Source organism: Malania oleifera, chromosome 10 (genome assembly GCF_029873635.1).
Source record: "Malania oleifera isolate guangnan ecotype guangnan chromosome 10, ASM2987363v1, whole genome shotgun sequence".
Taxonomy (NCBI): Eukaryota; Viridiplantae; Streptophyta; class Magnoliopsida; order Santalales; family Ximeniaceae; genus Malania; species Malania oleifera.
Window position 1 is genome coordinate 93,319,698 of NC_080426.1, and position 288,358 is coordinate 93,608,055.

The 288,358-nt window shown below is 35.4% G+C and overlaps 3 protein-coding genes across 5 annotated transcripts in view; all 3 read left to right on the forward strand.

The window, feature by feature from the left end:
* The window catches only part of LOC131166398 (auxin-responsive protein SAUR71-like), a 956-nt gene extending 850 nt beyond the window's left edge, over nt 1-106 (forward strand). Inside the window, exon 1 of the mRNA XM_058124914.1 lies at nt 1-106. This exon is cut by the window's left edge and continues 850 nt beyond it. The gene's annotated coding sequence lies outside the window, so the exon portion shown is untranslated.
* An 81,936-nt stretch (nt 107-82,042) lies between these two features.
* LOC131166417 (isoamylase 1, chloroplastic) lies at nt 82,043-202,012 on the forward strand. Of its 3 annotated transcripts, none has more exons than XM_058124947.1 (18): nt 82,043-82,677; nt 84,368-84,550; nt 84,742-84,834; nt 94,638-94,790; nt 98,233-98,324; nt 100,953-101,094; nt 101,174-101,281; nt 106,231-106,316; nt 122,127-122,198; nt 122,299-122,425; nt 149,017-149,103; nt 151,163-151,255; nt 151,528-151,686; nt 181,514-181,597; nt 194,222-194,302; nt 194,380-194,462; nt 196,239-196,356; nt 201,325-202,012. In XM_058124947.1, exons 1-18 carry the CDS (start codon nt 82,285-82,287, stop codon nt 201,601-201,603), a joined length of 2,433 nt encoding a protein of 810 aa, XP_057980930.1. In that variant the 5' UTR covers nt 82,043-82,284; the 3' UTR covers nt 201,604-202,012. The 3 variants fall into 3 exon arrangements, with proteins under 3 accessions (XP_057980930.1, XP_057980931.1, XP_057980929.1); XM_058124948.1 differs by having other exon boundaries at nt 82,046-82,677; nt 101,171-101,281; nt 201,398-202,012; XM_058124946.1 differs by having other exon boundaries at nt 82,047-82,677; nt 101,171-101,281.
* Nucleotides 202,013-243,540: 41,528 nt separating this feature from the next.
* LOC131166222 (uncharacterized) lies at nt 243,541-245,748 on the forward strand. The gene is made up of 3 exons (XM_058124571.1): nt 243,541-244,057; nt 244,146-244,362; nt 245,093-245,748. Exons 1-3 carry the CDS (start codon nt 243,950-243,952, stop codon nt 245,449-245,451), a joined length of 684 nt encoding a protein of 227 aa, XP_057980554.1. The 5' UTR covers nt 243,541-243,949; the 3' UTR covers nt 245,452-245,748.
* The last annotated feature ends 42,610 nt before the right edge of the window (nt 245,749-288,358 follow it).

A 288,358-nucleotide genomic window follows, 5' to 3' on the forward strand; every position in this document is an offset into this window, starting at 1 on the left:
TTTCTGGTTGCGGGAAGAGTAATTTTTTCCCATGATGCTGATGGTACGGATAATGATGATGATGATGATATTGAACATTTTTTTCTGAATGAAAATTTTGTGCCAAGTTTGATTTCGTTTGTGTTAATGAATGTTGTTTTTTTTTTTTTTTCACTTCTTTACATGCTTGGCTTTTAAAATAATAATAATAATAATAATAATTAATTGTGTTAGTGTAATTTTTGGAAAGGAAAAGTTTCATTAGACTTTCCAACTGTTCGTGTAAACCCTTTGCGCTTTCAGGTTTTGGTTTAGTTTGGGGATTCAGCTTGCTGTATCGTAAAGTAAGATTCCTTAAAAGCAGAACTAAGATTGCGCTGGTTCAGCTAAAAGGCGATTTGGGTTTTGAGTTTAAATTTTAAATGCTCTGTTTTGATTGCCATTCACATTCAGGGAGGGGAATTGATCTTATCCAAAAGACAGGTCAGAGCCCGTTTATTTAATCCGCCGTCTGTTTCTAATTGAATTCAAAGTCAGGTAAAGCAAAATTAGTTTCCAAAAGATTTTCTCATTCAGACTTTTTTTAAAAAAATATTTTTGTCAATTTACACGACCACAGCATCTCAAAAAATAAAATTCCAATTTTAACCCCTTCAGTACACATGTGACATGTATTTTAGCTTGTTCTTATACGAAAATTAAACTCATTAGATTAAGATAATGGTTGTTTCTTGTGATTAAACTTGGGTAAGGTGGGAAGTCGGCTTTTGTGCCTAATTGGCCATGAGAAAATATGCTTGCACTTAAGTTAACTCTTCTTCTATTCCCAATTTGGTCTCATAGGGTACTATCTACTTCCCAACTTTGAGAGGTACAATTTCTTTGTAAAGCCTTTTTGGGGTTTGAATATGAATGCATTCCAATGCGTCCGCCCACTATGTTTAATAGTGGGCGCCAGTTACCTTCTTGATCTTGCTTGTCCTCTTTTAGGTGGCATCTTTAGGGCGTGTTTGGTTCATTGACCATTATTTGACGTCAATTTGCTTACCTCAATCTTATCAAGTGTGAAGGTTTCTAGACAAAAGCCCAAGTTCAAGCACTCATGCCATCACACAAGATATGAGCCATTAAACTCAAAGCACTACAAAAGAAAAAAATTAAAGAGAGAAGTTATGAAATAAATTTCTAAAGCCAAGGGCAATTTATAAATTGTTTCATAATTACACGAATAAAATTGTTGAAGAGGAACAATTAATCACATTTGAAGAATTAAATAGCTAATGCCTAATGGGGTAGCGTCGGAGGTCTCATTATTTGTCGAAGCCCCATCCTTACCATCTTCACTACCATTTGCTTGCTTGGTCACATTAATAACATGATCAAAAAGCAAAAGTATTGTAAATTTTTTGCCCTTGTCCATCAAAAGTTTCAGGTTAGATGAGTTTAACAATGTTGTTAAGCATGAAGTTAGAGTGCTTAAGTTAGAGATATCACAATTGAAAAGCCCTTCATGAAAGAAACCATAAAGGTGAGTCACATATCTTTGGTAATCCTTGGTGCCTTTCCATTTCTCCGTATGTCAAGGCCTCATCGACATTTTTAGCAACCACTTTCTTCTTTAGCTTGGTTTTCTCCTCAAATGCATCGACATTAATCTTAATCCAATTTAGTTTCTCATTGTCACAATCATAGAACTTATGGGAGTTAATTCTTTGTGTTTTTAACTCAAGAAAGGGTTTCTCTCAACATGGCTTTCAACTTGCTCTCATTCTTCTCATGCTCAAAAATTTGGATCACCATATAGACCACATGTGTCAAACAACTTGATCATACATATGCCTAAGAAAAACTAAGAATGGTTTAGGTCAATTTGCAATACGTACCACTAATAGCACAAAGAGTATGCAAGGCTTGCCCTCAAAAGGTTATCCACAACTTTACCATCGCTCGAGGTCCCATTCTCCTAGAATCTTACATCTCTTCAATGTAGCTCAAGTGTCTTTCTAATGTAAAAAAATCAAACACCTTTTAAGGAATGGTAGTGGATTTAAATGGGTAGATGGTAAATTAGTTGTTAATGGACTCGTTAGTCGTTATGTCAACTTTCATCAAAAGTACAAAGATAGAGATGGTAAGAATTGTAGAAATCTTAGGAGGAAGAAAAGACGGAGGTAAAAAGACTTACATTAGAAGAGGTCGGGAGAGATAAAGAGGGAATAGACTAAGGGGAGAAGAAAGTGAGAGAGGAAGAGATAAAGAGCTAAGATGGATAAAAGGCACTGTGGCCTATTTAGCACTGGACTATTGGACATCTCCTTACAATAATCATTACATGTATTTATATCCTTTTTGGGTCAAACCTATATTAATTTTACGATTACACGCATACATTCAAAATAATAAATCCTAATAATAAAGGATGTTTCTAAAATATTTAAAATCTAATCATAAATGGGGACCTTTTCATAACATTAAGGTCCAAATTTTATTTATGAAACATAAAATATCCTCAATCAAAGGATGGTGATGAGGTCATTGCACAAAGTTAAAAGGCCAATGAAGACACGAAATTAAAAGAAAATCAAAGAGGATAATGAAACCCTTGCAAATCCCCAATAAAGGTCAAAATAAAGATGCATACATCTTATATAACTCTTGACATTAAAGTGTTGGGAAATAAATAGAACTGGAGCAACAATCACACACGAAGAAAAATTCAGACACACACAATGGAACACCGGATTTACGTGGTTCGGTCCAAACTGACCTATGTCCACGGGAGCACACACCACTGCACTATAATCTGGGAGAAATAATACACGGAGGAGCCACTGCTCAACTCTCTCTCAGTATCACACCTCTCTGCTCTCTGCTCTTTGCACTCTGCAATACACACACTCTCACAACTCTCTGCTGCACACACATATAGCCCACTGCAACCCACTCACATAGCTCTCTCATACACACAGCTATATATACAACAAGGGGGGGAGCTTAATTCAAAGATGGTGGCTTGCAATTTCAGCAAAGCCTGCAAAGTAGGTGGCCGTCCATTTATAGTGTCAAAGTCGGCGGCTGGGCTGGTGCGGCTGCCGATGGCTCCACACTAGCAATTCCTAACATAAAGTCCATAACTCCCTTATAACCCCTCCTTAATTGGGAAATTAATGGGACGAAGGTTATATAACAACTATAAAAGGTGTAATTCGGAAGAGGTAAGATATCTTACAACAATCCATTCTCATACTATTGTCATATCAAATTCTTCCAATTTCCCTAACTTAGGCATCAGAACAATGACCCAAGGAACATCTCGGGTCCTCTAAGTATATTTTTATTCAATCTTTGAAAGTGGTCGAGATCGTAATCAATCTGATTAATCCAACCAATTTTTGACAGCAACAGTTAGGCATCATTTGTGTGAAGATTAGAAGTGTTTAACTAATAACAATCATGGCCACTTCTCATAATTTCATTTCCTATCATCCTTTTGGAGATCACTCACCTTTATCAATTCAATCAACGCAATCTTATGTCTCTTAATGGGGACAAATGGTACCAATGAAGCAATTTCTGGTCTTCTAGAAAAAGATGGAAGAAATACTTGGAGTGCTTCTAGAACAAAGAAGGATTATCCATAACAGAATCCAAGAATGTTTTCCATTGGATATGTCACCAAAAGGTAAATCACCAATGCTTTGGGAATCAACTTTGAAGACTTTAGATTTGGTAAAGAAGAACCATGGTTTCGAGGATGACAAGCATTGACATTGATGAACAGTGCTCATTGGCGTTTGAGAATAAATCTTGAAAACAAATTTGATCAAATTGAAAGAATGATGGATGTTTGCGATCAATCTATATCAGATGAACTCAATGTAACTTTATTAAATATTATGAGATTTTTTTTAATATGTGAATACAAGTAAGTAATAACCTACAAATACTATAAGATTGATTCAACATGTCAGATACTGATTTTGTTTATTAAAAACAGTGTTTATTATATACCTTCAAACTCTCAATTTTGAAGTATAAAATATTAGTCAAGATGAGTATACTTGTCCAATGATGACAGAAAATGGTGTGACAAAGCTTAAACTTAGATGTATGAGAAATAAAAATGAAAGAAATTTGCACATAATAAATGTCAAGGCAATGAACACCTTACTTTGTGTCTTACCATAGCAAATTTGATAAAATATCTACCTTATAATATGACTAAGAAAATTTGGTATGCTCTTGAATTTTTTATATAATGATATACATAATGAAAATGCTAATTCATTTTTTTATAAATGTAACATGATTAATGTGATGACCCAAAAAAATATATATATATGATTAAAGTACAATAATAATAAAATAATAAAAATAGTCATTAAGTTAATATCAATACAGAAGTGTTTTTCTGTAGGATCCTTGATTCCATGTTTGATGCCTAAGAAAGACCTTGTCTTAGCGAGTGCTCAGAGACCATTGCGGCTCAGTCGCTCCCTGGAGGTCGGCCTGGTCAAAATGGAATTTCATAGGATAAACAGGATAAATACTGTTTGTATACGTAAATAAGTATATATACATAAAATAGTGTTTTGACAGACATAATTTGTAGAAATACATAATAAGATGATAATAATATAGGTATCATATGTGGGGCCCACAAGACTATGTGGGGTCCACATGAGTCCCGGAGCCACAAGACACTGTTTATATACGTAAATGAGTACATAAAACAATATTTTAACTTATATAATTTGAAGAAATATATGATAAAATAATAATAATATAGGTATCCTATGCGGGGCCCACAAGACTGTGTGGGGCCCACATGAGTCCCGAAACCGTATGAAGGTTTTTCACAAGTCTCAAAACTATGCAGGATGCATAAAATCGTATAAGAGTTATTGAAATTACGTACGATCCATTTGGGTCTCGAAATTGTGTGGGGCCCACAAGACTACATGGGGCCCACATGAGTTTTTAAAATTTAAATTTAATTCTTGTTCAAAAATAAAATAAAATAAAATAAATACTAAATATAGTTTAAAATTAATAACAATGATAATAATAATGATTAAGAAAAATAATAAAATAATAAAATAATTAGTTAGGTAATGGATTAATTAATAAGGTAAGTAATTAATTAAAAATTTATTTAGTGAGAATGGTGGCAAGCACTCCCAAATGGCCTCCACTCAAGTTTAAAATTAATAACAATGATAATAATAATGATAATAATGATTAAGAAAAATAATAAAATAATAAAATAATTAGTTAGGTAATGGATTAATTAATTAGGAAAGTAATTAATTAAAAATTTATTTAGTGGGAATGGTGGCAAGCACTCCCAAATAGCCTCCACTCAACCCATACCTTGCCTATCCCTTGCCCATTCTTTAATTTTTAAAATTATAATTTCACCCATCTCCCCACACTTTTATAAATTCTATTTCTTCCCCAAAATTTTCCTATAAATAGGGAGCTCTCAACCTTCATTTTTCACAACAATTTTCCAAGGAAGAGAAGGATTAGTGAGTGAAAGAATTTGTGGTGGAGAGAGAATTTTTGAATAAATTCTTAATCACCCACTTTTTCCGATCTCATTTCTTAAAGATAATTATTGTGTTCGTAGCACACGGTAAAAGAAGAAGGTAAGTAAATTTTGATTATGTTAGTTTCTTTTTATTTTAAATTCATACCCGAGTTTATTTTGTACGTAAATTTTAATTATGTTACTTAGTTCCACAAAATTTCTATGAGTTTATTTTTTTCGCATATTTAATTATACCAGTTCTATCTTTAATATACTTGCATCTATATTTGGGTTAAGAAATGTTCTAATCTCCTCGGGTAAATTTTCAGCATTTATTTCTATTCAAAAATAAAATTATATATATTTTTAACACAAAAATTGTGTGGCATGAGTTTATTTATACGTTGCATTTTTATGAAAATATGAGTAAAGATGAGATTTTCACGATATTATTTTAAATTGCATAAATTATAATAAGATGATTTTCAAACCCCTTATGGCAACGAAAGTTCAAAGTTACAGATGCTCGGTACCGCAGCTTAAAGTTTATACGGATCAGAGTGCACCCACACTGTTTACAGAGTGGTTATTTATGTTAGTGGATTTCTCCTGAGTGCACACCTGGTTTAAGTCCAGGACTTAATAAGGAAAATCTCACTTAAAGTTTACGTACGTTGATTTAGTTTGGTCGGCCAGCCAGCTAAGTCCAGTCTTCGGACCGCATAACCCAGTCATGGGGGTAAACATGACTTACGGCAAACAGGCCTAAGGGTGGTTTTTATAATATATGTTTATACATATTTAATTACGTATACAAGTTACTGATGATTTGAAGGAAAAGTATAAGTTTACGTGAAAATGATCATTCTGGTGCTTAAATGACGATCTAAGGAAAACGTATAAGGAAAAGTATATGTATGTTTATCATTAAATGTTTTTTTACAGTTTTAAAGTTAAAAGTTTAATTTAGCAGTTATAATATATGATTATAAAAATTTACTGTTGAAATTGATGACAAAAGTTTTATGCAGAAATTTTTTAAATTTATATTTATTCTAAAAGCAGTCTTGAAGTTATATATTAAATATTGTTTTATGAAATTCTTTAAAAGCTCATTTTAGCCACACACTAATAATAATCTTATTTACTTACTGAGCGTCGTCTCACCCCAATCATATTTTATTTCAGATAACTCTGAAGGACATGTCGGAAATCAGGCTTAGCAAGCATGCGGGTGGGGATTAGAAAAAATAAAGATTAATTAGAAATATAGTATGATTTCAGATATTTACGTTTGTGTAATTTTCTTCTTTTGAAATAAGTGATTGTAACATGAATAATTAGCGCTCTGGTTTGAATAAAATTTGAGTTTATTTGCTTCCGCTGTAAATCAGTAGTAAAAAGTTAATATCCCAGACCCCTCGGGGTCGGGGTGTTACAATTAATATGGAGGCACATAAAAATGAAGATGTTGAAAATGATGAATTGGAATATTATGTCTCATAGCCATTGAAGAAAAAGAAAAGGAATATGATACCACTCTTGATAATTTAAAATTTTTTTTTTAAAAAAAACCTTTTTATAATGAGTTGCATATTGCTCTAAATGAAATACATGATGACCTTAAAAGTATTGGTGTTAAAGACAAAGATCTCAATAGGAAATTAAATATTTTGTCTAGTGAAAATGAGCTTTGAAAGATGACAATGAAAATTTGGATCACTTGTGATAATTAACATATTGAGTTTATCATTTTTAAAATTTGAACATGCTGACTACGAATAGTTTTTAAAATTTTAAAAGAATTATGCTGCATTTTGAATATTACTGAAGTTATTAAAATTTGATGTGATTAAAATGGCATTGCTTGGACTTGGTGAATGTCTCTAAGTACTAGAAGGGAGACAATCCCAACCAAACGTTTCAAGTTCAAGGTGGAGCAATCAGTCATGTTTTCGAGTTCTCCTAAGGGGCGTATAATCGTCAAGGTGGAGATTGTTATATTTGTGTGTGACTCTTATACTTAGTGGGATCACAAACAAAGGAAGGAAAACATGTGAGAAAAATCTTCTTATGCTGGCAACAGAAGACTCGTCAACGAGTGTCCTGTGATCGTCGACGAGTAAATACCGAGAGTTTGGAAATCTTAGAGTTAAAGACTCGTCGATGAGTGGGCTTCCTTGTCTTGTCGACGAATCTCTTGTTCTCGTCGACTAGTGTCCCTGGATTGCGAGAAGAAATTTAAATTTTGAATTTGAACGTTGGGGTGGTTGGGTAATTGGAGGAAAACCTCCAAAGGAATGTATATTTATCCCAGCCTATCTGAGGGTATTGTGAGATATGAGAGAGATTTTTATGAAGTGTATTGTGTATTCTCAAATTTCTTAGTGAAATTGTTGTACTGATTACTTCCATGGATGTAGGTTTTATTGAATCACGTATATTTTATTGTTGTGCTTATTATTTCGTGTTTTCTAGTTGAATTTGATTAATTTGTTACGTTTTTATTCCGCTGTACATTCTATTTATCTTACCAATATCATAATATATATTTTAGACAACTAATCAAATCTTTAAGTTTAAAATAATTTTTTTTAAAAAAATATATAACTTAAATGAATAATTATTAATTAAAAATTACCAAAAAATATACAGATGTGATTATTTGTCTTTTCAAAATTAAAATATTATTTCATTTATTATTTATACATTTTGTACAAGGTTGGTGAAGGTGTTCACGAGTCATGAGATTCCCAAGACTCTGTTTGGCTGTGATGATTTATGTGTGTCCCCAGAGTATCTCCTGCAACTGTTGATTCACAGAGCCATCATATATACTTGTCTGTACTTTTATTTTTTTAATTTCTAAAGTTCACCAGTCATTGTGTTTGTCCATTTCAACTTTCATTCTGTACGTACTTTGTTTATATATTAATCTCACTCGTGCTTGGGGCCCACTTTATTTATTTATGCATGCATGCATGGGGTTCATTGGTTCATGATGATATATATATATATATATATATATATATATATCCAAACTAATTAGTTTTACAAAATGAATTACGTAATAAATTGATGTCAATCACTAATTTTACCCAAACCAACTCTTGAGAATACGTCATCTCAAATCTTAGCACGTATACAATATTTCGTCTCAAGACTTGCGCTCATAGACATAATTATTTCTTTTATCGAGATTTTCGCTCGTTATCTCTCTTTACTTTCTATCTCCTCTTTCTCTCTTTTTCTTTTCTTTATTTTAGAATTATTAAGGGTATATTTGGATCAAGATTTTTTGGTGAGATGGGCGAAGGAAAGGAAAATGAAAAGAAAACTTATTTTTTCATTGTATTTTTCTCTTTATATTAAATACTATTAAAAATAAAAGTGTGTAAAACCAAATTTTTATTTATTAATTTAAATTTATTTTTTATTTTCTTTTTTAATATTCTTGATATTTTCTCTATATTTTTCTTTTCTTTATCTCATATTTTCAAAGTTTCAAACGGAATATAAAAGCTTAAAACATCTCCATAACTATACATTTTTTATTAATTAAATAATAATATTAAAATTAATAATATAGTTAATTTTAAAATACAAAAAGTTTTGGAATTTGTGATCACGCGCGCGCGGCCGCGGCTGTGTATGCATTGATAGTTGAATACTTTGAAGTTCCAGATTTCAAAGACTGACCCGCTGCGTGGCGGCATTTGCTTCGTACGGCCAAAAAGAGGCACGGTCCCCTATAGGACGACTATACCCCTTTACACATTTGACACCCACTCCCTATGATGCGCCCACGCCATAAAACATTTTTACTTTTTAAATTTAATTAAGAGAAATTAGGGCTTTAACTATATTCAGGTTTTAATTTTGAAATTTGTAATTTTATTACTTATCTATTATACAAGCTGTAAACATATTTTATGTAGTAGCCAATAAAAGGCATATACAAACCCTTGGGCGCCGACTCAGGTGGCAAGGGCGGACCTGGACGTGCCTGTGACCTAGGTAGGCGTCCCGGGTTCGATTCCTGCTTCGCTGAGCAAATCTTGATTTACTTTCCTATAGGACCTTAGGGTGGGAACTATGGGACGTGGGATTAGTCTCCGCTGTGGTGCATCCCAGGGCTTACTCTAGTAGATGCCGATGAAGGACACCCAACGTTACTTAAAAAAAATAAAAATAAATAAAGGGCATATACATATGAAAAAATAAATTGATATACCCAAAATTAATATAATTATCATTTGATGCCTCACATAACTATTATTAGGTTATTTATAATTTTCGATCCAGTTATGAGAGTCACTATTGATATCTTGCATAACTGTCTTTAAGTTACCCATAACTCCCCTAAGCATAATGACACACTCATAAATGTCAAGATGAAGGAGGGTTTGCCTCCACCACTATAAAAAGGGAATTATAGAAGAATGTAAGTATCTCATTCTCATTCACTTTTCACTTATTATTACAATCTGAACATTTTATTCCCTAACTTAGACATTAGAGTGATTCCCTAAAACATATTTCAGGTCCTACAAGTCATTCTTATTTGATTCCTTTAAGGTAGTTATTGTCATAATAAATATTACGCTAATCTACTGCTAATGAAAAGAGAGATTTCCTTATTTAATCTTTGATACTAGAAGTGAGTTTCGTCAACCTTAACCTACCATATAATTGTGCATAATTGTTCTCCTAACCAAATTAAACTACTCTTCAACTTCTCTAATGCTTACTCTATTTGCTAAACTTTTATTTTAAGAAAATAGTTATCGAGAAGGAAATAGTGGATGGAAGGTAATTTTAAATTGATGAAAAAAGTAATTCCAAATTATTCGAGAGTACTCTTCTTAAGTGTTAAAAAAATAAAAATAAAAGTAGGGCAAAGTATGAAAATTTTTCTTCCCAACTTTAAATTAAGAGTTTTTGAGTTATTAAAATATGCCAACAACTATTAATCTTTTTTAATAATTAAAAAATAATAATATATTTAAATTTTAAAATCAAAAAATACAAAATTTTTGGGGCACGTGGTCACGCAGAGTACTTTGAAGAAGTGGCGGTTTGACAGTTGCACAGTTGAATTTGCATCGTACGGCGAAAAGGGGCACGCTTCCCTAGAGGACGACTACGCTACCAACTATATATATATATATATATATATATATATAATTCAATTATGAGAGGTGGGTGGAAGTGAAATGTAAGGCAATTAATTATTGGGTGGGTGAATTTAGTCTCTTACTTGTCTTTCATTTTTTCTTTTTTAAAAGTTTTCTTTCAAAAGCTAAAGAATAACTAAATTAATTAAGCATTAAATGGATCGAATTGAGTTGACTGATAATAGAAATTTGTAACTAAAGATTCCAATAATGTATTATTATTAATGATGTAATTTGACCCGTCAAGAAATCATTTGCATATGAAATGATAAAAAATAATAAATAATTAAATATGAGAGAATGATGAAGTATTATGATTAATCGTATATTGAGAGTAAGGTAGGTTAATCGTATACTAAAAGTAAAGTTTAATATGTATGCACCTCGTTATCAGGGTCATGCTCCTTTGAGAGTCAAGGTGGTTTTGAAATAGTTTGAATAAATATATAATTTTGCATGGCCGTATAAATTTAATCATTGTTGATACGTAATATATATATATAAGGCTAAATGAGAGTGCAAGCGAAGTAAGACCGTACTCCCCACCAAACACTTAACTCCTAGCCATTCAACTTAGAGTTATTGAGGGTAGTTATTTCAGTCAAATTTTAAGTCTTATTTGACGTGGTCGACTATATAAATTTTATTTCACCAATTTATTAGATCATGAATAATTTTTTTGGATAAATTTAGGATTATTAAATCTTTACTATTACCTTTCAAGTTATTTTAGGTATGCTTTATCCTTTTTATTGCCCCTTACGAGTTAATAACTCACTCTTCATCTATGGCGCACTATGTGCCCTACGTTGCAAGTTCTAAACCATTTGAACTATATCTCCTTTATCTTCTACCGGAGCTATGCTTAACTATTTTAAATATGGTCATTTATTAATTTATCTTTTAATGTGATACCACTCAGATATCATAAGTATTCTCATTTCAACAACTTTTACTTTTTGGATATGTTATTTTCTAGTTACCATCCGTATAGCATAGTTGGTCTTACACTCAACCTATAAAATTTCTCTCTTAATTTTAAGAGTATTTTATAATCACAATGTGTACTTAAAACACTTCGTCATTTTATCCAACCTACTTTAACTGTATGCATTACATCTTATTCAATTTCTTCTTTAGGTTATATGTATAATAGATCTAGGGTACCAAAATCTACTGGTGCTATTGATTTCTTCATCATAAAGTTTAACTTTGTTTCAAATATTCCTCCTATATATAATTACTAAAATTACATCTTATATATTCTGTCTTATTTCTATTTATCCTAAAGTCTTTAAATTCGAAAGTTTCTCTTTATATTCTAACTTAGATTCTACTTCACCTTTAATTTCATCAATCAAGACAATAAATCATTTGTAAACAATATATACAATGAAACCTTATTTTAGATATTTCTAGTCAATCCATCCATTACTAAAACAAAATGATAAAGGTTCACAGTAGATCCTTGATGTATTCTTATAGTGATTGGAAAATTTCTAATTTCTTTACTAATAGCCCTAATTCTAGTCATTATTTCTTCATACATATCATTAATGACATTAGTATACCTACTATATACACCTTTTTTTTTTTTTTTACTAAAATCTACAACGGATCTTCCGTAGGTATCCTATCATAAACTTTCTTCAAGTCAATAAATATTATATGCAAGTCCCTCTTATTTTCTCTAAACTTCTATATTAATTTTCTAAAAAATGTATAACTTCTGTAGTAGATCTCCTAGTCATAAAACCAAATTGATTTTCTAAAACCTTTGTTTCTAACCATAATTTTTGTTCAACTATCCTCTCCCATTATTTCATTCTATGGCTCATAATTTTAATTTTACAAAAGCTATTACATTTTTGAGTATCTCATTTATTTTTGTATATAGGTTTTGAAGTGTTTTTTCTCCATTCGTTTGATATTTTCTTAATTTTTATAAATATGTTAAATAAATTAGTTTGCTATATACTTTTTAATCACCTAAACATTTCCAAACTTCAAACGGGGTGTCTTTATATTCTAAATTGTTAATCTAATCCTAATTTTTTGAACTAACTTATTTTCTTACCCATGTCCCGAATGATATGGAACCCTTGCATATTTGACATCGATCTACCCGAGTGCTGACACAACTCATCACTTTGGGGCGATGACCTACCCCACTCTCGCCCACTATTCCCTCCATCTGGGTAGCATACATGCAACTCATCGCTCATAGAGGTTGCTACAATGAATAATCGGTAGGGGTTCAAAACATAGTGATTTAACAAGTTTTATACTAATCGTCAGCTACGTGACGCAGCCCTCTTTCTTTTTTTTGGACTTGAGACCAATTGTGTGTGAAAATATTAATACATTAAGTACATCATAGGCAAAGTTAAAAAAGATGCTTGCACATATACGTCGAAAAAGGAAGTAAATCAAAGGAAGGAAATTCACAAGATTTGGTTGTGCAAGAAGGTTCCTAAAAATCTAATTGGTTAGTTTGGACACAAAGATAAGATAAACCCCTAGAAACTCAACTAAATATCTTATATTGTCCATATCCTAGTTCTCATTCAAATATGATAGGAATGAATGATCTAAAGTTTCACCTTAAAAAATGATTCATTAGAACAATTATTAAATTTAATTATTAGTGGGTTGCAACTGAATTCAGACGCTTTTCACTGTAATTCCGTGACCAAACAAGGATAAACTATATGTGAACATACCATGTTCGTTTTATTGAATTTTTAAAGTATATTATTATTATTTTTTTAAAAAAATTTGCTCCCATATTTCAATATTAAAAATATATATTATTTAAAAAATCTATATTATTATTTTTTAGAAGTTCATCATTCCTTGAGCTCATCTTTTTATTATTAATTTATTATTACATTATTAATTGAGGATGCGCGTATTCAAAATAAAAAATAGAAAATAAAAACTTAAATAGTGCGTAAAAAATTATAATTCATTCATATATGTGTTAAAAATCATGCCTTAAGATGTGTGATTTTGACGCTTAAAAAATCTCTCATTGCTTATATTCTTTGGCATCTATATTTTGTTATATCCCTTTAAAATTTAACTCCAAAATCTTTATAATCCAACAATAATTTGCATCCTCCGATACTTCAATTTTAAAATTGACTTGAGTTCGAATTATATAATTGTTATTATTTTAAAAATACATGCAATAATAAATAATTAATAAAATAAAATAACTAAAAATTTAATTTATAATTAAAAAATGAGAATATGTGGTTTGGGTAAGGTCATAGATGCACTTAATTTTTCAGTTTACTTAATTACTTAATCATTTAATTTTCAAAATTGACTTCATTTTCAATCAAATTTTGCATTGTACAACTGAAATTATATTATTATTCTTTGTATTATTATTATTATTTAAAAATACATATAATAATAAATAGTCAATAGAATCAAAGAATAAAATGTTTAGCAAATAAAATTTAATTTTTGATATCCAACTAGGGCATTCATAACTCGACAACCAACTTGCCTAACCCAATCAACCCAAACCAAAATCGATCCAAAAAATTGATTTCAAATTATTTACGAGTTGGTTAGTAGTTTTCTATTTTGGATAACCTAATCATATGGATCGATTTACAAGTTTAACGTCTAATCCACTTGACCCAATCCAAATTGTCTCTTTGTGTGTGTGTGTATACACAATTGCCCAAGACTTATGAATGAATACATAAGGTGCATTCTAGAATGTTCTAATTTTTATATTTTAGATTTTATTTTATTGTGTGCATTTGTGTTTTTTTTTTCTCCCTTCTTCACTATAAAACAAGTTAAATCGTCAACCCAAACCAATCCACCCAATATTCAAGCAGACTCAAATCACATCCTCAACGGTTTGACTTATAATTGACTTCTTGCCAAACCAACAAAATTGGATCGGATGAAGTTTTAAGTCTAACCTGACCCAACTTAACCCCTAATAACAAACAAAATTGAAGAATAAAGGAATTTAGTCAATATACATTTTATTTAAATTTTTAAAAATGCCAAAATTCAATGTTTTGAGAAAGATCATGGCTTGCTTTAATCTTTGAAGTTAACTTCATTCATGATTTTCAAAATTATCTTGACTCTCAACAAAATTTAGCACAATTTAGTTTGAATTATATTATTATTATTATTATTATTATTATTTTTATTATTATTATTTTAATAGCTAATAATAATAACCAACATAATTAAAGAATAAGATAATTTAGCCAATAAAATTACAACTTAAAATTTAAAAACATGTTTAAAACCTTAGTTTGAGAAAGATCACTACTGCTTTTAGTTTTTAAATTTTAATTGATTTTTGAATCATTCAATTTTCAAAATTGACATAATTTGAACATGTTAGAAATCTTAATTTGAGAAAGTTCAATACTGCTTTTAATTTTAAAATTTTACTTGATTTTTGAATCATTCAAATTTCAAAAATGACCCAATTATGTGCCAAATTTTAAATTTTATTATTATTTTAAAAACATATAATATTAAATAATAGAATTGAAGATAAAAAAACTTCACCTAATACAAACTTAATTTAAAATTTTAAAAATAACAAAAGCCCATCTTTTAAAGTTATGATTGGCTATAATTTTTCAACTTAACTTGATTCTCAAATGATTTAATTTTCAAAATTCACTTGATTCCCAACCAAGTTTATCACAGCACAACTAAAATTATATTATTATTATTATTATTATTATTATTATTATTATAAAAACACGTCTAATAATAAATAAAAAAACAATCAAAGGAAAAAAAATTAGCCATTAAAATTAAAAATTAATTTTTTTAAAAAAATCCAAAAATACTTGGTTTAGAAAAAAATCATGGCTGCCTTTAATTTTTAAAGTTTAACTTGATTTTTGAAATTAACTTTATTTCTTGCCAAATTTAGGAGTACATACTAGGATTATTATTATTATTATTATCAATACCCCAATTTTAACCAGGCTATCCTAAGGAAACCCAACGAAACAGGAACTGCAAGGACCCGAACCCGAGTGAGTTCCTACATATAAATTTTTTAGTAGACGCAAATAAATTTAAATTATTTTTATTACTAGAGCACTAATTAGCTTTATTACAAATATATGTTTCAACTATTAAAATGCAAATTTCTAAAATTCTAAAATGTACAAACATATTATAAATTGTATTATGTTAAATTTTTATTCTACTCTACTATTTTTATTCCCGCCCATGCATTTGTTATGTCAGATTTCTGGTACACTCTTCAAAATGATCTGAAACGTAAAATAATTATTAGCATGAGACTACGCTCAGTAAGTAAATAAAATTATTATTAGTGTATGACCAAAATGAGCTTTCATAATATTTTAATTTTATAAAATAATATTTAATATTATAATTTCAAAACTACTTTTAAAATAAATGTAAATTTAAAATTTTCTGTATAAAACTTTTACCATCATCTATAGCAGTAAAATTTTATAATCATATATTATAACTGTTAAACTAAACTTTTTAACTTTTAAAACTATAACTATAATATTCAATCGTGTATATATGCATATATACACTTTTCCTTATTAAATCATTATCTAGGCACAAAAATGTCCCCATTCACATAAACATATGTTTTTCCTTCAATTCATCAATAGCTTTGTATACGTAATTAAATATGTATATACACGTATTGGAAAAAAATCACTATTAGGCCTGTTAATCGTAAGTCATGTTTACTCCAATGACTGAGTTGTGCGGTCCAAAGACTGGACTTAACTAGCTGGTCGGTCAAATTAAATCAACGTACATCATCCTTAAGTAAGATTTTTCCTATTAAACTATGGTCCGACTCAGGTGTATACTAAGGAGAAATCCACTACTATATAAAACCACTCTACAAACAGCGTGAGTGTACTCTGATCTGTTTAAATTTTAAATTGCGGTACCAAACATCTATAACTTTGAACTTCCTTTGCCATAAAGGATTTTAAAACCATCTTATTATAAAAATTATAAAATTACAATAATATCATGAAAATATCATTTTTACTCATATTTTCGTGAAATACGCAACGTGAAAATAAACTCATATCATTTTTACTCATATTTCGTGAAATATGTAATGTAAAAATAAATTCATGCCACACAATTTTCGTGTTGAAAATATTTTCTTAAATAAAAATTAATGCTATAAAATACTCTAGGAGTTTAGAACATTTCTTGACTTAAAAATAAACGCAAGTATATTAAAGATAAAACTGATATAATTAAACATGCGTAAAAATAAATTTGAAATAATTTTATGAAAATAATTAACATAATCAAAATTTACTTACAAATATACTCGGGTAAAAAAAAAATCTAACATAATTGAATTTACTTACAAAAAAAAATTTGGGTATGAATTTTAATAAAAGTCTAACATAATCAAATTTACTTACAAATAAACTTGGATATAAATAAGAATCTAACATAAATAAATTTACTTACAAATAAATTCAGGTAACAATTTTAAATAAAAATATGACATAATCAAATTTACTTACAAATAAGTTCGGATATAAATTTTAAATAAAAATTCTAATATAATCAAATTTACTTACTTCTTCCTTTACCTTGTGTTACGAACATAACGAATATCTCTAAAAAATGAGATTGAAAAGAGTGGATGAGTGAAAATTTAATTATAACAAAAATTTTCACTCCATCACTAATTATTTCATTCACTAATCCTTCTCTTTCTTTGAAAATTTTTTTGTGAAAAATGAAGGTTGAGAATTTCCTGTTTATAAGAAAATTTTGAGGAAGATAATGGAATTTGTAAAAATATTAGGAGATGGGTGAAATTATAATTTTTTTAAAATTAAAGAATGAGCATAAGATGGGCTAGACATGAGTTAAGTATTGGATGAGGATGGGGATCATGTGGGAGAAATAGGAGTGCTTGCTGACACTCTCATTTAATTAATTTTTAATTAATTACTTAATTAGTTTTTAATTAATTACTTAATTAATTAATTATTTTAAAATTATTATTATCATTGTTATTATTTTTAAGTTATGTTTTAGTATTTTTTTTTATGAAAAAGAATTAAATTCGAATTTCAAAAACTCATGTGGGCCACACATGGTCTTGTGTGCCTCACACAACTTTAAAACTCAAATGGGTCCTACGTAACTCCAATAGTTCTCACACGATTTTATGAGTCCTACATAATTTCAAGACTCATATGGGCCCCACACAGTCTTGTGGGGCCCACATAGGATACCTGTATTATTATTTCTATTTTACCATATATTTCTACAAATTATGTATATTAAAACACTATTTTATGTATATGTACTTATTTATATGTACAAATAATGTCTATTTTGTTTATCTTATGAAATTCCATTTTAACCAGACCGACCTCCAAGAAGCAACGAAGTCGCAATGGCCTCTAAACAGTCGCTAAGATAAGGTCTTTCTTAGACATCAAACATGAAATCAATGATCTTACAGAAAAACACTTCTATGTTGATATTAACTTAATGACCATTTTTATTATTTTATTATTATTATTATTATTATTATTATTATGCTTTAATCGTATATAAATTTTTAGGTCATCACATTCTCCCTTTCTTATAAAAATTTCGTTCTCGAAATTTGTTAATTTAAAATGAGTACTATATAATTGGTTGCGCTATTTAAAAGAATAAATTGATGAACGATTTAGTTAAGTCTTATAATAGATTGATGGTCAATTTGGCGAAATATTTTATTTTGGAAACTGAAGTGTGAATCATCGGTCTAATAGGGGTTGAAAGAGAAAAGAAATTCAGAAGATGTGGAAAAGGATAATTATATATATATAAAATAAAATGAAACGAAATATGACCTTTAGAGCCTTAGCTCAACATCAATATCTATCGAAGTGCTAGCGGTGTCACTGCTAACTACCAGTGTTCTTTCTTAGCGGAGTTGACCTATTGTAAAGTCGCTGGCTTGAGTTGAAAAAAGGGAGAGAACGCCCATTTGTTCAACAAGGGAGGAAGAACTGCCCTCTTTCCCTTGTGGCCTTGACTGCTATGCTGACATTGTAAGGGGTATGACTCATTGGCATGATGTTAGTTGTAAGTTTCATAGACGGAATATTGTCGATAGGAATGAGGGTACAAGTGGTTGAGAAAATAGTAGAGGCACTGCTCAGGGTGGTAGTGACGGAAAAGGTACGATGGATAATTGGTGGGGCAGTAGTTGAAATAATGACTTCTTCAACTAATCTCTGCTTGCGCCTACGGTTCTCAAATCAAAAGCGTACATTTCTTGACTCAATTGGGCCATACTGTTGAAGTCGTGCTGTAAGCAAGATAGTCCACTCCATAAAAGGAAGTTTCCCTTTATTGCTGCGGAAGGCCTCCTCTAAAATCTCCAGTTGTGCCTTGCTGGGTTTCCATTTTTGGATTGACAATCTAGTGTTGCTCTCAGCAATTTAGGGAGTTGAGTGATTTGATAACATTTTCAAGTAATGAGACAACCAAAAGAAAAGTTGGGAATTACTAATCTCTGCAAATCGGAATGTGGTTGTTCAAGATGGTAGAAAGCTGTGATGCTTAGAATTCGAGGAAGGCAGACCCTTTTTATAGGGGAATGGCCGCGTGTTGTAAAAATCAAGAGAGAGCGACGTGCCGTGAGAATCGAGAGAGAGCAACGCTTGTCATGGATATCGAGCAACACATTTTACAAAAATTTAGGGAAAGCGATATGTGCCGTGAGAATCGAGAGAAAGAGCGACACGTTTCACGGATATCGAGCGACGTGTGCCATGAGAATTGAGAGAGAGTGACGCGTGTCACCGATATCGAGCGATGCGTTTTGCAAAAATCGAGAGAAAATGATATGTGTCACAAAAATCGAGAGAGAAAGACGCGTGTCTCGAGTGACGCGTGCTGCGAAAATCGAGTGAACGACACGTATTGCAAAATTTACGGACTCAAGGTTCCATTCATGTTTCTACATTTTTATTAATGCTTTAACTATAATTAATATCATCCTTAGGTCACCACTAGGTCCTTAGGTCACCACTTGGGTGGGTGACCTAGTGGTAAGGAATTGGCCGTGTATCTATGTGATTGCAGGCTCGAGTCCCCACTATGCCCAAGTGGTCTCATGCCCTGGCCTTACTTCAGGGGTAAGTGAGTTATAGTTGATGATTTCCACCCATGAGACTTTTTTTTTTTTTAATTTACGGTGAGAGTACCCCTTATATATATATATATATATATATATATATATATATATATATATACATTTTTAAATTTTCTTATTATTATTATTATTATTATTATTATTATTAGATCAAATATATGTTGGGTATGTTTGACCGGTCGATGATTTGACATTGGTTAGTTATTTGAAAAAGATTAGTTAATTTTTATATTACTTTCATTAATGTAATTTTTACTATATAATTTTTTTTAATTTATATAATATAGTAAAATTTAAGCTGTATAAATTTTTATAAATTTATACAAAACTAAAATTAAAGATTTCGTCAAAATTTGTATTCCTAAATCAAACTTGGATACTTGATGGGAATTGAATATGCAATAAATATATATATATATATTTATATTTAACTTGCACATACTAAGGGATTTTTTTTGAATTTAAATATAATATAGTAACATTTAAATTGTATTTAATTCCTTATAAACTAATACAAAATTAAAATTAGAGATTTCGTCAAAATATATATTCTTAAATTAAGCTTGAATGTTTTGATGAGAACATAATATGCAATGTAAAAATACACATTCATATTTAACTTGTACATGGAAAGGAATTCTGGGTAAATCTAAATTTCAGAATACACTGTTTATTCATATTTATTTGTATGTGTAATACCTCCAAATCCAGTTGGGTCTAATGTGTTATTTCTTATATTTTTAGTAAAAGTAATAAAAACGAAAATAAATAAATCTCGGATATTATTATATTATTATATTTATATATATGAAAATTTTAAATTATTAATACATCTGATCTAGCAATTAATTACGAGTCATCAATATGGCTATGTGTTTTTACAAACATAAATAACATATTTAAATTAATTAACGTGTCTTCAACAATACTATCATTTTTTTTTAGAGAATATAAGATTGTTACTTGTCCTTGGGAGCTTTCACGTTAATGTTATTTTCTCTAAAGTTACTATCTTTAGGATCCATTATTAAACAATGATCAAATGTTATTTTAAAATCATAAGTCTATTATTAAAATATAATAATATAATAAACTAAAATAAATATTTTAAACTACCAAATTCTACCCAAATCATATTTTATGTCTAAACTCTGGTAAAGTTTATATGTTAGAGTATGCTGAACCTATATCCTATTCTCTGATACCAATGTAAGGAACCGAGCCCGAGTGAGTTCCTACATATAAATTTTTCAACGAATGCAAATAAATCTAAATTACTTTTATTGCTAGAGCACTAATTAGCTTTATTACAAATATATGTCTCAACTATTAATATACAAATTTCTAAAATTCTAAAATATACAAACATATTCTAAATTATATTATGTTAAATTTGTATTCTACTCTATTCTTTCTATTCCCGTCCATACACTTGCTGTGTCAGATTTCTGATACACTTTTCAAAATGATCTGAAATGTAAAATAATGATTGAGGTTAAACGATATTCAGTAAGTAAATAAAATTATTATTAGTGTGTGGCGAAAATAAGTTTTCATAATATTTTAATTTCGTATAATAATATTTAATACTATAACTTCAAAACTGTTTTAAAAATAAATGTAAATTTAAAAATTTTTGTATAAAACTTTTACTATCATCTATAGTAGTAAAATTTTATAATCATATACTATAACTGTTAAACTAAACTTTTTAACTTTTAAAACAATAATTATAATACTCAATCATGTATATATGTATATATATACTTTTCCTTATTAAATCATTATCTAAGCACAAAAATATCTCCGTTCACATAAATATATACTTTTCCTTCAATTCATCAATAGCTTTATATACTCAATTAAATATGTATATACACGTACTGTAAAAAAACCACCCTTAGGTCTATTAATCGTAAGTCATGTTAACTCACATGACTTGGTTGTACGGTCCGAAGACTGAACTTAATTGGCTAGTCGACTAAACTAAATCAACTTACATCATCATTAAGTAAGATTTTTCATATTAAACTCTGATCCGACCCAGCTATGTACTAAAGAGAAATCCATTACCATATAAAACCACTCTATAAATAGCGTGAGTGCACTCTGATCCGTTTAAACTTTAAGTTGCGGTACCGAATATCTATAACTTTGCACTTCTTTTGCCATAAGGGGTTTTAAAACCATCTTATTATAAAATTTATAAAATTACAATAATATCATAAAAATATCATTTTTACTCATATTTCGTAAAATATGCAACGTAAAAATCAATTCATATCATTTTTACTCATATTTTCGTGAAGTATGTAATGTAAAAATAAATTCATGTCACACAATTTTCGTGTCGAAAATATTTTTTTGAATAAAAATTAATGTTGTAAAATACCCAAGAGGTTTAGAACATTTATTGACTAAAAAATAAATGCAAGTATATTAATGATAAAACTGGTATAATTAAACATGCGTAAAAATAAATTTGAAAGAATTTTATGAAAATAACCAGCATCAAAATTTACTTTCAAATAAATTTGGGTAAAAAAAAAATCTAACATAATCAAATTTACTTAAAAAAAAACTTAGGTATGAATTTTAATAAAAGTTTAACATAATTAAATTTACTTATAAATAAACTTGGATATAAATAAAAAACTAATATAAATAAATTTACTTACAAATAAATTCGGGTAAAATTTTTAAATAAAAATCTAACATAATCGAATTTACTTGCAAATAAACTCGTGTATAAATTTTAAATAAAAATTCTAACATAATCAAATTTATTTACCTCTTCCTTTACCTTGTGCTACGAACACAACAAATATCTCTAAAAAATGAGATCGGAAAGAGTGGGTAAGTGAAAATTTAATTATAAAAAAAATTCTCACTCCACCACTAATTCTTTCACTCACTAATCTTTCTCTTATTTTGAATGTTTTTTTATGAAAAATAAAGGTTGAAAGCTTCTTATTTATAGGAAAATTTTGGAGAAGAAAATAGAATTTGTAAAAGTGTGCAGAGAGGGGTGAAATTATAATTTTTTTAAAATTAAAGAATGAGCATGGGATGGGTTAAACATGAGTTAAGTATGAGATGGGAATGTGGATCATGTGGGAGAAATGGGAGTGCTTGCCGACACTCCCATTTAATTAATTTTAATAAATTAATTTTAAAATCATTATTATTATTATTATTATTATTTTTAAGCTATGTTTTAGTATATATTTTTTTTATGAAAAAGAATTAAGTTCGAATTTTAAAAACTCATGTGGGCCCCACATGATCTTGTGGGCTCCACACAACTTCGAGACCCATGTGGGTCCTACGTAACTCCAATAGTCATCACATAGTTTTATAAGCCCTACATAGTTTTGGGACTCATGTGGACCCCACACGACTTCGAGACTCATGTGGGCCCCATAAAGTCTTGTGGGCCCCACATAGGATACCTATATTATTATTATTATTATTATTTTACAATGTATTTCTACAAATTATGTCTGTCAAAACACTATTTTATGTATATGTACTTATTTACGTGTACAAACAGTGTCTATCCCGTTTATCTTATGATGATATTGATTTGGTAATTAATGGTATGAAATTCCATGTATCACAGTTTCATTATATGTTATGTGTTATTAAAATCTGGTTGGTTTCGTTTAGGCTAGCACTTCCACGGTACCGCTACTATGTGTTCATGATCATCATGATATAGTGTTAATGTTGCTGTACAGAGTCATGTGAGGACGAATAGTCGATGTGGTTGAGTGCCCCTGGTGTACGGACTAGGTCTGGCAGACCCATCAGACTTACAGACTGTACTTTTTACTTGGCAGTGGTCGGCCAACCATTGTCAAGTCCTGCCTTCGGGCCACGCAACCTAGTCATGTGGGGGTAATACAAGACAACAGCCAGCTAACCTACCAGGGTTGTTTTCGTATTATTATTATATAAGATGAATTATGCTATGAAAATCATGTATGTTCTGCTGTGCTATGATTATACATGTTTTTCCTAGAAATGATACATACAGTTTTACTAGTTATGTTTATGTACATGATTATATGAATATCACAGAAATACTCATGTTACCACACACTAGTATTAGTTTATTTCCCTTACTGAGAGGTGTCTCACACCAAATTATATGAACATTTCAGGAGCCCCTGATAGGAAAGCGGATAAAGCTCCGTTGAGGTAGCTATAGTTGGTTTGCCCTTTTTGAAGGGTAAGTGTTTTGATAGGGTCAGATGGATTTTGTGAAAAGTGACCCTAGGTTTCTTTTGGGTTGTGTATTATGTATATACCTAAATACAATGGACATAGTAACTCTAGTGATGAGATGGATGGTTTTGTGTTTATGATATTATGCTTTTATGTTTCCTGCTGCTTAGACTTCCGTTTTGTGTGTCTGTTATATCCTCGATACCCACGGGTTCAGGTTGATCATGATCTGTTGGATGTGTTATACTGGTTTTATTGTATTATAAAAAAATATATATATGGAAATTAAGCAGGACGTCACATGACCGGTTGAGCTTAACCTGGAAATTGAGCTGGGTTTTGGCACCGCCCGTAAAGTGTTGCTGAGGTATCTTTGCCTCGTAAGGAGTGTTGGTTGTGGCTCAGCCCGTGAATTGAGCTGGAGTGTCTCTGTCCCGTAAGAGAGACCAGTTTGGCTCAACCTGGTAATTGAGTTGGGGTTTACCTTGCCCCGTAAGGAAAGGTTGTAATGGCTTATGCTCCGCCCATTTAAGTGAGCAAGAATAGTGGAATCCTTGGAGGGTATGCCCAAGGAGGGGATGTAGGCTAGTTTGACCGAACCTCGATAACACATATCGCGTGTCCCTCTCTCTATATCATTTAAATTTCCGCACTTTAATTTCCGCATGTGTATGCTTGTTAATTTATTGTTATAGCTATCTTGCATGCACACATGTTTAATTTAAATGAGATATGCAACATACATTATTGTCAGCGCACATAACTTATTTATTTTACATACACGCTTTAAATATAGAATGGAATATGATGTATTTGTTGTATGCAAATATTTAATTTGTAGAGATGCCATATTTGTTTTAAATATTTGCACACTTGATTAGTTTGGGAAATTGAGACTGCTTAGAAAGACCCTAGGTTGCGAAATACTATTGTTATTTGATTTAACCTAAGAAGAAATTTTAAAATCTCCAATTCACCCCCCCCCCTCTTGAGATCACACCAATGACATCAAACTTGATTTTTGAATCATTCAATTTTTAAAATTAATGCGATGCTTAGCAAAATTTAGCACAACATAATTAAAAATTATATTATTATCTTTTTGAAAAACATATTTATGAAAAAGACATCTAATAATACATATCCAAGAATAATTTTTAATCTTTTGGAATATGTGCATTTATTTTTTAAAATTTTACTTGATTCCTAAATCATTCAATTTTCAAAATTAACTTAATTCTCTGCCAAATTTAGCATTACATAGTTGAAATTTTATTATTATTATTTTGCATAATAACAAATAATCAATACAATTGAAGAATAAAAAAATTTCAATCGAAAGATGGAGAAACTAGAGAATTTCCAATCACCATAGGTGTACATCAAGGATATGCTTTGAGTCCTCATCTTTTTACTTAGTGATGGACCAATTGACTAAGAGTATTCAAAAGAAGGTTTCATGGTGTATGTTGTTTGAGATGATATTGTATTAATTGACGAAACTAGGGTTGGAGTAGAGGCTGAGTTAGAATTATGAAGAGAAGCTTTCGAATCTAGAGGCTTTAGGATAAGTAGAAATAAGACAGAGTATATGAAATGTAATTTTAGTAATGATAGAAGGAATATTGGAGACAAAGTTAAACTTGACGATGAAGAAATAAATAACACTTGTAGATTTCGATACCTTGGATCTATTATGCAAGCTGAAGGAGAAATTTAAGATGATGTAATGCATAGAGTTGAAACAGGTTGGGTAAAATTGATAAGTGCTTCAAGTGTACTCTATGATCTTAGAATACCCTTAAAATTAAAAGGGAAGTTTTATAGGACAGCTATAAGACCAACTGTGCTATATGGATCGGAACGTTGGGCGACGAAGAAACATAATATCTAAAAAGTAAAAATTGTCGATATGAGAATGCTTAGATGGATAAGTGGTATAACATTGTAAGATAAATTAAGGAATGAACATATTCATGGTAACTTAGGTGTAGATCCTATAGAAGATAAGATAAGGGAGGGATGACTCAAATGGTATGGACACTTGCAACGTAGGCCACACAGTGCACCTGTGAGGAAGGTCATAGTTACCTTAAATTTTTGAAATTAAGTTAATTATTAGATGTCAATGCCAGATTTTATCTAGGGTGTCAACGAAAAGAGAATGACGGTCTAAGGCACTTTGATGTAAAAGGGTAAAAACAATTAAAAGAAAAATTGCTAGTTTAGGGGTGGTAAAACAGGTTGACGGGTTGAGTTTGGGCGGGTCATAAATAGGCAGGGATTAAGTGGGTTCAAGTTCGAGCGACCTATTTTATTAACGAGTGAATAATATATGAACCCAAATCCCTCTGTTTAATAAATGAGTACCCATTGAGCATCCATTGAAAAATAAATTTATTTATTCAAAAAATTTTCTTTTAACATTTCATCAAAATGGAAATCAACCGAACAAAGAAGTAGAAGCCTCAACCGTGATTTGTGAAAGTTGCAGGTTGTGTACTAGTGAAGCATTGAAGCTGAAGCCTTAAGACTTAAGAGTCAAGGTTCAAGCCGAAGCCATGGTTTTAGGTGTTAAAATCATGGGATAACACACTCAGAAAGATGAATAGAAACGGGTGCCAGAAAGTTGCAGTAGCAACAATGAGCATGTCGTGCAGGTGGAGTTAGAGACTCAGGGCAGGAGTGCAAGGAGTTCTAACTCATGAGACTTGCAGTTTTACAAGATAAGCTAGAGCAGAAAGGAGATTGTGATGTAAGTGGAGTTTCAAACTCAGGGCATAAATGCAAGGAGTTCAAACTTAGGAGGCTAGCAGGATCACAATGGGCTCAGAGGCATTATCAGGCTACCGCCCAGGTGTGATCTGATGTCTAATCCAACCATTATTACCAGGAAGGATCCTACTACCTTTTAGGAGGCAGTGCATTACCAGGAGAAGTCTATATGGACAGATGCCATGGTGGAGGAGATAGAGGTGTTGTATAAGAATTAGACGTGGGGTTGGTGGTGCTCCTAGAGGGGGAGAGGGAGACGGGCTGCAAGTGGGCAAGTATTTTGTTGTTTTATGTGAGTGACATGCATATTATTGGAAAGATTTTGACTGAGGTAAATCATTCGGGGACTCTATTGAGAAATGAAGTTGACATGAAGGTGTTGGGTGCTACCAAGAGTGTTCTTGGGTTGGAGATTTGCAAGGTTAAAGTTATAGGGATATTGGGATTATCTCGAGGTGATTTTGTAGTCATAGCTGCAGGGAGGTTGGAGTTATCTCAGGGCGATTGTATGGAAAAACTACATAGAGATTGTGGTTATCTCGGGGTGGTTTTAGGGATCAGGTGTTAGTGAGGTTTAGCATGGTTAGTGTTAAACTAGTCACCGATACACCGTTGGTGAATCTAAGTAAATAGCCTACCGCTCAGTATCAAGGATGAACGGTGATGTTCGGGTCGTGTCAAAGATTTCCTACACCAGTGCATTTGGGTACTTTGGCAGGTAACAGAGGGTTCCTTCAGTTGTGAGGTTTGCAAATGGAGACTACATTGGGGGCTTGGAAAATAGGAGGCTTGCAACAGGGTATGTTATAAGAAGGCCTAATTGTTGGAAGTCCAGGGTATAGTCTCAGGGTGCGCTAGTTACAACTGGATAGGAGTTCTTGGTAGATGTAAAGGCCACAAAGGTAGCATTGCGGTTTGGAGGATCATTTAAGGAGCTGGGTGTTCATCTAGGTGGAGTTTCTGCTACCACAGTCAAGTTCAAGCATGACTTGGACTTGGTTTACGTATCCAGGTGTTAGAGGGGAGGCGGGTCTCAATTTATAAGGCCGGGTGGAACAACGGTTATGCTTTCGGATTTCCAAGGTGGTGAATATTGCCAAGGTGGAGATTGTTGGGGATGTGGCTCGTATTCAAAGTGGATCACATGTACCGAAAAAAGTTATGTGACTCAAGGGAAAAAAAAAAGGGAGAGCAGCAAGTGGCAACCATGGAGGGCAAACCATCGATGGTTTAAGGCAGTAGCTGCAAAATGTTTTTCTTTTGCTCCAAACCGTCGACGCTTTCCGTCGGCTTAGATTATGTATGTCGAAGCCCCAATTTTAACCAAGAAACCTTAAAAGGAATTGACTTAATAAAACTAACTTTAAGCTTATTCAAGCACTGGTCATTGGAAGCCCCGGTTGTGTTCCATCGAGTCTTTTTTAAAGTCCGGGTCCCATTTAGAGTCCTAGTCATTTTTAAACAGTTTTTCTAAGAAAGTTTTGAGTCCTTGTTACACTAGGTTTTCATAAAAAATTCTTTAGTTGCAAAATTAGTGTCTTAATCCAAGGGTTATAAAGTGAACCATGTATTTTCAAAGTCAAATCCATATGTCGGTCATTTTTAGATTGAATCCTTTGTCAATTCCATTTTTAAAAATAAGTCCCATTGTTTGGGTCACCACTCGAGTCCCGACATTGCAAGGAAGAATTCCAAGTCATTACTAAGTCCCTTCGTAATTTTAGTTGAGGTCCCATAATTTCAATATAAAATGGTATTTTCAAAAATTGAGTCCTTTTAATTTTCATTATTTTAACTTTGGGGCGAATTTCAAGATTAAGTCCTGTTTTGTTCAAAATTTTTAATTGGGTCTTTTAAATCTTTAATTAGATTTTAAATTGAGCAAGCCCTTTAATTTCAAAATCAGGTGCTTTAGTTGGAGTCTTAAGGTCATTTTATTGCTAGGACTTCCTTTGGGCAGGATTGTTTAATGTTGACATTGTGTGTTGGTCAAAATTGAAAAATGAGGTCACATTTTATAAAAAGGGGGGTACGTGTCCCAAGTACAGGTGAATGTAGCATGCTGCCAAGCATAGTGAAATATGTGCAAGAAATAAACAGTATAAAAGTACAGGAAGTATGACAACATACAGAAATAAAATACTACAAGGAAAATGAAAGTTGGTACAAAAGAATGTTGCGGTTCAAGGGGTACGGGGGTACATACAAAAAGTGCAAAAATAAAAATGAAAATTACAGGAAAATGAGAAGGAAATGTATAAGGAAATGGTACAAATACATGTTGCAGCATAGGCAACACGGGGGTACATTCATATTCATATAAGTTACAAAAATAAATACAAGTACATGAAAAGTAAAAAAGCCCTCCATCCCTGAGGCGCCACCTAGCCAAAATTCCAAACCCTCCAATCTTCAATTTCCAGTTGGAAACATTTGCTCAAGATCACCTGTGCACAAAGAGGAATGACACATCAACTAAAAGACTCACATGTGCAGAATGAAATTAGTTAAAGTAATATTCCTTGGCACACAGATGCCAAAGGAAGGAAGAAGAGGACAGGAGAAGAGGGAAAAGAAGGGTAAAATTCGAGACCACCTTTTTAGCATTGTTCACTTTGTATGATAACATGTGAACTGTGCGTGTGAATGTAGGTACCCCTTCCCCCCCATCTGAGCCTTAGGTTTGCCTATGAACTTGAGCATGGGATTAACATCATGTTCGGGTCTGTGACCCAAACCCGAATTCGGGTTTTAATTCCTTGAACCATTTAATGGTTCAGACCTGGACCCTGACGCTAAACCTGAACCTGAATTTGGGTTCAAACCTTTTGAACCAGCCCATTTTCTTTTAAAAATGCCCCTAACTCGGTACTTTTTTAACCCAACCCATTTTTAAAATTAAATTAGCTCACTTTGTTTTAAAATTTAACCCAAGCTAGCCCGTTTTAAAACCCCACTCAAGCCCATTTTCATGTTTTTAACTCAGCCCATTTTAAAATTTTCAAACTAGCCCGTTTGCAAAATCCAACCTGAAGCCCATTCTAATTTTTAAAACCCAAAGTCCATTTTAACTTAACCCTTGAAGTCCATTCCAACTTTTAAAACCTAAAGCTCCGTTTTAACTTTACCAACTTGAAGCCCATTCCAATTTTTTAAAACCTAGCCCATTAAAACTCTTTGACTAGAGGCCTCACTTTCGAAAATAACCCCAAGCTTGTATAGAAAACAACCATACCCATTTAAAAAAAAAAAAAAAAAAACCCTCCAAGCCCATTAGCTAGAATCTTGAACCATATTTTGAAAATTCCCCAGGCCTGTTTCAAAATTTTACCCCAAAAACCCATTTTAAATTAACCGAGGCCCGCGTTTAATTTTTTTTTTTGTGGGCCTAATTTTAAAATACCCAGGCCAGGCCCAGTGTGAATTACCCCTCAACCCTACATATGCTAGGCCACACACGTGACCCAGCTCACTTGGGTCCACCCGAGGTCTCATAAATCACCTCGGGTTGACTCGCACGAGTCAACCCTTATGTTCACTCACCAGGTCTAAAGACGAGTCCATTTATCTTTATACCCCTGGTTAACCAGGAAACTTTAGTTGATCAAAAGCCCTAACCAAAACACCGACAACCAGATCACCACAAAATTGAGCAACAATTACAAGGCCACCACCAAATCCAAATCATAATATTTGAATCCTATATTAACAAAACACAAACAGAAATAAAAATCAGAATAAGAAGGGAAGAATAGAACTTATCTTTTACCTTCAACTAGAGCGTATCTCCTCGAGGTCACAAGTTGAAGCTCCAACCCTGTACCTTAAGGTCACAGGAATTGCAGAGCCATGTAGTTTAGGAGAGTCTCAAAAGAATAGGTGGGCAGTGAGGAAAAAGCAGAGGAGCGAACCCTAGGGTTTTCGATTCAAACAGAAAAAGTTAGGTCATACAGAGAAAAGAGAGGGAAGCTGAGAGTTAGGTTTTAGGTTTAGGGTTTCTAAGTTTGCGATTGAGAATGAAGAGGAAGAACAAAAGTGAGAGAGGGAGAAGGTTTAAGTATGAGTTGGAACCGGGGCTAGGGTTTTCAGGATCTAATCTTCATTTGTGGAGAAGGGAGATTGGAGAGGTTGGGATAAGGATTTAGGGTCCTAGGAGAGAAAGATGTGAGTGAAAATAAGGGAGAGAGGTAGAGAGACTAGGGTTTTCTAGGTTTGGTTCGTAGAGATTGAGGGAAGGTTGATGAACCAGAGGCCCTAAGGTTTCTATTTGCAGAGAAGACAGAGAGGAAAAAACAGGGAAAGAAAGTGAAAGGGAAAGAAAGAAGGAAGAAGGGGGAGAATGCTCGAGAGAGGAGAGAGAGGGGATTCAAGAGAGAAATGACAAAATGAGGAAAAGAGAAATTTTTTAGTTTAAATATGTATAACCTCAAAATTCCGAGATCGTGCCACGTGATCTTATCACCCTCAGATCAAAGTGATGCATGATCAAAATCTGGACCACTCATTTATGTGTTTCTTGCGTACGTATCATTTCAGAACACGTGATTAATTCGAGTGCCTCGAATTCCCACCGCACGATCAGAATCCCTGGCGATGATTCATATATCTACACATCAACAATCCATGTGTGCTTCTTCACTACCATCGGATTACCGCTCCTTAGCAACGGTCAATATAATCGACATCAGGAATGTCATGAATGCTTGCCCCCTCGAGCTCTGCTTCCTCGGTCCATGGCATGACACATGGCCGCCTTGTCCCCTCGTCATCATTGCATGACGCATTTTTCTAGCAACCGTAGGATCAGTGGTGTCTATCTACGCCCTAGATTAAACCACATCAGCAATCTAGAACCATCTCCTAGCCACCGTTGGATCAACACTTCCCATCAACGGCCATGATCACCCCGAGGTAAATGCCTCTTTGTGTACTTGCTCCTCCATCCACCAGATGACACCTGGCAACCCTATCCTCGGGCAATTAATGCTTGGAAGCGCCCTCCTTCCGCCGTTGGATCCCCACCATCAATGGACGTTTGTGATTCTGCCACTTCACCTATCTCCACTTGCATATGCCCCCAATCAAGCCTTGACACATGGGATGGCCCTGACCCAACCTTAAAATGGTTCCCCTAGATCGGCCAACGTATGACCAGTTTCCTCCTCTCCCGAGCCGGTTTTCATAGGTTCTTCTTTATTTCATTTACTTTATTATTTAAATACTTAATAATTCCGAAAAATAATTTAAGGTTAGGAAATTATTTTTGGGCTTGAAAAATCACAAATTTTTTTTAAAAAAGGCTATAAAAATTACGAAGAATATTTTAAAGAATTGCTATTTGTGCCCAAGAAAATTACCAAAAATTCACAAAAAAATTTTTTGTAATCAAAAATTGTTTCTTGCACTTAGAAAAATCATAAAATTAGGAAATTTATTTTCAAGCCCAAATATTCATTGCTTTTGCCTTAATTCTCTTTTTGTTATTTAATTACTCAAAATTTGGGGAAAATATGAAAAATTACAAAAATTCAAAAAAATTAGGTAAAAATAAAAAAAAAAAAACTTTTGAGATTGAAGATCATTTTCGACACTCTTTTGAAGTATCAAAACCTCCCGTAAGATTATTTTTCACTTAGAAAATTCTATAAAACATTTTCAAAATCTCGGAGTGTGTTTTCCTAACTACCTTCTCGATTTTCCGATTCCAACGATTTCAAAAGGGAGGCATGAGCTCTTCGGAGCACAGCATGCCCTGGTTCTGAGGGAATACTTATATGATATTTATTTTGTGCTTTATTTACCATTTTTTAAAGGGAGTAATTTCGAAGGCTTATTACATTTGATTTGTGGGAAATTTTTTGATTAATTCGGTACTGTTTGTAAGAACGGGCGCGAAGGGGGCGCTAATACCTTCCTCTTACGTAACCAAACTCCCAAACTCGACCGTGGTAGTGCAGACCGATTCTACCCATAATTAGGTAGTAGTCATGTGTTCTAACCACACTAAAAGGTTAGTAGCGACTTCATCACACTTGGTTTTCCATGAAAATATTATTTTTAAAACCACACACTTTGTCCCAAGTTCACGTCCAGGAACTTCGCGACAACTTGGCGACTCCGCTAGGCACTGTTGAGAGTCGAGTGAGTAGTTAATTGAGAGTTATCTCAAAAATTAAATTTGATAAGCCTTTTGATTACTCCCAATTGTGAATAATGTTGAATATGTGTTTGAATAAACTATTAAAGCATGTATATAGGTTGAAATATTTGTGAATACTTTATTCATGATAAGCATGTGATTAATTGTGAATAATTGTGAGTACTTTGTCATGCATGTGAGTAACTGTGAATATTTTGTTAAGCATGTGACTGGTCGTGAATACTTGAGTTAAGCATGTAATTATTTGTGAACACTTTGTCAAGCATGTGATTAACTGTACATACTTTTAAGCATGTGATTACTTGTGGATATTTTGCTCGAATAAACATGTGGATGAATGTGGGGTAAAGGGATTAGGTTAAAATTGAAGAAATTCACACACTCTCGCACGCCCTATACTTGGGCTTTACCTACTAGGATTAGATAGGAGTGTAATAGTATTCGTCCTTTCGTAGTAGAGCTTGATGGGACCCGTGAACCACTCCACTCAGTGCGGTCTTTGTTTGAACCCTTATGGGGGAGGATTAAAGTTCAATCTGGGGACCTGTTGTCAGTAAGGAATAGAGCATAACCACACTTGATTATCCAGAATCCTTTGCCTAGGGTAGAGCCTCGGAAAATCCTATGCATAAAATTACCCCGGGTATGGGACAGAAGCTCCATCCTTCCCAATGTGGTTTCACATTTGTACATATTGCTTTGAATTGCATATTGCTTCTTAATAACATGTTGCATTCATATAGGCATCCAATACTTTACTAAAAGTTCTGGGAAAGACCCGATTCATCCATGGAGAGCACTGTAATCCATCGAAAGGCAGAGTCGGTAGTCTAGCTATATTTCGAGAGTCAGCAGGAGTAGTGGGGTGATAGCTTAAGCATAGAATCAGTGGTGAAGCTGCCAGCTAGAGTCAGCATTTACATCCGATTCAACACTCTGGATGAATTGAAAGCCATCTGGAAGGGGTGGACGCCTCAACTCCGTTTGAAGTTCTCACAATTGTATGGTCATATCGGATTCTCACTGTATGTGTAGGTGAATTTTCAGATAATCAAAGCATTGGTGGAATTCTAGAACTCCCCATATGTGTGTTTTACCATGGACGGGGTAGACTTGACTCTGAAAATCGAAGAATACACTTCACTGTTGCATTTGATGAAACAATGATCACCCTACCGGACATACGTGCCTGATTTTAAAACTTCTTTTGCAAGAGAGTTGTACAATGTCGCTGGGGTCAAGATCCAAAGGACTACGAGGGACAATGAGATGATCACTTAGGAATACTTGAATGGCATTAATAGAAAAAGAAGAAAACTGTGAGGAGGCTCGGTTGCATTTGTTCGCCCTCGCCATATATGGTATGGTCACATTTCCTAAAGAACAGGGAACCGTTGATCGAGACACTTTTTTTTCATAGCACAAGTAAAGAATGGAGCTAACCCCGTGCCTGACATTCTGGAAGAAACATTCCAATTCCTCAACCATTGCAGAATCTAAGGTCATGAACGTTTGAAGTGTTGTTTGCCACTACTATATGTCTGGTTCACCTGTCACTTGTCAAGTAGCCAAGGAGGATACTAAGACATCTTCTCAACACTTCGAATGCCTCTCGCCGAATTTGAAAAAGCCCAATAGAATGAACAATGTAGCAAGGTTGACTGGAACATGAGACTACACAATCTGGTCGACTCGGGTTTAGTCTGGCAGGCATCATGGATGAACTATTCTGAGATGGTGTATTGGTGTGGAAACCTCCCATGGATCCCGTTACTAGTGTAAGGACCTGCCTATTTTACCATAATAAAATTTTTTCCCCACATACATTAATATCATTCTTAACATAATATCTTGCTAAGATGATTAAGCATGATTAACCTGGACCCGTGGGTACCAGGAATATATCTATCATATATCTCTGATACCTAAGCAACAGAAAGATAAATTACATATATACCATCCAATAGTTACAATACCAGAGTACTACCAATACGTCAAATATATATGTATATATATACATCCCAAAGGACCAAAAAGATAAATCTAGGATCATAATCCAAAAACCGTCAGACCCTAGCTCAGTAACTCACCTTCCCACCAGGGTAATGTAAACTGCCTCTACGGACGTGGAGCTCTGTTTGCCTGACTAGCTAGATTCCCTGAAATGTTTTGTAAGCTGGGGTGAGACACCTCTTAGTAAGGGATATAAACTAATACCAGTGTGTGACAACATGAGTATTTTCGTGTTATACATAATATTAGTACACAAATCATATCTAGCAAAAACTGTCTGTATCGTATCTGAATATAACATGATACCTTATAACATGATATAACGTACTAAATTACCGTACATGAAAATCATCTTATATAACTTTACAATACATGAATAATATCGAAGATGGATAGCTAGCTGATGTCATGTATTACCCCACATGACTAGGTTGTGTGGCCCGAAGGCGGGACCTAGCAATGGCTGGCCGACCATGATAGATTAAACATAAGTCTGTAAGTACGATAGGCCTGCTCCACCTAGTTTGGACTGCCAGGGGAGCGCCTGCTCTACCATAAAGGCACATCAACTGCCATCTCTCATACTCTACATAAGATGTGTGGTAGCACTATCATGAACTTGTACTTAAACTTGAACTTGTAGCTACGGTACTGTGCTCGTGAAATCTAAACTAAACCATCCAGGTTCTGATAACATATAGTACATTCATCTACTTATACATGACTGTATCATAGTCACAAAAATATCTAACATGTTAATATTTCATGAATTCTTGCATACCATACATAATAACGACATCTGAACCAACATGAATCATGACATCTGCGTTGGCATATCATAACATGAAAATTATGGCATCTGCGCCGACGTATCATAACATACTGAACATGAAATTCTTGTATTGTTTAACATAATATTCATAAAATCATAGTTCTTGTATTGTTTTCATGGTTTTCCTGAAAATTGAGAAAACACGCTTATTCTAGGAAAATCATAATATTTTGATATAACATAATTTCATGGAAATTATACTCATGCCACACAAATATGGATAATACTTTTAAACATAAAACCTGACCTGAAAACTATATTTCCTGATAAATAACATTAAATCTGTTTTCATATTCAACTGCAGTATTCCCAAACACTGTGTTAATACATACATAATTTCTGAAAATAAATATTGTAATATGGTAAATAATTTCATGAAAAATACTGACTTAGTTTATCCCCTCATATGGCTTGTTGAAAAGCCCACAATTTACTCCAAAGTTACACTTGTGGTGTTCCTAGTTCAACACCCTGAAATTTACCTTTCCCCCAACAAAACGTCAGTATAAACTCATCTAATACATTTCCTGAGTCTAGAACTAACAACTACCTTAATAAAACTTAAAATAATCAACTTATCCAACTTTTGGGATGGTTCCCAAGTTGGGCTAACTGATGATCTACTCCTGCAGATATGAAGAGAAACCTCCCAAAAGTAGCGTGGTGGCTTTAGATTGTCAAATCGGTGAAGGACGAACCTGAAATCAAAGAGAGAAGGTGAGAGAGTCGTAGGAGAGAGAGAGCGAGAGAGTTCTGAAAATTTCTCTCACAGAAAAAGTGCATTTTTGGCCTTTTATAAAATGCTGGTCCACGTGGACTCGTCGACGAGCCACAACTCCTTGTCGATGAGTCAATTAAGGGAGCTCGTCGACGAACACCTTCTCCTCGTCCATGAGTTTCAGAGTGGAAATAGTCCTCTCGATAACTTCTCGTTGACAAGACACATGTCCTCATCGACGAGCCCAAGAATATTGCTCGTTGACGAGCACTTCTTCACTCATCGACGAGCACTTCTTCACTCGTCGACAAGACCCTGCTGAAATCCCTTAAGAAAATTCCTTTTCTCTCCTTCTTTTTATGATTTAATTGTCATAATTCTTCGGGTCTCTACAACTAGGCTCATGGGGAGGGATAGCATATGCGCCCTTAATGGTCAGAAGGCAATTTAGAGCATCTCAGTTCATACATATGACTCATGGGCTGGCGGATTTAGACTTTGCGTATGAAACAGAAGGCACCCAATGTTAGTCTAGAAAGTTCCTGGTGGCTTGGAAGTATGTGCATCTAGAGGGTCCAGGAGATGGAGCCATATCGATTCAAGGAAGTTACGAAGCTTGGTGGGACAATCGGATAAACCCTCAACTCAAAGGGGATTCAAGGGCTCTTTTCGTTCATGTCGAACCATCAAGAGAAGATTTGTGTTTGAAATTACAAGAAGATCTACGCCTAGCAAAGGAAGGAGCCAGGGAAGCCGAAATGGAGTACTGGTAAACTAAGGAAGAGTTAGTCACATTCTATCGTAGGGAAATCAAGCGACAGAAAACCCGCTACATGCAATCAGAGGAGGAAGTAGTCACTTTGAGGAAAGAAAGACGAGCACTTCGAGCAGAACGTGACTAGAAATCCAGGATGTTGGAAGATGTCAGAGGAGAAATTAAAGAGAAATACCTCTACATACAGGAGATGGACAGTCAATGAGATGAATAAAGGAATACATTAATTGAGATACTGGATAAAATGGAACCATGCATGGCAAAAGCTAGTTACTAGGAAGCCGAGCTCTAAAGCAAAAGATGGCCAGTCTAGCACCTCAAAGCCCAAAACCAGCTCAGGAAGGCACAAGTCGCCCAGTCAGGAGGAAGCCAAGAAACCTAAATTCCAGATCTATTTAAATCATTCAGAGCTCTTGTATTCCTAAAGATGTTGTATGAAAATGTCATTTTTAAAAGAGAGCAAAATCTACAATGAAAATTTGATAATCTTTCTCAAAAACCTTGGTTAAAGTACTGTAGGATGCATACATTGTTGTGTTTGTTTATATATTCCAATGTACTAATTGCATCATTGCATAAGCATCCATCACATGTCATACTCATATGCTGAAGAAGTGACCTTTTGTAAAATAAAGGAGAAGAGTGACACTAGTTTGTAAAAATTGAGGTGCCCACTCACCCTTACAACATTAGGAAAAAGACAAGGATTATGGATGAACAAGTGGAAAGCAAAATTACGGGCCTAGAACAAGGGCATGAGGAATTGAATGATAAAATGAGCAAGATTTTGGAACTACTAATAGGTAAAGGCAAAGCTTTGTGAATACAGGATGATAAGATAGACACAGATCCCATCCCTGCTCCTGGATTCCCTTTGGTCCATGGGCAAACCTTGGCACAACCTCCAGTCACCACTAAAAACCTAGTACTGGGCGTCTCTTCGTTTGTACCTATTACGCCGGTGCCGAGATGTCCAATGGACAGAATACCTCCAATGGTGATGATAGAGGTAGGAGTAAGCAAATTTGCAACTGTGCATCGTTGTGATGTTCTCAAAGAATGCCTGAGAGCCGTAGAGGGGACCAATGCGTCTGGTTCCGTTGATTCGACAAACCTATGCCTGGTGCCAAAAATAGTATTATCGCCGAAATTCAATACCTCGAACTTTGAGAAGTTCAACGGAACCCATTGTCCTTAAGCCCATTTATGGTTATACTATCAAGTAATGACAGCTTACTCCGATGACGAGAAGTTAATGATGCATTGTTTTAGAGTAGTCTAATCGGTGCGGCCGTTAGATGGTACATCCAGTAGGACAAAGCATGAATTTGCACATAGAGAGATCTGACCAACACCTTTATAGTCCAATACCACCATGTTATGGAAATGCCATCGGACCGGATGACCTAACAAGCGATAGAGAAGAAACCTACAATAACATTTAGGGAATATGCCTATAGATGAAAAGACATGGCTATCCAAGTGAACTCCCCAGTAGATGGTCGGGAAGCCATCTCTATGTTCGTGAGCACTTTAAAAAACCCCTAACATGTGCTGGGAGCAAATCCCCATGATTTTATGGATATTGTGGCCTCCGGAGGGAGGATTGAGGTTGCCGTCAAGACAGGTTAGGCCAAAAGTAGTAGCACTGAGACTGGTCCAAGTAAAAAGTGGATCAACAAGAAAAAGGAAGAGGAAGCTCAGATGATCCAAAGGCAGTCTAATCAGAGGAACCGATATTCAAGAGGGCGGAACCAATGACCCAAAAGGAATTTTGTAGTTGAACCCATAGTAACCAAGCAATGCATGCAAGCACAAGGCCCTAGTTTATGGCTTCCGTGCCCATGTCGACTCGTTAAAACATGTCGGTTCGTCCAAACTTACAGACAAGTGCGGGGAATCTACCCAAAAACTTATGAAGGGTGGATCCTATCCCCATGACCTATGTTGAGTTGTTCCCTCAGTTGTTGGAAAGAGGGATGATATCCTCTATTCCTGGGATTCTTGTTACCAACGCTTCCAGCACTGTTATGATCCTGAAGCCCGTTGTGCATACCACGCCAATTTTCCTGGTCATACTATTAACCGATGTTGGGCCATCAGGCATAAGGTGCAAGATCCGAGGGACGCGGGTAGGTAAGAGTTTGATGACAAGCAGCCAAGAATTCAAGGAAACCCTTTGCCAGATCGTGGAGGAGTTAACGTGGGGATGATAGAAGAAGGAGCCATGGAGATCCTAGAAGAAGATTTTGATCAAATGACGTTAGAATGGATATACAACGTGCTCATGGTAGTTGGCCAAATTGAACAAAAGGTTACTTTTCTAGATGGCATGCACTGTGCATACCAAAATACAGAGGAATGATCAGTTCAGAACTGTAGAACTTTCAGAGCATTCCTACGAAGGCTGGTAAATGACAAACGTGTGGAAATAGGTTGTACTCAGTAAACCAATGAGACTTCATCTGTCAGGGAATATCGGTCTGAGCACCCCTAATTTACGAATCAGCCATTCATTCCTACCATGAAAAGGACATCGCAAATCCCTAAGGCACCGACACATCTAGTAATATCTGCCCCCAGGCCATTTCCCTATCGAAGTAACCAGGCAGTGCCGTGGAGATTCAATTGTAAAGAACACATCGAGGGGGATACCAACAATATGGTAGTAGTGAAGGGGATTACCCGTAGTGGAAGGGTATATATACTAGAGAACAAGGGCTCAAGAATGGAAGTGGAGCAGAACAGAAATTTAAAAAAGGCAGTTCCACATCAAGAGGCAAAGGAATTCTTAAAAATAATCAAGCATAGTGAGTACAATATTGTCGATCAGCTAAAGAAAATGCCTATGCACATATCCGTCCTATCACTGCTACTGAATTCAGAAACCCATCTGGTGGCTTTGCTGAAAGTTCTTAACTAGACCTATATCCCTCAGGGCAACAGCATCGATAACTTCACTCATGTGATTGGGGGTCTCACAACCACCAATTACATCACATTTGCTGACGAGGAGATCCCAGCGAAAGGCCAAGGGCACAATCAAGCATTGCACATCTTCGTTAAATGTCTGGACCATATGATCGCAAGAGTACTAATAGATAATGGGTCATCCCTGAACGTCATGTCAATGATAACCCTGCAAAAATTGCCTATTGATCTCTCTTATTTGAGACAGAACAACTTGATTGTGCGAGCTTTCGATGGAACCCGTAGGGAATCAGTGGAGTCGATAGAAATTCCAGTGCAAATCAGACCTGTCACTTTCAATATAACTTTTCAAGTTATGGTCATTACACCATCTTACAGTTGTTTGTTGGGGAGGCCATGGATACACAATACTAGGGCAGTTCCATTGTCCTTACATCAGCGAGTAAAATTTGTTATGGAAGGGAAAATGGTGTGTGTATATGGGGAGACAGATTTGATGGTGACCAAACCCTCTTCCACTCCTACATGGAAGCGGCTGAAAAAGCTCTCGAAGATTCATTCTGGGCCTTCGAAGTTATCAACGCCACTATGGTGATGGAGGGTTCTCTTGTTCCTACGCCCCAAATCTCTTCTACAGTGCACAGGGTGGCCTTAGATGTAACGACCTGCTATAATTTAAATTATTGTTATTAATTTTCAGCATATACTGTTATTCACATATAAGCTAAAATTACACTACTCTAATACCTTTTATTTTAGGTCTAATTATCTTCCTCAGCAGCGAGAAGCTGTAGTCATATATCCACAACCATACACAAATATCTTACAATACCAGAGAGCTAGATTATCCTCAAGTTACATGTATGTAACTGAATCGGGCTATACAAAAATATTTTCTACCCCAAAAGACTCACCTTTCTTACAGGGTGGTATTGTAGTCGCTCTACTTGTGAACCTAATCTACTCGCCTAACTGGATCACCTGAAAAATGTTAATATAATGGGATGAGATGACGCTTAGTAAGACGAAATATGCTATTGCTAGTGTGTGACAAGTGAATTACATTTCTATAAAAATCTGATTCTATAAAATCATGAATAACTGAATCTGGGAATACAGGTACAGATAATATATAATACCACCTTGTTCACGTTGTTTAACATAATTGTCTTTATAAGTTTTCTATTCAGAATACTTCTAATATACATTAGTACATCCTCTGTTTTTATAAACTGTATATACATATAAATATTGAAAAACTTCCCTGTGGATAACTGTATGTCATGATTTAACCCCTCATGACAGGGTTGTGCGGCCCATAGGCGGGATCTATCACTAGCTAGCCTACCAAGATAAACCACTATGCTCCTTCAGTCAGATCGGCCTTCCTCAACCCATATCTGATGGGGAGCTTGTCCACAACATAGGCACGATCGACTTATCTACCACGTATTATCTGAATATGTGCTTGCACTCTAAACTGTATATAGCGACGGTACCCTGCTCTGTAAATTGTATCTGTAACAGTCCATCAGGGTCTGATACTATATAATACATCTATATATACAACTATCTATTTTACCATGATTCTGTAATAACTATATCAACAATGACGTTGTAGTAAATTGTAATTATATTAACTGTACTTCTGGGATTAACTGTAAATTTGTATGTCATGGTACTGTAAAACTGTATAATCATGGTATACTGTAAAACATATTCCTTGTCTGTATATTCTGTAAAACATAATGCTGGAAATATATTCTGTAAAACATAATCTTGGAAATTACTATAAAACATGTTTCTGTACTATATCTATATTCTCAAGCCAGACAGTAATTTAAAACATAATAAACATAGTTGATAAACTGTATAAATTTCTACTGTGAATAATAATTTGGTAAAAATGTATACTTTATATTGAAAACATACTAGAATTACCTAGCATAGCATATTTCTTTTATCTGATTCCTATTAAAAATCCCTTATCGCGACAGGGCCTACACTCATAGGGCTTCCCCCTTAACACCCTAAAAATCATATATCTTAGAACAAAATGTCACTATTTCTACTTCTACTACATTTCCTACAACTGCTGGAAAGCCAAATTTTGACAAAAAAGCCTTATCCTGAATTTGGGATGAAATCCAACTTCGTCCCACCGACAATCCACTCTAGCAGACTTGGAGAGAACTTCCCCAAGAGCATTGTGGTGGCCTCAGATCGTTGATTCGGCAAATAAAGGGGCCAAAATCGAAGAGAGAGAAGGGAGAGGCTGTAGAGAGAGAAGGGAGAGGGGTTTCGCTTGATTTTCCTGCGTAAAAAATGAGTTTAGCACTATTTATACAGTGGGTTTCATCAACGAAATTCAGAGTCGCCCAAAACATCCTCTCAGTATCTTCTCGTCAATGAAACATCTCCTCGTCGACAAGACCCTCTTGTACCCTCGTCGACGAATCCCCTGTGTTCGTCGACGAGGCCCTGATAAAATTTCTTGGGTTATTACATTCTCCCCTCCTTATAAAATTTCGTCCTTGAAATTTACTATTCATACAACTTATCATCCTCAAAGGTAAAACAGTCTACTTATTTTTTTGTCTACCCTCACTTATGGCGGAGGAATATCGTGGTTACATAGGTAGTTCTGGGAGATTACAACTATAAAAGAAAATTCCCCCAAAACCAAATTACTATCTATCCTATACTTTACATTACAATTACATTGTACAAAACAAAATTATCACTACTTAATTTACACATCACTGCTATAACCCACTAAACAGGTGGGGGTATTTTTTTCTTATCTCATCTTCAAGCTCCAAGAAGCTTCTTCTATTGTGTGATTCCTTTATGGGACTTTTACTAGTGGTATCTTTTTATTGCGCAATTTTTGTTCTTTTCTATCTAAGATCTGTACTAGAGCTTCCTCATATGCTAGAACATCACTGAGCTCCAATTCTGCATAGCTGATGATATGAGAAGGATCTGAGATGTATTTTCTTAGCATAGAAACATGAAACACGTCGTGAATCCTGAATAAAGATAGTGGTAAAGCTAGCCAATAAGCCACTGACCCAATTCTCTCGAGTATCTCAAATGGGCCAATAAACCTAGGGCTCAATTTAGCCTTCTTCCCAAACCTCATAACCCCTTTTAACGGTGCTATTTTCAAAAATACATGGTCTCCCACTTCAAATTCCAATTCCCAGCGGCGAGTATCCGCGTAGCTTTTCTGCTGACTCTGTGTTGCACTCATTCTATCTCGAATGAGTCGAACTTTATTGTACACCTGCTGTACTATTTATGGCCCCAAAACTTGCCTCTCACCCAGCTCACTCTAGTATAAAGGGGAACGACACCTCCTACCATAAAGTCCTTCATAAGGAGCCATGTCAATACTAGCTTGGTAGCTATTTTTGTAGGTAAATTCCACCAATGGCATATACAGAGTCCAGCTACCCCCAAAATCCAATACATACACTCGCAACATATCCTCAAGTACCTTAATCGTTCTCTCTGTCTGATTGTCTGTCTAATGATGGAAAGTGGTGTTAAATGCTAGCTGAGTTCCCAATGCCTCCTATAAGATCCTCTAGAACCGCAATGTAAGAACCCGAATAGTGATAGGTGGGTTTAATTAATTAAGAGAAGGGCAAAATGGTAATTAAGCAGGCTTCTTTGATGAAGCCAGAATTCGTCGACAAAGACCATACATTTGTCATTGACAAGGTGCAGGGGTTCATCGATGAGGAGAAGTCGAGGGGTTTGGGAAATCTAGAAATCCCAGGCTCATTGACGAGGTCATGGTATCATCTATGAGAAGACTATAAGGCCTCGTCGACAAGGACACAATTCATCGACAAGAACGGTTGAGTTAAGGGTAATATAAATAGATATTTTCATTACTTCTCAGCTAAGAAATCTCATTTTCTCTTTATCTCTCTCGAAACTCAACCTACTTTCTGTCTCTCTAGATTTCTTCATCATTCATCGCAAGAATCATTAATTCGAAGTTACCACGAGGATCGTGGAAGGATTCTTTACAATATCTACAGATTAGAACTTCGTTTTGGGTGTTTTCAGGTTTTAGCCCAAAATCGAGGTAAGGCTCGATTTTCATTTCTGTTCCAGTAGTTTTGTAGAGAATGGATTCGTGAGTATGTTCCGTACTGTACGTTGTAGGTTTTGGAACTCGGTTCACTATTTGGGGGCCTTGGAGTTTGGGATTTACCGTTTGGGGAAAGGTAAGGGGATTCTATTTATGTCGGTTATTTTCAAAATCAGACTCGGTGGAACTGTTGTCCATGGTCCTGTGTGCATTTTGGTTACTCATTTGGGGGGATCTAACGGGTAAAATTAAGGTTTTTTCATGATTACAGTTTTGGGAAAAGGGGGCGATGGGTTGTATCCCTAGTTTTATTGGAAAACCATGTGTATATGGTGATTTATATTGTGTAATAGGGATAGCCATGCCTTGACTTCTTTAAACTGTATATAGTTGAAAATCATGATTTTAGATTACCAAATGAGTGTGGTTGTATTTGGTTATATGACCATGCATATGTTGTATTTTGGTGAAATAGGAACGGGGTTCCAAATTGTTCCAGGTTTGAAAATCTGGCTTTTGTCGAAGAGTGCACAATACCACTAGATCGGCCGGCTTTGGGGTCGAAGGGTGTGTGAACACCAGATATGCATTGGTTCAATGTTGATGCTATGCCAGGTTACCGAGGGCATCGACGTTTGTCAAAGGGTGTGAAATATCACCAGATAGTCCGGATTCGAGCTAAAGGGTGTGACGACACCAGATTATATTGCTTGTTTTGTGGAAATATTGGAACTGGTTTTGATTATTTTGACTATTAAACTATGCATGTTAGTATGTCACGATAACACTCATATGCAACACACCGATATAACTTGTTTTCTTCCTTACTAAGAGATGTCTCACCCCTGCTGTACGTACATATTTTTAGGTCTTTCAGGTAACCGGAGCTAGCTTCTTGGTGTAGGAGCATAGTGGTCGGTGTACCACCGATAGCGCTTGGGTAAGTGCTAGTAATTTTGTTCTCGGGTTGTCATTTTGGAGTATGGTTGATAACCGGGTAATGTGTTGTGCTATAGAGCTTGGACTCCTGTTGTATAGACTCTGGTATGGTACCAATTATGTATGGAATGACCTATTTCTGCTGCGTATATTTTGTTATATATGAATGTGTATAGGGTGCCTGGGAACCCCACGGGGTCGGACTCTCATTCATTGTACTGTATCTTTGGATGATCTTGTATGATACAAGGACAGGTTAGGTTACTAATTCACCCCTGGGTCCCATTACTAGGTTTGGGGCGTGACACGCGATGTAAAACGTGGATCACAAACCAAGACTATGGATACCGACACTCCATGGGGTCGAACAATCTCCAGTATGTAAATCTCTGCTAAATTGTTCATAAGGTAGTTAACTCTAATGGGAAGGAAATGAGCTATTTTTGTCAGCCTATCAACAATTACCCAAATGGCATTCTGACCATGCGGTGTCAACTGTCACCCAATAACAAAATCCATGGATACGTGGTCCCACTTCCACTTAGGAATGAAAAGTGGCAACAACTGACCAGTCGGCCTTTGATGCTCAGCTTTAATCTGCTGGCATGTCCAGTATTGCTGCACAAATTCTATTATTTCCCTCTTCATACCCCTCCACTAGAAATACTCCTGCAGATCCCTATACATTTTCGTACTGCCAGGATGAAAAGTGTACAAGGATATAAATTCTTCTTCCAGAATCATTCTCCTAATGCTATCATCTGCAGGCACGCACAATCTAGCGCGAAATCTCAAAGCCCCATCATAAAAAATGTTGAATTCATCTCCTTGACCATCCTGTATTCTGGCTATTACTTCTGCTAATTCTGGATCATTCCCCTGAGCAGCATTAATTCTTTCATATAGTGTAGGTTGCACAACCAGACTTGCAATAAGCGCATGAGGGTCATCCTCCACTAATGCCACATCGAACCCTTCCGAGTCCATCTGAATTAGCTGCTGAACTACTGCTGCTAGCTGTGCTGCATCTTATGATTTACGGCTCAAAGCATCAACCACCACATTTTGCTTTACCTGGGTGGTAACTGATGGTACAATCGTAATCTTTAATGAGTTCCAACCACCTGCTTTACTGCATATTCAATTCTTTCTGTGTAAAGAAATACTTTAGACTCTTGTGACCCAAAAATATTTCACATCTCTCACCATATAAGTAATGTCTCCATATCTTTAGTGCATGCACCACTGCAGCCAATTCCAAATCATGAGTAGGGTAGTTCTTTCCATATTCTTTCAACTGCCTGGAAGCATATGCTACCACCCTACCATGTTGCATCAGTACACAACCAAGCCCTCTTAAAGACGCGTCACTGTAAATCACATACCCATCACCCTCTGATGGAATCGTCAGTATTGGTGCAGTAACGATTCGCTACTTTAATTCTTGGAAGCTCTACTCACATTCTTCATCCCACACAAACCTGACATTTTTCCTGGTTAACTGCTTGATAGACCCTGACAAAGCTGAAAATCCCTCAACAAACCGACGGTGATAACCAGCTAGTCCCAAGAAACTTTTGACTTCTTGCACGTTCCTCGGCCTGGTCCAATTCACCACCGTATCAATCTTGATAGGATCCGCTAAAATATCGTCTCCTAAGATCACATGGCCCAAAAACGCAACCTTCTCAAGCTAGAACTCACACTTACTAAACTTGACATAAAGCTTTTTATCTCTGAGCATCTGCAGTACTGCCTCAAATGCGCCTTATGATCCTCAAGACTCCTCGAGTAGACCAGTATATCATCAATAAAAACCACTATAAACTGGTCTAGATACTGATGAAAGACTATATTCATCAAGTCCATGAACACAACTGGGGCATTCATCAGACCAAAAAGCATAACGAGAAATTCATAGTGCCCGTACCTGGTCCTAAAAGTTGTCTTCGCAACATCCTCTGCTTTTACTCTCACTTGATGATATCCTGATCTGAGGTCGATCTTGGAATACACCCTAGTACCCTGGAGCTGATCAAACAAATCGTTTATATGGGGTAGAGGACTTGTTCTTAATATTAACCTAGTTTATCTCCCCGTAATAAATACACATCCTCATAGTCCCGTCCTTCTTCTTTACGAACGACACTGGAGCTCCCCACGAAGATACACTGGGTCGTATAAATCCTTTATCCAGCAATTCTTGCAACAAATTCTTTAATTCTCCCAATTCAGTTGGAGCCATACGGTACGAAACCTTAGAGATCGACGTTGTCCTTGGAGGCAAATCTATAGAAAAATCCACCTCGCGTTCGGGAGGCAAGCCTGGTAGCTCCTCTAGAAATACATCGGGAAATTCTCACACAACTGGTGTACTGTCAAACTTCGATTCATTTTCAATCACTTCTTTCACAAAAGCTACAAACCCATGACTTCCATCTAGGAGCAATCTGCTCGCCTGCAGAGCCAATACCAACTACGACGGCGCACGAACACATGAACCCATAAACCTAAATTCTTTCTCACCAGGGGTCTGAAAACTATTTCTTTCTGATGGCAATCAATACTGGCATAATTAATTGCCAGCCAATTCATACCTAGTATTACATCAAACCCGCACATCTCTAAGATGATCAGGTCAGCTGGTAGAACCCTCCCCTGAATTTCTATAGGATAGCCTCTGAGTATCCCTTTACACCTCATCACTAACCCAGACGGTGTAGTTACTGATAGTTCTCTATCTAACAACTGAGTCTCATTTTCAGATAATTTAACATAGGATACATAGACAAAGGAATGAGTAGCACCTGAATCAAATAAGACAATAATGGGATGTGATAAAACAGAAAATGTACCTGTCACCACATCCATAATAGCCTCAGCATCACTCGACGTCAATGCATAAACCCTCGCTGGGACTACATTTCTCTACTGGCCTCCACGAGACACCTGATATCCTCCACGATAAGGCCTGGGAGCTGGAACTTGATCTGGTGGTCCTGGTTATGCACGTGCCATGTGACCAGGTCTCCCACAACGATAGCAAACATCTCTCCCAACTTGGCACTCCCTTAAATGTCGTTGCCCATATGTCTGACATGCCGGGAAAGTCGGCGTACCCTGATTCTTGCGAGGCCCTGTCGTCTGCCGCAGATCTCCTTTATCACGACCTCCTCTCCATGAACCCCTACTGGAGCCAACCTGAAAACCTAGAGGTGCAGACCTCTTCCTCTGACTCTGTGCCGCTATACCCCACTGTATACCACTTTCAATGATTGCAGCCCTATCTACAACCTCCGTAAATGTATAAGCCTTGAAACTAATCACCTGCTTGAACAAGTTCTACCTCAAACCCTCTTCCAACTTCCTCACGTTTTTCTCTTCATTAGATACTAAATGCGGGGCAAAACATGACAACTCAATAAATAGAGCTACGTATTGAGATACTGTCATTTGCCCCTGAACTAGACGCATAAATTGTAATGACCCGAAGAGTAATGGTATTTAAATAATAAAAGAAAGGGGAATGGAAACTGGAAACAGAAGGAGGAAGTCGACGACATTGCATTTTGGAAAGGAAAAATCCTGAGGAATTCTCAGCTCCTCGTCGATGAATACAGGGGACTCGTCGACGAAGGTATAAGAGAATTCATCGACGAATACAGGGGACTCGTCGACGAAGAAATACCGAGAGGGGATTTGAACTAACTGAATTTTGTCGACAAGATTATTGAAGAATTTGTCGACAAATGATGTGGCTCATCGATGAATTCCCCTGTTCTATAAATATGAAAATCTGGATTTTTACTTCCTAAAGAAGCTAAGTTTTCCCTCTCTCTCTCTCTCTCTCTCTCTCTCTCTCTCTCTCTCTCTCTCTCTGTCGACAAATGATGTGGCTCATCGATGAATTCCCCTGTTCTATAAATATGAAAATCTGGATTTTTACTTCCTAAAGAAGCTAAGTTTTCTCTCTCTCTCTCTCTCTCTCTCTCTCTCTCTCTCTTCGATTTTGGGCCGGATTTGCATCGGATTGAAGGTTTGAAGCCACCACAACGCTCCTGGGGAAATTCTCTCGAAATCTACCGAAGCGGATTGTGGGAGAAAGCAAGTTGGGAATCATCCCAGAGTTGAGGTAAGGCTTTTTAAGCCAAATTTGGCCTCCGGGTAGTTACAAGAAATGTTGTGCGCATGAAAATACTAAAGTTTAATACTAGCAATTTTCACTTTCTGGGTATTAGTCAGGAAATCCTACAGGAGTTAGACTAGATTATTTTGGGGGCTTTCTCGGAAGTCAGGTAAGGGGATAAACTAAGCCAATTCTTTTTTAGAAAATGTACATATATATATATAGTAATTGATTTTTGGAAAAGTAAATATGTTTATATATATTTGGGAAAATGCTATTTAAATGATGATATGTTGAATACGTGAAAAATCGGTTCAGTGTGGCATGAGTATAAAATGTTGTGATATACTGTTTTCTGGAATGGGATTATGATATGGATTTTTATAATTGGGAAAGAACGGCATACGGGTCGGGATTTTATATATATATATATTTGCCAGCGTACGAGTCGCGCTATGATGTGATTTGCCGGTGTATTGGCCGTGCTATGATGTGATTTGTCGGCGTACGGGCCGTGTTATGATGTGAATTGCCAGTGTACGGGTTGTGCTATGATTTGCCGGTATACGGGCCGTGCTATGATAAAATGTGTAATATCGGCGTACGGGCAGATGATTTTTATGATATACGCATATATGCAAATGACATGATTGATGTGAAAATAAATGATATAAGATATCTATGTATCACATTTTTAGCATATATTATATGATATCAGAACCTGGTTGGCTTGGTCTAGGCTACCACTTGCACGGTACCGTTGCTATGTGTCCATGGTCTTAGTGATCATGATATTTGTGTTAACGCCGTTGTATGGAGTGGTGTGAGATTGGATGGTTGACGTAGTTATTAAGAAGTGTGTGTGATCACCCCTGGTGCACAGACCAGGTCAGGCAGACCCATCGGACTTACAGACTATATGTTTGACTTGACAGTGGTCGGCCAACCATTGTTAGGTCTCGCCTTCGGGCCACACAACCCAGTCATGTGGGGGTAATACATGACAACAATCAGCTAACCTACCATGAATGTTTTTGTATTATATTCTATGAGATGAGATATGGTTATGAAATGCAGTATGTTCTGCCATGATTTGATATATGTATGTTTTTCCCATATTTGACAAAACAGTTATTGATATGTTATGTATGAAATGTGTATGACACGGAATACTCATGTTGCCACACACTGGTATTAGTTTATTTCCCTTACTGAGAGGTGTCTCACCCCTAAATTCTATAAACTTTTCAGGGGCCCGGATAGGAGAGCGGGAAAAGCCCCGCTGATCTAGTGTTATCTACCTGCCCTTTTTCAAGGGTAAGTTTGGTAGGGTCAGTTAGATTTTTGTGGGAAGTGTTCCCATATTTTGTTCTTTTGGGATGTATATACTAAAATACAAGTGGTATAGTGACTCTGGTATTTGTAATAATATGATGGATGTTTGTATTTACAACATTGTGAATATATGTTTCCTGCTGTTTAGGTTTCTGTGTTGTGCTCTGATTTATCCCTGGTACCCATCGGTCCTGGTGTATGATGACCTGCTGAGCTGGGAATTATGATATTGATTTATTAAAAAAAATGTGAAAATTGAGAAGGTCGCCACATAAACTCTACTGCCTTCGTGCTTCGAACAATAGAGGGGAAGTATCGCTCGAAGAACAACTCCTTAAATCGGTCCCAAGTGACCAGCACCGGAACCGACCTCTACTCCTCTATCTGTCGCGCTGATCTCCACTAGCGCTTCGCCTCTCCTGTCAGTTTAAATGCTGCGAATACCACCTTCTGCTCATCCGTACAAGGAAGCACAACCAATGTCTCTTCGATGTCCTGGACCCAATTCTCAGCTATAACTAGGTCATCTCCTCCAGCAAAGGATGGGAGCTTCATCCACGTCAACTGCTCAATCATGCAGCTACGCTTCCCTAAGCTCTTAGCCATCTCAGCCATCACCTGCTGTGTGATGCTGCGTAGTATTGCATCCGTATCACCACTACCCATACTGGAAGGTCCTGGCCTATGCCCCCCAGCATTCATGCCACTGCTTCCTAGGTCCATCCCGAAGACAAAGAACACACTTTAAGAATCTTGTTTCTTGCACAGACTTAATCTATTTTATTCCACTCAAATCCCATATTTATAGCTAACTACCTTTCCTGATCTTAATTCAGAATCCAGTTCTGCAACCTAGACACACGACTTGATAATAGTTTACTATGGTTTTCCTGAAATCGTCATCTTCGGAAAAACACAGAAACCACCACGAAAACTCATGTACCCAGACTACAAAAAAAACCTCAAATCATTTCCGATACTCTGGTATTGCTTCCGCTGCACTCTAAAGTCTAATGAACCTAGAAACCTAGGCTCTGATACCAAACCGTAATGACCTGCTATAATTTAAATTATTATTATTATTTCAACATATACCGTTATTCATATATAAGCTGAAATTACACTGCTCTGATACCTTCTATTTTAGGTCTAATTATCCACCTAAGCAGCAAGAAGTTGTGGAAGTATATATCCACAACCATACACAAATATCTTACAATACTAGAGAGCTAGATTATCCTCAAGTTACACGTATATAACTGAATAGGGCTATACAAAAATATTTTCTATCCCAAAAGACTCACTCTTCTGATAGGGCGGTACTGTAGTCCCTCTACTTGCGAGCCTGGTCTGCTCGCCTAACTGGATCACCTGAAAAATGTTAATATAATGGGATGAGACGACGCTCAGTAAGACAAAATATGCTATTGCTAGTGTGTGGCAAGTGAATTACATTTCTTTAAAAAACTGATTCTATAAAATCATGAATAATTGAATCCGGGAATGTAGGTACAAATAATATATAATACCACCTTGTTCACGTTGTTTAACATAATTGTCTTTATAAGTTTTCTATTCATTGTACTTCTAATATACATAAGTACATCCTCTGTTTCTGTAAACTGTATATACATATAAATATTGAAAAACTTCCCTGTGGATAACTGCATGTCATGATTTAACCCCTCATGACAGCGTTGTGCGGCCCGTAGGTAGGATCTATCATTGGCTGGCCTACCAAGATAAACCACTATGCTCCGTAAGTCAAATCAGCCCTCCTCAACCCATATCTAATGGGGAGCTTGTCCACAACATAAGCACCATCGACTTATCTACCACGTATTATCTGAATATGTGGTTGCACTCTGAACTGTATATAGCGACGGTACCGTGCTCTGTAAACTGTATCTATAATGATCCATCAGGGTCTGATACTATATAATACATCTCTATATACAACTATCTATTTTACCATGATTCTATAATAACTGTATCAACCATGACGCTGTAGTAAACTGTAATTATATTAACTGTATTTTTAGGTTTAACTGTAAATTTGTATGTCATGGTACTGTAAAACTGTATAATCATGGTATACTGTAAAGTGAAATAAGGAATAATTTCCCAAAAGGGGGGGTGAATTGGCTTTTAAAAATTCCTTCTTAAAGTCCTCAACTTCTTTTATTATTTAACCAATTCTTTGACTTGTTTATCTATTTTGTCAATCAAACAAGAACTTGGTTTCTTTTAGACAATCAACAAGACAACTAATAAAACATTCAATCTTCAACCACACAAATAATTAAACCAGTCAAACCAATCAATCACAATGCTCAAACCAACAACCAATTTGTTTGTCAAATATAAGTTTACTGCAGCACTATTAGATTGATGTAAGATTCAAGATTTAGATCTCTTGTAATATAAACGTTATTCAATTAATCTCAAGTTTTAGACCATTCAATCACAATCAGTATAATATATGTAACTTTCAGCTTTTAATGTTTTCAGCCCTGTGGTGAATATAAGTTTGAACAAATCCCTGTATATATGAAATTTCTTCTTCAATATGATATTCAATATAAAATCCAATCACTCTTTCCAAATATTTAGAATTCAAATAAACTCTAGGTAAATTTATCTTTGGGTATTTAACCAAGTAACGTACTCCCGTATGGTTTCCGCAAAATAAGGTTTAACCAACGTACTCCCTTTAATCCCAAATCAAAATTGAACCTTAAGTTTATTTAACTTCCAAATTACGTAGTTTGTATGTTTATCAATTAAACCATCCACGCAATTGTATATGTGCTGAAAGTAAAGAGTAAGTGAAAGAGAGAGTGAGACCAAGATTTTACGAGGTTAGGCTTCAACACAGCCTACGTCCTCGCCTTTGGCAAAACCACCAAAGGATTCACTAAACTTGTTCCGTAAACGGGTGGAACAAACCTTTACACACTCCTTTGTTAAGGCTAGAGCCCACCTTCTCCAAGTGATATTCCCTCACTTGGTCACTCCTTCAAATAGGTTAGAGCTCGCCTCTCCAAGAGATATACCCTCACTCGATCACTCCTTAACTAGGCTAGAGCCCGCCTCTCTAAGCAATTCCTCCTTGCTTAGCCAACAATCCAAATACCTTGAACCATCGAAGAACTACACAAAAATATGAAGAAAATACTGCATACAAAGCACTCTCAAAATAGAGTAGATTAGTACAATTTCAGCTCTAGGTACTTCAATAATTTAAACACCACTAAGAAATAGAATTGAAGCTCAAGAGTAGAATTCACAAAGGTTTCCTTTGTGCTTTGAAAAAAAATTCAGTATGGAAACCTTGGGTAGATATTTCAGTAGCAATTCAGATGTTCTCTTTCCAGTAAGAGTTTGAACAATTCAAGACTTTGAAAGAGATTGAGAGATTTTATACAAGTGTGTTGTATAATTTGTTTATATAATTCTTGGGTTCAAATAGGTATTTATAGGCATTCTAGGATTGGTTTCCTTGTTCCCCAAGTCACTTTGAGTGTTACCAAAGTTTTTACAACGTTCATATTTTGAAAAACCAATTTTTGAAATTTGCCCATTGGAGTTTTAAAAAACAAAACCCATGGAGTCTGTTAGCTGAACAGGCGACTGGGTAGTTCAAAAATCACATGGTCAGTCGGCTGGACAGGCGAATGGCACCCTTCTGTCTCCCAAAAATTATCTCAAGAAATTGTCTATCGGCTAGCAAAACACAGTTCATTTTGAGTCAGTCAGCTGGGTAATTTTGCCTTGGTTAAGTCAATTGACTGGACAGACAAAAGACTAGTTTTTCTTTTTGATTTTTCCATTTCATCTTTACACTTATGATTTGATTTTTCATAAAATATTTCAAGGATTTAAAAAATGAGTTTCTTAAGTTTATATTGGTCCCTTAAAGAGCTTCAACAATATTCCAAAGGATATTTAAATATTAAAGCACTTACATAAAGACTTCTAAGCTTTTTGCCATTCTTGAACACTTCAAGTCTTCATGCTTTTGGTCTTTAAGCTTTGAGATACTTTAAGATACTAAGTTTTTCATTGAGTTTCTCTTTATCTTCAAGCTTTAGTCTTTTGATACTTGATTTATTTGAGAAGTTTTCTCTTGATGTGACTTTGATTTATAGCTTCTTTCTCTTGTGTTGAGATATGTATTCCTGAAAGAAAATCACTCAACAACACATGTTAAACCATCTACATTTGTTATCATCAAAACAAGATTGAAAAACCTAGTTAGGCCAACAAAAAGCATATTCCCTATCTGCATATTCTGTAAAACATAATACTGGAAATATATTCTGTGAAACATAATCCTGGAAATTACTGTAAAGCATGTTTCTGTACTATATCTATATTCTCAAGCCACACAGTAATTTAAAACATAATAAACATAGTTGATAAACTGTATAAATTTTTGCTGTGAATAATAATCTGGTAAAAATGTATACTTTATACTGAAAACATACGAGGATTGCCTAGCATAACATATTTCCCTTACTTGATTCCTATTAAAAATCGCTTACCGCGACAGGTCCAACACCTGCAGGGTTTCCCCCTCAACACCCTGAAAATCATATATTCCAGAACAAAATGTCACTATTTCTACATCTATTGCATTTCCTACAACTGCTGGAAAGTCAAATTTTGACAAAAATGTCTTACCCTGAATCTGGGATGAAATCCAACTTCGTCCCACAGATGACCCGCTCCAGTAGACTTGGAGAGAACTTCCTAGGAGCGTCGTGGTGGTCTTAAATCTTTGATCCAGCAACTAACGAGGCCAAAATCAAAGAGAGAGATGGAAGAGGCCATAGAGAGAGAAGAGAAAGGGTTTTGGTCGATTTTCCTGCGTAAAAATCGAGTTTAGCACTATTTATACTGTGGGCTTCGTCAACGAGCCATGTCACCTCGTCGACGAGGCCAATAGGAAATTCATCGACGAACTCTCCCCTTTGTTGAAGAAATTCAGAGTGGCCCAGAACATCCTCTCGGTATCTTCTCGTCGACGAAACATGTCCTCGTCAATGAGACCCTCTTGTACCCTCGTTGAAGAATCCCTTGCGTTCGTCGACGAAGCCTTGATAAAATTTCTTGGGTTATTACATTGGAGATGATCATATTAGGATTTTGCCCATGTAAGGGATTAGGCAAGCACCTTCAAGGTATCCCAAATCCTTTGCTGCCAAAAGAGGTGAAAGATTGGTACGACCTTGGATACAATCCTACCTTCGCAGACTGGAAAAAGAAGGTAGCAGAAAATAAAGAGCAACGAATGGAAAGGCTTATGGGAAAAGTGAGCACCAAATGGGGAACTAAAGTCCCCCACCGATCAGCCACACTTTCAGAAAATGCAGCCAGAAAAATCTTGAAGAAGAAATGAGGCATTTGAGCATATCAATTGTAGACTTGGAAGACTCCGAAGATGGCACGAGCGAATGGGTTCGCCCTCTACCCACAGGAACCAAGTTGCAGAACTGGAACACTTTTGACTATCCAATTGCTTTCATGTAATGATTTTATTTTTATTATTTTTATTTTTTGTTTGTAATATGTGGGCAATATAGCCCCAGATACGTTTTTCTTATCAATGAAATGGATTATGCATTCTTTGACTTCATTTGCATCTTGAGTTTAATTGTCAAAGGGTTGTTTGCTTAAATCTCATGCAGGAATAGGAAAAACGATAACACTGGCACCCATAAGTCCGAAATCGATGTTAATTTTAAAAACTTGATCCATGAAGCAGAGATTGAAGAATATGAAACTAATTTATCCCATTAAATCGAAATAATGCTAAAATCCGATGAAAAACCAATCTTGACCAGTAGTGACCCCACAGTTACAATAAATCTAGGAACTGAGGAGGAGCCAAAACAAGTGAAAATAGGGGCACTATTAGGAGGCGAAGAGAAGAGCCAATTAGTCAATCTTTTGAAAGAATATCGAGATTGTCACGACGTCCCGAGAGCGCGTGTGCCCCGGGCGGCGAAATAAAAAATCAATTTTAATTTTCAATTAAAAATAGGAATGTCGGAGTTGCCACTAACCTTTTAGTGTGGTTAGAACACATGATTACTAACCCGTTAGGGGTAGAATGGGTCTACGTAACCAGAGTTGGGGTCGGGAGTTCGGTTACGCAAGGGGAAGGTACGAGCACCCCCTACACGCCCGTTCTTACGAACGGTACCTAATTAATTTAAAATTATCCCTAAATTAATCTAATAAGTCTTTAAATTTCTCCTTTTTATGAATTTATAAATACACATAAAAAAAATAAATAAATATAATATATACTTATATATATATATATATATTCTCTCAAAGCTTAGGGTACGTGATACCCAAAGGCTCATACCCCCGCAATGAAATCATCGGGATAAATATACACAAAAATAAATAATACTATAAAATAACAAAAATAAATATCATAATACATAATACAAAATATGATAATACCCAAGAATCAAAAATACTAAAAATATTTAATATTAGTAATAATTAAAAGTGATGACAATATTGACAATAATATTACTATAATAATAATCTTATACTAATAATATCATATTAATATTGCGACGCTACGCTATAATAGTGGTATATAGTATCATAATAATGCCATACTGATATACATAGTAAATATAATAGTAATAACAACGAATAAATAACAATAGTAAATAAAAAATATGATAATAAAAGTAAGTAATAAATGATAAGGATAATAATAAATAATGATAGGAATAATAACAATATTTATGGTAATAATAATATACATATTTTATTTTTTTAATATTGACATCCAGTTAAAGATTCAATACACACGTATAAGCAATTAATTAATGAAACAGATCAAATTAAAGACAAACAAATAATGAACTTATGGAAACCTATTCAAGCTATTACCAATATGTAAACAATGAGTATGGTAACTTCTAGACTTATAGTAATAAATCAAATCGAATTAGATATGCAATCCTAAATAGTTAACATGATAATAATACAATATTATAGGATCAAACATTACATTACGTATAATACAAAATTATGAATTATATCATATACATGATAATAGAAACAATATAATAATCCTTAATATACCTAAACTATATATGCATAACAACCTTATAACCTAATAAACCATAATAATATGAAATAATATATTACCATATTACCTAAATATATACATGACAAAAATGCCAATAAATAACAATATTACAACATACTCATAAGAGTTATGACTTAAATAACACAAATTCAATAAAAACCTCAAGTAAACATTCAATATGAACAAAAATCCTGCACTCAAAATAAATCAATTAGTATTTAATATGCATAAGAAAAAAAAGTAAAAATTTAAATATGAACCAAAATCTTACACCCAAGAATAATAAATGAATTAGTATTTACCATTAAAAAAAATAATATTAAAGATAATATTAACATATTGATTATCTAACAAATATGACAAGTGAAATAAAAAGAATAAATAATAACAATAAAAACTTAACTAAATAATAATAAATAAAGGTCAGTGTGTGTGCATATACAACATGCATAAAAAAAAACAAATAAATAAGAATAAAAATTTCAACTTTTTGGCATAATTAATTACATCAGAGACTTCATCCCGCATGCAAGCCATCACACCAGCTCCCTGTCACAACTGTTGAAAAAGAAACCTCCCCCATATATATATATATATATATATTCATGTGTGTGTGTGTGCAGTTACAGCAGGGGCTTACTGTGGGTGTTGCTGGAGCTACTGGAGGCTGGTCAGAAATGCAGAGGGTTGTCGAGGTGGATGTTGGCCGAGGGGGTTGCGGAGGAAGCCGAGGAGCAGTGGAGGATGGAGTGCTGTCGCAAGACCTCTCAGCCACGGCTGGCTTCTGTGGTGAGAGGCTGGACGAAGAGGAGCTGTGGCAGGAAGTGCTGTGGTGGCCGAGAATGTTGCAGAGGAGAGCTGCTGCAGGTTGGGAGGTTGCAGAGTTGAAGTGCTCTGCTTGAGAGAGTCTGGGTTGCTGCTGCAGAGGCGCTCAGATCTGCTGTGTTGTGGCCTAGGAGGGTGGTTGAGAAGATGGTGTTGCAGGGGAAGGCTGGGTTGCTGGCAGAGAACCTGCTGTCACATGGAGCTGTGGAGTTCGGAGGCTGGATGGAGGAGCTCTGGCTCGGGTATGGTGAAGAGAGGAGCAAAGGGAGGCTGGGCTGGAATGTGAGATGAGAGTCTACGGCTGTGTGAAGGCCCTCAACAGCCGTGCGCAAGGAATGGATGCTGTGCGGTGGCCTCTGCGAGAAAGAGAGGTGGAGATAGGAGAAAAGGATGAGGGAAGAGAGAGCTGCGGGTTGAGGGAAGAGAGAGCTGCGGGTGAGTGTTGAGGGTTTTTTTTTTTTTGTTTTGGCTCCCCTCCTGCCCTGCTGCGCCCCCTCTTGCCCTTATATAAAAAAAAATTGAAAACCCTAATAAAAAAAACTTCCTTTCTTTGATTTTATTTTTCTTTTTTCTTTTTTTTATGCTTTTATTCTTATGGTAATAATGAAAATGGAAATAATAATAATAATAATTATCATAATAATATTAGTATCAATAAGGTAATAATAATAATAATACTACTACTAATTAGTAAATAATAATAAACAATTATAGTAAAAATAAAAATTAAGATACTATTGGTAAAATAATAATAATATTAATATTAATAAAGTAATAATACTAATATAATAATAATGATAACATTACTAAAAATAATAAAAATAATAATAGCCAAAATAAGATACTAATGCTAATAATAATAATAATAATAATAATAATAATGAAAAATAGTAATAATAATAATAATAGTAGTAGTAGTAGTAGTAGTTGTAATAATAATAATAATAATAATAATAATAATAATAATAATAATAATAATAATAATATATCAAAAACAATAAAATAAATGAAAAATAAAAATAATTATAGTAAAGTAAAAATAAAATAAAGATAATAAAAGTACTAGTAATAATAATAAAAATGGAAAATAATAATAATGATGATAATATTAATACTAGCAAAATAATAGTAAAGTACTAATAATATAGGAAAATAATAATAATAATAATAATAATAATAATAATAATAATAATAATAATAATAATAAGAAAATAATAAGAGGGGACCCCTTGTTCTATTTGGCTAGGGCAAAAATAGGGTGTCTACAGGGATGTTTTTGCGTGGTCTTACCAACACATGTCAAGTTTGGACATAGACTTGGTAACTCATAAGATACCCACTAACCCCGTTTCCAAGCCGGTAAAGCAAAAGTTGAGGAGAATGCAGTTGGAAATGTTAATCAAGATAAAGGAGGAAGTGCAAAAGCAATTCGAGGCTGGATTTTTAGAGGTAGCCCAATACCCCGAATGGATGGCCAATGTGGTTCCGATAATGAAAAAGAATGGAAAAGTTCGAGTTTGTGTTGACTACCGAGACTTAAATAAAGCTAGCCCAAAAGATAATTTCCCACTCCCCCACATAGATGTCTTGGTGGACAATATAGTGAGGCATGCTTTATTTTCATTCATGGATGGCTTTTCGGGATACAACCAGATTAAGATGGCTCCAGAAAACAAAGAGAAGACCACCTTCATTACCTTATAGGGGACGCTCTATTATAAGGTTATGCGATTTGGTTTGAAGAATGCGGGGGCAACTCTCCGTCTTAGGGCTAGGTATCTTTTGAATAGCCTTTATCTTGTATGGGTCAACTTCAATCCCCTTCCTGCTCACAATGAAACCCAACAGCCTCCCTGAAGTGGCGCCAAATGTGCATTTTTCTGGATTCAACTTTAGTTGGAATTTCTGTAACCTTTTGAACAACTTTTCCAAATTTACCATATGTCTATCCCCATTTCAAGACTTCACAATAACGTCGTCCACATACACCTCTATCTCCTTGTGGACTAGAGAATGGGAGACCTGAGACTCTAAGTGGATACCCTATCAAGAGTACGTACAGGAGATGATTAAAGAGTTCAACCACATTAGTTTTTCCCACTTACTAAGGGAAAACAATTTGATTCCTGATGCATTGGCCACATTAGCAGCTCTGTTTAAAGTTGAGCCGAGAATTGAGGTTGAATCAATTCGTATAAGGGTGCAGTTAGAGCCAGCATACTGTGTAGTGATGGAAGAGACCCATAGGAAACCTTGGTTCCATAATATCAAGACCTTCAATCAAAAGAATGAGTATCCTGAGGGGGGCTCTAACAATGACTAAAAAACAATCAGAAGATTAGCCATAGGATTCTTTCTGGACGGCGAAGTGTTGTACAAAAGAAATCATGACATGACTCTCTTACGATGCAAAGACATGCAAGAAGCCAGACAGATTATGCAGGAGATCCATGAAGGAGTTTGTAGTACCCATGCCGAAGGTCACTCATTGGCTCAAAAGGTCCTCGGGAGTGGATATTATTGGATGACCATGGAGAGGGACTGTATAGAGTACTCGCGGAAGTGCCGCAAATGTCATATTTATAGAAATCGCATACAAGTTCCTCCAGACCAACTACAAGTCTTGTCCGCACCTTGGCCCTTCTCAACTTGGGGCATGGATGTGATTAGGTCAATCACCCTGAAAGCGAGCAATGGGCACTGTTTCATCTTGGTGGCTATCGATTATTTCACCAAGTGTCTAGAAGCAGCATCATACTTTAGTGTCCCTCAGAATGTGATTTTTCGATTTATAAAATGGGAGCTAATCTACCGGTACGGAATCCCAGAAATAATAATCTCGAATAATGACAAGAACCTAAACAATGAAGTAATGACAAAGTTGTGTAGTCAGTTCAAGGTTAGGCATCACAATTCAGCTCCTTATACACCATAAATGAATGGGGCGGTTGAAGTGGCCAACAAGAACATTAAGAACATTTTGGAGAAAATGACGAAGACCTACAAATATTGGCATGACAAGCTCCCCTTTGCCCTTTTGGTCTATAGAACCACGGTTCAAACCTTTACAGAGGCTACCTCTTTGTATTTGGTGTAAGGAATGGGGGTAGTGGTTCTGATAGAAGTAGAAATTCCCTCCTTACGGGTCTTAAAAAAAGCATAGCTGATCGAGGCAGAATGGATACAGTCCCAGTATGACCAGCTGAATTTGATTGAAGAGAAGAGAATGACCGCCATAACCCATGGGCCGTTATACCAAAGGAGGATGATGAGGGAATTCAACAAGAAGGTGCGACCTTGACAATTTTAGGAAGGGGATTTAGTGTTGAAGAAGATTTTGCCAATCCATACCAACCAACGTGGCAAATGGACTCCCAACTATGAAGGGCCTTACGTGGTGAAAAAAGCATTTTTAGGAGGCGCCTTGATGCTGGCAGATATGGACAAGACAGATCTTTTGCACCCTGTTAATTCAGATGTTGTGAAAAAGTACTTTGCTTAGAAAATCATGTAAACTTTCTAAAGGAATTAATAAAATGATTATGTTTTTTGGATCTTTTATCTAGCTCATGTTTTGATCAAATGATAGATGACCCTTCTTGGCCAACTAGTTTTCCCATAAAGAACCAAACATACAATTTACTGTTTGTTAAACCCATTGAACTTGAATGATAAACCATTTTCTTCTGAAAATTCATCTTCCAAAATTTAACTAGGGATGGGTTTCAAGGGTTTGGCAAATCATGCAAAACAAAAATTGGCCGCCAAAATGACGGCAAACCATTCTTTTGCTGCCCACAAAAAAGAAAAGAAAAACCCCTTGCTAACCTTCTCGAGCCTGGAAAATTCATTTCTTGATGAACTCGTCAAAAGATCACACCCCACACTGGGGCAGCTTCGAAAATATTTCGTCCTAAGAGGATTTCGAAGGAAAATAATATCAACAAGGTCATTCACAAAAAGGAAAGACAAAAGTCTACAAACGAAGAAGAAAAATAAAAGAAAGAATGAAGAAAAAGGGACATGATGTAAATGTGGTCCTTGACCAATGATTACCCTTCTTAGAAACTTGAGCCTTATTATACCCTTTTCCTTTTGGACCGGTACCCCTAGCCTATATTACGGTCCTATTGAAAGACCAAACTAGATTGGTATACGCATTGTTGTCTCCAATGATTTGTCAGACTCAATATTGAGTCTAAACTACGTAATGATCTGATCCTGAAAAGGTACATTGGTAATCATTCAAATAATAAGTTCGATCAATATCTTGTAGAAGCCCCGACCCAAACTAGGGCAGAAAAACATTAATCGGGGAAGGGGTTTTTGAGCCTTAGTTGCCATTTTCTTCTAGAAACCCACATCCTTAAGCCTACATTTCGTCCTGAGTCATAAAGACCATCTGGAGATCTAAACATGGGTAAACCTGAACATGACTATACCACTGACAAACAGCTGAACAGATTAGGGGTCTACTTCAAAGGAACTGGAGTAGGGGAAAGTCAACTCTTTAAGGGTTTAGTTTGATAAATTAACATCAATGATTCTGAGATACTGGTGTAAATTTTCCCCTTTTCTTTAAAACAACCTGTGAACGTAGTAAAACATCACTTTTGTACATATTGACCAATTGATTTAACAAATTAAGGTCATGAATGCATGGCCATTTCAAAAAATTTCTTTCCTTACTCTCCTAAGGCTCCAAAACAAAAGGTTTTTAGATTCATCAATGCATTTTCTAGTAAAGGAGACCCCCAATTGAGAAAGCACGATACAAGAAGAACTGATCATGGAATAGTTAACTGGGGCAGATTTTGTAAAGTCAATGTTTTCACATCAAAGTAGAAGTCGGCCAAGTTCAGAGGCCAATGCATTTAACTAGAGCAGATTTTTTAAAGTTAGTGTTTTCACATCAAAGCAGAAGTCGGCCAAGTTCAGTGGCCAATGCAGTTAACTGGGGCAGATTTTGTGTTGAGCCAGTTCCCATGCCTTCATATCAAAAGTAAAAGATTAGTCGCGAATTGGGGCAGATTTTTTTTTTGTTGAGACAATTCACATGCCCTTATGACAAGAGTGAAATTGAAAAAAAGCTAAGATTAGCCTCAGACAAGTTTAACTAGGGTAGATTTCAAGACAAGCTGCAGAGGAGCTGATTCAGGGGCAAACTCCGTGATGAGCTTGAGTGAAACCTATTCAAGTGCCCTCGTATCCAATTGGAATTTGAAGCATGGCCAAGATTAACGACCGGATGTAACTGGGGCAGTTTCAATGGAACCCATTTAGGCTCTTTTTATTCAGATTGGAATTTGGAAACATGGTCGAGATCAAAGATTGGGTTATAGGTCACAAGCATGCGGGGAAAGCGGATTCATGCATTATCATACATTTTATGTATTGCATAGAAAAAAAAATGCACATCACATCAACATGCATGCTTGCCCTCGCATTTAGGCATCACGAGTGGCAACATGCATTCACATAGCAACAAAACACCATTCACACCGGTCTTGTTGAATAGGCTGTCAAATAATCACTCGACATACTTGAATGAACACTTCCTATTTTACCAATCTCTGAAAACTAGGGCAGCTGACCTAAGGCACACAATGATATACCTACAAACTAGGGCAACTGGCCCCAAGCGCACAATGATATACCTGAAAATTGGGGCAGCCGACCCCACGCACATAATGATGGACCTGGAAACTGGAGCAGCTGACCCCAACGACAAACTAACCTGAGCACTTATTCAGGATCTCAGGGCCATGCACCTGATTGGACTTCCCCAGTGAAGTAACCATTTTTCAAACATAGGATTTCAACCCTAAATACTTATAGAGAAGTTTTGGCTCAAGTCGTTGTACCCGTTGTGGCTTGGATTGTCACATCCGTAGCAAGCCATTTTAGAGATGTTTTGGCTCTGGTCGTCATACCCGCTGTGGCTCAGATTATCACAGTTGTAGCAAGCCATCATGGAGAAGTTCTGGCTCGGGTTGTTGTACCCGTTGTAGCTCGGATTATCACATCCGCAGCAAGCTATTTTAGAGAAAGTTTTGGCTCGGGTCTTTGTATCCAATGTGGCTCAGATTATCATGTCCGTAGAAAGCCATCATAGAGAAGTTTTGGCTTGGGTCGTCATACCCGTTGTGGCTTGAATTATCACATCTATAGAAAGCCATCATAGAGAGTTTCTGGCTTAGGTCGTCATACCTGCTGTGGCTCGGATTATCACATCCGCAACAATCTATTTCAGAGAAGTTCTGGCTCGGGTCATTGTACCCACTGTGGCTTAGAATATCACATCCGCAGCAAGCTATTTTAGAGAAGTTCTAACTCGGATCGTCATACCCGCTGTGGCTTGGATTATCACATTTGTAGCAAGCCATCGTAAAGAAGTTTTGCCTCGGGTCATCGTACCTATTGTGGCTTAGCTTATCACATTCGCAGCAAGTCATCCTAAAGAAGTTTTGGCTCGAGTCATCATACCCACTGTGGCTCGGATTATCACATCCGCTGCAAGCCATTTAAGAAAAGTTCTGGCTCAGGTCATCATACCCACTGTGGCTTGGATTATCTCATCCATAGCAAGCCATCATAAAGAAGTTGTAGTTCAGGTTGTTATACCGGTTGTGGCTCATATTATCACATATGCAGCAAGCCATCTTATAGAAGTTTTGGCTCGGGTTGTCTTACCCTCTATAGCTTGGATTATCACTTCTACAGCAAGCCATTTTAGAGAAGTTTTGGCTCTGGTTGTTGTACCCGCTAAGGCTCGAATTATCACATCCACAACAAGCCATCATAGAAAGGTTCTGGCTTGGGTCGTCATACCCGATGTGGCTCGGCTTATCACATCCGTAGTAAGCCATCATAAGAAAGTTTTGGCTTGGGTCGTTATACCAGCTGTGGCTCAGACTATCACATCTGCAGCAAGCCATTTTAGAGAAGCTTTGGTTTGAGTCGTCATACCCGCTGTGACTTGGATTATCATATCCGCAATAAGCTATTTTAGAGAAAGCTTTGGCTCGGGTTGTTATACCCACTATGGCCCAAATTATAACGTCTGTAGCAAGCCATCATAGAGAAGTTCTGGCTTGGGTTGTCAAAATTTTTGTGGCTCCGATTATCACATTCGTAGCAAGCCATCATAGAAAAGTTCTACCTCGGGTCGTCATACCCGCTGTGGCTCGGATTATCACATCCACAGCAAACCACTTCAGAGAAGTTTTGGCTCGGGTTGTCATACCCACCATGGCTCAGATTGTCACATTTGTAGCAAGCCATTAAGAAGTCGCTTTGGCTTAGGTCATCGTACCCACTACGACTCGGATCATCACATTCGATGCAAGCCACATTCCACATCTTGTGATTGCATACTAACTACAAACCCCTAATCACCGCTAACTAAAAAAAAAACCCCAGCAATCACTAACTTCTCAGAGAATAGTGCAACATTCCACTTTGCCCGATTTGATCTTTCCTGTCCTTGTTTGATCTAAAAAATGTTGAGCAATCGAGTGGCCTGGTCAAAATAGGTGTCTTTTATATTTGCAGTCTTGTTGGTTCAAATAAATTAAGAAAGTTCCTACTGTTACATTAAAGAGGGGCAGTTGTTGACACCCAATTTTAACCAGGAAACCTTAAAAGAACCTGACTTAATAAAACTAACTTTAAGCTCGATCAAGCGTTGGTCATTGGAAGCCCCAGTTGTGTTATATCGAGTCTATTTCAAAGTTCGAGTCCTATTTAGAGTCCTAGTCATTTTAAATAGTTTTTATAAGAAAGTTTTGAGTCCTTTTTACACTGGGTTTTCATAAAAAATTCTTTAGTTGCAAAATTAATCTTTTAACCCAAGGGCTATAAAGTGAAGCGTGTATTTTCAAAGTCAAATCCAGATGTTGGTCATTTTTAGACTGAGTCTTTAGTCAATTCCATTTTTCAAAATAAGTTCCGTTGTTGGGGTTGCCACTCGAGTCCAAGTATTGTAAGGAAGAATTCCAAGTCATTACTAAGTCCCTTCATAATTTTAGTTGAGGTCCCGTAATTTCAAGATAAAATGGTATTTTCAAAAATTGAGTCCTTTTTAGTTTTCATTATTTTAACTTCGGGGAGAATTTCAAGATTAAGTCTATTTTGCTCTAAATTTTTAATTGGGTCTTTTAAACCTTTAATTAGATTTTAAATTGAGTAGGCCCTTTAATTTCAAAATCGGGTGCTATAGTTGGAGTCTTAAGGTCATTTTATTGCCAGGAATTCCCTTGGGCAAGACTATTTAATGTTAACATTGTGTGTTGGTCAAAATTGAAAAATAAGGTCACATTTTAAAAAAGGGGGGCACGTGTCCCAAGCACAGGTGAATGCAGCATGCTGCCAAGCATAGTGAAGTATGTGCAAGAAATTAACAATACAAAAATGCAGGAAGTACGACAGCATAAAAGAAATAAATTATCACAGGGAAAATGAAAGCTGGTAGAAAAGAATGTTACGATTCAAGGGGCACAGGGGTACATACAAAAAGTGCAAAAGTAAAAGTAAAAATTACAGGAAAATGAGAAGGAAATGTACAAAAAAAATGGTACAAATACATGTTGTAGCATAGGAAACACAGGGTCTTAGTTTTGGTGTATTCCCAATAGGGGGGTGACTTGGAATTTTAAACTTTTCTGCTAAGTTAAGTCAGAAGTCAACGTGATTTGGTAACCTAGGGTTTTTCTATATAATCCCAAATGCGCAGATAATATGAGATGTGAAAATTTAAATCATGCGCATTACTCACATCATAACATACATGTGCGGTAAATATAAAGCGCGGAAATATAAACAGACGTACGATATGTTATCGGGGTTTGGCCAACTGTGCCTACGTCCCCGTCTCTAACTCGCAAGCTGAGGATTCCACTAAAGGCTCAATTAAAGGGTGGAGCGGTACCGATTAGAACCAAGTCAATTAGCACAGGGCTGACCTCAACCTTTACAATCAAGTCAACTAGCGGGGCTGACCTCAACCTTTACAACCTGGTCAATTAGCGGAACTGACCTCAACCTACACCTTAACAGAATGGTGCATCTAACTTTCCTAACCGGGTCTAAGCCAATCCGGGACTATTTCAAAGGGCTAGTCTCCCTCTTCAGGCCTATGCCTGGAAATACAATAGTATGTTCACAATCAATGAAATGGTACAGTGATTATGCTTTCAAGTAAAGCAGACATGTACCCAGTTACGCGCAATCACATACACCACCGATATGAAATAATATGTAAGCTCAATGTGGTTTAATATATGCTCTCAAATAAATATTTGCTATCAATGTAATCAGTGCGTGAGAGTGCAAACCAGTATGATCTTTGTATCACAATATGTATTCAATCTAAATGCTCAAACAAAGATATGAATCAACTCTCAAATATTTCAATCAACAGAATATCTCAATCATATAAAGCTTAAGCAACGTATAAATTTGGTTTGTAAAAAGGGATTCAATCTTTGTGTTCAACATAAGATATAACTCAAAGAATATTGCAACGAAGATTTTCCCCTCATAAACAAATATCTCTTCAAATATTTTTCAAGATAAAATACAGTAGATATTTGAAAATGATTTTGAAAAGATTTTGCAACCAAAATGAAATACGAGCTTCTCAAGATGTTGCAATGAAGGTGCAATATCAGAAGATCTAATAAAGTCTTCTTAGGATAAACTTATTAACAAAGTCCCCTAAGAATACTTAAGGTTTGACTCTTAAGAAAAGTTATATCATACAATCACAAACCAAAGGAGAGCAAACCCTCTTAGAGCAAACAATCACTCAAAACAAACTTATGAAGGATTTAGGCAATAGTAGAAGGTAAGTATAAGTGAATGAAGCTTATATATGAGTATTATGGATTTTGGGAATTTCAAAGAATTTCTCTTATTCAAGATTTTTTAATCACATACTAATTATTCCAAATGAGGGGTTATTTATAGACTTCCCTTGAAATATAATCGTTAAGGACATGGTTGGAATAATTAGAAAAGATTTAATGATATTTAATTTTTTTAACCCTATTTAACGGAGTTAACCATGGTAAAAAATAAGTCAAACCGGAGAGCACCGGTCGACCAGGACAAGTTTATTCGACCCAAGTTCTTGGGGTTCGGCCGACCGGGACAAAAATGAATTGCCCGTTCAGTCGACCGGACATATATGTCCAAGGGCGATTTTTCAATATTTGCGAGGTTCAGTCGACTAGGGTCAATTTGAACTAGACTAGTCGGTCGACCAGACCGTTGGGTTCCCACACGTGGGAACTCCCTCGACCAGGTTGGTGGTATACAAAAAGTTTTCGGTTGACCAGGGGGTCAAAATGTTAACTTCCTAGGAGGTTTGGTCGACCGGGGCTAATTGAACTACAAGAGTTCAGTCAACCGGGCTATGGTCAACTAGTTGACCCGTACTAGGTTCGGTCGATGGGGGGCCAAATGAACATAAATGTTCGGTCGATCGAGAGTGCACATTTTGTACATTTCGGTCCTCTTTCATGCAACAAACATCCTATTCAAAAGTCTAACACATGCAAGTGAGTGAGTGAGTATCCTACGGTCTTTTCTAAGTCTTGTTTCAGTTATGTTTTGGTTTGAGCTTACGTATTAGACCATGAATGTGATGTGTGTGTGATTATTACAAACCAAAAACCCTAATTACTATTACAAGCCTTTTACATAAATGAAATACATTACAACACATAAAAATTGGGTCTTTAATAGAAATTTGGTCTTCAAACTTCACTCTCCCTATGTGCATTATGATCTGTCAAATTGAGTTCCTGCACATAACCTCAAACACCCATTAGATATAATGAGTATTTGTCATTATCCAAATCGGGCGTGACCTATAAGGTCAACATTCTCCCCCTTTTTGATGATGACAAATATACCCAACAAAAATATGGGTATAAGCCTAAGAAGGCTCCCCCTATCAATATGCATTAAGGAAAAACAATTTTAACCCAATTATTTTATTTTACCCAATTTTTGTCTCTCAATCTTCCCATTTTGGCAATAGCAAGAAAGGCTATAGGAATTAAGAGCTCTACGCATTGGATAAGTATAATATTTATACATTATAAGTTTTGGGAAGTATTTGAAAAAATTTCGGCCGAGTGCCGTTTGAAAATGGGACTTTCCAAAACGAATCCTGTACAAATAATGACATGTTTAAGTTTATAAGTCCTAACAGTTTATCCACAACTACTCAAATAGTTCTAGTATGCTCAACGCAATAAAACATAAAATCCATCATTAACATGCCATAGATATTTATGATAATGGATTACAAACAACAAGTAATGATCAATTTTTACTAAGTTTAATCCAATAAGAAATATTAACAATTATAGTGCACTTAGACTTGTAAATTTTACTTGAAGGCTCCCCCTAGCAAATTGAATTCAAGCTAGGATAAAAAGAAGCTCCTTAGACTAAATAGATAGATATTTCATTAAGAATCGTAAGAAATGTGAGCAGTCAATTTTTTGAGTCTTAAAAATGAGTATCTTGGATTGGAGATTGATTCTGTTTACCAGTCAATTAATATAATCACTCCTAAAGATCACGCATGCATCGAAAGATAAACATTAAGGCATTCAATAAAGCACATAACCGAAAACCGTCCATATCAAAGCATACAGAATATAATGACGATCAGGGTTCTTAGAAAAGCCTTAATCTTTAACAAGTCAAACCATGATGCATGTGAGTTCATTATTTTCTTTCTCTAGTGAAGGAGCTAAGCTCCTCTAAATGTGTGATGATTGTGCGAGGATGAAAGTTTGATATCTCTATTTAAGTTTTCACTCATCCTTTCAAAACCTATTTTAAGGTTAATTTCATCATAATCATCCTTGGTTAAGGTTTTATGTTGGGAAAAATCCTGTCGAAATTTTGGCAGCATGTCGTCTATAAATAGGACATTTCCTAAATAAACCTGCATAAAAGATTCTCAACATTCAATATATTAGAGATTTAGGGCATGCCAGAACCTATATCAACTACTAGCAAGCAAATATACATCAACTGCATTCGCCATGCAGGAGGCATTCTATCCTAAACATGTAAGTAGGTAGGTAGTGATATATATGTCGTTTATGATATCCAACAAAAGAGCATAAGACTATCATCAAGGCATTACACAAAAACATCATGCAATACCTGAGAAACAGATAGCCACGACATTCCCATAGTTAATACACCACAACAGATAAAAATAAATAACCCAACCAACAGCATAATCCAAAATAGACAAGGGTTAAGGTATAGTGTGTAAAAAGAGAAAAGAAAGAACGAGAGAAAAAAAAACATAACAGCAGTTTTATAAGTACAAACTAGATGATATATAAAAAAAAATCATAACCACAAATCCTAATTTGCAGACTGCTCTCCTGAATCTAAATGTCTCCCCTATTAACACCACCATCGGCACCATCACCTACATCGAAGTCGAAGTCCATGGTCATCCAGTCTCGCTCTTCCTGCATCTCCTGAATTTGGTCATTTAACTCGCTGAAGTTAACTGCCATGGTCCTCTCTAGATCTGTGAACCGACTAGCAATGGAGATAGAGAACTGCCTAAACTGGTCATGAAGTGTAGTGGATGGCGATGCAAGATGTCGCAAATTTGACTCGACTGATCCTTTGAACTGCCCAAAAGAATTAGAAAGGCTGGTGATGGCAGCCATTAGATCAATGTTCGACAGCTGCATGGGCTGTGGTGGTACCTCCAGCGGGGCCTCCTGCTGAGCTGCTGCACCCCTTGATGGAAACCATGCATTGCTAACTAGCTTGTATCCCATCAATCTTAGGGTTACAATGGAAAATATATCCGCAGGCCTCCTTCTTCTTATAGCAGGTAGCCGCATTGGTGCGGGTAACTCCTATGGCTTGAAATAATTTGTTCAAAATCTCTCTGTATAGCATAATGATCCTGTGGCCAATCGTCTTGGCCATCATCCATCGTATCATCAACCTGAGTAAATCTAGTTTCTTCGGAGCAAACAAGCACCACATAATGAAGCAGTCTAAGAAAGAGACATGCACCCTAGATCCTGCCTTAGGCAGGATCTTATACGTGATCAAGTGGTGCACAACCTTAGCCTCTAAAGTGAATTACCTATACTGAGGCGGGTAATCTGACTAGCTACTAGTGGATTAGACATAGTTAGGTTTGCAAAAGTGGCAACCGTAAAATCCTATTTGTGTATCCAGGAAATTACCGAGTCTAGGCATTCAAAAGCGTCATGGTCAATATCAAGTACATCAGATAAATACTCTATGTCAAACTGAACGTTTGTCCTTGCTACTCTAGAGAAATAGCCATTCTCATCATTCCCTAGGTTTGCATAAAACAATCTAACATATGTAGGGTAATGACCACTAGGCTGATATGAAATGAATGTTTTCCACCCCTGATACTCATAACATTTTCAAAATACTGGTCCATAAATTCTATATCTAGAATCTTACCCAAGATGGCTTTTTTAGGACGAAAATCCCACACATATCTGCTTTTAGCACGATTTGACAGAAACCAATTATCCTCAGCTTGCGCTAGATCATGGGCTTCAATACGATCATCTGGACGCACCATGAGTGTAGTAGGAGATGGGTTTAGTATTGATCTAGGAGTATGGAATGATGCTGGGAGGTACAGTGAAGAAGTTCTGAAAATTTCTAGTAAAAATGAACTCTGGATGTGAGAAAAATATTTAAATACCACGGTTCGGTCGACCAGGAAGAGATTTGGTCGATCGTGGACTCAAATTCCTCACGAACCGACACTGTTCAGTCGACTAGAAAGAATTTGTATTGGAGTCGGTGGTCGACCGAGGTGGCGTACTATTCTTCTGTTTGGTTTACTAAGGGAAGATCGACAGGTTATCGACCAAGTTGGGTAAGCTCTCAGTGGATCGGTCGACCGTACGGTCAAAAGTCTGAGGGGCTGGTTGAGTAGGAGATCTAGTTCAGTCAATGCTCGGTCGACCAAACATAGTTAATATCTTCGATTTGACTTCATTTTGATAAAAAACTCTTCCTTAAGTTCAAATTTGAAATGTTACACATATTTTCACATTAACATGATTCTTAAGGATTCTTGGTAAAGTAATATTATACAGTTGAAGCACTTACCAAGATTTGACAGATTAAGCGTAGATTACTTCCTAGTCTTGTAGTTACTACAACCCCTAAACTTAGAGACTAACGAAGGATAAGTTAGAAGATGATTTCACTTTGAATGCACTTTTCCTTAAGTCCTACGGGATTCTCTATCATGACTATCCCAAGCCTCTGGCACTTCTGAGTAGATAATTAAACCAAACGTGCCCTTTTCTCATACAGGATAAACAAACTTTATATATACGTGCAGGATTATGCTTATTTATTTTAGCTTTACCCATTGAGGCATTACTGTGGGTTTGATAAACAGAACATGTATCATTTTTGAGAAATTTATCTCTTTTGAATCTCAAGGGTTTAGTATGATTATTCTTTCCATATTTTACGTTGGGTGAAGCTCTAGAATAATCACTTCTATCCTTAAGTAAATAATTTTCAATATCTTTTTAATTTTTCTCTTATCAAGAATAGCATGATAATCTTTTAATCCTCTCAATTGTATGGCTATCCTTTTGTTTTGATTTTTTAGAAAAGTTTTATGATACGACATTCTAACTAGAGACTTATGAATTTTAAATGACTTCTTTTCTAGTTGTCCATTTAATGACATGCTTTCATTATAAAACTCACTACATGATTCAATATCAGATTTATCTCTATACTTATCATATGAATCCATGCATACAGTATCATTCTCAGAAGCAATTGGTGATTCATCATAAGATATATCACAGTTATTATATGAACCAGTGCATGTTGTGTCAATAGTAATCTCACAAGGAATATCAAATGATTCATTAGACGATTTGGCACAATAATTTTCACATGAATCATTGCATGCAATAACAGCAGTATTTTCGCAACGAACTACAGATGATTCTTCACATCACATTTTGCAACAATCAAGATAAGAATCATCAATTGCATAACAAACTAAAATAGAAAGTGAATCATATACCTCCTCATTGATTACAAGCTCATAATTCGCCACTACTAGATCATCTGATCTTGGAGCTTCTAGAGTGGCAATTTCCTTGTCCTGGGTCTCTCCATATCTCTTTTCCAGCTCAACCCAGATCTCCTATGCACTACTACATGCCATAATCTCATGACGAATATCAGTATCTAAAGCACAATATAGCATGTCCATGGCATATAAATTTGCATGCATCGAATTAATATCATTTTCTACAAGCATACAAATCCTATTTACAATCACCTTCCATGCCCTCTAGTTCATTGATTTTATGAAAACGGTCATTCTAATTTTCTAGGTGGTGTACACCACAAAATATAGGAGAACTGAAAGGTGATTGTCCCTCACTGAATGGGGATACACCAATTTGAACCATTGTGATCTTTTTTCAAAAACGTTTAAGTCTAGTGCAAGGAGGCTCTGATATGAATTGTTAGTTTTGGTGTATTCCCAAGAGGAGGGGGGGTGAATTGGAATTTTAAACTTTTCTCCTAGGTTAAGTCAGAAGTCAATGTGATTTGGAAATTTAGGGTCTTTCGATACAATCCCAAATGCGCAGATAATATAAGATGTGAAATTTTATATCATGCGCATCACTCACATCATAACATACATGTGCAATAAATATAAAGTGCGGAAATATAAACCGACACACGATATGTTATCGGGGTTCGACCAACTGTGCCCCGCCTCTAACTCGCAAGCCCAAGGGCCTAACTAAAGGCTCACTTAATGGGTGGAGCAGCACCGATTACAACCAGCTCAATTAGCACAAGGTTGACCTCAACCTTTACAACCAGGTCAATAAGTGGGGCTGATCTTAACCTGCACCTTAACAGGATGGTGCACCTAGCTTTCCTAACTGGGTCTAAGCCAATCTCGAACTATTTCAAAGGGCTAGTCTCCCTCTTCAGGCCCATGCCTGGAAATACAATAGTATGTTCACAATCAATGAAATGGTACAGTGATTATGCTTTCAAGTAAAGCAGATATGTATCCAGTTACGCACAATCACATACACCATTGATATGAAATAATATGTAAGCTCAATGTGGTTTAATATATGCTCTTAAATAAATATTTTCTATCAATGTAATCAGTGCGTGAGAGTGCAAACAAGTATGATCTTTGTATCACAATATGTATTCAATCTAAATGCTCAAACGAAGATATCAATCAACTCTCAAGTATTTCAATCAGCAGAATATCCCAATCATATAAAGCTTAAGCAACGTATAAATTTGGTTTGCAAAAAGGGATTCATTCTTTGTGTTCAACAGAATATATAACTCAAAGAATATTGCAACAAAGATTTTCACCTCATAAACAAATATCTCTTCAAATAATTTTCAAGATAAAATACAATAGATATTTGAAAATGATTTTGAAAATATTTTACAACCAAAATGAAATACGAGCTTCTCAAGATGTTGCAATGAAGGTGCAATCTCAGAAGATCTAACAAAGTCTTCCTAGGATATACTTATTAACAAAGTCCCCTAAGAATACTTAAGGTTTGACTCTTAAGAAAAGTTATATCATACAATCACAAACTAAAGGAGAGCAAACCCTCTTAGAGCAAACAATCACTCAAAACAAACTTACGAAGGATTTAGGCAATAGTAGAAGGTAAGTATGAGTGAATGGAGCTTAGATATGTATGGATTTTGGGAATTTCAAAGATTTTCTCTTAATTAAGATTTTTTAATCACATACTAATTATTCCAAATGAGGGGGTATTTATAGACTTCCCTTGAAATATAATCGTTAAGGACATGGTCGGAAAAATTAGAAAAGATTTAATGATATTTAATTATTTTAACCCTGTTTAATGGAGTTAACCATAGTAAAAAAATAAGTCCAACCCGAGACTACTGATCGACCAGGACAAGTTCGGTCGACCTAAGTTCTTGGGGTTCGGTTGACCAGGCAAAAAATGAACTGCCCGTTCGGTCGACGGGACATGTATGTTTGAGGGTGATTTTTCAATATTTGTGAGGTTCGGTTGACCAGGGTTAATTTGAACTAGACTGGTCGGTCGACCAGACTGTTGGGTTCTCACACGTGGGAACTTGATCGACTAGGTTGGTGGTATACAAAAAGTTCTTGGTCGACCAGGTGGTCAAAATGTTGACTTCCTAGGTGGTTCAATCAACTAGGGCCAATTGAACTATAGGAGCTCGATTGACCGGATTGTGGTCAACTAGTTGACTCGTACTAGGTTCGGTTGACCAGGGGCCAAATGAACATAGATGTTCGGTCGATCGAGAGGGCACATTTTGTTCATTTCGGTTTTGTTTCATGCAACAAACACCCTATTCAAAATTCTAACACATGCAAGTGAGTGAGTGAGTGTCCTAGGGTTTTTTTTTAAGTCCTGTTTCAGTTATGTTTTGGTTTGAACTTACGTATTAGACCATACATATGATTTGTGTGTGATTATTAGAAACCAAAAACCCTAATTACTATTACAGACCCTTTACATAAATGAAATACATTACAACACATAAAAATTGGGTCTTTAATAGAAATTTGCTCTTCAAACTTCACTCTCCCTATGTGCATTATGATTTGTTAAATTGAGTTCCTGCACATAACCTCAAACACTCATTAGATATAATGAGTATTTGTCATTATCAAAACCAGGCGTGACCTATAAGGTCAACACGGGGGTATATTCATATTCATAAAAGTTAATAAAATAAATACAAGTACATGAAAAATAAAAGGCCCTCCAGCTTTGAGGCGCCACCTGGCCAAATTCCAAACCCTCCAATCTTCAATTGACAGTTGGAAACATTCGCTCAAGATTACCTGCGCACAAAGAGGAATGACACATCAGCTAATAGACTCACATGTGCAGAATGAAATTAGTTAAAGTAATATTCCCTGCCAGTGTAGGGAATAAGGGAATTCTCATAGGCAATTTTTGGCGCCAAACCACTCCAGAGCCTCTTTATAAATAGGGATGCTTGCACTGTAGCTGGACACACACCATTCATAGAGCATAGAAAAATTCAGAGAGAATAGGGAGATAAAAAAAAAGAGGGAAAACTCTGTCAAATTGTAGAGAGTAAAGAAACAGAGGAGCTGAGAGTAGAGGAGTAGGAAGAAGGAAAGTAGAGGAGTTGAGTCGGAATCCCAAATACTAGATAGACACCAAAGGAAGGAAGAAGAGTTCCGGAGGAGAGGGAAGAGAAGGGTAAAATTCGAGACCACCTTACTAGCATTGTTCAGTTTGTATGATAACATGTGAACTTATTGTGTGAATGCAGGTACCCCTTCCCCCCCATCTGAGCCTCAGGTTCGCCTGTGAACCTGAGCATGAGATTAACATCATGTCCGGGTCTGTGACCCAAACCCGAATTCGGTTTTAATTCCTTGAACCATTTAATGGTTCATACCCGGACCCTAACTCCGAACCTAAACCTGAATTTGGGTTCAAACCTTTTGAACCGACCCATTTTCTTTTAAAAATGCCCCTGGCTCGGTAATTTTTTAACCCAGCCCATTTTCAAAATTAAATTAGCCCACTTTGTTTTACAATTTAACCCAGGCCGATCCATTTGAAAACCCCCACTCAAGCCCATTTTTAGACTTTTAACCTAGCCCATTTAAAATTTTTCAAACCAGCCCGTTTGCAAAATCCAACTTGAAACCCATTCTAAATTTTAAAACCCAAAGTACATTTTAACTGAACCCCTGAAGCCCATTCCAATTTTTAAAACCCAAAGCCTGTTTTAACTTAACCAACTTGAAGCCCATTCCAATTTTTTAAAACCTAGTCCATTAAAACTCTTTGACCCGAGGCCTCACTTTCAAAAATAACCCCAAGCTCGTAAAGAAAACAACCCAGCCCGTTTTTTTTTTTTAAAAAAAAAAACCCTCCAAGCCCATTAGCCTGAAGCCCGAACCATTTTTTTGAAAATTCCCCAGGTCTATTTTAAAATTTTACCCCAAAAACCCATTTTAAAATAACTGAGGCTTGCGTTTAATTTTTTTTTTTTTGGGCCTAATTTTAAAATACCCAGGCCAGGCCTAGTGTGAATTACCCCTCAACCCTGCATGTGCTAGGCCACACATGTGACCTAGCTCACTTAGGTCCACTCGAGGTCTCATAACTCACCTCGGGTTGACTCGCATGAGTCAACCCATATGTTCACTCACCAGGTCTGAAGACGAGTCCACTCATCTTCATACCCCTAGTTAACCAAGAAACTTTAGTTGATCAAAAGCCTTAACCAGAACACCGACAACCAGATCACCACAAAATTAAGCAACAATTACAAGGCCACCACCGAATCCGAATCATAATATTCGAATCCTATATCAACAAAACACAAACAGAAATAAAAATCAGTATAAGAAGGGAAGAATAGAACTTATCTTTTACCCTCAATCGAAGCGTATCTCCTTTAGGTCACAAAGTCAAGCTCCAACCTGGTACCTTAAGGTCACAGGAATTTTAGAGCCATGTAGTTTAGGGGAATCTCATAAGGATAGGTAGGGAGTGAGGAAAAAGCAGAGGACCGAACCCTAGGGTTTTCGATTCGAATAGAAAGAGTTAGGTCTTACAGAGAAAAGAGAGGGAAGCTGAGAGTTAGGTTTTAGGTTTAGGGTTTTTGAGCTTGCGATCAAGAATGAAGAGGAAGAACAGAAGTGAGAGAGGGAGAAGGTTTAAGGATGAGTTGGAGCCGGGGCTAGGGTTTTTATGATTTGATCTTCGTTTGCAGAGAAGAGAGATCAGAGAGGTTGAGATAAGGATTTAGGGTTCGAGGAGACAGAGAGGTGAGTGAAAATAAGGGAGAATGGTAGAGAGACCAGGGTTTTCAAGGTTTGATTGACAACAATTGAGGGAAGGTTGATGAACTAGAAACCCTAAGGTTTCTATTTGTAGAGAAGATAGAGAGGAGAAAACAGAGAAAGAAAGTGATAGGGAAAGAAATAAAAAAGAAGGGGGAGAATGCTTGAGAGAGGAGAGAGAGGGGATTCAAGAGAGAAGTGACAAAATGAGGAAAAATGAAATTTTTTAGTTTAAATATATCTGACCTCGGAATTCAGAGATCGTGCCACATGGGACCTCTTATCACCCTCGGATCAAAGTGATGCATGACCGAAATCTGAACTACTCATTTCTATGTTTCTTGTGTACTGCTCAGATCAGGCCACGTGATTAATCTGAGTGCCTTGAATGCCCACCGCATGATCAGAATCCCTGGCGATGATTTAGATCTCTACACGTCAGTAATCCGTACGTGCTTCATCGCTACCGTCAGATTACCACTTCTTAGCAATGGTCGAGATCATCAGCATCAGGAGTGTCATGAATGCTTGCCGCTCGAGCTTTGCTTCCCAAGTTTGTGGCGCTACACGTGGGCGCCTTGTCCCCTCGCTGTCAATGCATGATGACCCAGATTAAACCACGTCAGCAATGCGGAACCTTCTCCTATCCACTGTTGGATCAACACTTCCCATCAACAACCACGATCACCCTAGGGTAAATGTCTCTTTGTGTACCTGCTCCTCCATCCGCCAGACGACACCGGACAACCTTGTCCCCAGGAAATTAATGCTGGGAAGTGCCCTTCTCCCGCCGTTGGATCCCCACCATCAATGGACATCTGTGATGCTACTGCGTCACCTGTCTCCACTTGCATACACCCCCAATCAAGCCTTGACACGTGTGGTGGCCCTAACCCAACCTTAAACTAGTTCCCCTAGACCGGTCAATGTATGACAGGTTTCCTCCCCCCACCCTGAGCTGATTTTTATCGGTTCTTCTTTATTTCATTTACTTTATTGTTTAAATACTCAATAATTCACCAAAGATTCAAATAAATTCAGCAAAATTCAGACGAAATCACAAAAAAATTAGATAAGTTACAGAAAAATTCCAAAAAATATTTTGAGATTAGGAAATTATTTTTGTGCTTGAAAAATCATAAAAAAAAATCTTTGAAAAGGCTATAAAAATTCCAAAGAATATTTTAAATAATTGCTTTTTGTGCGCAAGAAAAATACCAAAAATTCACAAAAAATATTTTTTGCAACCAAAAATTGTTTTCTTGCACTTAGAAAAATCATAAAATCAGGAAAAATATTTTCAAGCCCAAATATTCATCGCTTTTGCCTTAATTCTTTTTTTTTTTTGTTATTTAAATTACTCAAAATTTGGGGAAAATATGAAAAATTACCAAAATTCAAAAAAATTAGGGAAAAAAAAAACTTATGAGGTTGAAGATAATTTTCGATACTCTTTTGAAGTATCAAAACCTCTCAGAATATTAATATTCACTTAGAAAATTCTATAAAAAATTTTCAAAATCCAGGAGCGTATTTTCCTAACTACCTTCTCGATTTTCTGATCCTAATGATTTCAAAAGGGAGGCATGAGCTCTTTAGAGTATGGTATGCCTTGGTTCTGAGGGAATACTTATAAGATATTTATTTTGTGTTTTTATGTACCATTTTTGAAAGGGAGTAATTGCGAAGGCTTATTACATTTGATTTTTGGGTTATTTTTCGATTAATTAGGTACCATTTGTAGGAATGGGCGCGTAGGGGACGTTAATACCTTCCTCTCGTGTAACCGAACTCTCGAACTCGACTCTGGTAACGCAAACTGATTCTACCCTTAATTGGGCAGCAATAATGTATTCTAACCACACTAAAAGGTTAGTGACGATTTCATCACATTTTATTTTCTACGAAAATATTATTTTTAAAACTACACTCTTTGTCCCAAGTTCGTGTCCGGGGATGTTGCGACAACATATTTTCAAATCGGTGGCTTGTAGATTGGACTTATCAAAGGGATTTCCTCGAGAGATCGCTACATATATAGTTTAGATATACTAGAACACCTATGTATGCATTGGGTTTATACTTAAACAATATTGTAACCCAAAGATTGTAGCTTTGACCTTGATCATAGTGAAAACCAAAGTGTTGTTCCGGTGGATGTAGGCTATTGCCGAACCACGTCAATCTTGTGCATGCTAATTGTGTTTTTGATTATTCTTATTATTGTTTGGTTGCTTCTTGAGTATGTTTCATCATTGAGTGATTGCATTAGTGATTGTTGATTGTTTCGTATTTTATTGTGAGCTTATGCTGCTCGTGTTTAAGTTGAATGAATGTCAATAAATACTTTAATACCTATATACAAAAATAAAGGAGATATTCAAAATTGTAATAACTATCTTAGAATTAAGGACTAAAAAATCTTTATGTTAGTGGTTTAAATCCACTTCTAAGTGAGCAAAGGGTCCAAAGGACACGTAGCCGAATTTTGAAATTCAAGTGGAAGAAGAAGCGACACAAATGTGAATGCTCCTACACTAGATGGCATTTTGGTGTCACCCTATCTTGTTGGAGGCAAATTTTTTAAAGGGAGGGACATCTTAGATGGTTTGAACATTTGCAACATAAGCCAAATATTTGCACTAGTAAGGAGGAGTGAGTTAGTTTGCGAAATAAAAGGGTAGTAACAATTCTAAAATAATTTGGAGTGAAATAATAAGTAAAGATTTAATAACCTTTAAATTGTTGAAGAAATTTGTTAACATAGTGTAAATTGTAAGAAAAAGATTAATTTATTCAACCCTACATAATAAAGACTTAAATTTTAAGTTGCTTTTTAGGAATGGAAAACTCTCGTACAGGTTAGTAATTTCAATTCAATTATGAACTTTAGTAGCCATTAGGTCCATTACTTGAATTTCTTTTTTCCCCAAAAATCATGCTAGTGTATATTTGGGTTGCTACGTGGAGTTCTCAACTTGCCTTGTTCCTGAGAATAGTTTCCAAATTGTAACAACTTCGAAAATAATAAAATAAACACTCGTCATATGTTAGAGACGCATTGAATTTAAATTTATTTTATGTTTGAATAAGATGTAAATTACATTAAAAATTTGTGTAGGTATATTCAAGGCTTAATTTTTATGCTTCGGAAATGTATATTACAATTAATATTTTATTGGATTTTTATATGCCATCAATGGCAGGGCGATCCAGCCGATCCTAATTAAGTCGGGCTTCAAAAGCAAACCTAATTAGTTTTGAAAAAAAAAGTAGTTCGGCGAGATTTTATGTTTTATTATTAGTTTTTCTTAACGGGCAAGAGACGCCGCTTGCTACATACATTTTAGAAAAGAAAAGAAGATGACAGAAGAATTGAAATGATGCGAAAATGGTGAGACTCCTGTCGACGTCGAGAGGACAAGAAAGCAGACACATAAGGTAGTAGACTGCTCAACTGCTTCATATCGACTCTATATCTCATTTCCGACTCCCGCTTTCTTCTCCATGATCACCTTCCTGGTTCCATCCACAAAGTAAATCAAACCATTCCTCTAATTTCTTCGGCCCATGGAGTTAACTGTGTCCGCTTCATGCGTACATTACGCCCCTAATTTCACTTCTGAAATGCCTCAATGGCGAAAACTTTACCCGAATCATCATCGGAATCTGAAGGGGGCAGAACGCAGACGAAGCGCAAATGCTTTGAATTTGGGCCTGTCTCGGAATGGGTCCGGGAATTGTGGAAGAAAGGAGTCGGTGGTAGTGTGCGCGCGAGAGAGCGGGACGGAGGTGGAGACTGCGGTGGTGGAGAAGCCGATTCTGCCGCCGTTTCAAGTCTCCCAAGGTTTGCCGACTCCGCTGGGCGCCGTGGCTCGGGACGGTGGGGTGAATTTTGCTGTGTATTCCAGTAATGCGACGTCCGCATGTCTTTGCTTGATGAGACTTTCGGACTTGGAGGAGGTGAATTGTTGCTGTTTGTTTGCTTATTCGTTCAAGTGTTATTGATTTGCTTTGCTGTAATCGAATCGGGTACTGTTTTCCTGGCATTTTGGAAGTAGTTTTGTTGTTTGGAAATGTCTGTAGTTCTTGCAAAAAAACCTCAAAAATGCTAACTGTATGACGCATTAGCTCTGGAAAATGGTTTATCGTGAGATTGAATGAAAATTGTGTTACTTTGGATGAAGAAAATGGGTGGCTTTATCGTCATACCGTCAGATCACGCTATGTAAAATTGTTAGTGATCTTGATAAGTAGTATTAGAATTTCAATGATCAGCATTTTACCTTTCAACACAAGCAAATCCTACCCCTCATTTATGTGGGGTTTGAACCACACCACCCCCTCCTTTCTTTCCTATTATTTTATTATTTTTTTAAAGCACACAACCCATGATTCTTGCATTCTATTAGGAAAGGGGATGAGCAAACTTCTGAAGGAAGTGTAGCTCATCTGTCTGTTAAGTTTAATGTTTGGTCCTTTGTCTGGAAATTTGATCCGATGGTAGTAGCTTCATATCTTAATTACTAATATACAATTTGGTTTTGTTTTCCTAATGAACTCATTTCTTAGGAAGGTTGATCTGATATAAATGGTTGAGTTTTTTTTTTTCCCAGCTAAATGAGCAATTGAATTTAATTTGTCTGCATATTTAAGATTTGATACTAAATGGGACCCTTTGGTTCATGTGTCCAATCCTTTATTAAAGTTGGCACAGAGAAATGTTTTACTATTCAGATTTCTGTGTTTTTTAGGACTTAATTGGGGTGGGTATTCATCAGAAGGCCAATGGATATGGTGCTGCACCTTCAAACAGGATGTGTGAACAAAGGCTGCATGGTTGAAGGCCATAAGAAACATTTTGAAGGAATATGAATGGCTGAGGATGTCACTGTGGTTAGAATGAACAGGCAGAACAAATTCCTCTGTTCCATTCTGAAAACTTTGGGGTTTAGCTGGCTTAATTATTCTTATTTTTCAAGTATGGCTTTAGACTCGATGCATCTGTGTAGTGGACATCAACTTAGCTCTGTTTTGAAACAATTAGATTGAACATATGTTTGTACGTAGTATTGTGTAACTCATTTGATAAACAAAAGTCATGGTGCAACTTAGTAGATTCTAACCTATCTTTCATTCTATTTTATAGGTAGAATCTGTTGCATTTCTTAGTTGATGAATGCCATCTGACATCTTTTATTCTGTTTTCTATATTTGGATACAATCTATGCATTACAAGGTACAAGCAAGGTACAAGCAAGAATGTGTGCCAATATAGATGGTTGAGTTTATTGAATCGTCTTTTTTGTTCCCACAGGGAGTAGGCAATTGAATTTACCGTGTCAGCATATTTAAGAGTTGAGACTAAATATTGGTTCATTTGTTCAAATCCTTTATTAAAGTTGGCACAGAAAAATGGTTTACTATTCACATGGGCAACAGGACTAGAGGTTTGGACCTCTTGGAAACCATGGCACTAGTACCATGTTATATTACCAATTTACCTAAAAGCTCAAGGTGTTAGAATGTGGGCCAAAAATGTATATTAACCTTTAACAAATTCCATTGGAATTTTATACTCAATCTTATAGCTTTTCAATTTTCTTGAATTGTATAGTTTGAATGACTAATCATTATTATTTGCTTAATGCAGAATAGAGTGACTGAGCAGATTTCTCTTGATCCATTGGCTAATAAGACAGGACATGTATGGCATATATTTTTAAAGGGAGATTTTGAGAATATGATGTATGGCTACAAATTTGATGGAAATTTTTCTCCTGAAGAAGGGCATTATTATGATTCTTCTCGAATATTGTTGGATCCTTATGCAAAGGTTAGTGATTTGTATAAGTTCATCCCCTGTTCATAATGTTTGCTGGAAGCTTTTTTTTTTTTCATATTCTTTGTTGATTTTGTTGGAAATAGTGTCATACTGCTTCTAGGATATGGATCATATAATATTTCCATTTGTTTACGAACTTAATAAATTTTTCAAATGCAACTGATTCTCTTTAATCAATCTAGGCAGTTATAAGCAGAGGGGAGTTTGGTGTCTTGGGACCTAATGCCAATTTCTGGCCTCAAATGGCTGGCATGATTCCTACTTCTGATGATGAGGTATGTAGTAAATGTGCATAGCTACTTCCACTTTAGTTGGTTTTTCTAAGTTTTAAGGAAATCATGAGAGAGATTAGTAGTTCTTTTAGTTGTCTAATTTATCTGGTTAACTTGTATATTTGCGCTTTTATCTTGCTAACTCTTCACTGTGCATCTTTGAAACATTATCTTTTCATCCTTATGGAACAAGAGCTTAACTATTGCCTGATTTCATAGGGGTATCTTGTGGTTTGGCACTCAAAGTTCTGAACCAATTTCTTCTGTTACTCTTGAAAGTTTCTTGTGCTTGAACAATTGATAGATTTTTGTTGCCTGAATTTATCTTTGATTTGGCATAACATGTTTTTGATTTGCTCATTCCTCTTTCTTTTCTTTCCATTGATCCTAGATCACATTCCTGCAAGCTGATATACCATTTCCTTATATTTATTGGAAAAGATTATTCTTTCAAAAGATTTTAGGATCAAGGATTATTAAAATAAAATAGAACAATGGGTTACATATGTAAAATAGACAAGCTGGATTAATTTCTTCTTTCATAAAAAGAGAGACTTATTTCTACCACTTTATTTTCCTTTTGTGGGTGCATTGACTTATTGTGTGTTGGGCTTTGGTGTTTGGTTGGACCCTGGTTTGACCATCTGTTTGACCCACCAGTCTGACCAGTTTGACTGACCTGTTGGCTTCACCAGTCAATCACTGGTCTAGGTTTTAAATCCTTGGCAGAACCAAATAGTGCAAGAGAAGGATGCATGAAAATTTAAGAAAATAATAGGAAAAAAAGAGAGTAAAAATGAACCATTGAATATTTGGTGAATTAAAAGACCTAATCATGATGATAGGTCTCACCCTCTATTTATAATATATATCAATATATATAAAATACATAACAATGATCACAACATTCTCACTAACTCATGCCTCCTAACATTGCAATAACACATGCTATGACAAAAAATAACTAGCAACACTCCCCTTAAGTTGGAACATAGATATCATAAATTTCCAGTTTGTTACAAATGAATTTAACGTGAGAACCTCCCAAAGCAATCTGAGATTTGTAATTCAGGCATCACATGAGGGGTTGTAATGAGCTTCTGTGCAAGTTTTTCCCGAACAAAGCGACAATCAACTTTAATATGCTTTGTGGGCTCATGGAAAATTGAGTTGGAGGCAACGTGAATTGCAGCTTGATTATCACACATCAACATATGTGGAAAACCAAGTTCTTCCAACATGTTCCTTAACCAAACAAGGTCACATGTAGAGTGAGCCATAGCATTGATACTTTGACTCAACATTTGACTTGGCAACCACAGTCTGCTTCTTATTCTTCCAGGACACCAAGTTACCACCAATAAAAATATGATGCGTGGTTGTGGATCGTCTATTGAAAGGTGACATTACCCAATATGCATTTGTATATCCTTGAATATAAGTGCGCTCTCGATCTTGATATAGCCCTTGTGAGGTATCTGGAGATGGGAATTTTAGCATTCCAGTGACTTGTTCTTGGAGAATCAAGAAATTGGCTCACAATACTTGTTGCAAAAGATATACTCGGTCGAGTAACTGTGAGATAGCAACTTTCCGACAAGTATATGATGCCATCTAGGGTTGGCCAAAAAGTCACCCATATTTGGAACTAAGTTATTGTTAAGATCCATGTGTGTGTTGATCGGTTTTATTGGATCTTAATAGTCCAATCTCATCCAAGAGGTTAAGAACATACTTCAATTGTGAGAAAATAGTTCCTATGTGAGAATTGGATACTTCTATACCCAAGAAGTACTTCAATGGTCCTAAGTCTTTGGTTTGAAATTTAGTCTGTAGAAAATACTTGAGGCATTGGATACCTTGATCATCATGAGTAATCACAATATCATCCACGTACACAAGTAGAATCCTGCCGGATGGAGAATGACAATAAAATACAGAATAATCTATTGTGCACTGTTGAAGGCCAAACTCAAGTACTACTATTCTGATTTTTGTCCAAACAATGCTCTAGGGAATTGCTTTAGACCATACAAAGATTTCTTGAGCCAACATGCTAAGCTCGACTTCCTTTGAGGAATAAACTCATGTGGTTGCTCCATATAGATCTCCTTATAAAGATCACCCTATAGGAATACGTTCTTCACATCCAATTAATGCATAGACCAATGGCACATGGTGGCTAAGGAGATGAACAAACGAGCTAAGGCAAGTTTAGTGATCGGGGATAATGTGTTTGAATAGTCCAAATTGACACCTAAGTATGTCCCTTAGCAATAAGGTGGGCCTTCAAATGGGTTAGAATCATTAGGAATAACCTTCACTATATACACCCAATGACAACCAACCTTCGACTTGTTAGGAGGAAGAGATACAAATTCCCAAGTACTGTTATGCTCTAATGCATGCATCTCTTCTACCATTGCAATCCTCCATCTAGAATGGGCCAAGGCTTCAAAAATGAACTCAAGGATAGCAATATACTAATAGAACAATAATATAAGAGTGATAAAAAATGATAGCAAATGAAATTTGAAATGGGATGTTTTGTGCAGATGTGTTTACCTTCTCAAACAACAATAGGAAAATAACATCTTAGGAAATACGATTGTCAAACAAGGAACCAAAGGCGTAGTGGTGGAAGAGGCTCTCCTCACTTGAGTTGCTGTTGTGAAAACACCTACAAATTAGGGTGATTGAGGTGATGAGAAGACTCAAACTAGATGAAGATGTAGATGGATGACTAGGCAGAGATAAGATGCCAGAATTAGGAAAATTAGATAGGGGAAGGGTCTCATCAAGGTCAAAAGTGTTCAAGGACTTAGAATAGTATGGTGTAGAACCAAAGAAGGTAATATTGGCAAAGACGAAAAAATGATGCAAGGTAGGACGATGACAACGATATCTCTTTTGAGTACATGAGTACCCTAGAAAAACACATTTTCATAGCACGAGTATCCAACTTATCCACCTATTAAGTTTGGGGGTTGGATTTGAATGATGGGTGAGATACCAATGCTAGTTTGAGATATTCTTTGGAGAGTTTGTGAAGGTCTATTTCCCATATTTACTCTATTTTCACTATTGTTCTCAAAACCAGACCGGACTGGCCTGTCGAGCCGATTGAACCAGTAACCAAATCCCTTCCTAGTTTGGTTTGAACAACTATAATGCCATCCTTCAACTTGGATAAAACCAGTTAAAACCAGCGAACTGAAAGACCTGGACAAGTTAGAATGAAACGGGTTTGACGTTTTTGCAGACCAAAATCTCCATCTCCGACGCTTGACAACCACCTGCGGTGCCTGCAATAGCCATGGATGCGGGAGATAGAGATAGAGAGATAGAGAGATAGAGGACGATTATTAAACTGTACAGATTTCATGGTGGAATTTCCTCTTGCAAGGAATTGTTCCAACACTTTCAGTTTCAAGCTTTTATTTAGAAAATTGTGGAAAGCTAATAAAAAGAAGTGGAAGATTCAAAATTTTATTTTTTGTTTGTAGAAAAAATGCTAGTGTTCTTGCGTGCAAAAGAAAGAATGAAGAAGCAGTGGTGTGCATACAGGAGATCAAGAGGATGAGGAAGGAATTGGAAGTCTGGAACTATTGGGAAACAAATTAGAGAAGTCAAAGTTACCAATGCCCTCGAAGAAGGGGCCAAAAAAAAAGGCAACAAAAAAAAAAGGGAAACAAGGAAAGGTGATTGAACTGTGCTTCACCAAGAGAAAAGGGTGGGATTCTACAATTGGGCTACCGCTTTTATATTGTATTTGGTCTTAATAAATGTTATATAACTAACCAATTAAATATATTTCATAAAATAATATAATCGGTTTGACTGGCAATCGAATCAGTCCAAAACAGGGAACCAAACAGCCTCACTGTTCATTGTCTGTTCTGGTTTTTAAAACATTGATTTTCACCCCTCATGCTATTTTTAAAGTGAGGAGGGGTTCCTGAATTTGTTTTTAGAAAGACCCATGGCTCGGCAATGATTCTTTTTCCACTTCTTTTCCTCGTCTTTTTATATTGTGCTCTGACCCAAATAGAGTTATCTCTTTCTTTGTGGACAATGCGAATAGATTTTTGGTCTCTAAGAATCTTCGTTTCAAGAGACCTCTAAATGATAGGGAAATAGCTTTTTGGTCTCTTAGAATCTTCATTTCAAGAGACCTCTAAATGATAGGGAGATGGTGGGCTTGTCTTCCTTGCTGTCCGTATTGAACAATTGCAAATTATCCTTGGGTAGGGGTGTTCATTTTTGATGTCTGGATCATTTGGGGGCATTTTCTTGTAAATCATTCTTTGAGTTTTTGATCTATTCAAACTCTCCCTTTCCTCTTTATCATTTTACTTGGAAGGTTAAAGTTCCCCAAAATATTAAAGCATTTGCTTGGTTGGTTGTACTTAACAAAATTAATACCAATAACTTGCAAGACTAGGAGACCTTTGAAGGCTATCTCTCCAGATGTTTTTGTGCTCTGTTATTGGAATTCCGAAACAGTCTCTCATCTCTTTTTGCATTGTGATTTTGCATGGAGGATTTGTAATTCAGTATTATGAAAGGGAGTTGGGTATGCCCCTATTCGGTGGAAAACTTGTTAGTCACTTCTTTTGCCGGCTTTGGAAGAAGGAAGGATAGGGCAGCTCTTTGGAAGTGTAGTAAGTACGCCGTTTCATGGCGTTTATGGTTGGAACATAACACATGGTTTTTTTCTGGGAAGAAGTTGAATTCGCCTTTAGTGTGGGAAAAGATTCAGTTTTTGACTTTTTTATGGTGTGTTGGGTATGGAATTTTCAAGGAAGCTAGTTTTTAGGATTTAAATAGGGATTGAAAGAACTGGTTGGCTTGATTTCTGATTTTTGTTCTTTTAGATTTTTTTTTTTCCAGATTTTCTTGGAGATGTCTTATTCTCTCTCCTTGTAAATTCTTTCCTTGAAAAAAAGGTTGTATCCAGTGCACAAGGCTTCCACTTTGAGTGGGGTCTAGGAGAGGTGGATGTTGGCGACCCCGTTTCATGGGGTTTATGGTTGGAACATAACACATGGTTTTTTTCTGGGAAGAAGTTGAATTTGCCTTTAGTGTGGGAAAAGATTCAGTTTTTGACTTTTTAATGGTGTGTTGGGTATGGAATTTTCAAGGAAGCTAGTTTTTAGGATTTAAATAGGGATTGGAAGAACTGGTTGGCTTGATTTCTGATTTTTGTTCTTTTAGATTTTTTTTTTCCAGATTTTCTTGGAGATGTCTTATTCTCTCTCCTTGTAAATTCTTTCCTTGAAAAAAAAGGCTGTATCCAGTGCACAAGGCTTCCACTTTGAGTGGGGTCTGGGAGAGGTGGATGTCGGCAAGCCTTACCCCTATTTTTGGAGAGGTTGCTCCCAAGTCTCGAATCCAAGACCACCCGTACCAAGGCGGAGGCACTTGCCATCGCACCAAGGCACGACCTCTTGTAAATTCTTTCCTTATTAATGAAATTTCTTTTGCTATAAAAAAAAAATTACCCACCTAGGGCTTAATTGATGAACAAAGGAGAGACAACCGAATATATGAGGATGTAAAGAAAATAAAGGAGCATTTGAGAAGAGGACAAAATAAGTTAGTTCCCACCAAGAATCGAGGCTGACATTCTATTGATAAGAGAGTTGGCAGTGATTAAAATATCACTCCAAAACACTTTAGGAACATTCATTTGGTGGGGTATGGTATGAGTGATTTTGAGGATATGTCTATTTGCAACTCTATTCTGTTGTGGAGTGTGGGCACACAATAACTAATGGATAATACTAGATGTAGTTTGTCCATACCAGATTTAGTCATATACGTAGTGAATTTGGTTCTGAAGTACTCTTTAATATTATCACTACAGTATTTGAATAGGCAAATCAAATTGATTTTTTATTTCAGAACAAAAAGCACAAAAGTTATAAAGCAACTTAGAATGATCCTTCATTAAATAAAGCCAAGTCATCCTTATACCATCTTTTGGTCATTTGACTAATGCTAATATGTCCTTTCCACTCCACAAAAGCATTTGGAAGACAAATGTTTCCTCTAAAATCGAGGCTTTTATTTTGTTGCTCGTTCTTAATAGGTTGACACAGAATCTGCGGTAGGGCTGGAGACATTCCAAGGCAGTATCTCCAAATGTGTGTTCTTTATGTTTTGATGGATCAGAAACAGTGCTTCATGCGTTTTTGGGTTGTTCTTATGCTTGGAAAATTTGGAATAAGCTTTTTGGTTTATTTGGAGAGTGTTGGGTTTGTCCAGAGTAGGTAGAGGATTTGTTAGCCACATCTTTTTCAGGGTTTGGTAGGAGCAAAGATGCCTTTGCATTGTAGAGAATGTGTGCTTGTCGCAATGTTTTGGGGAATTTGATTGGAACAATATGCACACATATTTATGGGGAAAAGTTGACTTTTTGTCACGGGATAGGATTCATTATTTTACCTCACTTTGGTGGTTTGCCACTGGTTGTTTTAAAGGAGTGAGTTTTTCAGATATTCAATGGGATCAACAAACATTTTTTTTTTTTTTGGGATAACAAAAAGGAGATTCCATTGATAAGAGGAGAACTTACAAAGAGGATAAAAAAACTTCTCCTGTCAAAATTCTGGAATAATTCAGAAAAAATAAACCAATAAAACAAAAAAACTGGAAAAATAATATTCAGAGCAGAAGATTCCTCCATTCTCGCTCAACCTCCAAACAACTAACTCCTTTAAAGCAACCGAAACCAACACCATAAAGAGGCCAGGTAATGAACCTTCTCCCACACCAGTTGCCAATTCAATTTTCTCCCTGAAAAAATCCGTGCATTACCACATTTCCAAAGTGCAACCCTATCCCTCCTGCCATACTCCTCAAAAGAAATAGGCAAGCATTGTTTGTTATTTTTGATTGTTTTTTTGTCCCTTTCATTTCTTGAATATGAGGACATCTTATTCTCTTTCCAATGAGTTCATCTTCTTTTCATATAAAAAAATGGGAAATAAATGGGAAATTAATAGAAATAGAGTAAAAATGAAGATGAAATTCAATTTAGTGTTAATGCTCACATTCCAATCTCACGATTATACATCAAACCTTCATATAGGCTTTCTCCTTATCCTAAATAAGGGAACAATATCCAGGAGATAATTGTGAATCCCTAAATAAGGAAACATTCTCTAGGAAATAATAGTAAATTCTTGAATTAGGAAACATAATTGAGTAAATATATATAGCAAATTCCCAGTAATAGAAAACCGTTAATGCTGAAAATTACATAAGTAAATCCAAATATTCTAAATTATGCTTACACATATGGTAAACATCACAAATACAATTGCCTTAATATGAAAGAATCCATTTGCCAACACCTACGGTGATGCAAGATAAACCACTCTACTTCAAAGCAAATTGTTAGCAGTAGCCACACCTTTGAATATTCTAGCATTCAGAAGCCTTCAATGTGGAGGGAAAGATCCAGTTTTCACCAAATATGCCAAATAATTTATTCCAAATAGACAACATGAAAGGACAATGAAAAAAAACAAATGTGCACAAGTCTCTCCACTCCTCTAACAGAAGACACAAACATCAGGTGCAGGGCTTTATTAGGTCATCTCTTCTGAAGCAAATCATTGGTGTTGATTCTTTCAAGTATCGCAATCCAAATGAAAGCTTTTCTTTTCAAGGGAGCTTTAGCCTTTCAAATCAATGGATTCAAAGAAAAAGAATCTGCGGTAGAGTCACAAATCAATTAAGGGAAAAAAGATTTACAAGAGAATTCCTTAGAAGTATCTAAGCTCCAAACCCTTTATCATTCCCCAATTGGACATAAAGAATCGAGCAACCTGGTCAAGAGAGCCAACTCATTAATCTCTCTCTTATTAAGATATCTCCCAAAATAGAAATTCTAAGAATACCTATCTTCTTGCAAAGGAAGAAAGGTGGACATAAGGGTATCATGAAGATTAGATAACTGAAAAAGACAAGGGGAATGTAATTGCCAAATGCATCTTCCCCCACCAATGATCTTTCCAAAAGCAAAATCGCTCCCTATTATTGAATACTAGACTTAAAATAATCATAAATATGAGATACAAACCTCCAAGGACTCGAATAAGTAATCTTAATTCCCACTTGAGCATCCCAACTATTTTGTAGTATTCTAAATTTACTGCAAATTACCTTATGCCAAAGAGAATTAAGTTCTAAAGGAAAATATTATAATCATTTCCCCACCAAAGAAATGTTTTTGGACACCAAACTACCAAGACCCAAGCTTCTCTCGCTTTTAGTGCCACACAGTCTCCCAACCTGCAAGATTATCACTAGTACCCTCTCCTCACTTGACCATAACAAGTCCCTCATTAACTTCTCAAGCCTCTGTGCTAATCTCACAAGGATTCTAAAAATAGAAAGGTAATACAAAGGGATGGAAGATAAACAAGGGTCGATGAGGGTAATACGACCCCTTAGAGCGAAGAATGCTCCTTTCCACCCGTCCAGTTTCCTAGCCACACTCTTAAAAACAGGGTCCCAGAAAGAGTCAGCTTTGGGATTACCACCTAGTGGGACTCCTTAATAAGTAATAGGCCAAGCCAAAATGGCACAACCTGTTGGCCTAACAAAAGGGTCATTAATACCAATACCTACAAGATCACTCTTAGAGAAATTAATTTTCAGCCCCAACATTTTTTCAAAATCTTGTAAGATGGTCAACAAATTAGAGAAGTAGCGTAGTTAACTAATAGGAAGAGAATAGTATCGTTTGTGAACTGAAGAAGTGATATGATACAATCCTCATAACCTACCTTAATCCCCTCCACCAACCCTCTATCTACACCTCTCTCAATCATCCTACTCAAAACATTAATGGTCCACCACAATAGTAAATAGGAAGGAGAGAGGGTATCTCCCTGTCTTAGACACCTAGATACACGAAACCAAGACATAGCCTCGCTGTTTACTAAGACTGGAAAGACTACAGAAGATAAATACCCTCTAATCCATTTCCTCTACCTCAGGCCAAAGTCCTTTCTCGCCATAACCTTGTCCAAGAAGCTCCAGTTCACCCTGTCATAAGCTTTCTCAAATCCAATTCAACACAAGACCCCTCTTATTCCTTCAAACAGCATCCTCAACCACCTCATTAGCTGTCAAGGCAGTATCTAGCATTTGTCTATCACCTAAGAAAGCACTCTGGCTGAGAGAGACAGTGTACTTTAGAACTGTAGCCAACTCCACGATTACACCTTAGTCAAGATCTTATAGAAACTTGTTAAACTAATTAGTCAAGATCTTATGTTGTATTACATTTTGGTTTCAATTTTTTTTTTCAATTTAACCTGATATTTAGGTTTTGCAAATTGGAAACTATTTTCTGATTCTGTAATAGTTAATCTTCTGACTTCTGCAAGTGCTTCTGTATATATTGTTTTTGTTTTTGTTTTTGTTTTTTTTTTCGGTCTATTGAAACTGCAATTTGTATTATTATAATTAATCTAGCACATGCATAAATGTGTACTCACATGCACTCACTCATCCACACACATAACACTCACATATTAGTTATATTGATTATATGATTTGAAAGATTGCTCTTGTACTTCTAGCTAACTTTTGAAGGGCAAAAAATTATTTTTATTTATTTTTCTTTTGTTAAAAAAATAGCACCAAAAAGCATTTGACTCATAAAAATTACAATTTAAAATTGCTTGCAGTTCCATGCTTTATTATTTTGTGCCTATGCTCCCCCCTCATGCAGGTGCAATATCAACATTCTAGAGTATATTTAATTTGTTTATTGATGTTTTCAGTTTGACTGGGAGGGCGATTTACCTCTTAAGTATCCACAAAGAGATCTTATAATATACGAAATGCATGTTCGTGGATTTACAAGACATGAATCAAGCAGGACTGAGTTCCCTGGCACATATCTTGGTGTAGTGGAGAAGCTTGATCACTTGAAGGTGTGTATTGAAGAAAATTTTTAGAAATTTCCATGAGACTATCTAGATAAATTTGGTTTTTATGATGGCATGAATAATTTAAGTTTTACATATTATTCAACTTATTATGTTTGTTGTTGTCCAAAGGGATTTAAATGAATAAAAAGCTAGGGACATAATCTTATCACTAAGGCTTTCTCTTGTTGAGGTGAATTTGGTTAATGAAGTTTCATAAGAAATATGGTTGCAGCAAACTTCGATTGAGGCACAACTTCCTATGTGATTCTACTAAGAAGCTGAAGGAGAATTTAGAATCCACAAGAATTTGTGGATGTAGAGTGCATTGGTATGCTGTATGGGTTGATGTGAAGATTAGTTATGGTAATAGTCTCATGGCTTTGGAGGAGATAACAAGTTCAATGTTTCATGGTCTAGGTTACTGTGAAGCATTGATATAAGTTACATAAATATGGCGTGACATGGATATAAGCACATGGAAAGCCCTAGAAAACTAAGGTGCAGCATGCCGATATGACAATAAGTATGAGATTGGAGTTTGGGTAATCTATTTTGTTTTTTCCTGGCTAAAAATGGTTGGAACTTGAGAAGTTCTAGAAAATTTAATTGAAACATATGAATGAGTGAAATTGAAATGAGGATGTTGGAATGGATGGGTTGCAATACAAGAAAAAATATAACAAGAGAGGGTTCAGCACATGAGAGGTGAGGGTTAACATCTATTGAACATGGGACATGAAAAAAATGGTTTAAAATTTTTTTTCCAAATTTCTTTGAAATTTCGAGATTTCGATAAATTTTGGATAATTCAGGGAAATTTCGATGAAAATTTTGCAATACGGAAATTGAATGCCATTTCAATTTCGAGGGTGGTGGAAAATGGAAATTTTGATGGAAATTTTGACAATTTCGTGGAAATTTAAAACCATGTGGGTGAGTAATACCAACTTGTCGGTCCATGATCATTGGTTGCTTACCTTAAAGATTGGTTCTATTGTGGAGACATTTTGGGCTGTCCATGGTTATTTGACAGGAGGGTTAAGCACGGAGGATATAGAAATTCTTATTCCCTCTCCTTTGACAAGAAAAAAGTATAGGTTGATGCCATCTTAAGCTCTTTCACTCACCAAATTGAAGTGTAGTGCTGGTTCTTTTTTATGAAGTGAGATGACTCTATTCATGGTGATGGAATGCTTGGTACTTTCCCCAACTCGATGGAGTGGAGTTCTTTTTTGAAGGACGAAATTGATGTGTAGGGTAGGAAGTGTGTATTAGAATGGATCATTTTGACCCAATTTGGAGTCCTATTTCAAAGAATAGTGTCGATGGTTTCATCGGGTGCTAAACCCAACTGTGTTTAGTTAATTAGTAGTTTATTACATGTGTTAGTTTGCTTGTAGTAGGATCATGTGTTTTGGGGGCTTGTTTGTAATGTTTGTGTATTTTTGGGGTGCGTTTGTAATTTCATGCATCCTTAGCAGTTTATATGTAATTTCTTGTATTATAGGCTTCCTTGTAAACAGTGTGTGTGAAAGCCATGTAAGAGCTAAATATTGAAGAATTTGAATTGAGAAGTGAATGTGAGGTATCCCCTAATTGTATCTCTTTTTTCCCCTCGTCTTCCTTCTTCCTTCTTCTTGTTCTTCCCCTCCCCTTTTTTCTCCTCAATTTCTTCTAATAGTACTACATCAACCCTTAGGTTTGAAAGGAGTAGTACATCATCTAATATCTTTGCCACTTGTCTTTGAGTCATTGATTCTGCCGCCACCGACTCTGTGAGAGGAGTAAATAAATTTTTTTTTCCTGCCCTCTAGTATTTTGGAAGCCATTCTTGAGTTACCTTTGGCGATGGGTTCACTGCTACAATTATAGGGACAATGGATCTTACTCCCTTAATCTTTCTTTTGTTTTGTAAATTCCTAAATCCCCCTTCAATAACATGTCGGTTAGTACAATTACAAGGTTGCTAAATTGTTTTGTAACCATTTTACTTAGTTATTGTTATTCAGGATTTGAAGACAAGGAAGACGATTGGCACAAGATGTGAGGCTGGTGGGCTTTAATACTTTGAGTTGTTCTCTCCTTCTATTGGCTGCAGTGCTGCTGCTAGACCACTTCAAATCCACTGTCACCTTGATCATCCTTCGTTAGGTAAGCTAAAATAGCTAGTTCCTATTTGGAAGGCCAAAAGACCTCCCAAAATTAAGGGTTTTATCTTGTTGGTCATGCTTAATACAATCAATAACAGTAACTTGTTGCATATTAGGAGACCATTGAAGGCACTTCCTCTCGATGTTTGTGTGCTTTGATATAATAATTCAGAGACAGCATCTCATCTCTTTCTGCACTTTGATTTTGTTTGGAGAGTGGAAAAAAAATATTTGGTGTTCTGGGAGAAAGCTCGGTTTGTCTGGAATTGGTGAAGGACTTTTGGCTGTATCATTTGTGGGTTTTGGAAGGAGAAAAGACAGGGCAGCCTTATGGAGACGTAGTTTTTTTGGCACTGTTGTGGGGGTTATGCTTGGAACATATTGCACGTATTGTTTTGGGGAAGAAGTTGAATGGGTTGCTGGTTTGAGAAAGAGACTCATTACATGGGGTCATTGTGGTGTGTTCTTTATGGCATTTTAAAGGAGTGAGCTTTTTGGATGTTCAGTGAGATTGGCATAATCTGATGGCTTGATTGTGGGAGATGTGGTTTTTGGTTGTTTACTTTTTCTTTGTTTTGTATTTTTGTTCTGGTTTGCCCCAAATTTTCTTTAAGGAGATGTCTTTTTCTCCTTTCTGTATATTCTTAATCTATTATGAAATTTCTTCTTTTGCTTAAAAAAAAAAACAATTAAACGACTAGTTCCTATTTTGAGTGTTGCATCCAATCTTGAGTGCGAACCTTGTTACTTGTCAAAGCACCATTGTGTTTCTTTTGCATCCCGAGTCAATAAACGGGTCATCACACCTTTCATGTTAGCTCATTTTGATGCTTAGGGTCCTAGTTGTGTCACATCAAAGTTGGGGTTACTACATTTTGTTGCATTAGTTGATGACTGTTATATGATATCTTGGTTCTATTTAATGAACAACAACAGACCATCAAAGATAAAAAGAAAAAAGTAAAAAAGAAAGATAGCAACACACTCAAGACCACAAAATAAAACTAGACTAAATTAGCCAAGGAAACCCCTTTGATGGGAAAGTGTTGGGGCGGGGTAAGGAAGTTCTAGGGTTTAAATCCTAAGAATAAAGTGTTCTATAAACTCTTTTGTACAACTCTTCATATCTCTGGACAGAAGCATCGGACCTACAAAGATTGCTTCAAGGATACACTGTAATCTTAGTAAATATATGATTCTTTGAGAAGTCTAATGATTTTATTGGACTGTCATGAAACCATTTAGTTAATCATTGTTGATTACAATAATTTGTAAGTTGCTGTTTCATTGTGCAGGAACTCGGGGTCAACTGTATAGAGTTAATGCCATGTCATGAGTTTAATGAGCTGGAGTATTTCAGCTACAATTCTGTCTTGGGTGATTATAAGTACACAGTTTCTACCTATTTTCACTGTCAGTTTTAAAAGTAATTCATTGTTTCTATCTTACATTAAGTAGTAAGAAATGTTTATCAAGTTTGTAATGTTGATCAAGTTTGTAAGGAGTTAGATGTAACTATAACTCCTTCTGACCTGGTAGGAAATTATTAGTATGCTTAGTTTCTTTGTTATACTGCTGCTGGTGTTCATGTTTCCCTGATTCTTTCATTACTCTGATTGCTATATTTTTTCACTAGGCTAAATTATTTTTTTGATAGTAAAAGAAGAATTTCATTAATAGAATAAGAATATACAACTAGGAGAATAAGACATCTCCTTAACATAGTCTAGAAAATCAAGATAGAAAACACAAAGAAACAAGCTGAAAACTACAAAACAAAAGAGAGAAAAACCGACACGAACTAATACTCCAACGTATAACACCAATCGTGTTCAATATTAGAAAAACTCATCCCCTTAAAACTCCCCTGCTCCACACACCAAAAAGAAGCCAAATAGTGTATCTTTCGACGACTTCCCTAGAAAAATACGCACATTATGCTCCATCCACAGCCCCCAAAAGACTGCAAAAAAAGAACATTTCCAGAGCACTGCCCTTTCCTTTTTGCTGCCAAAAAGTTCTCCATTGTCTCAGAAAACACCCAACATTCGGCAAAATACCTAATAACTTGTTCCACGCCCTCAAGCTTAGTCACTATGAATGAACAAATGTGAAGATCATGAACAATTAAAATAAAGAACACAGATGTCTAGAGAAATAGCCTTCAAGGTCTCCTAGCTTGTAGTAAGTTATTGGTATTAATTCTATCAAGCGCACCCAACCAGATAAGAGCCTTGATTTTTAAGGGGATTATGGTCTTCCAAATGGATCTATAGAGAGGAAAAGGTAGATTAGACCTATTAAAAAAATCATAAAATGATTTGCAAAAGTATACCCCCGAAGGATCCAAAGACCAAGACCACCTATCCTCAAAAGAAAAACGAAAATTATTCAACAAGATTAGCAAAGTGGATAGCTCTACCATCTCCTTATTATTTGACAATCTACGAAAGTGGAAATACCAAGAAGGCAAAGGATCACTTGGATCAACAACAAAAGAAGAAACGGAACCATCCTGCCCTGAGCTCAGGCGAAGAAGGTGTGGAAAAGAGGTGGACGAAACAACATTCCCTAACCAATGGTCTTTCCAAAAAACAGATATTACTACCTCTGCCCACCAAGAAATTAATATGGGGAATGAAGGGGGGATGACTTTGAGAGATAGCTTTCCATGGACTCTCCGAAGAACATTTGAAGCTCGTTCAGCATCCCACCCATTCTCGTCTAATCCATACTTTTAACAACTAATTCCATAGGGAAGAATTCTCTGGAGGAAACCACCAAAGCCATTTAGCCGAAAGAGTTGTGTTTTTAGCACCAAATTTCCAATCCGCAAACCACCCTCCTGATTAGGCCTAATCACTAGTCCCCAACCTACCAAATGATCCCTAAAACCCCCTACCTTCAACCACAAGAAATCCTTCATAATCTTCTCAATCTTATTAGCAACCCCCATTGGGATATTGAAAATTGGAAGAAGATGTGAAGGGATACTAGAAAGACAAGCTTGGATAAGTGTTATTCTACCACCAAAAGAAAAAAGAGCGCCTTTCCACCCATCTGATCTCTTGGAAACCCTTTCCACAACAGGATCCCAAAAGCTAGTAGATCTAGGGTTTGCCCCGAAGGAACCCCAAGATAGTACGCAATACCACTCTTTGCCATATTAATCTTAAGCTAGATACCTTCTTGAAAACATCAAGGAGACCCAAAATATTCATAAAGGAGGGTTTATGTACCTCTAATCGGATATAATGATACTAGGCTAAATTATTGGAAGGCTATCTAAATTTTTGATAGGATCTGTCCTTACTTTGGGACGACACCTTACCCTCTGCTTTATGTCTCTTCTCTTTATAAAATTTCTTCTTCTATCCAAAAATGAAAGTATATGTCTTGTTCTTGTCCAAGAAAGAATTACACTTAAAACTCCAAAATTGTTAAGTAGAGAACAAACTCAAAAATTGTATAGTAAATACCCTACTGTCTGGGAGTGACTTAAAGAAAATCTCTCAGCTGTTGAATGAACTCTAATGGCCTCCTAGATGAAGTACTTAACCTTTGAACACACCGTCGCAATTGTACAAGAAACCTTTCTCTATCTCTTTCTTGGAATTACGTCGATAGTTAAACTGTTGAAAAAAATCACCTGGAATGTTGTCTCAGAAGTCAGAACTGGAATGTTACTTTAATCAGTTCAATTTAATTGGATAGGTGAAACAAAGTCCACTGGAAGGCAAAGTTTCCTGTGGAATGTTGAAGAAAATAAAATGCTCGAGTAGGAAATATAGTAGCAAAACTTTAATTGAAAAGTGTCATGCTTCTTAGGCTTTGCTTTGTAAACTCAACTAGCTGTTTCCCAGTAGCAAGTAAGGTAACATAAATTTACAAAATTCCATCAATATGACAGCCATCTTATCTCAATAAGAATCAACAACTGAAAACAGAAAAATTGGTTTATCACCTTTTCAAACATGTTAATATTATGTCTTATAAAATCCCACTTCCTGTCCAGGGTGAATTTTTGGGGATACTCAACTGTAAATTACTTTTCTCCAATGATAAGATACTCATCTACTGGAAACCGTAATTGTGGCCGTGATGCAATAAATGAAGTCAAGCTTCTTGTCAGAGAAGCACATAAACGAGGAATTGAGGTGATGGGTTGTTGCAAGACAATAGTCATTTTTTTTTTTTAACAGTTCAGTGAATTTTCCCCTAATTTGTGTTTAGCAGGTGCTCATGGATGTTGTTTTCAATCACACGGCTGAAGGGAATGAGAAAGGTCCTATTTTGTCCTTTAGAGGAGTTGATAACAGTGTCTATTATATGCTTGCGCCTAAGGTATATCTCACGAAATCTTTGTCTCTGCTGCTCTGTTGTGAAAATGGTTGGAAGTTTTGGGGGCCCGGGGGGGGGGGGGGTGGTGTAGAGAAAGAATGAAGAATGTTTTTTTAGTTAATTATGACTTATTTGGAGGATGCTTTTAGTTTTCAAAATAATTAAAAATTGTTGCATTTTCTTCAACATTTGTTGGTGGTTATCTTCATGAGAATGCACTTAAATATGGTTTACTTTTTGGGTTCATAATGCTGTAACTTTATGAGAATATTAGGAGAACAAATTTTTGCTTCCCCAACCAAGGGTCTTAATCTTGTTCAATTTGCTTGATAGATTCAAGGAAATATAATTTTTTTGTTTTGTTGAAAGAAGCTGCTGTCTCTGCTGCTTGGACAAATTAAAAATCTTGTGAAATTAAGGCATTAAAGCTGGCCTCATGATTGAATGCATCTTAGTTATTTTGGAATGCATTATTAATGTTAATGAGTCATTTCAAGGTTTTATTTAAAATTTCTGTTTTTTCCTACTTTTAGTATATAGCTGTTTATAGGGTTTTAGTAGTAGTTTTGTGTTCGAGTTACAGCTTTCAAATCATTTTCCGAAACATGAACTTTGAATTGATCTGTTAAGGCTTGGATCAAATACAATAATAAATTTTAAAAGATGACGACTTCATTAAAATTGAGCAATCCATATCTAGAATGAAGAAAATAGTTAAGTGACAACACCACCATGAGGCTGGTACCACCCTTGCTGTCTCCGTTGCCTCATCCCCAACCTGCTATGCCGTTACCCGAGACTTAAGTGACCATTGTCGCTTGTCAAACCAGAACCCAGCACCCTATCTCTTTCAGCTTCTCCTACCATCTCTAGTCATTCCAATTAGCCATCTTCAAAACTTTACCAAAAAATGTCGCCAACCTCTGGAGAGGAAAGTGCTAAGACACTTTCTTCATGGCTTGCACCATCAAAGCAGACCAGAAGTCTTTTTTGTTGGGTGGGCTTTTGTTTCTCATTGCTTAGAAGTGTGGAGAGTCAGGCATGAAAGCCTAAATTTGCGTGTTGCAAGAGGCTGAGTATGCTTGGGTCAGAGAACAATTGCATGAATTCTGGTTGCAGAAATCTAAATATCAGTGGATTAAATTGTTCAAATTCAGGAGGGCTATTACTTGTTTTTTGGATCTAACATCTTGGGACAGTTAATTATCATTGAGAATTTCCTATGTACCGGAGGAGGAAGGTCATCCCTGAGAATTTTCTGATGGCATGGAAGCTTTAGAATGGTGATTGTTCTTTAAAGCGCTGAGAATACTAGACACAAACCTATGTCCCTGGCAGGTGCCTAATTTGCAAGGACTGCGGGTCAATCAACTTGGTGTAAAGATGAGAGAAATACTTTCTTCAGTAGGATGTCATTGGGCCTTGCTATGCAGATATAATGAAATTTGGACTATAATTCGGCCAACAATGAGGATTTTCGGACTAAGTTTCAAACCAAAGATTTGAGTTTGTTGAAAATTGAAATACTTCTTTGGTATAGATGTATCTAGATCGTATGGGAATTGTTTTGTCATTGAGGAAGTATGTTCTTGATCTGTTGGATGAGACTAGACTGTTGGGATTGAAACCGGTTAATACACCCATTGATCCTAATAGCAAGTTAGTGCCGGATATGGGTGACTTGTTGCCTAATCCTTGACAATTCCGGATACTTGTTGGAAAGTTGAATTATCTCATAGTCACTCAGCTGGACATATCTTTTGCAACAAGTGTTGTGAGTGAATTTCTGGATTCTTCAAGGATAAGTCACTAGAATGCAGTAATTCACATCTTGAGATATCTCAAAGGTGCACTTGGGAGAGGTCTTTTATATCGAGATCAGGGTCACACTTGTATTTAGGGATATACAAATGAAGATTGGGCCAAGTCACCTTCCGACGAAAGATCCACAACTGGTTACTGTATCTTGATTGGTGGTAATTTGGTTTCTTGGAAGTAAAATAACTGTGGTGGCTAGGTCAAGTGCTGAATCAGAGTATGGAGCTATGGATCAGACTACTTTTGAACTTGTTTGGTTGAAGAACATGTCGGAAGAATTAAGGTTTCCACATTCTCAGTCTATGGAGTTGCTGTGTGATAATCAAGATTCTCTTCATATTGCCGCTAACCCGGTCTTCCATGATCAAAGAAAACACATTGATGTTGATTGCCATGTTGTTCAGGAGAAACTTGTGTAGAAGTGCGTTTACGACTGCTTATGTGAAGTCCAATATGCAGCTTCCTGATTTGTTTACCAAAGCTTTGGGGGATGCTTGTGTTAAATTTATTTGTAACAAGCTAGGAGCATATGATATCTATGCTGCAGCTTGAGGGGGAGGGATAATGGTTATTTTAGTCTTTTAGTATTATCATTAAGTGTGTTAGTGTGTTAATTAGTGAGAGTTAGTACGGGTATTATAGTCATTAGAATGTACTTGATTTGTATTATAAATAAGGGAGAGACCTATCTTTGAGTTAGGTCATTCATTTTAATCAAAATCTCCACATAAACAATTAAGGGTTTATGAACGACAGAAAGCATACATAGATGTCATGTCACTATGCAGCTCATCACTCTTTTGACTTTTGGTTCTAGAGATCCATCCTAGTGTGACTTGGATTGGCCCATTGCTCACTGGAAAGATACTCAAATACGTATGCAGCAGTCCTTAGTTTCTTATCTTATTGCTCATTATTATATATATTTTTGATAGCAAAAGAAATTCATTAATAGTAATGGAATTTAAGAGGGGGAGAAAAGGCATCAACTAAAAAAATCTAGAATAAACCAGAGATCTCATTGCTCATTATTATATTTGGGTAGTCCTATGTGTTATTTTGACTTGTTTATTTCCTCTGTTTCTATACCTTCCTCACACGTTGAAGCACTTGGTAACCTTGGGTGGAAGCATACAATGGGTGTAGAAATAAATTCCTTGACCACTTGTGGGACATGGGACTTGGTATTCCTCCTTTTAAAGAGTTGGTTAGGTGTCGTTGGGTCCACACCATTAAATAATTGTTTGCCTGTACTATTAAACAACGTATGGCTTGATTGGTTGCCAAGGGTTACACCCAGACATATGTTATTGATTATATTGAGACCTCTCCTCTTGCTCAACTAAATTCTATTTGTGTATTAATCTCATTGACAACTAGTTTTGGTTGGCCCTTATAGGAGTTGGATGTGAAGAATTCCTTCTCATATGGAGATTTATAGGAAGAGGCATACATGGAGCAGCCTTTTGGGTATGTTGTTCAGGGGGAGGATGGTAAAGCATGTAGGTTGCATCAAGTGATTTATGGTCTTAAGCAGTCTCTTGGAACGTGGTTTGATGAGTTTAGGGTAGTGGTCTCTACATTTGGTTTTATCTAGTGCTACTTTAAATATTCGGTCTTTCGTTCACAAAAAAGGAGGCAGTTGTGGTCTCCTAGTAATTTATGCTGATGATATCATCACCAAGAATAGTGGCCACAGCAGGATTGAAGATGTTAAGCAATTGATTGAAGCTAAATTTCAAATCAAGGACTTTTGGGGTACTCTATTACTTTCTAGTATTGGGATTGTACAGGATTGGAAAGGGTTAAATCTATCACAGAAAAACTATACCTTGGACATGCTAAGCGAGATTGGTTTTTGGGACAAGTTGTTACTTCTATGGTTCTTAACATGAAGTTGTCCAAGGATGTTTGATCAGACTTTGAGATAAATGTCGATATAGGCAATTGTTTGTCAATTTGATTTGCCACTAGACCTGAATATATTTTTTAGTGAGGAATCGAGGATGGTGAGTCAGTTTATGAAAAATCCCAAATGCCTGCATTGGGGTTTGTAGGATTTTGCGGTATCTCAAAGGCTCTTTTGGCAAAGGTTTGATATATTAATATATAAAAAGCTGTGAAATCATGGGATACTTTGATGCAGATTGGGTTGGTTTTGTTGATGACCAAAGGTCTACTACTGGATTCTTTACATTTATGATTGGTAATCTTGTTGCCTAAAGTAGCAAGAAAAGCTAAAGCAGCACATCAAGCTCTGGCTCATATTTAGAGTGAGCTTATGTGGCTAAAGTCTCTTATGTTAGAGATGGAATTCTTGGTAATGAATGTGTTTTGTGATAATCAAGCTGTTATTTATATTGCTAGCAGTCCAGTATTTTATGAGATGACAAAGTGCATTGAAGTTGATTCTCATTTTGTCAGGGATGCTGTGTTGAAAAAGGTTGTGAGGACTCCCTTTGTTAGATATGTGGATTGGGTGATATTTTTACAAAGCCTTTATTGAAACCTGCCTTGTCTAGTGGCTGTAATAAGGCTGGGGAGGTGATATAGGGTGGGAGTGTCAGAAGAAAATATGTTATTTTAGCAGTTAGTTTGTGCGAGTGGGGGTATCTTTTTTTCCAAGTATTCTTGTATTCTTATTAATACATAAGAGGGCAGACTTGGAGAGTTAGGTTTCATGAAATTGCTACCTCTTTTTTCTCGTTTTTTTTTTCTTCTTTTCTTTTCTTTTTTTCTCTGTCTTTTCTTGTTTGCTGTCTCTTGACTTTACAACAATGACTATTATTATTATTTGTGAAAAAAAAACTTTGATGTTGCACGAAATCAAGTTCAAAGCACTAACCCAATCATTTGTCTTTATGTTTATTTGATATGGATAGACTTGAAGATCTACCGAAATGGATGTTATTGTGATAATGATTTTGAGTTTTGACCTACTAGCTAGAGTTTGTGTGGAGCATTTATTGACAATTAATTAGAGCATTAAGATCCATGTTTGAATGTATCCTTTCTGGTCTGGTCTCAAAACAATTTGGAAAGTAAGGTGCTTGATTTCTGCTTTGGAAGTTAAGTAGCTGTTTAATAATTTAATATTCCTCTGAGCATGAAATAAGTCTTGTGTGCTTTTGCAGGGAGAATTCTATAACTACTCAGGCTGTGGGAACACCTTTAATTGCAACCATCCCGTTGTACGGCAATTTATATTGGACTGCTTGAGGTAGATTAACCACAATGGGCCCATGCTGAATTTTTTTTTATCTGCCTATAATTTCAATACTAGATTTTTCCATTTGAAGAAAATGTTGGTTATGCTTAGTCAATTATTTCTTGGAGATGTTGCAAATGGTAGTTGTTATCAGCCTGTGTTTTTTCCCGTACTTGATATACTATTGAATAATTGGTAAATACATTTACTAACATGGTCAACTCATGGTAACAACAAAAAATTTTACATTTTCATTAACAAAATTATATAGTAAGCAGTACTTGTTCATACAATACCACTTCTTAGATTCTTAATATGGGAAAGAAATGAGCCGTGTGCTACTCTTTTCCTCTTTATGTGTAGGGAAGTATTGGGGTTGATGTGGAGATAAATAGACTTTTTTTGACGTTTATTACATATTAGTGATTTTCAAGTTTAACCTTCTATTTTTCATGGAATAAATTTCATGAGTGCCACAACAGGAATTGATGAAGCATGCAAAGTAGGCATAATCATAATTCAGTATTTTTCTAGGATTTACTGTATTAGGTCAATGCCCACAGATTCTTGGAATTTGCCCATAAGGTGCCACTTGACTCTGGAACTTGAAGATGCCCCCATAGAATGACGTTCCTAATAATCTTGGAATGCCCATCTCATGGGAATATTATACAGTTAGCATTATAGGATGCTTGGACTGTATTTAACATGGGAATTTTGTTAGGCGTTTCAATAAGATTACCCAAATACGCTGTAATAATATGTGAAGAACTGGCATGTTTTCATAGTATATGAATATATGTATTTTAATATTATAATGTTATATTGCTGTCTTATATATTTTAGTATTATGAATTTGTATGATATTGCAATGAATTATTTCATCATATTTTATTGTAGTAATATTACAATTTCATAAATCCAGTGACATCTAGGATTTTATTTTGGGGAAGTCACACGATGAACATGGGGTAAAGTGTGCTGGGATTCCTCGCATTGTCTTGGATTTGGGTTATCTTGAGATATAACTCTTAGGTGGGTCAGCAAGTCCCCCGTCCGCCCCCCTAAACAAAACAAAAAAAATGAGATCTTATTAAAGAAGAAATAATGTACAAGGAGGTTAGTAAGAAATCCTTCTATTAAAGCATGAAGTAAATTTAACCAAAAAAAATCAAAATAACTATGCTTGCCAATCCCGCTGTAGATCTGAAAAAACATGATTCCTTGAAACAACCAGCTGCAAAAGATCAAAGTGATTACCATTTAATGAATCCCATTCCAAAGCATGGTGTACACCAACTTTTTCCTTGTAGAGATGGGTACATTCCAATCCAAGCAAATTCCCCAAAGCAGCGAAAAAACGCACATCTCTGTAAAGACAAGGCATCTTTACTCATACCAAATGTCGTAAGAAAATACAAAAAATGATCCAGTGACTTTGGACAAACCCAGTTCTCTCCAATTTAATCGAACAACTTATTCTTAACCCTACAGGTGAAAGAACAATGCAAAAGAAGATGAGAAGCTGACACTGAACTATCAAAACATAAATTACATGCATCAAGCGAATGTCTTTGGAGGCCTCCTACTTTGCTGCATATTGTTTGCTTTAACCCTAATAAGAAAAACTAGCCAAATAAAAACTGAACCTTAGAGTGGGAAAGACGTATTAGCTCTAAACAAATGGCAAAAATATATTGAAAATAATAAACCACTGAAGAACACAACTGAACTTTACTCCTATTGGAAGGATATCAATCCCCCAACAACAAAGAAAGGTTGCTCAACCTCCCTATCATTACGAGAGCTACAAAAATGAAATCCCAAGAGGTTGTATAACCATTAGAAATCAAAAAGGAAGAAATGCAATTATTATCCATTGAGAGAGGGCAATAGAGATTAGGAGAAGAGATGAAAAATCCAGTATTGCCCCACCAAATGTCTTCCCAAAAGTGAATTCAATGACCATTACCAAAAAAATTTGGCATTAGGGATGAAGAGGGTAAATCTGCGAAATAAAGGTCTAAGAACTCAAAACACACCTTGTTTCAAAATTTGCCTCCCTCCCATTTGTCTGCATGCAAAATTTACTTTAATAGCTTTGTGCCAAAGAATGTTCACCTTTGACGGAAACAGCATAGCCATTTACCCATATAAGCAGTGTTTTTACACACCAAGTTACCAAACCTCTATTTGAGTCCTACAAACAATCTCCCAGCTAATCAAGTGATCGCTCTTTCCCCCAACCTGTAGACCAAAGGAAATCTATCAAATCTTTCTCAATTTTACTAGCTCCCTAACATGTGATCCAAAAATTGAAAAAGTAATAAAAATGGAACTAGAAAGACATGCCTAAATGAGGGTGATATGACCATCTAGAGAAAATAAAGCACATGTCCTTGCATCTATACCATTAGACCCCAAAAAGCAGAGGACCTAGGAACCTCTAAATAAGCCAAGGGCCACTGTAAAATACCACACCTAGTTGAAGAAGTCAACTAACTCAACCCCGAAGATCTATTAGAACTAAGTATAATGACATTAATCACCCTCTCTAACCAATTGAAATGGTCTTTTGCCTCCAACTCTTTACTTTAAATTGCATCCTTGCTCATTTTTTGACGAAACTTGCTTAGATGCCTTAAAATTCAAAAGGCTTTCTTCTTCCTCTCTCCTATTGAAATAATCAAGCTTGCCTAAAATGCTAGCCTTCTTAGCCTTAATATCCCCAAAACATTAGCATTCCACCTCTTCTAGACATCTTTAAGAGAAAAAAAGGTTTTTCATGAACCTAAATCTTTCACAACCCATCTCAAAATCTTCACATAAAGTATTCCTAACCAAAGAGTAAAAAGAATGATGATGAAGCCACATGTTCTTGCACCAATCTTGATGAAACTCCTTGCAAAAGATTATAAAGTTCATCCTCCTACTCACTATAATGAAAAAACGAATCTAGACAAGTGGCATAGCCCTCTTGCTGCCCATTGACAAAGAGAATAAAGCATTATCCAAAGGAAGATCCCTAAACTCACTCCCAAATAAATCTATTTCTATATACAATGGGTAATTGAACCTCCTCCTTTTTCTCTCTAGGAAATTTGATTACATTAAAATCACTCTTACCTAATCTATCTCGAGTAGTATTACATCGACCCACCTCCAATCATTTCCTATCTTATGGGAATCTAGGAATGTGCCTTGGGGTCCCACTCCTTTTAGGTTTGAAAATATGTGGTTAGATCATGGCTCTTTTTAGACCCTGGTAAGGGATTCTTGGATGAGGATGTGGAAAGGGGTTTGGAGGGGTTTAGATTTATGGAGAAATTGAGGAGATTGAACAAAAAAAATGAAAGTGTGGAATAGGGAGGTTTTTGGAGATATTTGGTTTAAAGTGGCCGTTATTTTAGGAGAATTGGAAGAGATGGATAGAAAGGAAGAAGGCGTGACCCTTTCAAGGGGGGAAGAGGCAAGAAGGTTTTCCTTGAAAAACAAATAAGAAGAGCTGATCTTTAAGGAAGTGAGAAGTTGGAGGTAGAAGACGAAGTTTGAATGTGTAAGAGATGGTGATTGTAATTCTAGATTTTTTCATAGGATAGCTAGTGGGGAACTGTGAAAGAATTCAATAAGGGAGATGGAGGTGGATAAAAGGGGGTTATTATCTTGGATTCTAACAAGATTGCCTTTGAGATCACTAATCTTTATTATAATTTGTATGCTGAGGAGGGTGAGAGTAAACCTATGGTGGAAGGATTGGAGTGGGATCCTTTTCCAGTTGATAAGATAGCTTGGTTGGAGATACCTTTTGAGAAAGAGGAAGTTAGGGCCGCAATTTTTGGGATGGAGAGGGATAAAGCTCTTGGTCTAGATGGTTTTAATTTAGCTTTTTATCAAGATTGTTGGGCTGTTGTGAAGAATGACCTAATGAAGGTTTTTAATGAATTCTATTGGAATGGGACTTTATGTTAAGAGTAGGGGTGGCAAAACAAGTTAACGGGGGTTTAGGTGGGTTGTAAATGGGGTTAAACGGGTTTGGGTTCGGGTTGACCTGTTTATTAACGGGTGACTAATATATAAACCCAAACCCGCCCGTTTAATAAATGGGTAACCCGTTTAAAAATATAATTTATTTATTTTAATTTTTTTTAAACATTTCATATAAAATGACAATTTTTTTAAAAAGCACTTATTTATTTTATTTTTTAATATCTAAACAAAAAAACATAAAATGTAGGAAATAGTACATCTTTTTAATTAATAACTTTTAAAAAAAAGATTTAACAAGGACAAAGTGCAAAAACAAAGCTCAAAGTATTCAGGTAAGTGATCAAGGCAGTACACCAAGTGCCAGAAGCAATTATGCAATACGCACAGAAAGAGAGAGAGAGAGAAAGAGAGCCCACCAAGCAAGGATCGATTCATAGATCGATGGCAGCAAGCATCAAAGAAGCAACAAGCAAGGATCGATTTACAGATCGATGGTAGCAAGGATCAATTCACAGATCGATCGATTCATAAATTGATATGGCAGTAAGGATCAAAGAAGTGGCGTCTCGGTGGCTCGGCCAGGGCCTCTGTGGCAGACTCTAGAGACTCTCCATATCAGAGATGAGAGTTTGAGATGAGTGGAGAGTGATGGATGATGGCTCATTGGTGAGAATTTGAGTTGAGAGACGGAGAGAGATGGATGATGGCCGATCGCACTGCATAGCGCAAGTGCGCAACCCAAAAGGCCAGAACGGAGAACCCTAGCTGCCTGCTCCTTCGGAGTCTTGGACCTTCCTCTTCGTTTATTGTTTCACAGAATCACAGTTCACACTTTCATGTTTCAGGAATCAGGGCATTAGGGCAACAACTGCAACACGCAATAGGAACAAGGTTTTTGCCTTTCTGGGTTAATGGGTTATATTATATCTATAGCAAGATAAATAGGTCACTCAGCGGGTACTCGACCTAAACCCGCCCAACCTGTTTATTAAATGGGTTAGGTTAGGGTTGACTCATTTAAAAACGGGTCACCTTATATTAAACCCAAATCCGATTTAAACGGGCGGGTCATGGGTCACCTGTCGGGTTCTGACCCGTTTTGCCACCCCTTAAGTAAGAGTATTAACTCTACTTTTATCAATTTGGTGGTAAAGGAAAATAGGTCCATTAAGATTTCTGATTATAGAACAATTAATCTAGTGTCTAGTGTTTATATAATAATCACTAGCTAATATGTAAGTCTAGTGCTTGATAAGAATATTTTCTAAGGCTTAGAGTGCTTTTGTGGGGTGAAGACAAATTGCGGATGAATGAAGCCATCGAGGATATTAGGAGGAAGAAGAAGAGGGGGTTCGTTTTTAAGTTGGATTTTGAAAAAGCTTATGATAGAGTGAGTTGCAACTTTTTAGATACGATTTTTGTGATGAAGGGGTTTGGTGAGAGATGGTGTAGATGGATGAAATGTCGTATGTCTAATGTGAATTTTTTGGTGATAGTGATTGGTGAGCCTAAATCTTGGTTTAGGGCCACGAGGGGGATTAGACAAGGGGATTCTCTTTCCCTAATTTTGTTTGTTTTATGGTTGATAAGGCGGTGGATAGAGGATTAGTGAAAGGTCTAGGATTGTGGTGGGAGGTGATTATTGTGTCACAACTTTAGTTTGCAGATGATGCTGTCCTTTTCCTAGAGGATCATAGGCCTTCTTTTTTAATTATATTAGGGCTTCTCCAAATTTGTGAAAGGGTGTTGAGTCATAAGATTAATATGGGGAAGAGTGGTATTGCGGCTATTAACGTGCCTAAGGAGAGTGTTGGGGAATTAGCTTTGGAAGTAAGGTGAGCTGAGTTGGAATGGCCACTGCCCTATCTAGGGTTTTCTTTGGGGGTTAATCCTAGATCAGTTAGTTTTTGTGATCCGGAGGTGGAGAAGTGTCCAAGTGTTTAGATGGGTGGAAGGGGAATTTTTTCCTTTTGGGGGTAGGATTACCCCAATTCAGACTTGTCTTTCTAGTATCCCATTGTATTTTATTTCTATTTACAAAAATGCCTGCAGGAGTGGCTAGTAAGATTGAGAGAATTATGAGAGATTTTAGATGTCAGGGGTAGGTGGTTTTAGGGATCTTTTGGTGAGATGGGAGGTGGTTTGTAGAACTAAGAGGAGGGTGGTTTGGGTCTTGGAAATTTGGTGTCTAAGAACACAACTCTTTTGGCTAAATGGCTTTGGCAATTCCTGCCAGAGGATTCTTTCTTGTGGCATAAAGTTATGAAAGCAAATTTGGACTTGATGGGAATGGGTGGCATACTAATTTGGGTTCTTGATGTTCTTTGGAAAATATATGGTAATCTATTTTTCAGATTTACCTTCTCTATATTTCCCATACTAAATTTGTGTTGTGTAAGGGCTGTAATATCTGTATTTAGAAAGACGTTTGGTTGGGGAATGTTGTTTTGTCCATCTCTTTTCGTCTCCTATTTTCTTGAGTTTTGAACAGAATGATCCCATTTCTTCTTTTAGTGTAGATTTGGGCGGTCCTTTACCTTCCTGGGATTTTCACTTCAAAAGATCCTTGAATGATTGGGAAATAGTTATCTTCTTTGTTGGTCACACTGAATAATTGTAGGGTATCTTCAGAAGATGATAATTGATCCTAGTTGTTGGATCCTTTAGGGGTTTTATTCTTGTAAATCTTTTTGCAAATTCTTGGTTGGCACCAATATCTCCTTTCCACCCTGCAAAATTATTTGGAAGGCCAAAATCCGCTCTAAAATCCGTTTCTTTGGTTGGTTGTGCTTAATAGGATAAATAGTAATGACTTGCTGCAGATTAGGAGACTTTGAAAGGCTCTCTCTCCAAATATATGTGTGGGTTGTTTTGATTGTTCAGAATTTGTTTCACATCTTTTCTTGCATTGTGATTTTGCTTGGAAGGTTTGGAACAAGCAATTCAATTATTTTGGAGAAAGTTGACTCCTCCAAGGATAGTGGAGGAGTTTTTGGCAATGTCTTTTGTTGGGTTTGGTAGGAAGAAGGAAGGAATTGCATTATGGAATTGTGCTTTATTTGCAGTGTTTTGAGGTTTGTGGAAAGAAAGTAACTTGCGTATATTTTTAGGGAGGAAGTTATCATGTTTTCTGGTGTGGGAAAAGGTTCATTTGTTGGCTTCTTTATGGTGTGTGGGCAATGAAAACTTCAAGGGGATTTGTTTTTCAGATGTTCAACACGATTGGCATTCTCTTCTTAAGGCCTGCTGATTTTCTTTTGCTGCCCTTTACATTTTGTGTTTTGTGTTTTTTTTTTTTGGTTTTCTATGGGAGTTCTCATATTTCGTTAAGGAGATGCCATTTCCCCTGATTGTGCATTCTTTCTCTATCTAATGAATTTCTTCTTTTATTGAAAAAAAAATCACCCCTTACAATCTGTGAAGGAGAACAAAAGCAATACAGTCCATGTATTTCATCCAGAAAATAATGTGGAAGAGTGCGCGTAATATGACCATACCCCACAAAATGAAGTATACTGTCATTGATCCTGTACCTCTTAACTTCGAATAAAATTGAACGCAAAAATAGACCTACTAGACTGTCAATTCTAGAAAAAAGAGTGAGTTATCCCACACAATAAAAATACCCCCAGCCACACCCAAAAAAGAGAGAGCCTCCAACTCCTTACAATTACACTTGCAAATACTTCTAAACTAAACCAGCAACCACCCCCCTCCTACCCCCACAGCAGGGGCCCCAAAAAAAATTTTCCACAAAGTTCCTTGGTAAGGACAATGTCAGGAGAAATCTCTATTCAAAACCTCCTTAAAGCCCTCTTCCTAAGTTCTCATAATCCCTATGGTCTTAAATTTCACAAATTTTTCAAAATGTTTGTTGAATTTTTTGCTTTTCGTGACCTTCGAAATTGAAATGACAGTCAATTTCTGTCTTGCATAATTTCAGTTGAAATTTCAATGAGTCATTCAAAATTTATCAAAGTCTCAAAATTTTATCGGAACTTTTTGAAATTTTAACTATAGAATGAAATTTCCTAAGAATTCAAATGTGAGATTTAGACTCAAAGTGAAATTCTCTCTTAATTATCTTTTTGTTTTGGTTGAAACAAAATACAAGGACTTTTGAAATTACATGAAAAATTAAACTTTCAACAACATTTTATTTTACCATTAATGTGTAAATTATCTTTATTTGTATAATAAATAATATTTAATTGATTTATTAATTTCATTTATATTAACCTAAAATTTTTAATACACATTATATTACAATTGTTGCACCTCATACGCAACCTAGATGTATTTAATTTGAAATATATTAGTCCTAAAACATACTTTATTATGTCTATTGACCATTTCTAAAGTTAATAAAAGAATCTCATGCTTTACTACTAGTTTCCATCATTTTTCAAATTGAAATTGAAATTGCCATAAAAATAAAAATTTCCATTGAAATTTTTGTACTTTTGAAGCTTTGAAAAATTTTAGTCGAAATTGAAATTTAAGACCTTAGTAATTCCTGGGCTTTCCACCTAATAATCCCCATCATTAATACACCTTTTAAGTAAGAAGCACCTTCAACTCTTGTCCTAAAGGAATGACTTATTATCCATACCCTCTCCCCCCCCCCCCCCCCCCCCCCAAAAAAAGAAAGAAAGAAAAACCACCCCCAATGGGTTAATTGCAATTACTTCTCTCTCAATGGTTTCCTTCCTTTCTCATAAGGAATATCAGTTAATTTGGACATTTTAGTAATTGGAGGAATACCTTTTTGAGAACTGGAATCCACTTGACCCTTCATTGTATGCACATGCATAGATTTTTCTGCACACACTGAGGAATGGGATCACCCATGACATCAATGAGGCAACAATCACAAAATGGAGCAATGGCTGTATACCCCACCTCAGTCGAACCACGTATGTGGTTCACAGTTCTTCAAATAGTGAAACCAACATGTGCCTCTTCAGAGGACTAGGATAGCATCATCCTCATTCATCCAAATCTACTGCTGTGTCTGAAATAAAATCTTATTATGGTCAAGAAGGCGAAAGAATATCAAATTCTTCCTCTACCCCATTTTTTGCCATAAACTGATGCAACAGTAAACCTTTTTCAGGCTCACACAAGGTCCATCGCATCATCCATATCTTGCAGAAAGCTCTACCCTTGCCAGTCACTAGACTACTTTGACTCCTTTAGGGACAGTAGACAAGAGAGGGCTGGTTGCACGCAAATACTGGGCTCTGGACAATTGGAATCATGCTGAGTTCTGGGATAGAGCATACTGCACTCCCCTCCCCTTGATTTAGTTCTGCTGCCTGCTTCCTCCTGTATGTACTTCATCAGCTTAAAAAACAAGCCCCTCCAGTTCAACTTGGGCCTTTCCTGAGTTGACGAGTAAACCCAAAAATTTTTAATAGAATTATATCCTCAATATTCTAGGTTATATCATTTAGGGAACTGGTATTTTGGCTTAATTAGGTTTCTTAATTTGTTTCCTTATCTTCTAAGCATTGTAAGCATATGAAAAGCCCCTATGTATTAGTTTTTAGGATATTGGAATTGAGAATTAACATTGTTGGATGCTGGTCCTATATCAAGTGGTTTTAGAGTAGACTCTCATCCAACATGGTCGTAAGTGTTATTTGATAGGGTTCTTGATTTCAACTCAAGTTTCCATGGTTGTCAGTGTTTCTCTTCAAATTTTCACTTAAAACTCATAGTGTTCATGATTTCAACTTAAATCGCCTTGCGCCCCGATGGTTATCCTTTTTCCCTCATTGATTAGCTATAACATTGTTTATCAAACGATTGTGCTTCCCGAATCATGATTGCTCAACATTGTTGTCTTCGGAGTCCCTTTGACCCCGCAATGCTCTAGTCGAAGACCCAGCCACCTAATCCAGAACTAATCCATGGTCAGAGCTGACATTTCATCAAATCATCCCACCGGTGATTGTTGCTTCTTTGCTGGAATTTGCCTTTCTCAGGAGCCTACAGAATGATTGCTGGATGGAAGTTCTTCGTCATCTGTGAGGTTGAGTTTTTTCTGTTACCTCGCTGTTGTTTTAGCTGTCACCTCACTGTGATTGATCATGCAGTTACTGTTCATAATTCCTAGGCCACTGCCATCGCAGGCCCCTGTGACCGCCAGCAAACAAGTCTGTTGATGTGAGAGTGTCCTATGTGGTCAATTTAATGCAATTGTGCTACTAAAAAGGAACAGCCATAGAATGTAGAAAAAGTGCTAAAAGATCCTGATCATTTGATTCACTGAAGTCAGCCAGAACCAGTCCAATCCAAACTGGTTAGCTGGGTCAGATCGGACTAGGCTGAACTGGTTTGTGCCTGAAAGGTTTGGCTCAGAGTCTCAGACAAACTGGACCTCACTGAACTGGCTAGGCGGGGATATATTTTTTTCAAAAAAAGAGCAGAACAGGAAAAAAAATGTTGGCTTTAACTTGGCTTTGGAAATGTTTTTACTCTAGGATGAGCAAGCTTGGTTCTATGCTTTGCTCTCTTATATTGATCATTGATTCTAGTTATTGTGAATTTAAAGGAAGGCTGTCCTGTCAGCACATTCAAAAAGAGTTAGTATTAGTCCAGATGGAACAGGTAGGTTGGGTTGCTACAACTGAGGTTGGAAAACCACCTCAGGAAAAATGGATGCCTCAAATTTAGAGCCCGATCATCTACTAGTTGATTTCCTCATCCGAGATAAATTTGTCAGCTCTAATTCAGTGAGCTGTTCATTCATGTGATCGTATTTCGATCTGAAGCTGGTATATTACATTGTTCTCCTTCAAGCATGCTCGCAATCTGGACTCCTCTTCCTGTGAGCTTTTAAATTTGAGGTTGAATTCTTTCTAATTGGGGTTTTATTTTTTATTTTTTTGTTTTTTATTATGGTATTTTTATTGGGATTATATCTTCAAGATTGTAGCGTATACCTTCAAAATTTTAGCTTATATCTTCAAAATTCTATGTTATTATCATTTATGAAATTGGTATTTTGGCTTAATTAGGTTTCTTAGTTCACTTTCCTCGTCTTCCAAGCATTGTAAGCCTATAACTCAGGTGTACAGTTTGGATAATTTTAGAAACATTCTCTCCAATCGTTAAACTTGCCCCAATATGTTTGTTCATCTCCTTAGCCACTACTTGTCATTGGCCTCTACATCAGTTAAAGGTGAAGAAAGCTTTCCAATATGGTGATCTTCAGGCAGAGGTCTATATGGAGCAACCACCTAGGTTTGTTGCTCAAGGGGAGTCAAGCTCAGTGTTGGCTAAAGAAATCATTGTATGGTTTAAAATATTCTCTAGAGTATGGTTTGGTCGATTCAATGATGTAGTACTTGAGTTTGGCCTCCGATGATGTGTAGTATATCAATCTATATTTTATTGTCATACTCCATCTAGTAGGATTTTGCTTATTGCGTATGTGGATAATTTTGTGATTACTAGAGGATGATCAAGGCATCCAGGATCTAAAGATTTTTCTATAGACTAAATTTCAAACCAAGGACTTGGGACCCTTGAAGTACTTCTTGGGTATACAAGTATCAAGATCTCATGTGGGAACTCTCTTGTCGTAGGGATATGGGTGATTTGTTGGAAAGTTGATTATCTCACTGTCACTCGACAGGCCATATCTTTCGCAACAAATGTTGTAAGTTTCTCTATTCTTGGAGAACAAGTCACTAGGATGTAGTAATTCGCATCTTGAGATATTTCAAAGGTGCACCTAGGAGAGGTCTTTTGTATCATGATTGAGGTCACACTTATTTAGAGGTATATAGGTGTAGATTGGGCCAGGTCACTGTTTGGCATCCAAAACTGGGTACTGTACTTTTGTTGGTGATAATTTGCTTTCTTGGAAGAGTAAGAAACTGTGGTGGCCAGCTCAAGTGCTAAGTCATAGTATAGGACTATGGATCACACTACATGTGAACTTGTTTGGTTGAAAAACATGTTGGAAGAATAGGGTTTTCAATAGTCTCAGCCTATGGAGTTGATGTGTAATCAAGCTGCTATTCATTTCGCCTCCAGAGACATTGATGTTGATATCCACTTGTTCAGGAGAAATTTGTGCAGAAGCTGATTACAACAACTCATGTGAAGTCTGATTTGCAGCTTGTTGATTTATTCACTAAAGCCTTGGGATGTGCTCGTGTGAAATTCATTTATAACAATCTAGGAGCATATGACATATATGCTCCAGCTTGAGGGGGAGTTTTAATGGTTATCTTGGTCATTTAGCATTATTAGTACGTGCTAGAGTAGAGTGATGTTAGACATGTGAGTTAGTAAGGCTATTATGGTCATTGGTATGTACTTGACATATATTGTAAATAGAGAAACTTACCTATCATTGAGGTTAGGTCTTCCATTTTATCCAATTATTTAAATAGAAGTTACAGGGAATTTTAGTGGCTTTGAACTTGAATGGAGTTTTGAAGTTCTAAATCTTTCTTTAGCAGGCAATGGCAATTTATTTATTTTATTTGATTAAGAGAAATTATATTAAAAGAGAAAAGATAAAAGTTTAATCAGAGGACAAGGCATCCTTCAAAATCCTCTAGAAACAGTTATAATAGTGCTGCCCTTAGATCTCTTTAACATTTGAAAACCAAAAAAAAAAAACCCAAACCAACGAGCCCAAAAAAAGCCAAAAAACCCTACTCTATCCTGTAACAAATGAGGAGAGGTTGTAGAGCTGTAAAATTGTCACATTCCTCTCAATCCAACAGGTCATACAATATCAAAAAATAGCACACTTCCATAAAGCTCTTCCTTCTCTGCTCTTTCCGAAGCCCTAATACTCAGAAAGAAATTGCCACAACGTAAGGCATCACCTGCACTTCTCCAAAACAAGAAAAGAGAGCACCCTGTAGATGGTTCGCCACTTGGCAATGGAGAAAAATGAGTGCATTTGTTTCACTAGACTCATGACACAACATGCACGTAGAGGGCTTTATAAGGTATTCTAATTTGTAAAAATAATGTGTGTTAATCTTGTTTAAGAGTCACAGTTCAAATGAAAGTCTGAATGTTAAAAGGAACCTTTGCCTTTGAAATGAAATGGCTCAAAGGAAAAATTTTGGGAGAAGAAATTTTTAAAAGTTGAAGTGGGGGGTGCTTAGAAGAGAAAGGAACTAGAGAATCCAACATCCAAACTCTCTCATCACCCCTATTGGAGGGCACAAAATGATCCAAAGCACTAAGCAATTAGTCAGCTCGTCAGCCTCTCTTTCATTGAGGTCACTAAATAAATAGAAATCCCAAGAAAGAAAGCCCCCCTTAGAAGAAAAGAAATAGTTCATTGGTGCATGGTGAAGTTAAGAAAGATTAAAAAATGAGGCCCCAATCTCACCAACGCAACCTTACCCACCCAAAATATCCTCCCAAAAAAACGCTGTTGCTGTTACTTATTTCTCCATCAAACTTCAAATACATTAATTCTCATGACAATTAAGTACTCTGTGGGAGCATCATAGGAGTCTTCTCAATAGTTTTTAGGTAGTTTTGCGGACATTTCAAACTGCAGTTGCTTTGGTTTACATTGTTAATAATTTATTTTGTAGGAATAAACAACTTTATTGACAAATTCTTTGGGTTCTAAGAAAGGGAAGGAGCTTATTAGTTCTAAAGATAAAAGTTATGGCTTCCTACTTCTGGTGGGATAGAGTGATTTTTTTCCTCTTGTTTTACTTTAGTTTGGGGGTGTTTTATTGGCTAATGTACCAAAGGATTGGGGGGTGGTTCTTTAATAAATTTTTCTTTAGTTGTTGTGAGATAGCTTGTCCTCTTGCCTTTGAATTCTCTTCTTCTTTCTTGATAAATTTCATTTGCATGCAAAAAGAAAACATCAGGCCTAGCAGGAAATTAAGGAAAACATCACGAAGGAGTGTTCAGTTTTGCAATTTTCTATCTCATCAATGAAAAATTGTGAACACCGTGTTTGTTTACCTTCAACATATTGTGGATGAAGTCACCTTGACTGCTTAGAAAAAATTGTGTATGCTTGAAATTTTAGTTGATATTGTTCTGAAATTCTTTTGTATCTTTCTAAGCTCTTACCTCACATCTTTCTCGTAGGGCAAGAAAATTTGGGGTCTGGGTTTTTATGAATACTAGTCGTAAGATGATCTAGGTTTGCCAGCTATTTTCTCTTAGGTTCTTTCATTCACAATATTTAAATTCCTGATAGCCTGGTTAACCGACAGCTGAGTTTGGTTATCCAATCCAAACTGATTCTCATAACATCAAAATTTAATTAAAAAAATTAGATCTTTTATTTGGGTTTTGATTTAGCGTGTGGCCCTGGGCAATCACACTTTATTTATGTAAATCGATCACCCAAAAATATTTGTGCTTACTATTATGTAACTTGGATTTTGCAAGTGTCATTGATCCTTTAGAAGCCAAATGCTGTTCTTTATTGAGTTCAGATTGGTTTAGTCTCATGTAGGAACCAATGAAGATGACTCGGAGCTTAATCTTGTTTTGAAGTAGTGTCATATTAAAGTTCTATCATGCTGCATTTTTTTTAATAATTAAATTTATGGAACTCTTTGGGCTTAGAAATAGTATTTAGGCCATATTTAGTTACTTTTCTGGGTAAGATTGAAGTTGATTTAGATGCTGTTTATTGCATATGAGGTTTTTAAGGATCCTTTAAAATGGATTATTGATGTACAACATGACTGGAGATAAGGATTTATGAGTTTTTACCATTGGAAGAGCTATTTCTGCTTATGCAGCTACTTCTTCCATTACTACTATTATAATCCAAAGCATCCTAACTCCCCCTTTTACATGACATTGTTAACGGTTCCCTTTTTTTATTGTATTCTCTCCTCTCTCCTCTATTCTCTCTGCTATTATATTTGTGTTGCCTTTTTCTTTTTCATTATATTAAAGAAAAATTTTATTACACCTGTTCATCAATAATTATCCCAAAAACTTAAGCTGTTGGCGATTGAGTTGAAAGATTTTATTGAGGTATCTGTTAAGCAACCACTTTACCTAAAAGCGTAAGTTGTTAGGTTGTGGGCCAACAATGTATATCAAGCTACACTCTGCATGTGCAGGCTGATTGCCCATGAAGAGATAAACATATGCTAAATAACACCCATCAATAAATGCAGGCAACAAGACTAGAACCTAGGACCTCCTGGTAACTTACTTCTGATACCAAGTTAAGAAACCATTTTACCTAAAAACTTAAGCTATTAGGTTGTGGCCAACAAGGTATCAAGCTTTAACAGTATCAACCATCGTTGATGGCTGAAACCTTTCAGGCTAATGCTGTAGCCTTATACCCCAGTCCCACATATTTTTTTTGAGTAGGGCTTCCAGCATATCATGATACTGACACTAGAAAATTATTTTATCCATACATGTGTGTAAACCTGCACACATTTGTAGGGTGATGCTTGGTCATTTGTACTAAAGTGAAGGGACTAACTGTCTATAAAGCTTCTCTTATCAATCATATTACCTTGAAGCTTAAGCTGTTGTGGTTGTGGGAGAACAATGTAAATCAAGCTTTTAACACTCCCCTGCACATGCAGCCTGATTGCATGTGAACAAATAAACAAGCCATGGACAATACTTGCCATGGGGAAGAACAGAGTTATTTTCACAAACAGACAACAAACACAGGCAACAAGATAGAACCTGGGACCTCTTTGGTGACTTGGCTCTGTTGCCATGTTAGCAATCACATTACCCATAAGCTTAAGCTGTTGGATTTGGGCAAACAATTTATTTCAAGCTTTGACAGGTTTTTTTTTTTTTTTTTTACATGTCTTGTAATTTCTTGTGCCGCAGGTATTGGGTAACAGAAATGCATGTGGATGGCTTTCGCTTTGATCTTGCTTCTATCATGACCAGAGCTAGCAGGTTAGCTTTCATGCTGACTGCCCCATAATTTCTATCCTTGGATATGCTGGAAGCTGATGTTGGTATGATTTTCTGTTTGCTGTTTCTGGCCTCCTAAAAGCCTCTGGGATGCAGTTAATGCATATGGGAATTCCATAGAAGGTGATTTGCTGACAACTGGCACTCCCCTCAGCAGCCCCCCATTAATTGATATGATTAGTAATGATCCAATCCTCCGTGGAGTGAAGGTATTAACTATAGAGCCTTTTATTTTATGTTCCCTTTTTCATGTTCCTATGTGAACCTTGACCATTAGTTAATAATGTTTTTCCTTTAAATATGAGATGAACAATTTAATTTTTTTTCCTTTAATATTTTAGATAAGAACTAGAGAACTTTCAATGTAAGACAAGAGATACAAGATGAGAAGTGAGAATTCGGCGGAAGCACCTAAATGATAACAAAATTGTCCAGGTGTCAAATGAGAGAAAATTTGAGGATGAAGTTTCCCTTTATTGTCTTTGTATTTATTTATTATTTTTTGGGAAAATATCAGTGATGTAGGTTAGCCAAGGAGAAAATGGAGATGGGGAAATAGACAGATTAGAGAGAGAAAACTGGGAGAGAAGAAGATAAAGAGAGAAACCAAGGGAAAAAGAGAGGAGAAAAGGAGCAAGGAACTTGAGAACTGAGACTGAAGGGGGAGAATAATCACAAAGTAATCAAAACCTATAACATAACCCCAAAGTAATTAAATATCAAATTAGAACCTTAAATAACTAAAATGTTCAAAGCAACCTGTAATTAACTAAAATTCTGGAACTACCATATTTCCCAAGCAAAGACAAGCCCCAAATTTCCAAATTTTTGAGTAGAAAATGATCACCTGGAATTATCCATAAGCAGTACACCACTAAATCCCCATGGGGAGAGCAAACTTAACCTCAAGTTTTGAAACGGTGTAGTAGCAACAACTTGATGGTCTAGAACAACTTCAACTAGGTACACAACAACAACAACAACAACAACAATAACAACAAGAACAACAACAACAATCTAATGGCCAATCAAGTAAAATATTCATTTGATCTATTTTGAAGAATGATAGGAAAAATTACCAGATTTGGACAAAGAACTTGTGGAGGGAGCAAAATAAAAAACTAGCTTGAGAGTATCCAATCTAATGGTCATTCAAGTAAAATATTCATTTGATCTATTTTGAAGAATGATAGGAAAAATTACCAGATTTGGACAAAGAACTTGTGCAGGGAAAAGGAGTGAGTGATGGGGTGCATGTATGTCATGAAGAAGAAATCATCTCAAGGAATTCTTGATAATAGGATCTAAAACTAAGGAATCATCGATAAATTTTCAAGCAACCATTTTGGCTCATTCCGTTTGTTGGAAGTTGTCAATTTTTGTTTAGAATTGAGAAATTGACAGGCATCATCTCTGTGGTTGGCATCTCATCTTGAGTTTCATTGTAAGCCTTAACAACAAAGTCTGGGGACAAGCCAAGACTTTTATCTGGCCTAAAAGAAGCATCAACTATATCTAGGGTCAGTAAAGACAAGTCTAGGAACTCATCCATGACTTATGTCCATTGAAGGTTTAGAAAATTGTGCACTAACAACCTGCAAATTATTAATTTACTTGTCATACTCAGCCATGCAACAATTCACATGCGGAATTGAAACACTAAGGTTTGTATTCAGCAAGTTGGGTCCTCTGATGAACATTCTGGACAAGATTATGGCTACCTTCCACTTAGAACTTGCTTATGGATGATGAAATTGAAATCCTTGAGATGAGGGGTAATGTTCTTGTTATTGGAAAACTAGAGAAATGTCTCAACTTCTAAAGCTATGTGATAAACCTGAGACAAAGTGATAGGAATCTTTGGTTTTGCCAAGGAATGTGTTTTAATTGAAAGAAGAAATTATATTTGAATAGAATAAAATTACGACATATCAAAGGACAAGCTGTCCTTGTGAAAAAAAAATTCAAATAAAAATAATCTAAAATAATAAGGTTGTTTAGTTTCTTTGCACACTAGTAACCTAAACTCCTAGAAACATACCAAAAGTGGACACCGTAAAGTAGCCAAAGAAGGAACCCTACTTCATAATAATTTTGGTTCTATCATCCTCCCCTAAAAAATTCTAGAATTAGGCTCCAACGATACTCCTCAAACAGCCAAAGCAGCACATCTCTAATGTATTTTCACTTCCTTACAAGATCCAAATCCCTAATATCTTTAAGGGAAAATCATTCCAAAGACACTAGGCACACCAAATCCTCCCTAAATAGAATAAAGAATCTAACCAAATTCCCCAAATGAAAAGAGCATTGTAAAAATAAAATGAGCTTTCCATTTCAGTACTTTGGAAACAAAGGGAGCAAGCATGTGGAGACATAATTTTCAAAGGTCTTCTAACTTATAGCCAAGCTTTAGTAACCCTGTCAAGATAGTAGAACTAATGAAAGTTTTAGTTTTAGAGGTAGGTTTTAACTTTCCAAGTCAAGGAGTATAAAGGAAACTTAGAACCATCATCTAAAGCTAAATAGTAATTAAAAAAAAATATGCAAGGAACTCTTATGACCCATCCAAAACCCATACTCTATAATCAACACAAAAGGATGGAATAAAAGAATCTATTGCCCCTAAGCATTAGCCCAACTCCCTCAAATTCCTTTTGACAAAAAATTGCGGTAGGCAATAGTCCCATCAAGAACTCAAAAAATATGATATTGGAGTATTTTGGTGATTCAAGATACTGTAATGATGAGGAAATACAATGCTTAAAAGGTTGTATTCCCAATCCATAAATCCTCCCAAAATGGAACTCTTTCCCTACTACACATATAACACTAAGAAAAGAAGAATTGAAAAATTTGAGAAATAAACATCTAGGGGCTTCTATGAGTAGCATTAATACTAATTTAACCAAGGAGTCCATTATAGCCTTGTAAGTTGGCGTCCGCGTATTAGTGTGACAGACAATGGCACCTAATTTGGTAGTGGCTTGATAAGATGTTCTTGTGAAAATGTGGGTATACAGCTGTGTTTCACTTCGATTGGATACGCTGAGGGAAATGGACTTGCAGAGGTGCCACCATGACCATAATAGTAGGACTTAGGATTCATAAGTAGAATAGATTGGATACTATGAAGGTGGGTAGATGAGCTACTAGAGTACTATTGACATATAGGACCACCCAAGTTCTTAGCCAGTAAGACGCTGTTTAGCATGACCTTTGGTTTAGAAATGGTCACCTTTGTTGCAATTAGCCTCTCATCTATTTGTGTTTTTTCACTTTTGAGGGAAACAGAGTCTACTACTTCCGAATCACAAGTAAAATATATCAATCTAGTGAATCTTGAAAGGCAAGAATTGGTAAAAGCCAGATGATTCAAACAACCTAGGGAATTTGGTTGATGTTTCAGCACCTTTAGTGTGGAAGGAGCTCGATAATGGGAAAAGAACAACTAGTGAGCCTTCATTTGTTGTCATTGACAGGAGGTTTCACTAAGGACCAAGAAGCTTGTGTGAACAAGATTCAAGGTAAAATTGATGGCTTGGGGGAAAATATCTGTTGCAAGGGATCCCAATTTAATTAAGGGGTTAGAAGGTTTATTCTGGTTGGAAGGCAGTACATATGGGTGTTGAAATGAGAACATTTTTTTAGAGAAGCAAGGATATTTTGATGGGATAACAACAAAATTTTAAGGAGAAATACGGAAGGAAATTTATTTGTTGTTGAAGCTCCAAAGGTTAAAAAAGGTGCTACAGTCGAGAGGGTTAGCGAGTTTGATTGTGACAGGGGTTTGCTTTTGGATGAGTTTAAGGAACAATATGTATATATTTCTGAGTCATATTATTTACTTGCAGAGTTGCAGATATATCATATGTGCTGTGTCACCATCTCTGATGAAAGGTTTGAAGGGTATTTCTATTTTTCAGGATGATGAAATGGAATAATGGATAAAAACTAAAAAGTAACTATGTAAGGATGGAATTCTACCTACCTCTATGGAGGAGGTTAATAGGAAGGATTTAGAAGCTCAACAATTGATTGATAATGTGGGCTTGTGGTTGTCTGATCTTTGAGGGAAACAAAGTTCAATCTATTTTGTGATAAGGTGAGGAAAGGCCAAAAGGGGCGAGCAATGTTGAAGTGCTTGGTGAATTACGATGGAAAGGGTTTAAAGAGGAGTTTTCATGGTTAATTCCTTTTATATTTTTATTGTTATTTTTATTTCCATTTTTATTTTTTTGAGAATAACTTATTCTTGCTTAGTTTGTAGTTCTCTTACTTTAAAAAAAATAAAAAATACTTAGAGAAAAATGAACGATAGGGAATGTTGGGATTAACTTACATGTACAAGGTGCGGGATAGTTTGGCCACATAAGCTTAAGTTTTGGAGTGATTCGTCACTTCTATGTCCGTAGGGAAGAGGATCCCTTTTAGATTAACAACCCTTGATTTGGGTGAGCGCCCCATCAACTTTCAGGCTTTCAGCCCCCACTTGGGGATATAGGTGAGTTTGGTAGAGGTTAAATGGAAAGCATATCGCCGAAAGAGGTTAAGGTGGAGTTCAGTTTTTCTTCCTCGTTTATCTTGACAACCCCTTATCGCCTTTGATATGATGACCTCTCCACCTCTCTTTGGAAGGAGGATCAGCGGCAGCTTTCTCATTGAGGGTTCGCTCATGTTCACTTAGTTAGCTTGGGCTTCAATTTTCATTTGTAGCACCAAGGTCTTCTGCATAGCCTTTGATAGAACATTTTTGCAAAAGCAAACAAAGTGAATGTTGGTTGAGTAACAATGTCTACAAAAGCATTAGAGTGGCAATCAAAGAGAGAATCCAGTATATGCATGGTTAATGATGTGAAGTGATACAATGTTGATGGGGATGAGGGTGATCAAGTTAACAAAGGACTTAGGAGGGGGGGCTCCATTTCCCCCAAGGCTTCACTAATCTCTTCCTTAATATGGTAATGAAGTATCCTTAGGCATCCAAACGTCAACCCTTCTTCCATTTTACATGGGAAAAAGTGGAGTTCCCTCCCTTGAGGGAGTATGGGTTCTTGGTCAGCACATGACTGATACGAAATGGATCTTTAAAAGAAACTTCACATGAGGCTCAAAAAATGCATAAACAACACAATCTTAGCAAATCTGGATAAGTATATGAAAGTTGGTAGTGAATGAGTATGTCTGAAATGGAAGCTTGAGACTAGCTATGCATATGTCTTCCCCCCAAACTATAATGACTTAAAAAGGGGAAATATAAGAATTGTGAAAGAAAACTCACCCTTGATAGACAAGGAATGTCCAATTTGGGGCTTGGGGGAACACCTATTTGGGAATAATGCCAAAGTGGTTCCGCCTCCTCATCACCCTCACTGTGAGTAGCATGAGTAATTGATAAGGAGAGTCCCCTAGATTTACCTAGAACTCATCCAATAAAAGTCTGCATTTATGAGCCATCACTATAATTGAAAAGAAGAAAAGCATGAGAGGAGAAGGTGTTTTTGAAGCATACCTAAGATAACGAAGGACAATCAATGAGGAGAAACATGAATATTAGAAGATTGTTGTCGAGGAAGTTCCACACAATCCACTACTTAGATGAAAAATAAAAAAGACAAATAGTAAACCCTAAATGTACCCTTGTTATGGCCTATTATGAAGAAGAAAAGAGAATGGTATAATTTGTTCCAATGTAAAAATCTAACTCTATGATAGGTCTCCCTCTTTATTTATAATATATCTTATGTACATCAATATGACCATCATACCCTTACTAAAAGTCGTAATAACATATAGGAAGCTGATATTTTGATTTCACTTAAGCAATCCTAATAACCTTTTGCTCATGTTCCTCTCAAACAAAATAACAATCAACTTCAATGCTTTTTATCCTTCATGAAAAATTGGATGTAATGCAATAGGAATAGCAGACATTAACTCCATAGGCTTGGAATGAGGAATACCAAGTTCTTTGACATAATTTTTCAACCAAATCAGTACACATGTAGTATGGACCATGGCTCTAGTCAGACACATGCTATGATCCTATACTCCAACGAATAATTGACTACGTAACAACTTTGTTTCTTACATTTAAGGATACAAGGTTACCACCAACAAACACACAATGCTTGGATCCTCTATCAGAGGATGAACCAACTCAATCTACATCCTTATATTATTTGAACACTAGTGTGACCCCAATTCTAATACAAGAATCCTCTCTCTAGTGTACCCTTGGAATACTGCAAGATAAGAATGATAGCATCACAATGTCTTGTTTAGGGTGAATTGAGGAATTGACTTACTGCAGTCGTGATAAAAAAAAATAAAAATTGATCTAGTGACTTTTCGGTAATTTAAGTTCCCAACAAGTCCCAGTCTCATCCATTAATAGCCAAACAAGTTACCGACATCTGGCAATAATTTATTGGTAGGATCCCTAGGTGTATCGATTGGTTTGGATCCTAACACCCCAGTCTCCTCTAGAAAAGGTACAAAACATATTTCCTATATGACAAGATGGTCTATATGACAAAGTGTACTTATGTGCAAGATGTATTTCAACGATTCCAAATCTTTAATGTGAAACCTCATTTGTCGAAACTGCTTCATGTGCCCTATATCCTCACTATTATCACTTGTCATAACAATATCATTTGCTTACACAACCAGTAAAGTATGCGGTAGAGAATGTGAAGTAATCTATTGCACACCTCCAGAGGTCAAATTCAAGTCTTGCTACACTAAGCCTAGCAAACCAACCTCAAAGATATTGCTTAAGACCATATAAGATTGTTTTCAGGCCATAAAATTCACATGTAAATTATGCGAGGGCCAATGATGGTGATGGCTAAGAGATAAGCTTTTAGATTGATGTATGTTTTGTGACTGAGGTGAATGTATCATAGTAGTTTGACCATACACTTGAGTATATTGTATACCCTTAGACAACAAGATGAGCCTTAAGGCAAGCCACAAAGCCATCTAGATTGAACTTCACCGTGTATACCCAACGACATCCAACCACAGACTATTATAAGGATGTGCCACAATCTTTGAAGTTCAAAGTATCATTTTGTTGTAAAGAATGCACCTCTTCATCCATTGCAGCTCTTTAGCATTGTAGGATAAGCATCCTGATTCACACTTGAGAAAGGAAACAAGGGATATTGTATTAACAAAATAGTAATTTGAAGGTGACAAAAAATCCTAATAGACAAAGTTAAGAAGTGGAAGTAAGGTATAGGTGTGTTTACTTTCCGAACATCAATGGCAAGATCTATATCATGGGAGATTGGATCGTGAGAGTTGTGAGACAAGGAATGAAAAGGCACATCGTTAGGATCCAGAGGAACCTCTTGGTCCATTGAGTTGCTGTGCTTTACATATGCAAGTTGTGATGATCCAAGCTAGAGATAGGGCTCGAGAGGATGATTTGGCATAGACAAAAGACCTGAATCTGTAAGACTAAGCAGAGGAAACACGTCAAAATCATGGTTCAAAAGTAATGATTATCATGTGCACTAAGGTAACATGAATATGGATAAAGAAATGATACACATAGGACTATAAGTCTATTACATCAATACCCTTTTTCGAGTATGAGAGTACTTAACAAAAGTACAATTAAGAGCACATGGTCAATTTATCCATCCTGGAGTTAATTGATGATCAAAGGACATTCCGCCCAAAATATACAAGGTGGCAATGAAAAAGATTGAGCAGTAGGAAAGTATTTTTACCACTAAGGACAAAGGATGACATTTTGTTGACAGGGGAGTAAGTAGTGAGTACAATATCACTTTGAAACACTTTAGGGGCATTAATCTTATTCAACAAGGTACAAATTACTTCAAGCATCTCTGTTTTTGCTTTTCAAAACTCCATTTCGCTGTGGAATGTGGACCCAAGATGATTAATGTATCAATATAGATCTATTCATATAAGTAGTGAATTGGGTTCTAAAATATTCTTTGGAAGCATGATTAGTATTTTGAAATGTTAATTAAACTGAGTCTCTCTTGAGCAGTCATTGACAAATAACCAATTATCTAAATCCCAACATTGACACGACATGACTAGGAATCCAAACAATAGAATGAACTAACATAAAAGGGTTGACAACCCGTTCATTGACTAAAGAAGCAAATGTGATGGGATGGTTCTTTCCCAACTGACACGACTCACGCTCCAAGCTAGATGCATGACTCAACTAAGGAATAATTTATTTTAACTTGCCAAAAAAAGTATGACTAAGAGACTAATGGATTTGAAGTGGTATGGTGGCAACAGTACAACTGATAGAAGGAGACACTTACTTAAAGCATTTGCTTCATGTCCTCCCCCAGCCATCTTCTTATTGTCAACTCCTAGATAAGAATAGAATGGGGAAAGAAAGCTATAGAACAATTCATTTTTTTTTTTTTTTTTAAATTTTTGCTAAAATACATGATATGAAAAGGGAATCAAGGAATGTAAAGCATTGAAGAGAGGGAGATGAATGAAGTAGGGTTGTTGTTCTTATTTCTCTAACCGTCTTAGTGAACCCATTGGCAAAGGTAGCACGTAATAAGTCACTAGGAAGGTGGAAAGGAGATTAATTGTACATGGTTAGTGGCGGTGAAATCTATGACCCAAGGACTAGTGGGAGATACTAGTTGACAAATAAGTTGTAGTGTTACCTATCTCAGCAAGAAATGCAATCAGAAAAGAGGATTGATGTGATGCCTATAAGGCTAGAACTTTGAATGCTTTTCCTCTAGTATAGATAAATTATGCTGATCTCGCATCGCTAAACTAGTATGGTTGGAATGTATGGTGGTTCATGGGGGGCTACCATGAAGATCCTGTCATTGCTCAATTGCTCCCTTGAATTGTAGTGGATACACTTGCACGGGGTATTTCTACCACCTCCGTCCCTTATTCCATGATTAGCTAAAAACATTTTGGAGCCTCTGCTACAACCATACTTATTTCTAGAACTACTATGCATGGTGAACATAGACTTTTTGGAACCAGAAGTAGGATACTTGACTAGGGGCTGAGGAATGCATGCTTGAGGAGGCACTAATATCAGATTGGTTTGAATTTGGGCTTCAAACTCATTAGAGCCATAAGGACTATCATTTGCTACCTCTACTTTTGCATCTAACAAACATAAGTTGTTATGGTTACGAGTTGCATAATGTTGAGTTCATTATGGACATCTCACCGACGTTTTGGTCTCCCTATTGCAACTATTGAATCCTTTTGAATGCAATTGTGATCTTATTTTTCTGGAAGGAGGTCTCAAACTGTTCTAGAGATGAAAAGGCAAGATAGGCTTTTGGTGATCGTTCTAACAGTGTCTACATTAACTTGATAGGCCATGATGTTCTCTAAGGTTTGAGTATGTGCAATCCCATTCATAATGATGATGACGACTAGAGAGTTTCTAGGATCATCACTCAGGTTCCAACCAGAAAAAAAAAAAGAAGAAAAAAAAAAAAAAAAGAAAAACAGATGAAGGAAAAGGGAAACATCAAGTCAGAAAATTCCTCCAATCCAACTACAAATCTAGAAGGCTAATTCCCCTAAAAAATCCAAATCCAACACACCACAAAGAGGCCATATAAAGGATCTTTTTCCAAACCAGCATCCAATTCAACTTTTTCCTAGAAAAGATTTGTGCATTACCCTCCAACCATAACCCCCAAAAAACTGCAAAAATACAAAATTTCCCAAATGCAAGAAAAGATTACAATCATTCAATGAGGACAGCAAAGCTGATAACTCCAACTCCCTTAAGAGCTCTCCTAGAATGGAGATTCCAAGAAACCAAAGGACTGCTCAAATTGCTAGCAAAAAAAGGAGATGACACAGTTCTATACCAAGCACAGATGGAAGAGACGAGGGAAATATGTGGATCGAACAGCATTCCCCAACCAAGGGTCCTTCCAGAAATGAATTTGAGAACCCCTACCCACCTCAAATTGAGTGTGAGAGTGCATAAGGGATAAATATGAGAAATAGACCTCCACGAACTCTCCAAAGAACATATCAAACTAGCATTGGTATCCCTATCATTCTTACTCGACCCAAACTTATTTCTAATAAATCTATGTCAAGGGAAGATTCTTCTAGGGCAAAATGCTATAGCCATTAAGCTGGCAGAGTGATGGTTTTATACACCAACTTAGTGAGACCCAGCCCTCCCTCATATTAAAACCTACAGACCTCCTCCTAGCTCAATAAATGATGCCTATGAATCTTTACACTAGACCACAAGAAATCTATCATAGTTCGATCAAGTTTGCTAGCTATCCCTTTGGAATTTAAAAAAAGAAACAAGAAATAGAACAAGATAGTAGATAGACAAGCCTAGATAAGTGTAATTCTAACCCCAAAAGAGAAGAGAGCCCCCTTCCAACCATATGAAGGCTTTGTCACCCTTTCCACAGCTCGATTAAATTCCCAGACCTAGGGTTCACCCCAAAGGGACCCCCTAAATAAGTCAAAGGCCAATCCAGTAAACCTCAACTCATGTCAAAGCCTACCCACGAGCATGCTCAATAGACTCATTAATAGCTGCTAAACCCTTCTTCCCCATATTAATTTTAAGCCTAGACACCTTCTCAAAAAACAAAGAGAATACCCAAAATTCTTCTGCAAGAAGGGCTATGATCATCTAAAAAGAAAATGTTGTCATCAACAAACTAAAAATGAGAAACAACCATTCCCTCTCTTCCCATTGCTAGTTTTCTCACCAACCCCCTATCTATAGCCCTAAGCAACATCCTAGTTAAAACATCAACTACTAGGACAAACAAAAAAGGGTACAAAGGGTCTTCTTGTCTAATACCTTGAGGCACTAAAGTAGGACTTGGGTTCACCATTCACAATTACCAAGAATCACATATTAGACAAATAACTTCTAATCCAACAATGTGATCGCTTACCAAAACCCTTTCTTACAAAGATTTATTTGAGAAACTTCAACTAACTTTGTTATATGCTTTCTCAAAATCCAATTTAAAAACGAACCCCCTTTTATTATTCCTTCAAACATCCTCCACCTCCTTAGCCCCCAAAATAGCATCCACTATTTTCCTACCCACGCAAATGCACTTTAAGCACTTGAAAGTCTTATCAAGTAATGCATTCAACCAACTAGCTAAACTTTAGTGATAATCTTATGAACACTAGAGGCAAGACTAATAGGTTTGAAATCCCCTAGATAGATCTAGATTTTTTAGGCACCAAAGTAATAAAGGTTACTACTTTTTTACTCAAGATTCCATTCCCTATAAATATCAGCTAATACTTTGAGCAAGTCACCCTTAATAACATTCCAACAATATTGGAAGAAAGCTAAATTAAAACTGTCTAGACTCCCTTTCCATCCCTAAAACTACCTGATACGGAACCCCAAGAATAAACGTCCGGAGACCCCAAATCAGATTTATCAAAACCCCAAACCCAAAATAAGATTCGACATGGTATAGGATCCTTTACCTATTCCTTGACGTAAAGCACAAACTAAGAATATCAAATTAATGGATGAACGCCACAAAGGTAGCACCTTTGATAAGTTCGGTGAAAGTTCAATGAAGAACTTGAAGAGAAATAAACCTCACTGGAATTGTATTCAACCAAAAATAATAATCCTTTAATACAATAGAGAGTTGACTACTTATAGAAAATAAAAGAAACCCATGACATCAGTTCGGCCAATAGAAATAAGCTATGACATCAATCTGGCCAATAAAATAATCCCACATAACCTTAAGCATGCCATGTCATTTAATGAAACATGTGTAAGTCACATGCCATGTGTCATGTCATTTAATGAAACATGTGTGAGTCACATGTCATGCTTAATCCATAAAAATCCCCAAACAGCCCTTATTGACTTAACGTTGCAGCTTCACACGCCTTTTGACAATTTAGCATCTTAGGCTCTTCAAGAAAGTCTTTTTCTTTAGTGTCCATGGCCCTCATTGACTCTTGCTCAAACAACTTTGCGATTAGTCCTTGCATAGCCTCCTTGACCTTCTTGGCTCTAGCTCTTGTGATGGGTTCGCTTTGCACGTGTAGATCATCATGTGCAATCGGAGCTTATGGGTTCATATCATTCCCCCTCTCTTCAAAAAGATTTGTCCTCGAATCATCACCTACATCAAAAAAGGATAAATCAGAAACATTGAAAGTTGCATTGACCTTATACTCACCTGGTAGATCCAACGTGTATGCATTATCGTTGATCTTTTCTACCACTTGAAAAGGTCCATCACCCCTCGGGTGTAGCTTTGTTTTTCTTTTAGTAGGAAACCTCTCTTTTCTCATATGCACCCATACCCAATCTCCCGGTTCAAAAGTAACAAACTTGCGCCCCTTATTAGCTTGAGATGAATATTGTCGGTTCTTCTTTTCAATGTGCTGCCGTGCTTGTTCATGGATCCTCTCTACCAAGTCAGCCTTGTGTCGTCCGTCTAAGCTAGCTATCTCATTCATAGGTAGCGGCATCAAATCCAATGGAGTCAAATGATTAAAACCATAAACAATTTCAAATGGAGAAAAATTAGTAGAAGCATGCACAGTTCTATTATAAGCAAACTCAACTAGTGGTATGCATTCTTCCCATGATTTTAAATTCCCTTGAATGACCGCACGCTATAAGGTTGCTAAAGTCCGATTAACTACTTCGATTTGACCGTCGGTTTGGGGATGACAAGTAGTAGAAAACAATAGCTTAGTTCCTAATTTTCCCCATAAAACCTTCCAAAAGTAGCTAAGGAATTTAATATCCTTATCACTTACAATTGTCCTAGGAATGCCATGCAATCGCACAATGTCCCTAAAAAATAAATTGGCTATATTTGTGGCATCATCAGTTTTATGGCAAGGAATAAAATGTGCCATTTTAGAAAATCTATCAACCACCACAAATATAGAGTCCCTACCCCCTTTGGACCTAGGCAAACCTAATATGAAATCCATTGAAATGTCTACCTAAGGTTCACTAGGTACAGGCAAAGGAGTATAAAAGCCATGAGGTAAGACCTTAGACTTAGCTTGTTTACATGAAATGCATCTAGAACTCTCTACATCTCTACGCATATGTGGCCAAAAGAAGTGTTCATGCAGAATATCTAAAGTCTTTTGTACCCCAAAATGTCCCATCAAACCCCCACTATGTGACTCTCGCACAAGCAATTCTCTTAGGGAGCAGTTAGGCACACAAAGTCTATTCTCCCTAAACAAATATCCATCATTCCTATAGAATTTATGAAACGCAACTTTATCACATGCCTCATACACATTAGCAAAATCAGAATCTTTAGCATATAAATCCTTTATGTACTCAAAACCCAATAGCTTAGTGCTAAGTGTAGTAATTAAGGCATACCTGCGAGAAAGCGCATCAGCCACGACATTTTCTTTCCCCTGCTTGTACTGAATGACATATGGGAAGGTTTCGATGAACTCTACCCATTTGGCGTGGCGGCGATTTAGCTTACCTTGCCCCTTCAAATGCTTTAATGATTCATGATCAGAGTGGATCACAAATTCTTTAGGCCACAAGTAGTGTTGCCACGTCTCCAATGCCCTCACCAAGGCATACAACTCTTTATCATACATGGAGTAGTTCAATGCTACCCCATTGAGCTTTTCACTAAAATATGCAATGGGACACTTATCTTGCATCAAAATAGCTCCAATACCAATCCCGGAGGCATCACATTCAATCTCAAAAGTTTTAGTGAAATCAGGTAAAAGCAACAATGGAGCAGAACACAACCTATCTTTAAGCATTTTAAAGGAATGTTCTTGTGCAGTACCCCATTTAAACCCCACGTTCTTTTTTATTACTTCAGTTAAAGGTGCAGCAATGGTGCTAAAATCTCTCACAAACCGCCTATAAAAACTAGCCAACCCATGAAAACTACGTACATCAGTCACAGATTTAGGTGTTGGCCAATCTTTTATTGCTTTCACTTTTTCCTCATCCACTTCTATGCCTTTAGCACTCACCATATAACCCAAGAAAATAACCTTTTCCATGTAGAAATCACATTTCTTTAGGTTAGCAAACAAATTTTCTTTTTTAAGAACATCTAGTACACCTTTCAAATGATCCAAGTGATCATCAAGATTCTTGCTATACACTAGGATGTCGTCAAAGTAGACAACAACAAATCTGCCTATAAATGCACGCAACACATGATTCATCAAGCACATGAAAGTACTAGGTGCATTGGTCAGACCAAAGGGCATAACCATCCATTCATACAAACCGTACTTTGTCTTAAATGCAGTTTTCCATTCATCTCCTAGTTTTATTCTTATTTGATGGTAGCCACTTTTTAAATCAATTTTAGAAAAGATGCAAGAGCCATGCAGTTCATCTAACATGTCATCTAGTCTAGGGATAGGATGGCGATACTTTACAGTGATTTTATTGATGGCTCTACAGTCGACGCACATCCTCCATGATCCATCTTTCTTCGGTACCAATAGCACGGGTACCGCACACGGACTCATGCTCTCCCTCACATGCCCCTTGGCAAGCAGCTCCTCAACTTGTCTTTGAAGATCCCTAGTCTCCTCGGTGCTGCTCCTATAGGTTGGACGGTTGGGAATCGTAGCCTCGGGGATGAAGTCAATCTGATGCTCAATTCCTCTAATTGGTAGCAAACCATTGGGCACGTCCACAGGAAAGACATCCTTGTATTCCTGCAGCAAAGAAACAACAGCACTAGGCAAGGAAGAGGTGAGTTCGTTAGTGCTCAAATATGCCTCCTTGTACATGAGTACAACTAGAGGTCTTTGTGCATAAAAAGCTTTCATACACTCCTTTTCTTTTGCATACAAACTCACTTTTTCCTCTCTCGTTGTTTTTCTCTCATTTTTACCACTCTTTTTTTTTCTAATTTCAATGCTCTCTGCCTCTCCTTTTGTTTTATTCTCAGCCTCTTTTTTGTTTTTCTCATCATTTGCTCTTTTCAATTTCACTTGATCTTCATACACTTGCTTAGGAGTCAATGGTACAAGGGTCACACTCCTCCCATCTTTTAGAAAAGAATACCTATTATTGAACCCATCATGAGTGACACGTCGATCATATTGCCATGGCTTGCCCAATAAGATGTGAGTAGCATGCATAGGGACGACATCACATAGAATCTCATCAGAATATTTTCCAATTGAAAATACAATCAACACTTGCTTATTCACCCTAACCTCCCCACACTCATTCAACCATTGAAGTTTGTAAGGCCTAGGATGTTTTATGCATTGCAACCCCAACTTCTCTACTAATGTGGTACTAGCTAAGTTAGTGCAGCTCCCTCCATCGATGATCATGCTACACACCTTATCATTGATTTAACATCGAGTATGAAATATATTCTCACGCTGCTCCTCATTTTCATCTTTCACCACATGCATGTTTAAAGCTCTCCTAGTTACTAATGCCTCACCATGGACAGCATACTCAACATCACTAGAATCTTCTAGTGAAGGCATGGACTCATGATCGCTCTCTTCATCATCAGTCTCAATAGTACCATCATCTCTCATAATCATTGCTCTTTTGTTTGGGCATTGTGATGCAATATGGCCAGTCCCCAAACATCTAAAACACTTGGTATTTCTGTACCTATTAGATTGAAAAGAAGTTATACCTTTTTCATCGCTGCCCACTTTGTCTTTGCCTTTCTCCTTCTCTTCCTTGGATTTGGAAACAACCATTTCTTCTTTTGATTTCCCCCAATTCGGTTTCCATGTGGAATGGGAAGCCGAAGTTGTTGTAGCATGCTTGTTTCCACCCTTGTGTTTGAGTTGTCTCTCTACTTTCATTGCCATATGCACCATGTCCATATGTACCATGTCCTCTAACTCCACATAGTGCTGCAGCTCCACTATGTTAGCAATTTCCCGGTTCAACCCACATATAAATCGTGCCATCGTAGCTTCTCTATCTTCCTCAATATTTGCCCGAATCATAGCTATCTCCATCTCCTTGTGGTAGTCCTCCACACTTTTGGTACCTTGGGTAAGGCTTTGAAGACGCTGGTGTAAGTCTCGGTAATAGTGGTTTGGTACAAATCGCTTCCTCATCACCACCTTCATTTCAGCCCATGTCTTAATAGGTCTTTCGATGTTTCTACGCCTACTAAGAAGAATTTGATCCCACCATACCAGTGCGTAGTCAGTGAACTCCACAGCTGCCAATTTCACCTTCTTTTCTTCAGAGTAGTTATGACACTCAAAAATGAGCTCAACCTTCCTCTCCCATTCAAGGTATACATCGGGGTTTTTTTTCCCTTGAAAAGGAGGAATCTTTATTTTGATGCTTCCGATGTTTCTATCGATGTTATCTCGACCCCTTGGCTCCCATCGAGGTTGTCGCTCTTGCCTAGCACCTCGATAAGCAAATCTGCCCATACCGTCATGTTCATCATCACTTGCTTCATTGCTACCTATATCATGTTCAAATTCAGCAATCGGAGGAGTATGTGGCCTTCGCCGCCTTTCATTGGATTGCCCTCTTCTCAGTCCATCAATTGCAGCGTCTTGTCTATCCAATCTATCTCTGAACTCCCCAAAAACCGTATTGAGTCTTTCAAACTGCTGTTGAATGGCTTGCAAGGTGAAGAATGAGTCTTGTGGAGGGTTCTCATTCTCGCTACCTTTGCTGGAAGTTTCAGCGCCAACCACCTTTCTACTCATAATTTCAAACCTGCAAAAAGGATATTAGAGAGAAAAAAAAAATTTCCTCACTCACTCCCTTACGTGTTTACCCTCCAAACAATGACACTCAACGCTCGTGTTTTTGACATAAATATATATATTTTTTTGGCTTTTTCCCTCTGATACGCTCACACACTCGTGCCTCTTACCACTCAGGATTTCTCTTTTAGTTCTTTAATGAACTAATCCCAAACAAATCAAACGCAACTAAATCAATGAAAACAACTAAATCAAGACACGAAACAACGAAGGAAAGACAAAAAGAAGTCAAGAAAAACAATAATGACGTGAACGAAATAAAAAGAAATTCAATGGAACAAAATAACCAACTCAACCAAGGATATATTCAAACACAAATCAGAATAACAAGTTGCTGCCTCATCTTTTTTTTTCTTTTTTTTTTTTATGAATGCAAAATACTGCCTTTTCTCTTTTTTTTTTTTTTGAATGTACAAAATGGTTTTTTTTTTTTAATGTGCTCTAATCGGCCTTGCTGTATTTCTGGCAATTTCCAGTCACAAAAGATTCAATCTTGATGATGGACGATATTAAAGAAGAGATGGAAAATTTCGAAAACAAGAAAACAAGATAGGTAGATCGGATGATAGAAGAATATGAAATAAGGATAAATGATTATAAGACAAAAGAATTTTCGAAAGCAATCAAGAAAAATAAGATAGATAGAACCTGATTTGAGCCAAAGCTCTGATACCAAATGATACGGAACCCCAAGAATAAACGTCCGGAGACCCCAAATCAGATTTATCAAAACCCCAAACCCAAAATAAGATTCGACATGGTATAGGATCCTTGACCTATTGCTTGACGTGAAGCACAAACCAAGAATATCAAATTAATGGATGAACGCCACAAAGGTAGCACCTTTGATAAGTTCGGTGAAAGTTCAATGAAGAACTTGAAGAGAAATAAACCTCACTTGAATTGTATTCAGCCAAAAAATAATCATCATTTAATACAATAGAGAGTTGACTACTTATAGAAAATAAAAGAAACCCATGACATCAGTTCGGCCAATAGAAATAAGCTATGACATCAATCTGGCCAATAAAATAATCCCACATAACCTTAAGCATGCCATGTCATTTAATGAAACATGTGCAAGTCACATGCCATGTGTCATGTCATTTAATGAAACATGTGCGAGTCACATGTCATGCTTAATCCATAAAAAATCCCCAAACAGCCCTTATTGACTTAACGTTGCTGCTTCACACGCCGTTAGACAATTTAGCATCTTAGGCTCTTCAAGAAAGTCTTTTTCTTTAGTGTCCATGGCCCTCATTGACTCTTGCTCAAACAACTTCTTGATTACTCCTTGCATAGCCTCCTTGACCTTCTTGGCTCTAGCTCTTGTGATGGGTCCGCTTGGCACGTGCAGATCATCATGTGCAGTCGGAGCTTGTGGGTTCATATCACTACCCCATTCATTTCCTCCTCTTCAAAAGGTGTCTATGACCAACACATCTGGCCTCCAAATATGAGATTACACTCTAACTCGTCAATCATCAGTCTACAATAGTCTTCATAATACAAGTTATGAAAGAAATTAGTAAACACAGGTGATTTGGGTAGGGTCATTAATAGCTCTCTAACCCCTTAAGCTAGCTCCCTAATCAAATTCTTATACATTTTCCCATTAGCTAGGCTTCAAAAGAAAGAGGAGTTACAATCAACATCTTTGACCTATTTAACTTTTTCAACTCAATTTTGGAGAAATCTTCCTTTCCTCCTTGCTTATGAGAGATTAATCTCCTCCTCCTTATCCAAGGAGGCCAGCTGATCGAAAAGGCTAGACTTTTTAATTCTAACATTGCCAAACACCTCCTTATTCCAAACTTTCAATTTCTTCTTTGGACACTTTAATTTCCTCGTGAATCTATACCCTTCCCGACCCCTCCTCATATCCTCTCCCCATAAATTCCTTACTAAAGGATTAAAAGTCATGCGATTCAACCACATTCTCAAACCAAAAAGGGGTAGAACCCCAAGACATCCTACTCGGTTCCAACAAAATAGGAAAATGATCAGAAGTAGTTACCATAACAACATTTTAGGATAAAATTTATCTTCCCACTCAATATAGAATAAAAGTCTTCTAGTTTGCTAGCCACCTCCCTATGCCCCACCTAGGGGCCATTTTATTGTGTTAAATGCTGCCACGAATCACCTAGTATTATACATAGAAAACATGATAGAGCCCCTCAAAATTGCTCCTAAGAATTTGGTCTAGAAGGGTCGTAACAGAGGATACCCACAGCTAGCATCTCCCTCTCACAGTCTCATTTCAATTAACTGGAAAAAGGAAGAAAACCCCTTTAAGTTATCCAATCTAGAAATAGACTGAGAATCCCATGTGACAAGGATATCCCTTGAGGCACCTCGAGAGGTAGAAAGTTGCAATCCCTACAACAGCCGCCCCAAATACTCCTGACAACTCCCGTATCGATCAATTCCAATTTAGATTCCTGAATAAGAAAGATATGATGGGAGTATCTATCCAAGACTTCCTTAATCAAGCTCCTCTTCCCTACCAACTAATGATCTTCATAGCTTGACACACTTACCACCCTTACCAATCCATAAATAGTCGACGTAGAGAAACTTTAAAGCTCATTTTGAACTTTTTTCTTCTTCCTGTCATAAGTTCTAGGGCTCAGACCCACCCTCACCATTTGGTGCATGTTCTAATAATTTCAGTCCTAGGTCCCCAAGGAATTTTTGCGGGTCTATATAGTTTCTCTCACCTCCCTCAAAGCTAAATCCACATCCCTCCCGCCATAAAGAATCATTTCTATGGCATAGAGTTTTAGAAGAATGAAAGGATGTAGAAGGAAGGGAAAAAATACCTTTACTAATTCTAGAGGAATGAGGAACCTCCATAGATGAATCTATCTTTGTAGAACTATCCCACCTCTGCAAGACCAAAAGAAGGATCAATTGAATAGTCCACTGGTAGAAAATGAGGCTCAAGGTCAAAACACCTAGGCTTCTCAACATTTAAGACTTTGGTCAATAATTTGATTAATAAAATTTACCTGCTGGGGTGAACTCAGAGTCCAAATGATGACAATCTATCTCCACCTGTTGTGAGATCTTAGTTGGATTTTCACTAACTGGAACGCTCCTGGTCAACATCTCCACTTTATCTTCAAACTGCTGAAGCACTCTATCTTCTGCAAATTCAAAGTCAGCTCTCAGCTGGTCGCCTAGTAATTCCTTCTCTAATTCATAAATATTGGCCAAATCTTCCTCCAGTTTGAAAGACAAATAGTCTTCTAAACCCTCTTTTGATAAAGCATTCTGCCTTTCCCTTAAAACAGAGATCAAAGGATAAAATTGATTGTTTGATTCAATAGCCTCCCTGCTAATCACGACAGTATATTTTTGTATACATTTGTCCTTTATACCACCTCTAGCCAAATTGACTTCTGAATTCTCCCCAGCCATAGCGGCCATCCTTACGTGATTTGGTAGGCCCACCTCCCCCTCTTTGGCGCTGTGTTGCATCCTCTCTAATCTTGGGCTTAAATCTCCAGCCCCTTCTAATTTTGCATTCCTCCTCTTTTCGGGTTTCTTCAGCCCATGCACAATGGGCCTTCGAACTACTTGCCCACCAACTCCCAAACCTTTTATTCCCTCAGAAAATCTAAAATTTAAAAGCCTGCCTCCTCCACCTTCATAACACAAAGATCTGAAATGCTTTTTAGGAAAGAATTCCCCCTAATACTTGTGATTGCAGAAGACTGCCTTCTATGTTTGTTCTAGCCTTGTTTCCGAAGCTTCTCTAGTCATGTTGGTGAAGGAGACGCTCAACCAGAGCCTTTGAAACATACTTTTCCTCTTACCACACCCTGCTGATCTTTGGATGTTTGAAACTGCACTTGGAACCTCGCCACTTGCTGTTTTGGGATTTGGAAGAATTGTCCTTGTCTGATGCCAACTTTAACATGGCAGCGAGGAAAGCTCACCACCCCTTGGTCTGAACTCCCTTAGGGATGCACATGCCCTGATTGCTCCTTCCATAAGCCTTATACTAATGCACAAATATACCTCTGCCGTTTGCTTGAATCTTCAAGCTGATTGTGCTTACTTTTTTTCTGAAATGTAAGCCTCCTTGAACCCTATCAAGCCCTTCGTTGCCTTCACACAACACCACTACTAGCCTCAGAGCCCACATGACCTCGTTCTTAAGCCCAATGAAGGACATATGCCCACCTACAAATTTCAAGATGCAGAAGGTCACAAGGTGTAGACAGTTTATGTTAGTCACCTTCCTCTTGATTTTGATGGGCAAATGCCCTCCAATTGATGCTTTGAGTTACCTAGGATTGCAAAAATATCAAGAAGGTACTTCAAGGAAACTAGTCAAATAGGGTTTAGTGGAAGACGATTTAGGAAGTCAACAAGAGTAACCATTCTCATGCTCTTATAGGAAGGGCACTCCAGCTGAAGAGCATCGTGTCCTTAACTTTTATCCTCATTGTTTTTGTATGCTGTGGGCATACTTGCTTATTTTGCAGCATTTAGTTATTGTCTTTCTAACAAATATTCCCAGAGGGCAACTATTAATAAGAATGGAGAAGGTTGGGTTGTTTCACTTTATGGTGCCCAACATGAGTGGGCACTATAAAGAATAAGGTAATTTTTAACCACCACACAAGAAATGTGGTAAACAAGACTGGAACCGACAACCTCCTCACAACGATAGCTTTGATACCATGTTAGATTACCATTTTGCCTAAATGCTTAAGCTTTTAGTTGTGGGCCAATATCAAGCTTTGACATGTATATAATGTAATTGTTAGATTACCACTTTACCTAAAAGCTTAAGCTATTAGGTTATGGGCCAACATTGTATTTCAAGCTTTAACACTCCGCTTCATGTGCAGCCTAATAGCACATGGAGAGATAAACATTCGGCAAAAAACACCCATCCTAGGGAATACTCTAATTTTTTAGATACCACTCAAAAGAAATGGTCCATGATCGCTTAAATTGGTGGAAAATGATTCATATAGCCGACCCCACCTAGGGCTTGGTTTTGTTGTTGTTGTTGTACTCAATAAACACGGGCAATGAGACTATAACCCAAGAACCCCTGGTGACCAGCTCTAATAGCATGTTAGATTACCACTTTAGCTAAATGCTTAAGCTCTTAGGTTGTGGGCCAACAATATATAATATATATATCAAGCTTTAATAGTAATAATATATATAGACTATTTGTAGAAGCTTTTAAACTTTTAACTCTTCTACAAATTTGTAATATTCTCCAAAACTTGTGCTACTATGAAAAATGTACATGATTATTGCTATCATACTCTTACTAAGTTACACTTGTAACCATTAAGACAACTGAATTAAAAATCATGGGTCAAATTTGGTTGTAAATGAATGGTCTTATGTTCTCTCATTTGAAATGGTGAAGTGCAACAATTAAAGCAAAATGGCATGGCCTCATCAAGTGTGTCACTATAATCACTAGAAATACATGACATAAAAAGAGAGAGAATGCCTGCAATTCACTTGGTTCAAATCAATTGGGAATGGGAGTGAGGCAATTAATGTAAGAGTATTCTGGACTATAACCTCAAATAGCCCGAATGCATGAACGAAGTTGGACAAGCAACCAAAGGTTGGTTAAGCCAGGCTTAGACAAACAAGCTCCTCCTATCTTAGGTTAGTAACTACTCTAAGAAAACAAACCAACCTCAAAATCTTGAATTGCCTAGAAAAAAATTCACATGCATTTGAGGGGGGAGATACAACTAGTACATCATAGTAATGGATGCTTTATATGTCCTAGTAATGTTACTATAATGGAGATTAAATCATTCCTATAGTGGTTCCATGCCTAGTAGAATTTCGCAAGTTTCATAGTCTTGGTAGTTTAGTCATTTCAGTGAAGAGAAAATAACCTCTTCTATTTTTTCTGGTCAATTCGTGCAACATTTGTACCCCATGTGATACAAGGCACATGCACATATCCGAACTTGCTAGGAATGGAATATATATTAAGCAATGAAATATTTCTTGCTATTCATTTCTAATTAATAATAATAAATTCTCTAATATAATGAACCTAATATTGCAAGTGTGTGTTGCAATGGTAATATTACACTCATAACGATAATATTACAAATATGTTGTCTTAATCACATAGTACAATGATAGTATGACACTCGTCAATATTACAAATTTTTGGTTACAATTGCCTATAGCTAATTATAATAACAAATAATAACTAGAAAAATTTTAGATAAAATTTGTAATTTTTTATTTTTAATTTTTTTTTGAAATTTTGATTACATTAAAAATTAAGTTAGTGCCTTGGGGCATTACATATTGTGGATACATATTTTGCTTACGTTATGAAATCAAAGCACACTTGGTTGTGTCTATTATAAAAGTGTATATGTGTATGTGAAGTGACTTGTTATATATAGCATTTGTTGAGCGAAGAATCACAAAGTCATTGGCAAAATGCTGGCAACGCTTAAAATGCTGGCAACGCTTCTACTCTCATCAGGAGGTTCCGTGCTCAAGACCCAGCGTCAAGCTATTTAGTGAAATAAAAACTTTTTTTTTTTTCTTTTTACTCCAATTGGAGCCTAGGTCAACATGCCAGGCTCACTAGGTCTGGCGAGTGAGGCCGAGTTGGCTCGTGTTTGTTTTCATTTTCGTTTTCATGATATAACCTAGACTGGAAAAGTGAACAGTTCGACCCAGTTGGACCAGCCAGATCTCTGTAGGTTTAGAAGTCATGAGAGGTACCTTGTTCTTTATATGAATGTGTTTTAAATGATGCAGTAAGATGTTGTCCATATTAACACTAATGTGGTGATGTAATTGCCTTATAGGGTTTTGTTTTACATGTGTTGATTCCTCAGGGTCTGTTTGGTATCATTTACGTTTTTTGTTTTCTATTTCCATTTCTCTTTAGTGAAGAAATAGATTATAAAAACATGTTTGTTTACATTGCCAGTTTTTTTATTTTTCTTGTTTGTTTTTAGCTGTTTTTGTAAAACCAAAAACTAGATTTTATGATTTTCAGTAGCTTTGGAATCCAAAAATACTTTAGTATCTAGAACTAACTTTCATTGATCAAATTATTCATTTCATACATAATTTTTGACTAAAATTAAAATAAAATGATCTTATAAATCTAAAATATAATTAAAATAAAAGTATCCACAATGTTTTTACCATTTTTCAATTGCCTTCTACAATTGGGTTGTTATTATAAAGTGAATTTTGAAATATTAAAATCAAATAAATGTACTAATAAATTTTATTTTTATTATAATATTTTAATTTTTATTATTTTGTTCTTTTATTATTCTAATAAATTTTTTATTGTTATTTGATTCAAGGAAAAAAATGAGCATTTGGTCAATCAAGTTTTTTATTTGTTTTACTTTAAAAAATATTAACCAAACAAGTTTCAAGTTTAGTTTTTTTTTTCTCTCTATTTCTGGTTTTAAATTTTAATTTCTCGTTTTCCAATTTTAGTTTCTATTTCTGGTTTTTAATTTTTGTTTCTAGTTTTTGTTTTTATAATTTTTGATAGTGATACCAAATGGTCTCTTAGCTTGTGAAATAAGAATGAGGAGTTTGGAGTTTTACAATTAGTAGCCTGTGAAAGCTGGCAGCAAACATTGTTGCTGACTATCTATATGTGCGTCCTCTCCCACCCACTTCCACCACAACCAAAAGAAAAAATTCAAGACTAATTATTGTTGGAAAAATGATTTGGTTTTTTGGTTCTTGGCCATATATGCATGAGAACATAGTTGAGTCTCCGCCTCGAGTATGATGCCCAGCCCTCTTATCTCACAGGGGAGCCAGGCCTTTAAGAGCGGGTTGCCCCTGAGGCATTTTAGTTGAACCTGGCAGCTTCTTGACTGCATCAGTTTTCTTTGTTTCCATACAAATAATTACGATCTTGTTGGCCTAATAAGGCTTAATCTCGTTTTGATGATAACAAATCAATGTTACTTAACATGTCTATTTAAGTTTGAGTTTCAGGACTGAAGTGTTTTTGTGAAATCAAGTGAGTGTACTTGAAGAACTTAAATGATATGTACACTTAAAGTCATGAATCATAGAGGATATAAAGCTTCAAGTCATGTGGGACATGAAGTTCATTGAAGCAGTGCATAAAGCTCAGAAGAATCTTGGAAGCTTCACAACATGAAGACTTAGGAACCTAGATAGAATTATCGCATGAAAGTCTCATGTAAGTACTTCAAATTTCAATATTGAATGATTGGAGCTCCTAGATATATCATGGACTTAGAGACCTGTTTTAAACATGGAAAATATTTTATTAAAGTCTAAATTAAGTTTTCCAAAGTATGAATTTAAGTTTGGAACCGATACATTGAAAAACAAGTATTGCTGAAAGGACAGGTGATTGATGATATTTTATCAGGCAACTGAGGTGCTACTGACTTCGAAAATATGCAAACAAAATAGGCACAGGCGACTGACCTATTGGGACCAGTCGACTGACCCCATTCTGACTTTCAGAATGTGCTATTTTTAAAAGAGCACAGGCGACTAACCCTTCGAGTCCAGTCAACTGATGCGTATGTTTAAACGTTTAACAGCACTGATATTGTTTCCAAAACTTGCATGATTGGTCTCCAAATTGAGAGAAAAATTTGAGGAGAACTTTTTGAAACCCTAGTGCACTATTTAAACTTCATATTCTCGCACATTAGGGCACAAGAAGAGAGAACGACACGCTTATATTATATAAAACCTTTTGGTTGTACTTTTCTGAGGAGGCTGCTGTGTTCTTGCTGAAAACTCACATTAATCTGATTTGATCTTTCAAAACTCACACTCTTAAATCAGATTTCTGGTGATATACTTTCGAGCTTCAACTTCTATATTGATTTTATTTGAAGTACTGTGATTCTAACGTGTACTAATCTGCTCGATTGAGGAGTATTTTTTTGTACAAGCCGTTGTGCTTTCTTTGTATTGTTTTTGACGATTCAGGGACTTTGAATCGTTGGCTAACGAGAGGGTTGTTCTCGTTAGAGAGGCGAACTCCATCTTGAATGGAGAGAGACTTTGCTTCACCTGGTAACAAAGTTGGCAAGGAAATCCTCACAGCGGGTTGCTTGAGGCAAGGACGTAGGCTGCGGCCGAGCCTTGTAAAAATCCAGTGTTCAGCTCTTCTTTCCTTACTCTTTTAATTTCTGCAAGATATAACCTGCGTGCATGATTTTATTTTCATTAAAAACTTACTGAATATTGAAACTTGCTGAGTATTGAATCTTGCTGAATATTGAATATTGCTGAATATTGAATCTTTCTGAATATCGAATCTTGCTAAATATTGAAACTTGCTAAATATTGGAAATTAGCTGAATATTGATTTTGGTTGTGATTGAATTTATATTGGTTTTGATTTGGTTGTTGGATTGAAAATTCAAACAAGTATAAAGTTCTGAAGTCTTGTGTGAATAAGCTGAGGTTAAAAGGTTTTCTTAATTAAAGCATATATGCAAAGATAAGCATACTTCACTGCTGAAATTGTCTTTTGAAAATATCATTAAGTATTGCAGTAAATTGAAATCTGGTAAATTGTTCAGCTGAGTAAATTGAAACTTGATCTTGTAATATAATTGTAGATTTCATATACATACTCGTGCTCATATCTAGGACTCCTGATTGGTATAGTACGGTCACTGCATAGATGCATTGTTTGTGTAATTGTTAAAGGTTAAAATAATCAAGGGTTAAAGTAAATACGAATTCCGCAAATAAATTTTAAATAACACAATTCACCCCCCTCTTGGGAATACATCCTAATTTCAGATCTCTTGATCTGTTTTCAGTTGCTTATCTTGTTATTTATTTTTTGGTTTCAATAATTATTTAATTACAAATAGAATGTATAATGCACAGTAGATTTCATTTATTATTTCATTTACTGTGTACTGCGTTGCCAGTTATCAACAACTCTACAGAATCTATCACTTTCAATAAAACACTGTCTAATTTATCTCTCACCTCTTTCAAATAGCTTATTGCTGAGGCTTGGGATGCTGGTGGTCTTTACCAAGTTGGCATGTTTCCTCATTGGGGTGTTTGGTCCGAATGGAATGGAAAGGTTAGTTCTTATTTTTCACTATTCAATAGTTCTGCATTATGAATGGGAAGTTGGTAACCTAGTGATACAATCCAACACAAAATATATATAGATGAATAATAAATAAATAAATAATGACACCACATTTACCATCTTTTTTTGTTGCAGTGACAATCAATTATTTCTAAATCTTGGGTGCTCAAATTCTAAATCTTCAACTTTCAATCCCATCCTCCCAAATTTTTATTTATTTTCATGTTCTTTGGGGAAATCTACAAAGAGCTGCTCTTTCTGAAAGTGCTTTGGAGATGTCTAAGTGACTCACTTGACTTTTTTTTTTCCTGCTAAGTACTCATTTATCTTATCTTGGTATTATGTTAAACTCTACCTTTTTCTTAAATGTGTGAACTAAATCTGTATGTTTTTTTTTCCCGGACATATTTGGATTACTTGAAGTCCTTACTAAAATTGTAATCTCTGAGGCTTTGTTCTCTGAAAAGCATATGTGAGGAGTAATGGAACAATGAATGGGTAAAATCAGTTTGAGCTATACTGGTCCTGATGGTCAAGGGATGGGGGGAAGGGAAAGAAGAAGAGCAAAGAGAACTAGATAACTTGAATATGATGGCAAGGGTTTGGAGAAGCGCTTTTTGGATAATTGTTTTGATATTTTTTTTGTTTTTGCTTCCAGTTTTGAGGATGCCTTGTCCTCTTTAGTATGTGATTTTTCTCTTTCTTAATAAAATTTCTCTTTTTTTATATTGAAAAAAAAGTGCTTCAAATACACGAGGGGTTAGGGGTCATAATAGTGCTTTGATTATATTGATTCAAAAGTCCTGATTTGATATCCACTTTGTGGTTCCTGAATAATCCTAGTTGTTTGGGAATGATTTTTTGAAATGCACCCAGCCTTGTTAAAATTTAAATCTTCCAAAATAAAGTATTGCACTAAAACAAGTCGATGAAAAGGATTAAATGCAGGTGATGTGTCCTAAACCAAGTTCTATATTCAGTCAAATGGCAGGGACAAAAAGAAAAGAATAAAAACTTACCCTATTCCAGATGTCGAGAATTAAAACCTCTCTGTTCACCTCCCTCTTCAGCCTTCTTGCTGCTTGTTTTTGTTTGAGAACCCCTAACAATTTTCCATGCTGCGATTCCAAGTGGTTTTTTTTTTTTTCAATAATAAAATAAGATGTGTTAGAAATAGATCAGAGAATTTACAACCTAGATGAGGCCAGGAAGTCCTCCAACAATTAAAAATTTAAAATAAAAGAGGGAGAAACAAATAAAAAAGAGATGGAGTAGAGAAGAAGAGGAGAAGAAGAGAAAGAGAGGAAAAATTAGGCGGCAGTTTCCTTGAGCCTATGTGCAACTGTAGGTTTACCCCCTTATATATTAAAAGACTTGAGGATAAACATATCCCTCAACACAAAATCTATTTACTAAAATAAAATATTCTCTTATAATTTACCCCCCCCCACTCTACAACCTGGAGGCGTAATTAATTTTAATGCACATTATCTTATACACAAATTATATTACAACTTTTCCACCTCATATACAGCATGGATGTATTTAATTTGTGATATATTAGTCCCAAAACTTATGTTATAACGTCTATTAATCATTTCTAAAGTTTCATAAAAGAATTCCATGATTTGCTACCGATTTCCATTATTTTTTCAAATCGAAATCGAAATTGACATTGAAATTGAAGTTTCAGTCGAAATTTCCATACTTTTGGAGCTTCGAAATTTGAGTCGAAATCGAATTTTAGGACCTTGGGAGAGATAAGCAAACGATAAACAACACCCATTATGGGGAATAAGATAATTCTTAACAAACAATAAATGTGGGCAATAAAACTAGAACCTAGGGAACCATCTGAAAACCATTTTGCGGCCACTAAGGAAACCTTAACCCATTGATTTGGTACCAGATTCCTCTCAGTTAAGATGAAACCACCTTTCCCCATGTTCCCTAATTACAGAGAGAGAGAGAGAGAGAGAGAGAGAGAGAGAGATAGAGAACCATAAAGTTTCACTTATATTTGATATATATTCTTCTCAATTTTCAGTATCGCGACATAGTGCGGCAATTTATTAAAGGCACAGATGGATTTTCTGGTGCTTTTGCAGAATGTCTTTGTGGAAGTCCTAATTTGTACCAGGTACTTCTTTCCTTCCCTAGTTGTCCTGTCAATTCACATGACCTGATCATCAAGTTAATGTTTCATATTTAAGCCATCGTTTTCAGCTGTTACAATATTTTTCTTCCTGTTTTTTAGTTATTAAAACTTTTCAAGTAATCCCAATTTTCCCCTGTTGAAATCTAGCTCAATAGACTGTTTTCTTTCTACATTTATTCCTTGAACCTTTAATAATATATTTTTCGAATTTACTTTTGATGGAGTACCATTTCTTACCCAATATATGAATCTAGGAAGGAGGAAGGAAACCTTGGAACAGTATCAACTTTGTTTGTGCTCATGATGGTTTCACATTGGCTGATTTAGTGATGTACAACAAGAAGCACAACCTTGCCAATGGAGAAGACAACAACGATGGGGAAAATCATAATAATAGCTGGAACTGTGGGCAGGTAGATACTGAAACCAAACTGCTGTTACTGTAGCTCATTGAACCACTGTACCTCATTAAGAAGAATGTAGTGAGATTTGGGTTTCATTTGCTGCTTGGTTTTTATTGCTACAATATGAGTCATGAAAAGAGATTTATTTATGCAACACCGAGATAGTTCATGCTATCATGTCTCTGTTGCATGCACATTCATATGCAAGAGCTACTAAAATATGCTTGTGTTTTACTAGTTTCTCTTACCTTCCATACTCCATTGATATTGTCTCTTGAATTCTTTTTACCTCGTTGATTGATTGTGATACTAGATAAAAATCTAACAGAAACCCCAATTCCAGTTTGAATGTCGGAATAAAATTAGTGTATGAAGGCCTTTTATAGGCTTTAAAATACTTAGAGAACAAGTAAAATAATTTTTGGAATCTAAATAAACTTGCACACTATTTTCGTAAGTATTAATATCCTAAACTCTTTCCAGCAACAAAGAAAAATCCTAAATTTTAAACGATATGATCCCAATGAAAACAGTGTCTTTTTTAGAAAATAAAAGAAGATATATTAAGATAGGGAGAAGATACAAGCATTGGAGGATAAGGAATCCTCAAAGAAATAAAAACAAAAATTAAGACCACTCCAAAACAAAACTGCCCACCATCCAAACCACTATTACCCTCCACCCAAGACCCAGTCTAAGCTTAAACAAAACACTACCTAAGAACATTGATGGAAGATTGCAAATTAGCCAATTCCTGTCGCCCCTTCCGAGCCTTGATAATGCCTTAATCCAAACGAACTTTATTTCCTTCTAAGTCTGCTAGCCGCATGCCTCTTTAATCCAGCATATTTTGAATAAGAGATACAAAATCAGTATTTATCTCATTCTTCTCATTATTATCTTCTACCTCCTCTAAATCATCTTTCCTCGATCCAAGAATTCCCTCTAGATCATCCATTGGAGATGAAGAATGAGCCCCCATAAATTCAGAATCATCTGAACCATAAACAAGTTTTTCACGAACCTTATCTAAGAAAAGCCCTTCATCATAATCAAAATCACTATCCATATCATCCTCCTCATCTGATACATCTCCCCACTTCTTCATCGTTGAAGTTTCCCCACAACTTATCTATTTAAGACTGTTTTCAATCCATTTGTGTCTTCAATGCAAAAATTACCATCACTGTGCTTTTTGAGGAGCTAAACTGGCCTCCCATCTGCCCTGAAACCCAACTCGAACTCTGCCAATCTTATAATTCTTAAACTCCAGCTGGACTTGATTACAAGTTCCTAAAACTCGAGCTTGACTCATCTAAGCTTAGCTTGGTTATGAATAGAATTGGAAGTATAATGTAAAATATGTGAACTCAATAGAGTGAAGTTGAATCAAGCTATTGATTGAGTCCGAATCTAGTTAGTCTTGATTTGGCTTCACCCACTTACACGATTACACCCCTAATTTTCTTAGGAGGTCCTTCAATTTCTAGAATAACTTCCTTAACTATCTTTCAATGATTCCCTCCCCTTTTACGGGCTCAAGTCAAGGCCTTCCTCCAAATTCTCAATCCCTTCTTATTTCCCAATTCTCAATCAATATCACTTATTAATTCGATGGTACTTTAAATAGAATCATCCTTGTTCATCCAAGAATTAAACTTTTCCAGTTTAGCCATTAAGAAGGCCAAGTAAATCAGCGCTTTTTTTTTTTCCCTAGGAACTATTGTTTATACCTTCTCAAAGTTACTACCTGGTTGGGCTTGTTGCTGATTATTTTGGTTGTTATTGATCACTTTGGTCGTTTAGCACATGTTATTTCTATGTTAGAAGGTATGAGTTAGTGAGGGTATTGTGGTCATTGTTATGTACTTGATATAGATTACAAATAAAAGATGAGAGTTAATGTTACCTAGACTGTGGAACATTTTGGTTCTTGGAACGGGATCATGGTATGGCACATGCTAACATGGAACACTAGGGGTATACTTATAAAGATATTGTTAGTGGTTATTCAATCATTTAGCATTATTATTATTATTATTATTGTTATTGTTATTGTTATTTTGTAATCTTTGAACTTAATTTTCATAAATTCTAGGCTTTAAGATGGTAAGCTAGGGTAGTAAGTCCCGTTTTATGAGAGGAAGGGCAGTAAAGCCAGTGTGCTAGGCTGTTGCGGCTGAAAAATTTTGTGAAGGTCAAGTTTAATAATTCCTTATGTCAAGTGTCTCGAGTTCTAGTAGCCATCTAGGCTGTGGAACTGGAAAGACAATAATAAGTCAAGTGTCATGTTGGGATGATAAAGAACTTTCAAATTGGAAATTATGCGATCTAGATAAAAATACAATTTACAAAAAATGCAAAATTTTTGAATTTAAATCCATGATAGGACAAAAATTAAAAAAATTGATGTTAAATTTACAGGCAAATTTTATACAACCAATCTTCTATCCAAAAACTCCTTGAGATGATATGGCAGATTAGGATATAACAATCTTCATATAGGATGTGTACAAATTGGGATCAAACCTCTATCAAAATTAGGACTCAATAATTCCCTTTTAGTTTGTCTCAGAGATGATAGGATCTCAGATTACAAAGAATCAATTTTAGGGATGGTAGAAACTTCCCTCACTAACGGACGAGTTTATTTTAAATGTTATCTAGATTTTACAATTAGTCTAAGGGTCGATGATCTAAAATAAAAATGCTTAATCTTAGGTATTTAAACCCATAATTACAAATTTAAACATGGAGCAGCACCATACAAAATAATTTACAAGATTAGTCCTAATATCTGGAATTACCCCTCTTTTCAATCCTCTAGATGTACCCCCAGGACAAACAATTTGTTTTGAAGCAACAAGACGTACAAATTTGTTAATTCCCAAGATTTTAAAATGGAGTGAAATCAGTCTACCAAAAGAATGGACTAAACCAAAAGTTAGCAAGCCAAAAATTCAAACTATATCAAATAGAATTTTTGAAAGATTTATTATATATAGGGTCTCAGGTGATGAGTCAATTGAAGAATTTCAGACAGCCAAATAAAGCCTTCTTTCTAGACAAAGATCTTTTGTCCAGTATAGACAAAATGCCTATGAATTTGAAGAATCTAAGCCATCTAAATCAAAAATTAATATTCCAAAAAAAAACTCAAAAGGAATAAAGATAGAAGATCAAATTGCCCAACCAATTTATGAAGATAGATTAGAGATAGATCAGAACAAAGTAGTTTCCTCCCAACTCAATCTCAAATTGGCGTTGCTGAAATTAATGTCATTGACAAAACAAAGACATTCCAGATAGACAAAGCAAAATTAAACAAAGAATTCTTTTGCAGGAAAAACGAGAACCTAAGAATTTTTTTTTTTTGAAAAATTCTCAAAGAAAAATATTGATGAGTATAAGCAAATATGGATGAATGAAATGGAGAAACAAGAAAAGAATATATACTTGTTTGACTAGTTTTGCAATAGGAAAAAGGGATGTGATCCAATTGATAGAAAAGGAAGAGTTTACAAAGCAGCAACAAATACAAGTTGTAGATTATCATCCTACGAAAGGAAAGATTCAATTCCAACATAATGAGATTGAGGTAGAAGCCTTGACATTTGCCAAGGCCAAAAAAGGAAAATCCTCACCAACCTGCAACCCAAGGTCAAGGTGACACAAAAATTAAACAAAATAATTTTGCAAATGAATATCTTACAACTACAGGAGAGTAATTAGATAGAATAGAAGAAAATATTCATAAGATAGAAATAAAACCTCCCCAACCTACAAAATTGCGTACATATCCAATACTTAAGGCAAAAGAAACACAAAAATTCAGTTCAACAAATCTAAACAAATTAGGCAACTACAAATGGTGTGATCCAACTCACTTAAAAGCATGCTTTGATAGAGATGATGAAATTTTGAGGGAGATTAATGAAAAGCTCAAAGACGTTCCGTCCACATCAAGAGGAATCTAGGTTTAGACGACCAAATCAGCCAAAATAGCAACGTACCCTTAGATGATCCTGATCCAGAAATAGGACAGGATGATTCTGAAGACGAAATTGTAGACAATATCACTGAAATAGATGAAAACTTTAAGAATTTAACGGCCAATCCTATTGCTTATACAAACAGATTAAATGATAATATGGCCACTCCAATACCCCAAACTAAAACATTTTATCCTAAACCAAGTGCTCCAGACCTACAATATGAAGAAGCAATACCTTGCCAAGCCTATTCTGACAATGCTGTGTATAACTGGAACATTGATGGATTATCAGAATATCAAATTTAACATTATATAGGCAAATGTTTATAGTAGGTCAAATTTATGTGTTGAAACAAAAACATACAATCCCAGATGCTGTTAGGGCACTTGTTATGGGATTTGAAGGCTAACTATGTCATTGGTGGGAAAATATTCTTTCCAAAAAGCAACAAGAAGATATAATAAATGCCATGAAATTAGATTCAAATGGGAATCCTGTTTTTAATGACAGAGGACAAGCCCAATGTGATGGGATTGGAACTCTTTGCTTCACAATTGTTCATCATTTTATAGAAGGACTTTCTTTTAATGAGGAAAGGCAAGTTGAACTCCTACGAAATATTAGATGCAAATAATTGTCACACTTTAAATGGTACAAAGATACATTTCTAACAAGAATATTTATGAAAATAGATTGTAATGCAAAATATTGGAAAGACAAGTTCATAAATGGATTTCCAACTTATTTGCACAAAAAGTTAGGAAAAACATGGCAAAATATAAAGATTGTGATGCTTATCCACAAATTGATTTAGAAGAGTGGACTTATAGCGAAATAATCCATGTCATATTAGTGATATAAGATTAAAAAAGCAATTAAAGAAACAAAGATTAACAAAGGAATTAGGCAATTGGTGTGAACAATTTGGATTCGATAGAATACCAAGAAAAGTTAAAAGAAAATAAAAAAGACAGCAAATTAAGTCCTCAAAACCTAGGGTCTATATAAAATATAAGAATTATAATAGAATGGAAGAATGTGTTAAGAGTCCTAAACAACAAATGAAAGAAAAAGGAAAGAAAGCCACCAAAAACTATACTAACACAAAAAAAGGAAGATGTTATATTTGTGGAAGCAAGGATCATTATGCTAACAAATGCAAACTCAAGAAAAAAATAAATAACCTAGAAATTGAAGAAGAAACTAGAAATAAAATCTTTAATCTTTTAGACAATCTCCAAGAATCCTCCTCCTCTAACTCTCTCTTAGAAATATCAGAGAGAGACGTCTTGGCAATAAATTCAGATTCTTCTTATCAATCCTCTTAAGAGGAATCAGAATGCTGTGGCAAAGAATTATGTTTCTGCAAAGAACAAATTAATGTTCTTGACAAAGAAGATTATAAACTATTTCTTGAAATGGTAGACAATATTGAAATCGAATTCAAAAGGGAATCTATCTAAAGAAACTAAAACAATCAAGAGAACAAGAAGTAATTCTTGACAAACCTGAAAATTCAAACAAGGCTGAAAATCTTAATGACCAATTACTCTATCAAAGAATTCCAAGTTTTGAAGAAGAAGTTTTAGGAAAGTTTAAATCAAAACCAAGAAAAACTTCGATTCAAAATTTTCAAAAAGAAATAATTCAAATAAAAGGAGAAATTAAGATCCTTAAGCAAATAACCCAAGATTTACAAGAACAGATATAAAAAGCAAGAAAAGCACCAAAATCTCTCTAGATCAGATTCAAAAGAAAACTCAGAAAAATGAATCTGGTAACCCAAATTCTAACAATGAACAAAATTCTTTCATAAACCTAATGGATAAAATTACCATCCAAAAGTGTTTTTTTGAGATTGAAATTAGGATAAAATAAAATTTCTCGAAGAAATTTATAAGGGAAGGATTAATCCCAACTAAATATTTCCTAAAAAGAAAAATACAGAAACTTTGTATGGCACATATAAACAAAAACATCAAATAAATTACAAAGTTCCTTTGGCAAGAGTTTGCAATCAAGGAGTCTGTTTGAAGACAAGCTTCATTTTGGTAAAAACGATCACTCATCCGGTAATCCTTGGACTACCATTTCTTTACCTCCTTACCCCCTTTCAAATTACCAATGAAGGAATTTGAACAAATTATGCTAGCAAAGAAAAATTGTTTAAATTTTATCCTCAATGTTAAGTCTTTTAAAAGATAAATCTATATGCAATGAAAAACAAATAAATTCAATTATCCAAGAAAAAGACAACCAGTTCAATTGTCTAAAAGAAGATTTACAATATGAAAAGATAAAAAGAGGATTAGAAAATAAAGAAATTAAAGAGAAAATTGTAAGATTACAAGACCAAAAAATAAAGAAGTATGTTCAGATTTACCAAATGCTTTTTGGCAAATAAAAAAACACATAGTGGAATTACCATATGAAAAAGACTTTACTAACAAAAATATTCCTACCAAGGCCAGAACAATTCAAATGTCTCCAGAAATATTAGAATATTGCAAAAAAGAAATACAAGACTTTTTAAACAAGAATCTGATTAGAAAGTCAAAATCGTGTGGAGTTGTGCGGCATTCTATGTCCAAAAAGCATTTGAAATAGAAAGAGGTGCTCCAAGATTAGTAATAAACTATAAACCTTTAAATAAGGCTTTAAAATGGATTAGATATCCAATACCCAACAAATCTGATCTTATCAAAAGAATTTATAATGCAAAAATATTTTCAAATTTTGATATGAAGTCAAGATTTTGGCAAATTCAAATTGCTGAAAAAGATAGATACAAAGCTGCTTTTACGGTACCCTTCGGGAAATATGAGTGGAATGTTCTGCCATTCGGATTAAAAAAGGCTCCAAGTGAATTTTGAAGTATAATGAATGAAATATTCAATCCTCATTCGCAATTTATCATTGTCTACATAGATGATGTTTTGATATTTTCTGAAAATATAGACCAACACTTCAAGCACCTTAAAATATTTATTAATATTGCTAAAACTAATGGTGTTGCTATCTTGGCAAAAAATACGGTGCTTTTCCAAACCAAAATTAGATTTCTTGGCCATAATATTGAAAATGGAACAATCATTCCAATACATTGAAGTATTGATTTCACAAATAAATTCCCAGATGAAATCAAAGACAAAAAGCAATTACAGAGGTTTTTGGGATGTTTGAACCACATCTCTGATTTTTATCAAAATCTTGGAAAAGTTTGCAAAGTGTTATATGATAGGTTGAAAAAGAATCCTCCCCCATGGAGCCAAAGTCATACTCAAGCGGTAAGAAAAATAAAATCCCATGTCAAGAGAATTCCTTGTATAACAGTCTCTGATCCCAATGCTTTCAAGATTGTTGAAATAGATGTCTCTAACCTTTGCTTTGGATGCATTCTGAAACAAATCAAAGAAGGAAAAGAACGATTAATAATATTTCATTCTGGAGGGTGGAATGACACTTAGCAACGTTATTCTACCATTGAAAAAGAAATCTTATCAATTGTTCTCCGTCTCTCAAAATTCCAAGATGATTTACTCAACCAAAAGTTTTTATTACGAGTAGATTGTCAATCAGGAAAATATGTTTTAGAAAAAGATGTTCAAAACTTGGCTCACAAACAAGTATTTGCAAGATGGCAAGCTCTTTTATCCGTCTTTGATTTTGGTATTGAGCCTATTAAAGGAGAAACAAATTATCTTCTAGATTTCTTAATTTGTGAGTTTTTAGAGGGATCAAAATGAATGATTCTTCACTACAAAAGGCCAACGAAACCAAATATGCAATTTTAGGAGCATCCAGTGGATCTCCTTCTTAGGCAATCTCTTTATATTCTCCTTCAAGAAAGGCAATTTCCGGCAATCTTCTCTCTTTAAATATCCCAAAGGCAAACTCGTCCCCTAAGGAGCATGTCACAACAATTTCTCTTTTGAACAGATTTTCTCCTTTAAAAAGAGAATTCTCGGCAATATCTTCTAATTTTATCTCCCCAAAAGAATCTTTTAGGACGAAATTAACAAATTCTCCTGAGGCTTCATCCTCAAAGACAAACACTCCATTGGCAAAACCTCCCTCTGAGATCTCAAAAGGCAAATTCTTCATTAGCAAAATCTTCCACTCAAACCTTTCCTTACATAAACAAAGAATATTTTCAAAACTTCTTCACTGTTGAAGAACCATTTTTGGAGACAAATTTAGATGTAGATAAATTTGCAGAAAAATACATTGATGGCAGATTTCATAGGATCTACGAAGATCCTAAAAAAACCTAATTATTCTATGAATTTATCCTTGTTGACACTAAGTCTGTTGATATCTTTGAGCAAGTTGATGAAAATGATCCATCAAAAATCGCTTTCTCAAAATTTAAAATTAATAAAATAATTTTTCCATTTGAATCGGGAAACCATCTAAAATCTAGAAAATTTTCTCAAGCTTGTGATCGCAGCCATTTCAATTAGTGGGATTATCTTTACTTAAAACCAAACCTTTTCTTTCTCTTGATTTATTTATTTTGATAAAAATTTCTCTGGCAAAGTACCTTTCTGGTTTCATGAATGGTGGGACAAATTCGGTCCAACCACTGAGATTTTCTCGGCAAAATTAAAATCTGCATACAATTTTTGGTCCAATAATCTCTCTCCTCCTGAAGAATGGATCGAATTTCCAGATCTATTCTTTTTTTTTTTAATTTTTTTAATCTTACTTGGATTTTAATGGTGCAATATAACTTTTCAAATAAACTCATTGGAAAACACCAAGTCCTATATTTCGGAATGCAATCCCAAGTCAAGTGGTGGAATGGTATGAAAACTGACCACCTTTTTGAAGATTTTTTCAAGCAATGGTTCAAAGAAAATCCAATTTGCTCGAAAACTCCATAGTTTTTTGGGCAATCTGAATTTCTCCACACAAAGTCCCAGCTCCAAGAAAAATTGGCCCAAGCCAAGACTCCAAAAGATTTTGGGGCAATGCTCAGAACTATAACAGATTACTCTTGCTCCGAAGATGACATCAACCATGAATTTGATTTCTTATCCTAATCAAGATGGCCATATTTTTCAGACAACCTACAAGACAGGGCATTTATCGATGTTGGCCATGTGCATTATTAAAGCTGTTGAAGCTTTGTCGGATATATGAAAATTGTCAAAGCAAGCGCCGAAAGCAAAAGTTTATTTGACAGATGATTGGCCATTTTACTATAGCAATCATTATTGTTAAGAAACCTTTTTCAATTTTAGTTTGAGTTTCGGGCCTATTTAAGGACCTAGTGTCTTCTTCCTTGGGCATAACTTCTTCCTTCACTCACTACCACAACCCTATTGTGGAAAAGCTGTGAAGAATGAGTGCTCAAGAACTCTAATCTCAAAGTCTCTATCAAATCTGTCCATTTTGTAAGTTTGTATTAAAGTTTGAAGTTAAAGCTTTCAATAAGATCAAAAGCTTGTCTGTTTTTTATTCCTTTACTTTCTTTGCAAGTCCTTTGCAATTATTCTTCTATAAAATTAGTTATATCATTCCTCATATTGTGATATTATTATTATTATAAATTCTTATTCTTATTCTTATTGTCATTCTTATTCTTATTTGTATTCTCATTCTCATTCTAATTCTCATTCTCATTCTCGTTGTTGTTGTTGTGTTAGAGTTATGGTCATTGGTATTGTACTTAACATATGTTATAAATAAAGCGAGATACTTATCATTGATATAAGGTCTTCCATTTACCCAATTTTACTAAAAGTGATGAATACTCACCCTCCCCTTAAGAACTTTATATGCTAGTGTAGACAACCTTTATGTTCCTCCAGAGTGAAATTGTAGACAACTATATCATCTAGGTATACCACGAAAAACTTGTTGTGATACTCACGAAATACTTGGTTCATCAAGGTACACATTGTCATAGACGCATTTGTCAACCCAAATGGCATCACCAAGAACTCAGAGGCCCCATACCATGTCACACAAGTCGTCTTTGGTTCATCCTCATCAATTTTATTGTTCTAGTTTTACTAGAGTGATGAATACTCACCCTCCCCTAAATAACTTTATATGCTTTTTTTTTTTTTCTTTTTTCTTTTGTCTTTTATTTCTACTTCTAAAGGTTTCTTTTTCTTTTTCTTTTTCTTTTTCTTTTCTTTCATTTTCTTCTATTCTGTTCTCTCTTTTTGATTTTTTTTTTCTCACCAACCAAACAGATCACCTCTCTGAACTTCCTTTCTTTTCCTTTCTTTTCTCCTGAAGACCCAAACAAATCCAAGGACTCTTGTTTTTTTAGTCCTAAAATCATGAAAGAAGCAATAAAGATTTTATGGGCTGAAGAATCTTGTTTCTTCAATATTCTTGGATTTGAATCTTGAATTTAGATTTGAAAAATTCTTGCAATCCTCGTTGCTTAAATATTCTTCGATTGATTTTCGTTAGCAACGTCAAATTTCTTGGGTCAGAGGACTTATAGTAGTATTTTTCAAGCGATTGTCATTTCCTTTTTAGTTTTAGATTGTCAATCGCCAATGAGATCTTCTCCTCTATTGCTATTTTTTTTCTTATCATTATTATTAATAATTTTTCCAATAGTTGGTTAGTAGTGGAGATTTTGTGTTTATGATTTGTAGGCTTAGTATATGCATTTTTTTGTTTTTCTTGTTTTTCGTTTGCAAGTTTTAGAATATACAAAATTTTTCAAAAAGTACTATTGCATGGTTTTTTTTATTTTTATTTTTATTTTTTATATTTTAAATTTTATAAATTTTATTCTAACTTGGATTCACACCCAAAAATATATGGTTTAATTTTTGTTTTTAGTACATTGTATCGTGTGTGTAGTTTCTATTCGTTGTAGGGTGTCATTTAGAAATTTATCTGTGTGAATAAGTTTGCCAAAAAAAAAAAAAAATGCAAATGTGTACTTCACCTGTGTAACACAAATTCTTTGTACACATGGTCCCAAGCCTGGATAAAGGAGGCAGGGTTGTGTTGGTAGCTAATTGTCAGCGTAAAACTTTTTCAATTCTTATTATCATGAATTCTTATCAAATTCACCTAGGTCAATGGAATAGATTGGGTCAGTATAAAAGGGAGAGGGTTAATAAGTTAGCACAATAAATTAATATTAGATTAAAAACTTGGAATATAGGGACTCTCATGAGAAAAAAGTATAGAAATAGTTGAAATAATTTTTAGAAGGAAAATTAACTTAATCTGCCTTCAAGAGATGAAGTGGGCAAGAGAGAAAGCTAGAGAAATTGAAAATTGAGGATTTAAACTTTGGTACAATGGTAAAGAGAAACATAAAAACTAGGTGAGTATTATTGTAGACTAAGACGTAAAAGATAACGTAGTAGATGTTAAAAGAATAAGGGATAGGATCATTAAAATTAGGATAGCTTTAGCCTTGGAGATAGTGAACATCATTAGTGTGTATGCTCTGCAAATAGGCTTAGTAAAAAATCTTAAAAGACAATTTTGAGAATGTATGGATAGTATTTTACAAGGGATACCAATGTCTGAAAGTACATTCATAGGAGCTGATTTGAATAGTTACATTGGAAAGGATAATATAGGATATGAGAGAATACATGGAGGTCATGGATATGGAGATAAAAATGAGAAAGAGAAGAACACTTGATAACTTTCAAGAGTGGGTGTAATAAAAGACAAATGGATTTTTTCTTAACAAAGAATTCGGATTGTCTATCTTGTAAGGATTGTAAAATTATTCCAGGTGAAAGTTTGGCTACACAACATAGAGTCTTAGTATTAGATGTACATATTGAAAAATGGAAGAGAATGAGTAGCATAAATTAACACAAGAGGACTAGAAGGTGGAACTTGAAGGGAGATAATATTGTAAATTCAAAGATAAAATGAACAGAGTGTGATTGGACAATTAGGGGATAAGGTTGATGCTAGAATAATATGGTAAATTCTAACATAAGGATAGCAAAAGAGGTTTTAGTTGAGTCCAAAGTGTCACGGGATTTTCACACCTTTGTGAAAGGACCGTGCGGCGCTAGCACTCTTGCTTAAATAGCCAGCCTATCGTTTACCGCAATTCATCCCAGCAGGCTAAAAACGTTGACAATAGCTAGTGAGTTTTACAAGATTGATGAACACTCACCCTCCCATAAAGAGCTTTACATGTAATTCTCATCCTGACATTAGGAAACATCGAAGTGACTGAGTCATACTGCCTTATTTTGCATATAGAGAAACTACTACTAGAAAATAAACCTGCACTAGTATTTACATGATGGAAACCCATCCCAAACGCATGAGACAAGTGGTCACAGGCAAGCATAATGCCTTGAACAAGCTCGGCTCGTGACGCTCCCCCACTTATGCTGTCGCCGTCCTCGTAGACTTTGACGCAAGCTTCACTTCAACTTTGTCCACAAACGGTTGCATATTTCCGTAAAAATTCAACTGATTTCTTCATCGTCAAGGCCTTTCCCCTTCACTAAGAACTCCCACAGCTTCTCAACTTCATGTTTGTCAGGTTGCACTGTCTTCAACTCTGATCTGTTTGAGTGACTTCTGCTTGGAACATCGGTATCGGCGTTAAACCGCTTGAGGCAGTTGACGTGAAACATGGGATGCACATTCAATCAAGTCGAAGGGTCGATTCTGTAAGAGGCCTTCCCGACTTTGGCCAAGATGGGGACTGGTCCTTCATATTTACGAAGTAGTCTCCTATCTCGTCCTCATAGTGACCTGATCTGTTCAGGATTGAGCTTAACAAGCACCAAGCCACCAATGTTGAAGTGCTGCGGTCTTCTCCCATGATCTGCCCACTTCTTCATCCACTTAGAACCTTTGTCCAAGAAGGCTCGGGCAATATCTGCATTCTGTTTCCATTCTCTGGTGAAGATGTACGCCCTAAGACTCTTTCCTCTGTATGACTTACCACTGTTGGTTGCTGGCTTGTAACAAACTCAAAAGGGCTCTTGTTGGCTGTTGAGCTTCTTTGGGCATTGAAACAAAACTGAACCACATCAAGCAGTTGCACCTGATTCTTCTGGTTGGCATTGACAAAGTGGCGCAAGTACTCTTCCAGTAGCCCATTGAACATCTCCGTATGTTCGTCTGTTTGTGGATGGTAACTTAAAGAGATTTCAAGCTGTGAATCAAGGATTCTAAAAGGTTATGTTCAAAAGTTACCGACGAATCTCGAGTCTCGGTCACTAACAATGTCTTGTGTGAAACACCCCAATATTTCACAATTTTCTTAAAGAACAATTGTGTCGTCTCCTCTGCCGAACAATACTTTGGTGCGGCTATGAACGTACCATACTTCGAAAACGTGTCTATAACCACAAGTATAGACCCTGCTCTCCCACTCTGGGCAGGTTGGTGATGAAGTCCAATGAGTCCCACGGTTTGGATGGTATTGATAGGGGCTCCAGCAGCCCTGCAATCTTCTTCCGCTCCCCCTTGTCTTGTTGGCAAGTGAGACAAGTTCGGGTATAATCAACCATATCATCACGCATGTGTGGCCAATAATACCCCTACTTTAGTAGTTCTGTCAATGGAGTTGTTCCCCACAAATACCCCTATACGAACTTCCTATAATGGTTGGCGAGGCCAAGAAAGGAATGCAACTCCTTCACTATCATGGGGATCTTCCATTTTTGAATAGCCCTTACCCTCTCCATATCCCTCTAGATATGACCTTGCTCAATCACATGACCAAGGAATTTGATGCTTCGTTGAGCGAAAAAACACTTCGCTTTCTTCATATATAGATTGTTCCCCCTCAGCCTGTTGAACACCTTCCGTAGATGCTCTTCATGTTTCTTTTGAAATAACACCGATGCTCCAAACAGTGCTTTGGAAGGGCGAACATATCCTGCTTCTAACAACTCATCAAGTTGTTTCCTCCGCTTTGCTAGCTCAGGAGGCACCATCTGATATGGCCCTTTAGCAAGTGGTTTCACTCATGGGAACAACTCGATCTCATGCTCCACACCCCATTGTGGAGGCGAGTTATGAGGCCGCTTATCTGGTATCACCTCCTTGTACTCATCCAACACCTCTTGAATGATCGTAGGCACCAGCCCTTGGTCTACTTCCTCATCTATCATCACTGTGGCTAGATATGTCTGCTCACCCTTTCTCAATCCCTTCTCGAGTTGCATGGCTGAAAAGAACTTCCCATCGTCTCCTTTTGTTGCAACGACTTGCCCCATGCAAGGGTGATCTCCCATAAGAAATAGGGAACCAGCAGAAGGCATCAGCACTGCTTTCGTCCCCCCTTGGAATTCCATTCCTAAAATGATTTGAAAGTCATCTAATGACACCGCTGTGAAATTCGCATGACCTTCCCACTGTCCAAACTTCAGAGTCACTTGCTTGGCTACTCCCAGAGTAGGCTGGGCTACATAATTCACTGATTTCATGCGTTTTGTATCCTTCTCCAATGATAAGTTGAGTATCCATGCTTCCGACTGCAAAACAAAATTATGAGTAGACCCGGTATCCACTATAGCGCAGGTACTCTTCCCATTGATCCTCAAGTCCACAAACATCAGTCCTTTTACTTGTGTAACTTTTGGAGCTTTCGCCTGCTTTTCCTATGCACTCACCAGCTGCATTGAACCCATCCTTGGGGTATCCTCCTCTTCCCCATCGCTTTCCATCACTTGTCCCGAAATGGAAGCTTGTAAGGCATTGAGTGATCCCTGTGTAGGCACTCCATAACTTTGTGAGGGCCTCCACACAAGTAGCATGAAATTTTACTCTTTCCATTGGGTGTGTTGAACGCTCGAGACAATGAAGCTTCCTTTGAAGTTGATGCTTTATAGTTGGCTCCCCCACTTTTGGGTTTGCCCTTCTTGAAAGACTTTCCGCTATTTCCGCCTTTGCCAAACTCTTTGGACGAAGTGGTATTATTACCAGCGTAGTTAGTCAAGCATTGTGCGGCAACTTGTGCAGTAGACAAGCCTTGAACTCTTTGTTGATGAAGTTCTGTCCTTGCCCACAGTTTCAACCCCTCAAGAAAATAGAATAGCTTATCCTTTTCCGACATGTCGTGGATATCCAACATCAAAGCAGGAAATTGTTTCACATATTCCCTGATTGACCCAATATGCTTGAGGTCTCTCAGCTTTTTCCTAGCATTATACTCGACATTCTCAGGAAAGAATTGGGTCTTGCGCTCTCTTCAAGTTTGATCAACTATCCACTACACAACGTCCATTTTCAATTTCATTATACTTGGTATGCCACTACAGTTTGGCGTCACCAATCAAGTACATAGTCGCTGTGTCCACTTTCGCCTGTTCTGAGGTTGTCCTCACAGCGCGAAAGTACTGCTCTATATCATACAAGAAGTTCTCCAACTCCTTGGCATCACTGGCACTCCCATATGTGGTTTTTGGCAAGACCTCGGAGCGTTAGAGTTTCGTATAGCAAGAACCATCAGATTCATCTTTGCATGCAGACCAGCTATCCGAGATTGCAAAGTTTCCATAGTATGGTGAAAGTCTTTTGACATTTCACCTATCAAACTTGCTTGATGTTTTTGTGATTCCATCACTTCATCAACAAGTCCCCTCAGTTGGGCCATCTTCGTGGCCACATTGTTGGCTGTCGTCTCAGCCTATGCTTCTAGAACGCTGATTCTCTAAGCATTGGTTGGTGTCATTGTCATTTACCATAGCTTTCCCAATCCCACAACGAAGGCAACTGAATTCACGTAGCAACTAACCGAGCTCTAATACCAAGTGTCATAGGCCGACTATTTTCACACCTTTGTGAAAGGACCGTGCGGTGCTAGCTAAAGCACTCTTGCTTAACTAGCCGACTTGTTGTTTACCACAATTCATCCACGAAACACTTACATTATCATTCAATCAAATATCAGGGGAAGCAGTAAGCAATTATGAAAGCAGTGGCAAGTAAGCAGTAAACATTAAAACAACGTAATTAATTAACAATCCCTCCATTAACATTATGTGTTTAGAAAAGGAGGCAAGTAGGCTAAACGCGTTGACAATAACTAGTGAGTTTTACAAAATTGATGAACACTCACCCTCCCCTAAAGAGCTTTATATGCAATTCTCATCCTGGCACTAGGAAACATCAAAGTGACCGTGATGTCATACTGTCTTATTTGGCATACAGAGAAACTACTACTAGAAAATAAACCTACACTCGTATTTACATGATGGAAACCCATCCTAAACGCACGAGACAAGCGGTCACAAGAAAGCATAATACACTAAACAAGCTCGGCTCGTGACCAAAGGAAGATACTCGGGTAGTATAGAAAGTTGGTGGTGGGATCAAGAAGTCCAAAAAGCCGTTAAGACTAAAATAAATTGGTATAAAAGGTGGAAAAATTGTAGAAATATATAAAATCTTGAAAAATATATAAAGCGAGATAAAATGCAAAAAAGACTATTAGTGAAGCTAACATAGAGCTTATGATATTTTATATACTAAACTAGGTACAAAAGAAGGAGAAAAAGACATTTATAAACATGTTAGAGCTAAAGAAAGAAAATGCAAGATTTAGGTGATGTAAAATGTATAAAGGACGAGAATGACAATGTCTTAATTAAAGTAGAAAACATAAAAGAGAGGTGGCCGAGATACCTTGATAAGTTGTTTAATGAAAACCAAAATGAAAGATTGAACTTGGAAGTGACAAATGAGGAGAAGATTGAAAATATGAGATTTATTTGCAAAAATTAGAGTCCTTAAAAGTTAAGATGGCATTGAAAAAGATGAAAAGTCGGAATTCTATAGGACCGGATAAAATACCAATTGAAGTTTGGAAATGTTTAGGGGATAAAGGAATTATTTGATTAATTAATCTACACAACACTATTATAAAAATCAATAAAATGTCAGAAGAATGGAGGGAAAGGGAAAGTATGTTAGTACCTTCGTACAAAAACAAAGGCGATATTTAAAATTGTAATAACTATCGTGGAATTAAAATTATGAGTTATATGATGAAATTATGAGAAAAGGTAATTGAACAAAGAATAACATTAGAAACGAAGATTTTAGAAAATCAATTTGGTTTTAGGCCTAGGAGATCAACAACAGAAACTATTTATTTTTTAAGAAGTTTAATGGAAAAGTTTAGGGAAAAGAAGGACTTGCATTTGGTTTTTATTGACCTAGAGAAAGCTTATGATAGAGTATCTAGGGAAGTTCTTTGGTGGGTTTCAGAAAAGAAGGGAGTTTGCAGTAGATATACAGAGGTCATTAAGGGTATGTATGATAGAGTAATTACTAGCGTTAGGATTGTAGGAGGTGAATCTAGATATTTTCCAGTCACAATAGGTGTACATCAAGGTTCTACTTCGATTCATTATCTTTTTACTTTAATAAACATCAAGGTTCTACTTTGATTCATTATTTTTTTACTTTAATAATTGATGAACTAACTAGAAATATCCAAAATGAGATCCCTTGTTGTATGTTGTTTGCAGATGATATTGTGTTGATTGATGATTGTAGGAGCAAAATGGAATCTAAGTTAGAACCTTGGAGAGCCATATTGGAGTCTAAAGGGTTTAGGATAAGTAGGAATAAGAAAGAATATATGAAATGCAATTTCAGTAATGTAAGGAGTAGCAATAGAGAGAAGATTAAACTTGTTAATTAAGCGATTAATAGCACTGATATATTTGGATATCTTCGATCTATTAGGCAAGATGAAGGGGAAATTGAAGAAGATGTAATACATAGATTTAAAACAGGTTGGAAACAATGGAGGAGTGTGTTAGTTGTGTTGTGTGATTGTAGAATACCCTTGAAATTAAAAGTTAGGCTTTATAAGACGTCATAAGGCTAACTATGCATTATGGTTCAGAATGTTGAGCAACTAAGAAAAAACATGTACGAAAAATAAAGGTTGTTGAGATGTGAATGTTAAAGTAGATAAGTAGTTTAACATTAAAAGATAAAGTAAGAAATGAGTATATACGTGATAATTTAGGCATAGTTGGTTGAAAGCAAGATAAGGGAGGGATAACTTAGATGGTTTGGGCATTTGAAACGTAGGCTTAGTAGAGCATCTTTGAGGAGGAATGAGTTAATTATTGTTTTTGGCGTGAAAAGGGGTAGGGGTAAGCCTAAAATAACTTGGAATGAGATAGTGAGGAAGGATTTGATAACCTTTAGACTAGTAGAGGAAAACACTTTGGATCGAGTTAATTAACAAAAAAAGGTTCATGTAGCCAACTCCACCTAGTGGGACTTAAGGCTGCTTCTTGTTGTACTAGGAAACATTAAATTGACCAAAGAGTCATAATCCTACTTTATTCTAAGGCATAACCATACTCGAAGCATAAAACCTATGCTATTATTTACATGATGGTAACCCATCCCATACACACAAGACAAGCGATTGCAGGCTAGCATACTGCCCTCAACAAGCTTGGCTCATGACACTGACATAACTTGTGTATGCACATGTTGAATTTCTATTGTGTGAAATAGCTAAAACCATGTGTTGCTTGTGGCTGTGACATTGAATGTGAGCAAGTCAGGATTGTGTCTCTCTTGGGTGAAAGGCCCCAAACCTCTGAAGGGTATTTGCGTTGAATGGTGGGTGGCCAAGCTATAAATTGGCATGTGTTTGAAATAAAAATTGCATTGTGTGAAACAACACTATTATGTTGGAAAAAAAATGTTGAAATGCCTGCTATTTGAATGTTTTATGATGGTATTCTTTAGATGAAGAGATTTCTAAGAATAAATAATGTGTTCATGCATATTGCCTAGATTAAAGAGTGTATTCATGCACCATATGATTATGCATGCATATAAGATTTCATATCCTAAAGTACTGAAATCCTTATTTGAATAAAAAGGAATTAGGAATCTACTACGCTCGTGGTTGTTTGCCTTACTCCTTAACAGTTTTAGGTTTGAATTGAAGGAGAGAACCCCACTTGTTAAGTTTCTCCAAGGGACTGCCATTTTTCAGATGAACTATAGGTTGGCAGGAAGATACTAGAGATACTAAGAATGTATTTGTCGACGGATATGTATTTAGTCTAGGAAGTGTGAAAAATGTTGTATGTCAAGTACAAACCAATGTAAAGAGTTTGTCATTGAAAGTAGAACAGTTTTGGCTGCTTTACGAAATATGTGTATGTATTTAAACAAATATTCACTCTTGATTGGCTTCTAACTTGTTTTCAAAAACAAAATGATGGTTTTGCAAAACAAATTCTTGCCTAGGCATAGTGCCTCCATTGAATTTTAGGAGGAGTATGGTCACGTGCCAAAAAAAAGTAGGGACATGACATCTAGGGCCATCAACCACCTTACCAGTTGATGCACCACTACAGCAATCAGTCTCAAGCTTCTTAGGCATGTTGCGGGCATGTCGTGATCAATTTTCAGTGCAAGCTGAGAGGAATCACTCGCTATAAAATTGCTGCAAGATTACTTGGTATTTTGTGGCCATTTTGAGACTTCACATAGTGACTCCCTTTCAACTTTGTAAAAATTTGATTAAAATGAATAACCTAACTTGAAGATAGGTCTCTCCCTCTAATTACAATACAAATTAAATTCATTCTAATGTCAATAATGCCCTTGCTAACTCTCACTAATTAACATACTAACACACTTAATAATAATAATACTAAAATGCATAAATAACCTATAAAACTCCCCCTCAAGCTGGAGCATAAATGTCATATGCTCCGAGCTTGTTACAAATAAATTAAACATGAGCACCTGCCAACGCTTTGGTAAACAATTCAGCAAGCTGTATATCCGACTTCACATAAGTGGTAGTAATGAGCTTTTGCACAAGTTTTTCCCGAACAAAGTAATCAACTTCAATGTGCTTTGTTCGCTCATGAAAGACCGAGTTGGAGGCAATACGAAGAGCAACTTAATTGTCACACATCAACTTTATAGGCTGAGAATGAGAACTACCCAATTCTTCCAACATGTTCTTTGACCAGACAAGTTCACAAGCAGTGTGAGCCATAGCTCTATATTTTGATTCAGAAGTTAACCTGGTCCCCACAGTTTGTTTCTTACTCTTCCAAGAAACCAAATTACTACCAACCAAGATGCAGTACTCGGTTGTGGATCTCTGGTTGGAAAGCGACCAAGCTCAATTTGCATTTGTATATTCATGGATATAAGTGTGACCCTGATCACGATATAAAATACCTCTCCCGTGTGCACCTTTGAGATATCTCAAGATGCGAATTATTATGTCCCAATGACTTGTCCTCGGAGAATTTAGAAATTGACTCACAAGACTTGTTGCAAAAGATATATCTGACCGAGTAACTTTGAGATAATTCAACTTTCCAACAAGTGTCTAGTATTGCCCAGGATTAGGTAGCAAATCACCTATATTTGACACTAACATGCTGTTAAATTCCATGGGTGTATCAACTAGTTTAGATCCCAACAATCTAGTTTCATCCAACATATCAGGAACATACTTCCTTTGTAACAAACATTTCCTATACGAGATCTAGATACTTCTATGCCCAGTAAGTATTTCAATGGTCGTAAATCTTTGGTCTAAAACTGTAGTCTATAGAAAAAGTTTGAGACTCTGAATACCTTTATCATTATCAATCATTATCACCTGTAATAACAATATCATCCACATAAACAACAAGAATGATCCTACTCGATGAAGTATGATGATAAAACACGAAATGATCCATAGCACACCATGGAAGACCATGCTCAAGTATTAAAACACTGAAATGACCAAACCATGCTCTGGGAGACTATTTTGAACTGCATAGAGCCTTTTTGAGCCAACACTCCAAGCCTGACTCTCCCTAAGCAACAAACCTAGGTGATTGCTCCATATAAACCTCCTCCTTGAGGTCACTGTGCAAAAAGGCATTCTTCACATTTGATTGATGCAAAGGCCAGTGACAAGTGGTAGCCAAGGAGATGAACAAACATATTGATGTAAGTTTGGCAACTGGAGAAAAAGTATCAAAATAATCCAGACCATGCACGTGAGTATATCCCTTAGCAACAGGATGAGGCTTTAGACAAGCCACATAACCATTAGGGTTGACTTTCATAGTCTAAACCCTTAACCCAGTGATAACCAACCACAGACTTGTCAAGAGGAAGAGTTGTCAAGTCCTGAGCACCATTGTCTTGTAAAGCATTCATCTCTTCAACCATAGCATCCCTCCACCTAGAATGGGCTGAGGGTTCCAAAACAAAAATTTAGGAAAGGTAGTAGATGATAGAGCAATAACAAAACAATAATATGAGGGTGATAAGGAGTCATAACAGACATAGTTGGAAATGAGATGTTGAATACATGTGCATTTACCTTTTCGAACAGCAATAGGAGGATCAACATCATGGTGAGTATGATCATCAGATGAGGAAACCAAAGGCGTGATAGTAGGAGCTAGTGAGGACTCTCTTCCTTGGAGTTGCTATTGTGAATACACCTGCAAATTAGGGTGATCAAGGCGATGAGAAGGACTTGAGCCACATGGAGACTCAGATGGTTGGTTGGGCAAGGACAACAAAGTAGAATCTAGAAGATTAGGCAAAGGAAGAGGCTCATTGAGCTTAGAAGCACTCAACGTGTGGATGTAGTAAGGCATGGACTCAAAGAAGGTAACATCAGCATAACCAAAGAAGCAATGCAGCATAGGACTATAACAAAGATATCCCTTTTTAGTATATGAGTAGCCCAGATAAGCACATTTATCGCACGAGGATCCAACTTATCCACCCCAGGAGTTAGTTGATGAACAAAGGACACACACCCAACAATACGAGGAGGGAGAGATAATAAAGGTGAATTAGGAAAGAGAATGGAGTAGGGAATTTTACCACTAAGAACAAAGGATGGCATTATGTTGATTAGATAACAAGTTGTAAGTACGGTATCACTCCAAAACACTTTAGGTACATGCATTTGAAAAAGTAAGGTGTGAGTGATTTCAAGAAGATGTCTATTTTTCCTCTCTGCAACCCCATTTTGTTGAGAAGTGTGGGCACGGGATGAATTATGAACAATACCAAACTGATTCGTATAAGTAGTGAATTGTGCATTGAACTACTCTTTGGCATTATCACTTCAAAGTATTCAAATTGGCAAACCAAATTGAGTCTTTATTTTAGAATAAAAGACACAAAATACATGAAATAACTCTGAATGATCTTTTATTAAATATAACCAAGTCATTCTTGAGTTATTATCCACAAAGGCTACGAAGTACCGGAAACCCAACTTGGACACAACCCTACTAGGACCCCAAACATCAATGAACTAACATAAAAGGGCTTGCAGCCTGTTTTTTGACTCGGGAAGCAAAAGGAACATGATGGTGCTTTCCCAACTGACAAGATTCACAATTGAGACTATACACAAAACTCAAACTAGGAAGAAAACATTTTAATTTCTCTAATGAAAGATGATCAAAGCGACAATGAATTTGAAAAGGTGCGGTAGCAGTAGTATAGGCGGTAGAAGGCGATAGTGGCTCATAGTGATAGAGTCCCCTAGCTTCACGCCCTCCGCCAATCATTTTCCTTGTCTTCAAATCCTAAATAACCACAGAATCAGGAAAGAATGTTATTGAACAATTCATGGATTTAGTAATTTTGCTAACAGACATTAGATTGAAAGGAAATTTGGGTTTATATAAAATTGAAGGAAGAGAAATTGAAGAAGTGGGATTTATAGTCCCAATTCCCTTGACTGCAGTGGTGGATCCATTAGCACAAGTAACACAAGGTAAATTTGCAAGATATTGAAGAGTGGAGAAGAAACTAGGTATACCTGCCATATGATCAGTGGTAGTAGAGTTTATGACCCTAGGAATAGGATGAGAAGTACTGGATGACAAACATAGAGGGGAAGTTACTTGTTTAGGCAAGAGATGCAATGGGAAAAGAAGCTTGTTGTGACACTTGATATTGTTGGAACTTGCAATAATATTCCTCTGACATGGATACAATACGTTGCCCCCTACTCAGCCCCAAAGGTGAGTAGTTGGTGGTGGCTGGATTGGTTGCCCCAAAAGGTGTGAAGTCAGTGGTGGCTGCATTGGCAACATGCGAAGGTCTACCCTGAAGATTTAGCACTGATCAATAGTTTGATTACTCTGTCGACAATGAGTGCATTTGCAGGGAGTACCTCTATCTCATTCGTTTCAACCTCTACGACCACTCGAACCACCTCGATAACTTTAGCAGTTGTTTGGTAGAGAACTAGAATCACCTTGTGTAGCAAAGGCTGTTCTCTTAGAGCCAGATGCAAGAGCATGAGATTGCATGCTAAAGGAAGCACGAAGGACATGAAACGAGAATAAACATCGGAAAATGATGGCAGCTCGGCACTACTAAGTATCTAGGACCAGACTGCCTCAAACTTAGGTCTCAAGCTTGCTAGAACATGAAGAACTGTCATTGCTCCCTCTGCTTCTGCATCTCACGAACATCAGCAGTTATAGGTTGCACAACATTAAGCTCCTCATGAATATGCTTCATCTCTCCAAAATAATCTGCAATACTCCTATCCCCTTGTTGTAACTGAAAGTACTCCTAGGATAAATCATATATATGTGTAATGTTTAAGTATAGAAGTTGACATAATCCCAAATCTCCTTGCACGTATCTAGATGCATACACATCTGTGCACTTTGTGGCTCCATCGAATTCCATTACAAGGAAACAATCAAGGTATTCTTGAACCCACACGTCTTTTGTCTGCTCATCAGAAGGATCAGATTGGAGCAAGTGGTCTGATTTTCCTAATCTTGCTAAATAAACTAAATTTAAAGATGTAATCCCAAGAGGGGGGTGAATTGGGTAATTAAAATTTTCTTAGCGGAATTTCAGTTTATCTTAACTCTTTTTAATTTAAATCACCGCAACCACACAATCACAATAAAATAATCAGCAACCGTACTAAACCAATCGACAATCCTATATATGAATATGAAAGCTGAAATTACTAACCAAATCCAAACTTCAATTAATTTAGTTAAATAAATATCAGAATCTGATTTTCTGCAATAATCAACAATTTCCTTAAGCCACAAATTCAGTAGTATATATTGAGCAACTTTGATAGTTATGCTTCAATCAAGCATTCAATTACAATAAATTTACCTCTGCAATTTCACACTTCAATTCAAATATTTATTCTTATTAGATTTTTTAATCCAACAACACAAACCAGCATACAATATGGTAACTTGATTCAATCACAACCAAAACCCAATATTCAGTAAGTTCTCAATAAATTTCAGATCATGTACGCAGATTATCACTTGCAGGAATTAAAGAGTAAGGGAAGAAGAAGATCTAACGCAAGATTTTTTACAAGGTTCGGTTAGCAATCTATGTCCTTGCCTCAAGCAACATGCTGTGAGGATTTCCCTTACCCGCTTCGTTAACCAGGTGAAGCAACCCTCTCTCCATTCAAGGTGGAGACCCCTCTCTAACGAGAACAATCCTCCCGCTAGGCACGATTCAATAACCCGAACCGTCAATACAAAAACAGCAATACAACTTTGTTTGTACAATAAAGATACTCTTCGACAGAGCAGAATTTGCACACGTTAGAGCACAATATACTTCAATAAATCAATAAAGAGATGGAGCTCACGAAGATAATAACAATATTCTGATTGAAGAATGAAGATTTTAACAATCAAACCAGAATTTCCATCTAGGGTTTTCAGCAAAACTCGCAGCAGCTGTTCAGAAAGAATTCAGAAGTATAGCACGAAATTATGAATTGTATGTGAGTATTGGATAACCTAATTTGCGAAAAAATAGACTTTATATAGAATAGAAACAATTGTTACCGTTTTCCCCTTGTTTGCTTCAAGTTTGGAAACTCAAACGTTCGAATTTAGAAACAAAATATGCGCTGATATAAGTTTCAAACATCGACATTAGTCGCCTGATCCATAGGGTCAGTCGCCTGAGCTTCTTAAAAATAGCGCATAAGAACAGTTTGTAGCAGATCAGTCGCCTGATCCCATTTTTTTCTTCTATTAACAAAGTTAGTAGCATATCAGTCGCTTGACGACTAATGTGGCGCCCTGTTTTTTTTTCGACCAATTACCTCTGATACCATAATAATAATAATAAAGACAACCGAGTCAACCCGGACCCAAAATGGGGTACCGGGAATACATCTGTCCACATATGTACAGATGTACTTTATCTATGCAGCGGAAAACATAACACATTTAAACTTTATTTACAACACAAGAGTACTACATGTCTCCAAAATATACACATAACCCCCAAAATAAGTCAACCACTAATTCAAAGTTTATACACCCATAATCATGTTTTTCACAATAAACCCACATACCCTGCACTATGTGGCGACGTATCCTCTATCTCGGAGCTCGCTTCGCCTGACGTTCCGACTTTCCTAAAATATTTAAGATCTATGGGGTGAGACACCTCTCAGTAAGTGAGAATAAATTATTATCAGTGTGTGACAGTGAGTTTCAATGTATCATATCATGTTTATAAAAATATTAATTTAACTGAGGTATCATAGGAATCTGTACTCATATCCATAACATATATGTATATTTGCAACCATATACTTTTTCCGAAAATATAATCATGCTCAATAAATATTTCAGTATACAAAGTATCATATATGTCAAAGTTCTATCATATGAGTGTATCACGTCTGTAATGAGGAGACCCATTTATATCATCGTCATGTAATAACCCCACATGACTGAGTTGTGCGGCCTGAAAGCGGGACTTAACCTTGGTTGGCCTACCAGGCTAAGTCAAAATTCCTCGTCTATAGTATAATTGGCCCACCGCAGCCTGGTCCAGACCAGAAGCAGTCAACATCTCTCCGAAGGCCCAATCGACTTCCAATACCTACCCACTCCCCGAGCTGTGTGGTTGCACTAATTTAATCACTAGCAATTGTACTGTGCTCTCATATCATTAACCAACCGGGTTCTCATTTCCATCACTCATTATACATAAAAATCTATTTCCCAAAACTTTCAATTCTCATAAATATGTTCATGCTCATAAGTATCCATGTGTAACACATCTCGTTTCTAACTCATGGTGCTCAAGCTCATGAGTATCCATGTGTAGGTAACACATCTCGTTTGTAACTCATGGCTGTTCATCATATCAGTAATTATAAAACTATCGCGTATGTGTATATCTCAAGTCATCATATCATATAAGATAAAAATCATGTTTGTTTAAATCTCATATCAACATAATTTTTTAAAACATATCTGTTCAGATCTCATCATAAACCCCATTCATCATATAAAATATTCACAGATTCATTTTTCAGTAATCACAATCATTTCTCATGCCACACAAATTTTTAATAATATTTAACCATATAATAATTTATCCAGTAATACGTTGGATATTTCCAAAATTACCATTTCATATATATTTATACCTGCTAACTCAGAAAATTCACATATATATATATATATATATTTTATTCATATCATACTTTAATTTGATCAATTAGACATAATTTAATTCCCCTTACCTGACTTACTGAAAGGCCTGCTAAAATACCTAATCCCACGCCTGCGGCGTTTGAAATTCAAAACCCTGAAATTCACATTTCCCCCAAACCAATCAATTCAACTTTCTAGAATAATATTTATTTTAATATTTCTTAAGCCCACACACTCCCAATACTAATTAAACTTTAAAAATTATTAACGAATATAATTTCACTATCCTCACCCTAGCCTAAGAGTGATGTCTAGGAATCCAAATTATAAATCTGCTCTGGCCAACTTGATGAGAATCAAACCTAGGACCTTGTGGTGGGGTCCGATCGTCAATTTGGCTGGAGATTTAAGGAAAAATTGAGGAAAGAGTGAAGTGTTACCTTACCCTAGGAGTGGTGCTTACGTCGCTCCTACGACAAATCCATTTCGGTAAAAATGTCGGTGGCGGAGATAGAATCCTAGTGGTATTTTCTGTTTTTCGATTGGCTGAGTATTGGAGAAGAAATTGAGGAGAGAGGGAAGAAGGGACGGAGGAGAGAGAGTGACGAGAACAGAAGGGAGAGAGAGCGCAAAGAAGTTCCCTGCATGTAAGTTTTGTGAACACTTAGGAACTTACTCATTTTATAATATAACATATTATATTATATAATTTAATTAATAATAATAATTATTTACTTAAATAATTAATTTAATTTAATTTTAAATAATAATAATAATAATAATTATTATTATTATTATTATTTTTTATTTTTGTTTTTGGAATCACTACCTCTAAATATTTTTGGGGTCGTTACAGCTAACTACTTAGTGTTTTTGAAATTCTTAATTCCAAAACTTAAATTGGTAACTTAAGAAACTTATTTTAGACCTTATGAAAATATTTTCCATGTTTTAAAACAGGTCTCTAAGTCCAGAATGAATCCTAAGAGCTTCAACTTCAATATGGAGTTATAGAAGTACTTACAAGAGACTAAACAAAATAAAACCATCTAAGGTCCTAAGTCTTCATGTTGTATAGCTGTCAATAAACATTTGAGCTTTGATCCATTCTTCAATATTCTTCATGTTCCTCATGACTTGTAACTTTAAGTCTAAGCTTCAACACATTTCTTCAAGTAGAATTACTTGACTTCATAAAACACTTGAGTCCTGAAACTTAACTTAAAAACATATTAAGTAACCTTGATTTGTTATCAACAAAACGAGATTAAGCGTTGTTAGGACAACATAAACCCGAATAGCTTTAGACCATTGAACATAGTTCTTTCCATCCAACTTTTGAGTCGTTATTTGTGGCAACGACGTAGGAAACAAATTTTTGAGATTCATAGATTCCATCCCAACACTCAAAAATCAGCAACCACACCAATGTCAAACAAGAAGACCAATCAAAACTAACGGGGGCAATCTCACTATGTGAAGCACCGACAACCACAAACGGTGTGGTTGACTCACCAACAGATATGACACTGCCACGGCCTCACAACTGAATACACGAAGGCTGCCACTACTCCAAAAAACTCAAAAGGAGCCTTCAAAAACCGTGAACCGAGATTAACGGAATACTGCAAGTGCATGGTCAAAAAAGGTTGGGTTTTTTTAAGAAAAAAATAGGCCCAACAGTTTGATAATATTGTCTAGAGAGTAGAGAAGGAATCAGAACATGGCAGAGGAAAATAAAGGAAAAAGGTGGACAGAAAATCACTCGTGTGCTGGCGCGTGGGGTCAGCACTGCTGGCATTTGGCCGGTGCGTGGTGGCACATAGGGGCTCCACCAGCAATGGGGTTTTGTGGGGTCAGGCTTCCCCCGGGGGGGGGGGGGGGTTTCCGTTTCTCGGTGTATGATTGGTTTTGTGAAATAATGTGGGGTGGAGGTGGATCTGGGAAGGACAGCCACCAGAATGGTTTTTCCGGCATCGGCAAAGAGGAATTGGGTTTAGGTTGGATCACTGTCTAATACCATGTTAAGATTTGATTAAAATGAATGACCTAACTTGAGGATAGGTCTCTCCCTTTAATATAATACAAATTAAATACATTTTAATGACAATAATTCCCTTACTAATTCTCACTAATTAACATACTAGCACACTTAATAATAATACTAAAAGACATAAATAACCTCTAACAAACTTTATTTCGAAAAAATTTGCACCTCAATGAAAGCGTGTGAAACTTATGAGTATACTCATTTGAGTGACTTCTCTAGTTGCCTCTAGTTTTGTACCTTTTGGTACAAGTTACAAGGTTTGTTCATAATCTTGGGATAGGAATTGAACCTTAAGCTTCTCTTTCATCTTTGTCTATCTTTTATTTTCCCTTCCCCCTATTCTTGTGATCATTCTGATAAAGTATCCGCCAAATAAATGCAGGCCCCCTGAGCTTTGCCCACACAAGCTTAACTTTCCTTCCTTCTAGTACATCTTTTTGTTGAAGCTTGATACACATTTTTCACCCACAGCCTAACAGTTTGAGCTTTTAGGTAAAGTGGTATTCTAACACGGTATAAGAGCTAGTTACCTAGAGGTCTTGGGTTCTAGTCTTGTTGCTTGTGTTTGCTGCATGTTATTTATTGTTGCCTCTGTAATGGGCATTATTTATCATTTATTTCTCGCCACTTGCTGTCAGGCTGCACGTGCTGGGGAGTGTTAAGGCTTGATATACATTGTTGGCCCACAACCTAATAGCTTAAGCTTGTAGATAAAGTGGTATTCTAATACCATTCAAAATAAGTTAAGTGTTGTCAACCTTGTCCAATAATTGTTCAGCTTGCATATCACCTTCAACTTCTAAAATATGGACTTGTACACCATACTCATTGGACTATTGTAGAGCCTATACAATGCGATCTTCCCGTCTTGGAGGCCTTTCATTGTCGTGCAGGCCTTCCCATTGCAAAAACTCCTTTCATCACTAGAGCTGTCAATTTCAACATCAGATTCTGATTGATTGCATTTCTTGTTATACCAACTGCAAGGATTTCAAGAGAAGCCATTTCCCATTTGCGCATGACCCCTTCTATTAACCACTTTATTTTCGAAAGCCCTACTGAAAGTAGCTCCCCTCACAAAAATGTCCCTGAAAGTTACATGTGATCCCAAAAGCTGATTTGACCCCAAAAAAATCCCAAAATTCAGGAATTACAGAAATACACCTAGCACCTGTAAATTGAAACTCTTTATATAAACATAAAAATTACGTAATGATTACAGATTTGCATCAAGATATTTAATACTTTTATATTTTGACAATCATTGGTGGCAATTGTTAATGCGTTAGTGTGTCTATATATTCCGTTTGGGTTGCAACTAAGTATTTATATTCATATTTTCATCTAAATGATTAACTATTTAGGAGGGAGAGTTCGTACACATTCTTGTGAAGAAATTGAGGAAAAGACAAATGCGAAATTTCTTCCTTTGCCTCATGGTTTCCCAGGTAAGGTTTAATGTCTTTTTCAAATCTCCTTGATGACTTATGTTTTATCCTGTGACAACTTCACAAAAACAAAATTCTATTGTATTGGCATGTGGTTTGTGGTTTTTGTTTTTATGTTTTTTCTTTTTTAATGTGCTGCTTATGTTAAGTTGCTTAATTTATTTCATATTTTAAAAAAAGAAAAAAATTTGTGCAACTGTTTGCTAAGTCTAACCTTGTTGAAGATACATAATCCTGATCTTATTCTCTTATTAACTGAATTTATTATGTTCAAAATTAGACTGCATGTCATTATTGGATTTCTTATTGTTTTTTAAGTAATCTCTAGGTCTAGATTACTTATTGTCTAGTTCTATTCGAGATGCAAATCCATGCTCAATATTCAATATTGGATTCAAATTTAGAAATAGAATGCTTTTGGTACCTACCATATATCTGTCTTGAAGTTACAACCCAGTTATTTTTGACCTTTTGGAAAAAAGAAAATTGATATAAACAATTTATTGACATTGACGGTAGAACTAATTGTTCACCTATTGGAAACAAGCAATTGATATAAACAATTTATTGACATGAATGGTAGAACTAATTGGTAGAACTAATTGTTCACCTATTTTACATTTGTACTAAACTTATGTAATAGATTGGGATGCAAGGTGATCCCCCACAGAGCCAAAATATTTCTCTTTTCCTTTCCCTGTTTTCATCTTTGGTGGGAGTAGATGTTAAAATATAAACAGTAACTACTACTGTGTACTCAAGAGCATTAGCAATTTTTAATGGTATGAGTGTATGAGAAAAAAAGACATGTTATGGTTAGAAAATTTGCTAGGAGTTTGTTTGCATATAAGCGTAACAGGGGATTTGATCTTGGTAACTTGGTGTCTACAAACATTGCTCAGTGTGATGATTATAATGGTTTATTTTGGGAATGGAGTCCCTTATTCCCTTTGGCATAAGGTGATTAAAAGCAAATTTTGCATCGAAGAGAATTTTTAGGACCTGGGAAGCTAATAATAGTATTTAGAGCTACTTCCACAGGGTCAAGTTTCACAGAAATCTTTAGCACTGTTATGGCATCAAGTCCTCATTGGTTAAGTCGATAATCTATATCCTGCAAGTGTAGGAAGAACAAAACATACACATAAGGCAATGAGCAACACCTACCAACCTTAATCTTTTATTAAAGACAAGGAATGCATACTCAAACATATGCAGGAACACCATCCATGAATTCTCTGGTTTTCCGTGCCACACACATGTCCATTTACATGGTTGACACCCTCTAACTTTCTAGGGACAGCAATTGACAGCCCCAACTGCATAGGTTGTGCTGGATGCAGCCAGTGTTTCCCTAGAAGACATAACCAACTGTGTCTACATTTTCATGGCTAGAACGTTGCCATATGTCAAATCCACAAGATTACCTTCAAACAAGCATGCAAGTAAGCTAGTACAAGGGAAACTATAAACTAACCACCATGTCTAGTCAACTTGTCAACCATTCTGCCTTTTTCATTGACACTACACATGGCCTGCAGGTCAACCCTTTATGATTTGCATGATTTCCCCTCAATCATGACATATCCAACACATGAGCATGCTCCACATGACATTGAAGCCCTTGACGTAGGCCCAAGTTAATCATCCAGCAACATAATTTTGAACCAGCCTCTGTAGAGTTTGCTACCTCTCCAACGTATCATGCTAGTATACAAGAAAAATTTTAACATAGGCCTCAACATCCTCTTCCATTGGTTTTCTGTGCCACACACATGTCCATTTATATGGTTGACACCCCCTAACTTTCTAGGGACAGCAATTGACAACCCCAACTGCATAGGTTGTGCTGGATGCAGCCAGGGTTTCCCAAGAAGGCATAACCAACTATGTCTACATTTTCATGACTAGGATGTTGCCATATGTCAAATCCACAAGGTTGCCTTCAAACAAGCATGCAAGTCAGCCATTACAAGGGAAACTATCAAGTAATTGCCATGTCTAGTCAACTTGTCAACCATTCTGCCTTCGTCATTGACACTACACATATCCTGCTGGTCAACCCTTTATGATGTGCATGATTTCCCCTCAATCATGACATATTTTACACATGAGATGACATCAAAGCCCTTGACGTAGACCCAAGTTAATCATTCGGCAACATAATTTGGAACCAACCACCGTAGAGGTTGCAGTAGCCCTACCTCCTATCTCTCCAACTTATCTTGCTAGCATACAAGAAAATTTTAACATAGGCCTCAACATCCTCTTCCATCTCAGTCCAAAAGTAAAACTATGCCAACAATGTCAATGTTCTTTCCCTTCCTAGATGTCCAGCCCATTGTGCATCATGCACTTCCCTCAACAATTCATTCTGAAGTCCTTTGGTGGTAGGAACATATACTTTGCTTCCCTTAGTGTACAATAATCAATCTTCCAACAAATATCGATGCACAATACCCTCTTGCACCATTTGTTGGAATCTACTAAACTCAACTTCAGTTTTATCAGCATTCCGAATCCAATCGATGAAATTGAATTCCAACTGAGTAAGGATAATAACATAGCCCTCCACTTCTTTTCAACCGAGTGCATCAGCCACTTGATTCTATCTTTCTAGTTTATTCACCCATTTGAAGTCAAATTTTGCTAGAAACTCTTGCCAACAAGGTGAGAGTTTCTTTTGAGTCTTGAAATAGGTGTTTGCCACATTGTTAGTCATCACCATGAATTAGGTACCTGCAAATAATGCTTCCAAGTTTCTAAATAGTGCACCACCGTCATTTCTTTCTCATTAGTTGAATACCAGACCTCGACATCCTTTAATTTCCCGCTCTCAAGGTCTATACGATTTCCTTCTTGCACAAGGACTCCATCAGCAGCCCTATCTGAAGCATTGAATCACTTGACATATACCCGAGATAACCATATAGCAACAAAATCTAAAACCAACAAACTATAGGAAAGCTGTTAAAGATCATGGCCCTAACCATGTCCATCTCTGACCATGTTGAAGATGCTCTCAAACATCTCAACTACTACATGCTCCCTCCTTAGCAACATAATATGTCATCATCTGAATGTCAAATATTTTGTGAATGGCCGAATGAATTGGCCTTGAGTTCTGTATATTATATATAGACTTTACAAGAATGCTATACATGGAAAGTAAATAAGGTCTAGCATTATTCTAGCCCTATACAAGTAAACTATAATCTGTCAAGCCCTATACATGTAAACTAAATATATGCTAACTGTACAAAATAATGAATTGAAATATAAGGAAATAAATGTGGGCTGAAGTAAGGAAAGAAATCTTTTGCTTTGCTGTTTTGTTGACAGCCCCCTTCAAATTGATGCAAGTTGATCAACAAGCATCAATTTGCTATTTAGGAAGCAATGTCGATGACGAGTGAGAGCCTTGGTGAAGATATCCGCAATTTGTAATTCAGTGGAAATGTGTGGAAGAGTTATAACACGAGCTTCAAATGCTTCTCGGATAGAGTGACAATCGACTTCAATATGCTTCGTGTGCTCATGATAGATAGGATTGGCTGTGATCTGGATAGCACTTGTATTAGCAGCATGTAAAGGTGTAGGATCGGTCTCAGAAAAATCTAGCTCAACAAGCAAGCCTCAAAGCCAAATATTTTCAGAACAAGCAAGAGACATCGCCCAGTATTCAGATTCCTTCGATGACTTAGAACCTCTGTCTTACTCTTCCAAGAGATAAATGGATCACCTAAGAACACACACCAACCAGTGATGGAGCGATGTCTATTCGCACAACCAGCCTAATCAGCATCGCTATAAGCAGCAAGGCGTGTAGAATTGCATGCAGAGAAGAATAAACCACGAGCAAAAGTGCCCTGAACATAGTGTATGATCCTACGGATAGCAGCCAAATGAAGATGATGAGAAGTCTGAAGAAATTGGTTTACTTGTTGTATAGCAAAAGAAATGTCTGGTCTAGTAATGGTGAGATAGACAAGACTACCCACCAACTTCCGGTATAAACTTGGATCAACGAGTAAATCACCCTCCTCTTTGCGAAGCTTGACATTTAATTCCATGGGATTATCAACTGAATTACCCTTCTGAAGGTCAGCTGTGGCCACCAAGTCACTAGCATACTTATGTTGATCGAGTGAAATACTTGAGGGACTACGATTTACCTCAAGACCAAGAAAATATGTGAGAGACCCAAGATCTTTCATATGAAAGGACTCTTAGAGATGAGTCTTGAGCTAAGCAAGTAAAGCAGAATCGGAATCAGTAATTACAATATCATCAACATAAACCAAAAGAACAACAATACCCATGTCTGATTTCCAAAGAAACAATGAAGTGTCATACTTGCTCTGCTGGAATGAAATTGTAATAAAGTGGTTCGAAATTTATCAAACTAGGCTCTTGGAGCTTGTTTGAGACCATAAAGAGAACAACGAAGCTTACACACATGTGAAGTCGGAGAGGGAAACAAGCCCGGGGGCGGCTTCATATAAATACACTCTTTAAGATTTTTCGTGGAGAAAAGCATTCTTGACATCTATCTGATGTAGTGGCCACTCACTGGAAGCAGCAATAGCCAGAATCGTACAAACAGTAGTCATCTTAGCCACATGAGCAAAGATCTCTTCATAATTGACACCATATTCCTGATTATTCCCAAGTGCAACAAGTCGAGCTTTGTAACGATCTAAACTTCCATCAGATCGGACCTTGACTGAGTAAATCCATTTACAACCCAGAGGAACAATGGTGGGAGGACAAGGCTCAATGTACCAAGTGTGATTGGCCTCCAGAGCGGCAATTTCTTCCTACATAGCTTGTTGCCAACAATCATGCTTGGTAGCGTGTGAGTAGGACGTGGGAATATCTAAATTGGACAATGCAGTAGTAAGAGCTGAAATAGAGTTACCAAAACTTGAAGAGGGAAACCCATACCTATCCGGGGGTACAGACACTCGAGAATAGCGACGTACCAAAGGCTCTGGAGGTGCTGCAACTAATTGAATCTGGAGCATGGTATCAGATATCGGATGAGCAATTGGAAGATACCGTGGGCGGGGGCGCCGCGTGTACACAATACCTAGTTTAAAACGAGAACTGACTGGATGAGGATCCGAGAATTGCTCCTCAAAGGAGGGGAGAATCATAGTAGGAGAGGAGGGTACAGAGGACATAGGAAAGAAATGTTGATTTTCAAAGAAAATAACATTCCTAGAAATGCGTGTACGATGTAATGTAGGATCATAGCAAACAAATCACTTTTGACAAACATTTTATCCCAAGAATGCACATCGAAGAGATTGAGCAGATAATTTATGTCACTCATGAGGAGGTAAATGAACAAAACATACACAACCAAAGGTACGGAGGTTATCGTAACTAGGTTGCTTAGCAAATAAACGGAAATAGTGAGATTCCATGAGTAGGACTTGAGAAGGTAAACGGTTAATCAAGTATGTAGCTACTTCAGAGCCTCAACCTAGAACAAGGATGGAATTGAGGATTCCGGCAAGAGAGTACGGACCACATCTAGGAGATGACGATTTTTCCGTTTGGCTACTCCATTACTTGGGGTGTAGTAGGACATGAACATTGATGAATAATGCCTTTAGAAGCCAAAAATGCCTGTAACTCAGTAGACACATATTCACCAGAGCGAAGAAAGTAAACCTAAGTAAATCTGCTATGATCATCAATGAAAGTCACATAGTATTAAAATTTTTCATGTGAACCAATCGGGGAAGGTCCCCAAACATCACTATGAATAAGCTCGGAAGCTCTACTAGCATGCAAAGGGAAAGGAAGAGTTTTGCTTTTACTAAGTTTGCAAGAGGCACACTCAAGAGATAAAGAAGAACGTTCTTTATTACCAAGTAAACCAGAGTTCAATACATGAGATAAGATCTGAGTATTGGGATGGCCTAAATGACGATGCCACAGCATACTAAGATCTGAAACATTATTACAAGCAAAAGACTTAATAGAAGAAACTGGAGAACATGTTGGAACAGGCAAAAGTAGTGGAAACAAGCACCCCACTTTAGGTCCCTTCACAATCGGTTCCCTTGTTACTTGGTCTTGCACAACAGAACCATTAGCAGAAAAATTAACAGCACAATTGTTATCAACTAATTGACCAACAGAAATAAGAGTCGTGGAAAGCTAGGGAGCAAGAAACACATTAGTGAACTTAAAAGAGGCATCTTCGATAGCAGCCACTGGCAAAGAGCTGCCATTGGCAGTCTGAATAGTAGATTGACCAGCATAGTGCCGAACATGACACAAGGTAGTGGGATTATTCGTCATGTGATTTGAGGCACCCGAGTCCACGTACCAGAGATTAGTAGAATTGTTACCTTGGAGCCCCATTACTGATAATGCTGAAATTAGCATCTGTTGCACCATGTCGGGTGTGCAGTAATTCGCTGGTGGAGGTGCAGGAACAAAGAAGTCTCCTGAGGAAGAGCCAGGAGCTGCAAACGTCACTGTGGAGGATACACTAACAGAAGTTTGGAATGCCTGGGCCTGATGATTCTGCGGGCGGATACGACATTCTTTGATAATATGACCATTCTTCTTGCAATAAGAGCAGAATTTCTTGGAACAATTAGCAGCGATATGTCCAAATTCTTTGCAGCAAAAATACTGCAAAGTGCTAGAATGCGCAGGCGGTCCTCGTCGTTGAGCAACATAAGCCGTGGGGACAGACCCTGAACTACCATGAGATTGTGCCAGAGTAACTTGAGTACTAAGCCATTGTTCTTCATGAAGTAACTCACCAAAACAAACATCCAGAGAAGGAACAGGAGAGCGATTTAGCAGAGACGAGCGAACAAATTCATACTCGGGGTGAAGTTTCATAAGAAACTGATCACGACGAGTAGTCTCTTGAAGACGTTGATTAATGGGAAGAGAAGCCAAAGGAACATCCACAGTAACTAGATCAGAATATTCATTCGAAAGAGTCAGAAACCCTGAATAGTCTTGGATGGAACGATTGTCATGTTAAAACATGGCAATCGTATCCTCTAATTGAAAACGGAAGACACTGTTATCTTGATGATATATTGTTTTTAAATAAGTCCACATGGATTGAGTAGTGCGATAAGGTCGCAAGTTGGGGACAATATGTGGCTCAACCAAGCCAAGACATAATCCGAGCATCAAGCACAGCCATGAAGGACAAGCTGCGGACATTTTGGATTTAGCAGGAGTGGGTGCACAATCTGTGCCATCAATATGACCCCAAAGATCTTTTCCCTTTAGGAAAAGTTCAAACTGAAAAGCCCACATAGAATAATTGTTGCCCGTAAACTTGGCACACAGGTGCGGAGTCCATGCTAAATAATGGAGAAAATCAAGAAGCCCCCCCAAAAAAAAAAGGCTGTGCCAAAAGAAACAGACCACCAGAAAATCTAGAAGCCCAAAATAAACAATGCAGGTACAAAGGAAAACCAAGAACAACCTCCCTGCACTAAAAAATTAAATCTTGAAGCAAAAAACTGCACTAAAAATTAAATCTTGAACCAAAAACCTGCTGTGCCGAGAAGATAAGTGCCAGAAACAGCAACAGAAAGCTGTTGCCTTCTTGCCAAGAGTCACAAACAGCAACAGAAACTGAAGAAATAAGTGGCAAATCAGAAACCTGCTGTGCTTGCTTGCCGAAAGTCACATGCCTGCTTGCTGAGAGTCACAAACAGCAACAGAAACTGGAGAATTAAGTGGCAAACCAGAAACCTGCTGTGCCTGCTTGCCGAAAGTTACAAACAGCAACAGAAAACTGTTGCCTGCTTGCGGAGAATCACAAGGACATAAACTGGAGGAATAAATGGCAACCCAGAAACCTGCTGTGCCAACAGCCATGCAGCCACAGAAGTGCCGAAAGAACAGAGAAAAAATTCCAGAAGAGAAAACAAAACCCCAACAGCCATGAGAAACCGAGCAGACAAAAAATCGTAGCTTAAATATGCCTGTCAAGTTGAGCCTACAAATCAACAAACTCCTTTAGGGGGAAAAAAAAACTTAGCATTCGGCTGGCTCTGATACCATGTCAAATATTTTGTGAATGGCTGAATGAATTGGCCTTGAGTTCTGTATATTATATATAGACTTTACAAGAATGCTATACATGGAAAGAAAATAAGTCTAGCATGATTCTGGCCCTATACAAGTAAACTATAATCTGTCAAGCCCTATACATGTAAACTAAATATATGCTAACTGTACAAAACAATGAATTGAAATATAAGGAAATAAATGTGGGCTGAAGTAAGGAAAGAAATCTTTTGCTTTGATGTTTGTTGTTCTGTTGACACTGAATCCCACAAGGCAACCCATATCAGGCCATCCTTTTATATTGCCTCAGCATATGCATTAACAATGCCACATGCCTTGGCATTGTCAAGTGATCAAGGGGCTGACAGCGACTCACAAGATTCCTTCAAAATTCATGCTGCAGGTCTCTTCTAGTTCTTTCCTTCTATTAAATACACACTTGTTCTTTCTGTTTTATTTAGTTTTGGGTGGACTTATTGGTGGCGATAGCTTCTTTTCATCTTGTTTTCTCTGGCCTTTGCAGAGTTTCTTTGTCAGCAATTCACCCAACTCTTCGTTTATGATTGTTAAAGAGGAGTCTATTTCTTAGAATTCTAATTTTTGTACAAATCTCAGTCATTCTAATGCAGTTGAGATCTTTTTGTTGCTCAATTTTCTTTGTGGTATTTGGCCTATTTTCAAAAGGGACTATAGGGTGCAACTGTAAACCTTTCTCTAATCACTTAATTTGATCTTCCTTGTCTTTTCTCTTGAAAATCATATTTTGAGAACTAAGGGTGCTTCCATAGTTAAGACATTTATTTGGTTGGTAGTCCTTTGTAGAGTTGATGCTAAGGTATTCACTTTTTGGGAGGATTTGAAATGAAAATGCTATATAACTTCCATTTTTCCAATTTTTGTCAAGATTTTATAAAATCTTACCAAAATTTTGAAACTTTTGAGCACAACTTAAGATATTTGGGGATTTTTAATTTTGGTTTTAAATTGTCAATAACCAACCATTTTAACATTTCCTAAAGTTCCATTCATAATTTGTATATTTGACTATAAATTTTTTTTTTTTTATTTTTTAAATTGAGACGCTCAAAATTTCCACCAAAATCTATTTAGTCCTTGCAAGTTCTATAGAAAGAAAGGATTGAAGAGAGTTTGGAATACAAGATTTTTTGTTTTTTGTTTTTATTTTTTATTTTTTTCTTGGAATACAAGATTTGCTGTCATCATTTCGTCCTATAAAGAAATTTAATGAAAATAGGCTTCCTCTCTAGGCTATGTTTGAATCGATGAACCACCAGAATAAATAGAAGGGAGGAAAAAATCTCTACCCTTCCTTTGACCATGTTTAGATTCCCAAGAAATAAAGCAGTCTCATTGTGTTTTGCTTTGCATGCATGATGGCTGATGCAGCATGCACGGAAGAAAGATTGTATCTGTCACATTGGAAAGTTGAAAGACTGGGGATGATTACAGGGAGGTTTAGTGTCATGGAGAGATGCTCACAAGAGGAAATGCAGCAGTGGAAGCTATGGAAAGTGCCATAGGGTGAATTCTCTAATGGTACTTCCACGTTCTTAGGAAAATTCTGTGCAGATCAAAACTTATAAGTAAAATGGAAATGTAAAGTTCTATATGGTCTTCATTATCTAGACTAACATAAATAAAAGTGCATTACAGCCTTGGACATTAAATGGGCCTAGGAAAATGACTGTTACTGCTGCTGGTTTGACTTCTCTAGACTAAAAAAAAAAAAAAAAACTTATTAGAAGTGAACTTTGGAACTTAACTCATAAATGAATTTTGTAAATAATGTTGAACTTAGAAGATAACACACTTAGACTAGACCATAATAATAACAGATGGATAGCAATAACCATTATTGCAATGAACAAGACAGAGTGAAATGACCTTTAGATAATATTAACTGATGCTTCAAAGATTCAGAAATGCATCATTCCCCCTCGTGAGAAAAAACTCGCCTATGTGTGGATGGTCATCTTTAATGCTTCACACATTTTGCGTCATTCAACATAAGCTCCTGTTTGCCTATCCAAGAGTTCTGATGGTCAGGCTTTCCTTTCCATATGACCAGAAATTGAAAAAGACTCATTTTTTTTCTTTAATTTCCTACACCTTGAGTGCCATTTATGCAATATGTTCTCTCTTGTATGTAATTATTCTAGAGATTTTCCCTATTAGGAACTCATCTTGATGACTTCAGTTCACAGCCTAAGTTCTTAGTTGATCCTTTCTAAAATTGCAATGGCTATATGCAGACTCTATAGGCTCATGTATGCAGATTTCCCTTGAACTCATTGAACATCCTGCACATTTCCAGCATTCTTGGCTCCCAAAACTTGTTTTGTTGCTGTCACACTCTTGATTTGACTTTGGTAGCTGCAACTACTTTGTCAATTTCTTGTATTATATGTTTTTTTTTGGCAACCATTTGTGGAATGGAGTCGACATTAGCATCATAGGTTGCTTTTGTGCAACGTCCACTCATATATGTAGGGTGAGTAAATGTACCTAGAACTTCATCTGTCATAACTTTGAGTAAGCACTCGTCAACTTTATTAAGACATTCTCATTTTTGATGACATGTTGATTTGTCTTACAAAAACTGCTGACCTGTTCTTCCTCCTCCTTGATTGTCACATCAGCATCCTTCATGGACTTTAACTAATGTCTTCTTGTCACCATTATTGGCACAGAAAGATTAGATATTGTGTCCATAGGTTCTACATCACACCAAATAGACTCTTTTATATGTGATTCCAATTGAAAAATTGATCATGCACCTTGTCAGGAATACTTCTCTTTATTGGAAAAAGGAATGTGATAAGGCTGCAGGGTTACACACTACTCCAGAAAGCAGATTTTTGCAATTGCAGCTGTCAATCACTAACTTACAAAGCTTTCTTCCTGCTGTGTATCTTGTTCCAAAGTCAAGTATTTTACAGCCAATCATCCTTCATCTCAATATTTTCTCAATATGTCTTTCGCTCTTCTTTAGAGGTTCCAACTGCCATATTACCCATTTTATCAACTGAGGTCTTCCTTCCGGTAGCAATAACCAAGGGTTTTCTTGACAAATGGAATGATTTTTATCATTGAAATATGGGTCAATAGCATATTTACTGATTGAAGCTTGAATAAAATACCAGCATACAAATCCAAGAAAGCTGGCCAGTGGACTTGATTTAAGAACACGAAGTATAATTGGAACAGTAACTGAAGAGCACAAGTAAAATAATCCAAGATGGAACAGCAAACAGCAAGCATTGGAAACAGTCCCAAGGAAGGAACTGCTCTGATACCAGCATGCATGAAGGAAAGATTGTTAGATCCATCAGATTACAAATTTGACAAATTAGGGATAATTTCAGGGAGATATACTGGAAAAGGAGAGATCCTTTCGTGCTAAAATGCAGCAATGGATGCTATGGAAGGTGCCACTGGGTGAATCCTCAACCCAAACTTCCAAATTCTTAGGAAAGTTCTGAACAGGTCAGAATTAATAAGTGAAATGGAATGGGAAAACTATGTACTGCCTTCATCATCTAGACAAACAGAAGTGCAAGTACATAACAGCATGGGGCATTCAACACGCCAGGTAAAATGATTATTACTCACTAGAGCTAGTTCGACTTCTCTAGACTCTAAAAGAAATTGTAAATGAACTTTGGAACTTGACTCAGAAATAAACTTTGTAAATAAAGTTGGACTAGGGAAATGACACAATTTGACTAGACCATAATATGACTCCTAGATAACAATAATTAAAAACTATTATTGCAACTATCAAGGCAAAGAGTGGACCCCCCCTTCTTGAGATTTTTAATTGATGCTTCACTGGCTCAGCACTGCATCATGGACTCATAATGCTTCAAATGGCATTTAAAAACCAAGTATTTTGAGACTTATGTTTGAGATTTTGGGTGATGCATCACTTGTTTTTAACATACTATTTTTTACAAACTCCATTATGACAGATGAATATGTGATTCCAAATGCTTTTAAATCGAGGAATAACATCATTCATGGGATGTTGTGATGACCAATTCTGCTCCTCACTGGAGTATATTGGCTATAGAGATTTGGGTTTTCCTAATGACACCCACCAATTTTGAGAGTTGACAGCGCAGAAAATTTTTTTTGACTGCATGTACTCGAGTCCTAGCAGTGACTAATTGACCTCTTAAATCCCCATTGTTTGAAAGACCAACATGTCTCAAATCTCCATGAATTATTAAATTCTTCAGCTACAGAAAAGAGAACTATTCAGAAAAAGTTGGGTTTTTTTATGTGAAGCTGATTTTATTTGTTATTTTCCAAAGTGAATCCTAAAGCTTGTTCAGATTGTGTTTGTAATGGAGCTTATAGAATGTTGAAATGTCTGCATACTTTAGACGTTGAAGGTTCTTTCCATTTCTACAGTTCGCTCAGATGGAGCTTGAAACATCCTGTTAATCAATGAGCTGCCTTTAATTTCTGCCCTAGTGGTTTAGGGATTTCAGGTTGATTCATTTTGTATGATGACTGATCTTTATATTACAGGGTGTTCCTATGATTTACATGGGTGATGAATATGGTCACACGAAAGGAGGAAACAATAATACATATTGCCATGATAACTATGTAATCTTCTGTTCCCTTGCTAAGTTTTTCTGTGCATCAGTGGCTGCCCATTAATTAACCACAAGTTTCTACTGCAGATTAACTATTTCCGGTGGGATAAGAAGGAAGAGTCATCATCTGACTTCTTTAGATTTTGCTGCCTGATGACCAAATTCCGTCAGTAAGTTTCTCCTTCACAGTAGTTTTCTTGCTCATGTGGTTGCTTCAATGTTTTAGGCACAATCATGGCCCATGTCAAGATGAGGTGTGCCTAAAACACCAGAATTCTAAAATACCAAAATCCTAAGAGGCAAACACATAATATAGGATAGCACACTGCACACAATCAAGGCACACGTTTTGTTTATGAATGATTTGTCAACCAAACCTGTCATCGAGACAAGTACAACTAAATTTCCAAGAGTGTGCTTGAGTTCCAAGATAATCAGTAGTCGGCCTTTTGGTTCGAGTTGTATTTCACATTAAATTCAAAATTTCAAATTAAGAGAATCCAATTAATAAGATTTAAACCTGGAAATATATAGTCCTCAAAATAATCTTATGTTGTCAACCATAAGATTATCATCAGTATTTCTTAATAAATCTTCTATAGATGTTTCTGATGAAGCTTCTATCACGGCTTATGAAGATTCTAGCATTGCTTCTAACGAATCTTCTATCATTGCTTCTAATGAAACTTCTATCAATGCTTCTATTGAAACTTCTACTCATGGTCTTAAATTCCAGTGAAATTGTCGAAATTTCCATTGAGATGGCTGTCAATTTCCGACCAAATTTCCCCAAATCATCAGAAATTTCTCCATTATTTAATCTTATTTTTGTATTGAAACTAAAGATTCTTGCAAGAAGGATATGAATGATAGCTTCCATACTTCCAAATTTGTTCAGAAAATTGAAGTTCTATACTAGCTACAACATTTTGTTTTGTCAATTATATTTAAATTATTGGTATTTGTATAATAAATAATATTTGACTAATCTATTAATTTCATTTACTTCAATTTAATATGTTTAATAAGATTACTATATTACACCTAGTTGCACCTTATACACCACATACATGTCATTGATGCATTTTATTTACAAAATTTTAGTTCTGAATCTTGCATTATTATGTTTATTGACAATTTATAGAGTTTGATAAAAGAATTTCATGCTTTGCTAGTAATTTCCATAATTTTTTTAAAATAAAAATGGACATCCATATTGGAATTTCCATTGAAATTTCTGTATTTTTGTAGCCTCAATTTTAGTCAAAATTGAAATATAAGACCTTGCTTCTACTGAAACTTCTGTTGTTGCTTCTAATGAAGCTTCTCATATTATTTCTCATGCTTTAAAGTATTTCAATAATGCACAACTTTGATTATCTAATCAACAAAATGAAGCACACAATATATGATTTGTCAATCATCAGTAGCACATTTCAGTTCATGTTTTCTCAATCATCAATATCTAATTTCAATATATATATGTATATATATATATATAGAGAGAGAGAGAGAGAGGGAGAGAGAGAGAGATATGAAAGGATTAAGGAATGCTCTAATCTGACTGAATACCTAAGCTCTTGAACCTAACTAATTTTCCAAAATAATTAAGACTTGGAACATGGATATGATTAGATTTTTAGTGTGATTATCATCTCTTTAGCGTGGTTTACTAGAAGAATTTTGTGTGCTCAGAATTACCAACAAGTAGTTTACACATTATATTTGAATTTTTTTTCCAAAATGTATTTATAATTTCCCAACATATTTCCCTATTTTTCCAATAAATTTATAAAATAAGATTGGTAATATAAGTAGATGCCTTTGGGCTTACTCCTTGTCTCATTAGGGTTAAAATGCTTTGCATTATGCCTAACCTTTTAAAATACAAGTTTGCTTTGTTTGATTGACATTTTGCATACCCGTAATTTTATTTTCTGTTACAGAGAATGTGAATCACTTGGCTTAAATGACTTCCCAACAGCAGAGAGGCTACAGTGGCATGGGCACAGCCCTGGGATGCCAGACTGGTCGGAAACAAATCGTTTTGTGGCATTTACACTGGTATGTTGTTCTAGTATATTCATTGCATGTTAATGCGGGAATGCTTTGCTGAGAGATACACTGTCTAAAGATTAATTGTTGGGCATCAAAATGCTCAAATTTATTGAAACGGATGCTGCAGTTCACGTGACTCAGCAGGTTGCTGTACATATAAAGCAGAAGGGTGTATTTGAGAATTTCTTTTAGGAATTCTCATGTTACATCACCTTTGAAGTTTAAATGCTACAGCCCTGGTTACAACACCAGAAGTTTAAGAGGAAAATATCTTTGAAGAAATTTCATGAGGATATTTGAGTCCCCATGTTAGGCAGCCACTTTACCTAAAAGCTTAAGTTGATAGTTTGAGGGCAAACAATATATATTAAGTCCTGAATGCTGCCCCACAAGAGCCATCCAATTACACGCATAGGGGTAAGCAAACAATAACATGCGCTATGGAGAATAACATAATTTTTTCACTAACACAAAAGCTAAAGCCTATGTTAAGAAACCAAGCTATGCAATTGGGTAAAGTGGTTCATTGACATGGTATCAAAGCCATGGTTACTGAGAGGTCCTGGGTTATATTCTTCTTGCCTGTGGTTTCATTTTGCGCCTCCTTTACTTTCTTTCAAGAATCAATACCCTTCAACTGACATAAGGAGTTGCTCCAGTGATTCACTTTGCTCTTGTAGGACTGCAATCCCTTGTGCTTCTTGTCCGATGTTTTTCCTCTCTTTTTGCTTCGCAGCAGAAGCTTTTACTTTTGCTGACAGTGTTCCCTTTTGGGTTTTGGGGTCATTGATGAGTTCCTCCATTTCATTCAGTTCATAGACCATTTTTTCAAGCTCTCATTCCATGTTAAGCAATTACTCCATCTAAAATCTGAACTTGTTACGTTACGCAAAAATAATGTATAACAAGTCTCAACACCCAATTTGAGAAATACCTTGGAATCTATTAGGAATCAAAAGTTTCATGGGAGAAATAGCATGTTCATATACTTTAGTAATCTGTGTGAAAACATTAGCAAAAGCAGGAAAAAATTAGTGATCTTGGTATGATGTGCACTCACTGCTACTCAAAATCATTTGGGCTCTACTTTGTAATCACATCTTTTACTTCTCAACATCTTTTGTCTGTTTCTGTAATTGCTTTTATATTTTTCTCTTTTTTTTTTTCTTTGGCCACACCTCTCATCTCTAATATATGATATTGTATAGCATTTGAACTTATTAAGTTAGCCCACCATAAACCTTGCTCATAAGAGCCCACAAAAATTATTCTCTTTTCCTTTGTTTGGAAGTCCCTAGATAAAGGAAATTTTTAGATTTTTTTTGTAGATATTTGTTTTGGGAATCTTTCCTTTTGAAAACTCAAGTTTGGGGATTATGTTCTGAAATTGTGGTTTCCTTCCAAGTATTTATGAGTTAATGATATGAGCCCTAAACATGGGCCATCATTTCTAACTTAACAAACCCCAAAGGATAGGATCCGTTAGCAACTTGAATTGGGAATGGCAAACACAATTTATGGGTAATGAAACCCGAGTATAATATACACGTAAGAGTGAAAACATGCAATATGCTCAATTCATCAAAGATAAATGTCCACCACGCTCATGCTTTCATTTTCAAATAATTCTATTTACACATTGATGGAGAGCCACAAATGGAGAACTTTAGATGTTTATATTCTAGCAAGCATATTTTATTTTAGTCTGGGAAAAATTCTGGTTATTTTAGATGTTTTGTTAATTTAGGTTTATTTTTTTTGTTTATTTTAAGTACTTTGTGGTTATTTTGTAGTTATATATCTCAGTTCGGGTTTTATTTTGTAATTATATGTTTTCGTTGTAATGTTGGGGTACAAGTACTTTCTTTGTAATGCATTAGACAGTTGTCAGATTTGAACCCAGTTCATTTTCCCTCTCTCTCTCTCTCTCTCTCTCTCTCGTGCACTCTTCCTCTCCTATTTTCTTCTTCTTCTTCTTCTTCTTCTTCCTTTTTCAACCTTCTGTTCTCTTTTCTGCTCTGTTCTCTGCTTCCCAGCAGACTTCCTTCTCCTCTGTTCTTCTCTGTTCTTTTTCTTCTCTTCTTATCCCCTTCTTTCTAATTATCTCCCATAACTCTCTCTCTCTCTGATTTCTGAATTTCCACTTCTGTCCTACATCACACATTCAAATATTGAACCTTGTTTTGACACCTAAGCACATGTAGAAGGCATTAATTGAGCAGACTGAGGGAATAATAATTTCAAGCCAAGACCATGTCAAGCCCAAAATTCAAGAATATATGACTAATAATTAATTGGATCTCAAAAAATAAAAATATATATATGTTGAAATTCGGTTCAGCATTAAGCCTATGTTGGTGTAAACAGCCCATTATGGCCCAAACCTTTATTAGGCACATTTTGTTTAAAGATCCTTAAATTTGAAGAGCACGGATTTAATTGCATGAATTTTGAACCTAAATCCATAAACATCTCTTCTTTTAGTGATAAAATTGCTTTCCTAATGGTGCAGGGATACAAAAAGCTAACAGCCCCTCTCTATTATTCATTATCCTTTTTAGGATATTTTGGGGATGAAAATTCATTTTTTGGTTTAATTCATTATCATTTTTATGATATTTTGGGGATGAGAACTCATTTTTTGGTTTATACAACATTATGTCAAGGTTGTTTTTTTGGAATAAAAACAGTAGATTAATCCATACCAACTCATATTCTTAAGATTATTCACATAAGAGAGGTACATGGCTTGAAGGAAACTTAAAGAATGAAAAACAGAGTGGATCATCGAAAAGAAAAGGAAGGAGAAAAAGTTGCTTGGGTGAGGGTGTAGGGTGGGGGCCTCTAGCACCATATCTGCTTGAGGCAGCCAAGGATGGCCCTAGGGCTGAGGGGGATGGTAGGGGTGTCTTTCCTATTTCATCTCATTTTTCGTTTGCATTTTTTGACAATATCTCCTTCACCAGTAGATGATAAGATTAGGTAGGGACAGTTTAGATGGTTTGGGTATTTGAAATACAGACCAAGTAGTGCATGCCAGTGAGGAGGAGCAAGCTGGTTATTGTTAATGGTACTAAAGAGGAAGAAGTAAACCTAAAAAACTTGGAATGAGGTAGCGAAGAAGGATTTAACCACTTTTATGCTAGTCAAAGAAAATGAACTTGAGTGAATGACTTGGCAGAAAAAGGATTCATAGAAAATCCCACTTAGTTGGACTTAAGGTATATTATTGTTGTTGTTGTTGCCTTGCATATCTTTACCTTTATCTTGCCTTTTCCAGATGCCCAATTTCCAACCTTCATAATTTTTTAAATATTTTGGGTCATCAAATGGCCATCTTCCCTTAGGAAAAGGACTTTATCCCCAAAAGGTAGAGTCTTATTCAGGGAGCCTCTATATTGAAGATAGCCACTAGAAACCTTAGGGCCCCTTTGTCAGGGTGATTAGGGAGGGAAAGAGAGGGTTGTTGGAGTGCCCAAAGTGTTCATTCCTGAACATTGTGTAACTTTTTTGCTGCTTATTTGATCAAATGTTTCCCTTGCAATTGAGATTTTCTTCACTTCTGATATTGTTATGCTCATGGTTTTAAATTTTCACTAAAGTTTGTCAAAATTTTCATTGAAATGTCTACTTTCCAGCACCCTTGAAATCAAAATGACAGTCAATTTCTTTTTTCTCAAAATTTTTGTCAAAACTTCCACAAATCACCTTAAATTTATTGGATCTCAAATTTTTAGCAAAAATTGTCAAAATTTCAACTATAGAACAAATTTTTCTTGAAATTTGAATTTGAGAATCAATCCCAAAATTGAAATTTCTCTCTTATATTAGTTTCTTTTCTTAGTGACACTATCTTTTGGAATTATTTAAAAAATAAAGTTAGACATTAGCTACAACATTTTATTTTGACATTTATGTCTAAAGTATTTGTATTTGCTTTCATTTATATTAGTTGTACATGTTTAATATCATAATTATATTACAGTTATTACACCTTATTCACAATATACCTGTCCTTGTGTATTTTTTTAATTATATTTTTGCTCTCAATCTTGCATTATTATGTCTATTTATGGTTCCTATAGTTTCGTGAAAGAATCCCATGCTTTCATCATTTATTAAAATCTAAATTGTAATTGATATCGGCATCGAATTTTCCACCAAAAAATTTCCACAGTTCTAAAGCCTCAAAATTTTAGTTAAAATCAAAATTTTAGACCTTGTCCGTACTTTTTAAATGCCCAGACTTACTTTTAGTTAATGTGCATGATAGGAAGCATGTGTTGCATTTAGTTAATGATGTGTCATTTAATTTGCATTACTAAGAGTATGCCTAGGAAGTCTGGTTAAAGTTTTTATCTATTATTAGAAACATGTTTATGACTCATTTTGTTTAATGGCAAGTATTATCAAGTGCATTTAAATAATTAGGAGTTTGTTTGGCATATTCTCATTCTCCTAAAATATATCACTTATTTAAATAATTAAACAAGAAGCATGATGACTGCTATTCACATTTAATAGATTAAAGGTGGTGGCCCTTTTTGAAAGGTTTGGAAAAAAAAAAAGGAAAAAGGAAAAAGAAGAGGGGCGGCCAGGTGCACAAAGCTCGTATGTGGGGTCTAGAGAAGGGGCGGACCATGATAGGTTTGGAAAGGAATCTAAAATTCATTTTTCATCCAAAAACCCATATTTTCTAAATATGTTTTTTTTTTTTTTAATAAAAATCAAAAGAATTTTGCTAAGGAAATTGAAATCATGTATATTTTGGGCAGGCTTGGGTGTGGTGTTCACTGTCCATAATGAATCAAAACAAAACAAGAGACGACCTTTTAAACCAATTGAAAATATAAAGAAAACAATTCTTTGGCCATCGGCTTGCATGTATCAAACCCGAAATCCTTTTTTCTTAGCTTTTTTGCTAACTGCTTTGTGTCTTAGATGATCATACTTCCGTACAATCTTGAAATACAGATTGACTTGACAAAGCGCGAAATATACGTGGCCTTCAACAGTAGTCATTTACCCATCACTGTTGCTCTTCCAGAACGGCCTGGTTGTAGATGGGAGCCCTTGGTGGATACTAGCAAGCCTCCTCCATTTGACTTCCTCTCTGACGATCTTTCTGAAAGGGACGTGGCAATTAAACAGTACTCAAATTTTCTTGATGCCAACCTATACCCCATGCTTAGCTATTCATCCATTATCCTCGTGCTCTCACCGGAAGATAATGCATTACCTATTGCATGCTGAAAATGAGTTGCACAGAACCTGTACGTTGTGGATGCAGATTGTGATTTTGTAGCAAAATTTAGAAGGAAAAGAATTATTTAAATCAGAGATAAAGTGCCAGATAGTTTAAGCAAGACAGAACAAGAAGGAAACTGGGAATCTTTGTTGTCTAATTCTTATCCGTACCAAGAAACTAGTCATTCTCAGTTCTGTTCTGGGAATCTGTCTTCCATTGCAGATAAAGTGCCAGGCAGTTTAAGCATGACAGAAAAAGAAGGAAACTGGGAATCTTTGTTGTCTAATTCTTATCCGTACCAAGAAACTAGTCATTCTCAGTTCTGTTCTGGGAATCGTCTTCCCGTGTATATACTTTTTTTGGTTCCTCAATGTAATCCACAGAAATTTTTTATGCAATTTTGTACTTTTTATATACCTGAGTAAGTTTTACAACTTTATATAAACCAACATGGACAATGCCTCAAAATCCGGAGGATGTTTGGTTGACAAGAACGCGATGCTGGATCTTGAAAGATTACGTTTGACCAAATTTGAGGTGTTCAATTTATGTGTTCCCTCTGATTTTTCGTTCTTCACGCTGTCTTGTCATACCTTCTACAGATTGGCATGCTGTAGTACTCTTCTACAGCTTAAGCAAGAAAGCTTTATGGCCAAACTAAAATGACTGAACAAAGTGATTCACAATGAAAGGGCTAATACAACTTTCTTCAAACAAATTGTAATATTTTTGCCAACAAATTTACTTTTTGAATTGTGTTCGCAAGGCTCCTTGTAATGACAAATTTTGTCTCAAAATTAAAAGACAAATAAATTGATACAAAATTTGATTTGTTTGTGTTGAATAAAAGAATTGGTACAATATCTATGTGTTTACAACAGACAGTAAATATATTTTAATTCAATATCAATGAAAGTTGATATACCAATTTGAGGGTTCAAGGAGTGTGTTCTTGAATGAGGCAATGATGGATTCTCTAAACGATTAATTTGGTGATCTACGAAAGATGGATTAATTTGATCTTTTATCTCTTTAATAAGATTTGTCAATTCAAATGTTTGAGCACATTACCAAGTGAGGTGGTAATAGATCTTCCAAAAGATCAATTTGATGATGTGAGGAAGATGAATTTATTTGATCTTCAATCTATTTTACAAGATTGGTTAATTCAAGGGCTCAAAGAGCATGCTATGAGGAGGTGGATCTTCTAAACGATCAATTTGATGACCTAGAAGATGTATTTCTTTTGATCTTCAATCTCTCTAAAGAGATATGTAGCGATTCAAGTGCTCAAGGAGCGTGTTTTCGAAAATGTTGATGGTGACCATCAGAGGAAGACGGATGTGTGTTTCATTTTTATGTACATGAGCTTAATCACGTAGAATAGATGTTTAAATGAAGAGTGGATTATTGAAGAGCAATTGTTGACTTGTTCTTCAATGTCAGTCTTCATCATATAGGGCACTCTGATTTTGTGAGAGTTAAGAAATAATTGAGGCCTAGATTTTCTCCATTGGATAATGTGTGGCTCATTTTTAGGAATTTCCTTTGTTAAGAAGTTAAGGATACTATTTATTGGATAGACAACGAAACCCTAGCACTCATAATATTGACACATGTCATTGTGCAAGACATACGCTTATGAACTAGACAATTTATTTAATTAATTAAGCTCATATTTTAATATTGGGCAAAGAGCCCATTTTAATAATGAACCTAATATACATTTTTATTAATTTTTCTAATTAAAATAATTAGTCAAATATTTTATTTTTAATAATTAAATTGAATTTGAGCATTGATAAATGTTTATGAATGTCCCCACTTCAAGAGTTGGCTTATTGTGCAATAAAGGCACTTGGGGTGGTTTTTTTTTTTCTTGTTAAATGAGTAGGTAACATGGCCACATGCATGCACCTCTTGCTTTATCTTGATTAACGAGTGTAAATATAAGTCATTAATCATATTTATATTTATTCATTATTTTTTTAACCAAAGTGTTTGGCTGCAAGACCAATTTCTGTCCTTTTGTTGCATCAGATTCCTTTTTTAATTGTAAAAACCAAGGCCAATCATACTATCCATTGACTTCATAAAGTTCGTTTGTTTGTTTTTTTTTGTTTTTTAAATGCTCAAACTTATGACTTTACTATTGCTAAATTGATGTAACTAATAAAAAGACCCAATGGTAATACGGTGAACAAATAGGCAAAGAAAGAGTAATGATTCTTTAAAGTGTACCTGGTAAACAACTTTGATCCTATTTTGCTTTTCACCCTGGACTGGACTCTTTTGTCTTCCACCATAAAGAGGTAGTTGATGCTTTCCCTATATGGCTTTTCTTCTTTTTTTTTTTTGGTTTCTTTTGAACAGTTCCACCTTCATTATTGAAGTGTGCCATTTGTTGCACATAATCTTCAGGCAAGTTCTCAGACCACTTCCTTCTTTTATAGCAATGGAACTTGGTTGAATCAAATTATCTTCCAAATCCATATTCAGTTCATATCTCCTGTAGCACAATGTCATTGAAAGCAACTGTTTCTCCATGTATTCGATTCTAATTATCACTCAACCACACGACATCCCAGATTTAGCGTAATATTTAGGAGCATTGTTGATCACAAACCACTTTGCATAACGTTTCCATCGTCATCAACATCATTGGCGTTACCTAATCACAGATTGTTAAATGACATCATTGGCAGATATGTGATCTCGTCCTCAAACCAAGAATAGTTGTATTGGCATCTTCATCGTCAACCTCTTTATTGTCGTCCCTGCCTCCAATTCTTATATGAATCTAGTATTCTTAAGTTTTAAAATTTGTACCTTGAGAAATTTTGGGAGACAGACAAAATAGCATGGTCGGCTACAACTTTTCAATGATAATTAATCAATCTACTTGATCATTTTGCAAAACTATGACTTTAGCATCATGATCTGACTTAAGGCTTGAATCTCCTTCAAGGGCCCCACTTATCAATGCTTCATTGACAAAGTTGCAAGAAGAATAGTTTCATTATCAATTATTCTTTGTTTATAACTTTTTTTTTTCTTTTTTACAATGCGAACAACTTCATCGATTAAAGATTGCCATTTACCAACAACTACTTTGTTGGTCTAATCAATTCAAAGGCAACACTACCATTTAACAAGAATTGAGAGGAGGATCTCAACTTGGAAGATATAGAAAATGCAAGATTTTGACGAATTCAAAGGAAAGACCATTGACTTATGGGATAGCATGAAGTCTATTGGGCTCATTGAGACACTATAACGGTAGCTAGTGAGGTTGTAATCGTGGTTCCAAGTAGCACTATCATAAGGAGGTGGGGCAATATTGCCTTTTGCCTCATTGATGTAGTGAGCCTCAGCAGTATTTTGGAGTTTTCACTACCAAAATTTTGGAGGGTTGTGGTTCCTTCATTACTAACATCTCACTATACCACCAAAATGAGAGAAAATCTTGAATGAACATTAACACCAAGATATGCATTTGGGAAATTTACGCAATCTTGCATTAAAAAGAAAGAAAAAGCATGAATGCTCACGAACTATTTCTTTCCTTTTTTTTTTTTCTATCAAACAAAGTGCATATTTAATGTAATATTATGGACAAAGAATGTTAATGGCCTTTTTTTCAATACAATTAATGGCGTGCCCTTTGATAATGATTAAGGAGAGGATATCTTTTACGCAAATAATGTTGCCCCTTTTATAATAGAACATGAGTGGTTTTGCTATTTGCTGAGAGAGGAAGAACGGGATTTTGAATGCCATTTAACGGGGATAGTAAATTTGAAATGCCGAGAGAGAGAGAGAGAGAGAGAGAGAGAGAGAGAGAGAGAGAGAGAGAGAGAGAGAGGGTGAGAACTCAATGCAAGGAAAAAATCAAGAAGATCATTTAATGGGAAGGGAAGTGTGAGGAATAAAATATTTACTATCAAATACTGATTTGTCTTCCTCCTCACAAATGGGTCTTTTTTTTTTTTTAACACGCTCAAAATATAAGATAGTGTAATAGATGTACATGCGCAAATATACACATACACACACATACACACAATATATATATATATATATATATATATATATGTACACGAAAATGTATATTTGTATGCATCCTTTTACCTCTCTCTCTCTCTCTCTCTCTCTTGACTGGGCCCTATTACTTTTTCTATTCAATGCATATATCGTGTTGGCCCTAGAGTCGAGTCTAGAGGGGAGGGGGGTGAATGCACTCTTTTGCGTATTTAGGCTTTTCTCTACAAAATAATAAATCTTGGCAAGATGCAACCAATTATATCCCAATATATAGAATGTAAATCATGCACAAGATATAAATGAAAGAGTATATGGAAGAAAAGCTTGACAAACGATATTAATGTGGTTCAGTCCCTTGCCTACGTCCACGCTTTGAGACACACTCAAGGATTTTCAATCCACCATCAACCTCCTTCACTGATGGAGAAGCCTTTACACACAGGAACAAATCCCTTTTGCTCACCAAGAGCCTTTCCAAGGGAACCAATCCATTAATGCTCACCCAGAGTGACAAGGTTTACCAAGAATCCTTGCAATTTAGTTCACCAAGAACCTTCATAAGGGAACCAATCCCTTTTGCTCACCAAGAGCCGCAAGATTCACCAAGAATCCTTGCAATTTGGTTCACCAAGAACCTTCAACCACTATTCACTAAGAACCCTTTGCAACAAGAAGATGAATTACAAAGACAATGCTCCTTGAATGAACTGATATCTAATACAATCAAAATCTCACACAAATCTCTCCAAGTAAAACCATACACCTAAGGAAACAAGAATATCAAGCTTATGAAGAAATAGGGTAAACCGTCGACGGTTTGGCCAGGTGCATCGACGGTTTTAGGCAGTAAGTTAAATTGAATTTATGCTTGAGAAAACCGTCGACGGTTTGGGGGAAACCGTCTACGGTTTGCATTGAGGTTCTACACCCAATGGCTATAAACAACTAGTTTTCAAAGTAAACAAATAATATATTAGCCCAACGGCTATAAAATGGCTAGTTGCTCATTTTGCCTATAAATACAAGTCCAAAGGCTTGTTTAAAGATTGATAAAGCACATTTCAATTTGTTCATCATATTTGTGCTCAACTTCTCTCTTCTCTCAACTTCTCTCTTACCCAACCGGGATCAAGTATATAAAAGCTTTACAATACTAGGATGATTTAAAACTTGTCCCTTATAAAAACGTAGTAAGTATAGGATATCTTGTTTTTGTTCTTTGAAAATTTATTAAGTTTTGTTCTAAGAGTTTGGTGATATCTTATATACTTATATCCTAATATGAAATGCACTTGCTTAACTTTTACTCAATGATCTTGCGTGAAATAATATCGCAAGAGTTATAGTAGCTCCTACTTCAAACACTCCCTATTACATTAAGACTTTTTTGGATGTGCTTGAGTCCTTCCAAGTGATTTTCCACTTTGATCTTTCCTACTTGAATATCCACTAAATCTAATCTTTGCTTTTGATCCAGTACTGATGTGTCCCTAAAATGCACTATTTTAGGCCACCATTTACCTATATTTTGTTCTCATTTATCTTATATTTACCCTTTCTTATCATAGTTCGGAGTTATGCATGGTTTGTTCATGTTTCAAGAAAATAAAGTTAAAACCAAGGAGTTAAGCAATGCAAGAAGCCAAGGGAGTAATTGGGAAGCACAAGGCCCAACCAGATGCTTAACCAAGTCCCCAAAGCCTTAGTTCATCAAAGCAAACAAGGCTTTGCTCAACCATGTGGTGCGACCAGCAAACACAAGGGGTGACTAGGTAAAGAAAGTAGTAAAACGATCAATCCTCTTGCAACCAAGTGTTTGTCACTAACACCAAAGAATACAATAAAACGATCATCTAATCTACAAGGAAAGCACGTAAAATTGGCTTCTCATTGCAAATGAATCGTTTGTCACTAACGATCAGAAGTACAAAAGAAAACCAAGATAGGAATGTAAAGGAAAACAATTAAATCTACTCTAAGGTTGGCTCTCAATGGCATTTTAGGTCTGTCACTAACCCAAAATCGGCTAAATAGGAACCCAGAGAGCATGTTTGTAGCTATTATTTATACCCATTAGGGTTTACAAAGTTTGATATTTGAATTAGGAAACTTTGCAGAAAATCTCGAGTAGAAGATCGTCATTGTCAACCAAATCGCTCCCATGCTTCCTTTGATCACGTCCTGGTCGAGACTCGCGGGAAATTAGGAATTCGAATTTTTATTGTCGTTGACTATGTCGTGCCAAAGGGTCTTGCTGGTCGAAGTTGATGGTCGACACTTGTAGGATCTTGAACTTCAAGAAATCTTAGGAACTTGACATGGTCGCCCTTCAGAATCTCCTTGGTCGAGTACTTGGTCGAGACTCTCAATATCTCAAGCTTAGTATTCTTCAGGTCACTGGACTCGGTCGCCCTGGAGGGTCACTTGGTCAGACTCTTGGTCAAACCTTGCAGCAAATCGTCTTCAGTCTAAACCTTGGAGTCTGCAGTTGATGACTTAGTCGCCCCTTGTGTTGGTTGGTCGCACCACATGGTCGAGCCTAGTCTTCTTTTCCTTTAATGATCTGAGGCTTTTAGAAGTTGGTTGAACATCTGATTTTCGGCACTGAGTTTCCGAAATACTCCCTTGGCTTCTCGTAATGCCTAACTCCTTTGTTTTAACCTGTATTTTGATTACGTGTCAAAGTAGCGTAATTAAGTATTTAAATGCATTAATTAAGTTTTACAATTTTAATTAAATGCTTAATTTTGTTCAGTATTTTAATCATTGAGCCCATTTAATAATTTTTAGATAATTATCCTATTTTTTTCATATATTTATGAATATTCATGTTTAATTATCGCAGGATAATTTTTATAAATTTGGAGAGGCCATGCATTTTCGTGGAAGACCGTGCACAACACAAGCCAAAACTCGGGCCATGCAACACCAAAAAGAAGCCCTGAGTTGGAACCATGAAGAGGAGAGACCCATGCAGTGTGCATGGGCCATGAAAAAGGCATGCAAAGGATGTAAGTGGGTTGTGACACACATGCATGCGTAGGACTATGCGTGAACCAACAAGGTTGGGCTGTGTGCATGCATGAACTAAAGGAAGTTGGGCCTAGGAAAAGCAAAAGAGCCGCGTGTTTATGGGTTTGAATGCAACGTGAGCCGTGTACGTGAGCTAGGTGCTATGCATGTAAAAGTCACGTGCATGAAGCCGTGTACGTGAAGGAAGCATGCACTGGGCCTCAGACAACAGTAGAAAGGAAGGCTAAAATTGGGCCTTGTAGGAATGAAGCCATGCATGAAATGAATTGGGCTGGGCTTCACACATTGACAAGACCATGTGAAGGCAGTCGTGGAGTGATTGCATGCGTTGGGCGTTGAACATAAGAGAGGCAACCCGTGGGGGTCATTTTGAGTGCCTATGCACAGGGATTGGCTGCTGGCAGAGCTGGGCATTTATTAAAAAAGCAAGAGAATGGCATTAATAAAAGGAGGACAGCTAGGGTTTGGTAGGTTTAACAGGGTCTTCTCTCCCAAGGGTTTGCGTTGCAATAGGGAGCTGCAACTCTCCACCATACAGCCATTCCCATCCTTCCCTTTTACTTCTTTCTGTTGACTTTTTGAGTCTGATCCCTGGTTTTGATTATGACAAACTGCAAGGTCATTAATTCAGTACACACACATGAGAAAGGATTGTTGGAAGCCTGAAAGACTTAAAGATCATACTCCTAGCATAAGTAGAAGAAAGAAGAAGAAGATTCTTATTGTAAATGCATTTATGTTCTAAATTTGGTCTGTAATAATCTATATCGGTTTGTAATAATCTCTGCATGTCATGCATGTAGGTAATTGTAAGCTTAACAAGATCGTAGTCTGACCATAGGAAGATAAAGGACCTTAGGGTGGTCGATTGACGGCAGATTTTTGGGACTATCTCAAAACGGCCTTAGAAAAGACCTTAGGTCCCTACACATATGCACAAACATTCCCCCATAATAACTTACTCAATTAGGGGATTAACTTGAAATGAAATTGAACATAATTGGCATATTTTTGAGAGGTTGGGAGACTGAACCCCAGGTGGTCAAATCACCTTGGGTGCCCGAACCGTTGGGATGGCAACGGTTTGACCAGGCTTCGGGTGACCAAACCTAAAATGACCCTACCTTCTTCGGGCGACCGAACCCTTAGAATGTGACCTTTCACCAACTTGGGCTACTGAACTTTTTAGTTCAAAATAGGCCTCGGGCGACCAAATCCCGTAGTTCGGTTAACCGAACGTATTTTCGAGCACTCGAACTGCGCACTAAATCTTTCTGACTTTTGTTCAGGCAACCGAATTTGAACTCGGGCATCCGAACCATTTAAAAGGATTTTTTTTAGTTGAGTCTATTCGGGCGACCGAACTAAAGTTTAGCCACCTGAATCATCTCGGGTTAATATTTTACTGAGGTTAAAAGGGTTAAATAGGGTTAATTTTTATAAATTAATTTTAAAAAAATCTAAGAATGCCTTACATGTCCTAAACGGTCATAATTAGGCCTTGGTCTATATATATAAGCTCATTTGTAAGGATTATATAGAGAATAGCAAAAATCATTACCAAAAATCCTCTTTATTTCCAAAAGTTCATATTGCTCATTTCACTTCAAAACACTCTCAAATCTTTATTCCCTTGATATATTTTAGCTTTGCGAGAGTTCTATATTGGGTTATTGATTAGTATAGATTGCTCATACTCCTATTTGGTTGGCTTGATTGTTTGATATTAGTTTGGGGAGTTTCGCAAAATTTATCCCATAGATTTGAATATAGTAAATCTTGCGTTGGGATAAACTCATAGGCTTAAGGATCTTAGCATTGTCATTGCAAGATTCCTATAACTTGATTTTGTTGTGCAAAATATTTTTTTTACAAGTTACAATATTTTCAAACTACTCTTGTGCTCATTTCATTGAAGGAAATCTTTTAAGATAGTTTGATTATCTCATTAGCATCTTTGAAACCCAGATTTATTATTTAGATTTGATATTTACTGTTTCAAAGAAATAGCTTGATTAGAACACTCTTGAGCATATTAGTGACAATACCTTGTTGAGTGTTGCTTGCACAAAATCACATCACTGAGCTTACATTTACCTATATAGTTGATGTGCATTCATTGATTTGTATTGATACATATCTGCTTATCGGAGAAGCATTATATTGTACATAGTTTGTATTATAATTCGGTTATATTCCAGGCATGACCCGAGGGGGCGGTAATCTAGCCCATAAGGATTGTTAGGGCATTCTCCGCCCCACAAGGGAAAATTGTAAAGGTTGAGGTCAGTTTTGTGCTAATTGACCTGATTGTATTAGGTGCCGCTCCACCCATGCTTATAGTGTAATCCTTGTGCGGGTGTGCCAAGGTGGGGACATAGGCAAGATTGGCTGAATCCCGATATCATATTTGGTGTCACTTTTACATTTCTTACATTATATTTAGTCTTGTGCTTGATTTAATTTCCTTGCCGAATATACTACATATCTGATTGGCACGTATTGTATTTTGTTGAGAAATACTGAAATTGTAGTACATGTATTGAATTTGGTTAATATATCATATCTGCAATTTTATACATACTTAGATTGCCCTTAGATTGCGTAATACTGTTGCTAGCCATAGTGGATTCACCTAGGGAACAAATTTTTTAAAATACCAATTCACCCCTCTCTTGAGATTGCACCAAAGCTAATAATTGGTATCAGAGCCTCCTCACTTAGACTTAAACGTTATCTAGTAAAAGATCATGATGGCTCATGTTAGTGCATCCCATTCATGTGAGGGAAGGTTAGTCACGAACCCTCCAGTATTTTTTGGTGAAAATTTTTCTGATTGGAAACTTAGAATGACTATCTTTATAAAAGCTTTAAATTAGAGATTTTGGAAAATTATTGCTCAGGGAAATGTTATGCCTATGAAAAACATTAATTCTGTTGAAGTTCCCAAATTAGAAAATGAGTTAAATGATGATGACATGTATTTATTGCAAATAAATTTTGATGCCATGAATACTTTGTTGTATGCTTTAGATTCTAAGAATGTTCATGAAGTTATGACATGTCATAGTGCAAAAGAAATTTGGGAAGAGCCGGACAGGAGATAGGGAGAGAGTGATTCTTATACTGAATGTCGTATTGTATCATGTGTTGAATAATTTGTTGAATCTTGTGATATACTGGAAATGTTGCATGCAATGATTTATGTGTTATTCAGTTTGATAAACCTTGCGATGAATCATTTGATGAGATGCTTTCGTGTGGAAAACTGAAAAATACTTCATTTAAAATGCATAGGATTCTAGTTGAGATATCAAAGAAGAAAATATTTTTGAAAAATGAAAATGAAATAGTGGCAAAGAATTTAAATGAATTAAAAGAATTTCATGCCACTTCTAGAGAAGAAAAAGGTTAGAAGAATTTTGAAAATCATTTGCTTAGAAAGAAAAATTGAAGATAATTATGGAATGATTTTCAAATCCAAAGATGGGAAGTATAGTTCAAATAAAACCTTAAGAGTTAAAAAGAAAAACATTTTCGAAAAGGGTTCATCCTTCAAATTCCATAAGCATCCTTATGCCTCATCAAGTAATGACAGAAGAAATAAGCATAACCCTTCACGTATATACAAAACGTTCTTATCTGATGAAAGAAAAGAGCACATACAATATAATTGCACATCTAGAGGTGTCAAAGGCATAGATAAAGAAATGAAGTGGGTTGTCATGAAAGCAGACCCCTTAGGACCAAAGGAAGATCAGATTCACATTAAAATTACATAATTATCAAATTCTTCCTTAGTGCATAGGATTAGCTATAGGGGGCAGTGATGACTGTAGGCTTGGGAAGTGGTTGGTGCTTAAAATAAAAACTCTTAGTAGATGCATTCACTATACACTATATTGAATACTAAGATCATTAAAAATTCAAGCAACTATGCAAATTTAAGCAAGAGATCCAATTTGAACTTAATTCATTTACATCACAATAATTGGATAAAGTATGAAAACATCAGCTAGAGCATACTCAAATAAAATCCACTTCCAAATGGACAAGGAAACTATATCTGGCATATTATTCTCAATGCTTAATTCATATTTGAATATACAAATCTTAAGTTAAGCATATCTTGTCCATTGCACATATTTGAGCTTTAGGGAATCCATCTTGATATATATCATTTAAACCTAAACTCATTTTTGGATATAAAAGCCTTAACCATAGCTTAGTCATCACTTTAGTCTTAAGCACTAATGATCATTAGTCCCTATTCTAACTAGTGCTTACTTAAAGACATCCTTCCATAATCAAAATTAGAGGCAACCACTAAAGGATTTACTATATACTAAAACTTAATTTACTCTGATACCCTTGGATTATTTACTATAACATCTCAGGCCCCAAATGAGCACTGAGGAAACCCTGTTAATTTAGCACACCTATGCAGCAAGAAAACATAAAATTGTACATCCATATTTACAATACCAGAATTCAATAATTTCCCCAAAATATATACATACATAAAAACACATCTCCTAGTAAAATCCACCAAAACCCTAGAAAACTACCTAAAAACACATCTCCCTAAAAACACTTACCCCACAACCAAGGCAGTGCAACAACCCCTCTATCGGCGAGCTTGATCTGGTCGTCTAATTGAATCACCTGAAAAACGTTAAATCATTAGGATGAGACAGCGCTCAGTAAAAGAAAATATGCTATTACTAGTGTGTAGCGACTGAGTTTCATAAATACTATATTGATAAAATTCTGAAACTGTAAAAACTAGTAAAACAATATATTGTACAACTTGCATTCAAAATACAACTGTAATATCTGAGTTTTCTACTTTTTCGTACTTCTAGTATCATAATATATATCTGCTGATATTCTGTAAATCTGTATACATATACATAACTGTGATATTTACCCTGGAAAACTGTACGTCATGATTTAACCCTTCATGACAGGGTTCTGCGGCCCGTAGGTGGGACTTAACTCTGGTTGACCTACCAGGATAAGTCAACTGTAACTCTACCAATTCTCATCCCAGCCATCTACAATCTCTCCAAGACACGGTACTCGTATTTACCCCGTCAAACCGGCCATCCCAACCCAGTCTTTTGGGGAGCCTACAATATCTCTAGGCATGGTTGACGAAATCCTCCACACACTATCTGAGATGTGTGGTTGCACTCTAATCTGTAATAGCAATGGTACCGTGCTCTGCTGATATCTGAACTAATTCATCAAAGTCTAATATTATATAATACTATTTTCTATATATACATCTTACTATTTCATCATGATTCCAAAATAACCATAACACCGAAAATTGTTCTGAAAATACTTTAATATCTTAACTGTAATAGCTATAATATCTGATCTGTAATATTTGATTTGTATAAACTATAATATCATAGTGTTATGGCTTTAGAATTTTGAGAATCATGGTAATCTATAAATGCTATAAAATATCTATCTGTATATACACTGTAATTCATAACTCTATAAAATCTTATAAAACATATTTCTACATAAATATTGTAAATCATAGTAATATGAATATTATAGGATTTCTATACTGATCTGATAACGTCTCATGCCACACAACTAAATAAATAGATACTTCATATTCTGAAAACTGTAACTTCTAATATACAAATAATTTGCATACTGAATAATAATCTGGAAAACATATAATTTACTAATAAAAATTCTAAAATTCCTACCATAGCATATTTCCCTTACCTATCTGACTAGAAGGCTTTCCTCCAATCAACCGTCACGCCCTCAGCGTACCAACCTCAAAATCCTGTAATTACATATATATAAATCCCCTAGTAAAACACTCAATTTCCCATAAAAATCATCATACTCACATTTCCTAAATCTACCTATTCGTAATTTCCTAAACTATAATTTACATGGGTTCTTGGAAAAATAACCACTGAGGTCCTCAACCCATGCCTACAGGGTCCCCAAAAATACCCTAACCATGAAATCATAACACCCTAATTGTACTCCACAAAACACTAGTATATTCTCATACAGTACAAAATCTGGGCTCAGATAAACCTAATAATACTGTAAATACCAAAATAATCTACTTACCCTGAAATTGGGATGGTGTCCAAACTTCTCAAATCAACATTCTGCTCCAGCTAGGTTTTAGAAAATTTCCTTAGGATCATCGTGGTAACTTCTGATCATCAAACCAGGGAGAAACAAATCGGGAAATCTAGAGAGAAGTGAAAAAAATCGAATTCCAGAGAGAGAGAAAAGAGAGAAGCTGATTTTTTTCGTCAAAAATCTAATTTTTGTGCTTATATAGATGGCTAACCACGTGGCTATGTCAACGAGTCATGTCACCTCATCGATGAGGCTCAGAAGGGAGTTCGTCGACGAACTCATAATTTTCGTCAACGAACTTCAGGCCCTGAAATCACCCCTCTCGGTATATTTTCATCAACGAACACTGAGACTCGTCTACGAATCCTACAGGGAGTTCGTTGACGAAACCAGGGCATTCGTTGACGAACCTTGTTTTAACCCTTTTAATTTTTCCTTCTCTCTTTATTATTATTATTTATTATAATTTCTGGGTCTCCACATAAAATCTTAAAACCGAATAGCACGAGTCATGAAGACATTCAAACACAAATGCAAGAAAACAAGATATGTTCTATGTAAGTTCATTTCTTGCAAATAAATATATATATCCCCTTATTATTTTTGATAAAGAGAGGGGGCGATGCTTGCTAAAAAAGAAACTTTAAATAAAGTTCAAGCAAGCAAATGTTTTTCTAGTTCTGCATTTAAGCACAAACTACTTCAATAGATAACTAGAAAACAACCATATAGATTCTAAGGATATGAAAATTTAAATTAAGATCATATGGCAAGATCAAAGAACTTGTGGCCAAACAATATATTTTAAGCAGAGATTTTTAATAAAATTATTTCATTAAGCACATGCCACAATGAAGTCAAAAACATCAAATCTAAGTAAGAAAAGTTGGTGAGCACAACAAGTTAGGAATTTAATTTCATATGCTCCCCATAACAATTTGACTAAGTGCTTAGATTCTTTAACTACTTATACTAATGCTGATTTTGAAAGTTCATTGAGAGTTCAAACAATATAAGTACTATTTTTCATTCTTAACAGATTTTACTGAATATACGTTAAATGATTTGTGTTCCACCAGTAAAATATTTCCTAGAACACACATGCGCTAAAAATCAAACACCGAGTCATGCATGGTGTTTATGTGCCCCAAGAACAATCTATATCAAGGATAACTCAATGAAAGCAGGATATGATGCTCAGGGTGCCTAGAGAAATTTCGGACTCAAAAAGTAAAAATAATAATAACATGAGTCCACGGGTCAGGTGCATCTAATCCTTTTTCAAGGATGGGGCTTAAACTTCCCCTGTATAGTCTCAAGTACACGAAAGTTCATTTACGGTCAAGGATGAATTTCAATTAAGCATATTTAACACATGTTCATCCTTCATAACAACACTCAGCACGCAAGAGATTATATGCATTAAGTTCTTATTGATTTTTCCTAAGAGTGGGGTTTAAGCTCCCATGTATATTTGCATGCACACATACTTGCATTACGTTCAAGGATGATGTTCATTTAAGAGCAGTCATCATAAATTCATCATTTCTAAGGATTTCAGTATGCAGCAAATATTAATCGTTTAGCTCCTACCATGACACAGTACATAGTTTAAAGCACAATAGCCAATCAAGGCTATACTCAAGAGGTATGCAATAGGGGTTTAAAATGAGAATGACACAACTCAAAATGCAATGAGTGTGTGCAACATGACAAGCTCCCCCTGAGTCATGCAAATATCTTAGTTACATGGACTTGAAATTTATGACGTGATTATTAATCAATTAGGTCCTACATGAAGTTCACATCTTAGGGATTAGGACCAAATAGTGTCCATGAACTAGATCAGCCTAAGACAAAAAAATGTGTACATGTTTTTCAAATTACAAGGCATTTTAGATTTTACATGTACTAACCTATTTAATTATCTTGCGTGCGTTTTCAATTAAAGGTGAGAGTTAATTATTCTTTTATGATTCACTCATCCTTTCAAAAATATTTTTGCATGCATTAACTTATTATCATTTTAGTGCATGTTTTACAATCTTTAATTAAGTTGGAAAAGTCTACTGAAATTTCAGCAGCAAGTCGTCTGTAAATAGAATATTTCCCAAAAATTCATGTACTAAACCTGGTAGATTCAAGCAATATATAATAATTCCGTTGAGGGAGCTGAGCCTCATTGATTGTTGGCGCTTTCCCTTTCATTAATCATTCTAGCTTAACTATTACCTTTTCTAAAGATCTATCCTCTTTTCTATCGTTTGGCTCGATTTTGGCTAATTTATGCTTCTAGACTTTGCTCAAGTAATAATGGAGTCCTGGGCAATGTGACAATGCCTCTTTGGTGCAAAATTTTGGATTTTTTTTTTCCTTGCAAGTAACAAAGTCAGAACAAATGCAAAAAGGAAAATAATTTAACCAAATTAAAAATAAAAATAAAAAAATAAAAAAGATAAGATAAATAATTTTATTGTATTATGAATAAGATATGCCATAGGATGTTTTATTTCGTAGCCTATACGGGGATTATTCGTCCCATGAGAACTACTACTCTAATTTTCATGCATTCAGGGGGTATAAACTATCTGGTAAGATAACTCAAATTAATTCAACACACAATGTAATAGTCCAATGCCAGTGCTTTTATTAACAACAATATCCTAATTTTTTAAAAAGAATAAATATTTCTAAAACATTTTATGCATAGAAATATTCTCTCTTCTTTTAAAAAAATTAAATATTTTTTTTAAAAAAATTCAATATAAAGTAATTCAACTAAAATTAGACTAAATTACATTTAGAATTTCTAGAAGTTATTGTAAGTATGACAAAACATTTTTGAAAAAAAAAAGTAAGTTTAATTGAAAATAGATAAAATATATTCATAAAATCTATTTTGTATTAGTTAAATGTTTGAACTAAAAATAGGAACTTAATTTGGCTAATAAAAAAAACAATACAAACTAGTATTATTTATATCTATCGATCATTATTAAAAAAAAAAATATGAATAGTTTATATCATTTTATAGATAAAATATATTATTATCTTTTAAAATTAATACAAAGAATTTATTAAACAATTAAATTCAATAAAAAATTGACAAATTTAAATTTAAAAATTTTAAATTAAGATTTGAACCAAAAAATCAATTGATTGAAAAATATAACAAATATAATGGTAATATTAATACTAAATAAAAAGGTATATTCCAAAATAAAATAGGTAAACTTCTATAACATATTATAAAATCATTATGAAGTTGTTTAAATAACTAATAATATAGTTTTCAAAATAAAATTATAGACCTGGAAGCATCCCCAAATACTAAATTTAGGTTAGCATGAAATTTAAAAAATTTATTAATTGATCATTAATTTACCAAAATAATAATAATTCCAAAGATTTGATGTAGTAATTCGCAATTTAGAAATTGCAATAAATGTATTAAAGAGTGGTTTCCAAATTTATAATTTACTGAGAAACATCATCCACACACATTTTAAAATTTCAAAAAAATTTTAAAAAATACAGATTAAAGTTTGCAACAACACAAATATTCCAACTAGGGCATGAAAAAGGAGAACTAAAGATTAATTAGGACTGTTTCAGAAGCATCTTATTATAAAATGTTGCATGTAATATGTACGTTTAAAGCATAAATTAATTTTACCAAACATGGCATTTCTTTTTTAATATTTCTGATCCTTTTTATTTCTTGTAGGGTCAACATCATCAATCTCTAGAGCCTAGTTTTGAATGATATTGACTTGCCATGTTTCGGAAAATTATTTTTTTTTAAAAAAATTCTGATTGAAATCATTGAAGCTTGTCATAAATAGGCAACAGATTATGCAAATCTTTAAATTAAAATTTAATGGAATGGCCAAATATGGCCTAAGATGCAAAAGAAAATCACATTTTAAATGAGTGACAACATTTTTCGTCTAGTCCATATCTAAGGTGGTGTTTGGTAATTGGGAATCAATCATAGGAATCGAAATGGTTGATTCTCATTGATAAAGTTTGTTTTATGATAACCTTATTTCGATTTTCATTCTATGCAGGAATGGAATTTCTCCTTTTATTTACATTTTCATTCCTAACTTTTACTTAACAATCAAATCCTCTTTTTTGGAAACACAATATTTATTATAATATGATAATTTATATAATATAGTATAGTATAATATATATTACATAAATTTTTTTAAAAATATTTATACTATGATATCATTATTAATATTTAAAATATTATTATATTTTTAAATATAAATACTAAACCATTATTATTAATACTTTTGTTATATATCATAACATTATAATATATAAAACTTAATAGAACAATATTAGATGTTAAAATATTATGATATAAGATTATTGATTTATAATATTATTATTTATATTCTTAAAAATAAAATAAAATAAAATATTTACTATTATCATAAATTATAAAAACATAATAAAATTTAATTATGATATAATATAGAAAAATATATAATACTACTATATATTAAATATATGCAAGCACATATATATTGTAATGTAATATATAATAAAATGTATATTATATAAAATAAAAAATAATATTAATATAATACTATATATAATATAATATATATTACATAAATCTAAAAAATAATATTAATATTATAACATCATTAAATATATAATAACATACTATATATTATGATAGAAAATATTTTAACCATTATTATTACTATCTACATTATATATAATAATATTATAGCACATAATAATAATAATAATAATAATAATAATAATAATAATAATAATAATAATAATCAAGTACATGACTATTAAAATCATTTTATTGTAAAAAAATATTTATTATATAGCTTAGTAAAATAATATTATATAAAATTTATATTTATAATATTATTATTTTATATTAAATTAATTAAATAAACTCTTTATACTAACTAAACTCATTTCCGATTCCTATGTCTATATATACCAAACACTATAATACAATTTTGACATTTAAATGAGTGACAACATTTTTCGTCTAGTCCATATCTAAGGTGGTGTTTGGTAATCGGGAATCAATCATAGGAATCGAAATGGTTGATTGTCATTCATAAAGTTTGTTTTATGATAACCTTATTTCGATTTTCATTCTATGCAGGAATGGGATTTCTCCTTTTACTTACATTTCCATTCCTAACTTTTACTTAGCAATCAAATCCTCATTCTTGGAAATACAATATTTATTATAATATGATAATTTATATAATATAGTATAATATAATATATATTACATAAATTTTTAAAAAAATATTTATACTATGATATCATTATAAAAATATATAATACTATTGTATATTAAATATATGGAAGCACATATATATTGTAATGTAATATATAATTATATAATATAATATATATTACATAAATCTAAAAAATAATATTAATATTATAACATCATTAAATATATAATAACATACTATATATTATGACAGAAAATATTTTAACCATTATTATTAATATCCACATTATATATAATAATATTATAGCACATAAAATAATAACATAGTTAATAATAATAATAATAATAATAATAATAATAATAATAATAATCAAGTACACGACTATTAAAATCATTTTATTGTAAAAAAATATTTATTATATAGCTTAGTAAAATAATATTATATAAAATTTATATTTATAATATTATTATTTTATATTAAATTAATTAAATAAACTCTTTATACTAACTAAACTCATTTCCGATTCCTATGTCTATATATACCAAACACTATAATACAATTTTGGTTTTTATTTTGTGTCAAACCAAACAAGAGAGAGGAATCTGACATTCTATTTTCAATTCAGTGAATTTCGATTCTGACTTTAACTGGTAATCTAATGTTAACCAATATTAATTTCATCCAAAACGGTTGAATTAATTTGACAAGTGTCAGCATTTAAAGTTTAATGGGACCCCAAACGTCAAAATCCGACACAATCTTTTTAGAAGAAATAATTTTTTTAAAATTTCTTTCTATATTTATCTTGTATTTGGATCAAGTTTCGAATTACAATTCGTGTGTATTTGAATAAAATGTAATATAAAATTATATTAAATTTTGTTTAAATTCACATAAATTAAATTTAAAATATAAAATTAACGTTGACTTACCTATAAAAATCTCATTGTTCCAACCTCACATCCTAGAATTTTTTTTTTCTTCTTTCTTATATTTTTTCCTTCATCCTTGTCCTTAGCTTGTCATGGATTGTGATGTAGTATTGTGCTGTTAATGACTGCATTAAATTAACAAAAAAGAAGATTTTTGTTGTTCAAAATAATTCCTTGGCGATCACTTCATCACTCTCATTTTCTCCTTGCTATTCATTAATATTTGGCAGTTAATTATACTCCTTAGGACTAAAGGAGCAATGTTGTAATGGCTGTATTTATTATGCTTGTCTTGCTTGTGTTTATCTTTTCTATGCTTGAAGTAAGAATTGCTGATGAATAAAGAAAATGCATTTCTTCTCTTTCAAGCTTTATGTGACTCCAAATCAATCTTACCTTCTATATCAGATCCATTGGACTCGATTGCATACTTATCCTCCAACTATTAACATGTCAAGAGAATTAGTTTCATACCTTAATTCTACGATGTCAATTACCTAAAGTTACAAATCATCAACTTTAATACCACTTAGTAGTACTAGGAAAGTCTCTTGTATGCAAACTCACAAATGAGATTCTTAATAAATTTCAATCGCAAATTTTTTTTCCTTGGTTTTTGGATTTAAAATAGATTTAAATAGAGCTAACATTATTCTTTTGGATTTCTCCTAAGTGGTGAATATTCGCCAAGGTGGGAATTATTGGGGATGTGACCTATATTCTAAGTGGAACGCATGTACCAAGAGAAAGCATTGTGCAGTGAGGGATCAAGAGAGAGATGTAGGGTGTAGCCATGAGGTCAAACCAACGACAGTTTGGGGTGTAGCTGTCGACGGTTTCAGGCAGTGCTGCAAGATGTTCTTCTCGGCTTCAAATCGTTGACAGTTTCACTCGCAGACGTTACAGATTTTTGAATCCGAAATCAGTAGATTGGGCTAATTGGATGGATTTCCTCTGGGGGATTGCTATAGAAGTGTTTTTGATCAATAGGTCTTTTGTGCGCATTAGATCATCATATAGTTATTATTATGTAACCTTAGTAGAGATTAAGCTTGTAAGCTTCATTATTCATAGTAAAAACAGGTGCAACACCCATTGACGTAGGCAAATTTTCGAACCACGTAAATTATTGTATTTTAATTGTTGTTTTCATTGATTCTCATTATTGAGTGATTATTGTTAGGTTTGTATAGTTTATCATCGAGTGTTTGCTTGCTTGTTCCATTGATTGTTTCATGAGAGAGTTCGTGTGAGGTCTTCAGTTGCGCACACTCGGTATCGATGATTAGTTTGAGAGGGCTGATTGTTTGTCATAACAATCAATACTTGACTCGAGTGATTGTTTGTGTGGTGAACAAGTATAGTAGGATTTCTAACCCTATTGTGTGAACTCTTAGATGATGATATTTTATCAAATGACCGAAAAGAGGATTCTTTCTTCATTTTTTGTTCTTTTTAAAGCGCACACATGCATACTTAGTCATAACTATTTGAAGAACAGGTATTGAAAGTGATGTTGGTTAATTGATCTCCCTTAGAATGGTTGGTCAACCACCTTCTCTGCGTACAAGTGCACTCCTTAACCCCTTTCTATAATTCATATATCTCTTAGGGTTTCTCCTTTGTTTTTTCTTAAAAAAGATAATGTAGCAACTCCACTTTCCTCAATCATTCATGTCATCTTAGTAGAGTCTTTATTTTCTTTAGGGCTTTTTTTTCCCCCTCATTAGAGATCGCCATGCAACTTCATTTATCGACACCCTTTAATAGAATCTGGTGTCAACATTTATGATTTTGGAATTCATTGAAAAATTTGAGTTTGTGATATGAGTAGTTTTTTGAATATGAGTTTGGAAATAAATTGATGGTCTATGGAAAATTGTGGACTTAGGTTTCTAAAATGAAATCATATTGGTTGTTTATGGTATGTTTAGGATTCTGAAATATAGTTATTTTTTAATGGACTAAATGAAGATATTGATATGGACATATGAATGTGGAAATGACTTGGAATATTAACAAACTATTGAGATTATTGTACTAAACTATGTTGAAAATTCTAAAAATTGGACATGCATTGGTTTAGGGGGGGCATTCTCATTTCAATACCATTCTCATTGAACATTTTCATTTTGAGATCTTGTTTGACCATATTAAGTATATCATTGTCGAGAATAATGTTGAATATTTTGGGCATAATTATGAAAATCTTTGTGGATGAACTTTTAAATATGGAACATTAAGCCATTTTTTAGAGCACTTGAAAAAAAGTGCTTATAGTACTTATCACTGAAAATAAGCACTTTTATTAAAAAAAAAAAAAAAAAAAGTGGCGTTTGGCTTGTGCTATAGCAAACATTTATTGAAAAAAATATTTTTTCAAAATCATTTTTTTGAAAACTTTTTAAGTGAATTTTGAGAAGCAATCTAAGATAGCGTTTTGGCCACTATTTAAGCGACACTGTTCATAGACAGGGTAAATATTATAAATATAAAAAAGTTTAGTGGTCATTTTTTAATTTTAAAAATACAAAAGATAATCATATACTATTTTAGTATGTATTATAATATATTAATTATCAATGAAACATAATACAGTTATGGAATGAAGAAGAAATACCATCTATCAATTTGGATAATATTAAATATATATATATATATATATATATATTTATACTAATTTAATTAATAATATTATTTTGATATAAATTAATATGATAATCATATGTTATGAACATAAATTAAGAACAAGATTACTGTTAATCAAATAATGATATTATATTATTATATAATTAAAATATTTAAATATTAATTAAAAATAATAGTTAACATAATTATTAATGAAATTATTAACTAAAAATTAACCATATATTATTTTATTGTGCATTATACCCAATTAATTATTAATAAACTATAATAAAATTTTGGAATGAATAGAAAGAACCATCTGTAAATTTAAATTAACATTACATAAATTAAAATTTTTAATTTAGTTATTAATACTATTTTAACATAAATTAATGTAATATTCATATGTTATAAATATCCACTTATAATAAAATTATTTTAATTAATAAATATTAATATTGTATTATTTTAATTAATTAAATATTTAAATTTTAGATTTTAAATTAATATTATTATCATTTAAATTTATTTATTAAAATAGTATTATTTTTATTTAAAAATAACTGTATGTTATTTACCTTGTATAATGGTATATTGCTTATTATATTCAACAAGATTTATTTATTAATTTAAATTGACATTAAATAAATTAAAATTTTGAAGTTAACTAATAATATTATTTTTATCATAATTTTTTATAATAGTATTATGTTATAAATAAGCATTAATAACAAAATTATTTTTAATTAAAAATAATAATCTTATATTATTTTTTTAATAAATATTTAAATTTTAATCATAAATAATTAAAAGAATTATTAGTGAAATTGTTAATTTGAAGATATTAATATTTTTAATCTAAAGTATGTTTAAAAATAATCATATAGTACCCTAGAATAAAAGTAAGTATCCAAATACCACTTATTTTAAATACAACCAAACACCACTTATAACTTTCAACACTTTCTTAATTTTGCGCTTATTATTAGTCAGCATTTATTAAATTTAATATTTTTTTTCGAAAAGCACTTCTACATAAATGGTTCCAAACGAACCTTGAATAATCTTAGTCTTATTGAGATATTGAGGACATTGAAGATTTTTGAATATTTAAGTATCTTCTTGTTGAAAATTGAGGATATTGAATACTTTGAAAACTTTTGTGAAAAAATGAGCATAATTTTTAAATATCTTGTGAAAATTTTCATTGTAAAAGAACACTAAATTTGTGAATATCTTGAGAATTATGGTTTTTTGTTGAAAAGTGAAAATAGGAAAGTATGTTCTTGAAACTCTTGAACTTTTTGAAAACTACAACACTTTTGTTCAAACTTAATTTTAAAATTTTGAATGAATTTTGCAGGACACCCACTCACCCTTTTCCTTTTTGATATTGAGGAAGGGGGAAGTTTTTTATTAGACATATATCTTAAAATTTCTTATGATTGTGCAACTTTTGGTTTCAAACTCTTTGTCATAATATTGGACATGTAAATTTTTTGAACAAATTTTTGAATATAGCACATCAATAAAATTCTATTTATTGAGGATAATTTGATATTTACTAAAAAATTTATTTTCAAATAAAAAAAAGGAGAATGAAATATATTTATGATTATTATCTTCATCCCTTATTTGTTGATTTTGATGATGTCAAAGGAGAAGTATGAAAAATAGAAACTTGTGAGCAAATTGATAGATATGCATTACTTTATTGAACTTCAAATATTTCATTTTACTTTACAAGTTTGTTCCTATGTTCGAAAATAGTTTATCATCATAAAAAATGGAGATATTGTTAGTCTTAAGATTTCATTAACTTAGTTTACATGATAAAAAATTATTTTACACTAATGACTTTGTGTTTAAAGTTGCGATTCAATAGGTTAAGCCATTAGGTGCTAAGATTTGAGTGAAGACTTGAAGTTGTTATTTCTTGTTCATTTGCATTTATTTCTCTCAAATGTAATGTGTTTCAAATTTGTATATCTCTTAGAATATTCAAGAGATGCAACTAAAGAAAAATGAAAGCAAAAATAAGAGACTATTCTAGGATGTTGCCAGGGGATGTTGGCCGCACTATTGGGGGAGAATGCCACGAGTTAAACTTGTTTATAGCATTATACTTGCCTTCATCAATTGTTACAAAAACTTACTAGCATTTCTAAACGTGTGTTTAACCTACTTGCTTTACTTATTAAACATACATTTTTTTACGAAGGTGTTGTTAATGATATATATTGTTTCAATGTCTACCTTGTGATTAATCTCATTTATTTGCAGTATTATTTATTGCTTTTGTTTACTTTATATATTGACAATGTGTTTTTATGATTAATTGCAATATATTTTTAGCTGACTACTTAAGTATGAGTGTATTAATTAATGTCGTATAACCCTTTTGTAATGAGTGAAAAGTTCATACCAAGGTGTCACGAGTTAAGCTTGTTCAGGGCATTATGCTTGCCTATGACCGCTTGTCTCGTGTGCTTGGGATGAGTTTCCATCATGTAAATACTAGTGTAGGGTTATTTTCTATTAGTAGTGTCTTTGTATGCCAAATAAAGCAGTATGACTCATCGGTCACTTTGATGTTTCCTAGTACTAGAGTGGGAATGACCTAGAAAGCTCTTTAGGGGAGGGTGAGTGTTAATTAGTCATTGTAGAACTCACTAGCTTTTGCCAACGTATTTACCCTACTTGCCTCCCTCGCTAAACACATGATGTCTGTAATACCCCAACCCCGAAGGATTTAGTATATTTACTTTTTACCATTGATTTATAGCGGAAGTAAATAAACTCAATTATTATTAAACCAAAGCGTTAATTAACCGTATTACAATCATTTATTTCAAAAGAAGAAAAATTATACAAGCATAATCATCTGACATCATACTAATATTTCTAATCAAACTTTATTTTTTTTATCCCCACTCGCATGCTTGCTATGCTTGATTTTCGATATGCCCTTCAGAGTTATCTGAAATGTAAAATATGATTGGGGTGAGATGACGCTTACTAAGAAAATAAGATTATTATTAGTGTGTGGTCAAAATGAGTTTTTAAAATTTCGTAAAATAATATTTAATATTATAACTTCAAAACTGCTTTTAAAATCAATGTAAATTTAAAAATTTCTACGTAAAACTTTTACTATCAACTATAAGAGTAAAATTTAATAATCATATACTATGACTATTAAATTAAACTTTTAATTTTAAAACTGTAAAAATATTTAATTATATACATATATATACTTTTCCTTATACGTTTCCTTTAGATCATCATTTAGGCATAAGAATGACCATTTTCATATAAACATATACTTTTTCTTCAAATTATTAATAACTCTGTATACATAATTAAATATGTATAAACATATATTGTAAAAACCACTCTTAGGCCTGTTAGTCGTAAGTCATGTTTACCTCCATGACTGGGTTATGTGGTCCGAAGACTGGACTTAACTAGCTGGCCGGTCAAACTAAATCAACATACATAATCATTAAGTGAGATTTTTCTCATTAAATCCTGATTCGGAACCAGGTCTGCACTTAAGATAAACAGTGTGGGGGCACTCTGTTCTATATAAACTTTAAGTTACGATACCGAACATCTGTAACTTTGAACTTTCTTTATCATAAGGGGTTTTAAAACCATCTTATTATAATTTATGTAATTTAAAATAATATTGTGAAAATCTCATCTTTACTCATATTTTCATTAAACATGCAACGTAGAAATAAACTCATACCACACAATTTTTGTGTTAAAAATATTTGTTGACCTTATAGGTCACACCCAGTTTTGATAATGACAAATACTCTTGGTATTTGATGACTTTTGAGTTTGTGTGCAAAATATAATTAGCAGATCAACTAATGGCACTTGAAGACTCAAAGTCTAAAGACCCCGAAGACTTCTTTTGTTGTAATTTATATTATATGGATCTATAATAATAATAATAATAATAATAATAATAATAATAATAATAATAATAATAATAATAATAATAATAATAATAATTCATATCGGTCTATAATAATCTTTGTATGTCATGCATGTAGGTAATTGTAAGCTCAAAAAGATCGTAGTTTGACCATAGGGACTAAATGACTTTAAGGCACCCTTCGGTCGACCGACGCCGAATTTTTGGGACTATCTCAAAATGGCTTCAGTAAAACCCTAGTATGACTATAGGTCCCAACACTCACACACATATCATATAATATATAGGAGTGTTTAATCTGTGCTGAAATTGAACTTAATTGAAAATATTGAGAGTGTTTGGGCGACCGAACCCATTGCGTTTAAAACACTTTGGGAGACCGAACCCTGGACAAGATCACTTGTTAACTTTTGTTCGGGAACCTGAACCATTTTGAGCGTATCTTCCTCGGGCAACTGAACCCTTGTCAGACTGCTTTTCACCAACCTGGGCGACCGAACTGTTTAGCCTCGGGCGACCGAACTTGTGAGTTCAGGCTACCGACCATATAACCGGGCACCCAAAGTTACGAAGTAATGTTTCTGACTTTGTTTCGAGCCACTGAACTTGAATTCGGGCGACTGAACTGATTTAAATGACTTTTATTACTGTGTCTGTTCGGGAGACCGAACCACGGTTCAACCACCTGAACCTTGCCGAGTTAAAAAGTTTTTAACTAAGGTTAAATTTATTAAATGGGGTTAATATTTCCTAAGTGCTTTTAAACTTTTCTAAGAATTCCCTATGGGTCCTAAACGACTATAATTCTGCCTTGGTCTATAAATATGAGTTCATTTGTGAGGATTAAGAAGAGATTAAGAAAAATCATTAGCCAAAATCCCATTTTGCCTATAATACTTCCAAATACTCTCACACCTTCATTCCATTGATTATTTTTAGCCTTGTAAGAGTTCTTGCTTAGGTTATTACTTAGTAGCATTGCTTATACTCCCATTGCTTTGCTTGATTGATTAGTACTAATTTTAGGGAGTTAAGCAAAGTTTTCCCACATATTTTATTTAATAAATCTTGTGTTGGGAAAAACCTAGTAGCTTAAGGATCTTTGCATTGTTATTGCAAAGATTCCTATAGCTTAATTTTTTTTTGTACAAAAACATTTTCTACAAGCTATTATATTTTTCAAACTACTCTTAAGCATATTACATTGAAGAAAATATTTTAAGTTGTTTTGAATATTTGCAGCATCTTTGAAACCTCGATTATTATTGAGATTTGATATACACTGTTTCAAAGAAATAGTTTGATTAGAAAACTCTTGAGCATATTAACGATCATATCTTATTGAGTGTAGCTTGCACAAAAATACACATCACTGAGCTTACATTTCCTACATTGTTGATGTATATGTGATTGATTAAGTATACTGCGTGTATTTAGGTACATATATGCTTTATGTGAAAGCGCCATTTCTGTACCATCTGTTTAAGCAAATACTGTTGTATTTTTAAGCATGGCCTGAGGGGGCGATAATCTAGCCCGGTAAGGATTGTGTAGGTTGAGGTCAGCCTTGTGGCAGTTGACCTGGTTGTAAAGATTGAGGTCAGTCCTGTGCTAATTGACCTGGTTGTTTAGGTGTCGTTTCACCTGTTAAGTGAGCCTATAGTGGTAATCCTTGTGCTTGTTAGCCAAGGCGAGGACGTAGGCAATTTGGCCGAACCTCGATAATATCTCTGGGTGTCATCTCCTTTACTGCCTTTTTTTGTGCATGCTTGATTAAATTTCTATTGTAGTTTAAATTCCATTGTATATTTGCATTAATTTATTTTACATGCACTAAATTGACCTTAGGTTTGTGTAATACTGTTGATTAGTAGATTGACCTAGGTAATAAATTTTAAATACCCAATTCACCCCCCCTCTTGGGGTTGCACCAAAATTAACAATATATTTTTTTTAATAGAAAGAAATGCTGAAAATTACCCGAGTGGATTAGAACATTTCTTAACCCAAAAATAAATACAAGTATATTAAAGATAAAACTAGTATAATTAAATATGCGTAAAAATAAACTTAGGGGAATTTTATGAAACTAACGAACATAATCGAAATTTACTTACAAATAAACTTGGGTATAAATTTTAAATAAAAATCTAACATAATCAAATTTACTTACCTCATACTTGACCTTGTGCAACGAACACAATGAATATCTCTAAAAAAATGAGATTGGAAAGAGTAGGTGAGTGAGAATTTAATTATAAAAAAATTCTCCCTCCACCACTAATTCTTTCACTCACTAATCCTTTTCTTCCTTTGAAATTTTTTTATGAAAAATGAAGGTTGAAAGCTTCCTATTTATAGGAAAATTTTGGGGGAAAAAATGGAATTTGTAAAAGTGTGGGGAGGGGTGAAATTATAATTTTTTTTAAAATTAAAGAATGGACATGAGATGGGCTAGGTATGGACTAAGTATGAGATAGGGATGTGGATCATGTGGGGGAAATGGGAGTGCTTGCCAACACTCCCATTTAATTAATTTTTAATTAATTTACTTAATTAATTAATTAATTATTTTTATTTTTTAAAATTATTATTATTATCATTGTTATAATTTTTAAGTTATGTTTTAGTATTCTATTTTTGAAAAAGAATTTAAGTTCGAATTTCGAAAATTCATGTGGGCCCCACACAACTTTAAAACCCATGTGGGTCATACGTAACTCCAATAGTCCTTATATGATTTTATGAGCCTTACACAACTTTGAGACTCATGTGGACCCCCACACGACTTCAGGACTCATGTGGGCCCCACATGGTATTGTTAGCCCCGCATAGGATACCTATATTATTATTATTTTATCATATATTTTTACAAATTATGTCAGTCAAAATATTATTTTATGCATATGTACTTACGTATACAAATAGTGTCTACCCTATTTATCCTATAAAATTCCATTTTGATCAAGCTGACCTCCAGGGAGCGACTGAGCTGCAATAGTCTCTGAACACTCACTTAGACAAGATCTTTCTTAAGCATCAAACATGAAATCAAGGATCCTAACAGAGAAACACTTTCGTTTTGATACTAACTAAATGACCATTATTATTATTCTACATTTATTTTTTTTAGGTTATTACATCCTCCCTTCCTTATAAAAATGTCGTCCTCGAAATTTACTAAAATTAAAATGAGTACCTTGTATAATGTTGTGCTTTTATCCGTTCCTGCTATCGTCGAAAAGATGTGGGTATTTCTAGCGTATTTCTGCTTCTAATATCCATGATGCTTCCTCAATGTCATGGTTGTGTTAGAGCACTTTTACCAATGAAATTTTCTTTGTGCGTAATTCCTGATCTTCCTTGTCTAAAATCTGGATTGGTACTTCTTTATATGATAGAGTGTCACTAACTTTTAACGACTCATAACTTATCACATGAGAAGGGTCTGGAACATACTTTTTTAACATTGAGACATGGAGTACATCATGAATTCTCAATAGTGCAAGAAGTAGGGCAATTTTGTAAGCAACTGGACCAATCTTCTCCAATACCTCGAATGGTCCAATATACTTGGCGCTTAGTTTGCCCTTTTTCCCAAAACTTGTGATTCTTTTCATTGGAGCGACTTCTAAAAATATATTATCCCCCACTTTAAACTCCAACTCACGCCAACGGATATTCGCATAGCTCCTTTGCCGACTTTGAGTGGTTTTTATTTTGTCTCGGATAAGCTCAATTTTCTCAAAGGTCCTTTGTATAATCTCGGGACCTAAAAGTCGTCATTCACCAACCTCATCCTAATATAATGGGGATCGGCACTTTGGACCATATAACGCTTCATACGGTGTCATCTCTATATTGGACTGATAACTGTTATTATAGGCAAACTCAACTAACGGTAGATACTGAATCCAACTTCCTTTGAAATCCAGTACACAAGCTCTTAACATATCCTCCAATATATGAATGGTTCTCTTCGATTGTCCATCAGTTTGAGGATGAAATGTCGTGCTGAAAGTAAGTCATGATCCCAAGGCTCTTTGCAAACTCTTCTAGAATTGTGATGTGAATCATGGATCTCGATCTGATACGATAGACATGGACATGCCATGTAGTCTAACTATCTCTTGAACATACAACTCTGCAAGTTTGGTTATAGAGTAGTTAACTTTGATCGGAATAAAGTGAGCGGTCTTCGTTAGACGATCAACAACCACCCAGATGGCGTTCTGTCCATGGAGTGCTGGAGGCAGCTCAATTACAAAATCCATGGACATGTGCTCAAATTTCCACTCGTGAATGTGGAGTGGTTGCAGTGGTCCTGCCGGTCTCTGATGTTCAGCCTTTACTTACCAACAAGTAAGACACTGTTCCACGAATTGTGCAATCTCCCTTTTCATGTTATTCCACCAAAAAGACTTTCTTAAGTCCCGATACATCTTCGTGCTTCCACGATGCACTATATAAAAAGATCGATGAGTTTCTTCTAAGATTGTTCTTTTAATATCTTTGTCATTGGGCACACATAATCTAGTTTGGAATCTCAAAACTCCATCGTCAGAGATGTTAAAGTCCCCCTTCAGTCCACTCTGTACCTTACCCATAATCTTCACTAGATCTGCATCTTCCATATGTGCAACCTTAATCTTTTCCAATAAGGTTTGTTGGATTACCAAATTAGCAATGAGAGCTTGATGATTTCCCTTGACTATTTCCACACCAAATCTCTCCAGGTCCATTATGATTTGATGTTGGGTCACCATTGCCGAGACTGACGCATTCATTGACTTTCGACTTAATGCATCTGCTACCACGTTGGCTTTTCCCAGGTGATAGTTGATGGTGCAATCATAATCTTTTATTAATTATAACCATCTTCTCTGTCTCATGTTTAATTCCTTTTGTGTGAAGAAGTATTTGAGACTTTTATGGTCTGTAAAAATCTCACACCTTTCACCATACAGATAGTGTCTCCAAATCTTTAGTGTGAATACCATAGTTGCTAGTTCCAAATCGTGTGTTGGATAAGTCTTCTCATACTCCTTGAGTTTTCGAGAAGCATATGTAATGACCTTCCCCTATTGCATTAATATACACCCGAGCCCTTTCTGAGATGAATCACTGTAAATCACAAAACCATTTTCTTTTAATGGAATTGTCAGCACTGGGGCAGTGATGAGTCATTGCTTTAATTATTAAAAGCTTTGCTCACATTCATCAATCCACTCATACTTCAAATTCTTTCTTGTCGATCTCATCAGAGGACCGGATATTTTAGAAAACCCTTCCACAAATCGGCAATAATATCTTGCCAAACCTAAGAAACTCCTTATCTCATGAATATTCTTCGATCTTGCCCAATCCACTACTGCCTCTATTTTACTTGGGTCCATAGAAATACCAATCTTAGATATCACGTGCCCTAAGAATGCAACTCTTTCTAGCCAGAACTCACATACCATCCTTAGATATCACGTGCCATAAGAATGCAACTCTTTCTAGCCAGAACTCACATTTTTTAAGTTTGGCGTAGAGTTTTTTTTTTTTTCTCTTAGTACTTTGAGTACTAGCCTCAAATGATTCTCATGTTCCTGGGGGCTTTTGAATAAATCAAAATATCATCAATGAAGACCACTATAAATTGATCTAGATATTCACAAAAGACCCTGTTTATAAGGTCCATAAATGCAGTAGGAGCATTGGTCAGTTCGAATGGCATGATTAGGAATTCATAATGACCTTATCTCGTTTGCAATGCAGTCTTTGGAACATCTTTTGACTTGATTTTCACTTGATGGTACCCTGATCGGAAGTCAATTTTAGAGAAGACATGTGTTCCTTGGAGTTAATCAAACAAGTCATTTATGCGAGGTATTGGGTACTTGTTCTTAATTGTTACTTTATTTATTTCCCGATAATCAATACACATTCTCATCAAACCATCTTTCTTTTTAACGAATAGTACCAGTGCTCCCCATGGTGATACGCTGGGTCTAATGAATCCTTTTTCTAGCAACTCTTGTAATTGTTCCTTCAATTCTTTCAATTCTACCAGTATCATTATGTATGGAGCTTTGGATATCGGTGTCGTCCTTGGTAATAGGTTGATAACAAACTCGATTTCGCAATCAGGAGGTAGTCCAGGTAAATCTTTAGGGAATACATCTGAGAATTCCCTTACTATTGGGATATCCTTAAGCTTTAATTCTTCCTTTGGTGCCTCCACCACGTATGGTAAGTACCCCTGACATCCATTTAAGAGTATTCTCTTTGCCTGGACAGCTGACAATATATATGATGAAGGGTATACACGAATTCCATTGAACTTGTATTCTTACTCTCCAGGAGGTCTAAACACCACCTCCTTATTATAGTAATTTATACTAGCATAGCTAGAAGCTAGCCAGTCCATCCCAAGAATTACGTCAAACTCATGCATACTAAATACTACCAAGTTAGCCAGTGGTATTCTTTCCTCAACACAAATTGGGTAACCTTTAAGTATTTTTCTACATACTACCGAGGTTCTCGTTGGTGTAACCACAGATAACTCAGTTTCTAATGGATGAGTCTCTACCCCACATATTTTAACATAAGATATAGATATAAATGAGTGTGTTGCTCCAAAATCAAATAATACTACTGTTTTCTTTGAGAATATGAGAATAATACCTGTCACCACATCATGAGTATTTTCTGCATCTCTTAGAGTGAGGGCATAGACACGCACCTGAGCAGTGTTTAGTTGATTATTATTTTGAGGTGCTTGGTTGCCTCCTCTTTGTTGATTTGGGTTGTAGGAGTTGTTTTGTGGGCATTCTCATTGCATGTGACTAAGTTTACCGCACCGATAACAGACCCCTAATCTAGCCCGACACTCACCCCTATGTATTTTGTTGCATTTTGGACAATGGGTGCTTTGTGCATTATTTGGATTTCTCATTATTTGCCCTTGCCCCACATTATTGTTGTTGTTGTTGTTGCTCCTTTTCCAAGGTCCCTGATTTCTACTAGAGTGAAACCCTTGTGGCATAGGCCTCTTTCTCTGGTCGGATATTTTCGCACTCCTTTGTATACTTTCTTTTGCCTTCGTTGCTTTGTTTACCAATTTGGAGAAGTCTTCGACCTCGAATATTGCTACCATTTCATAAATCCTTGTGTTCAAGCCTTCTTCAAATTTTAGGGCTTTCTTTGATTCGTCTGGAACCAAATATGATGCAAACCGAGATAATTCAATGAATTTTGCTGCATATTATTGTACGATCATATTTCCCTGTTTTAACTCCAAAAACTCCTTGACCTTAACATCTCTGATGGTTTTGGGGAAAACTCGTTCAAAGAAGACTTCCTTAAAACGCTCCCACGTAAGGATTGTTGGATTTGGTCCTTCCTTTAGGGGTAAATTTTTCGAGTTCCACCAGCTTTTGGCCTCACTAGTCATTTTATAGGTAGATTATAACACCTTTTGTTCGTCCATGCAATGAAGGACTCGTAGTATTTCTTCCATTACTTGCATCCATTCTTCTGTAGCACATGGATTAGCTTTTCCCTCAAAAGTCAGAGGGTGCATTTGATTAAACTGTTCAACCGTACAACCTTCATGGGTTGGTGGATCATTCCGTTCCTTGGAGTTTCGCAGAAATTACTCCATGACTTGTGCCATATCACGCAACACCATAGTAGCATTAATGTCTTCTTCATTACAAGTCCTCATATTATTCTCGTTTCCTTCAACACTCACGTTGTTATTCTTCGGGTCCATTCTGAGGGACAGGACTAGAGTTATTTTAAAATCATAACCTTATCTTCAAAGTTTAATCAAGGTTATAGGCAAAAGAAAAATATCCTAGTTTACCCGATCTTACCCACATCATGGTTTATGTTTATGCTCTGGTAAAATTATTTCCTAAAGTCTACAAAATCTATAACCTATTTCTCCAATACCAAATGTAATACCCCAACCTCGAAGGATCTGAGATATTTACTTTTTACTATTGTTTTATAGCGGAAGTAAATAAACTCAATTATTATTAAACTAGAGTGCTAATTAACCGTATTATAATTATTTATTCCAAAAGAAGAAAAATTACACAAGCATAATCATCTAACATCATACTAATATTTCTAATCAAACTTTATTTTTTCTATTCCGACCCGCATGCTTGCTATGCCTGATTTCTGATATGCTCTTCAGAGTTATCTAAAATGTAAAATATGATTGGGGTTAGACGACACTCAGTAAGTAAATAAGATTATTATTAGTGTGTGGCCAAAATGAGCTTTCAAAATTTTGTAAAATAATATTTGATATTATAACTTCAAAATTGCTTCTAAATGAATGTAAATTTTAAAAAATCTGTATAAAACTTTTACTATCAACTATAACATTAAAATTTAATAATATTATGTTGTGACTATTAAATTAAACTTTTAACTTTAAAACTGTAAAAATATTTAATTATATACATATATATACTTTTCCTTATACGTTTCCTTTAAATCATCATTTAGGCACAAAGATAACCCTTTTCATATAAACATATACTTTTCCTTCAAATCATCAATAACTCTATACACGTAATTAAATATGTATAAACATATATTGTAAAAACCAACCTTAGGTCTATTAGCCGTAAGTCATATTTATTCCCATGACTGGGTTATACGGTCCGAAGACTGGACTTAGCTAGCTAGACGGTCAAACTAAATCAACGTACATAATCATTAAGTGAGATTTTCCTTATTAAGTCCTGGTTCGGAACTAGGTGTACACTCAGGAGAAATCCACTATCATATATAACCACTCTGTAAATAGTGTAGGTGCACTCTGATCCGTTTAAACTTTAAAATGTAGTACCGAACATCTGTAATTTTGAACTTCCTTTGCCATGAGGGGTTTTAAAATCATTTTATTATAATTTATGCAATTTAAAATAATATTGTGAAAATATCAATTTTACTCATATTTTTATGAAACATGCAACGTAAAAATAAACTCATGCCACACAATTTTTGTATTAAAAATATATTTTTTTGAATAAAAAGAAATGCTGAAAATTACCCGAGTGGATTAGAATATTTCTTAACCAAAAAATAAATGTAAGTATATTAAAGATAAAATTAGTATAATTAAAAATGCCTAAAAATAAATTTAGGAGAATTTTATGAATCTAACTAACATAATCGAAATTTACTTACAAATAAAATCGGGTATAAATTTTAAATAAAAACCTAACATAATCAAATTTACTTACCTCTTCCTTTACCTTGTGTTACGAACACAACGAATATCTCTAAAAAAATGAGATCGGAAAGAGTAGGTGAGTGAGAATTTAATTATAACAAAAATTCTCCCTCTACCACTAATTCTTTCACTCACTAATCATTCTCTTCCTTTGAAATTTTTTTTTATGAAAAATGAATGTTGAGAGCTTCCTATTTAAAGGAAAATTTTGAGGAAGAAAATGGAATTTGTAAAAGTGTGGGGAGGAGTGAAATTATAATTTTTTTAAAATTAAAGAATGGGCATGGGATGAGTTAGGTATGAGCTAAGTATGAGATGAAGGTGAGGATCATGTGGAGGAAATGAGAGTGCTTGCTAACACTCCAATTTAATTAACTTTTATTTTTTTAAAAATATTATTATTATTGTTATTATTTTAAAGCTATGTTTTAGTATTTTTTTTTTTTGAAAAAAAATTAAGTTTGAATTTCGAAAACTCATGTGGGCCCTACATAACTTTGAGACCCAAGTGGGTCTTACGTAACTCCAATAGTACTCATACGATTTTATGAGCCCTACACAGCTTTGAGACTCATGTGGACCCCCACACAGCTTCAGGACTCATATGGACCCCACACGGTCTTGTGAGCCCCGCATAGGATACCTATATTATTATTTTATCATATATTTCTACAAATTATGTCATTCAAAACATTATTTTATGTATAGGTACTTATTTACATATACAAACAGTGTTCACCCTGTTTATCTTATGAAATTCCATTTTGATTAGGCCGGCCTCGAGGGAGCGACTGAGCCGCAATGGTCTCTAAGCACTCACTTAGATAAGGTCTTTTTTAGGCATCAAACATGGAATCAAGGATCCTAATAGAAAAATACTTTTGTTTTGATACTAACTAAATGACCATTATTATTATTCTACATTTTTTTTGGGTTATTACAATGTCAACGGAGGTGTTGTTAATGAATTGCGTAGATTCAATGTTTACTTGTAAGAACCTGAACCGTGATAAATGGGTTTAAATAAATAAGAGAGGGGTAAAATTGGAATTTGAACAGGCTTCGACGAAGGCCATACATCTCTCGTCAATGAAGTTCAGAGGCTTGTCAACAAGGAGAAGCTGATGAGTTTCGAGAAACCGGTGATATCAGGTTTCATCAACGAATCTACCATTTCGTCGACGAGAAAACTATAGAGCCTCGTCGATGAGGACACCATCTCATCGACGAGTTTGCCCGAGTCAAAGGGCTATAAATATCAATTTTCATTGCTTAACCATTAAGAAAACTAAATCCTATCTCTCTCTCTCTCTCTCTCTCTATAACTCTCCCTACTATCTATTTCTCTAGATTTCTTCGTCGTTTGTCATTAGAATCGTGGATATGAAGTTACCATGAGGATCGTGGAAGGATTCTCTACAAGTTCTACGGATCGGAATCCCGTTTCGGAGATTTTTGGGTTTTGGCATAAAATCAAGGTAATGCTCGGTTTTCAATTTTGATCTGGTAGTTTAGTAGAGAACAGTGTTGTGAGTATCTTCTGTACTATTGATTTTAGGTTTTGGAATTTGGTTTGTTGTTTAGGGACCTTAGAGTTCGGGATTTGCTATTCAGGGAAAAGGTAAGGGGAATTGTGTTTATATCGGTTATTTTTCAAATCGGACTTGGTGGAACTGTGGTTCACTGTCCTGCGTGTGTTTTGGCTACTCATTTGGGGGGATCTAACGGGAAAAACTATGGATTTTTCATGATTACAATTTTGGGAAAAGGGGGCGACGGGCTGCATCCCTGGTTTTGTTGAAAACCTGATGTATATGTTGATTTATACCGTGTTATAGGGATAGTCGTGCCTTGACTTGTTTTAAACTGCATTTTTTGGAAAACCATGATTTTAGATTACCAAATGGGTGTGGTTTGTTTGGTTATATGAGCATGCATGTGTGTGTGATTGATTGAATGCTAGTAGGAACGCGGTTCTGAATTATTCCAGGTAATGAGAGTATCCGGCTCTATATCCGAAGGCGTATGAAATCACTGGCCATAGATTGGTAGAGGTCCGGCTCTATATCTGAGGGCGTGAGCCTATTTCAGCAGATCAGGTCGAAGGGTGTGGATCCACCAGTTTAGTGCTGGTACGATGCCATGGGAATTGGGGACTAGCCATATGTCCGTGGCGCTGTGTTACGCATGTTGGCTACGGGCCAACGCCGTATGTCGCAGGCTAGCTTCGGGCCGATGGGTGTGACGACACTAGGATTTCTGATCATGTGTTTGTGTCCTTGTATGCACTGAGTAAAATTAGTACTGAAACTGAATTTAACTGCGTGTATATTGCATCATGACAACACTCAAATGCCACACACCGATATAACCTGTGTTCTTCCTTACTAAGAGGTGTCTCACCCCTACTGTACGTACATTCTTTTTATAGGTCCTTCAAGTAACCGGGACTAGCGTCCTGGTGTAGGGAGCGTAGTGGCCGGTGTACTGCGGTTAGCACTTGAGTAAGTGTTAGAACTGTGTTTTGATGGGTTGCCATTTTGGGATGTGTTGGGCACCCAGTTGTACGTTGTATGTTAGAGCCTGTTTCTGCTCTTGTATAGACTTTGGTATGGTACTGCATATGTATATAGAAAGACCTTTTTCCGCTGCGTATATGTTTGTGTTTGGATGTGTTTAAGGTGCCTGGGAACCCCACGGGGTCGGACCCTCATCCTTTGTCTTGTATCTTTGGATGTTTTGTATGATGCAGGGACATGTTAGATTATATTTTCACCCTTGGGTCCCATTTCCGGGTTCGGGGCGTGACATTACTACTTACTTGCCACTACTGTCATGAATGCTTACTGTTTCCGCTATCATTTTATTGAATGCTAATGAAAATGTTTTTTGGGTGAATTTTGGTAAACGATAGGCTGACTAGTTAAACAAAAGTGCTTTAGCTAGCGCTGCACGACCATTTCACAACGATGAGAAAATAGTCGAACCGTGACACTTGGTATTAGAGTGAAGGCTCAGTTGCTACGAGAATTCAGTTACCTTCGTTGTGGGATTTGGAAAGCTTTAGTAAGTAAGCATGACACCAAATAATGTTAAGAGGATCAACGTGCTGGAAGCACAGGTTGAGACAACAACCAATACTGTGGCCGCGGAGGTGGGCCAGATGAGAGAACTTTTTGATGAAGTGATAGGATCACAAAAACATCAAATAGGTTTGATAGGCAACATGTTAGAGGACTTTAGCCATAGAGTTGAAACTTTACAGTTGCGAATGACCGATCTGGATGCAAAGGTTAATCTGATGGATTTTGCTGTGGGGAACTCCAACACTCCGGGAGTTAGCAAGACCAAGGTACCAAAACCCAGGGCGTATGGGGGTGCCTGTGATGCCAAGGAGTTAGAGAACTTCTTGTTTGATATGAAACAATATTTTCGTGCTGTGAGGATGGCCTCAAAATAGGTGAAAGTGGATACTGCAACCATGTACTTCGTTGGTGATGCCAAACTGTGGTGGCGTGCTAAGTACAATGACATTGAAAATGGAAGTTGTGTAATTGATAGTTGGGTAGGATTAAAGAGAGAGCTCAAGGCCCAATTATTTCCTGAGAATGTTGAGTATAATGCAAGGAAAAAGCTAAGAGATCTCAAGCATATGGGGTCAATCAGGGAATACGTGAAACAATTTTATGCTTTGATTTTGAATATTAGGGATATGTCAGAGAGGGATAAGTTGTTTTATTTTCTAGAGAGGATGAAACCGTGGGCAAGAACTGAATTTCGTAAACAAAGAGTTCAAGACTCGTCTACTGCACAAGCTGCTGCAGAACGCTTGACTGACTACGCTAGGGAGAATACCGCTTCGTCCAAAGGGTTTTGCGGAGAGGGAAACAGCGGAAAGTCTTTCAAGAAAGGCAAACCCAAGAGTGGGGGAGCCAACTCTAAATCATCAACCTCAACGGAAGCTTCGTCGTCTCAAGGGTTCAACACACCCAATGGAAAAAAGGGAAGAGTAAAATTTTGTGCTACTTGTGTGGAGGACCTTATAGAGTGAGTGAGTGTCAACACAAGGGATTACTCAATGCCTTACAAGCTTCCACTTTGGGACAAGTGGTGGAAAGCGAGGAGGAAGAGGATGATTCCCCGAGGGTGGGTTTAGTGCAGCTAGTGAGTGCATTGGAAAAACAGGCAAAAGCACTGAAAGTTATATGAGAAAAAAGGGTTAATGTTTGTGGACTTAAGGATAAATGGGAAGAGTACTCGCGCTATGGTGGATACGAGGGCTACTCATAGTTGTTTTTTCTCAATTGGAAGCATAGAGACTCAACTTATCCTTAGAGAAGGATACAGGACGCATGAAAGCAGTTAACTCTATAACCCAACCTACTCTGGGGGTAGCCAAGCAAGTGATTGTGAAGCTTGGATAGTGGGAAGGTCATGCGAATTTCATAGTGGTGCCATTGGATGACTTTCCAGTCATTCTAGGAATAGAGTTCCTAGGGGGGACGAGGGCAGTGCTGATGTCTTCAGCTAGTTCCTTGTGTCTGATGGGAGATCACTCGTGCATGGTGCAAGTCGTTGCAACGAAAGGAGACGACAAAAAGTCCCTTTCAGCTATACAACTCAATGAGAGATTGGGTCAGGGTGAGCAGACACATTTAACCACGGTGGTGGTAGACAAAGAAGTAGGCCAAGAGCTGGAGCCTACGAACATCCAAGCGGTGTTAGATGAGTACAAGAAGGTGTTGTCGGATAAGTTGCCTCACAATTTGCCTTTATAACGGATTGTGGAGCATGAGATCGAGTTGTTATTAGGAGTGAAACCACCTGCTAAAGACCCCTTTTGGATGGCGCCTTTAGAGATAGTAGAGTTGGGGAAATAACTTGATGAATTGGAAGCGTGATGTGTTCGCCCACCATTGGGAGCATCGGTGTTGTTTCTGAGGGAACATGAAGAGCATCTATAAAAGGTGTTCAATAGGCTGAGGGGAAACAGTCTATATGTGAAGAAAGGGAAGTTCTTTTTCACTCAGTGGAGCAACAAATTCCTTGGTCATGTGGTTGAATAAGGTCATATCTGGAGGGGTATGGAGAAGGTAAGGATGATTTAAGACTGGAAGATCCCCACAATAGTGAAGGAGTTGTGTTCCTTTCTTGGCCTTACTAGATATTACAGGAAGTTCGTTGAGGGGTATTCGCGGAGAATAACTCCAATGACAGGACTATTGGGGAGGTATTGTTGGGCGCACCTGCAGGATGATGTGGTTGATTGTACTAGAACTTGTCTCACTTACCAACAAGACAAGGGGAAGCGGAAGAAGTATGATACTTTTATGGCCGCACCAAAGTACTGTTCAACAAAGGAGAAGACACAATTGTTCCTTGCGATTGTTGTGAAACATTGGGGTGTTCCCCAAGTTATTATTTATGACCGAGACTTAATGTTTACTGACAACTTCTTAATAGAATTTTTCAGGATATTAAGGTCACATATTGACATCTCTTTGAGTTCTCACCGCCAGACAAGCGGACAGATGAAGAGATTTAGAGACCTATTAGAAGAGTACTTGCGCCCTTTTGTCAACGACAACTAGGATAATGATGTGCAACCACTTGACGTGGCTCTATTATGTGGCAATGCCCAAAGGAGCTTAACAGCCAACCAAAGCCCTTTTGAGCTTGTTATAGGCCAGCAGTCGTTGTTACCTCACATAGTGGGCGAGCCATATAGACGAAAAAGTCCTAGGGTGTACATCTTCACTATAGAATGGAGACAGAATGCAGAGTTTGTCCAAACTTATTTGGAGAAAGCTTCTAAGCAGATGAAGAAGTGGACAGATTAGGGGAGAAGACCGCAGTTTCATGTTAGCTGCCTCAAGCCATTCAACACCAACACCAATGACCTAAGCAGAAGTCAGTCTAACAGAGCAGAGTTGAAGACAGTGCAACCTGACAGATGTGAAGTAGAAGAGATCCTTGCAGACAAAAAGTTCATATCCATAAGGAAGAAACGACAGAAGTTCCTAGTGAAGTAGAATTGCCTTGATGACAAAGAAATCAATTGGATTTCTGCGAAAGATATGAAGTCGTTCGTGGACAAATTTAAAGTGTACCTAGCGCCAAAGTCTATAAAGATGTTGACTGCATAAGTGGGAGAGAATGTCACGAGTTAAGTTTGTTCAGGGCATTATGCTTGCCTATGACCGCTTGTCTCGTGGGCTTGAGATGAGTTTCCATCATATAAATACTAGTGTAAGATTATTTTCTGTTAACAGTAATAAGACAGTATGACTTCTCGGTCACTTTGACGTTTCCTAGTGTTGGAGCGGAAATGACCTAGAAAGCTCATTAGTCATTATAAAACTCACTAGTTTTTGTCAACGTATTTAACCTACTTGTCTCCTTTTCTAAACACACGATGTCAACGGAAGTATTGTTAATGAATTGCATAGATTCAATGTTTATTGTTTGTTTGTCATCACTTTCATGAATGTTTACTATTTCCATTGTCATTTGATTAAATGCTAATGAAAGTGTTTCGTGAATAAATATTAGTAAATGATATACTGACTCGTTAAACAAGAGTGTTTTAGTTAGTACCGCACGATCCTTTTATAACGGTAAGAAAATAGTAGGACCGTGACACAAGGTACGGCTAGTAATAAATATAAATAAATTTTTCAAAATTGTTTTCAAAGTAAATACCTTTTTTTCCTATAGTAGCCCTAACATCAATAATTAAGTTTGCAATTTTGACAAATGTATCGAGTAGTACGAGTTGTTCTTGCAACTTCTGGAGACATCTGGAGACTCTCTCTCTCTCTCTCTCTCTCTCTCTCTCTCCTCTAATGGGGGGTTCGGTCCTTCCACATTCTTCGGGATGCTGTGTGGAACCATCCTTGGAAAGCGAGGGAAGTGCAGATGATTAATTATTGCCGCGTCTTGTGTCTGCTGTTTCTGTGTATACTGTATAGGGATAGACAAATGAGTGGTTCTACCTGAGGGGGAAATTTCAGAGAGAGGGCCGAGAGAGGAGCTTTTCCTGCCGTCTTCTGCGATTCGATCCGTCGGTTTTACTCAACAATTTCAGTGTCAGAGAGAGAGAGAGAGAGGCTTAGGGTTCTGTTTTTTGGCTTGGTTGGTTGGTGATCGAGAATGGCGGGCTTCTTTTCGATGAAGATGAAAAGGAAGGAATTGGATGAAGTTAACGATGACTTCTCTGACTTCTCCCTCTCTTCTCCTGCCAGAAAAATCCGCAGGCTGGTAAATCTCTCTCTCTCTCTCTCTGAAATCCTGAAGTTTCTTCCTCTAGGATTCTGTCTCTGATTTTGGACTTTTGACATTATGGTAGGATGTGGAGTTGCCGCCGATTCTGGAAGAGGAAGAGCCGGAGCTTCTTTTTGCTTTGGAGCAGTCGGGAGGAGCACCAGCGATGGAGGAGTTGCCTTCTGTTCCCGTGAACGAAGAGAGGGCTATTGTTCTTTTTAAGCCTATGAACACGCCTCTGTTGCACTCTCCTTCCAATTTCTCGATCTCTGTTGATTCCGACATAATTTCAGATTTCAAGAGTAAGCACCTCGATGCTCCATTTCCTTCAAACTACTACATTTTGCTTTGTGTTGTCTTCTGTTTTTTAGGAATTACACACCAACACTGGCACACTCACAAAAGATTGGAGTACCAGCCTATTGTTTGGCTCCAGAAGAAATAGGGAAAGGAGACGGAAAGAAAACTAGAACTTTTTGACCGTTAGATTGTTTTTGTAGCACCAGTCTCGTCAATACGAAAGCCTGCATTCTGAAATGGATAAAATACAAAGCTTGCTTGCCATGGTTGAACATTGATCAAATTGCTGATAATAAGTGGTAAATGTCTGCCCGTGCGCATGCAAATGTAAGGCTCTTGGGCCGAGCATGTTACATAGGGGAAGCTTGCTGCTATCTGTTGATAGGTTGTAGATGATTATCCGACCATTTGGTGCACACCAAAGAATGTAAGATTCTATGAAATACCCATTTTGTCTAAGATTCTATGAAATACCCAGTTTGTCTTGCGGAATTTTGCTTTGATTCTCTTTGAGGTCAGTATTGGATGGTTTGTGTACATCATTTAATTTAATTCTTTGTTTAGGATGGTTGCTTTTGTTGCCTCTTGGGTTTTAAAGCCAATTCACTACTATAGCTGTAGCAAGCCTCCAGCTTGCACATGTTTGGGTTTGCAATATTATTTTTTCTATGCTCATGCGGGGACACTGAAGTCCATTCCGGGGTAACTAACTCTTGCATTCTGTGGATTAAGATTTTTGGTCAAGCCAGTCTAATCACATAAAACCAGCGGAAGATGAAGCAATACAGGACAGTAATACCAGCGCAGCAAAAGAGTGTCTAGAAGTTGTACCTTGGGTACCTTCTCATGTTCCTCAAATGCCAGGAATTGATGTTCCCCAAGCAGAAGCCGCTGAGTCGATGGAGGCTGAAGAAATGGAGGCAGCAGCCATGGAAATCGAAAGCAACGATCTGGGCACGGAGCAGGGGCAAGTGAATCAACATGGAGGACTAAAGGGGGACGAAGGATTGCCGCAGTGGCAGCACCAGCACTGCATGACTCCCCAGCTTCCTCAAATTAATACGCCCACTCCCATTGTTTGGTACCAGTAGTAGGCTAAATGATGCAGGGAATGCTGCCACCATGTAAAGTTTTGCAGTGTTTCCCAGCCTTAAGCAGGGATGGTAGGATTTGAGCTAGAGTTGGGGATGATGCAATTAAGGATTCCCCCCGTGTTAGAGTTTGCCCTCTAGCGTGGTTATGATGAGGGTCGTCAACATGGGCTTCCATGATTTTTTTGTTATCTGTGAAATTTCTTGAAAGGAGTCCCTGATGTTGCCCGATGAGCAATGGTCCATTGCAGCAAATATAAGGACTGTTTCCATAAATACAAACCTTGATTTGGTTTAGTGGCTTGTAAGATTTGATGTCCAATTTTTCCATGATGTATTGGGAGTGAGTATTTTTTGTTTTCAGATTGGCAGGAGTTTTTCATTGGTAAATTTGTTTACCACATCAGAACTTACAATGTTTGTTGATGTAGTTTGAAATTCCTTGATCTTCCATGGTATGCGTCCTCTTGAACTATATCTATAATATTAAGAGCAATATTAAGACGTGGGTGTCCAGGGCACTCGAGTCCTTGTTTAGTAAAGGATTTCGTGAGGTAAGCTTGACATTAAACTAGTTACAGTATTAAGTAATAAAACAAGAAACAATAATATAAAATGAAGTCTTAAGTTCTACTAGTGGAGTCCGTCGAGGATTAATATTTTTTTAATAAATTCAAGACTACTAAATTTTTATTTATTATTTCATTTCAATTTGTTTTATATTTATTCTTACCCCTTCTTATAGGTTGGCTTGCAAGTATGTAACTGATCTTTTTCTATTAATGACCATTGCCAAAGTTGTAATTTTATCCTATAGGTAGGTTTTGTTTTACTTGAAGTTAATTAATTTGGCTTAGAAATGATGTGAGAACTTTTGCTTCTTTGTTGGCTCCACGACGGTTTCTTTTCCCCTGTAAAGGTGAAGATGCTAAAACTATTGTGGATGCAAAAAATCTCTCGTGATCCCTACCCTGTTGTGTTATGGATCTCTTGCGACTCTCAACGTGTAAATTATTAGGTTGATTGATTAGTGCTAAAAAATCTTCATATGCCAAATTCTAAATCAAACTTTTATAGAAATTCCTCAAGGGTTTGTTTGATCTTTCAAAAATCAATTTTATTGTTAATTCTATTAAAAATATCTTTCAAGGATAACTTTACCACCTTTAAAAAATTTGATTTTTTTGACTTCTTCAAAAATTTTCATTAGTTTCTAGTTTTTAGAACTATTCTCAAATTTTATCGTCTTTTTTTAAAATCTATTTTGAAATATGTTTTTTTTTTCCTAAGCCGTAGCCTCCTTAAACAAGTAATTTTGACATTGAGCTTAAGTAACGTATTAACTAACTGGCTCTTCTGTCTCCGAAAATCAATTCTTTGCCCAAGGACATGATTTTTTTCCTACCTCACTATTGCGACATCTCGGGAATGGGGGCCTCGAGAAGGCGAGGAATAATAGTATATAATATTGAAAATTTTGATTTGGAGTCACCACTACCCTTTTTTTTTTGGTGCCATTAGAACACCTAATTACTAATCATTTAATTGGTCACTTAGACTAAACCTAAGTTAAGAAACTATTAGTCTTGGTCAACTTATACCAGAATTGGGATCAGAAGTTTGATTATGCGAGGAGAAGGTATTTGTACCCCCTACACACCCATTCTAAGAACGGTATCTAATTAATCATGAATTATCCCCAAATTGAATTTAATAACCTTTAACTAACTCTTTTAAAACAAATAAATAAATGAATAAATAAATAAATAAATAAATAAATAAAATTAAAAGTAGATTAAAAATTTTGGTGTGATTTAGGAATCTCTAATAAGACCTCAAAATGAGGATATCTTATTAGATAAACCCTCCCTCAGAGTTAATACAAGTGAGGTCTAAAATACCTAATTGTTTTTTTTTTTTTAAATCATTGGAACACACACACACACACACACACACACACACACACACACAAATCAAATAAATTATTGAATTTTTTTTTTAGCAAAAGAATCTTTAAAAACATTCCCTGATTTTCTAAAATTTTGTAGAATTTTTTTACAATTTTTCAAAATTTTTCCTAAATTTTTTTTGAGATTTTTAGAGACTTTTCATTATTTTTGGGTAAAGAGTCATATCATGTGGTAAAATACAAGACAACCTAGTTTAACTTCCAAATGTCCAATATGCAATGAATTGACTTTTTAGAACATGCATGCATTGATGAGCAAATTAAAGTCATATCATGTTATAAAAGGAAGAACAATGAAGTATTTCAAAACAATCAACAACATATTGTGCTGATATATAAGGAAACTCCATTAAAAGAAACCAACAACCATTTTGGCAATATAAAAGGAGACAGGATTCAAAAAAGGGAAACCAACAGCCATTGTGGTCACATAAAAAGAAACATGAATAAAAAGGAAACCAACAACCATTGTAGTCACATAAAAGGGAGCATGAATAAAAAGGAAACCAACAACCATTGTAGTCACATAACAAGAAGCATGAATAAAAAAGAAGCCAACAATCATTCAAATCAAGAAATCAATTTGACTTAATTCATAAACATTAAGGACGCAAGATTTAAGTCACAAAAAAAAAACCGAACCTTAACTAAGTTGTGAGCCTCCAAAGCAGCCCTACAACCTATTCAAACCAAAACTGATTAGATCAAATAAAGTTGAGGTTGCATGTGTTAAATCAAGAGAAAAAAAAGAAAAAAAGAAGAAGAAGAAAGCCTAATCCTAACCCACTTGGCCACCAAGGCTGTCATGCAAAGTTGCCAAACTCCCTAACTGCCTTCAAAGCTCACTCCTTTAAACACAAATACACATGATGTTAGCTTTGGTGCAACCCAAAGGAGGAGGAGGGGGGGAGGGGGTGAATTGAGAATTTAAAATTTACTGCCCAGGTCAATCCACTAATCAACAGTATTACGCAAGCCTAAGGTCAATCTAGTACATGTAAAATAAATCAATGCAAATATACAATGAAATTTAAACTGCAATAGAAATTTAATCAAACATGCACAATAAAGCAGCAAAGGAGAAAACACCCAGAAATGTCATCGACGTTCGGCCAAATTGCCTACGTCCCGGCCTTAACTAACAAGCACAAGGATTACCACTATAAGCTCACTTAACGAGTGGAGCGGCACCAAAACAACTAGGTAAATTAGTACAGGGCTGACCTCAACCTTTACAACTAGGTCAATTAACACAAGGCTGACCTCAACCTACACAATCCTTACCGGACTGGATTACCGCCCCCTCAGGCCACGCCTGGAAATACACCAATATTCACTAAATCAAATGGTACAATGATTTTGCTTTCATGTAAAGCAGATATGTACCCAATATGTGCAAGTAATAATCAATTCAAACCAAACATGTATGAACTATAAGCTCAGTGGTGTATATGTGCAATCTACACTCGATATAATATAATCAGTATGATGTTCAAGAGTGTTGAATACAAGAAATATCTTGAAATCTAAGAAAAGTACTTCAATAGCAAATCAAAATTCCAAAGATACAAATCAGATAATCATACTAGTTCAAAAGGGTTTTCTTCAATGTAATATGCACAATACTAGTTGGAAAATATTTGCTTGTTTGAAAAAATATTTGCACAAACAAAAACCAAACTATTGGACACTTGCAACAAGATGCAAATATCCTAAACTTACTTAGTTTATCCCCACACAAGATTTATCAAGTTAAATCTGTGGGATAAACTATGTCAAACTCCCCAAAATCAATATTAAATATTCAAGCAAGACAATGGGAGTATTAGCAATACCTAAAAAGTACTAGCACACAAAATATACTCACAATGCTAAGATGTATCAAAGGAATGAATATACGAGAGTATTTGGAGTGGAATAGGCTAAAATAGGTTTTTGAGATTGAGAGGATTTTTGCTAATTATTTTGGCTAATCTCTTGCTAATTATTGCAAATGAAGCCCTATATATAGAGATGGGAAAAATTATAGCCGTTAGGACATGTAGGGTATTATTATATTTGTTTTAAAACATTTTAACCTCATTAACCCTATTTTAAAAATTAAATTGCGGTAAAAAATAGGTCCAACCCGAGAGCACCAGTTGACTAGAAACACTTTCGATCGACCCAAGTTCTTGGGGTTCGGTCGATCGGGCTAAAAATGAACTATCCTCTCGGTCGACCGGACATGTATGTCCGAGGCAATTTTTCCGTATGTCCGAGGTTCGGTCGACTAGGGTGAAAATGAACTAGGCCGGTCGGTCGACCAGACCGTTGGGTTCCCACACGTGGGAACTCTGTCGACCAGGTTGGTGGTATACAAATTCTTCTCGGTCGACTAGGAGGTCAAAATGTTGACTTCCTAGGAGTTCGGTCACCCGGGGTCAATTGAACTGTCATAGCTCGATTGATCGGGCTGTGGTCAACCAGTTGATCCTGATCGAGTTCGGTCGAGCAGAGCCAGAATAAACTACTTTGGTCGGTCAACCGAAGGTGCACATTTTGTGCATTTCGGTATTGTTTCATTCCACAATCACCCTATCAAAAATTCTAACACATGTGTATGCATGAGTGAGTGTCTTAGGGTCATTTCTAGGCCTTTTTGAAGACACCGAAAAAATCTGGCGTTGGTCGATCGAAGGATAACCCCTAAGGTCTTTCTAAGGTCATTTTTAGTTATTCTTGGTTTGAGCTTACGTATTAGACCATGCATGTGATGTGTGTGTGCTTATTACAAACCAAAGACCCTAATTACTATTACAAACCCTTTTCTTAAATGAAATACATTACAACACATAAAAATAGGGTCTTCAATAGAAATTTGGTCTTCAAACTTCACTCTCTCTATGTGCATTATGATTCTACCAATTTGAGTTCCTGCACATAATCTCAAACACTCATTAAATATCAGAGTATTTGTCATAATCAAAACGGGATATGACCAATAAGGTCAACAATCTCCCCCTTTTTGATGATGACAAATATTGACCTACTTCTCCCCCTTTTGGCAACAACAAAAAGGGTCTAAATAAACATTCAAGTATATATAGAAAAATAAGAGGAAAATATCATTTTTATACACAATAAGTTTGGAAAGTTTTTAAAAAATTTCGGCAGCATGCCGTGTGAAAATAGGACTTTCCAAAACAAATCCTATTTAAAAAGGACCTGTTTGAGTTTATAAAACTTAGCAATTTATCCACAACTACTCAAACAGTTTAGTATTCTCAATACATAAAATAGAAGTATAACTTTCAGTCATTCAAAAGATAGAATATCCATACAATGCAAAATGAATGACAAAGATAACTTCAGCAATTTAGCACACAAACAACACAACTGGTCATTTAAACGATTTAAATGACAGGAAAAATAGAGTTAGACCATAGATATGCACAAAACATTTCAATTGACACATATCATGAGACCCGTGAAAGATTTGAGTTAAAAGCACACGACATATGATACTAAAGAAAAGGTTTGAGCAAAAACACAGTCTAACTAGTTTGCATGCATTTTTATGTGAAGTTACTGAACCAGTTATGCAACTTTAAAACCATATATGTATATAATAATAATGAAGAGTCAAGAGAAAAAGTTTGAGTTTTGAAAATAGTTCTTGCCATAAAGTATTACAATATATATATATATATATATATAAATATATATCCCCCTTATGATGTTTGCAAAATGTACTGGGGGTTACTTGCTAAAAACAATTCAAATATGATGCAAGCAAGTAACAAATTTTTTGGTTGGTCAATTAAGCACATACAAGAATATAACCAGAAAACCACAACTATGACGATCGTAAAGATTTAATAATTCACATGCAAGATCGTATGGCAAAACAAAAACAACTTGTGGCAACGCAATGAACATCAGCTTAAGATTTTCACAAATATTATTTTATTTAAGCACATGCCACACTATATTTAAACCATATCTAAGCCTCAAAAGTTTGTGAGCATAATATGATAGGAATTTTAAGTTTAGATGCTCCCCCTATCAATTTGAGTTATTGCTTAGATACTATAAATTACTTATACTTTGCGAGGGATTGATTTCATTGAATATGCCAAAGTATAAGTGAGCACACAAACCATTCTTCAACAACTATACTGGATATTTATTAACAATATTTATCTCTAATCAGTATAGTCATCCCTATAGACAACAATTGCATCGGAAATAGATATTAAGGCATTCTATGCAATTCATGACCCAAGAACATTTCATATCAAATCATAGAACTTTATGTACAGGATATAATGTTCATGGATATCAGAAGAGTCTCAATATTTCAATAAACGATAGTGATGCATATGAGTCCTATAAGTTCTTTCTATAGGGTAGGTGCTTAGCTTTCTAAGTGCTTGATGATTATGCAAGGATAAAATTTAATTTTCAATTAGTTTTTACTCATCATTTCAAAAATATTTTAACGTTAATTTTATCATAATCATTTTTAACACAAGGTTTTATATGGGAAAATCCTGGAAAAATTTCGGCAGCGTGCCGTTTGTATATAGGACATTTTCCCATAAAACCTGTGCCTGATAGGTTCAAACAAGCAATTTACATTTTAGTTCAAGGCACACGAGAATCTATAAACCACTACCAGCATGCAATTCGTATCAGTTGCATCCGCCAATGCAGGAGGCATTTAAAGCTAAGCATGCAATTAGGTAGTATAATCAACAACTCATAAAGGAAATGAACTATCCAATAGATGATATGAGTAGTAACTAATAATGGATAGTTATGAGATTAGTGCAGAGTTGTTTTCATAAGAGCATACAAGCATATAAGCACAAATAAGAATTGAGAGCATTTTAATGTATATAATCATGAAAGAATATATGCTCCCCCTGAGTTATGCACTTATTCAATTTATGCCTTTTCTTAATTATCAACTTTCTTCAGCCAAGGTTATTAAGATTTTCAATGAATTTAGACTTGGCATGAATGCTTTAGGCCTATTGGACCAAAAAGTCACAATGATTATTTTTTTGAGAGTTCTAAGCCTATATTGCCTCTATTAATATGAATTTCAATGCGTGTGAGAGGCCTAAGTTTAAATGGCTTTGAATGTAAAGGTTCATGCATAGGTTTCTTTGAATTTTGTACATTCATCTAGATTGAAACCTATATTAATCATTTTAGCCATTTAACTTAATTCTTGAGGATGAAGCTCTAAATGATTTTATGTAAAGTTTGAGAGCTCGGAGGAAAATTGAATACTCTTAATAAGTAAATTTCTATTATGTTTAGAAGAGTATTTAAGATAGGCTGGACATTTTTTAGGATAGGAAGTCTAAAGATATTGTCCTAATTGTTTTAGCAAAGAGCTCTAAAATATATGAATTTTGACTATAGCTCTTTGGTGGCTGGAATGTATCCTTTATTTATGATCACAAATTTGGAGCAAGGATACAAACCAATGAGACGGTGGATCTTTACCTGATGTGATCGTGGTATGGTAAAGATTTCCTATGGAGGATATAAACCAACATTAGAGGATTTATAATTTAAGCTCCAAGGAAATTTTTGATTTAACAGTAAAACTTGAATCCCCTGGTGGATGCCTCTAGTTTTGATTAAAAAAAAAAAATGTCCTTTAATAAGTACCAGAAGTATTTGGAATTTATGATCAATAGTGCTTCAAGCCTAGAATGATGACTAAATATTTTATTAGGCATTTTAGGCTCTTAAGTTCAATGATGAGTTTAGGATTAAATGATATATAGTGTGAGATGGATTCCCTAAACCACAAGCTTGTGCAATGGACAAAGTAAGCTTAACTTAAGATTTGTATATTCAAGTATGAATTAAGCATTTGATAATGATATGCCAGGAACAATTGCCTTGTCCATTTGGAAGTGAATTTTTTATTCAAACAGTCAATAATTTCATATTTCAATCAAGGAATATATGTATTAATTTCAGATTGGTTATTTTGCTTGAATTTTTGAATTGGCTTGATTTTTCAAAATACTTAGTATGTAAGATTTTAAATAATGGACATACACTAAGATTTTACATTTTCAGCCCGAGCCACTTCCCAAGCCTTTAGTCAATACTACCCCCTATGGCTAATCCAAGATGCTAAGGAAGAATTATGTGATCATGTAATTCTTGTTTGAGCTAATTCTTCCTTGAATTTTAAAGGGTTTTCTTTCTTAACAACCCATATCATTTTTCTACCTTTTGTTCTCGATGGGTTAGGAGTTGGTGATTCTTTAACTTTTCATACTCGTTTGGGTATCACAACTTTTCTTTTAAATGGGCAATCAAATTTTGTGTGCCCCTTCTTGTTACATAAGATGCATGTGGTGTGAATGTATGGACTGGAGGAGGTACTAGCATAGTGTTTCGATTCTTTTACAAAATGCCCCATGTATAGGTTCTTTCTTTTCTTATTTTCAAACCCATTATAACCTATACCTTCCTTATCTAAGGTCATTTTTGCGCACCTAGAAGTTTATCAAAATTTTCCTTGCCTCTAGTGAACGTGTAGATGATCTTAGACTGGTCTTCTATTTTCTTCTCTAGATCTTGAATTTTTGAGTTTTTCAATTTTTTGCAAATATCCTGAAGTTTCATAAGTTCTTTAGACATATAGTTTGCTTTATTTTCAAGATCTGCATTCAAGTGGTCCTTTTTATCATCATTAGAAACTTTAGATTTTAAAACAATTAATTTCTTTTCTAATGATTCATTCTTGCCTTCTAGTCTTTTAATTGTCAAATTATTTTCTCTTTCAGCAAGAACTTTTGAGTCACATTCTTTAATGCATGCATCATACTTGTTTTTTAGTATAGAATATTTCTTATTTGATTTAACAAGTAACTTATGAGACCTAATATATTCAATTTGCAGTTCTTCATAAGTAGGCATGCTCTCACTATCACTGCTATCATATGATTCACAATCAGACATATCATTCAAATAAGCACATGAATCATTTTCATCTTTATCTACTAAAGCAGAAGGAGCCGAGATAACCTCATTATTAGTTAAAGCAACAAAACACTGGTTACCTCCCTTAAGTTTAGTGGAGCTCGAGTCGCATGGAGAGATGACCTCCTTTTGCGTGGATGCACCATATCTCCTCTTAATTTCATCCCACATCTGCTTAGTATTATGACACGCCATAACCTCACATAAAACATTAGAATCTAAAGCATGCAGTAAGGTATTCATGGAATCAAAATTTACCTGTACTAAGTTCCTATCATGGTTATTCATTTCACACTCAGATTTAGGAACATCAGTACACCCAATAGATTTCATAGGCACACAATCACCCTGATCAATGACTTTCCAAAACTTTCAATTCAAGGCTTTCACATACACAATCATTTTGAATTTCCATACAATATAGTTATTACCACAGAATACAGGTGGGTGTGTGACCAATCTTCGCTCACATGAAGGGGATGCATCAATAAGAGCTATCATGATCTTTTACTATAAGTCTAAGTTACGAGACTCTGATACCAATTGTTAGCTTTGGTGCAACCCCAAGAGGGGGGAGGGGGGTGAATTGGGAATTTCAAATTTATTGCCTAGGTCAATCCACTAATCAACAATATTACGCAAGCCTAAGGTCAATCTAGTGCATGTATGTAAAATAAATCAACGCAAATATACAATGGAATTTAAATTGCAATAGAAATTGAATCAAACATGCATAATAAAGTAGTAAAAGAGACGACACCCAGAGATGTTATCGATGTTTGGCCAAATTGCCTACGTCCCCGCCTTGACTAACAAACACAAGGATTACCACTATAGGCTCACTTAACGGGTGGAGCGACACCTAAACAACCAGGTCAATTAGCACAGGGATGACCACAATTTACACAATCCTTACCGGGCTGAATTACCACTCCTCAGTCCATGCCTAGAAATACACCAATATTCACTAAATCAAATGGTACAGTGATTGTGCTTTCATGTAAAGCAGATATGTACCCAATATGTGCAAGTAATAATCAATTCACACCAAACATGTATGAACTATAAGCTCAGTAGTGTATATGTGCAATCTACACTCAATATAATATAATCAGTATGATGCTCAAGAGTGTTCAATACAAGCAATATCTTGGAATCTAAGAAAAGTACTTCAATAGCAAATCAATATTCCAAAGATAAGAATCGAATAATTAAACTAGTTCAAAAGGGTTTTCTTCAATGTAATATGCACAATACTAGTTTGAAAATATTTGCTTGTTTGAAAAAATATTTGCACAAACAAAACCAAACTATTGGAAACTTGCAAAAAGATGCAAATATCCTAAGATTACTTAATTTATTATCCCCACACAAGATTTGTCAAGTTAAATCTGTGGGATAAACTATGCCAAACTCCCCAAAATCAATATTAAATATTCAAGTAAGGCAATGGGAGTATTAGCAATACCTAAGAAGTACTAGCACACAAAATATACTTACAATGCTAAGATGTATCAAGGGAATGAATATACGTGAATATTTGGAGTGGAATAGGCTAAAATAGGTTTTTGAGATTGAGAGGATTTTTGTTAATTATTTTTGGCTAATCTCTTGCTAATTATTGTAAATGAAGCCCTATATATAGAGATGGGAAAAATTATAGTCATTAGGACATGTAGGGTATTTTTATATTTGTTTTAAAACATTTTAACCCTATTTTAAAAATTAAACGGCAGTAAAAAATAGGTCCAACCTGAGAGCACCGGTTGACTAGAAAGACTTTCGGTTGACCCAAGTTCTTAGGGTTCAGTTGATCGGGCTAAAAATGAACTATTTTCTCGGTCGATCGGATATGTATGTCTGAGGCAATTTTTTCATATGTCCGAGGTTCGGTCGACCAGGGTGAAAATGAACTAGACCGGTCAGTCGAACAGACTGTTGGGTTCCCACACTTGGGAAATCGGTCGACCAGGTTGGTGGTATACAAATTCTTCTTGGTCGACTAGGAGGTCAAAATGTTTACTTCCTAGGAGTTCGGTTGACCGGGGTCAATTGAACTGTCATAGCTCGGTTGATCGGGCTGTGGTCAACCGGTTGATCCAGACCGAGTTTAGTCGACTGGAGCCAGAATGAACTACTTTGGTCGGTCAACCGAAGGTGCACATTTTGTGCATTTCGGTATTGTTTCATTCCACAATCACCCTATCAAAAAGTCTAACACATGTGTATGCATGAGTAAGTGTGCTAGGGTCATTTCTAGGTCTTTTTGAAGATACCGAAAAAATTCCGTGTCGGTTGACCGAAGGGTAACCCCTAAGGTATTTATAAAGTCATTTTTAGTTATTCTTGGTTTGAGCTTATGTATTAGACCATGTGATGTGTGTATGCTTATTACAAACCAAAGATCCTAATTACTATTACAGACCCTTTTCTTAAATGAAATAAATTACAACATATAAAAATAGGGTCTTTAATAGAAATTTGGTCTTCAAACTTCACTCTCTCTATGTGCATTAGGATCCTGTCAATTTGAGTTCCTGCACATAACCTAAAACACCCATTAAATATAAGAGTATTTGTCATAATCAAAACGGGATATGACCAATAAGGTTAACACATGATAAATCAAACAAGAAGCAAGAAATCATTAAAGTATAAATATAAAAATGCTATTTTGCATGGAACTCATACCTTCAAAGTTCACTCTTTTAAACACAAATACAAAAGATAAATCAAACATGAAGTAAGCAATCATCAAAGTATAAACATAAAAATACTAAAGCTCACTCTTTTAAACACAAATAAACAAGAGAAATCAAACATGATGCAAGCAATCCTCAAAGTATAAACATAAAAATGCTATTTTGCATGGAACTCATACCTTTTGAAGATGTACCCCTTTTTGTGTGCCTTCTTTGCTTTCTTTTCTTTTTATTGGTTTGCAGCCTTAGCTTCCCTTTCCTTTTTCTCTCTTTTTGATCTCTTCTCCTCCAATCCTGAAGCTGCTCCCGCAATGGGGCTGATTTCCAAGCCACGAAACCAAATTTATAAAGCTCTAAATGACAATCCGACAAACCAGAATGAAGAAGGATGAGTCACAAACAACTTGGCAAAATTTGAGCCCAATCGAACGAGAAATCACTATCTAATCGTCAAGATCAAGTTGAATGTGCAGGCACCTCCAATCCTGAATTTTCAGCAAACAATTTTCTTTTCTCTCTCACTCTTTCTAAGCTATCCCAAGGATGCACAAAACTCTTTTTTTTTTCTACTCCTATCTTCTTGTGTGGCCCTCACTCCCCCCACGAATGCCTTCTTCTTATAGTGCTAGGGTTTTATTCACATTAAAAGCAAATCAAACCATCTTAGGCAATTTCATTTCTTTCTATGCGTGTGCTTTCCATTTGTAGAGAGTTTCCATCATAGGCTCAACTGGATGTTTCCTATTGATTTCTTTCCATGTAACTATCAAGCAAGTAAATTGAATTAGGAAAGAAATCATCCTTATTTATTGTAAATCATTCAATTTTGAGAAATAAATCATTCAATTTAACTGAATGTTTCTGCATATTCCCTTTTGTATTTTTCTTGTATTCCATGGCATTTCTTTGATATATTTTCCTAAAATTCAATATTCCGAACCCCCATGAACATAGAGAATGCCTAATTTTTTACATTGGGTCTCGAACAAAATAGGGTGTTGACTTTTTGAGCCCTATCCATGTTTTGATTATGACAAATCACAGCATCTTATTTGTGTGCTAAGTGTTGAACATGTTAAATCTTAGAAAGTATAGATGATGATGCAATATGGAAGCCATGACATACTTACATCGCTCACATCATTTTGGTGTATTTCATGGACATCAGAGGAGCAAAAGCATGAAGACTTTACATTTTTAAGTTATAATAGTAATTAGGTTTTATATGTGCATGCATTTCTCATTATTTATTTTGAAACTCACAATTGAACATAAATTGACTTTAGGACCTCCACGTTTTTGCAAAAACCTTTTATTTAAAATGATTAATCTTTTACAAAAGATTTTAATTGGTTTTGAATTTAAACAAAGGCAAAAATCATGTTTTTAAAGGACCTAATCGACCAGCCTGAGAGGCCCAGTTGACCGGCCAAACCTCTTGGCCAGAATTCATTTTTCGTAAAGCCCCAGTCAACTGGACCTCACAGCCTAGTCGAGTGGTAAGACTAAATGGCTAGAATGTAAAGCCCCAGTTGATTGACCTCTTTAAAGCTAGTAAAAGCCCAATCGACCGGACTTCTATCAAGCAAACCGGATCATAGTGCCCACTCAACCAAAGCTCGGGGATTTGGAAAATTGCCTAAGGCTAGTCAACTAGAGCTTGTCCCAGTTGACTGGACCTCTCAGAATTTTGAATTTTAGGGCATATAATGGTCGGATTTTTTGGAAATAATAATATTTTAATGCCTAATTGTCATATAATGACCATATTTTGAAATTTCCTATAAATAGATGGCCAAATCACTTGGAGGAGGTTAGATCTTTATTTGAAAAACCTAGTTGAATATTATTTGATTATTCCATATATTTTATACTCCTTTTGAAAAACAAAGTTTAATTTCTCCCATTCTTGTTTTGAAAATATTTCTTGGAGAAAATTTTTAAGGGGTTTCTTGAAAGGCTTGAGCTATTATGTAATGACCCAAAGAATTATGGTATTTAAATAATATAGGGAGGAGAGAAAAGAAATTGTAAATGAAATTCAACAGGGTCGTCGACGAGAAAATACTGAGAGGCTATTTCTCAACCCTGAATTTCATTGACAAAGAATAAGCATTGTCGACAAACTTCCTTCGTGACCTCGTCGACGAGGTGACGTGTCTTGTCGACAAAGGCTAGTGTATAAATAGCTCAAACTCGATTTTTGTAGCAAAAATTTCACGCTAAAACCCCTCTCTCTCTCTCTCTCTCTCTCTCTCTCTCTCTCTCTCTCTCTCTCTCTCTCCTCTTCGTCCTTACGACCTTCTCTCTAAGTTTTTGGGCCGGATTCTTGTCGGTTCGACGATCCAAGACCACCACGACACTCGTGGGAAAGTTCTCTTCAAATCTGTTAGAGTGGATCGCTGGTGGGGTTAACTTGAATTCTACCCCAAATTCAAGGTAAGGGTTTTTATTTGGTATTTGGCTTTTCCATAGTTTTAAGAAATGTAGTACACAGAGAAATACTGAAATTTTGCTCTGAGAGATGTTGTTTTCAGGGTGTTGATCGAGGAATCCTGCGGGTGTAGGACTAGTCATACTAGGGGCTTTCCAATAGTCAAGTAAGGGAAATATGCTATGCTAGTAAATTTGATATTTTCACCAGAAAAATATAGTATTTGTTGATGAGTCTTCTAGAGCAAGAATTATACAATTTTATTGATTATGGTTAATGAGTATTATTTACTTGTGTGAAATGAGAAATACTGGTATACTACAGTGCTCTACGCAGCTTTTACAGAATCACGAGTATTTATATTTATAGAATTATTTTTCATAGAATAAACAGTTTTAAATTACAGAATTACAGCTATTTAGAAATACAGTTTTATACAGATATTCAGTTTATACAAATATACAATTTTATTCAGAAATACAGTCTCTATAGTTTCATGATTTACAGTATATATAGATAGGAACACGTTTTTACAGTTTTCATAGTACCATGACTATACAGTTTCACAAAACCATGATATACAGATCATAGAACCATGACATATAGAAATACAATTGATACAGAAATACAGTTTATTACAACGTCATAGTTAATACAGTTGATATAGAATCATGGTAAAATAGATAGATTTTATATAGAAATGTATTATATAGTATCAGACCCTGATGGACCATTAAAGATCAGTTTACAGAGCACGGTGCCGTAGCTATTTACAGTTTAGAGTGCAACCACATAACTCAAATAGTATATGAATTTATAACAGTCGATCGTGCCTATATAGTGGATAGGCTCCCTGTCAGTTAGGGTTGAGGAGGCCGATCTAATTTTCAGAGTTTAGTGACTTATCCTGATAAGTCCATCCTATGGGCCGCACAACCCTATTATGAGGGGTTAAATCACGACATTTTTTTCAGTTATTATATGTATATTTAGATTTACAAAAACAGTAGATGTATCTATGAATATTAGAAGTATTATGAATAGAAAATTTATAAAGACAGTTATTGTTGGCCTAACAAGGCTTACAATTCTTATTTTGATGATAACAAATCATGATGTGTTTAATATGGTTTAAGTGAAAGTTTTTCAGGCAAAAGGCAAAGCTTAAAGGTAGTGACAAAGCTCAAAAGGATGATAAAGTTTATGGATCAAAAAAGATCTTGAAGAGCATGAGGATTAAAGATAATTTGATGAAAGCTCAAAGAAAAGATCAGAAACTCAAAGATGATGGAAGAACAAGGACTTACTTGAAGATCAAAGGAATAAAGTTTTAAGGATGTTTGTATGTAAGTACTTCAAGTTAATTTCAAGTATAAACTGAATTGAAGCTCTCATAAAATCAAAAGAAACTTAGAAATATATTTTTAGAAAAACCCTAAAGTATGTTTTTCAAATCAAAGAAAAGAAGGGTTTTAAAAAGAAAAGTTTTTTAGTAAAACAGAAGGGCCAGACGACTGCCTTCATGTGGCAGGCGACTGCCCAAATTAAATGAAGAATTTTCAAAGAGGCAGTTCCTGAACATAGCCAGGTGTCTGGGTGGTCATGCCAGGTGACTGCCAGTGTTTTGTGTTGTAAGTTTCTTCTATGACAGGTGACTGCCAGGTCATGGCAGGCGACTGCCACTCGAACGTTGGTTTAAAAATTACCAACGGGAAGATTTTTTAAATGAATTTTTTGGGCATTACTATTTTAAAAAACTTGGGGATTACTTCAAGGAAACTTTGGGGGTAAGGAATTACTTTTAAAACATCTATAAATAGCCCCAAGCTTCAAAGATTTTATACACCAAGAAATTTCCAGCAATCAAAGTTCTCTAAAAAGCTCTCAAACTCTCTTATGTTCATTCAACTTCAAATACTGAATTGCTGCTAATTCAACCTCTGGAGTAAAGCCTTCAAAGTCTGAATATTTCAATATTTGGAAGATATTTGGTGATCTAAAATCAGTATTGAGCTTCAATCCTTTTATATTTGATTTACTTTGAAGTATACTTGTGCTGAATGTTGTACTAACCTACTCTACTGTGAGAGTATTTTCTTGTACACAAACTCTTCTCTATCTTGGTTCTTGTTTATAGATGATTCAAGGTTGTAGAATCGTTGGACCAAATGAGAGAATATTGTTTGGAGAGGCAGGCTCTAGCCTAACGGAAGGAGTGATTGTAATCGGTATTGTTCCACCCATTAACGGAACTGAACTAGTGAATCCTTTGGTGGTTTGCCAAAGGCGAGGACGTAGGCTGGGTATAAGCCGAACCTCGTTAAACCTTGTGTCTCTCTTTTCTTCCTTACTCTTTATTTTTCAGCAATACTTACAACCTACGTGCATGCTTTAAATTATTAATTCTGAGTGTATGGTTGTTAAATAGACCGGAGGATAATTTGTTTTGGCTTGATCAACATTGATTGCGGAAACCAAAAGTGACTACATCGGTTGATCATCCTAAACTTATTAATCTGAAAGTTTGTTTAAAAACTAAACACTAAGAAGAATTGTGAGTCTAGAATAAACACGGGGCTTACATAAATTTAGCATGCTTTACAATTTATTACAGGGCAATTGATACAAAGATCAAGATTTTGATTATCTTGTTGATTTGTTGTGGTTGAATTGCCTTTGTAGTTACTTGTTGTGATTGTTGAAAAACAAAGTATTAAAATTGAAATATTTTAAAAATCCAATTCACCCCCCCTCTTGAGAAGCTATCCTAATTTCAATTGGTAACAGAGCCTAGTTATAGCAAATTCCTAATAAGAAGCTATAAAAAGATCTAAATGGCTAACATAGGAGTAGCTCCTTTTGGAGAGGGTCAATCCTCAACTTGTCCACCAATCTTTTGTGGACACAACTACACCTTTTGGTAAAAGAGAATGTAAATCTACCTCCAACACATGGATTCGAAAGCATGGGTAGTAGTTATGGATGAATACCTTATTCCCACCAAGATAGTAGATGGAAAACATATTCCAAAAGAGAAAAAGGATATGAAAGATTCAGATTATAAAATGCTTCAAATAAACTCAAGTGCTATAAATGCTTTGTATTGTACTTTAGATGCTAACGAATTTAATAGGGTCATGGCTTGTAAAATGGTTAAAGAAATATGAGGCAAATTAGAAGTTACATATGAAGGAACTATTGATGTTAGGGACAATAGGATAGACATGTTAACAAGCGAATATGAAACATTCAAGATGAATTCAGATGAATCCATATCAAGTATGTACACAAGATTCACCCACATAATTAATTCCTTAAGTGCCTTAGGAAAACTTATACCACCTACGAAATGATTAGGAAAATGGCCTTCCCTCCATATGGGAACCTAAGGCTACAACAATTACCAAAGGAAGAAACCTTAAGACCACCTCCTTAGATGAACTCATAGGTTCACTCCTTACCTATGAAATGGCTCTAAAAGAAAGAAATCCTGAACCAAAGCATAAGAAATCTATTGCACTAAAAGCATCAAGCCACATCTCAATTGAAGAAGAAAGTGAAACAAGTGACTTAGATCAAGATGAATTAGCATTCATCACTAAGAGACTAGGAAAGTTTTATAGAAGGAATAAAATATTTCCTAAGAAGTTCAACAAAAGGAAAACTGAAAAAGGAGAATCAAGTAGAAAAGAAAATAAAAGTAAAAGTGAACCTCCTATATGCTATCATTGTAAGAAACTAGGACATATCAAACCGGATTGCCTATTGCTCAAGAAAGACAAGAAGAAAAAGAAGGAAGCTATGAAGGCTACTTGGGATGACTCAAGCTCCAGCGAAATGGAAAACAAATCAAGTGGATAAGAGATGGCAAACGTATGCTTCATGGTGAATGATGACGAGGTAAATACCTACTACTTTTCAACAAGAATGTTGCAATGAATCTTGTGACGAGTCATGTGATAGTATGCCCTCATACAAAGAATTACAAGCTGAATTATTTTCCTTACATAAAAGATTCATAAAAATTTCCAAAAGAAATATAACCTTGAAGGATCAAAATAAAGAACTATTGAAGCAACTAGAATCATTCAAAACCATTGAAAAAGAAAAAGATTCTTGTATTGAGAAGTTAGAGGAGGAAGTAAGTAAAGTAACTCAAGATTTAGGCAAAAATCATAAAGAAAACTTGAATAGAAAGGATCTAGAAATAAATGAACTAAAGAAATTAATAGAAGATAAAGAAAAAATTATATATAATTTTACAAAAGGTAAAGATAATTTTGAAAAAAATGATTGGATAGCAAAGGCTACATGGGAATAAAGAAGGAATAGGTTACAATGGTAAAACAAACAAAAAGAATAAGAAATTATACATGGGATACTTCATCAAGGAAGCCAAGCACTATGCTAGCACTTCCTCAAACAACGAACATGAACACACTACTTGCTATATGTGCAAGACTAAAGGTCACGTAACTTGGGAGGAGATAGTGAGTAAGGATTTAATATCTTTGAATCTATCAAAAGAAATGGTTCATGATCGCATAAATTGGCGGAAAAGGATTCATATAGCTGACCCCACTTAGTGGGACTAAGGCTTGGTTTTGTTGTTGTGTTGTTGTTGTAATGTTTGATTGCCCAATAAAAAGGAAGTATGTTAAAGTACAAGGAGAATGGAAAGTTAATAATGGAACTAACAACAAAACAATGAAAGTTAAAAGGATTTGGGTTCCAAAGACTAACACAATGAATCCTCCATTGTAGGTATGTTTTAGGACAACATCATCAACAGAAAAGTGGTACTTGGACAGCGGGTGTTCAAGAAACATGACCTACAATAAGACCAAGTTTTCCTCTCTAAAACAAAAAGATGGAGGATATGTCACCTTCGGCAATAATGCCAAAGGTAAGATCATTGGCATCGGGAGAATAGGTAAAGAACCTTCTCTTACTATTGATAATGTATTATTAGTAGAAGGTTTAAAACACAATCTTTTAAGCATTAGCCAATTGAGTGACAAAGGGTTTGAAATAACCTTTAAGAAAGAAAAATGTGTTATTCAAAATTCCAAAGAAAATAAAATCTTGTTTATAGCTCTTAGGATAAATAATGTTTATTGTATAAACCTTGAGAATCTAATGAATCAAAACATAACTTGTTTGGTAGCCATGAATGAAATAAATTGGCTATGGCATAGGAAGTTAGGACATGCTAGCATGGACTTATTATCCAAATTTTCAAAGAAAAATATTGTAAAAGGATTACCAAATACCAAATTCATAAAAGACAAGATGTGTGACGCATGCCAAAAGGGAAAGCAAGTTAAAACAAGCTTTGAAAAGAAAAAAGTATATATCTACTAAAAGACCCCTAAAACTATTACACCTAGACTTATTCAGTCCAACTAAAACCTTAAGCCTAGGAGGAAAACAATATGCTTTTGTAATAGTGGATGATTATTCAAGATTCACTTGGGTATTATTCCTAACAAATAAAGATGAAGCTTGTGACATGTTAATCACCTTATGTAAGAAATTACAAAATGAAAATGGCTATAATTTAACAAGTTTTAGAAGTGATTAAGGTAGGGAGTTTAGAAACAAAGAGGTTGATAAATTCTGTAATGAAAATGGAATAAACCATAATTTCTCAGCACCTAGAACTCTACAAAAAAAATGGAGTTGTAGAAAGAAAAAATAGAACCCTATAAGAAATGACAAGAACAATGATAAACGAAAATAACCTACCTAAATACTTTTGGGCTGAAACTGTAAATACAACATGTTATATTGTAAATAGGGTATATATAAGATCAAGTATAGACAAAACACCGTATGAACTATGGAAAGGAAGAAAACCTAATATCTCTTACTTTTATGTATTTGGATGCAAATGTTATATCCTTAACACTAAAGATGATTTAGGAAAGTTTGATGCAAAATCGGATGAAGGTATCTTTTTAGGCTACTCCACAAATAACAAAGCCTATAGGGTTTATAATAGAAGAACTCTTACTATCATTGAATCAATACACATAACATTTGATGAATCAAACAATTATGAAAATAAAATTAAGAATGATGAAAAAGAAGATATTCCACAAAAAGAAGAAGATCTTGAAATAAAAGAAGAAAATAATAATGAGACTTCAAATGAAAACATTGTAGAAAATCTAGAACTACCTAAAGAATGGATATATGCTAAAAGTCATCCAAAAGAACAAATACTTGGAGAAACTTCAAAAGGAATAACCACTCGAGCCTCATTGAAAAATATTTGCAATCATTATGCCTTTTTATCTCAAGATGAACCCAAGAATATTGAAAAAGCCTTAAAAGATGACTCTTGGATTATAACTGTGCAAGAGGAACTAAATCAATTTGAAAGAAGCCAAGTGTGGGAACTTATACCTAAACCCAAAGACAAATCAATCATAGGAACTAAATGGGTGTTTAGAAATAAAAAGGATGAACATGGGATAGTTATAAGAAATAAAGTTAGGCTAGTAGCACAAGGTTATAATCAAGAAGAAGGTACGATTACGATGAAACCTTTGCCCCCGTAGCAAGAATGGAAGCATATAGGATGCTCTTAGCTTATGCAGCCTATAAGGACTTCAAATTATATCAAATGGATGTAAAAAGTTCTTTCTTAAATGGATACATAAAAGAAGAAGTATATGTAAAACAACTTCTAGGTTTTGAAAATTCAAAAAATTCAGATCATGTATTTAAGTTAACTAAAGCTTTATATGGATTGAAACAAGCACCTAGAGCTTGGTATGAAAGGCTAAGCTAGTTCCTAATTCAAAACAATTTTTCAAGAAGAAAGATAGATAGTACTTTATTTATAAAAACAAAAAACAAAGACATGCTAGTACAAATTTATGTTGATGATATTATTTTTGGAGCAACTCATGAGGATTTGTGTAATGAATTTGCTAAGTCTATCCAAAAAGAGTTTGAGATGAGCATGATGGGAGAGTTAAATTACTTTCTAGGGTTACAAATCAAACAAGCAAAAAAAAAAAAAAAATGAAACTTTCATAAATCAAACTAAATATTTTAAAGACATGTTAAAGAAGTTTGATATGGAAGAAAGTAAACCTATAGGAACTCCCATGAGCACTTCAACTAGTCTTGACAAGGATGAAAAAGGGAAACAAGTAGATACTAAGCATTACCGAGGTATGATAGGAAGCTTACTTTAATTAATAGCAAGTAGAACAGATATTATGTTTAGCGTATGTATATGTGCTAGGTTCCAATCAGCTCCTAAGGAATCACACCAATCAGCGGTTAAAAGAATCCTTAGATATCTACTAGGCACACTTGAACTAGGTTTATGGTATCCAAAGGGAACTGAATTTGAAATGATAAGCTATTCCGATGCAGACTTTACTGGATGCAAGATAGATAGAAAAAGCACAAGTGGAATGTGTCATTTTCTAGGACACTCTTTAGTCTCATGGTCTTCAAAGAAACAAAACTCTGTAGCATTATCCATAACAGAAGTAGAATACATAGCAGCTGGGAGTTGCTGTGCCCAAACATTGTATATGAAACAACAACTAAAAGATTTTAAAATTCAATATCAAACAATTCCAATAAAATGGGACAACACAAGTGCTATAAATATTTCAAAAAATTTGGTATCTCACTCAAGAACAAAACATATTGACATAAGACATCACTTCTTGAGAGATCATGTGCAAAATGAAGACATAATGCTAGAATTTGTAAATACTAATGACCAATTAGCAGATATATTCACAAAACCACTCTTTGAAGAGCGATTCATATTCATTAGAAGAGAATTGGGAATGATGCATATTCTAAAATTTTTTTTGCTTGGCAGGCAACTTCCACCAAGGTGCTAGGTGACTGCTAGGCTATTGACTTTCAAGTTTCTTTATTGACAGGCACCTGCCATATCTTAGCAGGCGACTGCCTTGCGGCGGGTAGGGTTTAAAACCCTATTTTATGTCTTTTTAACTTCCATCAGGCGCCTGCTCCTTCTTCTCTTTCTCTTCGAAAATCTTCTTTCCTACTCTTTTCACATAGACTCCTCTTCCAAATCAGCCTGAAACCGAGCATCAAACCTGCCTTCCACATCAAATCGCGAATACAACCTAGGGTTTATCAACCTTCCTCTTCAATAAAAACATGCCACGGATAAAATCGACTGGTAACAAGGGTTCTTCCTCTTCGACAAGGATCAACAATGATGAAGTAGAGAAATGGTTAGTAACTCAACATGCTAAGAAACTCTATAGGAATCAAATCGCTTCATCCGAACCCATTCTAGGTAAAGTTCTTGATGCTACATTCTTCAATTTAGATTTTGCTAAAATTATGGAACTTTTTAAGGAAATTGGGTGGGATCGGTTTATTACATATCAAGCAAAAGGATACTATCCAAATGTGGTTCGGATTTTCTATGCAAATATGGAAAAGTTTGAAAATGGGATCAAAACAAATCTTCTATTGCAAAATATTCATCTTACTCCCATATCTTTGGGAAAAATTCTTCGAGTCAAGTTAGGAGATTTTGAGGTTCACATTGTTGAGAAACAATGGATAATGTCCCAAGGATTTACTCTAGTGGAATTTTTACCCCTAGTCATTACCGAGACACCTTTTTCCTTAAATTTGGTTCTTCCAAGTTTACTTATCAAATGGATTATTATGAAAGTTGATGCCCCTTATGTCATTCTACCATATGCTGGGATGTTAAATATGGTATTTGCTCATTTCAATGTTCTTACACCATCATTTAACTTCACTAGCAAAACCTATTATGATATCTTTTCTGAAACTATTCTTAAGCGTATGGGATATAAAAAATCTCCTCAAGGGTGGTTTCACAAGGGACATCGTCACATTTCATCTGCACCACCTCCTTAGCCTTCCATGCCAGCCCCTTCAGCACAACTTAACCCAGAAACTCCTTTTTGGTTCATTCCATTTTATAATCACTATATGACCTTTAGTGATGGAATGTAATCTGGACTTGGTACACTAAGGGAGAAGGTTTCTACTGTGGAAACTCATTGTTCCAGCCTTGTTTAGCGTGTTGACAAGATTGAGAAACGTTTGGCTAGCTCTTCTAAAAGCAAATCTCATATGGATATCAGCTCTGCTCCATCGAGTGATGATGAATCTACTGAAAATTTGGTGAACAAGAAGAAGAAGAAGATGAAAGTGGGTCTATGGAAGCCTCCGATTGATGTGTCTCATCTATGTGCCGTTTAACACTTTTATGTATTAGTGCTTCACCGGATAGTATGTTCTTTATGTTTGTAAGATCTATAAGTACTATGTATTGCAGCACTTCACTATGTTTTTTTTGTATTACTCTCTTCTCCTTTTTAACTGATGTCCTAAGGGGGAGATGTTTGAGAGAAGGGAGTGCAAAAATGAAAAATGCTATTATGCTATGGTTTGTAAAACTATAAATATGTATAGATTATCTTGTATGAATGGATATATACGGGTATGATCATTTTGCAAGTAACATGAATTCATTACTTACATGACTATGGATATATAATGCTTGTTGAAAGGGGGAGCCATGAGTATTATCTCTTATTATTTTTGCTCTCAATTTGTCATCATCAAAAAAGGGGAGATTGTTGGCCTAACAAGGCTTACAATTCTTATTTTGATGATAACAAATCATGATGTGTTTAATATAGTTTAAGTGAAAGTTTTTCAGGAAAAAGGCAAAGCTTAAAGGTAGTGACAAAGTTCAAAAGGATGATAAAGTTTATGGATCAAAAAAGATCTTGAAGAGCATAAGGATTAAAGATAATTTGATGAAAGCTCAAAGAAAAGATCAGAAACTCAAAGATGATGGGAGAACAAGGACTCACTTGAAGATAAAAGGAATAAAGTTTTAAGGATGTTTGTATGTAAGTACTTCAAGTTAATTTCAAGTATAAACAAAATTGAAGCTCTCATAAAATCAAAAGAAACTTAGAAAAATATTTTTAGAAAAACCCTAAAGTACGTTTTTCAAATCAAAGAAAAGAAGGGTTTTAAAAAGAAAAGTTTTTTAATAAAACAGAAGGGCTAGGCGACTGCCTTCATGTGGCAGGCGACTGCCCAAACTAAATGAAGAATTTTCAAAGAGGCAGTAGGGTTCCAGGCGATTGCCTTAACATAGCCAGGTTTCTGGGTGGTCATGCCAGGTGATTGCTTGGGTTTTGGCAGGCGACTGCCAGTGTTCTGTTTTGTAAGTTTCTTTTGTGACAGGCGAACTGCCACTCGAATTTTGGTTTAAAAATTACCAATGGGAAGATTTTTTAAATGAATTTTTTGGGCATTACTATTTGAAAAACTTGGGGATTACTTCAAGGAAACTTTGGGGGTAAGTGACTCACTCGAAAAATGAGCAGCTTGAAAGCTATCCCAAGTATAGGAGTTACATCGTGTAATATTAAGCCCAAGGGCTAGATCGTCTCCTCAAGGAATACGTTTTAATCTCAGATTTTATATTTTTCCAATCGAAAACAAATGTATAGAACTCAGTTCAGATTCGGGGTTTTCAGGATTGTTGAGATTTCTTTCAATAAATTAAACAAACAAACGAATTAAAACCCTAAACCTAGCATGCATTGAATTAAATAGTAAGGATTGAAACCCTAGTCTACTTAAGAAAATATTGAAACACGCGCTAAGTAAAGATGACAACTTTGAACCCAGAATTAAAACATGCAAACAAGGAAAACCTAAAGATGAACTTTTTACTCAAGAACCAACCTATTTTTTTACGCAATCAATAATTAGAACAGAAATTAAAACTCTAACAACTAAACAATAACGGGAACAAATAAAAAAAATAAAAATAAATCTAATGCTAATATCAATTGAGAAGAGAAAGAAGATAAATAGAATTTAATACTAATCATCTAACAAGGATTCAAAACTTCAAAACATGAATAGAAATTTTACTAAAATTTAACAATAACTAATTAAAAACAAGAGTAAATAAAGAGAAAAGGAAGGAAAAGAGAGAGAGAGAGATAGAAACGGAGCCATGGGAGCTGGAGAATGCTTGGAGGAGCAGTAGCTGCAATGGACCTCTCGGGTGTTGTTTGCTGGTAGAGAAATTTTGGAGTAGCTAGTTCTGGGGCAGAGGCTTGTGGCTGAAACAGGGGCTGTGCTGGCTTGTTGTAATGGGTTCTCGGGTCTATTGGTGCTGCTGGTGTGATGGCCGAAGGATGTAGCTGCTGGTAGTGGACTCCTACTGTGCTGATGATGTGGTGCGGAGATGGATCTGCTGCAAATTCTAGAGGGCTTGCAGAGGGATGAAAGTTGCAGAGGACAGAGGAAGAGGAAAGAAGGAAAAGGAGATGGAGATAGCTAAGGAAAGGGAGAGACAGAGTAAGAAGAAGAAGAAAGGAGAAGAAGAAGATAAAGGGGGTTCTCGGCTGGGGCAGCGCGCCCAACAGGAGAAAAGAAGGAGAATAGAAAATTTAAATAAAGGAGAGGGGAGGCTTGCCCTAGACCCACGACCCAGATGGCTCAACCTGACCCAATTGGAGCTGACCCGGCTTGCATGGCCGGGTCACATCACATATCCTTATTATTTTTTTCTTTTTTTTTTGTTCTCTGTTCATCACCAAATTTGACCCTTTTGGAGTCTATTTATTGCAAAACTCAAAACATAAAAGTTGTAGATAATCATTTTCTCTTTCTTTAGAAATTTGAATCGCCTTGATCGGAGCTTGGACGAAAAAGTTATGCATGAAATATGAACAGGTATTGGTTTTGATTCCTGGAAATTTTCCTGCGATAAAATATTACCAAAAATTCATAAATTGCACAATAAAACTCGAGAATGATAATTTTGGCACTTTATTAAAATGTTGGACAAATTTGGACATTTAATTAAGAATATAAGCCGTAAAGCCTGGATAACAATGCCCAATTACACAGTTTTGCTGCATAATCAGTAAGGAATTACTTTTAAAACATCTATAAATAACCCTAAGCTTCAAAGATTTTATACACCAAGACATTTTCAGCAATCAAAGTTCTTTAAAAAGCTCTCAAACTCTCTTGTGTTCATTCAACTTCAAATACTGAATTGCTGCTGATTCAAAATCCGAAGTAAAGCCTTCAAAGTCTGAATCTTTCAATACTTGGAAGATATTTGGTGATCTAAAATCGGTATTGAGCTTCAATTCTTTTATATTTGATTTACTTTGAAGTATACTTGTGCTGAATGTTGTACTAACCTACTCTACTGTGAGAGTATTTTCTTGTACACAAACTCTTCTCTGTCTTGGTTCTTGTTTATAGACGATTCAAGGTTGTAGAATCGTTGGACCAAACCAGGGAATATCATTTGGAGAGGCAGGCTCTAGCCTAACGGAAGGAGTGATTGTATTCGGTATTGTTCCACCCGTCAACAGAATTGAACTAGTGAATCCTTTGGTGGTTTGCCAAAGGCAAGGACATAGGCTGGGTATAAGTCGAACCTCGTAAAACCTTGTGTCTCTCTTTTCTTCCTTACTTTTTATTTTTCAGCAATACTTACAACCTACATGTATGCTTTAAATTGTTAATTCTGAGTGTATGGTTGTTAAATAGACTGCAGGATAATTTGTTTTGGCTTGATCAGCATTGATTGCTAAAACCGAAAGGGACTACGTTGGTTGATCATCTTAAACTTTATAATCTGAAAGTTTGTTTAAAAACTAAACACTAAGAAGAATTGTGAGTTTGGAATGAACAAGGGGCTTACATAAATTTAACGTGCTTTACAATTTATTACAAGGCTATTGATACAAAGATCAAAATTTTGATTATCTTGTTGATTGGTTGTGGTTGAATTGCCTTTGTAGTTACTTGTTGTGATTGTTGAAAAACAAAGTATTAAAATTGAAATATTTTAAAAATCCAATTCACCCCCCCTCTTGAGAAGCTATCCTAATTTCAATTGGTATCAGAGCCTAGTTATAGCAAATTCCTAACAAGAAGCTATAAAAAGATTTAAATGGCTAACATAGGAGTACTCCTTTTGGAGAGGGCCAATCCTCAATGTATATATATATATATTGCTTGAAAACCTTCTCGAACTTGGAATTTTTGAAGGTCAATCTTAAAGAAAAATCATTTTCCATACTCTCATATTTTACTTTGAAAAATATTTTGAGAGAAATTCATATACTCTACTAAGCTTCAATTTACAAATCATTTGACTGACATATAATTTTAAACTGTACAATCTATATTTTTGAGAAGCATCTTATTGTATGCAAAATTTTTTTTTTTGAAACAACCCTTCGCGGTTCGGGTTGTGAACCGTGGCTAAGTGAGGGTACATCACTTGGAGAGGCAGCTCCGCCTAGAAGGAGCAGACCAAGTGTGGGGTATCACTTGGTGAGGAGGGGCTATACCCTATTGAAGGAGTGCCAAGCGTGGGGTATCGCTTGGAGAGTTTGGTATGCCTAGAAGGACTGGTCTAAAGGGGGGCTCCACCCTATTTGAAAGAGTTTTTAGTGGAATCCTTGAGGATTTGCCCAAGGCGAGGACGTAGGTGGGATTTGCCAAACCTCATTAAAAATCTCTATGTCATTCTCTCTCTTTAATTTCCGCACGTGCATGTTCATTTATATTGCGTTAATTGTTTTACATATACACATTCAATTTTGATTGAGATATAGTTTGGTGAATCGGATAGATTATTTCTACAAAATTTTTTAAAATCCAATTCAACCCTCTCTTGGGATTACACCATTCCCCTCAATTGGTAGCAGAGCCCGATTGCAATAAGCTTAGCAGTTTTTGCATAAAGATTGCATGGCTTGTATTGGTGTATCCTTGTTTTCTGAGGGTCAATCCTTTACAATGCCTCCATTATTTTGTGGTGTAGATTTTACTGTTTGGAAATTAAAAGTGAGTATTTTTGTAAAATCAATGGATTAGAGGTTTTGGAAAGTGATTGCTAAAGGGAATTTTGTGCCTATGAAAATTGTTAATAATATAGAAACTCCCAAGTTAGAAAATGAAATGAATGAGCATGATATGAGTTTATTGCAAATCAACTCTAATGCCATAGCTATGTTATATTGTGCCTTAGCTACTAAGGTTTTTATGGAATCATGTCTTGTCAAAGTGATAAGGCTATAGGGGAAGAACTTGATAGGAGGTATGGAGAAACCAAAGAGAATGAGACTATTGACTTTTTGAGTCTGATCCCATTTTGATAACAAACCACAAGGATCTTATGTGTGCTTTTAGTATGTGAATAGGTTAATAATTCAACACACATATAAGGGAAAGAAAAATAGAAGCCAGAAGGGACTTAAATATTATATCGTCTCGAAAATTCCATGGAAGAAAGAAGAGCAAAAGAAGAGGGAGAAGAAGACATTTATTATTGGAATTGTAATTGCATTTAATTTTGGGTCTGTAATAATGCATTGCATGCATGATAGGATTGAATACCCAAAGACCATAGATTGACCATTAGGATCCAAAACCCTTCAATTAAAATGCTATATCTCACACACAAAGGGTTAACAAATTTTTGGAACATAAACAGGGCCAAAATTATGTTTTTAATAGGCCTCAGTCGACCGACCCTTGAGTGTTCAAAACATCTTAGTCGACCGGTATTATATTTTAATATTTTATATTGCTCAGCCGATTGGCCCCTTTTAACACGTAAAATGGTCAGCCAATCGACCTTTTAAATTGACAACATTTTGACCCCTTAGCCGACCAACCTTTGTGCCTTAAGAGTGTTCAGCCGACCGATATTGTTCAATCAGTAGACCGATCAAGAGCTCACGCAACCGAACTTACATAACTTTGGAAATCACCTTGGTCAGCCAACTAGCACCTTCCATGGTCAACCGAACCCTTAAATAAAATTCAAAATTTTACAAAGGTCAGCCAACCGACACTTGCACTAGTCGACCAAACCTCTCGGGTTTCAGCTAGTTTTCAACGCTAATCACCTTTAAATTTTAATTAAACTTTTTTGAAAATGACCAGTGTATCCCCAACGGTAAAAATCTTGGACAGTCTATAAGTAGCCCATTTGTAAGCATAATTAGGATGTTGATTAACAAAAATTCTCTCTAAAATTATTTGTGCTATTATTGCTTATACACTTTCATATTTAAGTATCTCTCTCTCTCTCTCTCTCTCTCTCTCTCTCTCTCTCTTATTTTTCTTTGCAAAAATCATTCTAAGAGGAAAGCATTGTTGTCATCCTCTTCATTTGCAAACTCATTGCAATTTGAAGAGTGATTGATACTCATTCTTGGGGGCTTATTCATTACATTTTTCTAAAGCTAATACTTTCTCATTCATTCATTGTTTAAAATCTCTTGAGAGTAAGTTTTAAGTTCTTCCCACAATATTTGTTGATAAATATCTTCTTGGGAGAACTTTTCTACAGCTTAGAAGTTTTGGCACTTTTATTGCAAGATTCAAAGGTCTTTTTTTTGGTGTGCATATAGAAAAATATCTTTTGTAAAGCTAATCTTCATCATCTCCTATATTTTATTATTGAAAAAAATATTTTTTGGAGATAATATTATTTAAGGTTTAGATCTTTGAAAAGCACTTACTGCTTTTTATATATTGGAATCAAAGATCATTTTCCTCCATCTTCTCTCATATTACTTGATAAATAAATTTTTGAGAGACAAACTTGAAATACTCTACTGAGCATTAATTCTTATCATACAAGAGTACATTTGAGCTTAACCTTGTACATCATATGCTTGTTGTAAAAGCATTCTATTTGTACCAAATCTTTTATATTTGTTGTATTCTTGGCGTGTGGTCAGAAGAGGATTGCACTGTCCTGCAAAGTGCACATGATTGGTTTAGACCCGGTTAGGAGAACTAGGAGTATCGTCTTGTAAGGTGTGGTTGTCAGTTGTGGCTCAGCCCCAAAATTTGATCTGGGGTATTCCTCGCCTCGTAAGGAGAGGTTGTATTGGTTGAGCTCAACCCAGGTTAATTGAGTTGGGGTATTCCTCGCCTCTTAAGGAGAGGGTGTAAATGGTGTCGCTCCACCCGGTAAGTGAGCAAAGATAGTGTATCCTCTAAGTAGGTTTTGCTTAAGGCGGGGACGTAGGCACGGTTGCCAATCCTCGATAACATATCCAATGTCACTCTTTCCTTTACTCTCTTTACATTCCAGTGATTGCATGTTTATATTAAATTGTTAATATTATTGCTTCAATCTTCATTTGTGTTTGATTAGGAAATACTAGAACTGTTATACTTGTGCAAATTAATTAAGCTTTCATATATCTACTGAATTAATAATTGATTAAACAGACCCTAGGTTGAGTAATACTGTTGTTATCTGATTTAACCTAGGAAGAAATTTTAAAATCTCAAATTCACCCCCTCTTGGGATTACACCATTCCTATCAATTGGTATTAGAGCCTCGTTGCAAAAATTTTAACCGCTTATGCTAAAGATCACAATAGCTTTTATTGGTGTATACCCATTCAATGTGGGACAGTCACTTCTTGGGCCTCTTGTATTTTGTGGTGTGGATTTCATCACTTGGAAACTTAGGATGAACGTTTTTATAAAATCCATGGACTAGAGGGTCTGGAAAATGATTACTAAAGGAAGTTATGTGAAAATAAATGAAAACGATTTTAATTTGATTAATCATAATGTCATGGATATTTTATATTGTGCTTTAGAGTCTAATGTCTTTCATGAGATCATGGTATGCTCTAGTGCTAATGAAATATGGGAAGAGCTTGAAAAGATATATGGAGAGGCCTAGGAAAAAGCAACCGCCACTCTAGAAGCACCAAGCTTAAATGATCAGGTAGTGGTGAATCATGGGCAAGTAGTGTTAGTAGACGAAGAGGTATATGATTCTAACTCTACCTCTATTGATGATTCCTGTGCTAAATGCTGCTATATATATATATATCATATGTTGAATCATCTGCTGAATCTAATGATAATACAGTTGATGTTGCATGTAATGATTCATGTGATTATTGTGATATATCTTATAATGAACAATGTAATGATTTTTCTGTTGAGAGCACGCTTTCCTTCGAAAAACTAGAAAGGGCTTTGTTTAAAATGCATAAATTTCTAGTTAGAATATCTAAGAAAAAAATATTTTTGATAAATGAAAATAAAAAGCTAGCAGAACAATTAAAAGATTTAAAAGATTATCGTGCCACCTCAGAGAAGAAAAAGACTAAGAAGATATTGAAAATTATCTGCTTAGAGGAAGAAACAGATGATTATTCTAGAATTATACTCAAAGTTAAAAATGAAAAGAATAATCATAATAAACCCTTAGGAGTTACAAGAAATAGATTTTTCAAAAAGGGTTTAAAATCATCTTGCAAATCCCATATTCATGCCTCATTGAGCAAACACAAGATTAGTAAGCATAGTCTTTTACGTATACACAAAACTTGCTTACATTGTAAAATGAAAAGGCACATTAGATATAATTATCCACTTAAAGATGCCAGAGGCTTAGATAAGAAAATGATATGGGTAATTATGAAGGTAAATCCTGTAGGACCAAAGGAAGACCAGAATCCAATAAGAAATTTTATAATCACTTAATCCTTCCTTAGTTCTTAGGATTAGGGATAGTGATAACTATAGACTTGAGAAGTGGTGTGTGTTTAATTTACCTAATCTTAGTATATGTATTCACTATACAATATTGTTGTACTAAGAACCATTAAAGAATCTCACCAATATGCAAATTATATATATAATGACTGGATAAAATATGAATATATTGGCCATAGCATGCGAACTTTGAACTGACTTGGAATGAGTATTGCATCTGCTTGAATGGGACTTCATGTCTCTACATAATCCATGTCATTCCTTTGAGTGGTTCAAAGTAAATGTTGATGACTTAACTGTCAAATATATGTGGAACCTTTCAAATCTAAGATATATATCATAAATCTTTATCTTAAATAACATCTCAGAAGCATGCTAAGTTAAATCCACTTCCAAAGGGACAAAGATATCATTAATTGGTAAATAATTCCCAATGCTTAACTTTTACTCAAATATGAATATCTAAAGTTAAGCATACTCTATCCATTGCACAAGTTTGAGTTTTAGGAAATGAATCTTACTATCTAAACATCTTATCCTAAACTCATCTTGAAAGCCTTAAATGCCTAATAAAAATTTTAATCATCACTCTAGGCATAAGCACTAATGATCATAAACTCTTATTATACTAGTGCTTATTAAAAAGTCATCCTTCTAGTATCATAATTAGAACCATCCACTAAGGGACTCAAGTTTTATTGTTAAATAAAAATATTCTCTTTGAGCTTTAAATATAAAAATCCTCTAATCTTGATTCACTATCTCCTCCATAGGAAATCTTTACCATACCACAATCACATTCGGTAAATGTTTTTACCTATTCCTTGGATCATATCTTTGCTCAAAATTTTGATTATACTTAAAGGATGCCATCCATTTGTGATAGTTGAGAAATAACCGAAGAGCATCACTCAGGAAAATCCATATACTCATAAATGCTCTTTGCCCAATCTGTTTGGACATGTTCTCTTCCATGAATACATCTTGAATTTTGTCCACTCATAATCCTCCTGAAGACTCTTCTAAGCTTAATGATAGTTTAATTGTTAATAGTATTTATCCTATCTCACTTCATAAGATCTCAAACTTTAAATCAATTCAATTAGAGCTTCTGATTGGTATCAAGTGGCTAAAATGATTGCTATAAATGTAAACATATATGGAAATGCAAATAACTAAGAAACTTATGCATGAATGTTAAAAATGAAAAGCCATTTAAACTTGAGATTCATAAGAAAAGAGGTACAAATAGGATTATAACCATGAATAAGTATTATTTATGACTTTTTGGTCCTTCAAGCCTAAGCATGTAAAGTCAAGTCTGAATCATTGAAAATATTAGAGCACTTGGCTAAGAATTTGAAGAATGAAAAAGGCTTAAGATTGCAACAGTGCATAACTCAGAGGGAGCATTCCTTTTCATGGCTCTATAATTTAAATGCTCACATGATTTTATTTTGCCTATATGCCTTGATGAGAATATCACTGCAGCCTACCACCCACTTTTGCTTAATGTTTATATCCTTTGTTAGATAGTATACTTTTTGAACTACTAAAATGCATGCATGTGTTGAATGCCAAATGCATGGCTGATGCATTATCTTGTGTATTGCATGCTGGTAGTGGATATAGGTTCTTACATGCTTGAACCAAATGATATTTGCATGATACAGATTATTATAAATTGCTTACTTAAATCTATCAGGTTTTTGATGCGTATTTTTGTAAGAAAATGTTCTATTTACAGACGACATGCTGTCGAAATTTTGTTAAAACTTTCCCAAAACAAAACCATGTGCCAAAACGACTATGATTTGATGCATGTGAAAATGGTTTTGAAAGGATAAGTGAATCAAAAGAATAGATAACTGAATTTCATACTTAATTTGAAAGTGCATGCATGAGAAAATATATAGGGGAGCTAAGCTCCATCCCTGGAGAAAGAACACAAAGGACTCATATGCATTATGTTACGCTTTTTAAATATTGAGGCTCTTCTAGAAAATCCTAAACATTATATCCAACTCTTAAAGATCTATGAATATATATGGATTGTTCTCGGTTATGAGCACTATTTCATGCTTTAATATATATCTTCAGATGCATGTGTGATCTATAAGGAAGACTATAATGGTCATGTGATAAAAATAGTTTAATAAATGCTCAGTATAGTTGCTTTATATGTTTCAAAATGATTGCTTATACTACTTGGGATATGTAATGAGTTCATTCATTGATAAGTATAAGCACCTCATTTCACCTAAGCTTTCTTTCAGATCGATAGGGGGAGATTTTATAAAATCTTATTTCTTATGCTCACCCTATCTTTGGCTTAGGCTTATTGTTTACTGTGGCCTGGCTTAGCAGAATGAATTTCTTCTTACCCATAGTAAGTATTTAACTTATAGCATCTAAGCTCGGATTCAAATTCATAAGGGGAGAATCCAAAATTAAATTTCTATCTTATCATGCTCACTGATATTCTTAGGCTTAGATGTGCTTTGAACTCACTATGGCATGTGCCTAATTGTAATGCTTTTATTGAATACTTTAAGTGAAAAATATAATACTTAGCCACATATTCTTTGGATTTTCCATATGATCCTTGTCTTTAATTTCATGATATATTTAGGATCTATATGGTTTTTTTTATCTGGTTAGGCTAGGAATGTGCTTAAATGCTTAACGAGATGAATGATTCTTGCTTAATCTTATCTACTAAAGTTTCTTTATCAGCAAGCACAATCCCCGGTACTTTTTGAAAACATCAAAAAGTATCTTTATCATGTGTTTTTAATCTCATATGGCCAGTCATATTATTTTTTTTTTGTGTGCATAAATTGTAAAATCCTTCAAAACAAAAATAAAATGCCTTTTTATGCCAAAAATTATTTTAAATAGGGGGAGTTCTCTTAAGCTATTTTTCTTTTTATTTTAAAATGCTCAAATTTTGTTACTTAGTTTAGCCCTTTTGCTAATGCCAAAAGGGGGAGAATTGTTTGAGCAAAATGATGCATATTTTTTATACTCTCTTCATTTTTTTAAATAGGACGAGCATCTGAGCTTTAATGCATATTTTAAATGCATGATAATTTTAAATGTATTCCATCTTAAATATGCTTAAGCTATACTGTTTATTTTTTTTTCAAGTATGCATAGTGTTAGGGGGAGCCTTTTCAAGCCAAACCCATTTTGCTCACATGTGTTTGTCATCATCAAAAAGGGGGAGATTGTTAACTTTTTGAGTCCGATCCCGTTTTGATAATGACAAACCACAAGAATTTTATGTGTGCTTTTAGTATGTGAACATGTTAATAATTCAACACACACATAAGGGAAAGAAAAATGGAAGCCAGAAGGGACTTAAAGATTATATCGTCTAGTAGATTCCATGGAAGAAAGAAGAGCAAAAGAAGAGGGAGAAGAAGACCTAATACTCTTTCATTCATTCATTGCTTTAAAATATCTTGAGAGTAAGCTTTGAGTTCTTCCCACAATATTTGTTGATAAATATCTTCTTGGGAGAACTTTTCTATAACTTATGAGTCTTGACACATTTATTGCAAGATTCAAAGGTTTTTTTTTTTTGGTGCATATAGAAAAGTATCTTTTGTAAAGCTAATTTCATCATCTCCTATATTTTATTATTGAAAATTTTTTTTGGAGATAATATTATTTAAGGTTTAGATCTTTGAAAAGCACTTAGTGATTTTTATATATTGGAATAAAAGATCATTTTCCTCCATCATTTTTATATTACTTGACAAATACATTTTTTAGAGATAAACTTGAAATACTCTACTGAGCATTAATTCTTATCATACAAAAGTGCATTTGAGCTTAACTTTTTACAACATCTGATTGTTGTGGAAGCATTCTATTTGTACATAATCTTTTATATTTGTTTATTGCTAGCGTGTGGTCGGAAGAGGATTGCACTATCCTGCAAAGTGCTTCGGATTGGTTTGGACCTGATTAGAAGAACTAGGAGCAACATCTTGTAAGATGTGGTTATCGGTTGTGGCTATGCCTCGAAATTTGAGTTGGGGTATTCCTTGCCTCGTAAGGAGAGGTTGTATTGGTTGTGTTTGGCCTAGGTTAATTAAGTCGGGGTATTCCTCGCCTCGTATGGAGAAGATGTAAATGGTGTCACTCCACCCGGTAGGTGAGCAAAGGTAGTTAATCCTCTAAGCAGGTTTTTCTTGAGGCAGGGACGTAGGTACGGTTGACGAACCTCAATAACATATCCCGTGTCACTCTTTCCCTCACTCTCTTTACATTCCAATATTTGCATGTTTATATTAAATTGTTAATATTATTGCTTGAATCATTATTTGTGTTTGATTGGGAAATACTGGAACTGTTATACTTGTGCAAATTAATTAAGCTTTCTTATATCTGCTGAATTAATAATTGATTTGACAAACCCTAGGTTGAGTAATATTGTTGTTATCTGATTTAACCCTGGAATAAATTTTAAAATCTCCAATTCACCCCCCCTCTTGGGATTACACCATTCCTATCAGAGACCATGACTCCATATGTTCCAAGCTCAAAAGTTCTAGAAGGAGAAAATGAGTGCTTTATAGCATTAACTAACGAAGAGATACATTCCTCTCCTTCTACTTTATTAAATGCTCACATGATTTTATTTTGCTTATATGCCTTGATGAGAATATCACTGCAGCCTACCATCCACTTCTGCTTAATGTTGATATCCTTTGTTAGATAGTATACTTTTTGAACTACTAAAATGCATGCGTGTGTTGAATGCCAAATGCATGGTTGATGCATTATCTTGTGTATTGCATGCTGGTAGTGGATATAGGTTCTCACATGCTTGAACTAAATGACATTTGCATGATATATATTATTATAAATTGCTTACTTGAATCTATCAGGTTTTTGGTGCATATTTTTATAAGAAAATGTTCTATTTATAGACGGCATACTGCTGAAATTTTGTTAAAACTTTCCCAAAACAAAACCATGTGCCAAAACGACTATGATTTGATGCATGTGAAAATGGTTTTGAAAGGATAAGTGAATCAAAAGAATAGATAACTTAATTTCATACTTAATTTGAAAGTGCATGTATGAGAAAGTATGTAGGGGAGCTAAGCTCCATCCCTGGAGAAAGAACACAAAGGACTCATTTTAATCATGTTACGCTTTTGAAATATTGAGGCTCTTCTGGAAAATCCTAAACATTATATCCAACTCTTAAAGCTCTATTAATAGATATGGATTGTTCTCGGTTATGAGCACTATTTCATGCCTTAATATATATCTTCAGATGCATGTGTGATCTATAAGGAAGACTATAATGGTCATGTGATAAAATTAGTTTAATAAATGCACAGTATAGTTGCTTTATATGTTTCAAAATGATTGCTTATACTACTTGGGATATGTAATGAGTTCATTCATTGATAAGTATAAGCACCTCATTTCACCTAAGCTTTCTTTCAGATCGATAGGGGGAGATTTTATAAAATCTTATTTCTTATGCTCACCCTATCTTTGGCTTAGGCTTATTGTTTACTGTGGCCTGGCTTAGCAGAATGAATTTCTTCTTACCCATAGTAAGTATTTAACTTATAGCATCTAAGCTCGGATTCAAATTCATAAGGGGAGAATCCAAAATTAAATTTCTATCTTATCATGCTCACTGATATTCTTAGGCTTAGATGTGCTTTGAACTCACTATGGCATGTGCCTAATTGTAATGCTTTTATTGAATACTTTAAGTGAAAAATATAATACTTAGCCACATATTCTTTGGATTTTCCATATGATCCTTGTCTTTAATTTCATGATATATTTAGGATCTATATGGTTTTTTTTATCTGGTTAGGCTAGGAATGTGCTTAAATGCTTAACGAGATGAATGATTCTTGCTTAATCTTATCTACTAAAGTTTCTTTATCAGCAAGCACAATCCCCGGTACTTTTTGAAAACATCAAAAAGTATCTTTATCATGTGTTTTTAATCTCATATGGCCAGTCATATTATTTTTTTTTTGTGTGCATAAATTGTAAAATCCTTCAAAACAAAAATAAAATGCCTTTTTATGCCAAAAATTATTTTAAATAGGGGGAGTTCTCTTAAGCTATTTTTCTTTTTATTTTAAAATGCTCAAATTTTGTTACTTAGTTTAGCCCTTTTGCTAATGCCAAAAGGGGGAGAATTGTTTGAGCAAAATGATGCATATTTTTTATACTCTCTTCATTTTTTTAAATAGGACGAGCATCTGAGCTTTAATGCATATTTTAAATGCATGATAATTTTAAATGTATTCCATCTTAAATATGCTTAAGCTATACTGTTTATTTTTTTTTCAAGTATGCATAGTGTTAGGGGGAGCCTTTTCAAGCCAAACCCATTTTGCTCACATGTGTTTGTCATCATCAAAAAGGGGGAGATTGTTAACTTTTTGAGTCCGATCCCGTTTTGATAATGACAAACCACAAGAATTTTATGTGTGCTTTTAGTATGTGAACATGTTAATAATTCAACACACACATAAGGGAAAGAAAAATGGAAGCCAGAAGGGACTTAAAGATTATATCGTCTAGTAGATTCCATGGAAGAAAGAAGAGCAAAAGAAGAGGGAGAAGAAGACCTAATACTCTTTCATTCATTCATTGCTTTAAAATATCTTGAGAGTAAGCTTTGAGTTCTTCCCACAATATTTGTTGATAAATATCTTCTTGGGAGAACTTTTCTATAACTTGTGAGTCTTGACACGTTTATTGCAAGATTCAAAGGTTTTTTTTTTGGTGCATATAGAAAAGTATCTTTTGTAAAGCTAATTTTCATCATCTCCTATATTTTATTATTGAAAATTTTTTTTGGAGAAAATATTATTTAAGGTTTAGATCTTTGAAAAGCACTTAGTGATTTTTATATATTGGAATAAAAGATCATTTTCCTCCATCATTTTTATATTACTTGACAAATACATTTTTAGAGATAAACTTGAAATACTTTACTGAGCATTAATTCTTATCATACAAAAGTGCATTTGAGCTTAACTTTTTACAACATCTGATTGTTGTGGAAGCATTCTATTTGTACATAATCTTTTATATTTGTTTATTGCTAGCGTGTGGTCCGAAGAGGATTGCACTATCCTGCAAAGTGCTTCGGATTGGTTTGGACCTGATTAGAAGAACTAGGAGCAACATCTTGTAAGATGTGGTTATCGGTTGTGGCTATGCCTCGAAATTTGAGTTGGGGTATTCCTTGCCTCGTAAGGAGAGGTTGTATTGGTTGTGTTTGGCCTAGGTTAATTAAGTCGGGGTATTCCTCGCCTCGTATGGAGAAGATGTAAATGGTGTCACTCCACCCGGTAGGTGAGCAAAGGTAGTTAATCCTCTAAGCAGGTTTTTCTTGAGGCAGGGACGTAGGTACGGTTGACGAACCTCAATAACATATCCCGTGTCACTCTTTCCCTCACTCTCTTTACATTCCAATATTTGCATGTTTATATTAAATTGTTAATATTATTGCTTGAATCATTATTTGTGTTTGATTGGGAAATACTGGAACTGTTATACTTGTGCAAATTAATTAAGCTTTCTTATATCTGCTGAATTAATAATTGATTTGACAAACCCTAGGTTGAGTAATATTGTTGTTATCTGATTTAACCCTGGAATAAATTTTAAAATCTCCAATTCACCCCCCCTCTTGGGATTACACCATTCCTATCAGAGACCATGACTCCATATGTTCCAAGCTCAAAAGTTCTAGAAGGAGAAAATGAGTGCTTTATAGCATTAACTAACGAAGAGATACATTCCTCTCCTTCTACTTTATTAAATGCTCACATGATTTTATTTTGCTTATATGCCTTGATGAGAATATCACTGCAGCCTACCATCCACTTCTGCTTAATGTTGATATCCTTTGTTAGATAGTATACTTTTTGAACTACTAAAATGCATGCGTGTGTTGAATGCCAAATGCATGGTTGATGCATTATCTTGTGTATTGCATGCTGGTAGTGGATATAGGTTCTCACATGCTTGAACTAAATGACATTTGCATGATATATATTATTATAAATTGCTTACTTGAATCTATCAGGTTTTTGGTGCATATTTTTATAAGAAAATGTTCTATTTATAGACGGCATACTGCTGAAATTTTGTTAAAACTTTCCCAAAACAAAACCATGTGCCAAAACGACTATGATTTGATGCATGTGAAAATGGTTTTGAAAGGATAAGTGAATCAAAAGAATAGATAACTTAATTTCATACTTAATTTGAAAGTGCATGTATGAGAAAGTATGTAGGGGAGCTAAGCTCCATCCCTGGAGAAAGAACACAAAGGACTCATTTTAATCATGTTACGCTTTTGAAATATTGAGGCTCTTCTGGAAAATCCTAAACATTATATCCAACTCTTAAAGCTCTATTAATAGATATGGATTGTTCTCGGTTATGAGCACTATTTCATGCCTTAATATATATCTTCAGATGCATGTGTGATCTATAAGGAAGACTATAATGGTCATGTGATAAAATTAGTTTAATAAATGCACAGTATAGTTGCTTTATATGTTTCAAAATGATTGCTTATACTACTTGGGATATGTAATGAGTTCATTCATTGATAAGTATAAGCACCTCATTTCACCTAAGCTTTCTTTCAGATCGATAGGGGGAGATTTTATAAAATCTTATTTCTTATGCTCACCCTATCTTTGGCTTAGGCTTATTGTTTACTGTGGCCTGGCTTAGCAGAATGAATTTCTTCTTACCCATAGTAAGTATTTAACTTATAGCATCTAAGCTCGGATTCAAATTCATAAGGGGAGAATCCAAAATTAAATTTCTATCTTATCATGCTCACTGATATTCTTAGGCTTAGATGTGCTTTGAACTCACTATGGCATGTGCCTAATTGTAATGCTTTTATTGAATACTTTAAGTGAAAAATATAATACTTAGCCACATATTCTTTGGATTTTCCATATGATCCTTGTCTTTAATTTCATGATATATTTAGGATCTATATGGTTTTTTTTATCTGGTTAGGCTAGGAATGTGCTTAAATGCTTAACCAGATGAATGATTCTTGCTTAATCTTATCTACTAAAGTTTCTTTATCAGCAAGCACAATCCCCGGTACTTTTTGAAAACATCAAAAAGTATCTTTATCATGTGTTTTTAATCTCATATGGCCAGTCATATTATTTTTTTTTGTGTGCATAAATTGTAAAATCCTTCAAAACAAAAATAAAATGCCTTTATATGCCAAAAATTATTTTAAATAGGGGGAGTTCTCTTAAGCTATTTTTCTTTTTATTTTAAAATGCTCAAATTTTGTTACTTAGTTTAGCCCTTTTGCTAATGCCAAAAGGGGGAGAATTGTTTGAGCAAAATGATGCATATTTTTTATACTCTCTTCATTTTTTTTTTAAATAGGACGAGCATCTAAGCTTTAATGCATATTTTAAATGCATGATAATTTTAAATGTATTCCATCTTAGATATGCTTAAGCTATACTGTTTATTTTTTTTCAAGTATGCATAGTGTAGGGGGAGCCTTTTCAGGCCAAACCCATTTTGCTCACATGTGTTTGTCATCATAAAAAAGGAGGAGATTGTTAACTTTTTGAGTCTTATCCCGTTTTGATAATGACAAACCACAAGGATTTTATGTGTGCTTTTAGTATGTGAACATGTTAATAATTCAACACACACATAAGGGAAAGAAAAATGGAAGCTAGAAGGGACTTAAAGATTATATCGTCTAGTAGATTCCGTGGAAGAAAGAAGAGCAAAAGAAGAGGGAGAAGAAGACCTAATACTCTTTCATTCATTCATTGCTTTAAAATATCTTGAGAGTAAGCTTTGAGTTCTTCCCACAATATTTGTTGATAAATATCTTCTTGGGAGAACTTTTCTATAACTTATGAGTCTTGACACATTTATTGCAAGATTCAAAGGTTTTTTTTTTTGGTGCATATAGAAAAGTATCTTTTGTAAAGCTAATTTCATCATCTCCTATATTTTATTATTGAAAATTTTTTTTGGAGATAATATTATTTAAGGTTTAGATCTTTGAAAAGCACTTAGTGATTTTTATATATTGGAATAAAAGATCATTTTCCTCCATCATTTTTATATTACTTGACAAATACATTTTTTAGAGATAAACTTGAAATACTCTACTGAGCATTAATTCTTATCATACAAGAGTGCATTTGAGGTTAACTTTTTACAACATCTGATTGTTGTGGAAGCATTCTATTTGTACGTAATCTTTTATATTTGTTTTTTTGCTAGCGTGTGGTCAGAAGAGGATTGCACTATCCTGCAAAGTGCTTTGGATTGGTTTGGACCCGATTAAGAGAACTAGGAGCAACATCCTGTAAGATGTGGTTATCGGTTGTGGCTATGCCTCGAAATTTGAGTTGGGGTATTCCTTGCCTCATAAGGAGAGGTTGTATTGGTTGATTTTAGCCCAGGTTAATTGAGTCGGGGTATTCCTTGCCTCGTATGGAGAAGATGTAAATGGTGTCACTCCACCCGGTAAGTGAGCAAAGGTAGTTAATCCTCTAAGCAGGTTTTTCTTGAGGCGGGGACGTAGGTACGGTTGACGAACCTCAATAACATATCCTGTGTCACTCTTTCCCTCACTCTCTTTACATTCCAATATTTGCATGTTTATATTAAATTGTTAATATTATTGCTTGAATCATTATTTGTGTTTGATTGGAAAATACTGGAACTGTTATACTTGTGCAAATTAATTAAGCTTTCATATATCTGCTGAATTAATAATTGATTTGACAAACCCTAGGTTGAGTAATATTGTTGTTATCTGATTTAACCCTGGAATAAATTTTAAAATCTCCAATTCACCCCCCCCCTCTTGGGATTACACCATTCCTATCAGAGACCATGACTCTGTATGTTCCAAGCTCAAAAGTTCTAGAAGGAGAAAATGAGTGCTTTATAGCATTAACTAACGAAGAGGTACATTCCTCTCCTTCTACTTTATTAAATGCTCACATGATTTTATTTTGCTTATATGCCTTGATGAGAATATCACTGCATCCTACCATCCACTTCTGCTTAATGTTTATATCCTTTGTTAGATAGTATACTTTTTGAACTACTAAAATGCATGCGTGTGTTGAATGCCAAATGCATGGATGATGCATTATCTTGTG

What these genes read in the sequence shown, in the direction of transcription:
- LOC131166417 (XM_058124946.1), top strand. Translation starts at nt 82,285, where the DNA reads ATGGAGTTAACTGTGTCCGCTTCATGCGTACATTACGCCCCTAATTTC. An exon ending in AGAAGCTTGATCACTTGAAG is followed by an intron (nt 94,791 to 98,232) that starts GTGTGTATTGAA and finishes TTCATTGTGCAG; the next exon opens with GAACTCGGGGTCAACTGTAT. An exon ending in ATTATATGCTTGCGCCTAAG is followed by an intron (nt 101,282 to 106,230) that starts GTATATCTCACG and finishes GTGCTTTTGCAG; the next exon opens with GGAGAATTCTATAACTACTC.
- LOC131166222 (XM_058124571.1), top strand. Translation starts at nt 243,950, where the DNA reads ATGGCGGGCTTCTTTTCGATGAAGATGAAAAGGAAGGAATTGGATGAA. An exon ending in CCAGAAAAATCCGCAGGCTG is followed by an intron (nt 244,058 to 244,145) that starts GTAAATCTCTCT and finishes ACATTATGGTAG; the next exon opens with GATGTGGAGTTGCCGCCGAT. An exon ending in CATAATTTCAGATTTCAAGA is followed by an intron (nt 244,363 to 245,092) that starts GTAAGCACCTCG and finishes CTGTGGATTAAG; the next exon opens with ATTTTTGGTCAAGCCAGTCT.